This window comes from Rhinichthys klamathensis, unplaced genomic scaffold (genome assembly GCF_029890125.1).
Source record: "Rhinichthys klamathensis goyatoka isolate OS25496 unplaced genomic scaffold, OSU_Roscu_1.1 h1tg000323l_1, whole genome shotgun sequence".
Taxonomy (NCBI): Eukaryota; Metazoa; Chordata; class Actinopteri; order Cypriniformes; family Leuciscidae; genus Rhinichthys; species Rhinichthys klamathensis.
Genome location: NW_026606839.1, coordinates 1,410,378 through 1,698,735, shown reverse-complemented (window position 1 = coordinate 1,698,735; position 288,358 = coordinate 1,410,378). Strand labels below are relative to the sequence as shown.

The following is a 288,358-nucleotide window of genomic DNA, read 5'->3' as shown; positions in this document are numbered from 1 at the left end:
GTTTGATGTTTCTCATATGCAACAGAAATGGCAGCTCTTATCAGTTGGGCAACTAGTGCGATGTTAGACAGAAGCAAACTTGTATTTACTGCTGTTTTTCATTGCGATCCATAATATTTGCAGACATTGTCAACAAAACAAAATAAAAGCATCTTCCTTTTCTGTAAGGAGATCCCATATTAGTTGATTATGAATCTACTGTAGTAACAAAAACTGTTCTTTTGCAACCATAGCATTTTAGCTGAAAAACAAAATTTCAATAAATAAAAACGAAATTTAAATAAATAAATAAAAACGAAATTTAAATAGAAAAACAAAATTTAAATAAAGAAAAACGAAATTGTGATGTGACGTGACCGAGAATACTCCCGTTGCAGGAATACTTTTAGTAGTCCAAGAAGAAGCAAATATATTTATTAAGTAGCTATAACGAAGTTATATGTTAAGGATTATGTTTCACCAGATTTTATATTCAAGCGTAAATGAGAACCGTTTCAACTATGCAAAGAAAGAAAAAAAAAGAAAGAAAAAAAGACGAATATTCGAATGTCACATTTTCAAATCGAATACCAACCCACCGAACGAATATTCAAATATTCGGGTCCAGCCCTAGTGGAAAAGGGGTAGGTTTTTGTTATTTACAAGTAGGGCTGTCACTTTACGTTCGAAAATCGATTGCACAATCGATCGGACCGACCAACACAAGTGTCGAAAACGAAAATAGGGAATCGATTTTAACGGCCTTTTTTTTTTTTTTTTACCAAAAATGTGTTTTAGGTGGACAGATCAATACAGTACACAGAACATGTAGGATGTTGGAAAATAACAATGTCTTTTCTGTTAACCAAATGCTTTTTAATATTCGCTATTACTTCAATGCAAGTGAACAAGCGCGCCGTTATTTGTTGCGCAGTGACGTGTGTGTGTTCAAGTAAGCCAGAAATGCGCAGATTCTGCGCAATACGCCGTATTTAAAATATCATGAGGATCACGAGTTGCGTATTTGCGCTAAGTCCGCGCAGATTTGGCTTACACGAACTTCCCCAGCAAAGAAAGTGAGTAAATTTAGTTGTTTTGATTGATTCTGTGAAGCAGCTTTGATACAATCTGTATTGTGAAAAGCGCTATATAAATATATTTGACTTGACTGTTGACTTAAACATAGAAACACGCCAAATTGGCTCGTGATTTGACAGCTTTTTGGGAATTTTTACCCGCATTTGGCGGGTCGGAGGGCGTTCATTTTAATCCCTGAATGTTGCGCTCCTGTTTGTCATTGTGCACGAAACTTCACGCCAATAAATAAATCATCAGAAATATTGCTGACTTGTGCGTCTCAAGCGCCCTCTTTACGCTCGTCCTAATGCCTGTTAGTTGTCCGTGGATTCGCCTATATTTGGTTTTGAAAATGGAAACGTCTTTAGACATGGAAAATCGATTTTACAATCGATTCAATGAACACTTGTCTCAAAAATCGATTAGGATTTTTTCACAAAAGTGACAGCCCTATTTACAAGCTGAATCCTTCATTGACCTGTTTATTCTTTAGTGTTTAGATGCTGTTTTGGCAATGTTTGACCCTTTGACCTTTCAGACCCTGTCTAGACGTCTTCTGACAGCAGATGTCAGGGGTTTTGAATTCAGTAATGATGCTCGCTCATTATGTTTGTGCCGTCTTGTTCACGTTGCCTTTTCAGTCTTGCATTGAAAGCATTTGAATATGCATTTTCTAATTAAAACATATTACAATTAAGTTATTATTGAATTCTCATTCTTGTTGTTGTATTCTCAGAGGTCTGAGCGGATGCTGCAATCCGGGTCATTCCCATGAGTCTGGTTAATGCGGATATCATCTCTCCCTTTAAAGCGTTTGTGACTCACTCAAACTTCACCCTGCGTTATTAACCTGAGTCATTGGGTCAGACTGCACTGGTTTTTAAGCCTGTCTTATACTCTCATTTCCAGAACTTTTGAGTTCTTCTCCATATATTCAGTAAAATATTTAATGCAAGAATTAAAAGGCAGTAAAAAAATATAGGCTTTCCACTATTTTTAACTCAAGAATGTTTGTTGACTAATTTAAAATGCATAGTAATATAAACAAGAATATTTACCAGCATATTTCTTTTACTATAACATTTAATATATGAAAATTGTTGAATGTTTCTTAGTGAATGTAATTTAAGAATTGATTCATTGAAACTTAAATGGCGAAATGAAAAGCACATCAAAATCATTACGATATTCACAATTTTACCAAGCTGCATGATTAATCTAAACAAAACCGAAGTCATGAAATGGCTTAGTGCAATTATCAAACCTACAAAGCCTGCGATTCGATGAAATAAAATATATGCGCTGCATGTTTCAGAGTGAAACGTGGCACTGTGTCAACACCTGCTGCTGTATGTCTATAATATTAGGCTAATCAAACAATAAAAACACAGCTTTACCAAAGATTAATCTATATTTCACTATAGTGTTATTTTAAAGTTAATTGCTCTCAATACACTTATTTACACTTAATTTGACACATTTCTGTACCTGAATACGACTGTTAGACCTTACTTTATTTGTAACTTTGTTTTATTTTATTTATCTGTGTGCTGATTTATAAAGTGTGCTTTTAAGTAATAAATGAAAAGTAGTTAAATTTTTACAATTGTAAAATTACAATACTATTACTGTAATGTTTAATATTTTATTTAGTTATAATAAATTAATAATAATAACAATTGTAATTCATATTTTAATGTCATTTTGATATACTCGCACGACTTTTTGACAGCAAACCTGGAGCAAACCTTTTTTTTTTATCAGTTTTTATCGGTTACTTTATTTTAAGGTGATGTAATTGTACTTATATAAGTACCGAGTAATATTAATTACTGACATGTTCTTATTTTAGAGTTAGGGTTTGGTTTAGGGTTAGTTGTAGTTGTGTATAATTTACTGTTATTACTATAAGTACATGTACTAACGTGTAACTTCGTCACCTTAATTTAAAATGTAACCGAAAAATAAAATGTTCCCCCCAAATCCAGGAATGTATGAGTTAATTCTTTTTAATAGATTCTTGTAAAGTTTTTTTTTTTTTTTGCGATTTGGGACAGTGATTCAACTTGTCGTCCCACCACAAAAAACAACAACTAATAAATGAATTAAAATAGCATTTTAAAAAATGCAACCTCGAAAAATGACACCAAATTTCAGATAAAAAAATAAAAAAATAATGTATTCCAATTTTGATACCACAGCTACAAACTAGATGCAAACTACTAACTAATATAAACTTAAAATATTATTAAATACAAGTAAACACTTAGATATAAGTAAACAAATAAGAACAAATAATTAAATTATGAGCAATAGCACAAGTAAATACAATAGAACAAACATACAAACGAAACAGTGCTTTTCAGGTAAAGAACCACTAACAGTGCTTGTCACTTAAAGTAATGAAATGTAAAATAACACTTCATATTTTTTTTAAATCATTGTAAATTGTTAGTGGAGCCATTAAGGAACCTGTATCGGAGACAGAATTATTAAATTCCCTTCTCTAATGATGCTCCCCGTCTCTGTTTCTGTCTGTCTGAGCCTCTGTACAGTTCGACGTGTAATCAGCCTGACCTCTAGTAGAAAGCTGATTATAACCACACAACCACAGCAAGACCAACACTCATCTACTGGCCTGTGCTCTAATCTCTCTCTCTCTCTCTCTCTGTCTATTTCTCCCCACCGTTCCCCCGTCATTTCAGTTTCCACCTCCCTTCGGCTTGCCGACCCCCCTGCCGCTGTGTAATCTGCAGTAAAAGGTGCATTGTTCTGTGTGGCGTGGGTATCTGTGGTCATTAACCTACATACTGAGCAGCAGGCCACGGGCTTCTTAAAGCTTTCTCAGATGCCCTCCGATCAGGAAGTTCAGCGCTCGGTTTTCTGTCTGTTAACCCTTTGCTTCCCCTGTGCACAGTGCTTTGGTAAAGACTCGCGGCCCGTTATGAACTCTAGGGTAAACTTTAGTAATGCAATTTTTGTTTTTCCTTCATTCAAACTCATTTATCAAACAATATAATCATAAATTACAATACTATTTTCTGCTTTTTTTCTTTCTCTTTCTGCACACTCTTTGATGTCAACGAAAAAATATGGGAAGCATTTTCTCCTTTTAAATGTTGAATAGCCTGTTTATTTTGCTATCTGAACTATGCATCATAAGGCCATACAGTTTCATCAATGGCATTGTTGGATAAGTTTTTGTTTTTTCTAATGCATTTATATCATTTTTGGTGCATTCAAGTTAACTAGTGCAGTGCCCGTGCAAAATCAATTTTTGTGTGCGTTTTTAGTAATTGTTGGTTTTGGTGTGTTTGAGTTGCTGAATATCCTAGGCTACTATTACACAGTAGGGGTGTGAACCTACACTGGTCTCACGGTTCGGTTCGATTGCGATTATCATGTCATCGATTCAGTTCAATTCGATGCAAAAATCACAATGCACTGCATCCTCAAATTTCACTTCACATGTATACAATTTTGTCAATAAATACAAGAAGTCAGACTCTGCCAGGCGTTAAAGACCCACTCCGATGAAAATAATGTTTTTCTAGGTGTTAACATGTTCTTGTGGCATTTTTCTGATGTTAGAGGACATAACTTGAGAAAAATAAGCTCAAAGTTGTATTTCTGAGTATTTCTACATTCAAATGGCTGTGAATCAGTAGCAGACGCTAAAATGCCGGCTACAATAGACTGGAGTTGTGACGTAGTAACTCCACTGGGCGTCTCCACACGCGACGTCTTGGAGTGAAATAATGATCGGTGATCGGTGATAACTTTGATTAACTTCGGATAATAATAATTAACGTGTATATAATACTGTTGACCCATCGGAATTGGGGGTGTAAGCAAGCGGGAGAGACAGAGCTCTCAGCAACGGGCAGGGGGAGGGGCGTCTCCGTGCCAACGGCTCCGCCCACAACGCAGAGGCGAATTGCTAATGAGCTACTGCCGCTCTGTTGAAGCGAAGTCCCAGAAAACGGCACAGGTTTTGTGATTTTGGCTAAAAATGGCATAATCATAATTTAAAGACCACTGGGAATGTTTAAAAATAGCTCAAAGTATGATCGGAGTGGGATTTTAACAGCTCGGGGTGAAAACGGCTGACGTGGTTTCTCAATATTAATAGTGGTATAATAGTGGTATTATCCCCTGCATATTTTATTTGTGCGTGACATGATTTACACACAGCGTGTGTCTTCTCCAGGTCGTGCTTACCAGCTTGTTCATGTAAGCCGAAATGTGCCCAGATGTAGGCTTTTAAAGTAGTTGGAGCATTTTTAATTACTCGCACTAGCGTCTCGCCTCCCTCTGCCTTGGTATGCTACCTCGATAAAGCACGTATGCGACCAATGACTTCAGAAAAGCGTCAGTACATTATAATCGGTTATGGTCTATTACTGAACCGATACCGAATCGTCCTCGTCTGCATCGCGATGCAGTGTAGAAACGATTAATTTCGACACCCCTATTACACAGTAGCCTAAACTCTGAGAAAACGATAACGGTAAGCGCACCAGAATAAAATATAATATTCAGAATTAAACCGTGTTGCTGACTTACAGATTCAGTTAACATCCACAAATGAATAAGCGCGACGATTCGGGGGAGTGGAGCAGCAAAAGCCAATGTGTGCTGCTTTTACTGATATCTTTTGCATTTCTAATCCAAACAAAGTCAAACTTGGTACTGCACTTACTCGTGCCCGTAGCAAGACATCTGTCAAGTTTGAAGGTTCGAGAGATATGCGAATAACAGACACACAGACTGACGTTCCTGTAATCTTTAGATAAGGTTGAATGTTGTCGTAGAAAAGAGAACTGCAAAAACGAAGATCAAACTGTTTCAAAACATCGTGAGCTGTCTATGTAGGTAACATTTTAAGGTTTCATAAGTACGCTCTTGATCAGATGACTTGTTTTGGCCAGTTATAATGCATGATAGGTATAGGCTATCACAATCGCGTATTTATTATTTTATCTGTCAGTACGTCTCGTCTCTTTATACCGGACTGTCTGACATTCATTTTTAGCTCCGCATGTCAGCAACTCAGGTTTTTCGGGAGCTTCCTCTGTTTCTCTGACTGAAAATATAAGTGTATGTATTGGGACTGTCACTGGAGAGCGTGCTAAAGCTCCTCAAGTCGTATTTTTGGTGGAAAATTTGTAGAAATTATCATTCTTCTTAAATGTGATGTAAACATACTGTCCTGCGACTACACAAAAAACAGAAACAGACGTGACTGGATAAGTACGTACGTACGTACGTACGTGTGCCCTCTTTCTTTTGTAAAATAACGGTAAATAAATACCACTTTATTTCTGTGTGACTAATGTGCAATCTCGACTCAAATTAATTCATTATGATATTATTGTAAAACTGTGGTAAAATATCGATGCTTAGGTTTTTAATCTTTAAGTAAACAACCAAAATGCCAACAAACGGCCGCTTTTATCATGTTCGTTTTGCGATCTCGCTAGTTTCCAGTTAGCCTGGGAAAACCCAGACAACCTCCGGCAAATTTAGATTTGCTCTGAAAGTTAGTCTGGCAAAGAGCTCATTCAAGCCCATTTCCAATCCGTCGAAATCGAGGCACCAATCAGAAACGTTGGGGCGGGCTTTACACGATGACGACAGCGCTGGGATTTTGAAGCAGATTTTGTAGCCTACATTACAAAGATGGATGCCGCCGTCGAACATCACTCGTTCAAATCAGCTATCGCGTCTGTTTTAAGCGATTTGAACGTTTCCTTTTTGTTAAAAACCGAGGAAAGAACAACACTCGGAGATGTTTCTCCGCCGCTCTGCATACGTCATCTCCTTCATCGCTCTGATTGGGTTTAGGTCTATCCGCGACGTCCGTTGGTGACGCCCCTCTGGAAATGATTTGTCTATGACACTTTGCCAGACCATAACTCAGTTACAACTAAGAATGATCTGGTTTTAACTAGGGATGGGCATTTTTCTAAAATATTGCCTTCGAATATTCGGGCTCATAAAAATCGAATATTCGTTTATTTAAATGACGTTTAACGAAAAAGACGTTATTTTTTAAGTTTAATTTTTTTTTTACGTTTTTGTCACCATTTCTGAACACGCTTACAATTAGGCAATATACACAACAAGCTTACAATATATGTTAAAGTTTTCTTTTAGTTGAAAACATTAAACAGTAGGCCTATGTGTAAACAAAAAATATATAAAAAAACAAAAGCATTAATAAAAGCATGCTCAAGCAGCGCGAACGGAAAAAAACGCCTAATAAAGCAGATTGCGCCAGATATCGTACAGAACGCACACACACACTCGAGTCAGCATATGATTATCGTGTTTATATTGTTTCACGTTTATATTGAGAAAAACGATATCCACATGCAGGGGCGCCGCCAGCAATTTATGCTCGAGTGAGAAAAGGTGCTTTGCTGACAGACGCTTCAGAGACACAAAGATAACGGTATTCTAAGTTTCTAACAGCACTTTGCGTTTTCTGTTCTTAAACCTGTCTCCCTCAATGAAACTTAAAGGAAGTATATGTCTCAAAATCATTTTGCTATAAGATAAGTTATCATTTCGGATCATGCGGGGTCCAGCTGCGCTTACCTGCAGTCGTGAATGCAGTGATGGACAGCTGTCTTTCCTCATTCGACTGTTTGGATTTCATGTGATTTCTCATTGTGGTGATGATATTATAACTCAGATTAATTAAAGGGGTGATGAACTGAGAAATCAAATTTTCCTTGAGCTTTTGACATCTAAGAGGTCATCATATTATAAGAATATCCTGTAAGTTTCAGAACTGAAAACGTCCTTGTTAGTCCAATAAAAGCTTTAATTGACACCAGGCTCAGCAAACGACTCGTTTTTCAAAGTGGGGAACTATGACGACAAAGAGGATAAAACGCCACCCCCGCAGAAGAAGATCAACGCCTACTTCAACACGGCCGGTTTAGCCCCGCCCACCGATTCGCGCATTACACGAAACTCATTATAATATGCAAAACTGTTATCCACTCACAGCAGTGGGCGTTTACTTCCAAGTCTTCAATGCGAGACGCCCATAAAAACCGAGCGTTTTTGAGCTAGGCTCAAAACTAGGGTAGAAAATAGCCTATTACTTATTCATTTTGATGTTTTTGAAAGTAAAAACCAAGCGAACGTCATAAGTTGACCTCAGACAACAATATAAAAAAATGTAAAAAGCCAGTTCATGACCCCTTTAATTAATTTGATCAAAAGTAATTCCATTTAGTAAGATCATTTTCAGGTAATTCCAAACTTCGCGAGGCAGACGACAACATTATGTGATCAAATACACACAACTTGTTAACACACTCCACAGCGCCACCCTGTGCATTTAATTATAACTGCGAGTTAGTGCTTGGGATTTATCATGGATTCACTGCATTTACGGCCAGGCCAGCAAAGCAACGTAGTAAAATTCGAATAGTATTTTATTTTTCGAATAATAATTACAGATCGAAAATTCGAATATTTGTGCACATCCCTAGTTTTAACCAGGCTAGTTTCCAGTGACTTCGCTCTGATCAAACTTCCATGTGTTGGTGAATTGATGGGTTTGTGTGACGTTGTTCCAGAGTGGCGTGTTGTGGGCTGGTTTTAGTGAAGCGCTGTGGAGCTTCTTGGCCCGACAGTGGAAACGCAGCATGATTTCGGTGCTACAGGACCGAGACTATTAGCCTCGCCCGGCCCGTTGAAAGCCCTGCCTCTCACTGGCCCGACAGTGGAAAAGCGGCTAATGTGTTACTTGCCGATTCTTTGTAATTGTGTGAAATTTACTGCAATTATTGTGCAATTTCTAAGTGAAAGTTATTTCTACACATTTTTTTTTAGTGTACCGTTTTATGATGGTTTGAATTCGGATGTACTACTCATCTCACGTACTGTTTTTCGCCTACTAGCTATAGACCTTATGTAGCCTCGCCTTTTCTTTTGTCTTCCGGTCTGTATTTTCACAGAGATCTTGCCTATTTATGAATGAACGGCTCGTTTTAAAATCTTCCCGGTCTACTGACATTTGTTAAGACATCTGCTTTAAACATTACAATCCTCATGATAACTTTCGTTAACTTTACATTAAGTAAATCCATGCTAATTACTCCTGGACAGCAATGCCATAGAGATATACAGAGCGACCGCAAAAACGGAAGTTCAAAGACAATATTCTAAAGATGGCGGCGCCCTTGTTTCTCTGGTGCATAAGGTCTATATTATTATACAGGTGAAACTCGAAAAATTATAATATCGTGCAAAAGTTCATTTATTTCAGTTATTCAACTTAAAAGGTGAAACTAATATATTATATAGACTCATTACATGCAAAGTGAGATATTCCAAGTGTTTATTTGTTATAATTTTGATGATTATGGCTTGCAGCTTATGAGAACCCCAAATTCAAAATTAGAATATTGTTAAAAGGTTTTCATAACTGTAAGCCATAATCATCAAAATTATAACAAATAAAGGCTTGAAATATCTCACTTTGCATGTAATGAGTCTATATAATATATTAGTTTCACCTTTTAAGTTGAATTACTGAAATAAATGAACTTTTGCACGATATTCTAATTTTTCGAGTTTCACCTGTATCTGCTTATTACACGCCTCTGTGGAATACTTGATTCTGATTGATCAATCGTGCCATCCAGCGATATGTTATTCCCAAATAACAACCGGTAAAAACAGATAACGCAGGCTCACCCGGGTAACTCGGGGCTTGACGCTAACCTTTCTCAGAAGCAGATTGTGCTCCTAAGTTGAAAAATGTAGGAGCACAGTAAGATCTTTAGGGGCGCAATGGAAATTTACAAAAAAAATTTTTTTTCCATAATAAAGGGATACGAGGAGACATTTACAAGCAAAATTATTTAATTCATTTGAATGCAAAAAGTACATTTGTTTTTTCTCTACCATAAAAAAGTATTTAAAGGGATAGTTCACCCAAAAAATTACTATTCTGTCATTTATTACTCTCCCTTATGTCTTCCAAATCCGTAAGACCTTCGTTCATCTTCAGGACACAAATGAAGATTGATGAAATCTGCTAGCTTTTTGTCCCTCTGTTGACAGCTACGTTCCTTTTGAATGTTTATTTGTGAAAAAAAGCCTAAATTCAATCTGTTCATCATATAAAGCGATCGTGTCTCTTTAGAAAATTTGGAGTGAAAGAATACTGTAGTCGGCGCTTATGCTTGCTACTAGGTACTTTTTTTCCTTGTGAAAGTTTAGCATTTGGTGAGATAATAAAATATTAAAACTTTATAATTTTGTGTACAGTTATTTAATTATGTCATCTGGTATCGTTGACTCGCTCTCTCTTGTTTTATACAAATGCAGCTGCTGCCATTTTGCTACTACTGTTTTGTACACTGTAATTAATTATAAGATGACAAACAGATATAATTTTAAATCCATTTCATATCAAATCAATATTTCTTATCCCTATAATTATTTATGTGGTGAAATACTGTGTTATAAGTGGTATGACTGTACACCCGTATCTCTTAAATGTCTGTCTAGTTTGAACTTGCTGCCTGCTTTCTCCATGGAAGCTTTCCATTTTTAAAGAGCCAATAAAATATTTTGACTCAGGTAAATAATTAGACATGAAATATTGATCTATGTGGCAAGTAGCCACGTAATAAATGGGATAATGTACATCCAGCCAGTTGTTATCACAGAATAAACCCTGTCAGGGTGATCAGGACCCTGACTCGAATGTAAACATTATACCTCACTTGGGCAGCATCATTTTAAGTGACTAATTTAAAATGCTCTGTGTAGGCAGTACATGACTAGACGACTACGTTTTGTAACCAAGCTTTTCCTAAAAAACATCAATGTGGTTGTGTGTTCATGTGTGTGTCTTCAGTGTATTTATTCCATTTGTCCACTGATTACAATATTCGGTAACACTACTTGAAGGGGTGTGCATAAGACTAACATGACACCTTCATAATTATGATATGACATGTTATGAATATGAAGGAACTTTCATGCATGTTTGTGACAACTGTCATTAAGTGTCATTCGCTCAATTATGACATTTTTAATGCAAATATGACATTGTTTGAGATGTCTTTGTTATGACACCTTGACATAAACCAATACATCATAACCTGTCAGTGTCTTTGTCATGACAACTTGACATTACTAAGACAACACAACCTGTCATAAACATGACATAGCAGATTAATTATCAAACTTAAGAAACCACTTAGCTTTATTGGTTAAAATTACATTAAACTGTCATGTGGTTGGTTTTGACATTGGCTCTCATGAAGCCATTATAACTGTTTAATGACAAATTCAATGTGTACCACTGTAGTTGAGGTCACGAAAAATATTCATGACACAGTTATAATGGCCTTATGACAGCCAATGTCAAAACCAACCACATGACAGTTTAACTTAATTTAATGTCAAGTTGTCATGACAAAGAAACTGACAGGTTATGATGTATTCAGGGCCTGAATTTCGTTTTGGAAAATGGGGGGGAAATCCCCCCTTAGATGATTCTCATGGGGGGGATTTTTTTTGTTTGAGGGGGAGAAAGGGAAAGCATTTTTTCCAAACAAAAGTATTACATTTATCTTGCCTAAATGTTTGCGCTCATTGCATTTTTACAATGGGGTTGTAAATTTACACAACACAAGGAAGCTTGATTTAAATTGTTTAATTAAATTGAAAAAAGTAGCACAAATAAATACAATAGAATAAAGATACAAATAAAAACAAATAAAGAGAAAAGTTTTTCAATAGGTCTAACACTAGTATTCATATACAGAAACAGAATAAAGTAATCAAATGGAAAGTAACACTGGGTAGTATTTTAGTCCTGAATAAATTAAATACATAGGCTATTAATCCTGATTCCTTTAACTTAAAGCTATCTTTTGTTGTTTTGACAACAAAATTAATGACACACACACATATGGCTGCCGTCACTTTAAGAGCTAGTGCACGGATCCTGTGTTCATTATACTGGCATGCGTTTTATGCTTATTAAAGACAAAAGCGACTATGTTTAGAGTATACTCACGAAGACCGCAATATAATCCGCGAAAAATAACTTATGTTACTGGCCAGCTGTTCTTGAGGCGGATTTTCTATGAATGTGCGCATAGAAAATAATCTCTCAGAGAGCGCGCGAGCACTGATTAGTTTAAAATCGCTTGAATGTTTAAACTGGTAAGACTTAAAAAGACTTCAGTCACGATGCACTGCTGGCCCGATTGTGCAAGTGGATATTCCGTCATGTCCCGACCTTACAGTCTATGGTCCCGACTCCTAAACGCGAGTGTGTATTATCGCCGCAGCGCTTGATGCCTGCCTTGCACAACACATTATGAGAGAAGAGATAGAAGACGCGCGGCACCGCTGAACACTCACGCTGTTTGTGAAATTGCGTCTGGCAGATAGCTGTTAAAAGAATGATTTGATTTTATTATCTGTGTGGATTACGATTGCGGGAATTTCCCGCATTATAAATGGGAGACCTGCGGGAATGATTAGAAATATGCGCAATACCCGCGCCGAAATTCGAGCCCTGTGTATTGGTTTATGTCAAGGTGTCATAACAAAGACATCTTAAACAATGTCATATTTGCATTCAAAATGTCATAATTGAGCGAAAGACACTTAATGACAGTTGTCATAAACATGCATAAACCCTACTTCATATTCATGACATATGTCATGTCATGGTTATGAAGGTGTCATGTCAGTCTTATGTACACCCCTTCAAGTAAAGTGTTACCCAATATTCTTGTGGTCTTTAATTTTGAAGTTTTGTAGAATAAACGAAAAGGAAAAATAAGGAAATATTTTTATGGCACAGAAATATTTTGACTGTGGTATATTGAATACTGATTTTGGCCGTGAGTCACCGCTCAGGTTGTGCTGCGGATGTTGTTGTGTTGATCTGGGATTACGAACCACAGTTGTGTGGAGCTCTTGTTGTTGTAGTTTTTTTTATCTTTTTTTGTTTAATTTGATGTATGATTTCAGCAGAAGGTTGGGGGAAGGGGAGCAGATTTTCTGGGCGAATGACAGCAGGCCATTTAGACAATGTTGTTATAGCAGTCAGGCCTGAGACGTGAGCTGTGAGCAGCCTATATTGTTTTTATGAAAGCTTGCAAGGGGTGTATGAGTGTGTTTGCAAATCTTGGTTTCCCTGAAGATGCTCTGAAAAATCTGAATCTCATTTTTCATTTCGTGTATAATCTGTGTAATATTCTGTGTGTGATTTATGCACTTAAAATAACATGAGATGGAGAGGACGGTAGTCTCTGTAGCCCCTTTCACACAGAGCAGTGTTTCCCCTAGGATTTTTTTTCAGAGGGGGGATACACCAGGGGATACACGACACACGTCAGCAGCGGCACTGAACACGGATCCACAACAGAACCGGAAGACAATACAATGCTGAATAAAGTCCTAGTTTTTGTTATTTTTGGACCAAAATGTATTTTCAATGCTTCAACACATTCTAACTAACCCACTGATGTCACATGGACTACTTTGCTGATGTCTTCGGTGAACTAACTCTTTAACAGCATCCATGATCAGTAGCCAAACAAACTGTAAACATAGGGCGCTCACATGACGTTAAGCATTTTCTGGCGCATAATGTTACGTTTGAGAACCTAAAACCCCGTTTCTCCCAGTTGACACGGCAACACATAACCGGCGTTATCAAAAAATCTCCAGAGTTTTTAGAAATAATCATTTTCTGTGATAAAAACGGGGTTTTCGTGTAAATGAGAGACCAAACCGCAGGGAAATATCTGCGTCTTCCCTTCGTGTAAACAGGGCTTTAGTGTGTGGTAATGCGTGTGTTGGTAAATGCTTTCCTGTAATTGGAAGAATGGCGTTGTCATGTGACCTCCAGTAGTAGCCAATCACAGCTCGACTTCACATTTAAAACGGCACTAGAGATCTAATGCTGCCTTTACGTGCTATCAGAAATTTCCTACCACTTTTGAAGTCGTGATTATGAGCTCATCTCATTTAAGTGCTTTGTTGTCGGAAAGAACAGGAATCATGGAGGACAGGACACCAGGTTTATTCTTTCCTATTTATTGGGAAAATCTGTCCGTCGGCTTGGTGTGTCCCGGCCTTTATATTACAATTATGTTTAGCGTAACATCGCCACCATCCTTTAAGCCCTGCCCAACCCGGGAACTTGGGTATTAAAATTATCAGTGGTAATTACAACTTGAGAGGGCTTTCATGTCCACATTTTAACTAGGAAACTCATATTTATGATAATTCTGATGATCCCAAACCACTGCAGACAATTAGTTATATATTTTTTTTATAATTATATATATTATATTTGACTTGATTATTAAAAAAAAAAAATTCCTCAGTCTATTTAAAAACGTACAAAACATACAAACAAATGATTTTGTCAGTTTAGATTAAACTATACTTTAAACTACTTTTTATATTAGTTAATGCATTAGTTGTCTTGAACTTATATTTTTTATTAGTTAATGTTGTTTATAAACCTACTTTTGTTCATTGTAATTCATATTTGTTCTCCAAGCTTTAATAAATGTTAATTTATATAACTTGTATTATTAGATGTACAAAAATCTACTTAATACTTTGTTCAGCATTTATTAATCTGGGTTAAGTATTGTCTATGCCTTAACTAATTTGAATTAACCTTATCGAAAAGTGTTACCACATTACATATCAATTAGCTAAACCTTTAAGATCTGGATCTGGAATTTGTCCAACTAATTTAGCATTTTACTAGTGAAGCAGATTTCTAACAATAATAAAATGTAGGAATTACTTGGATCAATGTGAACTGAATGTGAATTTGTTAAAACACTTCCTAAAATGTTAACTAAAATGTCTTTTAGTTAACAATTAACATTAGTCAATGGCATGCACAGTCTATTGACAACCATGGAAAGTTGTTTAAGAGGTTAAGCAAGTTATTTCGTTTTCTTTTTAATATTACACATTATTTGTATATCTATAAATAATCAGATTATGCATTATATATTCTAATGTAAAATAAAATTTTAACAGCAACCTGAATGTGTGAATATGTATATTATACATGAGTGTTTCAGATTTTCATGTATTTGTAATTCTGAATTTGAAACTGAGAACACGTCATTCAAATTTAAAAAAATGTCACAATATAAAAATTCCCATCGCAAGTATGACTGGGTCAGCGTCTCATTTAGACCCACACACTCTTAGATTAGTGCTTAATCACTACTACTCCACTTCAAAATACACATTTTATAGCGTCCACATGTGCGCTGTGAGCGCATGCTGTGTGTAGAAACTCTATTCTTAGCATGTCTGCCCTCCTCTGCAGTCACTAGTTCAGGTTACTGTGTTCCACGCGGCCCTGTTCACATGCCGTCCAACGTGTGTGTGTGTGTGTGTGTGTGTGTGTGTGTGTGTAGGTGGGTTTACTTAAATTTAGCTAACTTCTGAAAACAAATTTGTCCCCAAAGTATATCTAACAAACCTCCTTTTTGGTGAAGAGCTCATTTACTGATCATAAATATATATTAGGGCTGCACGATTTGGGGAAAATGTCATATTGCGATTAATGAGGTCAATATTGCGATTGCGATATGCGATTGCGATATAATAAACAAATGGTTTCGTGAGTCAACTTGCTTGGTTCTAAAGTAAAATGCACACACAGATTAGTGATCATTCTGTGTATTAATGTGTATTTCTCAACTCAAACTAGCAACAACAACTAAATGATTGATAACACCTATAATGATCAATAAACCATTGATGTCTGGATAAAAATGACGACACCCCCCCACATTTTAAACGTTAATTTTAGCCATCCAACATTACAGTGATTCCATCAATACAATTGAAAGCTATCAACTTTTTAAATATTTATTAGGCTTAAAAAATAATAATAACAGCTTTTAAATTAAATGAACTTCAAACAATCCACACATAAACCCATAATAAATGCCATATTTACCTGTGCCCTTCCTGTCTTAACAGGTAGGATTGAGGATTTATATACAGAAATTGAATAAAGTTATCAAACAGTCTGCGCTGCATGAATTATAAATTATATATATAGACTACTCCTTATTAAACCCACAAAACTTCTTTAGTCAAGAGCAGTGAGTAATTTTCTGTTCCCTTTGTTCTTTGATTAACTTTACCGACTGAACGCTTTATTCGCTGCTGGCCCTTTAAGAGCAGCCGTTGCCGTCTCACACGCGCCTCATTCTCTCACAAGCACAACTCTTTTTGTCCATCATAAGACTGCTCTTATGTTATGAAGATAATCGTCAAAACGACATTTTGGCATAATTGTGTGTGTTATTGTTCGTTCAAGCTCGAAAGAGAACTGCACGCGGTCTGTGCATGCGCATTATACTGGCGCGCGTTTTTCTGAGACACATTCAGGAGATTCACAGGCAGCGCGCTCTCTTTTGACTTCTTGTCGTGCAAAATGGTTTTAAGGCATTTGCACGAATAAGAGCGGGATCATGTAACACTAGTCAAAGGATGACAAAAAAGAAGAGATGCTGTGTTCAAATAAAATCGCGGCATTTTGCGTTATATAATCGCATAGGTTTGACATCGCGATTGCGATTCGATTAATCGTGCAGCACTAATATATATATATATATATTAACGCGCAAAAAGAGTTGAATATATATATATATATATATATATATTAGTTCTGGGCAACGATTAATCGCATCCAAAATAAAAGTTTGTGTTTACATAATACATGTGTGTGTACTGGGTATAATTATTTTGTATAGATAAATACACACACATGCATGTATATATTTTAAAAAAAAATTTATTTATATATAATATAAATTATGTATAAATATACATACAATATATACATGCACATATTTCTTAAATATATACATGCATGTGTGTGTATTTATATATACAAAATATTTTATTTTTTATTTAAATTATACGCAGTACACACACATGTATTATGTAAACACACACTTTTATTTTGGATGTGATTAATCGTTGCCCAGAACTAATATATATATATATATATATATATATATATATTTTAATTTTTTTAAACAAATGTTCTTATAAGAGTGCATGGGTTCGGGTTATAGCATTGATTCCCAAACTGGGGTACGTGAGGTGACCGAGGGGGTACACGGTGTAAAAACAGGAAAACTTAAAGAGCTGTAAGTTCACATTTATGACATTCAATCAAATTACCTCATTTTTTGTGGTTAAAACTGACTGCATCCACATATGATAGGTTACCTAGAGTATGCTGACTTAGCCAATCATGCTACATTAGTGGACTTTAGCACTTACTAGCATGAAGGACAAATGTAGACACGCACTGTGCATCAAGATGGATTTAAGACGCAAACTCTCTTCGATGCAGGAACACCACACTGTAAAAATAAAAGTTGCTGGCTTAAATTAAGTACAATCAACTTGGATTTTTAAGTCATTTCAACTTAAATTACATTAAACTGACTTTAAAAAATAGGTTGAATCTTGTGTAACTTACAGTATAAAAAAAAGTTGAAATTGCTTAACTTATTTTGATGACTTAAAGCAATGTAAATTCATATGTTGTCATAACTTATTGATCAAATATTTTTTTACAGTGTGTGTGTGAGTTCTTGTTTTTAATACGAGCAAGAATGCACATTCTCCCAAATATTATCTCTTTTGCAAATGTGACATTGATTTTATACAACAGTTAAACAAACACAAAGCTCATATTTAGTGACGTAGCCTACATTTCAAACCAAGTATTGTCAATATCGCTTTATTTGTTTTGTTAGTGAACGTGAGTAGGTAATGTAGGGAATCCACCCAGTCATACAAACTGAATTTACAGTATAACGTGTAATTTCATGAAATTGTCAGATTTGGATAAATATAACGCGTAATTTGGGAAAAAATCAAATTAATGCACCGATCATGATTCTTCACGGCTAATTCCGATACCGATCACGATCCAAACAACGACATTTAGAGTTTTCTGTCAAACTTTCTTCCAGTTTTCTCTTCAGAAAAAGTAAAAAAAAAAAAAAGTATATGATTATAATTAAACAGTCCTTCCAGAAAAACGCAGAGTTTTTTTTGTGATTGTTGCGGTCAAAAATCCTTGATTATGCGGCCCGTTTCTTTAAAAATGTGATGGAAAATGCGGGATATTTATGCAATTTTATGCGATGAAATTGCGGGAACTTTCAAAAACTGCGGTTTGATGAAAAAGAGAGGAAAAAAAGTGATTCCCCCAACACCCTGTTCTCACTAGGCTCCTACCTTAATGTAAAGAGTCATTTCTTATTACTTCCTATTATAAGCAAGCAAAACTACATCACAGAAAGTGCTGGAATATTTCAGTTCTCATCTTGTTTTATTTCAGACCTTAATAAACACATCAACCTTACAAAACATTGATGAGTCAAACGAGTTCTGTAGCTTTACAAAAGGAATATGCTACAACTTCTGTACAAATGAATAAATAAAAAAATAAAGTGTGCTCCTGTTTTACAGCTTTTCGATGATGTTCACGTCGCGTAATTACGTCACTTCATAACGTTCCCATGGCGACAGCGGGAAACGGCGGCTCTCGTGTGAAGCAAACGCAACATTTTTCAACTTTCTGCTAAGACTTTTTTGCAACGAAAATGCGAGGATTATGAAATCATGCAAGCCCCGCATATTTTCCATGGAAATCGGCAATTTATGCGCCGAAAAATTAGGCTGATTATGCACTAAATCATGCGATCGCATTTTTCTGGAGGGACTGATTAAATAAAATGACTCCTCCTATGAAGAAAAGCACTCTTTTGCTGCACCCACTGCAGATAGTCAGATGTACAATGATTGTGTCTTTCTAGTTACATAAAGCTTTACTGTGTCTGCTGGATCCATTACTCGATGTGTTTCCTGATTTTCATTTGTAGCAGCTGTCCGTGACTCATGCACGGGACGTCTAACAGTGTGTGTCTTCGCAATAACATTCGAGCCGTGCCATTTCAAAGGCCTCTCGCTTTTTTACTCTCGGTACGTTTATGCCTAGACCTGTCCTGCAGTGTGCCTAACGCCAACTCAGACTGATGACATGGCATCACACTTTTGTTGCATCTCTTTTCACACAAAACACTTTCCTTCTCTCCAAATGCATCACCAAGCACATCTTTAGCACTCGGCTGAACTCTATTGCAACACTTCTTCTGTGAATTACCAAGCATATCGAGCAATAACGCTCTCTGTTGAAAGCTTCACCTTGCTGAAGCTATATGTTTGTGTGTCCATTTGTTTCCCTTCCGGTAACATCTGAATTAATCCACAGCATTTTGGGAAGGTCGTTTCTGGGTCTGCCCTTCTAGAAGTGAATATGTTAGTGCTAACAGCAGTAATCATGTTGTATATTACAGTATTTATAGACGGACAAAAGCCAGCCCCTTCGTAAGTAAACACAGGGCCGCATTACAGAGATTTGCGTGTGCTATGATTGCTTTCACTGTGGTCTGTATTCTGTGTAAACCGTGTGCTTACTGTATCAGACAATAGCTTTAAAATCTATTATGTTCTTTCACGGTAAATGGAAAATTCTGTCTAACACCAGCATTTCATTTGTCGAGTAATTGTGCAAACTGTGACTTTATACATTATAAAAACACTGCAGTGGTAGTACTAATGGTACAGGGATCATACACCATGCTACTTTGAAATATACCATGGTACTGAATGTATATTTGAAAGAACATACCTTGATATTTACACTGTAAATATGAAAGAATATGATCAAATTACAAAAAAAAAAAGCACTTTTTTTTTTTTGCACTGATTTTATGGAAAATCTGCAGTATTGTGTTGAATGGATTGTGAATTTATAAAACTAAAGCTTTCTGTGGATTTTTTTTAATGCTCAGATTTTTTTGTGGGCCTGCACATGTCAGAAATAATTAAATTAAATTACATTGCTAGTCTTTATGTATATGAATTTTTCAAATTTAGGGTTTTATTTAGTATTTTGTCATTTTTAGCATGTAGTTTTGTTTCTGAACGGGTTGCGGTTCATGTTGCATTGCTCTAACCTGACTCCGCCAGATGGATTTGCTCCGCATATCCATCTGGAAACCTTCCGTTGAAGTAGTTTTGGTAAGGGGCGAAAATACTGGTTAGCTGATTGGCCTATGTTGGTGATAGACGGGCCAAATCAACCAATCAGATCAACGAAGCATATGACGTACTAACGTATCTTTTCCTCTGAGAAAAGCCTCCAGAGCAGTGTTTTGCTCTTCTTTCAGTGAAGAAATACTCTGTAATTCCGATAAAACTTGCTCGATAGCCACGCTGATGCTAGTTTCATCCGCTGATGCTGACATGTTCTTTAGACTGAACTGACGCGCTTCTCGTTGCGTCACACCTCAACCCGCCTCAAAGCCAACGCTGATTGGACGTTCGTTTGGTGAACTGCTCCCAAATTTTCTTTAACGGAAAGTATCCAGACTGATCTGCGAGTGAAACCTTGAAAGCTCGCGAGATCAGGATGGTCTCACGAGGCTAGCATTGCTCTGCGTCGTCTTTAAAATGTCATGTACAGCAGGAGCTCTGATAAAATATAGCCTTTGTTATCAATAAAATTCATTATCAGTGACTCGGCTACCTGTCTGTATGATTTTATTATACACTTCCGATGGTCAGGAATCCTCAATGTAAACAAATTAATCATTTAAAAGATATTTCCAGTTCACATGCATGCATTGCAAGTTTCTCAGCATTGCTGCAAAGGTCTCCATAGCATATATTACCTTCTTTTACATTCACTTTTATCTTTCAGAGCAATAATTTGAGCTGAATCCTGGTGAGCCAGTTAGTTTAAATTAGTTAAACTTCCTTCAGTTTTGTAGGTATGCCGGAATAATAGCACATCCAATTTAAAGACACGGGCATCTGAAGGAATCTCTATTGCCCTCTTGAGTACTGAGGCCTGTTAATGAATTTGCTAAATAAAATCACTCTTTAATGAATTTTTGTGGTGTTAATATTTTCATTATGCGTTTTATAAAAGCAATTAATCAAGTAAGGTGCTGCTGTAATGTACCTATGGGGTCACGTTAAAATGAAGCCGTTTTTAACATGTGATGCTTATATTAGAAATGCACTACTGCGTTTCAAGTTTTTTTTTATTTTTTATATTGTCTTGTGATGCATTGCAGAGGTTGAATAGCACTGCAGAGCATGCTGAGGAAAGCACCACCTTTATTATTAAAAAATGGTCCAGGGGTATGAATTTTTTCCCTTTTTGTTGAAATAGCAGATGTGAACATAAATGGTTTTGGGATTTTGGACTCTTACGGATAATATGTACCGTGTGTGTGTGTGTGTGTGTGTGTGTGTACGGCATCATACAGGGACTCGCAGAAATTTCAGTCCATTTCAAAGATTCTTTAGTTGTTATGACAATTCTGTCATTTTACTTGCACTTTTCTTTCTTCATTCTGTTAACATGCTAAAAAATTTGTCAGCTGGAATTAATTCAATCTGATTCTGAAATTTCTGTCAATCTGATTCACTTATGTTTACATACTGTATGCATGACATGCATTGCAAAAATAAGTGCATATGTAGTGCCCATGCAACATGACCTTCATGTCATATCTAAAATGAAAGATGAAATATTTCAGAAGAGCATTTTTAGCAAATATTTAGTATATTTTCCATGTCCTACAATGGCCATTTTGTAAGACATAAATAAACATGTGCACATTCATAAGATGATGTGAAAATATCACAGCACTATGCATGTGCTCAAATTTTTTAATATATATATATATATATATATATATATATATATATATATATAAACCTGATTAATGAAATGGTAGCACAAGTGTTTACATGCTTAATTTGATTGTTTCAGGTCTACACGACCCCTTCCAATCAGAAGTTTAGTCCGGGTCGAATCAAATCAGTTGAGGCGGTTACATGAAGGCTTTTCAGTTCGATTTAGCCATCAATCCAATTGCTAATGGATTATTTGGTTGCATGTAAACGTAGCTACTGATTGGTCCCCATTGCATAGACAAAAGAGACCTTTTTCTAAATATTTTCTTCCACAGGAGAAAGGAAGTTGTTTGGAATGGCGATTGCATGATTCATTTTTTATTTAAGTTTTGTATCTTATCGCAAACTTATTTTTGTACTTTGTTGCATTTCCGATATGTGTCAGACTGCAATTAATTCAACGCAAGAACATGTGCTTGTAGTGGACATTAGCGTGAACTAGTAATAAACTCTAACAAATTAGATCGCCCTCAAGACTAAAATCAAAAAGTACTGGATATGCATGAAGCATAAGTGATGTCTTTTTATTTATTCAAAATGGTGAAATATGAAGAAAGGTAGTTTTCCATCCTTGCCTTTGTAAAATGTTGTAAGCATTTCAAACGATAAATGCCATCCTCTAAACTTGTCAGCAAACATGCAGTTCCCCAAAGCAGCAGTTATCAAATTAATTATCTTAAATGGTTGACTTATTGTACCATGACTACATGTAATCATGATGCATATCCGTTAGCTGTGCTGCTCAAATGATAAAAACAATATATCGACCGTCCTCTTTCGCATTCATGTTTGCACCGGCGAACTTGTTTCTGGCCTTCATGTTCATGGCCTCCGAGGAAGTGGCACGCATTGCCTCTGCTCTGATTTGTCTTTGTGTCTCGAGTCCTGGCAGGTTTTGTGACTGTTCAGAGAATATTTGGCCGTTGGTAAACAGTTTACCCTGAAGATTTGATTGCAGTTTCCTGTTGTTTGTTTAGCGCCGCGCTGCTGGATTACGTTCGGTCTTCAACTGCAGCGTTTTCTGCCTGTCCTTTTGCCGTACTGTAAACATATTTGCACAGATATCAGCGGACAGGACTGATTTACGCTATTTGAACATAAAAAGCAACATGGAAATATGAAGTAATGCAAAAATACAGAGCAAGACGTGTCCAAAATGAGAGTACAGGGCTTGATGCTTATGTGTTCCCCAAGGAGCACACGGGGCGCAATGAAAATATATCAAATAATGTGTTTTCCTTTAACAAAGGGATACAAGGAGACATTTAGACATTAGTTAGAATACAAGAGATACGTTTTTGAAATATTTTAGGCATTTAAATTGTGCCGATACTAAAAAAAAGGTACATTTCGAATATTACGTGTTAAAAAATGTTCTTACTCTTTCCTTCCTGTAACGGCTACGGCTCAGATAAGAGATAAAAGAGTTTACGTTGAATTAAATGCCAGAGACAGTTTGTGTAACCTAAATACCAATAATAACTAAGGAATAAATCATGCAGTTCACTGGCATAAATATGCAGAAGTGCCACATTTTTACTTGGAAACGTGCAGTGCTCATTTATTTAATTAAATCATTGCATTTTGAAGTTTGATAATCACGTTTAGACTGTACCACAATTCCTGTTTTTCTGTCTCCAAATTTAAAACGTTTGTTATATTATGTAAGACTTCCGGCCTTAAATTTTAATAAAACTACTTTTTTAAGGATACTTTTTGTACTCGTACACATGCACCTAAATAAACTTTACACTCGTACAGATCTATTTTAATTCCAAAAGCGAGTGAAATGCATGCTCTTATTATGATCCCTGACTTACCACATTAATATGGAATGAAACTGATGTCCAATATTGGAATAATCCACTTATAAAATTTGTTCTTCTTTCCTTTTCCCACTTTTCCAAAGCTGTTTATTTGTCCGTGCCGGGGTCAAGAGGACACACGCAGCCGTAATGCTGCCCTGTGCCGTTGTAGACGTGGTGATGCCACACTGGGTGGTTTGTTGGTCGGGCTGGTGGGAGAATAAATCAGAGCCGTCAGTCGTTCCACTGCCGGTGTCCCAGTAGAGACGGCAGTCCGAGGTCACACGCTGGAGGGTTTCGAGCGCTCTGTTTGTGTTTCCATTCCCCGGCTCTGGCCCCTGCCTTTCTGTGTGCCTGTTTTTGCCTTCGTCTCGTGTCTTGGTGGCAGGAATAAACCTAGTCATTTGCCTCCCCAAAGTTCACTGAAATAGTTGCACTGGTACAATCCTCCATGCGTGTACTTCCAGAATAACCTTGATTGTTACTTTGTGATGTAAACGCGGTGTGTTTTGTAATCGTGACTGCGGAGTTTGTTTCTGGTGCAGAAAGCTTGACGTCTCTTCGTGATGCTAGGCCTGTGGATGCGAGCGTTTTCATGATTACAGAACTTCAGAGGGAATAAAACCCATGAAATATTAATGTTGACGACTACCTAGAGTGCAAACTAAACAATGAACGCTGTTTCCTGGTGTTGAATTTTTCATTTTTGGGTGAAATCTCAAAACGGATGTTGTTCGACATGGAAGGGGCAGACGACTTTAGGATAGGTTTGCTTTTGGAAAATACACAAGAAGTAAAACTGTCTAATGCAACCTTCAGTGCACGTTATTTCAATCGCAGGATAATAACGTGTGCTGCCTTTTTAAACAACTTTGTTGTTAATAATGGTAAATTGTTTACTGGTTAATGTGTTTGAGGGTCATAAATGTTGATTTTGAGTGCTACTTTTATTATTGCATGCACGGATGTTGTTCGACATGGAAGGGGCAGACGACTTTAGTATAGGTTTGCTTTTGGAAAATACTAGTGATGTATGTCTCTCGAGACCACTTTTACGTGGTCTCGGTCTTGTCACGGCCTTGACGGTCTTTGGTCTCGGACCTCTCGGTCTTGTCTAGGTCTCGCTGTCTCAGACCGACATATTGTAGTATTGTAATGCTAAATCCCCCGACCACTATCCACGATGATATCCGCAACAGATTGAAGCGCACGTCCGAGTGAAGACTGTGCGGTGCGCGACCCGTATCCGCGCCACTGATCGCAGCGGCAACGAGCACTTTGATCACTTGATTTAAAAAACACATATCATGTACCGTTTTTGATGTATTAATATTTAGTATCAGTTACATGATGGGTTTTAACTTCATTCAGGAGATTTTGGGTAACTGCACAACTGACAGATGACTTTGAGCGCACCGCCAACGGGGTGTGTGTGTGTGTGTGTGTGTGTGTAACCATAGCGACAAAACGAACAACTTTCGGATCCTGCACTTAAGCTTATAATTTCGTTTTTAAAAATAGAATTATGTATTTAAAAGTTGCAGAATGGATTAATTTGGAGACTTCGAAATCGGCAGAGATAGGCAGGCAATGCAAAACAAAATCTTACAAGTTATTGCTTAGCTTCAACAACACTAGTCTGTTTTTTTCCCCTCCGGTCTCGGTCTTGGTCTCGACTTGGTCTGTCTTGGTAGTGTCTTGGTCTCGATACCCTCTGGTCTTGGTAGTGTCTTGGTCTGTCTTGGTCTTGGTCTATCTTGGGGTGTATTCACACCAGGAAAGTCCGATAGTTCACTTGCTTTGATCCGGACCAAATAATTATTTATTTATTTTTTTGGTACGGTTCGCTTTCACACTGCTCTTTTTGCAAGTGAACCAAAATTTGTCAACAAAACCACACGTGTGCTAAGGTCGTCCATTCATTGGACAAGGATTCTCAAGTAGGGAAATCAGGAAGTGCAAAAAAGGCTCAGCATGGAGATATTTCGTACTGCAATATTTGTTATTTTACTAATTTTGTGTTATTCTGTACAAACGCAATATGAAGAAACTGCGCAGAAGACGGATAAGGTATAAAGTTTTGATTCATAGAGAGGGGCTATGTTCACACATTCAAATAATAAAAGACCCTTAGTCTTGGTCTCGTCTTGGTCTTGTCTTGGTCTCGGTTTAGGCGGTCTTGACTACAAGTCTAGAAAATACACAAGAAGTAAAACTGTCTAATGCAACCTTCAGTGCACGTTATTTCAATCGCAGGATAATAACGTGTGCTGCCTTTTTAAACAACTTTGTTGTTAATGATGGTAAATTGTTTACTGGTTAATATGTGTTTGAGGGTCATAAATGTTCATTTTGAGTGCTACTTTTATTATTGCATGCACAGTGTGAAGCCCTTTTACATCAATTTGCTATAATTAATTAAGGCTCATTTTTAAAGGTGATCCTTGAATTAATGTTATTAGGCCTTTATACTTATAATTTAATATAGAAAATTCAGCTAAATGGTTCAGATTCAGATCTATAGACTACTCAAACGATAAAGGTCTAAATTATCGGCACTAATGCATGAATAATGTGCCATGCGTGCGTGATGATGGGTCTGCGTGAGTGAGACATCTGGGTTATGCAAGGTAAAACGGTGAAGGAGAATCCACAAATATAGGCTATTAAATTGTAATGTTTACTAATTAAAAAGTTAATATTGGCTATATCTAGATCATATAAAAAGCACTCGTCCTTTCAGTCCTGCAACTCATTGGCTTATTTCTAAAAGGGTTTGGTTTGAGCATGATTTAAACTTGTTTTAAAAAGCTTCTAACTTGTTCGCTGCGAGTGAACTTCAGAGACGGGTGGATTATTGGGTTTAAGAGGCTGTGTGGCACGGTTGTACGCGCAGGAAATCTTGTGGTGTAGTTGTAACACATTTGTCCCACACTGATGATGCACACGGACAGTGCAGCTCTTTTCTCCTCACCGCCTCTTTTCTTCTCAGAGAGAGTGACTCAGCTGGTTTTTACTCGGTCCCACTGGGTGTCGGGTGTCGTGGAAATGTTCTTTCCCAGGAGCCTCTGCTCTGTGTCATCTGTTCGCATCACGAGTCTATCGGGGAAGGTATTGTTTAGGTCTGTGGGTCTCTGCTGATTTGCTTTTCATCCAGAAGAGACCCGGCCGCCAGTATCAAATGCTCTCTAATTGCTGACTTTCTCGTTTGTTGCTTTGAGAAATTGCAGAACAAATGTAAAGACGAAGCACTGAAGGCCTTGTGTGAAGCTGCTGGTTTGATATGTAAACGCCTCCTTGTTCTTTGGGCTCTTTAGATTGTGATTATGCAAAAACATACAGACACATGGTTTACTGTAGACATAAAGCAACAGTAGAGATGCATACGTTTCGGTCAACTCCAATATGACTTTAATACAGCTGTGTGTAAAATGTATTGTTATTTTGGGAAATTATGCTATTATTAAGATGTTTTAGTAAAAATATAGGCATTTAAATGTTTTATTACTAAACTCTTTAATGTAAGTTAGTGCACATAAATGTTATTTATATACCATGTACCTCAAAGAACCAGCACTGCTAGTAATTTTGATTATTAAATAGTATTTATTTATTTATTTAATAGTATTAGTGTCCACACCAGCGAACAATAAAGTTCTGGTGCTTATTTCGAGAATAACTACATATATAAATAACTATATCGTGAAATATATCGTTACCGTGAAATAAAATTAGTCATACCGTGAAATAGAATTTTGGTCATACCGCCCACCCCTACTCACAGCTGATGTAGCCAGCGCATTTATTTATTAATTTCGAACAGTGAACATTCAGTTTCACCAGAACTCTATCACTTTTTAATGGACACCCTGCAGCCAATCAGAATCGAGTATTCACCCAGACCAACCATGGTATAAGCATATGTTAATCATCCGGTACCATGATATAAATCAGAGTGCTGTGGTATCACCATCTGATGGTACCGCCACAGTATTAGTTGTAATCTCTGTCAGTCGTTTTTTTGATGCAGTTATTTTGTAACGCTGTTGTGATACACATGAGCTGTAATCAGTCCAGGATTGAAGCAGACATGAACATAAGTCCTGTTCCCACCGAATGACCTCTGAAACTGGAAAATAAAGCTCACATGCTCCAAACACACACCCGTCTCATTAGACTGCGTTTTGCCTTTTACTGAATATTATTTTTGTTCAAGCAGCCAGGATGTTTGTTTATTGGTCACGTTTAAGAACCAATCAGAACCCTTAGAATGTGTTTCTGGAAGGTTTCTTGTATTTCCTGTAGCCTTTTGTGCTTTCAGTGCACTTTGAAATTGACATGTCAAACAGGGTCGAGAACTGCCAAACTATTCCTGACTTGTCTTTACAATTTCAGATGTGAGATTTCGGAGATGATTGATTGTTGCCGTCTCACAGTTGTTTTCCATACCCAGAGGTTTACGCTGACAGATTGTTTTAAATGTATTTTTGGACCCGCAGCTTTTGAAAAGGAGTCTCTCTCTAGTTCTCTAGTTCGCTGCTGTCAGAGTTGAGTTTTGGGTTTTTTCTTCCAGTTCCTGAGATTTATGCTTCGGTGTGTCTTGTGGGATAATTTGATTCTTGTTCCATTAGCAGTTTTGCATTGTAATAATACTCAAAACATTCACAAATTATCATATTCACGACTAAAACTATATTCTGTAATAATCATAATGCTGATGATTATAATTCGACCTGCACATGCTCAGTATCTTCTTGTATACAAATTGAATTAGAATTGTTGGCTGACTTTTATTTTAGACGACAATTAAATTTATTTTATTTCTTTCAAATTGTCTGTATATTTACAAAATACAATTAAGTTGGTCATTGAAAACACTGACACAAGAGAATTAACAAATCACATAATCTTGATTTTATTGCATTTTACAAAATGTCCCAAAATTTCTGGAAATTGGGTTATATTTTATTTTATTATTTTATAACATCTATGGCTCCATATTCACACTAAAGCTCCAATCTGGAATTGCACATGTATCAAATATAGTTGATTATTTTCTAATTGGATACTTTTGAACCTTAGCACAGAACAAAGTTAATTATTGGCAAAGTCTTAATATAATTTGCTTCCAGTATCCGATGCTGGTTATTAAACAACCGTAACATTGGATGATATTTTATGTGTACCATTGTCATACGTTCATATTTGTATTCATATTTAGTCGAATGTTTCATCACTGAAATGCAGTTGTATCAGTTTTTCAAGCTCTAATGTGCATCATATGTTTGTGTTTCAGGCCCATGATGAAACCTGTGAGCCGTAGCTGCCACAGCTAGTCATAAGATGCACCATGGCCAAACCAGGATCGGACCGAGATGGAGCCATGGTGGAGAAGACAGCGGGGAAGAAGGTGAGTCGGATCATCCCGGGATATTCTATCCAGTACCTTTTTACCTCTGTTAAAAGATTTAAGCTATTTATAAACAAAAAAAGTTGTTATATTATATAATAACATTATAATTTTTATTATCGCAACAACAACATTTTATAATAATTAATATTATTATTAGTACTATTATTATATTTAAAATTAAAATATATATTTATTTGTATTTTTTTTCAACCATCTAACTTTATAATTTTGTTGTTCTAAATAAAAACTAGTATGATTTTCATCTTAAAATAATTTTAGATTTTTTTTATCCTATGTGTATTTATCATATGATGAGGACATGACAATTAGTAATTTCATTAGGGTCGGCACTCAGTGGCTCTTTTATTTTTTTTTTATATTTTTATATATTTTTCATTTAATCAATAGGACCAGCTCAAAAGATCTTAATATACAAACAGTTTATTATATTAAGATCATGGCTTTGTGCATACTACGTTACACAGAACATGTTTTTGACTGATATTATGTTCTTCTATTGAATCTCAAGGCGTGTGTTTCTGTCTTTCTCTCAGAGTAAAGAGAAAATCTCTCCGTTTACCAAATGTTTAGTTTTTTTTATTGTTGAATATTTCATTTAATCAATAGGACCTGCTCAAAAGACCTTAATCTTATTTTTTTGTGCGTTTACGCTGTTACACAAACAGTTTATTATATTATGATCATGGCTTTGTGCATACTACGTTACACAGAACATGTTTTTGTTTATTTATATTTTTTACCTTTTTTTTAAGCAATTTTTTACTTTTTTGTACACCTCAAGGACGGGGGGGGGGGGGAAGTAAAGAAAAACAAAAGTAAATAAAAGAATAGAACAAAATAAATAACCATAACACAACCATTAACAACAGCTGTTACATGAGGTCTTACAAGGAGTCAGCAACTATGTGATACAAGTAGAAATTGTGATGCAGTTCTACAAGTCTACTCACAGAACATGTTTTGGACCGATAGTATGTTCTTCCATTAAATATCAAGGCGTGTGTTTCTGTCTTTCTCAGAGTAAAGAGAAAATCTCTCTGTTTACCAAATGTTTAGTTTTTTTAATAGTTGAATATTTAATTTAATCAATAGGACCAGCTCAAAAGATCTTAATCTTATTATTTTTAGTGTGTTTACGCTGTTATACAAACAGTTTATTATATTAAGATCATGGCTTTGTGCATACTACGTTACACAGAACATGTTTTGGACTGATAGTATGTTCTTCCATTAAATATCAAGGCGTGTGTTTCTGTCTTTCTCTCAGAGTAAAGAGAAAATCTCTCCGTTTGCCAAAACTCCGAAGCTGGATCGGAGTGAAATCCTGGGGAAAGAGGGAAAGTCTAAGTCTTCCATGAAACGGAAGCTGTCCTTCACCGTCAGTCCGCCCCGGAACGAGGAGCGGGACTCCGACACGGGTCAGTTTTGCATTAGCTGTGAAAGTTCTAGTAGCTTGTATCTGTGCCTCACTGCTGCCCCCTTCTTGTCACTTTTAGGACTTGTTTTTATTGGACATGCTGTACTAGAGGATTTTGGGGGTTTTTTTTGAGAGTGTTATGTAACAGTCAAGCCAGCCTCATCGAATGTATGGACGATAGATTGGGTCTTGTTCAAAAACACAATAGATTTCCCCTCAAATAAAACAAAAATCAGAACATGGGACATACAAGGGAATGCTAAAAATATATTGTCATTACTTTACATGGAGCCTAAACCTCTTGTTTTAGTCCCAGTTCTGTGGTTAGTTGCATCATGTGAAGACAAAAGGGGGTTTTCGCACCAGAGGAACCTTTTCATAGTTCCTAGAACTATTGGCGGAAGATTTTCCTTGTTCGCACCGCAGGAACTAGGAAACATTTTAGTTCTTGAACTAAATTGGCTCCTACTTCTGAGTCGGGTCTAAACCAGCACTATAGGAACTACCCGTGACGTAAGCGTACGATTGGCCGAACGCACAAAACGCAGACACCCGCCATTTTCAAAAAGGAATACACATTTATAATATATATATATATATATATATATATATATATATATAAAGTTAATTATTTTCTACCTATTTTTTTTGTTGTTGAATTAACAAAAATAACTATATTGTGATTATTACCATGATTAAAAAATGTCTTTTACACAAGAAAAACATTTTGGTCATACCGCCTACGCTTATTTTAGTACTATTTATATACTATAATAGTATTTATTAATATTTTGAACAATCATTTATTTTTATATTTTTTTAATTTTAGTTTGTTTTATTCATTTTTTTATGTGCTTTAGTAATTTTAGAAACTTATTAAGCTTAAAAATGGGAAATGTTGCCTTTGCATCTAATTGAAATAAAATAGAATAAAACAACTATCAGATGGAAAAATGTTAACTTATTGTATTTCAGTTACCAAAAAATGTGTTTTATTAGTTTTTAGTTATCAATAACAACACTAGTATAAACAAAACCAATATTAAAGATTTTAAGAAGTACGCTTATTGTGAATTTGTGAGCTTATGCTGAGACTTTTATGTCCTGCTTTTTGGATGGGAATGGATTTAGGTTTGTGATGTCATCTGTGGCTCTTAATATTCATCCCGGAGTCATTGAATCCTGTGCTGTGATTTGTTATTTGAGTGAGGGGCGGAGCCTGTGGGTGTAATCAGTGCTCTGCTCTCCCGTCCCTCCTTCCCATCCACCTCTCGAACCCTGAACCTCCCCCTCCTTCCCCACTCCCGCCTCTCTGCTTCTGCACTGTAGATGACTCTGACCCCGGGCAGTCGAGCGATGTGTGGGGAGAGAGATTACTTCCTCCCTGCAGGATATACGCAGGTAACAGCCTCTGTTAAAGTCGCACAGTAGAGCTGCACGATTCTGGAAAAATTGACAATCATGAATTTTTTTTTGTTGTTGTTTCAAACAGAGATCACGATTCCCCTACGACTCTGAACAGAAAGCTTAGTAACATGTAAATTACTAGAGGTTCTGAAAAAATATGAACTGCTTCAGTGTATTTAATTTACCGGTAATTAAATGTTCAACTAATTAGAATGAATATTTAAAAAAAAGGTTTTAATGAATGATTTAATGACTGTTAAATGGCGTTTTTTAACAAATCTCTTGAATGAATGATTCAATGACAAATACATTTAACAGTCACTTGCCGCCACCTACTGGTGTAACAATGTTATCGATACAATCGTTATTTAAAGCGCCATGTTACTTTTAAAAGGGGATTTGCTCTATATAGATCGCTACCGTAGACATCGGTTTACTATCCCAGTACTTCTGTGGTGATTTGAATATTTGTAACGCAGAAATGACCGATACTGTGTGGTTGAAAAGACTGTTTGTGAAGCGGTTTCATTAATGATAACTGCTCTCTCTCTGTACGTTCACACCGCCGCCGATTTGAGCTTCCAAGGCGGCCGGAAGTCATTCATTTTCAATGGAAGCTGGCTTCTCTCAGCTGCAAGGAGCGTCAAATCAATCAGCGCCGCGTTTTGAGCGTCAATCAGAAAGTTGAAAGAAGCTCAACTTTATGGTAATGAGCTATGACGCGGTGCAGCGGCAAAACGCCAGCAGCCAATCGGAATATAGACGTCCTTCGCGCTGGCTGATTCTGGAGAAACATACGATGTAAACTTTTGTTCCTACCAAAACATTAGTTCCGAAAAAATGAAGGAGACGCTAATAATCACCGTTGCTGGGTTTCCTACAGGTTTCCTATCATTATGACATGACGTTGTTTGCTTATAGGGACCGCATGAGCGCAACTTTTATTTGAAATATTTACGAACGCTCGTTTTAAGCGGGAATGCAATTCATTTGCTCTCGGTGACACCGATTTGACCAATTGCACTAATGCAAATAATAATAATAATAGCTAATTATTCTTTCTTTTTTTCTCAATCAAATGTGACCAAACGGTTATAAAAATGCTGTCATTGTATAGAGAGCCTAAGCCCCTCCCCTTCCGGTCGACCACCACGGGATCTTATTTCGGAAAAATATTGTATGGTAGTCAATGGCGAGAGACAACAAATATTTTGATCTCGTTTGAATTGTGCCCTGAATTACACATATGATGCTTGTCAATTTAAAAGATACATTTTAAAGTCAAGAAAGTCGCAGTTTGATGTGAAACTGTTGAGGTATAAGACTGTGAAAATACGTAATTACAAAGACTACAAACCCCAAAGGCACACATTTTCTCTCAATGAGTGAAGCTAACTTTACTGAAGCTAACTTTACTGAAGCTAACTTTACTGAAGCTAACTTTACTGAAGCTAACTTTACTGAAGCTAACGTCTGTCAGTGTTTCTATAGTCTTCCATTATAATCGTAACGTTACGCCGTCACGCCTGAGTGTTTTGTACCAGACTGCACACACACACGAGCAGTGGATCTCGCTCGTTGTTTCGCTTCCCGGGAGATGTAGTTCACTGAGCGATTTTCACATAAAACTAAATGTTACTCTTCTGTTTCATGACAAACTGCGACTTTCTTGACTTTCAGAATTATCTTTTAAATTGACAAACATCATATGTGTAATTCAGGGCACAGTTCAGAGAAAATAAAACGATAAGTTGTCTCTCGCCATTGACTACCATACATATTTTTTCCAAAATAAGGTCCCATGAGCCGGAAGCGGAGGGGAGGGGCTTAGGCTCTCTAGTGCTTGTTTTTTCTGTTTATTACATTTCATGTTGTGACACTTCTCTTCTCCCTGCAACGTCAGAGCGTCCAAAGCGTCAACAAGCTTCCCCGTACTTTTTGACAAGCGTCCTTGACAGGGCGGCCAGAGCTTTTTTGCCAGTCAAGTCGGCGGCGGTGTGAACGTAACTTACAGTCCGAGTCAGTGGCAGCGCGAACACAGATATGAATGTTCCGGTGTGATTTTGTCAAAGTTTTAATAGACAGGTTGTCATTTAGGAATGAGAACGCGTGGGTGTTTCAATCGAAATCGTTTCATTAATCGTGCAGCTCTACACCACAGCAAACTCTTGCTGTGTTGCTCCAACGGTTGCAATCAGTCTGAAGTGCATCACGGTTCGGCACCGCCTTTATTTGTTTCTCTCCTCCTGACCCTCCGTCCGACGGCTGGCTGAAACCAATCTAGTTTCCGTAACCATTTCCGCATGACCTTTTCTGTATGCTAGCCTTTGTGCATCACTCTCAGGGAGACAGTCTACTTTTGGTTGCATCATTTTATGTGCAGAGTCGTCTCTCGCGCATTCGCTTTTTATATTTGTGTCATTTATAAAAAGCGATTCGGTTCAAGGAAGCACACACACTGACTCTTCCTCGGTTTAACAGCTGCATCTGTTCTAATGGCATGCCTTTCAATAGCGCACAGAGACTCATGGGAACAGTGTTAGATGGGTAATGCATGTGTCTGTCAGGCTGGAAAGTTTCCATTACAATTCCTCCAGCTGTTTGTTTAAAGGGCATAAATTGCATCAGACGTTGACATTTTCAGGAACTGAGATGCATGAATGCAAGAGGAAAGCTGTGCTCATGCTCTGTTCATCCTTTTTCTTGATTGCTGCAGACAAAGATGTTCCAGATAAGAAGAAAGTTAAGAAGGAGCCAGGGACTAAGAAGTCGACCCCTGTGAATATTTTGTTCGGCTACCCTTTATCAGAGCGAAAGCAAATGGCACTTGTCATGCAGATGACGGCGAGAGACAACAGTCCAGGTAGGACATGATTTTTTTTCTTCACCTTTTGTACTGTTTTTTTTTTTTTTTTTTTTGCTAAACATCGGGTGGTTTTTACACTGAGGTAAAAGTTGTCACTGATATTTTCTTTAGTAGACCATCCTTATCTCCTCCTCAGTTTTATTTGTTCATGTCAAAAGCCAGTATTTAAAAATTACACGGATATTTATATGGAGTGTATAAATGTTTTCAGTATTTATATCTCACTAGTGTTAATTTAGTCTTGTTTATATACTTTTACAGTATGTATTAATATTTTAAATTAGCTTTTAGACTGTGATATGTGTGTTTATTGTTTACTATATGCGTTATTTGTTTTGTCATGGTAACTTGTTTCTATGTGATGCATTTTGAGAAACTTTAAATAAAATATAAAATAAGTTGTTTATTATTTTTGTAGTTATTTTAGTAGTTTTGCCATTTTGATTTGTTTCTAATATTTCTATTTAGATATATGGTTTTCAATTTTAGTTTTAGTGATTTAAGCACTTCAACTTATTTATTTCAGTTGCTAGTTTTTCATCAAATATTTATATTTTAGTTTATTTCAGCTTTATTTCAATTATTGGAAATGTGTTTTTTTAATAATTTTAGTTATTATTTCAGCCACCAGTTTATTTATGATCAGTGAGTTATGATGTAGTCATTTGTTATCAGAGCGCTCGCTTTCTTTTGTAGTCTAGTCAGGTCAGATTGACAATTCAGATAAACCAAATGTCTTTGGCGTTCTCTGTAATCTCAGATACCACACCGAGCCACCCCTCTCAGTCTCCGGCGGTGCAGAAGAAGATCGCTAGCAGCTCGTCCACACGGCAGAAGGACAAAGTGAACAAACGAAATGAGAGAGGGGAGACTCCCCTGCATATGGCCGCCATCCGAGGGGACGTCAAGCAGGTGAAGGAACTCATCGGCCTTGGAGCAGATGTGAGCGTCAAAGATTTTGCAGGTGAGACTGTGTGTTTTATGCACATATACAGGATTACATCACCTGATAACAAGCTGTCTGTTGTTTATTTTCATGTTTTATGGAATTAAATAATCGTCTTATGTAATTTGATTACTTTGTAACAGTTCACAAATTCTATGGTTTCTACTGTAGAACCATAAATCAATATTTTAAATGTGAAATCTACATAAATATCAGCATAAATATCTCCTAATAAAAATGTGTCTTGGTAAGATGATATTTAAATGCTTAGATTTGATGCTTAATTACTTATTTATGATAAGTTCTATACTTTCAAAACATATAATGCAACCACTATTTACTTTTACTTTTTTTTTTTTTTTTTTTGGCTGAAAAATTATGTTAGATCTACCTGAAAAACCTGAAAAGCACTGATTATTTCATTTGTCTTTTGTTCTAGTGTATTTATTTGTGCTATTGCTTGGTTATCTGGTAATATTCTTAGCACTGAGCCCTGCATGTCTTCATGTGCCCCAGACTGTGGTGTACTAGTAACAGCCAAACAATAAAAAATATAATAAATGGGGCAATTCCAAGAGGGTCATCCCACCAATAGTGCACAATCTTTTTTATGTTTGTTTTTCTAAATTAAATTTTTTTTTTTCTACAATTGGAATACCTAATTTTGATAAGGATTTGCACTAGATTTTACACATTGCACATTTTTAGCATGGGATAGGTTTAAACCCCTTTTAGCCAGAGGCTATTTTTCAGCTGTAGTCCTGGGACTTCAGCAAAGTTTTAATCATGTTGATATCATTTAGAGACCGTAGAAATTTGCCTATCAAATATGATACTGTTGGCTTTATAGGATTAAGCAGTTATCCAAATTTCCTTCAAGTTGTAGATTCTCATGAGCTCAAACCAGTTTGATTTTTTTCTTCAGGTTGGACGCCTCTCCATGAAGCTTGTAACCTTGGTTACTATGATGTGGCGAAGGTTCTGATTGGTGCAGGAGCGGAAGTGAACACGCAAGGATTGGATGATGACACTCCGCTTCATGACGCCTCCAGCAGCGGACACAAAGATGTGCGTTTTTACTTTAAATTATGCCATTTACAGCTAGTGATCAACCTAGGGATTTTAAAAGCTGATACTTGCAGCACACTTTTGTTAAACATTGATGACGATACACTCAGAATGGACTAATATCTGTTGCAAGCATTTGTGAATCTTTCTGATTATCTGATTCACCTGTGTATATTGTCTCTGTCATGTTTTGCCAAACTTTCATAGATTGTGAAGCTGCTCTTGCGTCACGGAGGCAATGCCTTCCAGGCCAACAAGAGAGGGGAGAGACCCGTTGATGTTGCTGACTCTCAGGAGCTTGAGCAATTACTCAAGGGAGAGATCCCGCTTTCAGAAGCAGAAGAGAGCTCTTCAGGTACAGAGACGTTGGCAGGAGATTTGCCAGTGCTGTTGCTATTGGTATTTCTTTTGAACTTTTCTTTTTTCCGGGTTTAATACAAGGGCTGTCAAAATTTTTGGTTGATTCTTACGTAGAGTCCAAGTCAAGTCATATCCATTTTCTAAATAGTTTTAAATGTTCTCTAAGTTAGTTTTATTAACCCATTTGGAGGAACATTTGAAGAGTTTGGTTCCAAAACGCAAAAAATCCATTTAGATTAATTTGAGTAAAAATGTGTTTTCTTTACCAAGAAAGTGGAAAGATGAAAACCACTATTTTCTGTTTCAAACTTTCACATAGCATTTGTAGGTCATAATAAAAAAAAAAAAAAAAAAAATCCAGGTTTTGATTTTCAAAGATTTATTATAAAAACGGATTATTTTCCCCCCAAAAATGCAATAAATCCATTTTTAAAAAAAATCAAAATGCAATTAATCCATTGAATCAATATAAAAGTTTTTTTTTCATATTGAAACTGTTGAAAATACACAACAACGTAAGTTTATTAGTATAATATTTTTATTAAGAACTGTAAAGAAGATTGAAACATTTTTCCTCCTCCCGAGTGCCTCATCTTCTTAATCTCCTCACGTAAATGATTCGATTTCGATGCCTTACGTTTCTTACCCACCGCAGAAACAACCACAGGTTCATCAATGCCGTCAAAATTAATTTTTTTGTTTGTTTGTTGATCGAAAAGTACAAAATAGATAAGAAAAACTAGGAAGCTGGGTGTATTTAAGGCGCTGCCGTTACTGTTTACATTGCGTGGAATGGTGCGTTGTGATTGGTTGAGAGCGGATAGATCGCATTCTGCAGAGAAGGGAGGCTGGCGTTTGTCGCGGTTTGGAAAGAAAGGGAGAAAACATGACAGAATAACACGGCGGATATCGCATTTTACTTAAAATTAAACATTGACTTTTCAATACCAACCAGATACAATACTGATTTTTGCAGTAACTAAATTTTTCTAAAAATGGCGTTTATCGCGTTTTGGAACCAAACTCTTCATTTATTTCTAATATTTAATGTATTTGACATCTCTGCATTTGTCAGGTGCTTTTATACAAAGCGACTAACATTGCGTTCAAGCTAAACATTTGTTTAATTAATGAACAAAGAATGGCTAGTTAGAACAGTAGAGCACGGCACTACCATCGGTCATATGATCGATTGTTTTATCTTTCTGTAAATGCCCATTCAATAGAAAACGGACTGACAAAAAGTCAAGATTTTTATCTAAACAACATTGTTGCAAAATTCTGAGATTTTTTTTTCTTTCTATTTGTTTGACCTAAAGAATTATGCATAAGTTGAGTTTCAAGTATTATTATTTTTCATTCTATTGGTTACGTCAGACATTAATTCTTTATTAAGTACTTAAATTAATTGGTTAAATAAATGTAGGTTGAGCCTTTTTAAAATCGTTACTAGTTCTGGTTATGCATTACTGACATTAATATTTATTTAAATACAGATATTCCTTTTATTTATTTTACGTTTGATTTAATAGCATTATATTAATTCCCTTTTTCTATTATTTTGTATGTCACAGAATCAGAGGACCCACCGTCGGTGAATCCATCCAGTGTAGACGAGAACATGGAGTACTCGGATGCTGAAAAGGACTCTGACAGTAAATCGACAACAGTGAAGGCTTCATCGTCCATGTCAGGGCTGGATGAATACGAGTTCAAGGATGAGGAAGAGGAGGAGGACCTCAGTAAGGCACTTAACGACCGACACATCTTAAGGCGAGAGCTACGGCAAAAGGAGAAGGAGGAGAAGGAAAGGAACCACTATACTTCCAAACAAGGCAGCAAAAGCGACCAGTCAACGCTGGTGTGCAAGTCTAAAAAAACAAAGGCGTCCCGCATCTACTGCAGTTCAGACAGTTCGAGCGATGAAGCAGAGGTGCCGACAGAAAGAAGGAGCTCGCCTACCAGGTCGGTCAGTGTGGATGGTCACAAAACGGACAGTAGATCGAAGAAAGAAAGCTTGACTCTCACGCCAGTGGAACAGAAAGAAAAAGGTAAACAAAAGAAAAAGAACAAGAGCCAAAGCAAAAACAAGGAGAACCAAGAAGTCCGAGAAGAAGGGAAAGAGAACAGCAAGTCTATTCTGTTTACTTCGGCGACTGTGTCCGACAATACTGACAAGGGCGTCAGGGAAGAAGATTCATTCAAAATGTCATTCAGTGCAAAGGATGACACATCGGTCCACCTCTTTCACCTGTCTGTAGTCAAGTCCCCTAAGCTGAACCACAGCCAAACTGACAAGCAGACAACCCCACTGAAACAGGAGAACGCTAAGACTTGTGTTTCTATTGGTGATGGATCCTGTCAAGGGGACGCCGTCAAATACAACCACTACACAGAGTCTGACTTCTGCACAGAAGGTTCCAGCAGTAAGAGCTGCAAGCACAAAGAAAAGAGCAAGCATCACCACAAGGAGCCTAACTTAGATGGAGATGATGGCAGTTCCAGTCCTTTCAAAGACAGTAGTCTAAGCAACAGTATAGACAGTTCTGAGGCTGTCTTCAGGAAGACTGACAAAGACGGAAAAGTGGTAAAAAAGCACAAGCTGAAACACAAGGAGAAAGAAAAGTACAGGAAGGAGCATGAGGCCGAGAGGAATCGCCACCGGCAGAAAGAGCCACGCAAGGACGGACATAGGAACATGGAGTTTGATCGGGAGTTTTGGAAGGAGAACTTCTTCAAAAGTGATGAAAACGAAGATCTCACAGGCAAATGTGAGATGCTTGCTGGTGGATCTCCTCTGAAATCCTCAGACTCATCGCCTGTTAAAGAGGAACGGGGGGCATCAAAAGACAAACATTCAAGCAGTAGCACCAGTAAAGACAGGAGGCCAAAAGAGGAGCGAGATAAGGACAAGATCATTAAAAAAGAGAAAAAAGAGGTGCCCCTTAAAGAGGAGCGTGTAAAGGATGGAAAAGGAGAGGAAGTTGACGATCGGACTGAGGGTCTTGGCTCTGGCCGAATTCCTGACAGCTCACTGCACAGTTCAGGAGTGAAAGAAGAAGTAGATGATAAACCAATTACTGTCAATTCAGCGGACCAAGATCAGCTGGAGTCTCCAGAGAAGAACTCGCGCGAGAAAACCGATAAGCGGACACCAACAAAAGACCGGGAGTCTGAAAAGTCTGACAAGAAACATGCAGATAAAGATAAGAAAGTAAAATCTGAACATTTAGCTGACAAGCCTGAACTACACAACTCTACAGATCGATGGAAAGAAAAGGAGAAATTAACAAATATATCACATTCACCCAATGACAAGAGCCATAAAGAGAGTGAAAAGCTCAAAGCAACGTCTTTGATGAAAAAGCATGAAGAGAACAAGAAGAATAAGGACAAGGACAAGCTCGACAAAAGAGCTGAGAAAGAGCACTCTTCTGGTGACCACAGAGACAAAGATAAAACGAGTTCGGAAAAGAAAGGAAAAGCCCCCGAGAAAACCACTGATCATGGAAAATCTGACCGCAGTAAAGAAAAAGAACGGGAAAAAGATTCTGACAAGAGGAAAAAAGAGAAATCAAAAGAGACCAATCTAAAGTTGTTATTGGAAGAGAAGAAAGGCTACGTTTGTGAGAACAATAAGGTCGCTTCATCTAAATCAAAAGAAGAGGTAACCAAGCCTCCAGAGAAAGACAGAGATAGAAGAGAGAGGGACCGGGAGTCTGAAAGGTATCGGGACCGCGAGCGAGACAGACACAAGGAAAAGGAAAAAGATCGATCCCAGCTGAACAGGGATGGCAAAATTAGCAAGACGAAACCAAGTGAAGTGGACTCCAAATCTAAGGTTGCACCTACTCTAAAGGATACTCGTCCCAAAGAAAAGAGGTTGGTAAACGATGACCTCATGAAGACCAGCTTTGAACGCATGCTCAGTCTCAAGGACCAGGAAATTGAACAGTGGCATAGGAAGCACTTAGAGAAAATCAAGCAGAAGGAACGGGAACGGCTAAAGCAGCGTCCAGGAACTGATCCTGGGAAACAGAAAAGCAAGGAAAAGACAAAAACGTCCTCTTTGTCCAGTGAGCCTTGTGTAACCAAGGAACTAACTCGGTCAAAGAGTTCAGAAGCACCAGATGTGCATCGCGAGAAGATCTTGAAAGATGCCACCAGTGGAAGAACGCTCTCAGTAGATGCAAAAACCCTGGGAAAGAATGGCCCAGTAATGGAAAACAATCTTAATCGATCTCCAAGACCAGAGAGTGAAAAATCTGGCCTTATGTCAAGATCAGTGTCCATGGTTTCTGTGGCAAGTTCAGAAGATTCCTGTCACGCAACCATATTGACACCTAAACCAACTGAATATGATTCTGATGTGAACATGGAAGCTTCAGATTCCCAGCCACCTTTCCTGCAGTCTTCCCTCATTTTACAGTCCTCCAGATCACCTACTGTTCACGATAAAGAGACCAGCAGTCTTCCTGAAACTGCTCTCTGCAATCGGACACCATTATCAAGCAGGCATGCGTCGCCATGCTTAAGGGCTATTTTGGATGAAGAAGCCAAGGTGTCACCAGCTGAAACAAGATCGACAGAAGAGTCTCAGATAATCAGTATTGTCTCACACCCAAGCAGCGAACAAGCTGGGGTTCATTCAACTGAGATTAGCGTGTCCCCTGTTCAGGAAACTCAGAGCAGTCAAAGTCTTACTAGTGCGCTTCCAGAAACGGAAAGTTTGACTAGTAATGAAATTGAAGGCGTCACACCTGTTTGTCAAGTTCAAACTTCACCAAACTTGCGAGAGTCTAGTGCAAAAGACCTAGGTAGCCTCAAACAGGCTAACAGTGTGTTTCAGACCCATTTGCAAGAGAAGAGCAGGTCTTGCAACACTAGTAGTCAAATAGAGCATGCAAGTCTGGGTCAGCTTGACGTCCCTGGTGCCGTAATGACAGAGGGATCAAACAAGGAGTCTTCACAAGCTGTTGCATCACAAGTTGCATCATTTCAGTCATCTCACACACAAAATCCTTCTGATGCCAGTTCACCTTTGCATTCAAGTAGCCAGCAATGGGAAACTGCCCCCGTTTCCAGTAGCGAACAGACATTGACAGCAGACTCTAGTTTGAGGCCAGAGCAAAGAGAGAAACCCATAGTTGTTTCTGAGAACAAAGTGGAAAAGTGTGGGGAAAACCTCACCAAATCAGGTTGGACAAGCACTCCAAGTCCATCTATTGGATCATGTAGATCCAGCTCTGAAGAAGCTACTAACCCACTGCTGAGAACAACCAGTGTCCAAGAAGATACCGAAAAGGGTGATGCAATTGTGCAAGACGAAAGTATCTCAAAGTTTTCCAGTGAGCCATTGGATACAGTTGACGCTCAGCCAGAGAAACACGAGCCAGGCCTTCATGCGGCTTCGGTGACAAATGTGTCTCGCTGTGCCAGTCCAGAAAGGGTCCCTGAGGGGCCCATGGAGCTGTCTGAAGATGTTTCGGACAAGAACCGGATCACAGAAATGGATGGGGTGTCTTCAGAAGAAGGTGCAACGACACAAGCTCTATCTGAAAGCAAGGCTGATGCTGAGACATCAGACCAACTAGCTGTTGACGAGAAGCCTGTGAAATCTGACCTTCAGACTAATGAAGAACAGGGTCAAAGCAGTGCGACTGTCTATCCCGATAATCAGGCGGATCTGCACAGTGGAGCGACGTCGGGAAGTTCCTCCCCGATATCCATCACGGAGAGAGATTGTGATGCATCTGGGGCCAGAGCCAAAGTCCGACTCCTTAAAGAGGAAGCTGATATGCAGGCGACCCATCCAAGGAAACGAAAGATGCATAGGGTTTCACCTCCGGCCCAAATGAACCTTACGGCTCAGCAGGTCAAAGAAAAGGCGCAACAGTCCTTAGCTGCAATCGTAGATGCATTGAAGCTTGAAGAGATCCAGCCTTACCAGACGGAGAGAGCAAACCCATATTATGAGTACTTGCACATTCGCAAGAAGATTGAGGAGAAGAGGAAAGTACTTTGTAGTGTCATTCCTCAAGCACCTCAGTACTACGATGAATATGTGACATTTAACGGGTCCTATTTGCTGGATGGAAACCCTCTCAGCAAACTCTGTATCCCAACGGTAAGCTGGTCACCACTTCCGTTCTGTGAAAGTCATGATTGTAACAAATACTCGAGTCTAAGAACAATAAAATGAAACTAATGCTAAAATATAAAGTCTCACCATTCTGTTTGCTCTTGTAGATAACGCCACCTCCCTCTCTACTTGAACCACTGAAGGAGATGTTCAAACAGCAAGAGGTGGTACGGATGAAGCTAAGACTACAGCACAGCATCGAAAGGGTAAATGGAAACAGTATGAAAATATACTGTATTTACTGAACTTCAGTCTGTAAGTCAGAGCAGTAATGATGACCTAATTGAATGACTGAGGTGTTTGCTCTTCTAGGAAAAGCTGATTGTATCCAATGAGCAGGAGGTTTTGAGAGTTCATTACCGGGCTGCAAGAACACTAGCCAATCAGACGCTTCCATTCAGTGCCTGCACAGTCCTATTGGATGCCGAAGTATATAACATGCCCCAGGACGTCCAGGTGAGTGGCCACATTATTTTTAATGGAAATAAGGACTTTTAAACCAAACACTGTTACTTTTACTTGATGTATATAAGAGTACAATAAAATGACATTTTACATTCATTAAAAATCCAAATTTGTTGATGAATCGAGATAACTTTACAGCTCTTAACACATTTTTATGGAATAATTGAATTTTTTAACAAAAACTTGCATTGCAAAGTGCATTTTCTGTAATCAGCATCAGACCACAAATCCTGTCAATAAAGCTAGTTGTTTAAAAACAAAAAAGTTATTTTAAATCCTCAGAAAAATGTTGTCTTTCCATATACAGTACGGTTCATATTTACTAATCTCTTCTTTTTTTTACATTTCAGGGTGATGATGGGAAGACCTCTGTTAGAGATCGGTTCAATGCAAGGCAGTTTATGTCTTGGCTTCAGGATGTAGACGACAAGTTTGACAAGCTGAAGGTACAAAAACAGACATTAAATTGAACAGTCCTAACAGTTTAACAGTCCATGTTATATGTCCTAATAACAAAAACAGTCAAATTAAATTAAACGATTCAAAACAATACAAAACAACCAGCATCTGTAGACATATCATGGAAAAGTGGCAAAATTCGTTTTTTTATTTTTATATTGAAGCATTAAACCTATTCTAGTAGAACCCAAAAACAAAATCAAGACGTTGTAAAAGAGCATAATACATCCTCTTTAAATAAAAATTGTGAAGTTCTGAAAAACAGATGAAGTTTTGTTGTCTAATGCAATAACATTCAGAAATTAGGGGCTTTCGCATCGGAGGAACTTTTTCATAGTTCCTAGAACTATTGGCGGAAGTTCTCGGTCTTTGGCGTGTTTGCCCCGCAGGAACTAGGAATGATTTTAGTTTTAGGAACTCCTTTTGAAGGAACTTATTTAGCTCCTACTTCAGAGTCGGGTCTAAACCAGCACTATAGGAACTATCCGTGACGTTAGTGTTCGCTGATTGGCCGAATGCACACGAAACACCCGCCATTTTTAAAAAGGCAGATTATAGCCTATATATTTACTCCAGACACTAACTCTACGAACATGGAAAACCGTGATAGATGGGCCTCTTAACCTTTACGCTGAGGAGAAAATCCAACGCAACTTTGAGGGGACCAAGAGAAACATGATTATGTATTTCTGCTCAGCCAGCAACACTGGACATCAACCACACGGCATACGCTTATAACCTTTCATTACTGTATACTTTCTATGTATAACAGTTCTATCTAATAACGTATTATACAGAACTGTTAGACAGATCGTAAACTAATGAACACGGAGAATGCGAACACTGTTAGCTCAGGCTCTGGCGTTCTCAGCGCTGTCAAAATAAAAGTCACAACAACGAGCGCGGCTTATGTCACTTCAGAGTTTCTATTGGCGGTGCGAATGCAACAGGAAAAAGTTCCTAGGGAAACCATTAGTTTTCGGGGAACCACCCTGGTGGCTAGTTCGTAGAACTATCCGGTGCAAAAGCCCCTATTAAGTGTGTCTTAAAGGGTTAGTTCACCCAAAAATGAAAATGATGTCAATAATGACTCTCCCTCATGTCGTCTCAAGCCCGTAAGACCTCCGTTCATCTTCAGGACACAGTTTAAGATATTTTAGATTTAGTCCGAGAGCTTTCTGTCCCTCCATTGAAAATGTATGTACGGTATACTGTCCTTGTCCAGAAAGGAAATAAAGACATCATCAAAGTAGTCCATGTGACATCAGTGGGTTAGTTAGAGTGTGTTGAAGCATCGAAAATACATTTTGGTCCAAAAATAACAAAAACTAAGACTTTATTCGGCATTGTATTGTCTTCCGGTTCTGTTGTGGATCCGCGTTCAGTGCCGCCGCTGACGTAAGACGCTGCTGACGTGTGTTTTTATATGTTTGGGTAAAAGTATGTGGTGTTTTAAAAAAAAAATTATATATAAAATAGTTATTTGTGTGCTTTTAAAGTGGTTAGAAATAATGAAATCGGAATCGGCTAAAATCTGTATCGGCAGCGGAATCGGCCTAGAAAATTGTAATCGGTGCATCTCTATAATCTTTCTTATTGTCTGGTATCAAACACCATCACATAATCTGATGTTCACCTAGATGTTTTATTCTACATTTGCCGTAGTATTTTCGATGGGTTCAATAACACATCCTGCAAAAGGTGGGCCTTGGCCAGAACCGATTGGTATTTGAGGGGCCTTGTCATGGAAAAGTTTGGGAACCCCTGTCTTAAGCTAACCTATTTGAAGTCACTGTATCTGTTTTTCTGCAGACTTGTCTCTTGATGCGTCAGCAACACGAAGCGGCGGCGTTAAACGCGGTTCAGCGGCTGGAGTGGCAGCTAAAACTGCAGGAACTGGATCCCGCCACTTACAAGTCTACCAGCATTTTCGAGATTCCCCAATTCTACATCCCTCTCGTAGAGGTCAATGACGACTTCGACCTGACACCGATATGACCTGGTGATGAGAAAAGGAGACAACATAACGCTTCGTAGCTGTCGGACCATGACAAGTGATGATGTCAAGATGTGCGTAGGGTGATAAACACAAAGCACTTGATTTGGAGGTGTGTGTGTGTGTGTGTGTGCGCATGTATGTCGTGTGTTTGTGTGTCACAGACTCTCCAGATTTATAACAAAAGAAGTAAAAAAGAAAACGAGCGCTGCACTTCCAGGCATCACCGGTTCAGTCTGTGTTTGCTGTTCTAGTTCTGGTTCGACCACACGCACCCAGTGCAAACGCACTTCACCAAATGAGCGTCAGATTGGCTGACTTTAGACTGCAGGCCTATACTCAAACGCACTTAACCCTGAAGGGTAGACCATGGGTCAACAGAGAGGAGTGTCGGAAAACCAGCCTCCGGAGGGTGAAGACCACCATCGGGAAGCGAGAGAGATGTTCGTCCTCTGTTAAGAAAGAGATCTCAGTCCAACATGTTTCTACAGTGAGTGTTCATAGATTATGTATAGATTGTGCTCCTCATTTTTTAACTTATTTTATACATACTGATTGTGCATTTGTAAATAGCCATGTAATTATTGTTTTTAACTTGTAAAAAATGAAAGAAAACTGAGAGGACGGATAAAGTTTAAGTAATAAATATTTTGATTGTAAACTTTGTTTTGTCTAATGTTTAATGGACCAAAGTTGTTTTTACATTGAAGTTCTTTGTTGTTGTTGCTGTTGATGTTTGCTTAACTCTTTAAGCATGTGTTTTGAAATGCTTTTTCTGTTTAGTTTTATTTTTATTTTTTTTAATTCCTCTTTTATCCCTTTGACATCCATCAAAGCCGATGTTTTTTGACTTGTGATTTCTATAATGTGCATGCTTTCGCAGGTTCGTCCCTTTCTGAAAAGTTGTACCGTGGTGAGGTTTACTGAAGTGGTCCTGGTTCTTTTACGCCATTCTTGTGTCTGTTAGTAACATCCACTTCCTGCGTGTCGTCTCTTGTGTCTTGCGCACATTTAAAAAAAAAAAAAAAAAATGAAAAAGTTTGTTGTGGTTTCTCAATAGGAAAAAAAACCCCCTTACTTTTACAGTTTTAATGTGAGATCACAACGAAACCTATTTTTTACAACGTAATGCCTTTTGAACGATGGTTCTAAAAATATGTCTATTTTAATATTTACTTGTTACATGAGGATGTACATATTTGTAATATATAATTGAATAAATTTTATTGGTTGTGAAATCAAAAACTGTTTTGCTCTTCTTTGTTTAATGTACAAGTCATGGAATTTACCAGTGAATATAAATGTTTCTATACTCAAATAAATATTGCCGTTTGAAGAAGAGTGTCCAGCAGAGGGCAGAGTGGACAAATTAAAGAATATTAATCAACATCAAAGTCTATCTTTAAAAAATAAATTTAGTTCAGTCTTGTACATTTTATCTAAATGAACTATATTGCATTGTTTTGGAACTATTAAAAAATAAATTAGGAATTAGGAAAACCAATAATAATTTATAAAGAAAGAAAAATAATGAATAAATGAAAAAATAACTAATAAAAATAATATATTTTCTTAAAATATATTTTTATAATAGTAATATTTATAATTAATAATATCATTATTGTTGTTGTTTTTGGATAAACGGCAGTCCAGATCTTTAATGCATGTCTGTTCTGATTTTTTTTTAAAACATTTTTGGCAGATCAATTTAATTCAAAATCACATAAATGAGGAAAAGACCAACAATTTATTTTTATAAGGAGACACGAATATTAGCACTACTGTTATACTGATTAATCTGACTTTTGCCTGTGTCTTTAAAGGGATAGTTCACCCCAAAATAAGAATTCTGTCGTCGTTTACTCAAATTGTTCCAAACCTGTATTAGTTTCTTTCCTCTGATGAACACAAAAGATGATATTTTAAAGAATGTTAGTAACCAGACAGTTAACGCACCTATTGACCTCCAGAGTAAAATTATTTATTTTTGTTGCTAGTTGTCAATAGGTGCCGTCAACCCTTTAGTCAACAACATTCTTTACAATATCTTCTTTTGTGTTCAACATAAGAAAGGAACTCATACATGTTTGGAACAACATGAGGGTGAGTAAAATGAGGACAGAATTTTTATTTTTGGGTGAACTATCCTTTGGGATCTCATTCGGCTGAGATCAGAGTTCACTGGGCGGCTGGTGTGAGACAGATCTCCTCCTCTAGTGGGCGCTTAGAGGCTCAAAAACCAGATATATATATATCTTTCCATCGAGGTGCATTCAGACATCAGGACGTTTCCCAGCAAGCAATATCCGTCATTTTACCGTCTACTAGGTTAACTATAGACCCGATATTGTCCAGCTATGAGTAACCAAAATAACCTTGAATTTGGTTACATGTCGTTTTAGCCAAAATAACTTGCGAGATGTATGATATTCCATCATGTAAGCAAAGTAAACAGTGATTACAAGGTCTTTGGTTTCATTTCTTCACTCATTTGTTATCTAATTACTAGTCTATTTTTGGGCTATGGTTTTCACTGACAGCCTAAATTCTGCCCTGTTTTAGCCTGGACGTCTGGGCTGTGTTTGGACGGCCATTCGACGTCTTTTAAAGGCAAAATTACTTGCTGGCTTAGACTTACTGGAGACATGTGCATGCTAACTGGTATTTTCGTTTAAAACTGTTTATTCAAAAGGGTTTCACAGGCGGCTGTTATTGGTCGAAACGATCAGCGCTGAGAAAAGTAACCGGTTTTACGTGACTTCGATTGTGCGCTTCTTCCTGATTTAGCAGGTAAAATTAACAACTGAACAATGACACTGAGAAACTTCAATAGAGCTTTAATTGAAGATACATAGTGCAGAGTTCAACCAGAAGAATTATTGTGTAGACCCGTGCTATCAAACTGAGAAAAAACACACAGATCCGGGCCATTAAGCCACGCCCCCTCCAGGACCCGTATGTTACGCTAATTGCCTTTCTACTCACTTATTCCATTTCTATGTATCAAAGCCGCTCATGTTTCTATTCAGAGTAAAAGGAGCCTAGACAAGAGATCCGTATGAGAGAAAGTCAAAAAACCAAAGGAAAGTGTTGAGAACGCTTCAAAGTCATACAGTAAGTATGCATGTTTTATTTGCCAAAATAATAGATGTAAAGATGTGACGTATATGCCAAATCTGTGACGTGATAATCCATGGTGTTTTTGCGTCATGTTTGAAAAACAGCAGCGCTTTTGGACGTCAGTTTGGGTTTTTTATGCCTATATAATATTACGTAAATAAGTATTTGCGGCGTTTATGCAAAGTTTTCCTTTCTTTGTAAGTATTTCAAATGAAGAAAGAAACGTTCAACATATGGCAGCAAAAAGTTTCGCAGTCTTCTGCATTCCAAATCTGCGTTTAATTTGCTTGAATGTGACGTAGCTGGATCATATTTTCCAAGTCAAAAACAAAACAAAAAAACAATTACGAACCAGCTGTTGTCCTATGGACACACAACAAAAAACTAAAAATATATATATTTTTTAAAGATATGCTATAGTTTTGGAGATGTACCATGGTGTATGGTAATACTACTGCCATAGTATGTATGGGATCATGGTGTATAAATATATAATTATTATTATATTATTATTAATAAATAATAATAATAATAATTACCCCCCCCCCCCTCTCTCTCTCTCTCTCTCTCTCTCTCTCTCTCTCTCTCTCTCTCTCTCTCTCTCTCTCTCTCTCTCTCTCTCTCTGTTGGTTTCAGGTGTGTGTGGTTTTGGTCAGGATGCGTCCGGCTCTGTTCCTCTGTCCCGTCCTGATCTCTCTGTTATTCCTTCTGTCTGGACTGACCGTCATCAATGGCTGTAACAAAGCTCTGTGTGCCAGTGATGTCAGCAAATGTCTTCTACAGGTAAGACACGCTCATTTATTATCATCACACCGGGTCAGGTCGCAATATTGAAATATCGCAATATCGTAAATATGAAATATGAATTTCACAAGTCACATTTCATCCAATATCTTTTGCTCTTTGTGAGTGTAAAAAAATCTGAGAAAAAGGATTATCCATCAAAATCTTTATCGCAAATGCCTGGAAAGTAATGTACATTTATCGGTCACACATCAACTTCATGCTTGATGCGGTTTGAGTTTATATTTACACAAGAAGGAAATCTAATCATCATTAACAAAGATTCCTTGTTTAGGGTTTGGATTTTTTCCCCTTTTTTCTCTTTTTTTGGTAACTCTGAACTAAAGTTGGATGTGTGGTATCTTAAAAATCCCTGCAGGAGTTTAGAAACATTCCCAGAATGGAATACCAAGTGAAACAGGAGAAAGGTGCATTCACATCTCTTTGAATCAAGAACACAATCTTTTCAAATGAGTGCAGAAAATTGTACTATTGTGATAAAAGTTTTTCGTTTTTTCTTCATGTCTCCTGAGGTCTGTTGTGTGTTCTTCTGTGTGTTTGTGATCTCCACTGCAGAGACACACATGCCCAGTGTTAGAGGGCAACTGGGTGGAGGAACGCATTTTATACTGGATAACTTTTTCCCTGGAGCATAACAACAACTGTACACTGTGTGTGTGTGTGTGTGTGTGTGTGTGTGTACAGGTTAAGCTATACTTGTGAGGGCCAAAAATATTAGACAATACAACCTATTATTGAGGAATGGACATTTTACTGGTCCTCACTATTTAAAAAAGGCTTATAAATCGGCCAAAACAAGTTTGTATTTAAAACTAGTGTTTTGCGCATGTTTCTGTGATGAAGGCCTTGGGTTTGGCAATAGAAAATATCATAACCGATATAAAATCTATGCAATGTCCTCACTAATATAGTGAAACAAATGTGTGTTTTAATGTATGTTCTTTTTAGCACTTTCTGTTGCTCATGTGGCTCAGTTTATATATACAGTGGTTTTTTAAATGGTTATATCCTGGTATTTTGATGAGTATCATATAAAAACTATGATACAGAAATTTCAGCATCATAGTGCATTTGGGAATGTCCTACATCAATCTTTCTTTCTTTCTTTCTTTCTTTCTTTCTTTCTTTCTTTCTTTCTTTCTTTCTTTCTTTCTTTCTTTCTTTCTTTCTTTCTTTCTTTCTTTCTTTCTTTCTTTCTTTCTTTCTTTTTCTTTCTCTCTTTTCCCCTCTCTCTTCTGTGTCTGTGATTAGATCTGGCGTGTCTCTCTTTGGTCTCGCTGTGTTTACTCTAGTGTGTGTATCCCAGTGAGACTCTGAGAGACAGAGACAGACAGACGGGGACGTGAGACGGGCGTCTCTCCTGTGTTAGAGATCTGTCTGGAGAATAAACACAGGAGGTTCATGATGTTACTGCAGTAAACAGGCTGGCGCTGACTGATGGACGAGACTCTGTAGACCCATCGTATCATTCAAGATTCATATTTATCTGTATTTCATGACATTAACGGGAAAGGAAATGCATTCCACATGTTTGCTAGGCCTCAAGAATGAATGCAGTGTTGGTATCGATAACTAAAACTATTAAAAATAATTGTTTTTAACTGTAATAAAGCTGATATAAAATATAATGTACATATTAGATGATAAACTTAAAGAATATTAGAATTTGATATATTTACATAAAATGAGAAAAGCACATAACAAAATTACTAAAACTTAAACTAAAAAAACATTTAAAAAAAAGAATAATTCAAATGTCAATAAATACTATAGTATATAAATAATACTACCCCCTACAAATGTTCAGTTTTCATTTTATTTTTCTGAATTCTCTGTTTTATGATTTAATACAAATTTTATATCATAATTTCAATATATCATAATCATCGAATTTTACAAATCTTTAAAAATCGAATGAAATTATTAATAAAATGAATCTACAACAAAACATTGCATTTAAATTGTTTTATACTTTGTCAAATAAGGTGTTTTTGTCAAACAGCAAACACTTGTTTTAAACACTTGAAAACATGGATGAAAGAATATCATGGTTATATTCCTTATAATAATAATAATACAATTGATTGAATTATTGTTGTTATTATTATAATTATAACTTTGAGAAGTACATTTTACTATATAATAACAATTTATTTGTCATAATTTCAAATGCCTGATATTTAGATGTAGGCTAAAGTTTATTATTGATATTGTGGATTTTTTTCCAGATACATTTCAATATGGATTGATCACTCAGTCCTAGTTGCTAGGGCATTGCCAGGGTGGTTGCTAGCTCGGACACTGCTGTGTGGTTGCGAGTGTGACCCGTATAGTTGCTAATGTGTTTTAGAAAGTTGCTTTAGTGTTGCTAGCTGGTTGTATGGTGCCATGGGTGTTTGACAGGCTGTTGACTGGTGGTTCAGAAGTTTCTGTGTATATTTGTGTGTGTGTAGTTGCTGTAAGCTGTCGGCTGTCAGTTGTGTGTCTCTAGGTGGGGCAGCTGAGGTTGTTTTAGTCACACATGAATGCTTTGTGGGGCAAGGCAGCACACGTCCCGTCCGCTCAGAGCACTTTCACAAACACACACACACTTTCCCCTGTCTGAACGGCCCTTCGCTCCACCTCACTCGCAGCTCGAGAGAAAATAACAGCTCACTGTAACAAACAGAACTGGCAGCTGTGGTTGCCAGAATTATTCAGTAAAAAAAAAATACAGTAAAAAATGTAACTACCTGTGAATTTTACAATTTAAAACTGTAATAGAGCGCAACAGTCGGGTTCCAGAAGTAAAAACTCTTCATAGGGAAATTGATTTTGAACTATAACTTATAAACCTTTAAAGACTGTGAGCTACGAGGTTGTTAATCGATAGTATTTGCTTGTGTTGAAGCCGTCAGCCCACATTATTTCAGCTTATTTTTAAATTAATCGTGTTTAACAGTGGAATTCCTGGTGGAAAACTACATTACCCATGATGCTGTACAGAAAATTACACCAATTAGTCAAAAAAAGCAGCACTTGCCAAAATAGCTCTTTAGCTCCGCCCACTCCCATGAAACACTGCGAATGAATCTCCGTACACTAAAAATATTTAAATATTTCAATGCATATTTTGCAATAAACTTTTTTAAAATCCCTATGGGAAAAATTATTCCGGAACCAGTGCCGCTGAAAAACTGGGCAGGAACTGTAGCACTCTGTTAACAAAAAAAAAAAAAAAACGTATGTCGGTGTGTCGCGCAGGCGTCTCTCATTAGCATTCGCTCCAGTGTCCTCGTTCCTCTCCCGCGGCTCTCGGCCCCGCCCTGCTTCACACCACAGTAACATTAATAAAGCTTCAATACATTAGCTTACCATGAGTCCCGTCGGGTTTCTTTCCATCGGCTGTCGAGATGAAGATGACAACTCCCATGATTCCATGCTCATGTATGGTGTCATCAAGCTACGCATTTGTTATTGTTTTGAATAAGAGACCTCTAGCGGCGAAACTTACACACTGTGCCTTTAAAAACCTTTTGTTGTTGCTCATGTTGTTCCAAACTTGCATGCTGTTTTTTTCCCTGCTGAACACAAAATAAGCTTTAGAGGACTTCAAATAGTGCACAATCTGCATGAACTACATATGATGATTTTCTGGAGCTTATCAGCCATTGTCACTATTAACTGTTTGTGAGGAAAAAGCTGGGAAAAGTTTTCTTTTTGTGTTCCACTGCAAAAATGAACGGCATACAGGTGAGTAAATAATGACCGAATTTTCATTTTTAAGCAAACTAGTCGTTTAATAACAGAGATGTTTTTCCTCCTGGAGAGCAAGGGAAGAGAGGAGGAGTTTTGAGGACTGAGGCGGACGAGAGAAGCAGGTGTTCACAGTCGAATGAATTCCAGTGCGCATACTTTACCAAGGATGTAGTCATTTTATGTATTTATTAATGTAATAATATTACTAAATAACTGCCAGTTTGACAAATTAATAGTGAGAACTATATATATATATATATTAGTGCTGTCAATCAATTTAAAAAATAATTAACTAATCCAATTTTTTTCTGTAATTAATCACGATTAATCGCACCTGAACATTGAAGTTTTTAATATATTTTGATACTGTAATATTTCACATTGAATCTCCAAAATCATGTAGAAACAACAGTTTATTTGAAATATTTGTTTAATGACATATTTTTTACTAAGCACTTTGAATGAAGGCCAGTATCACTGATACTGATTTATATACTTTTGTCTTTTATATATACACTCACCTAAAGGATTATTAGGAACACCTGTTCAATTTCTCATTAATGCAATTATCTAATCAACCAATCACATGGCAGTTGCTTCAATGCATTTAGGGGTGTGGTCCTGGTCAAGACAATCTCCTGCACTCCAAACTGAATGTCAGAATGGGAAAGAAAGGTGATTTAAGCAATTTTGAGCGTGGCATGGTTGTTGGTGCCAGACGGGCTGGTCTGAGTATTTCACAATCTGCTCAGTTACTGGGATTTTCACGCACAACCATTTCTAGGGTTTACAAAGAGTAGTGTGAAAAGGGAAAAACATCCAGTATGCGGCAGTTCTGTGGGCGAAAATGCCTTGTTGATGCTAGAGGTCAGAGGAGAATGGACCGACTGATTCAAGCTGATAGAAGAGCAACTTTGACTGAAATAACCACTCGTTACAACCGAGGTATGCAGCAAAGCATTTGTGAAGCCACAACACGCACAACCTTGAGGCGGATGGGCTACAACAGCAGAAGACACCACCGGGTACCACTCATCTCCACTACAAATAGGAAAAAGAGGCTACAATTTGCAAGAGCTCACCAAAACTGGACAGTTGAAGACTGGAAAAATGTTGCCTGGTCTGATGAGTCTCGATTTCTGTTGAGACATTCAGATGGTAGAGTCAGAATTTGGCGTAAACAGAATGAGAACATGGATCCATCATGCCTTGTTACCACTGTGCAGGCTGGTGGTGGTGGTGTAATGGTGTGGGGGATGTTTTCTTGGCACACTTTAGGCCCCTTAGTGCCAATTTGGCATCGTTTAAATGCCACGGCCTACCTGAGCATTGTTTCTGACCATGTCCATCCCTTTATGGCCACCATGTACCCAGGGGCGGACTGGCCATCTGTGTGAACTGGAGAATCACAGAACGGCCGGTACTCCAGGACGGCCGGCGGGCCGGCCCACCACCCGCCACACACGCAGTCACAGACATACCAAGTCTCCCGGAAGTTCCGGGAGTCTCCCGCATATTAATAGCGGCTCCCTGATGCCCGCAAATTAGTTAAAATCTCCCGGAATCTAGAGCGAGCAAGAGCGCGCATGCGTAGCGCGCGCAAGGCAGAGAGAGGGAGCGAGCTAGAGACCTTGCGTGTGTGTGCTAGTGTGTGTGTGTGCCTCACGAAGCGCATACAAGGACCCAACCAGTGCGGGCTGGCTTTTATCTTTACTACTCCCGAACCGAATTAATCAGAAATTAATTTGGAAGTTACTTGCTAGGGATGATGTTAGGAAGTGATATTCAGCTTGCTACATTTTCAATGATTACAGTAGTTAAAACAGCTAAACTTCAACATTTTAGCTGTAAAATGCAACATGCAGTAGCTAATATTAAGAAATATGTTGTGCTTTTACTTTTAAAAATGTTGGTAACGTTACAGTTAATGCTTACAAACTTTGAAGATTTTTAATACAGAAGTTACATTTGTAATGGTGTAGGGCCAGCCTATTTTCATTTAGATGTGGTATTATTATTTGTGCAGGAGCTAAGATTAATTACTGCATACATTAATTAAGATTATTAAGTAATAAATTCATTTTAAGACAGCATGGAATAGATTGTATAATATGCTGTTAGCTATAATTTGGATGGTAGTATCATGAGCCACAATTGAAGTCATGTGACAATCATGTCAGGCGGCAGGCGTTATTGTTGTCGAGTTTCCGCGCGCCGATTTCTTTGGGCCGGGCCTAGTCAAAGTCCAGGGCCGTTTTTTAGTCCCAGTCCGTCCCTGCATGGACCCATCCTCTGATGGCTACTTCCAGCAGGATAATGCACCATGTCACAAAGCTCGAATCATTTCAAATTGGTTTCTTGAACATGACAATGAGTTCACTGTACTAAAATGGCCCCCACAGTCACTAGATCTCAACCCAATAGAGCATCTTTGGGATGTGGTGGAACGGGAGCTTCGTGCCCTGGATGTGCATCCCACAAATCTCCATCAACTGCAAGATACTATCCTATCAATATGGGCCAACATTTCTAAAGAATGCTTTCAGCACCTTGTTGAATCAATGCCACGTAGAATTAAGCCAGTTCTGAAGGCGAAAGGGGGTCAAACACAGTATTAGTATGGTGTTCCTAATAATCCTTTAGGTGAGTGTATATAAGAAAATATTTATTCATTCATTAAATAAATACATTTTATTTATTAAGTGACTGGCACTTCGTACATTAGCTTGGATAACTGATATTAGTTGGATCCCAATCGACCCGTTACTTTATTAAATCTTGCGCACGTTATCAGGCGTTATAGTCATAGGAAGCTGGTGACTATTCCTTCATTTCACAGCTGGGCAGAATCATCTCTTTCTCACAGGAATCTGTGGATTGTTTCCAGGTACAGCATGAGTTTACTGAGGCTGTATTCGTACAGGTCGTGCTTCGAACTGAAGTAAACAGAGCTTTTATGGCTTTTATGTTGTTTGGCTCGATGATTCTTTTAAGGAATGCATGAAAATCACACACGCAATTCCCCCAACTAAAGAGGACTGGGCAGGGATCGGGAATTGTCTGGGCTTGTTTCTTTTGGAAGTATCTGGGCCACGTGTGTTTTCAGGTATTGGGTTTTCTGTAGTTGTTTCTATTGTAACTTTCCCCCTCCTGAACTTTCAGTTTTAATGGCACACACACACATACACACATCTGGAAGTTGACCTCTTCCTCGCAACTGCTGGCAAAACACGAAACGCAGAGAGCCAAATGTGTGTGTCTGTGTTCTCCTTCATTCAGCTGGCTGCTGTTTTCTCTGTAATTATAACTCTAAATGTGTCCCAGGTTTCGGTCACTCTTTTTCCCCTCTCCGCTGGGGCATTCGACGGTTTTTTCCCCCAGTGTGGAACAGTTCGCAGCTCTGTTTCTTTTTCAGCCTGGTGTTATTTCTCATGTTTAAGTATGCTTTGTCTCTTTGGGTGGTTTCCTTTTAACTGTTACAGCTGAAAGATCTTGATGTTTCCGTCAAGACTCACGGGTCTCTATAGCACATGTGTTTGGTGATCATGTTTATGTAAGCTAGACTTCCTCCACATCATGTCATTTTCCCCCCCTGTATGTTTACCTTTCATAATGTATATTTTGTGTGTGTGTGTGTGTGTGTGTGTACAGGGTCTTTGTCAGTGCCGGCCGACGGAGGGGAACTGTTCGTGCTGTAAAGAGTGTATGCTGTGTTTGAGCTCTCTCTGGGAGGAGTGTTGCGACTGTGTCGGTGAGTTTCAAATCAATATACAATCAATACCCAATCACAACTCACAAATCTCACAACTGGTCGTACAAGAACATTTGAAAACTATTATTTTATTTAGTTTAGATTACTTTAAATCAATCAAAATTTAAATGATAAAATAAAAAAATGCATATATAGTGCATAAATTGACCAAACCATGTATAAACAAATATATTCCACAATTGGTTCATTTTATATATGCATTATTTTTTATATTTGATTTTATTTATAATTCAGTTTAATTTTGATTGATATAAAAATAAGTCAAATAAAATACAATTAAATAATATGATTATAAGAACATATTCTTAGGATTATATCGAGCTGATCCGAGACTAAAGACGCTCAGGTTGTGTGAACAGGTTTGGCTCATTCCCAGTCCAGTGAAGCCCTTGTAAATATTAGGACTAGATTGTAGATGACAGAAGGGCGAGTATACACTCCTCTGACAGCGGTATAAAGTGTGAAGTGAGATGATCCAGAAACTCTCATCTCTGTGTTACGGCTTTAAACACAGATCTATGGAAGCTTGTTTCCGCCACAGAATGAAAAATAAAAAAGGTAATTGCCACTTTTTATCTCACAATTATGACTTTTTATCTCACAATTCTGACTTTTTTCTCTCACAATTGCGAGTTTACATCTTGCAATTCTGACTTTATTTCTCAGAATTGCGAGATATAAAGTCAGAATTGCGTGATATAAAATCGCAATTGCGTGTTATAAAGTCAGAATTTATTGATATAAAGTCGCAATTGCAGGTTATAAAGTCAGAATTTATTGATATAAAGTCGCAATTGCAGGTTATAAAGTCAGAATTGCGTGAAATAAAGTCGCAATTGCGTGTTATAAAGTCAGAATTGCGAGATATAAAGTCAGAATTGATTGATATAAAGTCGCAATTGCGTGTTATAAAGTCAGAATTGCGTGAAATAAAGTCGCAATTGCGTGTTATAAAGTCAGAATTGCGAGATATAAAGTCAGAATTGCGTGATATAAAGTCGAAATTGCGTGTTATAAAGTCAGAATTGCGTGATATAAAGTCGCAATTGCGTGTTATAAAGTCAGAATTGCGAGATATAAAGTCAGAATTGCGTGATATAAAGTCGAAATTGCGTGTTGTAAAGTCAGAATTGTGAGACGAAGACGAACTTTTTCCCCCTTAGAATTGGCCTGATAACTCGCAATTGCGAGTTTATATCTCACAATTCTGAGAAAAGATGTCAGAATTTCGAGATATAAACTCGCAATTATGTGTTATAAAGTCAAAATTGCGAGATGTAAACACGCAATTGTGAGAAAAAAGTCAGAATTGTGAGATAAAAAGTCGCAATTCTGTCTTTTTTTCTCGCAATTGCGACTTTATTTCTCAGAATTGCGACTTTATTTCTCAGAATTGTGACTTTATATCTCGCAATTGCGACTTTATTTCTCAGAATTGTGACTTTATATCTCGCAATTGCGACTTTATTTCTCACAATTCTGACTTCATATCTCGCAATTGTGAGATAAAAAGTCGCAATTCTTTTTTTTATTTTTTTTTTATTCAGTGGCGGAAACAAGCTTCCATACAGACCAGCTCAGAGGAGGCATTGCTGATTAAAAGCCGATGAGAGAACAGAAGTTTAAAACATATCGTTCACAACGAACAGTTTATAAAGTAGAGAGGTTTGGGAAAGAAAAGCAGGTTTTAGACGTTTCCTCCCCCCGCGTGTATTACATCGATAAACTGTTCCAATCATTGCAAACCACACACAAATGATGTTTAATGCAAGCTTTTTTTATTTATTTTGGCAACAGTAACAAAAACGTAATGAAAAAGCTGCATCATAATCATTCCTGTTTAAAAATAGGACACGGGGCATGATGCATTCATTTCCCAAAAGTAGAACATGCATCAGATCGTTCTGTTCCAAACACTCGTTTATTAGATGAGAAGAAAAGTGTGTGTTGTTCCTGAAGGCCAGAACCTGCCATGGATCTGGTAATCAGAAGCAGCTGTCCTGGCAGCTAATCTGAAACACAAGGTCTCTGCAGCGTTCTGCTCCTTATTAAAACCTTCATCCATTATCTGATTACCATCTTTACCAGCAGTTTATCTCTCAACGGGGAGCTGCTGTTGACAGTCGTGTTTTGAAGTCTTTAAATTCTTCAGTTGTGGTCAGGTTTGCTTGTACAGCTTGTCATTGACTTTTTCGGGGCTTTTCAATCATGGTGTTACCTCCATTTCTTCTGGCCAACAGGAATGTGTAACCCAAGGACTTACAATGACAGTCCCGCCACCTCCAAGAGCACCGTAGAAGAGCTGTATCAACCAATCCCGTCGCTGTTCCGCGCTCTGACCGAAGGCGACGAACCCATTAACTGGAGGGTCGTGTCGTTTCCCGTTTCTGGGGAACTTTCCCATCACGAGAGCCTTGTGTCTTTCCTGGCGACACTCGACAGCCAGAGTCACAACATCTCACTGCCCAGCAGCAGCAGCAGTGTCCATGATGGTGGGTACTGGCTGGAAATATCTAGGAAAAGATGTTAAAACACTGATTTTATCTCCTCTGCTTTAATCTCCTCTCCTCTCCTCTCCTCTCCTCTCCTCTCCTCTCCTCTCCTCTCCTCTCCTCTCCTCTCGTCTCGTCTCGTCTCCTCTTCTCATCTCTTCTCCTCTCCTCTCCTCTCCTCTCCTCTCCTCTCGTCTCGTCTCCTCTCCTCTCCTCATCTCTCCTCTCCTCTCCTCTCCTCTCGTCTCCTCTCCTCTCGTCTCGTCTCATCTCATCTCTTCTCCTCTCCTCTCCTGTCCTCTCCTCCCATCTCCTCTCCACCTCGCCTCCTCTCATCTCCTCCTCTCCTCTCCTCCTCTCCTCTCATCTCCTCATCTCTTCTCCTCTCCTCTCGTCTCCTCTCATCTCCTCCTCTCCTCTCCTTGTCTCTCATCTCCTCCTCTCTTCTCCTCCCCTCTCATCTCCTCCTCTCTTCTCCTCCCCTCTCATCTCATCCTCTCCTCTCCTTGTCTCCTCTCCTTGTCTCTCCTCCTCTCCTCTCCTCTCCTCTCCTCTCATCTCCTCCTCTCATCTACTCTCCTCCTCTCGTCTCATCTCATCTCCTCCTCTCTTCTCCTCTCATCTCCTCCTCTCGTCTCGTCTCGTCTCCTCTCCTCCTCCCATCTCCTCCTCTTGTCTCCTCTCCTCCTCTCCTCTCATCTCCTCATATCTTTTCCTCTCATCTCACCTCCTCCTCTCCTCACCTTGTCTCTCCTCTCCTCCCCTCATCTCCTGTCATCTCCTCTCCTCTCATCTCCTCATCTCTTCTCCTCTCATCTCATCTCCTCCTCTTCTCTACTCTCCTCTCCTCCTCTCATCTCCTCCTCTCGTCTCGTCTCATCTCCTCTCATCTCCTCCTCTCTTCTCCTCTCGTCTCCTCTCCTCTCATCTCATCTCCTCATCCTTTATCTTCTCTCCTCTCCTCTCATCTCCTCCTCTCGTCTCATCTCCTCTCCTCTCCTGCTCTCATCTTCTCTCCTCTCCTCTCATCTCATCTCCTCCTCTCGTCTCGTCTCCTCTCCTCTCATCTCATCTTATCTCCTCATCTCTCCTCTCCTCGTCTATCCTCACCTTCTCCTCTCGTCTCCTCTCCTCCTCTCCTCTCATCTCATCTCCTCTCATCTCATCTCCTCATCTTTCATCTTCTCCGCTCTCCTCTCATCTCCTCCTCTCGTCTCCTCTCCTCCTCTCCTCTCATCTCATCTCCTCTCTTCTCCTCTCCTCTCCTCTCCTCTTATCTCCTCCTCTCTTCTCCTCGTCTCTCCTCATCTCTCCTCCTCTCATCTCCTCCTCTCCTCTCATCTCCTCTCCTCCTATCCTCTCCTACTCTCCTCCTATCTCCTCCTCTCTTCTCCTCTCCTCTTATCTCCTCCTCTCGTCTCCTCCGCTCTTCTCCTCTCATCTCCTCTCCTCTTATCTCCTCCTCGTCTCTCCTCATCTCTCCTCCTCTCATCTCCTCCTCTCTTCTCCTCGTCTCTCCTCATCTCTCCTCCTCTCATCTCCTCCTCTCCTCTCATCTCCTCTCCTCCTATCCTCTCCTACTCTCCTCTCCTTGTCTGTTCTCGTCAGTTCTCCTCTCCTCTCCTCATCTGTTCTCCTCTCCTCCTCTCTTCTCCTCTCATCTCCTCCTCTCCTCTCCTCCTATCCTCTCCTACTCTCCTCTCCTTGTCTGTTCTCTTCAGTTCTCCTCTCCTCTCCTCATCTGTTCTCCTCTCCTCCTCTCTTCTCCTCTCATCTCCTCCTCTCCTCTCCTCCTATCCTCTCCTACTCTCCTCTCCTTGTCTGTTCTCGTCAGTTCTCCTCTCTTCTCCTCATCTGTTCTCCTCTCCTCCTCTCTCCTCCTCTCATCTCCTCTCCTCTCCTCCTATCCTCTCCTACTCTCCTCTCCTTGTCTGTTCTCGTCAGTTCTCCTCTCCTCTCCTCATCTGTTCTCCTCTCCTCCTCTCTCCTCCTCTCATCTCCTCTCCTCTCCTCTCCTCTCCTCTCCTCCTATCCTCTCCTACTCTGTTCTCGTCAGTTCTCCTCTCCTCATCAGTTCTCCTCTCCTCTCCTCATCAGTTCTCCTCTCCTCTCCTCATCAGTTCTCCTCTCCTCTCGTGTCTCTGGTTTGCACGTGTGACCTCTCGCTCTGGTCTCATTCCTCAGATGCCTTGTGTACGGTGGTCTACTTTGATGAGTGTGTGTCCATTCGTCAGTGTAAGCTGTACTGCGAGGCAATGGGCGGATCAAAGTACCGCTGGTTTCATAACGCCTGCTGTGAGTGCATCGGGCCTGAATGTCTGGACTATGGCAGTAAAACCGTCAAATGCATGCGCTGCCTCTGAGAACTGAACAAAGACTCACTCTACACTTTAACTTGTGTTTTATTGTGTAAAACACTTCTGATGTTTTCTGTTCTTGTTTACAGATTGTGTTTCTTAAACTTCAAATGGGCCAAAATGGGTTTTCTTATTATTATTACAGCAGCATGTTGGGGTCGTTTCTCATTCAGATCATATTCCATCTGTATATAGTTCTCATTTCATATTCATATTTCTGGTTTGACTATTAAAAACCAAAGAAACTGTTGAGTTTGATTTTCAAATTACGTGATTTTTTAGTCTCCTGTCATTTACTGATCTGCTATTTTACTGTCGTCTGGTGATTTAAATTGCACAAGATTTGATTTGATGATTTGAAATATAAAAGATATTTGTGTCTCGAATACTCCAAGTTTGAGTGAAACTTTTTTTTGTTTTTTTGTGTGTGCAAAATGCATGTTTAAAGTTGACAGATAACATGGAGATTACCTATTTTATTTAACAATCACAGTTTTTTACTACATTTATTAACCTTTGTTAATGTTAATTAATAAAAATGTTCACATTCATCTTAGTTCACAGTGCATTAACTAATGTTAAGAATACAAGATTTGACCTTAAATATGTTTTAGTAAATGTTGAAATTAACATTAACCAAGATTGAAAAATTTCTTTAGAAGAATTGTTCTCTGCTAGTTCATGTTAACTAATGTAGACTAATACTGCCTTAGTGTTGCCACATTTATATGAATGTAAAAGGAAAAGTGTGTATTTTAGATGCTGTATCCGCTTTTCATTATTTATTTTTAAACTTTTGCAATTTTTCTGTTTTTAAATATTCAAATTTGCTATTTAAATATGTTCTATTTAAAAATAGTCTTGCATTGTGACAAATACATTTTTAAAAATGTTCCATGACGTCTCTCAATTAAGAGCTCATAAACATGGTTAATAATAAAAACATAAAAAAAATCTGTTTTTAAATGGAATGTCACATTGCTGTTATTAAATATTAGTTTATTAATCTATTAAATAGATTGAAATAAATAAAAAATTTGATTAATATAATGTAACTTAATAGAAACTATTTAAAGATTTATAATATTAATTTGTCAGCATAGAAATTGGGTGTTTATAAAAGTGGGTTTATAAGGGTGTTTTTACATTTTAGGATGGGTCACTCACATAAGGATGATCATATTTCGAGGTCCATGACATCTAAAAGATATAAAACAAGCAAACCCTGGTTTAGGGAACTGCACAGTATCTTTTATTGTCTGGTTAGTCGTGCAAACGCCCACACCTCGGCTCTCTCTGCCAAACTCCCAATGTAACTTGGCATCAATTCATGATGACAGCCAGATGTAGTCAACATCAGTCAGACCTCATTCACAGCGCAGCTGACAGGTGTGTGTGTGTGTGTGTGTGTGTGTGTGTGTGTGTGTGTGTGTGAGAGAGAGTGAGTGAATGAGTGTGTGTGTGTGTGTGTGTGAGAGAGAGAGAGAGAGTGTGTGTGTGTGTGAGAGAGAGAGAGAGAGTGTGTGTGTGTGTGAGAGAGAGAGAGAGAGAGTGTGTGTGCGTGTGTGTGTGTGTGAGAGAGAGTGAATGCGTGTGTGTGTGTGAGAGAGAGAGAGAGAGAGAGAGAGAGTGAGTGAATGAGTGTGTGTGAGAGAGAGAGTGTGTGTGAGTGTGTGTGTGTGTGTGTGTGTGAGAGAGAGAGTGAAAGCGTGTGTTTGTGTGTGTGTGTGTGTGTGTGTGAGAGAGAGAGAGAGTGAGTTAATGTGTGTGTGTGAGAGAGAGTGAGAGAGTGTGTGTGTGTGAGTGAGTGAGCTAGTGTGTGTGTTTGCATGCTTGTGACCTCAAAGAGTTACTTAGTTTGAATTTTTTACTTTTCTTGTTTTAAAACTGTTTCTGCTATTTTGTGTGTGTGTCATATACACCCAAAACTGAAAATCACTGTTATTTTATAGTTATGGTAGGGTATTCTAGTTTTTATTTTGAGGTTTTCTTTTTATATTTTCCATTTTCATTTCAGTTAAAGTTTTAGTAACTTTTGTTCTTTTTTTTTTTTTTTTTGGAATTTTAATTTCAGTTTAAGTTTTAGTAACTTTAGTACTTCAAGTTAAACTATACATTTTATGTCAGTTAGCGTTTATTTTATTGCAAGTTACATAAAGGTTTTTTATGGTTTTAATTTCAGTTAACTCTAATAACCCTAAACTGAATAAAGTTATTCCTGTCATGTTCACACATGATTTTTCATTTCGTAGATGATCGAATTGAGGCCGTATACTTCATTGCCTTAGACTGCTCATCGTGAAATATTTTTTCTCTCTCAAAAAAGATAACTTTTTTTATTAAACTTCCAAAAAAAATTGCCAATGTACAGTCTGAACTGCAATAATACATATGTAAACATTATGCAAATATATTATCTCACATATAAAAAACTGTTTTAACTTTCTTATTATGCGAATGTAAAATAGTCTTTATATCCATTTGAATTTATTTTTCGAGAACCAACAACAAGAAGGAGATCACATGATATTTGCATGAGCTCATGTTGTGTTTCAGTGTAGCATTACGTAATTCTCAATGATTGTAAATGCTTTGTCACCATCTGCAGGGTTGTCATGGCATTACACCGATCTATAATATTCATAACATTCCTAATTTTATTATTATTATAATATGAATTATAAGTTATTATAACTTTATAATCTCGGTATATGATTAGATATAAATTAGTACACTATATTAGAACAGTTGGTTGCTGAAGAATCTTTTTATAATGGGTGAAAATAATGATGGACTCCCTCTTTGTCCACTAGGTGTCACTTTCAGCGTATGCATTTTATGTTGTGCAATAAGAGTTTGTTTTTAACCATTAAAATGCTGTTAAATAAATATCGTAATGATGTTCATGTCTAAAATAAGTGTAAAAAAAACAACAAAAACGTAAAATACATTATCTAAAAAAACTAAAGTGGCCTATCCTGTGGAAATTTTACTTTGCAGGTAAATCGATATTGTTTCAAGAATGGTTTCTTTTGTCCTGAAGACTTTTTTTCTGCATCGCGTCAAGCAAAGGCTCGCGCTGTGTGTATTTTCCCAAACGCGTTCCGTCGTCCGTACGCGTTCACACAGCATTGGTTCTTGCTCCGTCCGGGCTTCCATACTTCGCCTCGTTCTCGCTCTCAGTCGGTCGTGCAGTGAAGATGGCGGAAGCTCCCCCGCGGCCCTGCCGGTTCTTCTGTCACCGGTGTTCAGAAGAGATCAGCCCTCGGCTCCCGGTAAGACGCAGCGGACTCAACGAGCCTCCCCCGACGGGTTTGACTCGGTGTGGATAGATGTAACGGATCGAACGGCCTCTTTTAAAAAGCGTTTTCCGTGCTAGCTGTGCTAATGGCTAACTGGTTGCCAATAGCAACAATCAGGATTAAAATGAGGATTTGATGAAATTACACTTTATTTGAGACATGAGAGTTTAATCAGACGAACTCTTTTCGGATCTAACCGGGCTTTGCTGTGTGTGTAACCCGTCCTGTCAAACCAGAAGCAGACTGGTTGTTGTGACATGATGAGCTCGTCACTTGTTTTACTAACGAGTCTTAGAAAATAATGATATTGACGTGATGATCTTCGCTTGTCAGTTACTCTGGCTTGTGTTTCATATGCGGTATATCTGTAGTTCGTGTAACTTACTTGTGCAGAACAGAGAACTAGTTATGAGAGCTGCTGTTGTTCCAAAACCCAGGTTTTGGTGTCTGATGTGGTGTCATGAACTAACGTTATTCGTAAAGTCTTTTTTGTTCACCAAGGCTGCATTTATTTGATAAAAATACAGAAAAAAACAGTAATATTGTGAAATATTATTACTATTTCAAATAACTGTTTTCTATGTAAATATATTGTAAAATATAATTTATTCCTGTGATCAAAGCTGAGTTTTCAGCATCATTACTCCAGTCTTCAGTGTCACGTGATCCTTCAGAAATCACTCTAATATGATGATTTAATATCAATGTTGGAAACATTTGTGCTGCTTAATATTTTTTTATAACCTGTGATACTTTTTTCCAGGATTTATTGATGAATAATAAATAAAAAAATAACCATTTAGCCTACTTAAAATAGAAATCCTTTGTAACAATATACACGGCCGTTTTCTTTCATTGATGATAAATCATCATAGAATGTTTTCTGAAGGATCATGTGACACTGAAGACTGGAGGAATGATACTTAAAATTCAGCTTTGATCAAAAGAATAAATTACATTTTACAATATATTTACATAGAAAACAGTTATCTGAAACAGTAATACTATTTCACAACTATTACTGTTTTTGCTGTAATCATAAAAAAATAAAAAATGAAGGTTTGATGAGCATTCCAGACTTCTTTCAAAAACATTAAAAATAGTAATATTTCCAAACTAATGTGGCTTTAATGGACCAACTAGTTGGATTTTATTAACTAGGTCTAATTATTTTATGAAGAGACGTTGATTCTCAATGCCGATGGTTTGTGTGTTTTATCTGTAATTGGTGGAAACGATGGCTGGTGGTTAGTTGTGTTTTTAATTAGGCCTATTTTAAGACTTATTTTTGATAAAAGGTTTTAGGCTATGTCTCATGGTTGAAGTCGTTCAGTTGACAGAAGGCTGATTGTTTTGAGATCTGCTGGTTAGTTTTGTTAACTATTCATAATCATATAAAATATTTCGAGACTGATGATAACTAATGTGTAAAAAAATCAAAATGTAGATGGCTTGTTTTTATGTGTTAGGTTTCTAATCTTTGATTCATATAGTTAGCTGTTTTATCGTGAGATCTATTGGTTTTTGCCATTAGCTAATAATCGCAAATATTATGCGGTTGAACTTATGATTTTTGATTTTAGATTGGTGAGATTTTGATGGCACGTGTGATTCAGTTGGCTGATACTGAAGGCTTGTTGACATGAGTTCACTGGGTTAGTTTTACTAACTAATAACAATATCTGTTCAGTTTGTGTAACCATAAACTGGTTGTAATGAGATCAGCGGATTAATTTAGTAATATATGAGTGGATTTAACACGCAAGTATGTGTTGATGAAAGTAACTTTCTGCTGACACTCTTAATAATTACACTAAAACAGTTGGAAAATGAGGATGTGATCTTTAAAAATGCCTTAACTCACTGTCCGCTTTACAATGAATGAGCCAGGACACATCAGGATTTAATTTGTCTGTTTCACACATAGAGCTGTCAGGAAATATGAGATCTTTCCAAAAGGATCTTCACGTGTTGCTCCTTGTATGAGGTTTCAGGGCAGAGAATGGACAGCGTCACAAAGCTCTTTTGCTTGTCTCTTCATCTTTCTGTGCCGTTGTTATCCTCCTGTTATTGTGTGGAGCCTCTAGAAAGAGCCCAAACCGGGCAGAACTGCAGTCACTGAGCTACAGGTCAGAAGGTCATCAATCTGCAGGGCTTTTCCGTATTGAGGGAACTCTGAAAAATGAATTTATGTGAGAAAATGCAGCTCAGAGTACTATACCTTTAGGAATCATATCATCAGGTAGGGGTGGGCGATCTTCATATCACGGTTTTATAACAAACAATCACCATCGTCCTAATTTTGAGAATATCCAGACTAGAACAAGCTTATGAACTTGCACAATTTAAAACAGAGTATTGCATTAAATAATCAGTTGTTAAAATAGTCATTTATACCAGTAAAAACTTTAAAACACTGCATAGTCTTCACTGTATATGAATTAAATATACATTGATTCTTATTAAAACTACTTAAGTTATTCAGTCAAGAGCAGTGAGTGATTTTGTCTTTGTCTTTTGTTTAACATAATATTGATCTAATTATAATTACACGCCTCTTTCCCTACTGTTTATTCACTTAATACATAATTGACTGTCTTTAGGGAAATACGGACATTTTGACATATTTGTGTGTATATTTGAGCGTTTATACGCCCACCTGAAACCCCAAGCATATGCTCGTCCGTGTTTCTGTCCGTCTCGCAGCGCACACAGAAAGCGTGTCTCTTACAGTAAAGCATGTCCAGCTGTAGACTGTATTTTACGACAGTCACGTTACTGTCATGATTTGGATGTTAGTTTTAGGCTAGGGTAATTTGTTTTAATTAAAAAAATGTGGCGCTGTTGAGTGGAATCATAAACACCTCTGATTGGCCATTGTGTTCACGCGCTCATCAAATATGTCTGTGATTGGCTACAATGATCAACGCTTCAAAAACATATACATCAATCCTGACCGGTCCGCTGATAGACGTCCCTGCTTGTGCTTTCAAACGCTCCCGCTTTCAATCATAACACTTTCAAACACTTCTGTGTGCTCTCAATTTCTCAAACGTTCCAGTGCGTTGATCATTGTAGCCAATCACAGACATATTTGAACACAATGGCCAATCAGAGGTGTTTATGATTCCGCTCAACAGTGTCACATCTTGGTACCGAAGTCGGTACTTTTTGACAACTCTAGTTTAGGCTTTTAAGGAGGGGCGAAAGCACACAGCTTTAAAGGAAAGGAATGCATGCGACAGAATGATCATTTATCTTGATTATCACGTTTTTATATTCGTTGTAAGCCAAAGTTGAAACTATAATTTGATTCATCGCACACGCACAACCCTACTGCTGTTGAATTGTTTTTCAAATGCGTCACCACGCATGAAAGACACATGATATAATTTGGCCAATCAGCACAGCCATCTAGTTATTACTGTATTTTAACATTATCAGAGGACAGGACATAAGATCACGGTCTCTACGATTCGCTTGTAAAGTAGATAGTGGGCGTCTTCACGATCGATCATCACGATATAAAATCGTCAGATCGCCAGCAAAATAGTTTGTATACAAACATGTGAAGGAGTGCAAGAGATGGTTCCTCGTGTCATGGTCATGGATGGGTTCCAGATGCCACATTAAGTCCAGTTACAGTCACATCAGTCAAGCTGTTCTGGATCTATTTTTTTTTATGTTTAGGTCCCCATATAAACCAGTCAAGAAAATAAATATGGACTAGCCTATATATTTGCCTGTGCGGTTTAAAAAAACCCCCACAAAAACTTACACCTGTCAGTCTTCATAGAACACTAGATTCAATATTTCTTCATTATTTAATTGCTTAATGCTCAACATGAATATACATTCTTATTGTTATATCAAATTTAATATGACTGATGCAATACCTGACTAAAATATCTCGATACCAACCAGCAAAAATGAAAGTTATTTCTACCCTCAATTTCCTCATCAAACTCTTATGTTAAAAGTTTGCTTGTCACACACACACAAAAAAAAATCATACTTGTGTCTCTAAATACATCTATTTAAGGGCATGAGCATCATTTAGGGTAATTGTGTTCACAATCACATTTATTAACCTGTCGTTTAATGGTGGGCGCTGGGCGATATGACTAAAATATTATTTCACTAGCCTTATGAAGTAATTTTATTTCACCATAGCAAGATCTCAATATAGTTCTTTTGCTGTCGATCTACTAATATAAAATGTTTTTTAACAGCAGGGTATTGGGATACATTTATGCAAAACTACTTGATCTGTTAATAAGACTCTTAATGACTTGTAAAGTATACAAAAATGTATTATATGTATTAATAATATATATATAAGATAATATTTTTAGTTTTTTATCTTAATTTTAGTTTGACTTTAGTAATTTTGTGTGCTGTCTTTTTTTTTTTACCCATAATAATTGATTTTATTTCAGTTTTAGCTTATTCATTAATTGTTTTGATTTTTTTTGTTTTTTTTTGGTGTTTATTATCATATTGCTTCTCTCGCTATTTTCTAAAAGCATTATAATCTGCTTTAGGCCATATGTTGAGTGATGTGACCCTGGCTGTGTGTAATAACAGCCTCTACTCTTGGTTGCAGGATTACATCTGTCCGCGGTGTGAGTCTGGCTTCATCGAGGAGTTACCTGGAGAAGGAAGGTAAAGTCCTTTGAACTGAAACTCCGCGTATACTCGCCTCACAGACACTGAAACATTTAAATTATATTTTCAGAAAAGAAAAAAAAAATTCTAAAGGCCAATTCACACCAACAGATCAGTGTGTCAGTTTTGGCCGGTTGAACATGCTGAATCAGATTTAGAATATCCTAAGTGACGTGTTGTAATCTGACGTTGTTCTGTATCTGTCAGTGCAGTGTGTGATTCGTGAACTGGCCTTAATTCATCATTTTTCTCTGTCTCTTCTCTTTTTCTTTCTCTTTTTTCCAGTGCAGAGAATGGGTCCACGTCTACAGCCTCTAATGATCAGAATCGCCCCTCATTTGAGGTGAGCTGTCAGACTCTTCTCTGTTTAACAGCTTACATGTTGACTGCTGTGTGCAAACTGGCTTGGTTGAATGCAAACTTTGACAACAAGCATTAATACATGCTTTTATCCAGGGCAACGTATTTAAAAATGTAGATGTTCATAGTTATCTGTTAACTATGATGGTCAAAATTTGAAAATATGTTGCAAGCATGCAAATCGTAAATTGTTAAATAGTGTAGAATATTCTAACAAGCCTCTAGTATTGCATTGAAAGCCACTTAAGCTACATTAAGAAAACTGTGTGTGTGTGTCTGTGTGTGTGAAGCACATCATCCTCCAGTGATATTAAACTGGTTGTTTAAAGCATTCCCTTTCACCCGTCAGAATGTGGACCAGCACATGTTTACGTTCCCGCATGGATATGGGCAGTTTGCTCTGGGGATCTTCGACGAGGGCTTCGACTTCAGGGCAGGTTTGCCCGGGGAAGATAACCGTGACGCAGAGAACCGCAGAGAGCGGGAGATGGCCTCACGACAGCGGTACATGTCGAGACAGCCACGGGGACGCCACGTTCCCCGGAGACAAGGGGTGCGGCATGAGGGTGTACCCACTTTAGAAGGGTGAGAATTCAGCAGATGCCACTGTTACTCAGTTATTCAGCCTGGTTTGCATTTTGAGGGAAATGTATGGAAGATCTGTTTAGGATTCCCACTATAATGGAAAATAAAATTGTGATTTCCAGGCCTAAAATTTTTTTTTAATATTATTAAATATAATTTTGCTCAGCTTTTTGTGAGCATAATTTCCTTTTTATTGTTTTTAAAATTGTTTTTTTAAACCTTACCTAGTAATTGAAAACTGGAAAATTGATGGGAATGAATTGTTCATAAGGTGTGGAGAGCTCGATCTATTGCATTTCATACTGTTAAGCCCCTTTCACACCGAGATTCCGGAAAATACACGGATAAAGCGACCCGGGATTTGACCCGGGTTCGTTTGATTTTGCTTCATTCACACTGCCAGTGATTTGCCGGAATCAGAGAGCGCGTTCACACACAACCCGTGTATGTTCCGGAAAGACACGTGACATCGATGTGACATGTAATGTCTCAGCAACGTGTATAGTTTGCTTATGAGCTGCGATTTCGCTCTGGAGAAACCACGCTTGTGCATTTTTTTCTCTGATTCGATCATAAACTAGCGCATTACGTACCGTTTCACTAGCCTGCTTTCACTTCACTTCAGCGTCATCATTACGACACGGCATTGGTTATGGCTTTTGTTCACACAGCGCGCGTTCCGGGTCTGAACACGGCAATGTTACTAGGTCCCCAACCCGGCATCGATCCCGGCATCAGTCCCGGGTCGTGTTTGCGTTCACACAGAAGGCACTCTGGCAATTTGCCGGCAATTTGCCGGGTTCAAAGCGCTGTGTGAAAGGGGCTTTACTGTGGTAATGATATATTATGGTCATTACTGTGTAGACTAATAACAAAATCTGATTGTCAGCAGGCGTGAAATGAAATGTTTTTGTCACATTTTAAAATGTTTTCACAGAATCATTCAACAATTAGTTAACGGAATAATCGCTCCAACAGCGATGCCAAACATGGCGATGGGACCATGGTGAGAGTCTGATGACATTTTCTCTTTCTTTACATCATTTCTCAGTGTATGACAATCTAGATCTGATCACTGCACTGTAAACCGCTGTCTTACAGGGGAATGCTGCATTCTAACCCAATGGACTATGCATGGGGTGCCAATGGATTAGATGCCATCATAACACAGGTATTATCCCACATGTACACCATATTGTGGATGAGTAATATGGATCAGTTTAGTGGTGCATTATCGCTGTAACTTTCTTTATTTTACAACCACAATGAGTATGAAAAACTCTCAGTGCATTATAAAACAGTATGATCGCATACTACATATTTGTCCCTGTTGTCGTTCTGTAGTTATTAAATCAGTTTGAAAATACGGGTCCCCCTCCGGCAGACAAAGAGAAGATTAAGAGTCTTCCAACAGTCCAGATAAACCAAGAGCACGTGGGTAAGAGGAACACACACGTCTGATACATGAGCACATCATATCAATTGCGTAACATCAGGTGATCTCTGTTGTCATTAGCTGCAGTGCTTTAGAATGGGTGAACTTGAGACTTGAGTTATGTTTTGTATGCTGACAGTGTGTGTGCTTTAGCATTCTAGCGGAAACTGGTAGATTTCCCACATGGTCAAAACGCCCTCTGAAGCAATGCATCTCTACATTCATCCAGCATCGTCACTATAGCTGTCAAGACACAGTGACAGTGCAATAAGATATATATTATAGATACTGTTCTTATTGGCCATGTAGCAGATTGTTTGTGCAATAAATATATATATTTGATAAGGTTTATTGCACAAACAATCTGCTACATGATATATATATATATATATATATAAATATTTTATTTTTTAAAGTAGTTAATATAGTGCATTAAATTGATTAAAAGTGACTAAGACATTTTAAAATAACTTTTTTACATTTAAAAGACATTCAAATAAATATCAGGCTTTTTTTTAATTTACGTTTTACAAGATTTCTATTTTGAAAAAATGCTGTTCTTTTGAACTTTCAATTCATCGAAGAATCCTAAAAAATTTTTTATTGTGGTTTCCACAAAAAATATGAAGCAGCACGACTGTTTTCAACATTGATGATAACCAGAAATGTTTCTTGAGCAATAAATCAGCATATTAAAATGATTTCTGAAGGATCATGTGACACATGAAAACAGTTATTTTAAATTGGAATAATATTTCACAATATGAAGGTTTTTACTGTATGTTTTAATCAAATAAATGCAGTTTTGGTGAGCATAGGAGACTACTTTCAGAAACATTTAAACATCTTACCGACCCCAAACTTTGGAAGTTGTTGGTAGTGTATTTAAAACAAATATCACCGAAATGATAAGATAATAAATAATGGAGTTGATTAGTTCTTTAGTCATTCAGACAAGCCACCGACTAATCGATTTGAAAATATATAGTCTTTTCACTTCTCTAATTTCAGTGCAGACTCACCATCAACATTGTGATTTATAGTGGATTGCGATGTTGTCACTTCCTGTTTCTGACGTCAGTGTGCTTCTGTGTTTCAGGTGCTGGTCTAGAGTGCCCTGTTTGTAAAGAAGACTACAGCGCCGGAGAGAACGTTAGACAACTTCCTTGCAATCATCTCTTTCATAACGACTGTATAGTTCCCTGGCTCGAGCAGGTGGCGTTTCTCTTAATTGCACTTATTCATCTACACTCAACACGTTTACAACTTTTGACCTCATTTATTTGTTCATTAATGAGAGATTCAGATAAATTCGGTTTCAATTTGTTGCTTGCGACATTAATTTCATTAGTTTCATTAGGTTCTGTACAGGAAGGCAGGAGTTTGTTAATTGTTTTAATAATGGTGGAGAACGGGCATATTTGGGTCCATCCTCTTATACAGCACCTTAGAACTTTGTAACTTTTTAAAATTAATATGCATGTGTTGCAACTAAAAAGTACCAGGCTTTCAGAAATGTGCTCGTCAAACTCAGACATTTCAGCTTTATTTGTTATAACTTGATTACTAGAACATTAATAGGATGTAAATAAAGCGCTGAAGTGAGGCATTGCTCTGGATTGTCCATTAGCGTACATGAAAGTGATAACCCAAAGTTCAAATTTCATTTTCATATGTTTTTGTATTTAAAAAAAAAAAAAAAAAGTTTACATTAGCCCCTTTCACACACACAGTCTTTAATGGTAAATGACCGGTTTGAGATCATGTGTGAACTGGACCTTTTCAAAAATACCTGTAAATAATTTCTGGCAGTTTACCAGTAAGGGAAGTTGTAACATTACTGGTATAATGCTGTGTGTGTGAACAAAGAATGAAGATTACCGGTATGAGCACGTACGAGTACAGAATGCGCTGACGTAAGAAGTCCAATCATAAAGTTCCTATGGAGATGACACGATTACTCTACACCGTTTACAGTAAGCTTAGCTGCATTTTAATAGTTTTCTATGTAAATATACACTAGCTGGACATCTTTGACTGTTGTGGCACTTCTCTCAGGCTTTTTCACCGTGCCACGCTCGAGACCCAGCCTTTCTTTTCCATTCATCAGCGCTGCGGCTCTGCACTTGTAGAACTATTATACGCGTCTTGTGTTTTTAAGAGCAAAATCGCTGTCTGGTTGATCATCCCCTCATGCCTGTCACTCAGTCGTCAAAAATGTTGTCAAATTGAACCGATAATGAAACGGAAGCACTTCTCCTCGTGCGGGCGAATTGAAGACATTAAAGATCATTTCCTATGACTGACATCACAGAATTTACCGGTATTTTGGTGCTGATGTGTGAATGGTCTTGGTAAAAAGCCAGAACACCATTGCTTGTGTGAACCGCATGTTTGTGTATTTACCAGTAGAGTCATTCTGGTCATGTTTCTGTAATTTACCGTGAATAAACCTTTTATAAAAGGGGCTATTGTCAAACAGAAGAAGAAAAATAACCTGTATAAAAAATACCCCCATCCCCCAATACAAATCACTTCCTGGAGGATGATGTCAATAATGAACTTACTTTTGATTGTTTTTAAACCTTTGCAAAAGACTTAAGAATTATTAGAAGAAAAAAAAACACTAATTTAAAGGTGCTATATGTAGTTTTTAGCGGCCTCTATCGGTGATGTTTCAGATTGCAACCAATTTTTACAAGAGCGCTCGTGCTCTTGCGCGTGCGCTAAATAAACCATTATTTATTTCAGCATATCTGAAAACTTGTCATTTATCACAATAAAAATAGCGGAGGTCTCTCCATAATTCAAACGCTCTGCCGATGTTGATCCGTGTTTTCGTCCTAAGTCGATCCGATTCACGTTTGGCCTGACGAGCTTCAGCAGATACATTTTTGTTTTGTTTTGTTTTTTATATTAATGTGGAGTCTGTGTTGTGTTGGAGGCAGGAGTTTTGGGGTGTTATCAGACTCCATGTCGTTAGCTGCAGTGCCGTTCGCATAGACTGTATATAAAGAGAGAGGCTCGGGAGCGCGCATGTCACGTCATATCCGATGGATTTTGCAGAAAATCCGACCCGGAGACTTCACATAGAAATAGGAATACTGGCCTTCATAGGTAATAGCAAAACCAGACAGATGGATCATTGTAATGTGTGATTACAACCCCCTTCACACACAGGCAATAAAAAAAGGATTCATTTTAGAAGAAAAGTTACATTTAGCACCTTTAAACTAATTTAATATTAAATACGGCGGCATGAAAAATGGCAACGCCAAGTAGAGTAATTACAAATTTGACGAACATGAATTCCATTTTTAGTTTAATAATGTATCCAACATATGAAGAAATCTACTGTACCGATCAATCTTTTTCTTTTTTTAATGTTTTTAAAGTATTTTCTGCTCACCAAGGCTGCATTTATTTGATCAAAAATACAGTAAAAACAGTAATAATGTGAAATATGATTACATTAATTAAATATATTTAAAAATGTCATTTCTTCCTGTGATCAGAGCTGAATTTTCCGCATCATTACTCCAGTCTTCAGTGTCACATGACCCTTCAGGAATCACTCTAAAATGCTGATTTGCAGTAGTGTTGAATCGCATGTGTTCTCTCTCTGTTTCCCAGCATGACACGTGTCCGGTGTGCAGGAAGAGTTTGAGCGGGCAGAACACAGCCACGGATCCGCCCGGCCTATCAGGGATGAATTTCTCCCCCTCTTCCTCCTCCTCTTCCTCCTCCAGCTCTCCAAGCAATGAGAACTCCTCCAATAACTCGTAAGACCTCAGCCCACATCCTGAACACATCAACACATCATCATCATCATCATCTCAGCCCCAGCGCCACACCCTGGACTGATCTAGAACTCGCTGGAACCAGGGACCGGAGCTGATGAACCTGCTCATCACTAACACATGTTTTCCTGACTGGAGACAGGTCAGAGAGCACGCCAAACCCCGAAGAGAAACACACTCTCATATTGCTTCAGACAGCCTTTCGTTCCTTTTTTTTTTTTTTTTAAACCGTTGAACTTGGGAGCGACGCTTCCTCAAGGTTTGGGCACAGCGCACAGCGAGTGGACGGCGGCACCTGTCCGCGTGACGTGCTTTTAATCAGCAGAACGCATGAGAAAAATGCTGAGAAAAAGAGAGAGGACGAACTGCACGATGACGGCGGCAGATCTGATGACACACGAACTGCGTTTTTAGAAGCAGACTTTGTGTCTCTCGGGAGGATAGAACCTTTTGTTTTTTATCATTTGATTTTTATTTCACGGATAAAAGTGGCTGATATGTGAACGTGCGTATGGGTGAATCTCACAATACCAGTCAAGGTTACATTTCACCCTAAAATCAGAAGAAAAAAATAAGAAATTGTATCCTGCTTAAAGCTCAAGCCTATTTTAGAATTTTTTGTGCACTTTTGCAAAGTGAAAATTTTCATAACAATTAAGCACAGCACAAACACATTCCCATAATGCAAAAAATCTGATTCTCATTACTGAAGTGCCAAAAATAGATCATGGTATTTGTTGCACAGCCTTTCATTTATTGGAATTAATTGTAATCACCATTGAGAATAATAATAATAATAGCAAAAAGTAAAACATCTAATGGACTATGGTAATGAGAATTTGGTCATTTTAAGAATAAATTTTGCGGTTAAATAAAACCTGGACAAGACATGTTTTTGTGATTCATCCATATAGTCATGAGAAATAAAAATAGAAGTGCGTCAGTGTGAAAAGCCAACCGATCCGAGAACATCTGTGGCAGAGGAAAACAGGCTCCTCTCCTAGTGTTTATTTGCACAGTATTTCTTGTTTTGCGGAGATTATTCGACCCCTGAACAAAGTGTGATTTTTTTTTTTTTTGGGCAACATTTGATATGATTTTCTACATTTAGCATCAACCTTAAAGCTCATGAGGGAAAATAGATTTTCTCTTCTTTTTCACCCTGCGTTTGTTTGGGCCTCTATCCAGACGGCACACGGCCCGATAACACGATGAAATCTCTCTCTCTTTCTCTCACTTTTTAAAAACAATATTTTTATCTCTCCTCACATTCAGTTGTCTTCTCTCAGTCTGCCACACGTATTCAGTGACTTTCAGTTCAAGGCAACTTTTTTTTTAACTTATTTAAAGTTAAATGATTTGTTTTTGTAAATGATAATAAAGGAGAAGAACAAACGAACGAGTGAATGAATGAATGTATCACTGCTGATGATGAAACGTGTCATAAAAGCTGTCATTGGTCTCTCCACAGATCACAAACACAAACTAACTTCAGAGTTTCTGTTGTTTATTCGGGTTTTCTTCCCCTCTGCGAACAGCAACACTCCTGCGTGTGTCCTGGATGAAGGGATTGGGTTTAGGAATGGAGGTATAAATTGGATTTAAAAAAATCTTTTAGTTTTATGACCATTTTACACCCTTAAGCAGGATTTATCTGTCATTCTATCCATCATTCTTTCTATCATTTTATCTGTCTGTCTATCTGACGTTCTTTCTATTGTTCTATCGCTCTATCTGTCATTCTATCCGTCCGTCTGTCTGTCATTCTATCTATCTAGTCTCTGCCGTTCTTTCTATCATTCTGTCTGTCTGTCTTTCTATTGTTTTTTCTGTCATTCTATCTATATATCATTCCATGTCTGTCTGTCTATCTGTCTGTCTGTCCTTTATTGTTTTTTGTCATTCTATCCATCATTCCATATCTATCTATCTGTCTATCTGTCCTTTCTATTGTTTTTTCTGTCATTCTATCCATCATTCCATATCTATCTGTGTCTGTCTGTCTCTATCTATCTGTCTATCTGTCTATATATCTGCCTGTCCTTTCTATTGTTTTTTCTGTCATTCTATCCATCATTCCATATCTATCTATCTATCTATCTATCTATCTATCTATCTATCTATCTATCTTATCTATCTTATCTATCTATCTATCTATCTATCTATCTATCTATCTATCTATCTATCTATCTATCTATCTATCTATCTATCTATCTATCTATCTATCTATCTATCTATCTATCTATCTGTCTGTCTGTCTGTCTGTCTGTCTGTCTGTCTGTCTGTCTGTCTGTCTGTCTGTCTGTCTGTCTGTCTGTCTGTCTGTCTGTCTGTCTGTCTGTCTGTCCTTTCTATTGTTTTTTTCTGTCATTCTATCCATCATTCCATATCTATCTCTCTGTCTGTCTGTCTGTCTGTCTGTCTGTCTGTCTGTCTGTCTGTCTGTCTGTCTGTCTGTCTGTCTGTCTGTCTATCTATCTATCTATCTATCTATCTATCTATCTATCTATCTATCTATCTATCTATCTATCTATCTATCTATCTATCTATCTATCTATCTATCTATCTATCTATCTATCTATCTATCTATCTATCTATCTATCTATCTATCTATCTATCTATCTATCTATCTATCTATCTATCTATCTATCTATCTATCTATCTATCTATCTATCTATCTATCTATCTATCTATCTATCTATCTGTCTATCTGTCTGTCTGTCCTTTCTATTGTTCTATCGCTCTATCTATCATTCTTTCTATCCGTCTGTCTGTCTGTCTGTCATTCTATCTATCTATCTAGTCTCTGCCGTTCTTTCTATCATTCCATCTGTCTGTCTATTGTTTTTTTTGTCATTCTATCTATCATTCCATGTCTATCTTATCTATCTATCTATCTATCTATCTATCTATCTATCTATCTATCTATCTATCTATCTATCTATCTATCTATCTATCTATCTATCTATCTATCTATCTATCTATCTATCTATCTGTCGTTCTACCAATCTGTCTTTCTATCTGTCGTTCTGTCTATCTATCTGTCGTTCAATCTATATCTGTCGTTCTATCTATCCATCATTCTGTCTATCCATCTAACTAATGTTTTAAACTCAAGGGTTGCAGGTTTGCTGTCTGTTTGTAATATAGTGTTCTGCTGCATCCTTCAAACAACCAAGAGCTGAATCTTCACAGAATCATGAATTACATTTCAACATTTTCGTTTCAGCACAGGATTTGACGGACTATCACTTGTAATCTCGCTGCAATTTATTTTAAACTCTTTTATGCTTCATGAACAGCGCTGAGCTTTAATCACAGATGAAACAAACTCTCAATATATTCCTGCAAAATTGTTTTCCCTGATTATGCATTGTAGTCAAATGATGTCCAAGTTTAAAGTGTACACTAAAAAATATTTAGTATTATTTATATACTATTATAGTATTTATTAATGTTTTCAATTAGCTTTTATCTTATTTTAATTTGAGTTTTTTTTAATGTGCTTTTGTTTCAGCCTAAATATTTCCATTAGAATTTAATTTATTTCTTATTTCAGTTTAATTTAGTACTTTAGTACTGAGCTAGTTGCCAAGGCATCATTTCTAGTTTTAAGTTTCAAGATTATTTGTCCATCTAATATTTAAATATTATAAATAATATATATATATATATATATATATATATATATAGTCAACAGTAACAACACTGATCTTCAGTTCTTTCCTGAATTTCAAATCTTCTTTCACAGTCCCGTGTGTGATACAGATTTCTCACAGTCATGGAAACCCCAGAAATATCAGCGAAACCGGCTCGGAAAAGTCCCAGTGAATGTGTTTTTCTTGTTCTGCTCAGCTAATTGGGTGGAAATTTAATTTTGAAATGCCTATAAAATGATTTGGAAAAAAAACGAGATCATTGTTGATCTCCAGCTTTGTTGATCTCCAGATTTTGGGAAGCTTCCAGGATCAATCCACAGATCTTCTCCTTTCTTGGAACTTTGCCTTTTATGCAAATGAAGCCCAAAGCATCATCCTTAAATGTGTCATACCAGGAAGTGAGTGCCGGCATTCTGTTCTGCAGAGAGAGAGAGAGAGAGAGAGAGAGAAAGAGAGAGAGATAAGAGAGGTTAATGCGGAGCTGCTCAGGTTAACCAGCTAGACTGTGTGTTCGGGAGCATGGCGACCTCACTGACCTCCAGAGGTCAAGCGCTCCATCACTGAAGGGATGCGTCCCACGCTGAGCTGAGACAACCTTTCAATGTCATTGCTCCAGGCTCTGCTCTCAAGGTACGCTTCAGTCTCTGCATTGGCTGGCTTCAGTTCCACGTCAGCGTCAGGGATAACAAGGTAAGATCTGCTAGTCTGCAGGACTTCTGTGAGCCTCATAATGTCTCAATAATGCTTAAGGAGGAAGATGACTTGCTTTCTGATGGTGGAAGTGCTCAAGAACTGATGCAGTTCTCACAAATGAGCTTTCTCTTGTGTGCGAGTGATGTAAATGTTATGAATATTTCTAAGCAGAGAGCATACAGATCTGGGATTTTTTTTCTCCCCTCGTTTAACCCAGAAATTACTCTTTTTAAGTCATGTTTTAAGTATTTCAGCATTTCTAGATCACTAAACCAGCAAATTTTCTTTTGCTTCTGTTATTGTGTCATTAAAACATTACATGCAAACATTGTTATTAAGTAATATGCAGTTACCATAATGATATATTCATAATCATCATTGTAGGAAGCGCATGAAGCTATGTATTTATTTGTCACTTATTTTACATTAGTATAATCTAAAATATGTGATATTTATTAGATATTTTTGTTTTTTTAATGTAGTGCTGATTTATCTTTAAATCTAGATATATCAGCATTAAACTCTCCTATAGCTCTCAAGCATATAATATAACAGTCGCAAATTATTATGCTGATATTATAATTTGTAACAAAAATGTGGAGTCAGTCTTTTTTTTATATATCCCCACTGGGTTTCCATGCATTTTATCTGATTATTGTTAACACTTTGATGGCCATCATTGCAGCTAGCATCAACAGTAGCCTATATGTTTGATATAGAAATAATTTTTATCATTTTTGCTGCATTTTTAGTAGCACGAGGTTTTTTTTTTCTCTATGGGGTCTCTGTATATATCTCTCTATCTGTAATTCTGAAGAGATTCAACAGGTGTGTGTAAGCTGCGTGACCCCAGTGGTTGTCTTAACTCTTGAGAGCGGCTGTAGGGCAGTGTTTGTGCCAGTAGGTGGCGCCACACATCAGCCTGACTCGGAGCGCACTGTTGCCTGTCATTGAGCGCATCCTCTACCGTTGTGACATCATAACGCCATGATGACGACATCTGCATTTTTAGACAAACGTGCCAGACTGTTTATGCGACAATAGTAGCTTTAAATATTTCCAGCCATCTGTTTACGCACGTGACCTTAGTCATTTACAGATTTCTGGATAAGACTTATGATTGATCGCTTCATCAAGTCAGCACTGTGAGTCTGTGAAGACAACAAATTAATACAAACGAAACGTCCTCGTATGCGTGAATAAAGAATGTGTCTCACACATTTATCATGCTATTATATGTGCATGTTAAAACATCAGCAATCCATTAACATTTGTCTTTATTGTTAGGAGGATGTTTCCAACATCTGCCTCTTATATAGGCCTACTGCTAATTTTGGTAATGCATTGTTTTCATTTTCTCGCAGTTTTTAAGTTTTAATGATCCAAATTGTGTTATTAAAATATTAAAGTGTGACTATATGCAAACATTGTTATTAAATAATGCGCAGTTGCCATAATGACATCATCATTTTAGGAAGTGCGTGAAGCCATGTATTTGTTTGTCACGTGTTTTATGTGTATATGTTATGATATGTCATGACCTTGAGCACAATGCCTGAATTAGTTGAATAACTTTCAACCCTGTTATCATACGACATATTATTTGACAATATAGCTATAAATTACGCAAGGCAACATTGTTTAGCCTATCTGTTAAGAGTGTTTAAAATCCTATATAACTTATTGAAATGGAAAATGCACTCAGACTCAGAGAGTGACCCAACAAACAGTTAATAAACTAAAAGCTGTTTCATTTTGTTGGCAAAGAAATCACGTAGGTCTCACTCTATCTCTCTCTCTCTCTCTCACCCATCATCCCTGCTGATTGGTTTCCCGCAAAGATAATTACAGGCCAAATCTGATCCGCTGAATGACATGGACCGGAATGAGCTCTCGCCCGGTTCGGATGTTGCCATGACGAAGAAAGCGGCCCATAAGAGCGCGCCTCCGTATCACTGCGCCGGGAAAAGCACCGCTAAGAGTTGCCTGGAGTCCAACTCGGATGCCGCCTCCGGCTCGAACCCGAAACCCAATCACGTCGCCACGGAGGAGACGGAAGATGGGGAGGAGGAATCCAAGTTTCAGCATCCGAGACTGAGGAGAGCAGGTGGAGGAGGGAGCGCGCAGCAGATTAGAGGAGGAGGAGGAGGAGGAGGAAGAGGAGGAGGCGCGTCTAGGAGCTCCACTTCCACTGATGCGCGCCCGGGTGATGCTGCTTCTGCTGCGGGGCGCCACGACACCGTTAAGGGCGGAGGAGGAGGAGGCAAAGCGTCTACCGTAGTGGCCACCGTGACGGTAGAGCCTTGTAATGCTGCCGAAGGCGACGGCAATCCCTCAGCACCGCTTTCCAGCATGAAATGCAACAAGAACGGGGAGTGCAGGCGGGACTCCGGCACCGGGAGCCTCCGGTCCATCATGTCCAAGACGGACGGGTTTAAGCGGACAGCGTGCAATTCAACGACCAGCGTTGACGGAACCAGCACGCAGGGGCAGGACGCCTCGAACAACCCCGGCTTCCCGGAGAAGAAGGATTCCAAAGTGTCCTTTTCCAACACTCCCAGCAGGAAAGCCTCGTCGTCGATCCACGGCGCACAGCAGCCCCGGAACTCGGTGACGTTCCTCAAATCCGAGGATGGCGGTCAGGAGGACACCGAGACCCGGGACAGCCGGGACAGCCAGACGAGCTTCATGCAGAGGCAGTTCAGTAGCATGTTGCAGCCCGGGGTCAATAAATTCTCCCTGCGCATGTACGGGAGCCAGAAGGCGGTGGAGAAGGAGCAGGAGCGCGTGAAATCGGCGGGAAACTGGATCATTCACCCCTACAGCGACTTCAGGTGAGAGAAACTTTGGACATGTTGACCAAAAGCGACTGGAAACGGGGTCTGTGCATGGGTCAAAAGGTCTAGACTGCTTTTCTTTCGCTTGCATTTGAGGATTTTGGAAAATTGTTATATCTTATGCATAAGAGATATTGGTCATTAATAATAAGGTCTCACTCACTGGTTAGTGCAGACTAACAATGCACAATACATTTTTACAGCACTATTAACCTTTGATAATGTTAGTTAATAAAAAAAATGTCATGTTCGTTTTAGTTCACTACCTTAAACTGATTATTGTTCATTGTAGTTCATAATGTTGCACACATGAAACCTTATTGTTACCAAGATCTTGCATAATTGTGACATGATCATCAGGTTTTGTTTATGTCAGCTTCAGTGCTGCTGTCAACAGATGCATTTTCAAATTAATAATGAATACATTTTTTATCATAAATATTAGTGGTGTCAGACTTTTGAACCCCATATTTCCCGAACCGTGAAGCAAACCCCATCACACAAACCTGTTGAAAAGTAGATATAAAGCTAAGCATGATTTGACTGATTTATGACCCTTTCAAATACTTTATTGGTCATCACTAGTCAGTTTTGAATATATTTTGCTATGTTTGTGAAGACCCTCAAAAGCAGCCAAACCTGAACACACGAGTATTATATTATTCTCTCATAAAATTGAGGTATGTTATCTATCCAGGCTATTCTTACGGTTATAAAAACAAAATAAGCAATAGCATTGTGATTTTAGACTAAGCATTTGTCGTCCAGTAGTTTTCATGCCGAGTTAGATTTATTTTTAACCGACTAGATCAAATTTGGTTGACGAGAAAACCATAACAATGTGACACCAAATACATTGAAGCATGTGCTGCATTAGATTTTAACATATTAACATTCATTCTGAGACAATCTGATTGCCTCATGGTCACATAATGCATAAATGTCAAGTGATACTGATAGGTTTTAAAATATTGAAGCAATAAATACAATTTAGGCGTGTGCCAAACTTTCAGTCCAGTGTTATTCTACAGAGAGTTGGTCATGTTGTCATGTTTCAGCGCCACAGTCAGTCTATGATTAGCATCTAATGAAAACTACTGGAAGACCTCACACAATCATTTATGCAACGTGCATAAGTATTATTTTTGTAACTTTAAATGATTATGTGGGATGTAAATCATCGAAGGCCCCAGAACCTGAGCTGGAGATGAGTTGTTGCAATGCATTATGTGCTTTAATTTGCAGTGTTGAGACTTTGTTTGGGTCATAATGTCTTTAGATATTAAACTGCTGTGAAAATGTGCAATCTTTGCATGCAAAAACATACACACATCCTTATCATGTTGCATCATCTCCGCATCACTAATGCATATTTTTTCCAACTCCCACTCCATTCAAATGTCATCTTGCCAGTTCTCCGAGACGATCAGCTGTGCAAACCTCGCAGAAAGAGACGGCCATTGTTGCATCAGTCTCCAGTTATGAGTCAGCATGCACCTTAGCGCTCTGTCTGCTGTGACCTTGAGTTGCACACGTGTGCAGCACCACGTGGAAACCGATCATATCCGCTCCATGCTTTATTTCAGACCCTCAGGAATTGACTCACACCCGTCACAGCCGTTTGAGACTCTCGAATATCAAGGGTCTTGTGTGAGGTTTTCGGCGCTCTAGCCCTCCTTACAAGGTCAATATAAAGCCTTCTCGTGTTATAATGCATTGCTTCATTGCAGCGCTAATGTTATTGATTTATAGTGTGCAAAACAAAACCTGTTTAATGTACCTTATGTGGGTGACATGCATGCTGAAAGCATTATAATCCTCACAACACAGTAATATTCATATTCATTATTTAATGAATAATCACATTAGAAATGTTTAATGTCATTAGACTTATTAGATTGAAAGAATATCATCAGAATATTTCTCTATGCATTTAAAGAAATAAATCGAATAATCGACTCATTAACTCTCATGCATGGTTTTAAACAGAAGCACACGTGATCTGCAAAATGTAGGTCATGAGAATCTCACAAATGCAGGGCGTGATGTTTCTTTAAATGTTTGTTAAAAAAAAAATGCTCCAAATATTTTTTTTCAGTAGCTCGACTTTCAAGCTTTCAGTAATGCTTTGCAATAAGGTTAACATTGGAATTTGTTAACTTGAACTAACAATTAAAATACTTCTAAAGCATTTATTAATCTTAGTTAATTAATTTCATAATTTACTAATACGTTATTAAAATCTAAAGTTGTATGTTAATATAATAATCATGGACTTGAGCTGACATGAACTGACAATGAATAGTTGTACTTTTATTAACTCATTTTAACAAACATTAATACCTACTATAACCCAGGTTTATTACACTTTATTTTGATAGTCCCAAGTTTGATAGTAACTTTGCAAATACAGTACATGTCATCTAGCAGTTATTAGAGTATTAGTAGACAGTTAGGTTTGGATTAGGTGTTCAGGTTAGTAGAATAAGTTGGCATATAGTTGCAAAGTTACTTATAGTTAGTAGAATGTCTAAAGTGTTACAAAATAAAGTGTTACCCAAATGTATTGCTCATATTAATATTAGTTAATGCATTACTCATTAACAAAAATTCAAATGTATACATTCATATGCCAGCTGTCTTTTTGAGTTTTCTGAAAAAAGTGTCTTCCCCCAGTTTATGCATGTACACGATGCTTGCAATATGGGATTATGAGTGAATTCGGATTAATATTGTAATAGTTTTGTGCAGGTAAACACAGTCATTCTGAGGACGCAACTATACAAGAACATCAAGCCAGCGTTTACACATGTTCAGTAGTGAGATCGCAGGGTGAATCGGTGCTAGATAAAGTCTCTCCTGTCTCTCTTGCAGGTTCTACTGGGATTTCACCATGCTTCTCTTCATGGTGGGCAACCTGATCATTATTCCTGTGGGCATCACCTTCTTCAAAGAAGAGACCACCACTCCGTGGATCATCTTCAACGTGATCTCCGACACCTTCTTCCTCATGGACCTGGTGCTCAACTTCCGCACGGGCATCATCATCGAGGACAATTCCGACATTATCCTGGACCCCAAGACCATCAAGAAGAAGTACCTGAAGACCTGGTTTGTGGTGGACTTTGTCTCTTCCATTCCGGTGGATTATATCTTCCTGATTGTGGAGCAGGGCATAGACTCAGAGGTGTACAAGACGGCGCGAGCCCTGAGGATTGTGCGTTTCACTAAGATCCTGAGCTTGCTGAGGCTGCTGCGTCTCTCTCGGCTGATCCGCTACATTCACCAGTGGGAAGAGGTACGTCAACAATCTCTCAAATATACTGGAAATCCCATCAAATGCATATACACAGAGCTCCATAGTAAGACATGTTCCTTGGTCGACATATTTTGTTAATCCTAGAACAACATTCCTGTCCAAAAATCTTGTCCTAACCCTAATTTATCCCTAAAGCAGAGGGAAATGATATATGAATAACACTGATGGAGATGCTGAAAGACTAAACCTGACATACACTGCAAACTTGTATCTCAAATCTGATTGGCTGATTGAAATGTTGTTTCAGGATCAACAAATATATTTATCCTGGAACATGTTGCACTTGGTGAAATCAGTTTCACCATATATATATCATACCTGTTATAAGCCCATTTCCTCCACGTAAGAAAATGAAATCATGCCATAAAAGGTTGAAATTGAGATATTAAAAAGTGCAAATTGTGATAGAGAGTACAAATGATGAAATGACATGAATTTCAAAACAGTGATAAAAGGTTGAAATGATCACATAAAAAGTCAAAATTATGACATAAATAGTTGAAATAATGACATGAAGTCATAATTATGATGACAGTCAAAATTATGTCTTAGTTATGTTTTTTGTCATTTATGACATTGGCTACGTTCACACTGCAGGCTGAAACGACCCAATTCCGATTTATTTGCCCCTATGCAACCTGTATCTGATCTTTTCATGACAGTCTGAACGACACAGATCCGATCTTTTCAAATGCGACCCAGGCCACTTGGGTATGTGGTCCAAATCCGATATGTATCCGATCTTTTGAAATGCGACTTCAATCTGAACGGCCAGGTCACATGTATCCGACCCGCACGTCATTGATATGCGACAAACGTCATAATTCTGCGTTGAAGTAGGCGGGAATTGACCGTTGAGTACTCTTCTGCGCATGCGGGTCACTTCTGGGTCATTTCACGTTCACACAGGAGATCACAAAAGGTCGCATTTAATTGGAAATGTGAACGGCCTTGCAAAAAAATCGATTTTTTAAAAAAAATCGGAATTGAGCATTACTCAATTGGCTGATTGAATCTCGCACCTCTCGGGGGTGCGAGAGGTCCCGGGTTCAGATCCCGGACGAGCCCCCGATTTATGTTACGACCCGGCTCAAAGTCATAACATAAAGAGGACAATTCACAAAATGGGTTTCAATATAGAAGAAAATATAATTTTATTTAAAGTTAAACAAATAATGTCTAGGGTCAAAACATAAAGTAATAATAGTAAATATCAACACAACATCAAATCAATAAACAGTTAAAAATGAAGTTTGTGGAGTTGTGGAAATCATATGGGAACACAAACTCAAGAACCCACTCTTTAAACAAAGTCACAAAACAAAAATGAGAGAGGGCTAGACAAAATCCAGGAGCTCCTTAAATAGGTTGCCACAGGTGCAGTTGATCTTCATTAGGGCAATCCCGTCCTCCAAGGAGGAGTTAGTCCTGGAATTCTCACCAAGAAAAAGAAATTAAGAAAAACAGGGGCAGGGCTGTAACAAGCCCCTGCAGTGTGAATGCAGCCATTGTTTCCTTTTTATTCCACAATTTTGACTTAATGACATAATTAATGGCAAAATTATGACTTTATCTTATAACTTTTGTCTTTTAATCTCATAATTAAGACTTAGCATGTCATAACTGTGTCCTTTTATCTCACAATTATCATTTTCGTCTCCTCGTTATGAATTTCTCATACTTTTTTTTTTTAATAATATTGACTTTTAATGCCATAGTTATGATTTACCAAAGCATGAACAACAGGAGTGGGGGGAATTTTCTTAGGTGGAGGGAATGGGCTTTCATAGTTAAATATACAATCTTAAAATGTTTTTCAATTAATTTACGCCACGTTCACACTGGTGTGTAACAGAACTGCACACAGGCATTAACTGCATGAACTCTGAATGAAATATGAATCTGAATGAAATATGAACCTGAGTGTCAGGGAAAGTGGAGGGTTATTCTCCAGGTTGACACAAATGGACTGCGGATGTCTTAATAGAAATAGGGGACATGAAACGTGCGGAGATGTGCCAATCTCAGCTGGCACAGTTGAACCACGAGTCTACCGAGCCAAAACACTCAGATGTTGCTCTTTTATACATCAGGAGGTTTAATAGACTTTTCAGTTCACGGGGACCTGTTATGATCATAAATGTGTGTATGTACACAACCATCCTATAATGGTAAAAATCCACCCACTGCTTGTTTTATATCCCCCTTAAATAATAAACCGTGTCTCAAAACGTTTGCATTTTCTGTGCTTTGTGACATCACAATGCAACAGGCCCCGCCCACAACATATTAGCTTAGCTCCTCCCCTGAGTCCGGCATGTTTATCTCCTCTATAGAGCAGCTAGTGGAAACACAAGAATGTCTCATCTACGTGATAAACAATCAAAATGTGTTGTATTAATGAACATAGGATGCGCTTTTTCACTTCACTGCGCTACTTTTCTATGTAAATGTGCTGGACGGATGTGTTTGAGCGTTGAGCTTGCGTCTCGCATCTTACAGTGTTCTTAAAACTTTGCTCTCAAGTTAAAAGAAGTTGAACTTTTTAAAAACGTGTCTTTACACCTTGCGTTTTCCTCTTCCCGCGTCTAATGCGTGTTTAGAATAATGGAGAAAAGTTCTGTGGAAACGGCCCCATACCGTTTCTCCTGTTTGGTTGTTGCCGGAGTATCCGAGGCACGAGCTGTAAAGGCACAGCCCTCTTCTGGAAAGGGGGGGATGGGGAGCAGCAGCTCATTTGCATTTAAAGAAACACACACATACGTGATCTGTGGTAGCCTAGAAATCTAGTCGCACCCTAGCGGCAGCAGCAAGTTTTATTTTGCAGCAAGGGTGGTCTAGCAACTCTCCTTTGGCTTTGGAGGTGGAAAAACCAAACTCTAGTCAGGCCAATCACATCGTGTATAGAGTCGGCGGGCGGGCTTAAAGGGTTAGTTCACCCCAAAATGAAAATTCTGTCAGTAATTACTCTCCCTCATGTTGTTCCAACCCCGTAAGACTTTCATTCATCTTCGGAACACAAATTAAGATATTTTTGATTAAATCTGAGAGCTGGATCACTCCTCCATAGGCTTCTAAGGGATTGAAACTTGCCGGCCCAAAAGTTATGAAAGACATCGTTAAAATAGTCCGAGTGACTACAGTGGCTCAATCTTGAGTTTATCAAGCGATGAGAATACTTTCTGTGCGCAAAAAACAACAAAAATAACGACTTTATTCAACTATTCATTTTCTTCTCTGTGGGCCTCGAGATTTCACGTAGTGTAACTGCGCAGCGCTTCTGTGTTGTACGTCACACGCATCACACACACATGACCAGCGTCGGCCAATAGTGAGCCTGTGTGTGATGTACAACACAGAAGCGCTGCGCTGTTACACTACGTGAAATCTCGAGGCCCACAGAGAAGGAAATGAATAGTTGAATAAAGTCGTTATTTTTGTTGTTTTTTGCGCACAGAAAGTATTCTCGTCGCACAGAAAGTATTCTTGGAGTTAAGCTTTTCTTTGAGAAAAGAACAAAGAACGGCACTTAAGTCATTCTTAAAAAAGAAAGATGTTTTCGTAGTTTTGCCGACTAGATCACCTAGCTGGTGGGAAAACGCTCTGGTTGGTTGTAGCGCTGTCGTATTGCGTGCAGAGGGAATAAAAGACAACCCTTTATCCCGGGATGGATGTGGGTCTGGCTTGCCAGGCTAGATCTGTGGGGGAGTTTCATAGGTCCCCTTTAAGTTTTGTTTAAGTGACCAGATCTTTTCTTTGAAGTCTAACAGATGATATTACATACATTTCCTTTTTGATTTTTCTGTGCTATGGGCATTGGGCACAGATCCCTGCAGAGAGCAGACGGGGACTTTAACACTGATAAATTGATCTCAAACGTGTTGACTGTTGTCTCATCAAGGTCCAGACAGGCTCAAGTGGAGATCTGATGGCGAAGTCACGCTTTTGTCTGTAATTAAAGCTCAGTGTCAAAGCCTCTGTCAGTCAGTGAGGCTCTGAAACACTGCGGACGGACGCGGCTCATGACTGGACGTCACACTGTATGGAAAATATGCCGATGTACAGGTGAAAGTCGTGCAAAAGTTCATTTATTTCAGTAATTCAACTTAAAAGGTGAAACTAATATATTATATAGACTCATCACATGCAAAGTGAGATATTATAAGCTATAATTTTGATGATTATGGCTTACAGCTTATGAAAACCCCAAATTCAAAATTAAAATATTGTGAAAAGTTTTCATAAGCTGTAAGCCATAATCATCAAAATTATAACAAATAAAGGCTTGAAATATCTCACTTTGCATGTAATGAGTCTATATAATATATTAGTTTCACCTTTTAAGTTGAATTACTGAAATAAATGAACTTTTGCACGATATTCAAATTTTTCGACTTTCACATGTATGTAATTTCTGCATGATTTTGCTGACAATATATAATTAAGCAGCATTATGATGATTTTAATGCAGCATTGGAGATCACCTATATGCTAATGTACTTCTAAACGTTGACAAAATAGCTGATATACAATTACAATTTACAGTTTTTTTTCTGAGAAAGTGTATCAAAATGATTGACTCAATTTGCTCTCATTAAGTTTTGATGTTTTTGAGAACAGTATTCACTTCAGGAGTCTCATTAGTAGCAAAAATGACTTGAGTTTATGGGTTTGATTGATGGGTTTGGTTTGGTGAATTTATTTAAGACTCAGTATTTAAGATTGAATTATTAATCTGTCTGCGTGACATTTGAAAAAAAAATGCTTTTGGTAAAATATATACACTACCGTTCAAAAGTTTGGGGTCAGTAAGGTTAACAAATAAATAAATTATTACTTTAATTCAGGAAGGATGCATTAAATTAATCAAAAGTGACAGACAGTAAAGACATTCATAATTGTATAAAATATGTATATTTCAAATAAAAGCTGTTCTTCTGAATTTTTCTATTGATCAAAGAATCCTGAAAAAAAGTATAACAGTTCCCACAAAAATATTAATCAGCAAAAAACCTGTTTAACATTATTAATAATTTATAAATGTTTCTTTAGCAGCAAATCATCATATTATAATGATTTCTGAAGGATCATGTGACACTGAATGATGCTGAAAATTCAGCTTTGATCACAGGAATAAATTACATCTTAACATATATTCAAATAGAAAACAGTTATTTTAAATTGTAATTATATTTCACAATATTGTTTTTACTGTATTTTAATCAAATAAATGCAGCCTTGTTGACTAGAAGAGACTCCTTTCAAAAACATCTTTGACATACATAAAACATAAGAAAATGCATTGTTATCGTGGTATATAGTTTTATTTGTCCCCCAGCCATAATAGAAGCTGTCATTCTCACAATGACAGAAAATAAAGATCTCAACTCATACAATAATTAGTTTCAAGACAAGTAGTTGGTTCGTAATTAACACCGACTGCTCGGTGCCACTTAAATCCCTTAATAATTTACGTTATTGACACTTATTATGCTTTTAGTGTGATAATCAGCTATACCCGTTCAAAAGAAACAGGAAGACATTAAGAGTCTTTTGCTTTGGGACACTTTAGATTATCAGTGTGAGTTTAAACGTTCCCAGTGGTAAGCACCTTATTTGACTTGGAAAATAGTTTGTTAATTAAAAACACGTTAGGCTCCTGTTGTTCATCAATAAGTCTCGATCCCTCCAGATCTCAGAGAATAACCTGCAGGTCTAACGATAGCTGTCTGTTATCCGCTAAGATGCGGATGATCAGGTGGGCCGGCGTACAGTCACGGGTCGCTACTCTGCATAATTATGAGCTGGTGATTGGTCATTTGTCTGCAGTTTACAATTAGACCAATGCTGTACAGATCCTTGCCTTGTTAAAGGATTAGTTTACTTAAAAAAAAAATGTTTGCTGAAAATTTACTCACCCCCATGTCATCCAAGATGTCCATGTCTTTCTTTCTTCAGTCGAAAAGAAATTAAGGTTTTTGATGAAAACATTCCAGGATTTTTCTCCATATAATGGACTTCAATGGGACCCAAACGGTTCAAGGTCCAAATGACCGTTTCAGTTCAGCTTCAAAGGGCTTTAAACGACACCAGACGATGAATAATGTTCTTATCTAGCGAAACGAAATAAAAAGCGAAATAAAAAAGTTAAAGTTTTATAAGCACAAATCCTCGCCTTGCTCTGTTCTGTGATTCGCCTTCGTGACTCTGAACGAAATGACTCGAAAAAAGATTCGTTCATTTTGATGAACGAGTTCGAACAGGAGAGTCACGAACGCGAATCACAGAACAGAGCAAGGCGAGGATTTGTGCTTATAAAAGTTTAACTTTTTTATTTATTTTTGAAATGACAGATCGTTTCGCAAGATAAGACCCTTATTCATCGTCTGGTGTCGTTTAAAGCCCTTTGAAGCTGCACTGAAACTGTCATTTGGACCTTGAACCGTTTGGGTCCCATTGAAGTCCATTATATGGAGAAAAATCCTGGAATGTTTTCATCAAAAACCTTAATTTCTTTTCGACTGAAGAAAGAAAGACATGGACATCTTGGATGACATGGGGGTGAGTAAATTATCAGCAAATTTCTTTTTAAAAGTGAACTAATCCTTTAACTTTCTGTTCAGCTCCTGTAGAAAACCGCAGAAAAAACAACAACCTTCGCATTCACGACACGCACTGAGAACTCGATCCACACACATAAATCGCTCCGTTCCTTCCTGTAAATGACCTCGTCTTAGAAAACCAGATAGTTTAGCGTCGCCTGAATCATGTACAAATGATTCCTTTCCCCTAAAACAACTCTCCTTACAGTTACCTTGAGGTTCCTCGGGTCCTCGTATCTAAAGAAATAGACAATAAAAATGATTATTGTAGAAATTAAAAAGATTCTGCTGTTGTATGAAGTGAATTTGCAATTGATTTATTTTCTTAGTGTAGTTGTTTTCCATCTCAGGTGCTCCTACTACGTGTTGATTAGACGTCTGATTCATCGTCACGCTGCAGGCCTCCGCTGTGATTGTATTATCCTTATGATTATGCGAGCGCTGTTTTCATTCACTTGGAAGAGCCAGTTATTACATGTGATTTTCGAGTCAGATCAGTTCTAGCAGAAAAAGGATGGCTGTTGCGTCCATGAGCATTTTGAATAGATTTCTTGTTATGCTAAACCAACCAAAGACGCCGTGTGCAGGTGAAGAAGGCAAACAAAGACACTTAATGGCTTAACATTACATTGACGAATGAGAAAATGAAGAGCCGCACACTTACACTGGAAGTTTGTTTGGGTTTAAATGCCATTTAGGATGTGAAATTGATAACACACAATAATAGACGGGTGTTAAACATTTTTTTCCTGGTTTCACAGACAAGACTTAAGCCTATTCTCAGACTAAAATGCATGTTTGAGCTGTTTTAACTGAAAGCAACTTTAAAAAACAACATATTTTCTTGAGTGCCTTGTTTCGCCTCGAGATGCACACCAGTAATGTTGTTTTTCTAAGGCATGTTTTGTCCTGTCTGTCTGTGAAACCAGGCCTTAGTCTGTGAATTTTTATTAAAATATTATTACAATAAAAAACACTTTCTGTTTTAATATCTTTTAAAATGTAATTTATTCCTGTGATCAAAGCTGAATTTTCAGCATCATTACTCCAGTCTTCAGTGTCACATGATCCGCCAGAAATCATTGTAATATGATGATTTGCTCAATGTTTCTTATTATCAAACAGTTCTGCTGCGAACAATGTGGCAACCATAATCATTTTGTTCAGGATTCTTTGATGAATACAAAGCATTTATTTGAAATGGAACTCTTTTTTTTTAACATTTATAAATGTATTTTCTGTCACTTTTGATCAATTTAATGCATCCTTGATGAGTAAAAATATTAATGTCTTAAAGTCCCCCTGTTAGTTGGGGGTCTTAAGCACATAAATAGGTGATTTCGTGCAAATTCATCTAAAAGCGCCAAATTTGGCACAGATGTAGCACAGGTCATACCGAAATGATTTAGCTAGGGCGCCGGAGACAGCGACCCTGGGGGCCAAGATGGCGGCCAAATCCAATATGGCCGCTGCCCGAAAAGGGTTCCGGCTATAACTTTTGAACCACATGAGTTACAAATACAAACTTGATATGTTTTTCAGCTTAATTGATAATGGGAAATGTGTATATTTAACCCGTTTAATCCCAAATTTTTTCTTGCAACTTGAGTACATGCATTTTACTCCTTAGACCTCCCTAACACTCAAACATTATGCCTTTTTTGATTTTATGTTGGTTAAGTTAGTGGAATATTAGGTTTTATACTCGGTCACAATAGTGACCGGTGGGAAACAACATAGTCAGAATTAATTCAAATTCTTCAATTAGACCTATTGACACAATTCATTCCAAGACATCCAATATCTCGTTTTGTCATTTCGTGAAGAAGGCTTAGTGAGGTGAAAAGGTTGTCATGTACAAAGTTACACCCTGGAGGAACTTCTGCTTGTTCAGCTAGACCCGTATGGGCTAGACCATGACTACACTTGGGCCCTGTCCTAGGCCAGTTTCAGGGAGATGTGTGTTCACTCATTCAGTGCACTGAAGGTGGGCCGTACGTTGTAGAAAGGGTTGTTTGTGGTCATGTGTGGGGCACACCAATTGGTTCTCATGAACATCTGCCCAATCCTCCAGATAATTCACCTCTGCATCGCCATTCAATAGTCTACTTGGCAAATAGGCTGTTTCACCCATGGTACTCCCTATCTGAGCCATCACTATCACAGTAACTTTCAATTTGGGGGGGGTGGGGGGGGAAGGGGGTCACGTACGTCAAGAAGGTCCAGCACATTGACCGTTTCTGGGACACTCATCACTACACTGAACAAAATTATAAATGCAATACTTCTGTTTTTGCCCCCATTTTTCATGAGCTGAACTCAAAGATCTAAGACCTTTTCTATGTACACAAAAGGCCTATTTTTCTCAAATATTCTTCACAAATCTGTCTAAATCTGTGTTAGTGAGCACTTCTCTTTTGCCAAGATCATCCATCCCCCTCACAGGTGTGGCATGTTCAGTGTAGGATTGCCAAAACCTGCCAATACCAGCCAATACCACTGTTTTCAATTGAAGCACTGTGTTATACTACCGTTAACAATTGTGACCGTAAACAAATTTACAAGTCTTACGAGCAAAATATATATGCAGGAGTATAATTCTCAAAATAGATCAGTAGTAGACCCTTTAAAGAATAAATGTACAAAATATGATAGTTCTATATGTAAATTAAGATGTTTTATATACTACTTTTTGTAGTAGTCTGAGGAAGACATCTTCTTCTAGATGTGCAAGCAGGAAGTGAACTGATCTGGTCATGTGACCTTTCACACTAGTCACATGACATTAATTGATTTTAATCAAGACAATCTATTTTGTCATTTAAAAGTTGAATTTCTTGCCCAAAGTCAATAAAAACATTTTTAGAGCTTCCAGAAATAAGAAAAAAGCTGCGATCACAATTGACCGGTGGGATTAAACGGGTTAAGACCCAGTATATCTGGACCCCTTGATCCTCCAATACCAATATGGCCGCTGTCCAAAAAAGCAGTTTGGGCTGTAGTATGGGGCCTTACACCCCATTGTTCGCGCAAATTAATCTACAAGCACCAAATTTGGCACAGATGTAGCTGAGGGCATACTGAAATGATTTAGCCAGGGCGCCCGAGCCAATGGTCCTTGAGACCAAGATGGCGGCCAAATCCAATATGGCCGCCGCCTGAAAGGGATTCGGCTATAGCTTTTGAGCCAGATGAGATACAAATACAAACTTGATGTCTATTTTACCTTTTTTGACCATGGGAAACCCATAGGAATACTTACATTTATGATTGGGTATATCAAGACCCCCCAAATTCCCTAAATTCAATATGGCCGCTGTCCGAAAAAGCGTTTTGGCTACACATTTTTAATTAAATGCGCTACAAATGAGGATGTGATGTCTTTTTAATGTTTATTGACCACAGGAAGTCCATTGGCATATTTATATGTATGCTTGTGTATGTCTGGAACCTGTATTCTTTTCAAGACTGTGGTTGAAAATCCTTTTTTTACCACAACTTTGAAGGTTATTCTCAATGTTGATTCATTTCCTTATAAAAGTTTAAATGTTTTTCAGTGTACCACAGGTGAATACATTTAAAAGTGTAATCATATAAGAAAGAATAAGACACAGTTATTATTGCAAGGCAATATTTATATTATCTCAAACTAATAAAAGAATAATATGTAAGTGCTGTTGCCATCTGGCTCCAGCGCCCTAGCTAAATAATTTCAGTATGATGTGAGCTACATCTGTGCCATATTTGGCGCTTTTAGATGAATTTGCGCGAAAATGTGCTTAAGTTTTTAATCCTGTTTATATGTCTATGTGTTGTGGTTAATATGCTTTAATATGTAAATTCATCAATCAACACCATTGCTGAGTATTTTCTCCTTTGAACGGCAGTGTCCCAAAGAAAGTCTGAGCACAAGAAAAATTTGATAATTATAGCGATGTAGCAGGTGAATCATGTATATGTGCTATGAAGAACTATATGCTTTTCTCCACTGACTTTCTATGATGCTTAAAGTATTTCTAAGTATGCTGATTGCTAGAAGATGCCGAACGGGAATATGGTTTGTGTAACTTTAGCAACACATTATCAGCTGTTTGATAGCATAGTCAAGACAAAGGCTAATCATATCAATTACCGTTCTGTGTTCAACATCGAGAGCGATACATAAAATTATGTATTACTATTCTGATACATTGACCTGTAGACGAGCCTGTATAATTCACTCTTCCTCTTCTTCTGAATCAGTTTCTTGTTTAAACATATATTGGCAGAATTAAACCAGTATTTCCACTGGCCATTGTGCAGCGTTTACTACAGTAAAGCTGACTGAGTGGATCAGGTAATCCGAGCCGGTGTGAGTGAGTGGAGGCGGGGGCTAATTTGCATATTCATCATTCCACATATACTAAATGAAGCAAGGGTGTAAAGTTACATTCAAGCTATTTTAACCCCATAGCCATTACATATTTAAAACAGTAATATCCTATACTAAACCTAAACTAATATTGACAAACTATATATCATTTGAAAGCTTACAATCTGTAGTGTAACAATATTTGGTGATTGATTTTCGAAATAAATTACAGAAGAGCCGTAATCTATCAATTTGCAACAATAATATTTTCATACCCCTAAGGCGTGTTAAGACCTTTATTTTGAAATAGTGTTGAACATGAAAATCATGAAAGAATGGTAGAAACCTCAGTTTGTTTTCATGCCAATAGTTCAAAAGATAACATTCATTCAATATTTTTTAGAAAAAAAGGTCTGAAAATGTTTTAAATATAAAGAAAAAAATTCTAGATTCACCATTTGTGATGTTGCAGCGAGCTATAACGCATATGCGTGTTATTTTTATGTGATTATTGAGGTTGAATTCATATCGAAATATGCCAAACTTCCCTTACTACTTCTGAATAGGATCCCTACTTCATAAATTGTATGAAAATTGTGGAAACAATGGTTCAGATCACTCAAAACACATATGGAAATGGAGGCGCCCTTATATGGGCAGTGATGGAGTCTGTGCCCTAGTGGAAGCGTTCGGTACTGCGCCCACACACACTCTCACTGAAAGCTCATTTTTTGAGATACCAACCTAAAATTTTAAACACAACTTGTTCAGAGTTTTTGCTTTGATTTTCTTGCAGTTTTAGAGTCCACCAGGTTTTGAAAAATGTTTTTTATATAAAATATGAATAATACAATTTTTACATTTTCATAAATTCAAACTTCTATAACTTTTTTTCTGTTTCACTTTCGTAATTTATTTAACGTCTACAAAAATCTGCCAAATGTCTTCTTTAAAACAAGATCAATCTTACATCTATATCCCAAAGCATTCTTGAATTACAACCATTTAAGTTCGGATTGTGCATTTTCATGTTTATTAAAAAAAGGGGGCGCGGCCCGAGGTTAAGGCATGAATTTTTTTTTTTTTTTTACAGAAAAAACATTTAAATATGTAATTTTGGTATATTATTCATATTATTGACTACAGGAGGACTTAACAAAAATAATCTGACCCCAACCTTTTGAATGGTGGTGTAAGAAAGCAAAACATGGCTGTTGACGTCTAGTTTAGTCGATGCATTGGTAGGATGTGGATTGCCAGGACTGAGAACTGTATCCTGATCTGCCGGACGGAAAGCTCCTCTGTGTTCCAGCAAATCCCAGCTGTCCTCATGGAAACCAGATACGCCGTCCAAATGGGAGCGAATCTCTTTGTTAGCATTGGCACTGGAAAACAACTCAGGAAATTAGGTTATAGAGAGTGAATAAACAAATCACACTGTCTGATTTTCCTTCGTTTATGATCAAATTTTTTCCATGCAGATTAATTTCTTGTTATCATATATCTTAAAATAACTAATCATGTTTGGGTTGATGTGATTTATGGAGGCGTGTGTCTGGCCACAGTGTCCGTGAGTGTGTAGCAAGCGTCTCGCTGTGCAGTGTTACACTGACTGATGGGCGTTTGATGTCCGATGTGGATCATTAATCAAGTTGGGATTTCAGGGTCTGAGTCAATGTTTCTTCAGAGAGCAGGTCGATAGAAAAGCATTCTGAATGGATCCAGGAGCCGCGTTTGTGTTGTCTGGGGGATTCTGTGAACATCGGTGTTGAGGAATGTTACTTTTATGTATGTGGTATGTTATCATGTGACCAATGATGTCACTTTGTTCATTTGAACGTTATACCTTTTTTATAGTTTCAACTCATCTTGCTGTGTTTGTGCCCTCAAAGTGGTTTACATTCAATTCAAATGTTATGTTTTACGTTACGTTACATTACGTTATTTTATGTTTTATGTTATGTTATGTTGTTATGTGTTGTTTTATGTTGCTAAGTTATCTTAAGGTATGTGTTGTTATATTTTATGTTATGTGTTGTTTTATGTTGTTATGTTATGTTGTGTTGTATTATGTGTTATGTTATGTTAAGGGACAGTATGTGTTATGTTGTTATGTTATGTATTGTGTTGTTTTATGTTGTTTTGTGTTGTTTTATGTTGCTATGTTATGTTGTGTTATGTGTTGTTTTGTGTTGTTATGTGTTGTTTTATGTTGTTATGTGTTGTGTTATGTTGTTATGTGTTGTTCTCTTACGAGAGTATCTCTCGTACTGCGTAATAGCTTTACGCTAGGGGAAAAACTCTTTTCCACGAGATATTGAAGCCAAAAATTATCCTTAATTTTTTATTAATGTAAAACGCTTTGCAGCAACAAGCAGACATAGGCGAAACCGCTCGCGCGCCTATTGGTTGCTCTTGCGGCAAATGCAGCAGCCTATCGAGAGAGACTCTGCCTGACGTAATGACCAATAGGGGCAATTCGCGCCCATATCGTCACGTCCCGCCAGAAAGGGCGTGGTCTCACCCTATAAATATGCTCGTTAGGCTGGTACAAGCTGATTTTTATCTCTTCAGCGACGCACACGCATCGCTGGATCCGGAGTGAGAAGCCGCGCCGTCGAAGCAAGCCTTTCAGCGGGACGAGCTCTGGAGTCGCTGGCCTCGCCGCCTTCAACTGCCGTACCTGCTGCGCTTTCCGGCGTTCTATATCCTTTTATACTCTGTGTATCTTTACTCTGCTGAGAGTGTTTGCTCGCTTACTTGACGCGACTCACACTTCTCTCACAAAAGAGCTGCGTCTTTTTAAAGATGCCTTCCTGTGGCTCGTGCCGCGCCCCGCTAAGCGACGGAGACCGGCACGTCATCTGTGTTTCCAGCCTGGGTGAGGATCACGCGGCTCTCGCGCTCGCTGACGGCGGATGCCCTCATTGCGAGCTTTTGCCTATGGTGACTCTGAGGACTCGCCTGGCATCATTCTCCGAGCCTTCACCACAGCCCGCCGTGGTGCCGCGCCGCAAGAAGCGCCGCGCCCAGCGCGCTCCCGAGCTTTCTCCAGCCCGCCAAAGCTCGCCGGTTCGCCCGCCAGCTTCGCCGGCTTCGCTCGAGTCGCTCACTGACGGACAACGGCCACCGCCTGTCGCCGCGTCCGTCCACGAGTTCGACGAACCCACCGAGGCGTGTTCTCTTCTGGCATCCGATAGCGAGGATTGGGCGAGCTCCGTGGACCTCCCCTCCGCTAGCGTTTCCCGCCAGACCACTGGTAAGAGAACCGGCATTGAGACTGAGCTGATGCGTCTGCTCTCTCAGGCCGTGGAAAGCATCGGCCTCGATTGGGAGGCGCCCGCGAGTCGTCAAGGAAACGGGCCAGCATCAAGACCGCGAGCCCTAAAACCGCGGCTAGCTTTCTTTACGTTATAAGAAATCTACCCCGCCCCCCATGGGCGTGCGTCACCGGCAAATGAGAAAAGAGTGTGTTTTAGTCCCCGCCGAGGCCGGACTAATCTCCATTTCTCAAACATTTCTCAGCTCCTAGTTTGAGCGGCTGAAAATGTCATTATTGCAGCAATGAGCCTGTTGTATAACACGCACACCTGCATACAAACGCCGACACACACAAAACTGTGATGACGCTCTCTTATCTGCTTGCGCTAGTGTAGTTCTCCCTGTGGCCCAGTGGCAGAACCCGAAGCTTTCACGCGAGAGACCCGTGTTCGATCCCGGCTCTCGCAGCAGATAAAAGTTTAGTCTCGCCGCGGCCAGACTTCCACCGAAACTTTTCGCTCGTTCAGTTCCAGAAAATGCGACTGTTCCAGTGTATTTTGCAGTAAACAAGCTGGTACCACGGCCCGCTTGCCTGCACATAAAGGCCGTTTCCACGGCGACCCAGAAAAATCATGTAATCATTGTATTTCTGGTTTTCCGGCCACAGCCGATGGTGTTATAAGTGTAATAAAATGCTCACAGCCCAGTGTTCATTTCTACACACAAACACAGCCCGCCACGGTACAGGGCTCGCACAAATGAAATCGACGCATGTCAATTGTGCATTAAATGTAGTGAATGTGCCCACAACCAAGTGCCCACAAACACTACCACGGTTTCTGTAAAACGAAACCAACACAAGTCTTCCTAGCCTCCTAAGAAATCGACGGTGTTTCAGTCTTGCCGTGGCCAGACTTCCACTGAAATTTTCGCTCGTTCAGTTCCAGAAAATGTGACTGTTCCAGTGTATTTTGCAGTAAGCAAGCCAGTACCATGCCCGCTTGCCTGCACACAAATGCTGTTCCCACGGCGACCCAGATAAATCACATAAATGGTGTATTTTCTGGTATTCCGGCCACAGCCGATGGTGTTATGAGTGTATTGAAAATGCCTACAACCCAGGGCTCATTTCTACACACAAACACAGCCTGCAAAAATGCAGGGCTCGCACAAACAAAATCGCCTCATGTCGATTGTGCACTAAATGTAGTGAATGTGCCTACGTCTCAGTGCCCACAAACACTACACACCACATGTCCCACGGGTTCTGTGAAAACGAAACCAACACGCATTCAGTCAGTTCAGGCCGACGGTGTTTTTCAGTGCAGTAAATGTGCCCGCTGTCCTGCGCCCACATTCACTCACAGACATGTTAAGCCCCACGGGGCTCGCCCCGCTCTCTCTCCCTCAGCAAACTGCTATAAGGGTTTTGAGCGCGGCCAGGCTGCCCGCCGCGATCGGCGCGCCCCCCGCCTCACACACTGTGAACACAGTGTCTGCGTTACAGCACGCCGGAGCTCTCTTGCCGTCACTATGTCTCGGCCAGAGCCCAGATCTCATTCTACCCCTAGCTATTCACGCGAAAGTGTGGGCACAGCTTCCTGGGGTATCAGAATGGGTGCTGAACACTATAAAAAGAGGCTATTCGCTACAGTTCGCTCGACGTCCCCGCCGTTATACGGCGCGCGTCGAGACGACGGTGGAAAACGAAGTATCTCATCTACTTCGAGCCGAGATAGCGAAACTACTGAGCAAAGGCGCTATAGAACCTTTATCTCAAGCTCAGAGCAAAGGGGGCCTACACAGCAGATATTTTCTGGTACCGAAAAAAGATGGAGGTGCAGATATTTTCTGGTACCGAAAAAAGATGGAGGTCTCAAACCCATTTTAGATCTGCGACAGCTGAACAGAGCGCTTGTGAAGCGCCAGTTCAGAATGCTTACGACCAGGAAAATCCTCGCGCAAGTGCGCCACGGGGACTGGTTTATGTCAATAGATCTGAAAGACGCCTATTTCCAAATACAAATAGCGTCCCATCACAGGCGATTCTTGAGATTCGCTTTCGAGGGCCAGGCATATCAATACACAGTCCTGCCGTTCGGCCTGTCCCTAGCACCTCGTACATTCACGAAGTGCATGGACGCGGCGCTCGCACCCCTGAGACTTCAGGGCATGCGAGTCCTGAACTACTTGGACGATTGGCTGATTCTAGCTCGATGGCAGTGTTAGACAGTGTTAGACTCGCTATCCATGATGGCACGCCTGTCACCAGAGCGCGGAGTAAATATTCAGCGCGTCGCGAAATCCTTCCGCCACGGCTCGATAGTTCCGCTCAAAAGGTTTCAGAAAATGCTGGGGCTGATGGCCTCAGCGGCCTCTGTACTCCAGTGGGGCTTGCTTCGCATGCGCCCACTGCAGATGTGGCTGAAAGCGCAGGTTCCACCCAGGGCATGGACAGCGGGTCTGTTTCGCCTCAGGGTCAACCTACAGTGTGTTTCAGCTCTGGAACCTTGGAAAATAACCGACTGGTATCAGTCAGGTGTGAGTCTGGGGACCGCTTCGAGTGTGAAGGTGGTGTCTACGGACGCCTCCACCTCGGGGTGGGGAGCGCTGCTCGAGGGCAGACCGCTAGCTGGCCTGTGGTCAGAACGGGAAAAGCTCCTTCACATAAACTGCTTGGAGATGATAGCAGTCGACAAAGCGCTACGGCGTTTTTGTCCCCAGGTAACAGGCCACCACGTCTTGGTCCGGTCGGACAACATGTCAGTGGTGGCATACATAAATCGCCAGGGCGGCCTCAGGTCACGAAACCTTCACAGGCTGACGGAACGCCTCCTGGTCTGGGCTCAGCACGGCCTGCTCTCACTGAGAGCAGCGCACGTGCCTGGTCACCTGAATGTGGGACCAGACAGACTGTCCAGGAACAATGTTCCAGCAGGGGAATGGTCGCTGCACCCGCAGACGGTCCAGCTGCTGTGGAAAATGTTCGGCAGAGCACAGGTGGACCTATTCGCTTCCCACGAAAACGCTCATTGCCCGGAGTTTTTCTCGAAAAGCAAGGACGCGCTGGCTCATGTTTGGCCCCGCTGCCCCCTATATGCTTTTCCTCCTGTCTCGCTCCTGCCTCAGGTGTTGGAACGAATCAGGGAGAACGGTTGCCCAGTGCTGCTCGTAGCTCCGCTCTGGACAAACCAGACGTGGTTCCCTGCCCCGATGCAGCTGACCAGCACTGCCCCATGGCCTGTACCATTGAGGAGAGACCTCCTCTCTCAGGCGGAGGGCTCGATTTGGCACCCTCGCCCGGAGTTGTGGTCCCTAGGGGTGTGACGGTTATTATATAACCGTGAGACCGACGGTTATAGTTGAACACCGTCATTAGAACTCTATAACCGCCAAAACCGTGCTATTAAAATATTTTTTACAAACATTTTTTATCATAGAGAATGTTTAAATACTAATATCAGCTTAAGAGGGAAACGGAGGCTGCTACTGCTGGAGATGATTCGGGAGAGGTCTGTGCACCTTTACCGATCAGAGCGCGCGCTGACACGGAGTAATGGGCCTTTCACACAGGACGCGGAAAGCGCTGCGCTGCGCTATGAAACCCATTCATTTCAATGGCTTGCGCCGCGCGAAGACGTTTTGTTGCTGCGTCGAGCAAAGCGCAAGCGCAGCGGTGCGCACCATTGACTTGCTCGCGCGCACGCCGCGGTCAAAGTTCAAAATAGTTTAACTTTTGCCGCTGCGCTCTGTGACGATTATCAGCGCGGCCAATAGAAACGGGACATCCAAACAAACACGGAAATCAAAATGGATGAACGGCTAGTACTGTGTGTATCGGAATTTCCTGAGCTCTATGATACAAGTTTAAGGTCGTATAGGGACATCGGCAGAAAAGCTGTGTCATGGAGACATATCTCCATTCAAGTTGGCATGTCAGGTGTATTTTAATATATATATAATTTGTTCCTTTGTGTCAGCTTTAATGTTTGAATAAATGTTTTATTCTAAGAAAGAACTGAGCTCATGATGTTGATTTCTTCTCATTAGCAGGACTAGTGCGATATCGCTCGCTTCTTAGCACGGGACAGATACATAGTTTACTGCTGACCGAAAGGAGGAACAACAATCAAAATAACTAACCTTATTACTGACAAATAGAACTCCCGCTTAAAAGGTTTTTGAAAACTCCGCCTACTTTGCTCTGGCATAGCGCAGCGCAAATCGCGTTGTATCTGAAGGGCAACGCTGAACCCAGCGGCCAGCGCAGCGCATTCCGCGTCCTGTGTGAAAGCCCCTTAAAGCCTTGTTTATACTCGACGCGTCCGCACGAGCGCGAAGGTGCGCGCGGCAAAAATGACGCGTTCGGTGCGCAAGACCGGCAAGACCCCAGTTGGCTTGGCTGTGTGTTTACCGTATCTATGGGCTGTGTGCACGGCTTTTTTTTTGTAACAGCGCGCGCGGCGCCGCGTCCGAATCATAGACTTCAAGCCGAATCTGCCCGAGCATGAAGGCGTCTCACCGCACCGGCACGCAGTTTGCGCGTCTAAATGGCAAAGTTCATTCCAAAGTTTTTTCGTTAAGGTTTTGTTACTGTGTGTGACTTATTAAAAAAAAAAGCACGTTCATTGCAACGTTTGTTTGTTTTGTTAGTTAAGGATTTGTTTACTGTGTGATACATTTAATGGAAAGCATATTCACTTCTAGTTGTCTTGCTGTTCATGTTAAATAAACGCCAGTAGCTAATCAGTGTCTGCTTGTTTATTCAAACTAAGTTGTCCTATAACAGACGAACAGTTATTCAAACCCCCCCCCCCAACCCCCCCCCCCCCCCCCCCCCGACGATGGTTATGTTATGAACCGTCACATTTGACTCACGTCATAACCGTCATCACCAATTCTGAAACCGGCACACCCCTAGTGGTCCCTGCACGCATGGGCCATCAACGGGTACCCGCTAGCCTCCCAGAAGGAGTGTTAAACACGATCGCGCAGGCTAGAGCTCCGTCTACCAGGCGGCTCTACTCCTCGAAATGGTCTGTTTTCTCTGCATGGTGTCAAGCCCAGAGCTTATCACCTACGGAATGCGGGGTTTCGGAAGTGCTTCCTTCCTTCAAGAGCTACTGGATAAGGGCAGGACCCCATCCACGCTCAAAGTATATGTGGCGGCCATAGCAACGTTTGCAAAACCGGTGTCTGGCCAGTCGCTGGGGAAAAACGACTTAGTCGTGCGTTTCCTTAGGGGAGCTCGGAGGCTGAACCCTCCCAGGCCCCCTTCAGTCCCGACGTGGGACCTTTCCACGGTCCTGGAGGCCATGAAAGGCGCCCCGTTCGAGCCAATCCAGCTGGTGGACATGAAACACCTGTCGTTCAAAACAGTGTTTCTCATGGCTCTCGCTTCAGTGAAGCGCATAGGGGACTTGCAGGCGTTTTCAGTAAGCGCGTCGTGTATGGAGTTTCGACCTAATGACTCGAAGGTCATTCTCAAACCTAAGCACGGGTATGTCCCGAAATCCCTCAATACACCGTTTAGGGCCCAGGTAATTTCCCTGTCCGCCCTTCCGGTTCTCAGTGAGGAGGAGGACGAAGGGTCTCCTTTGCCCCGTCAGGGCATTGAGAGCTTTTGTGTCACGCTCGTCTGTTTTCAGACAGACGGAGCAGCTTTTCGTTTTGTTTTGCGGGCGTTCCAAGGGACTCGCCGCCTCAAAACAGAGCCTATCCAGATGGATAGTGGATGCCATTGCGCTCGCTTACTCTGCAAAGGGCCTACAGTGCCCCTTGGGTGTCAGAGCGCACTCCACGAGAGGCGTGGCCTCTTCGTGGGCTTGGTCGAGCGGGGTTTCCCTGCAAGATATCTGTACGGCCGCGGGCTGGGCCTCGCCGTCTACATTTATAAAATACTATAACCTGGAGGTACCCGCCTTACAAGCTAAGCTTTTGGCGGTCTAAAATTCAGTGCTATCTGCCCAGATGCTGAGTTTACTGCAGCCCCATGAGTATTGACACACGTATGGCCACCCAGTTCAGGCTGAAAGCTTTCACCCTGGCTGCGCGTTTTATTGTCATATGATAGCCCCGCTGGGTGCTTTTTTATAGGGAATGACGCTTCCAGCCTCTCTTCCTCCACTCTATGTGAGTTTATGGTGATTGTGCACTACATGAGCCCTGGGCTTCGGCCCTTGGGACTTTGGTGTTGGATCCCTGTACGCATGGCGTGTTGCATTGTGTTCCCCTAGCGTAAAGCTATTACGCAGTACGAGAGATACTCTCGTAAGAGAACGTACTCGGTTACTAACGTAACCTCGGTTCTCTCTAGAGAGGGAACGAGTACTGCGTATCTTGCCGTGCTTGGAATACGCTCTGGTTCGCTTCAGCGATAAAAACCAGCTTGTACCAGCCTAACGAGCATATTTATAGGGTGAGACCACGCCCTTTCTGGCGGGACGTGACGATATGGGCGCGAATTGCCCCCATTGGTCATTACGTCACGCAGAGTCTCTCTCGATAGGCTGCTGCATTTGCCGCAAGAGCAACCAATAGGCGCGCGAGCTGTTTCGCCTATGTCTGCTTGCTGCTGCAAAGCGTTTTACATTAATAAAAAATTAAGGATAATTTTTGGCTTCAATATCTCGTGGAAAAGAGTTTTTCCCCTAGCGTAAAGCTATTACGCAGTACTCGTTCCCTCTCTAGAGAGAACCGAGGTTACGTTAGTAACCGAGTACGTTTTATGTTGTTATGTTATGTTAAGGTGGGCCTATGTGTTATGTTATGTTTTGTTATGTGGCATGTTGTTATGTTGTGTGTTCATTTGTTATGTTACAGTATGTTATGTTGTGTTGCTTTATGTTGTTATGTTATGTTGAGTTGTGTTATGTGTTGTTTTATGTTGTTATGTGTTGTTTTATGTTGTTTTATGTTGTTATGTGTTGTTTTATGTTATGTTATGTGTTGTTTTATGTTGTGTTGTTTTATGTTATGTTATGTGTTGTTTTATGTTGTTACGTGTTGTTTCACGTTGTTTTGTTATGTGGCATGTTGTTATGTTGTGTGTTCATTTGTTATGTTACAGTATGTTATGTTGTTACAGTATGTTATGTTGTGTTGTTTTATTTTATCTTATGTAATGTGTTATACTATGTTGTTGACACGTTGTGTTATTTTTTGTTGTTTTATGTTATGTGTTGTTATGTTATGTTTTATGTTATGTTATGTTCCATGTTATGTTTTATGTTATGTGTCATGTTATGTGTTGTGTTATGTTGTGTTAAGTTATGTGTCATGTTATATTATGTTTTATGTTATATGTCATGTTGTTATGTTATGTTATGTTACAGTATGTAATGTTGTGTTGTTTTTACACATTGCAATCTTCTCCATCAGAACTTTCTCTAGATCATAGGTGCTCTTACTTATAATGGTGAACACATTTCCAAAATGGGATTACTTGACAATTATAGCTAAATGGTACATGGAGATTTCTCTTGAAGTGAGTCTATGATGATGATACACGCTGCTTCGTCTGTTTATTTGCTTTGAAATTCTGCAGAGAGGTGAAAGATGAAAAATATAGATGAAAAGATCTGTAATGGAAAACAGGAAGAGAGAGAGAGAGAGAGACGAGAATGAGACCTTTGGGTGCATTTGTTCACAAAGGTCTGATTAGCTGCTCACAAAGTAGCGTACTCGTTTCACTAAGTAAACTCAGGAGGATCGGTGTGTAGCTGCTGCTGGGCTTTAGACAAACCCTCTCGACAACCAAGACCCAGAAAGAACAAATACTGTAATACGGATATATATCATTTTTCACAAAGGAGAACATTTGTACAGTAAAGTTTAACCTTCATTTGTCAAGTAAAGCACATTTAAAACATGTACCAAAGTTGTTTACATTAAAAATATATAGCATTTAAAGATGCTATTTTTATAAACATTTATGTATATTATATATATCACATCTGTAGCAAATTAGCTCACAAGGGAAATATAAATAATGAATTATAACTTGTTATAATTCATTATAAATATTTGGATCAGTTAATCGAATTAACTTCCCGTATAGCTGAATTAATATTACAATCAATGAATCTGTTCGTCCAGCGAACACCCAGTATTAATAGTCTATAAACTCTCAGAAAGTATATTTTCTGTGGCCACAGAAAAATAACAGGTCACACCTTTGTAAGACTGGAAACACTGGTGACGAAGGACCTTGCTGTAAATTAACATTTGAACTGTCTCCACACACTTCTTCCCCGCATCCCCCGATCTTACAGAGATCACCCAAACTCACATAAGGATCTATATGGTTTTAATTTGAACAACTATCATACAGTTTTATACATGTGTTTAGTATTATTTGAAATGTCTCATTGCGACTGGTACAAGTGTCCTATTTCCAAATAAGTAAAACAAAAGGTAATAAGGCTTTTAAGGGTTTAGGGATAACTGGCACACAAAGGAATGTGGTCTCTAGGCATGGTCCTACCACCAAAAGGTGTAAATTCCTGAATGCAAATTCCCACTGTTAGCAAATGGTGAACTTCCATCCCCAGTAAGTCTGGGAGGTTGATCGCAGTAAAATTCCACTGTAAACTAATGTTTATGAAATGAGGTCTGGCTATATAATGAAATGCAACTAGAAGATCAGGGCCTTTTCTGTACCTCAGATGAGCCCGTGAGGCTGGAGTCCGCTAGACTCCCAGTAGGCCGTGAGACAGAGGGTTGATTGGTACCATTTTGAGGGATTAAACCGCATGGTGATTTTTGTGTAGGTATATGACCCTGTATTTGAAAAATGTGTGATAGCATTAGATTCAAGGTAGTTTTTGGTTACGGAGGACGATTTCCAAACATATGTCAAGAAAAAGGAATAATGAATTTATTTATCTTTAAATACATTTTAAATTTTATAATTTTTTTAATAAAATTTTATGAAATTTTATAAATTTTTATAATAAAAAAATTATAATTTTTTTAAAATAAATTTTTAAAATGATAAAAGGATACATTTTTCTCTCTTGTAGTCACTGAACACCTTACCTTGAGGTAGGATGATATAAGTGTTGATTTCTAATGAAAGCTACCATGGATCGGATGCTATCACACATTTTCCAACACTAGAGATGTGTACCTTCATGAAAATCAAAAAGAAATTTAATCCCTCAAAATGGTACCGGTAGTCCAAATTTGGGGTCCCGTCTCATGTCCTACAGCTTCACGTAGGCTATTTTCCTAATGTTCGGGTTCGCAGAGACCTTCCGTGCTCATCGAATACCGCCATTGGATTGATCGAGCGCGAGTTTACACCTTCGAGTTTTGGCTTGACCAATGAGAAAGGTGCAATTCTCAAGCGGGAAAGTTCCTTTGTTTGAAAGCCGACTCATTTGCATGATTGGAGTAAGCTGGCAGTTTGTGTCCATTTATATAACATACACACACTGCATTCTATGAGAAGGTGATTTCCACCAAAGTGTGAGTCATTAAATGATGACTACCGGTATTTTGATAGGAGACACCTCCACCCAGACATTAACTAGTAGTTCTTCTATCCTCAGGCATGCGAAACACTATACAATATAAACAGACACTATACAAAAAGTAATAATACACAAAATGTCGTGGGGGAAATGCATGTTCGTTCATTAGACAGACTTGTGAATGGATCAGTGGAGAGAATTGCATTTGTATGGGACTGCATGTCTGTTTGTTGTAGCCTGTACTTTTCTGATGAGTATGAGGTGAGCAAGAGCAAGACATCTCTGAGTGTCTGGGTGAGGGGTTGTGAAGATGGTGTGTTTGATCGGTTCAGTCGTCACACACACACACACACACACACACACACACACACACACACACACACACACACACACACACACACACACACACACACAGACTGTGTGTATATATATATGTGTGTAATGTGTACATACTGTACTGTAGCCTATATATATATTTATATATTTATATATATATAACTCATTTCTCACAATTATGAATTTTTTCTCTCAGAATTGCTAGTTTGTATTTAGCAATTCGGACTTTATAACTCACAACTGAGAGTTTATATCTTTCAATTCTAAGAAACAAAAATCAAAATTGTGAGATATAATTTCACAATTCTGACATTTTTCTTTCAATTCTGTCTGTTTCTGGCTATTGCGAGTTTATATCTTGGTAACACTTTACTTGAAGGGGTGTGCATAAGACTAACATGACACCTTCATAATTATGATATGACACATGTTATGAATATGAAGGAAGTTTTATGCATGTTTGTGACAACTGTCATTAAGTGTCATTCGCTCAATTATGACATTTTTAATGCAAATATGACATTGTTTGAGATGTCTTTGTTATGACACCTTGACATAAACCATAACATCATAACCTGTCAGTGTCTTTGTCATGACAACTTGACATTACTAAGACAACACAACCTGTCATAAACATAGCAGATTAATTATCAAACTTAAGAAACCACTTAGCTTTATTGGTTAACATTACATTAAACTGTCATGTGGTTGGTTTTGACATTGGCTGTCATGAAGCCATTATAACTGTTTAATGACAAATTCAATTTGTACCACTGTAGTTGAGGTCACGAAAAATATTCATGACACAGTTATAATGGCCTTATGACAGCCAATGTCAAAACCAACCACATGACAGTTTAACTTAATTTAATGTCAAGTTGTCATGACAAAGACACTGACAGGTTATGATGTTATGGTTTATGTCAAGGTGTCATAACAAAGACATCTTAAACAATGTCAAATTTGCATTCAAAATGTCATTATTGAGCGAAATACACTTAATGACAGTTGTCATAAATATGCATAAACCCTACTTCATATTCATGACATATGTCATGTCATGGTTATGAAGGTGTCATGTCAGTCTTATGTACACCCCTTCAAGTAAAGTGTTACCTATATCTTTAACTTCTAAGAAAAAAAAGTCAAAATTGCAAGATATAAACCTGCAATTGTGAGAAAAAATGTCAGAATTGTGAAATAAAAAGTCATTTTATGTGTGTTATTACAGTGCTCAGCATAAGTGATACCTAGAGATTGGCATGGTTGTATTTCAGTTAGCCTAAAGCTGGTTTGATTTGCATTGAGAGATGATCTTATGGAAAACTCTGGGTATGGTGAAGGGTGTGTGATGATTTAGGGCTTTTTTTATTCACAAAGGCCAAGGGAACTTTATCAGGATGCATAGTGTCCTGGATCCATTAAACAACTGGCCTTTAAAAATACAAATCTGCCTGCCTCTATGGGAATTCAACACAGGGGTGTCCTGACTTATGCACCATGTATTTTAAGGAAGAACATTTATTTATTTACAACACATTATTCACAAAGAAAATTGGTGTCCTTAAAGGTTGGATTTTTCCTAATTTTCTTAATTAAGGCATTAAGATCGATTTCCAAAAGAGGACTTTTTATTCATCTTTTTAGTCAACTTTAGCATGGGTGTGTTCACTGTATATGTGTGTATATATATGTAGATAATTAAAAAAGACAATTAATAAATGCTAATGTTAATGCAGCGTTTCCATTTTCTTCCCTATTTCTTCATAGTAAAGTGTGTAATTTCTGTCTCTAGTGGCACCAAACGGAATTACAAAAATAATGTTTTCAAACAGGCTTCCTGGATCCTTTTTTTTTTTTTTTACATAACTTTTATAAGACAAACTTTTGCTAATGCTGTGTTGTGATTGTGCCCTCGCAGATCTTCCACATGACGTATGACCTGGCGAGCGCAGTGATGCGCATCATTAACCTGATAGCGATGATGTTGTTGCTGTGCCACTGGGACGGGTGCCTGCAGTTTCTGGTGCCAATGCTGCAAGACTTCCCATCAGACTGCTGGGTCTCCCTCAACAAGATGGTGGTATGTTATTCCTTTTTCATTTATGAATGCACTTTTGCACACACATAACAGGAGACGTCTGGATGCAGGGAATGAGACTTTCTTAGCGTGTGCCACTGAACAATACAGCACCCCGCTAGCACTAATATTAAGAAAATTGGTTCACAACGCTCACATCCAAGTGGGGTAATTGAATTGAATGAAATTGAATTCTATTAAGCAGAATCTATTTGCAGATATTACCTGATTGTCATTGACCAGCTAAATGAAGGTTCCCAGTTGGTGTCTGTTGGATTCAGATGTTGTCTGCTACAACTAATAATGTTGATCCTTTCATGATGAGATGTATCTACATGATGCACACTTGATTTCTCAGAGGTCGTTCTTCAATAGATCACTATAAAAATTAAATGATATGATCATTAAGTCATGACAAAATATGTTTTTCCACTATTTTGGCAGCCTGACGTCGTCATACTCAGATTCTAGTCAGCATATGAGTCTGATACTGCTCCATTGGGCTGTGATTATGGGCCGTGTTTCAACCGAACCAGGAAAGAAAATGCCTCTACGCTCAATTGGATCGGCAAATGCCTTGATCGCGGTTCTCTGTTCCTCTTTTAAAATGAATGCGCTGTCGATATCTTCTAGAACAGACGCGATGGCTGAATCTACACATCTCAATTCTCCAGCGGCGGCCATCTTTGTTGTAAGCGAATTCAACCCAAGCGCTCTTTGGGGACGTGGATGATTACGTTACGGTTGATCATCTGTCCATCATCGTATAAAGCCCAGAGCGAACTTCCCATCCTCAAATGTTGTGGGCGGGGGTAAGTTCGGCTGGCATCCAGGCTGCTATCTTGGCAGATCTGAGCACATTTGAGACCTTGTTGAGATCTGTTCTGAAACTCTCGAGGAGACGAGTGTGAGATTACTGGAGCTTTTCTGTCAGGAGAAACATCTGAGAAGCAGAAAACTCTCATTGCAGTAAATAAGATATTTTTGTGATTATTCTCTTCTTTGTGTCAGACGGTGAGGAATTAAGTGATTTTCCCATATTTTTTTTCTTGTGTGTCTTTTTGTCTCCTCTCATTGGGTTTTCCCACTCTACCTCTAGTTCATACAGTGTCGGTCTATTGAAGTGTGTGATGAAACTGTGAGTAAGAGTGTGTGTTGTTGCTCGGCTTTAAGCTGTTTTGTGTGGGTGAGATGAGACGGGGTGATGGCAGTGAGATAAAAGTGTGTATGTGTGTAAATGTTCAGGTTTAGAGATGTGCCAAAGCAGCTGTGCTCTTTGTACACCTCTCAAACAGACATGAAAGAAGCTGTTTATAGGGCCAGACACACTCACACACACAACTAGTTCATCCCAATCTCTTTGACTACAACTTCAACTCTCCAAAATCCCACCTATTGCAGCAAATCCAATGTCAGCAAACCTGAAGGTGCAAAATGATTGACAACAAGTTTTCTGTCAAAGAAGTACGAGTTATTTCTTCGGACACGTGTTTCAGTTGTCTGTCAAGTATGGAAGCTTGTTTCTGCAAGGGAATACAAAAAAAAGGTGATTGCGACTTTTTTTCCTCACAATTCAGATTTTTTTTCTCAGAATTGCGAGGTTATACTTCCAATTCTAAGAAAAAAAAATCAAAATTTTGAGATATGAATGTGCAATTGTGACATTTTTTCTCGCAATTAGGTTTATATCTTGCAGTTCTAACTTTATAATTCACAATCGCAAGTTTATATCCTTCAATTCTAAGAAAAAAGTCAAAATTGTAAGATATAAATGCGCAAATCTGACTTTTTTCTGTCAATTGTGATTTTATCTTTCAATTCTGACTTTTTCTCGCAATTGCGAGTTTATATCTTTAACTTCTAAGAAAAAAAAAGTCAGAATTGCAAGATATAAACCTGCAAGTGTGAGAAAAAATGTCAGAATTGTGAAATAATAATACATTTTACCATTTTATGTGTGGTAATAAAAAAAAATCTCTTAGAAACGGCTTTAAAGTCCTCATAAAATGACTATATTGTTATATTACTTCCATACTGTGGCATATTTCCGAATAAAACAGGATATTTAATGAGAACAAAAACTAAGACAGGCTCAACTTTCTTTTTTGCTGATGTCATCATGTCCTCCCGTTTTCCAGCTCTTCTTCGATTGCCTGTCACATAGAGAAACACTTTTATTCTTTGCATTAATGTGCACTGATGAATCTTTGACAATAAATGTTGCTTAAAGGGAGTTAGGAGGTGTATATAGGTTCAATTTTAAATGCATGCTGACTTTAAGAACACGTATATATATTGACTTTTTCTAGTTTGTTTGTTGTGCTGGATTGTGTTACAGAGAGGCGATCCGTGTTGTTTTTGCTCCGTTTCTGTGGTTACAGAAGGTTCGTGATGATGTCACATGTGGCATTAATGTCACTGTCCCTCTGGAGATCAGAGAACGAGAGAATGTGAGATGGCAGAAGGGCAGAAAGAGAGGAGAGAGTGATTACATAAACAGATGCAGGAGAAAAGGGAAGTTTCACACACACAGTGCTATTTCAGAGAGCGAGAGCTGGGTCTGTCACAATTATTATGTAATTTGATTGCAGTTATTTGGGATAATCACACTCATTGCACACTTTATTTAATCACATATTGATCTACATATGAGGGCATTCTCATGGGTCATTATTTGAAATGGGTGCCAAGATCTCTATTTTAAATAAATGCTGTTCGTTTGACCTTTTGACAAAGAAAATTTTTATCACAGTTTCTACAAAAATATGAAGCTGCAAAAACTGATTTCAACATTAATCATAAATGTTTCTTGGGCAGCAAATCATCACATTAGAATGATTTCTGAAGGATCATGTGACACTGAAGACTGGAGTAATGATGCTGGAAATTCAGCTTTGCATCACAAGAATAAATTATATTTTAAAATATATTACGCTAGAAAACTGTTCTTTTAAATTCTACGAATATTTTGCAATATTACTGTTTTACTGTATTGCTGATCAAATAAATGCAGCATTGGCGAGCAAGAGACTTCTTTCTAAAGCATTAAAAAATCTTTTGAACTATGGTGTATATGCAAAAAATACTTTAATCATAATGAAAATCTGATGCAAAACACATCAACAAAAATCCTGTACTTTATCCCTGTGTTTCCATCTTTTCCTGTATTTGCAAAAATGCACATTTTAATGAAAACAATATATAAAAAATAAGCAAGCATTTTGTCTTTTTTTATGTAAATGTATTAGAAATGGTACAAAGCAATTTATTAACACTTACATAATTTTCTTTCTGATTGAATGCTTAAAACAGAGTAAGACATTACTTTAAAAATCAGTTTAAAATGGAAAAGGCACTCGTTCCTGAAATGACCTTTATGAATTTAAAATATTATTCATGTCATTATACCCTGTGTAATATGTGAAGAAAAGTTCAGTGGATTAACTCTTTGAGGTCTTATACTGTAACTGATATAAGCAAATAAGTGAACCATAGTTTATTTGTATAATAATCCAACATGTTATAATCGTGAGCCACACACAAGCTGGATCAACACGAAAACAGTCGTTCACAGCTGTGTTTACAGGGTGTGGATTATGATCGATGTTCAAAGGTGGACGTTCACAAAGAAAGCACCTGAGACTCTCTGAATGTGAGAAGGTTGTTGGTTTGATCTCGGCTAGTCTCAGCCTCAGACGTCACTCCCACGGACCGTTGGAGTTTGAGTTTCAAAGTTTCATCTGTTAAAGGTCCCATGTTGTCAAAAATGAAATTTCCTGGCTTTTTTCATGATAATAGAAGTCTAGGGGTTATGTAACTACCATATATGTTTCAAAACAGTCAATCCACAGACAAATGCACACAATGGAGACTATGGCCGAGTGCGTGTGTAAGGTAACGTTACTCGTGTCGTGTGTGTGCGGGTTACGGGAGAATAAAACGATTCGCGGGACTCCCGCAAAATAGAAATATCTAAAAACAAAACATCTAAAAACAAATAAATTGTTATTCATATGTTGCACAAAAGCAACAAGAACGATTTACAGGCCAGAAGAACTAGTTTCTATTTATAACATGTTTGCGCTGTTGAGCGATGTAGCCAATCACAGACATAGGCTATGTGTTGATTTCTTGAATGGCCAATGAGAAGCATTTAAGACAGAATCCACTCACCGCTCAAAACTGAGTTTTTGTTCAGTGCTGAATTCTGCTTGCTGGCAAATCCTCATGATTATATAACAAACGAAGTGTTGACATTATGAAAGATGTATTGTGCAGTCAGCTTCATTGATAATAACGGAGCTTTGTGAGATCGCGATGAGTTGAGATATCAGGTTTTTAGGAATTATTAAGGGAGCGCACGTAGTAGCCTATGCTTGCTTTTATGTTAAATTAACAGTGGTACTTTGTGAATGTTTATGCTATACTAACAAATCACCATCATTACAGGTGTTTTATTTACCTTACTTGTGAGCCTCACCAAGCCAAAATGAATGGGAGTCAATGGAAATGCTAACCCAAGTGAAGTTCTGCTACAAGATGGCGGTACCCGGCCGGCTTCAACTTCCGGTCGATGTATTACCCCCTTGGTGCCGCCATGTTGTAGCAGAACTTTACTTGCGTTAGCATTTCCATTGACTCCCATTCATTTTGGCGTCAATTTGACAGCGAATAACTTTACATCTGAGGCGTTTAAAGACTCCATTTGTCCATTATTTATTCCTAAAGAAACACGACAATGTATAAAGGGCTCCATTACCTTCTATGTTACATTATGGCCCCGTAGAAACAGATTTAGTAAAAATAGGCTAACGATTGCGTCATAACCACTCGACTCTCTGTCGCGCTGTACAGAAATTACCGTACAGACAGGAGGAGAAGCTCGCAGGCAATCGGGGGGACGTCCCGTCAAGGGAGAAGCCCATAGATAACGAGTCCATAAAAGCAACGGAATACTTACTCCTGCTCACTCACGCCAATGAACTCTTTGCTCAAGTTCCCCGTCTCTGCAAGATTAACGTTGGCCATTTTCACGCACAGCTACTAGAAGATTAACGTTTGTCAGACAGGTTGCTCACGTCATCAAGCTTAGTTTGAGTCGGTTTGAGTCTGCGCGTCAGGAACGGAAGTGCTCAAAAATCGCTAAAAATGGCCTTCAACTGTCTCAACTGAGTTCCAATGAGATGGCTCTGTCCATTTCTTATACTGTCTATGGCTCCAGCATACATGACCCTAGTTACCTGTGGTTGGCCTGGCCGTACGTCACTCAGAAAACAACAGGCCAATCAGAAGAGAGGCTCATGAATATTAAGTAGACAGGCCAAAATCGACCTTGGCATAGCTCCTGAGAAAGGAGCTGTAAAAATATATTGAGATGTTTTTGGAACTTATACCGCAAATATATATTTCTTTAATACCTAAAATAAACCCCCCTTATGGAAGAAGAACGCCGGTGTGTTTACAACTGTGACAATAAATCAGCATCAACTAAATGCTGTATTTTCGAAAGTATGTGAAGTTTGCAGCGCCATTGTTGCATTAAATTTGCACAATACTTGAATGACAAATGTATTAGATGCCTGCCGACTTTACATTTTTACACTAATAAACATGACGTGGAACAAAACAAACTGTGATGCATTGAGGTTTGATCATATTAAGGGCAATTCACACTGTACCGACAGACGGCAACAGACACTTGGACACTTGTTGGATCTGTCAGAGTCTGTTTCCGTCTGTCTGTGCTTGTTTTCAGCAATTGAATGCGCTGAATCGGTGCCTGTCTGGTCGATGAATGTCTGAGAAGTGTCGCACTGGATTGTCTGCGTTAGTCGGCGTCTGTCGGTGAAATGTGAATTGCCCTTTTGCTAGTAGCCTACCTGCGCACAAAATATCTGCTGCTTTACTTGTATAGACTGAATAGAATTCCTCAAAATTCCTAATTAGAGTTCCTAAAATTCTAAATACAGTTTATATGAAAGTTGTAAGATGTGAAGTTTTGCAGTTACATTTAGCAAATGGCAGGAATTGAGATCACTGTATGAAAAAAACCATTGAATTATTATAATCTGTGCTTTTTTGTGAGGTTTATGGTAACGGTAATAAATCAAAGCATGCTGAGGCATCTGAGTTGCACATGCTGTGAATTTTCTGTATACAAATAGGCCTACTTATGTGTGTGTGTGTGTGTTGCTCAGTGCTAACATGAATCTATTAGGATTGCAGGAAGTCAAGGGCATGCAGACATCAGTGGACACAGTGGAGTCCACTAGTGAAAATGTGTGTGGATTTTATTTCTGATATATAAACGATATGCAGAAGAGAAGCAAGAAAATTTGATCTTTTGATTCCCAGGAGTTCACATGTCCATCGTTACAAATGGACATGCTTACACCACTGACCAAGAAATTTGTGGTTTCTGTCTATTTTTTTTATATATTTTTTCAATTAAACCGGGAAATATTTGTTTTATTTGTTGTTAAAATCAGAAATATTGTGATATATTATTTCACCGTAATTTTTTTTTTCTATTTTAATATATTGTAAGGTGCTATTTATTCTTTTGAGGCAAAGCTGAGTTTTCAGCATCATTACTCCAGTCTTCAGTGTCACATGATCCTTCAGAAATCACTCTAATATGATGATTTGCTGCTCAAGAAACATTTATGATTATTATCAATGTTGAAAACAGTTGTGCTGCTTCATATTTTTGTGGAAACTGTGTCAATTATTTTGTATGATCCTTTGAAGTTATAAATATTGTCTTTGTCACTTTTGATCAATTGAATACATTTTTGCTGAATAAAGGTTTTAATTTCCTAATAAAGGAAAATCTTACTGACTCCAAACACATAGTATAATATACTATGTGTTTGGAGTCAGTAAGATTTTCCTTTTTAGAATCTTTAAAAAGGAAAATCTTTCCTTTTAAGATTTTTTTTTACAGGAAAACTGATCACATTTAATAAGCTCTCATTACAGCTGAGACGCATATTATATATATATATATATATATATATATATATATATATATGCGTCTCAGCTGTAATGAGAGCTTATTAAATGTGATCAGTTTTCCTGTATTGTGACTGGGGTTTAGATGCTGTACGTGTGTGTGTGTGTGTGTGTGTGTGCACGTGCACGCGCGTGCGTGTGTGTGCTTGTGCATGTGTGTGTGTGCTTGTGCATGTGTGTGTGTTGAGGACAAAATGTCCTTACAGAGATGGCAATATCTGAAATTATTGTCCTTGGGGGACATTTTTTGGTCCCCATGAGGAAAACAGCTTATAAATTATAAGTGATTTTTTTGAAAATGTAAAAATACAGGAAGTTTTCTGTGATGGGTGAGTTTAAGGGTAGGCTTAACATATATAAAATCATATAAAGTTCCCATAAAGCATGAAAACCCAACATGTGTGTGTGTGTGTGTGTAGAATCACATGTGTAAGTGGATTAAACACGGTATGCTATTTCTGTCCCTCTGAGAAAACCCCTCCAGGGACAGAGAGATGCTCTCAGTCCTCTCACCACACGCATTCATCGCTCCTGGGAAAACACCGCCGTTAACATGGACCTGGAGGAATAAAGCGCTCACATTATGGGTTGCTTCCCAGAATCCGTTTTAATCAAGGCTGACTGCTCCTTACTCCAAAATGTGTTTATTTTGACTTAATGTGTAGAACATTGTTTTATTTGCTACATAATTTTAGTCAACACGAAAGTCAGAATTCTTCCCATTTACTTTTACTTTTCCTGGTCATATCGTAAGCAGTTCATCACTGCAGATTATTCCTGTTCAGTAGACAACAACTTTATTTTCAACTTTTATTTTCATCCCTTACCATTCAGCCACATCATATGGGGACTTTTCTCAATCCAATAAATTCCAGATGGATTTAAAAATGGATATTTATCATAAAAAAATATTTTAAATCTGACGTGCGTCATATTACAGTAGTAGGTTCTGACCTAATTGCTGACTTTAAATAATGGTAAGTTGAGTTTTTATTTTGATAATAGTAAGTTTGCACATTCATACATTTTATGCCTGTGTGCCTGTTAAAGGGAATGAACAAAAATGTAATTTCATTAATATCTCATTTTGTGGGGATTAAATGGAGGAAATGGATATTTATGCGGAAGCCTTCTGCTTCTCTCTTGAGTTTCAGAATCAATTCTCAACAATGTCTTTTACTGTGCACAGAATTTGTCTCGGCCGAAAGTCAAAAATCTCTAAATGAACACAAACATTTCTCATCAAATGATCTGAGCTGCAATTCATGTTTATTTTATATTTCTGTACTTGTTTTATTTCTCATCAGGAATTTTAAGAGAAAAATCTGAGATAAAGTTGATACCCCAATGAAAAGAAAGACGAAAGAGCCAGCACTGAAAAATAACATTATCCTCATTGCAATAGATAGTTGCAGTGATGATGGATTTTTGTAGGCCATCCTGTAAGTTAGCATCGCCCTGGTTCCCCTTAAAACAACCCAGTAGGCTTTTCTATTGGCTTTTGATAATCTGCACAAATGAACAACTTACAATCACCAGGTAAAAAGCTAAACGAACTATACCATAGTCACATGACCACCATTAAGCTTCCAAAAACTCTGTCTTTATGTAAAAAAAATATATAATTCCCTGAAAGTTTGAGTTATAATAGTTTGCATGAGTGCGATTATAAAGATGAGTAGATGAGTTAACCTGTTCAGCTGATAATGTTTAATGTCCCTGACAACCTCTTCATTGAGACACTTGTTAGCAACCCCCTTTAACGCCCGGCACACATTGTACGATTTTTGGCTGTTGCAGACGAAAGATGACCAATCGTGGAGATTTCTCTGGTCGCGTCTCCTAAACGCCGTTCCTATGTCGTACAGTAAGAGAGGCTCAAAGACGGCCATTGTCACGGACTTGCGACCAAAGACAGCCTGTGATCATTTACTGACAGTGTCAGAATCTGGCATCATGATCATCTCACAGTGTGTTTGCTGCTACGCAGTGTTGAGCATGTTACTTAAAAAAAGTAATTAGTTATAGTTACTAGTTACTTCTCACAAATAGTAACTGAGTTAGTAACTGAGTTACATCATTATAAAAGTAACTAATTACCAAAGAAAGTAACTATTGCGTTACTTAAAAAATAAATAAAAATAAAATAGGCCTATGTCAAATAATTTGGATGCCCCCAGTATTAAATATGTTAAATTAATGAAATGGAGACTTAATAGTGTAGATTAGTGTTCAATGTTTTATAATAATAATTTATACTATTTTAATGTTGCTGTGGGACAATGTGAGAGACGCCTATTAAATTCAATATATTATTCTAAATATTAGCATTACTATAGTAGAACAATAAAACATTATAGATGGTTTACTTAATATCGCACAGACCCCAACTGGCCAACAAATAAGTTTAAAAATAAATTATGCTTCTTAAGAAATGTACCAAAAATGAATAAATAATAATAAAAAATATGCATACTCTTTGTGCATATTAAAATGATAAAACTGTTACACAACTTCACAACTAGTAGACATACTGTAGCCTGAGTATTTTCTTCCTAACAAAAGTAAACAGTTTAACAAGTGCTCTCTTAATATAATACTGAACAATTTACCAAAAAAAAAATATATATAATACTAAAATATAATATTTTGGGGGTTTATTTTTATAATAGCGAACGTCATCATCAGAGATTATTTAAGCCAAATTCTAGACATGTTTGCCGCACGTGTTTACAACCGGTCAAACAAATATGTTTTCTGTGAATGTTCCCTGCAGGTTATTTTCGGGTTTATTTTATAACCTAAACAGAACGTTACCTGACGGTAATTTTTTAGATTTTACTTGTATAACCCTGTAAATTAATTAACGTTGCAGATATGTGTCATTTATTTATAAACAAACTATATAATGCTCGGAGTCGGACACCCTCGGTCTCTCTTGCGCAACTGTTGAGCGCGCTCTCGGACACATTCGGTCTCTCTCGCGCATTGAGCGCGCTCGCGCCAATCGCTTCGCTTTTGTCCACTCCGGCGCCTCATAAACACACACACACACACACCAGAGAAAAAAACTTTGCAGGTCCTATGGCGGAGAGAGAGCCTACTCGGATGAAAGCCGCTTCAGTGAGTTCAATTATAGTAACGCCACATTTTTTTTGTCAGTAACGGTAACTGCGTTGTAACGGGGGAAACAGTAATTCGTTTGATTACTCGTTACTGAAAAAGATAACGCCGTTAGTAACGCCGTTTATTTATAACGCCGTTATTCCCATCACTGCTGCTACGACCTACAGATACTGATGAGCCAATTAAAATGCAACATGAAATGGCGTATTGATCAACGTGACATGGTGCTAAAACATAAAACTTCTTTGCCTCTTTTCCCTAGCCATGACCACATCCATATTCTCCTCTTTTGCTTCTTCCTCCTCTTTTTCAGCTCACATTAAAAACCACAAGTGTGATTCATCTTGCTCTATTTGATTACCACTGGCTCATGCTGATGATATTTTATTCTTCTATACTATCTTGCGTCGTAGCCTACAATTGAATAGATCTCATCATCAGACACAGTCTACATCCAAGTTTATTAGATCAGTGTCGTACAGTGTGATTTCTAATGATCTTATAGGATTGCCGAAATCTGTAGCAGGCATTACAAGACAAGTATAAGCTTTAAAGGGGTCATACAATGCCATTTTTGTACAAGTTAATATGAATCTTTAGGGTCTAAATGAAAAGTTTGTAATATACTTTTATTAAAAATTCTCATTAGTATTGTAAGAAAACACTAATTTTACCTGGTCAAAAACAGCTCTGTTTTCAGCACGCTGTTTCAGTGCATGTATCTTTAAATGATAATGAGCTTTGTTGACTCCGCCCCTCTGTTCTGTGAGGCGTTTTGAACCAACGCACGTGGAGTAGAGGTCTTCTCGGGTCCTAAAAACTGTACCCGACCCGAATCACTACTTACCCGAACCCGACGTGCATAAATTATTTTTTTTTAAAGAAAAACCCGACCCGAGACAGACCCGATAAAATTAGACCCGAGTCCGACCCGACCTGACGCCATTTCCTTTAGAACCCGACTGGACCCGAACGTTAACGGCATTTACATTGTGGACAGCAGCCCTGCGTTTCTCAAAAATGCACTTAACATAGCAAGTGTAAGCGCGCTGAAGTGCTAAAATGTCAATCACACATCACTGTAACCCATTACGTCCTATAAAATTTGGCATAATGTTATTTACCGGACCATACGATGATTAGAACCACCATTCGTTTTCCCTGACATATTTCTGTTATCGCCTCCATGCTTTTCTGACAGTGTCGCGTATTTTTCAAATTGATTGACACTGACAGGCTTGGCTAAACGACAATTCAAATACTTGCATTTAGTCAAACATCCATCCACATGACGGCGCACTAGTTCTTCTTGGCAAAAGGAGGGGTTGGTTTATGTGGAGCGAGCAACTGAGTAAATAAATGCGGAGGCAACCGTGCTTATGCTTATAGCCAGCCCATTTGCACGTAGAAGCGCGGATTCGCTCTCTCACTTAGAAAAAGTGAGAGAACGGTGTCATAGAGTTGTTTTAAATACTGCAATTTTAAATGCCCAACATAGTTTAAAAGAATTCGGGTCTTCTCGGGTCCATTTGGAAAAGGCATATTTATTTTAAATTACCCGAGACCCGAGGCCACTAATACCGAACCCGACCCGTGTCCGAGACACTCGTCGGAGTTTTGGACCCGAACCCGCTCGGGTCTCGGGTCGGACCTCGGTTTTCGGATCCAAGTGGACCCGTGAAGACCTCTAACGTGGAGTGTTGCCTTGACAACAGTTGAGGGTATATTTTGGAGAAAGAATGGCAGCGGGAGTCTCTGAGGACACATCTATGCAACCGTATCAGTTTGAACCGGAGTCGCACCCGGAACAAGATGACGGCCGCAAAGAAGTTCGACAATTAAGGCTCGAATAGGATGTTTCTGAATGGTTGGTTAACATAATGTCACTTTGATCTATTTTTGTATGCACTGGCAGGGTAGAGAAGTGAGATACGAACGCTGTGTGTATAGGTTAGTTCGTTGACAGATTGATGTTACAGTTAATGGTCATGAACAACTTTTTTTCGCGATTTGCAAAGATTAATATAAAGGTTAACTAAACGTTACACTCACTTCAGTTGTTCTAGAGGTGCAGCAGGGACATGAATAGTTGCCACCGATTCTTTTTTCAGGAGCAGCTTCTTATCAAAACCAGCTTTATACTGACCCTCGTTTATAAAGCAGTCTGGTGAGAAAAGATTCGCGCAAACATGAGAGCATTGACGTTGATCGTAGGGAATATTCCCTTCGAAAACAAAACTCAGCCACTGCGTCTTCAGCGGTTCGGATTTAGGAACATTAAAATGACTGTGTTCGTTATTACACCCAAGAACAGAACACCACAATCGCTTAGACGCCATTCTGCTCCAGCGTATCAACAATGGCGGACTATGATATGATGACGCTCGCTCAGGGTGAGGATGTGTTGAAACGCTGCTGTCAATCAACAATCGTGGGAGGGGCTTCCGAGCGTGTGACGTCACAAAATCGAACGGCTCAATTTGCGGCAGGGGAAAACATATAAGGAGATTAAAACAAAAACACTTGATGGATGATTTTTATCATTATATGATGGTTGTGTACAGGCACTGCCAACACACATTTCAGTACAATCAACTTGTAAAAGTGCATGTTCCATTATATGACCCCTTTAAACAAATTACAAGACGGAATTACCGATGTGTTTTATGTTGTCGGGTAAAATGTGAAAATATCTTGAGCTTGTATTCACCACAGGCATTTAACCCATTAAAAGTTAAGGCCGCTGGAACCAAAAGTGCTAAAATGCTCATTTTCAGGGTTTGGCCTACAATAATACATCATCCTTGCAGCACTATAATGCACAACCGCTGTATCTCTCTACAGGCCAGAAGTCAATAGGGGATAAATAACCTCTTGGTGTCATACAGAACCAATCAGAAATGTAATCCTGCTTTCCTCCGTAATTTACTCCGCATCTGAATGTATTCCTCCTGAAGAGCAGATTGATGTTTAGTACCATGGGGAAGCTTTTCTGCCTGACTGCTGCATTCATGTCTGAGATGAAAAACATCTCATACTCGGTCAGACGCAGAGATGAATGGATGGGTGAGGAGATGTTGGATTGTCTTGGCTGAGATTAAAAACATATATTACACAGCATCTGGTGTCTCAGGGCCTGGGCAGCAGCGCGTGTCGTCGCAGTAGAGCAAGCGAGGACTGCTGTACGTTTAGATAAGCTATTGTAAATAGAGTCAGAGCAGGCTGGCAGCACGATTGCACTACCGGTATTACAGGCTCAATCCAAGAGTCGGATATTCGCAGAGCTTATCAGCCACAGGGCACGCGTGTCTGTACGGTTAATGAGTGACTTCCCATACTGCCACTTGCCCTATCACTGCAGAGCAGGGCATGAGCCAATGAATGGGAGAGCGATGTCAAGAAAGTGTCTCAGATCCTTTGTGGCTTACAATTTCTCTTCCTTTCTGTCATAGACTTATACTATATACTATTTTAGTCTAGTTACAGATGGGAATTCCTTGCAAAAGATATTGCTTATCATATTACTGGAAATAAAGTTACATATGCTCTGTAGGTCATTTTTGAGAAAAACATCTGCCAAATGCATGAATGCAAATATATGTAGTATTTTTGCTGTTGGCTGAACCAAAATCTCATATCACGGTATGAGTAATCTATATAACAATATATTTTGAATGTGACAAGTGAACCAGAAATTATATCAAGCATGATTTTTGATATCTCTTTCTTGACTCGTTAGTTATATGATCTGACTGCCAAATGTTATGGCATTTTCTTACACAATTTTATTTAAAATGCAAAATGACTATATTAAAGGGTTAGTTCACCCAAAAATGAAAACTCTGTCAGTAATTACTCTCCCTCATGTCGTTCCAACCCCGTAAGACTTTCGTTCATCTTCAGAACACAAATTAAGATATTTTTGATTAAATCTGAGAGCTGGATCACTCCTCCATAGGCTTCTTAAGGGATCGACACTGGCCGGCCCAAAAGTTATTAAAGACATCGTTAAAATAGTCTGAGTGACTACAGTGGCTCAATCTTAAGTTTATCAAGCGATGAGAATATTTTTTGTGCGCAAAAAACAAACAAAAATAACGACTTTATTCAACTATTCATTTCCTTCTCTGTGGGCCTCGAGATTTCACGTAGTGAAACTGCGCAGCGCTTCTGTGTTGCACGTCACACGTAGGCTCACTATTGGCCGACGCTGGTCATGTGTGTGATGTGTGTGACGTACAACACAGAAGCGCTGCTCTGTTACACTACGTGAAATCTCGAGGCCCACAGAGAAGGAAATGAATAGTTGAATAAAGTCGTTATTTTTGTTTGTTTTTTGCGCACAAAAAGTATTCTCGTCGCTTGATAAACTTAAGGTTGAGCCACTGTAGTCACTCAGTTTATTTTAACAATGTCTTTCATAACTTTTGGGCTGGCCAGTTTCAATACCTTAAAGGGATAGTTCGGCCAAAAATGATGTTTAACACATGCATTACTCACCCTCAAGCCGTTCGAGATGCATATGTCAATCTTGTTTCAGACGAACACATTTTCAGTTATTTTAGAAAATGTCTTAGACCCTTCAGTGGATATAATGTGAAGCAATGGGGTCCACCTCCTTCAAGTCCCAAAATGTGCATACATCCTTCACAAAAGTAATCCATCCGGCTCCAGGGGGATAAACGAAGGCCTTCTGAGGGTAATCCGTGCGGTTTTGTCGTAAAAATATACATATTTAAAACTTTATAAATGAAAATATCTGACTTCCGGCAACGATCGACGCGCGTTCACGGGTGATGGAAGTCGGCGTACGAGGTAGGACGTAGCGTAGGAACCGTCGTGACGTAGAACGAACGCGCCTGCGCAGCCAGAGAGCAGAGCAAAACAACGTCTACGTCACGACGGTTCCTACGCTACGTCCTACCTCGTACGCCGACTTCCATCACCCGTGAACGCGCGTCGATCGTGGCCGGAAGTCAGATATTTTCATTTATAAAGTTTTAAATATGTATATTTTTACGACAAAACCGCACGGATTACCCTCAGAAGGCCTTCGTTTATCCCCCTGGAGCCGGATGGATTACTTTTGTGAAGGATGTATGCACATTTTGGGACTTGAAGGAGGTGGACCCCATTGCTTCACATTATATCCACTGAAGGGTCTAAGACATTTTCTAAAATAACTGAAAATGTGTTCGTCTGAAACAAGATTGACATATGCATCTCGAACGGCTTGAGGGTGAGTAATGCATGTGTTAAATATCATTTTTGGCCGAACTATCCCTTTAAGAAGCCTCTGGAGGAGTGATCCAGCTCTCAGATTTAATCAAAAATATCTTAATTTGTGTTCCGAAGATGAACGAAAGTCTTACGGGGTTGGATCAACATGAGGGAGAGTAATTTATGAAATTATAATTATAATGAATTTTCATTTTCATTTTTGGGTTAACTAACCCTTTAATTTCCCAGATGATAAATGTACGCCACTCGCTAAATTGAGGCAACATTGAAGCATTCTACTTTTTGAAAGATTTATTGTTACATATTACATATGTTTCACATACTCATTTAAAAAAAACAATATGCAGTATGCACTGAACAGCATGCAAGTATTCCTATCCCAACATAGTCAACTTTGTTGCAGGTTTATGTTAGTATATACTTGATATTATAGACTGCTGTAGAATGTGTCCCCCTCTATCCACTCTATTCCCTTGTCTCTGCAAACGCAATGTCTCTTAGTGTGTGTGTGTGTGTGTGTGTGTGTGTGTGTTTGTGTCCAGAGTTTCAGTATAGACTCTCTACTTCTTCTGTTGTCGAGGCAAAGTGTTCTAGACTCGTGTATAATTCATGCCTGTTCACTCCACTGTTCTTACAGTGACCTGCTCACTCTTTCCTCATTTCCCATTTTTCATTTCACAGTCCTTTTCTTCTTCCCTTCTACTCTGAATGCCACCTTATAGTCTTGGGGGGAGAAAAATACTCAGGCTGTGTTTTTAATGGGATACTAGTATACTGCTTATCGTATACTATGTACTTACTATGCGCTTATACTATGCACTGTGTGTGTACTAAACTATCTAGTGTATGAAGGTTATTTTGTCATTCAGCATTGGAGTTTGATAGCCCCTCCCCTTTGGCTACGTAAGAAAAGCTGCAATAGTTGAGTGCATGAAGTGTCCAACATGCCGCACTTCATTTTTCGGTTAATTAAATATCATCATTTGAAGTACACTTTTTATTTGTGGTGTTTCTAGTGTGTACACACTACTCACTCTATTTATACCACAAAATGGCATAGAATAGTGTTTAAGTGGGACTTGAATTGGCGTGCACCTTGAGGCTATATTGAAAATCTAGGCCTTTTTTTTAATTTACACTTGGACACTGTACATTTTGACAAATGTAGTTTTCCATGCATACTGCAAAATATGCACATTTGCATACTGTCCACATGCTTACAAATAGTATGCTATTCGGCCAAAATGTTCTAACTAAACATCTAAATATATTATAATAATATATAATACATATATATAATATAATATTATTTATTAGACTCTTGACACATAGAGTAACCATTTCAATTTGTAATCTGGGGTCTTATAGAGTCATGATAGGGTGGTTTTCAGTTTTCAGAGGACAGCAACCGTAATTAATCTTGCCTTGGGAATTAGCCGGATGTCAGCACAAGTCAGGCAGCAGACACATTTTTAAAAAGGGCACATTTAATGGCTTCTTGTTTGAGACTGCTGGCAGAGCCCCACCACACACTGATCTCTCATCCCGAGACGTCTGACAGGCATCCGCTCTGCAGCTAAATGCTTTATTTATAAGAGTTTAGAAAGTGGCACTGTAGACATTTTGGTTATAATATGAATTGCATTCAGAATATGAAACATACACCACTGAGCCAAAACATTATGACCACCTGCCTAATATACTGTTGGTCCTAATGTTTGCCAAAACAGCAACGACCCGCCGAGCCATGGACCCTACAAGCCCCCTGAAGGTGTCCTGTGGTATCTGGCACCAAGATGTTTGTAGAAGATCCTTCAAGTCCTGTATGTTGCAAGTGTAACGGAGGCCAGCTAGTTGTTGCTGTGCGAGTAAACCTCACTCCTCTGATCTCAAAAGGCTCTCTAGCGCTAGAGGCTGCAGTCTTTAGCCTCCTTGTTAGAGCGCCTGACTCTCATGCCGGAGACCCGGGTTCGAGGCCCGCTCGGAGCGGGTCGAGTGGGACCCGGGTGGAGGAGTTACACAAGGTGGAGCCGCAGTGGATCAAACTTGTTGGTCCAGCACATCCCAGATATCTTCAATTGGATTGAGATATGAAAAGCTGAAAAACAACGAATCAACAACTGGCTGATGACCTGAATTAGTTTTACTGCAGATTTGAAAATCACAGTCTCACACCCCACACCCAATCTTATAGTCTCTCTGCACAACCATCAACACCTCCAGTAACCCCCCCCCCCCCCCCCCCCATGCACATCGGGTCTGTGAATAGGATGTGTGTCGGATCTTCAGGAAACAAAAGACAAGGAAAGCACCAGGCCCAGACGGTGTTTCAGCAGCCTGTCTAAAAACCTGTGCTGTCCAGCTGGCCCTCATCTTTTCACAGATCAATAACAAATCCCTGGAGTTGTGCGAAGTCCCTTCCTGCTTCAAATGCTCTACCATCATCCCCATCCCAAGAAAGAAGTACTTAATGACTACAGAACTGTTGCTCTAACATCTGTGGTTATGAAGTCATTTGAGAGACTGGTATTGGCTTACCTGAGGGACATCACAGGCACCCCCTACAGTTTTCTTATCGAGCAAACAGGTCAGTGGATGATGCAGTCAACATGGGACTGCATTTTATCCTGGAACATCTGGACAAACCAGGGACTTATGTGAGGATCCTATATGTGGAATCCAGTTTGACTTTCAATACCACCATCACATGACTCCTGCAGTCTAAAAAAACCCAGCTCTCTGTTCCTAGCTCTACCGGTCAATGGATCACCTGCTTTCTGACAGATAGGGAACAGCTAGTGAGAATGGGCAACTTCACATCTAACACCTACAAAATCAGCACTGGCGTCCCCCAGGGATGTGTGCTCTCCCACTGCTCTAAGAACGACTGCACCGCCAAAAACCCTTCTGTCAAGCTCCTGAAGTTTGCGGATGACACTACACTCATCATCAGAATCCTACACAATGGTTATGAGTCTGCATATAGGCAAGATGTTGAACAGCTGGCTGTCTGGTGCAGTCATAACAAGCTGGAGCTGAATGAACAGCTCTGTGGATGGTGGATAAATGGATGGCACTCGCTTAATCATGCAACATAGTGTGGTCATGTGACAGCATTGTACCATTCCACTATTTTAAAGATTCACAGTGTTTTACTATTGTTATGTTCCCCATCTGACATGTTCAAATATGAAACTGTTTTTCCACTAAATCCAGATTTGTTTTCAATTTGGTTTGCATCCATCAAATGTGGAAAAGAACACATTATCCCCCGGTTTCACAGACTTAACCCTAAGGTTTAAGCTAGTCCCAGACTAAAATGCATGTTTGAGCTGTCTTAACTGAAAGCAACTTGCAGTGACAAAGTTTAAAATATATCAGTGCCATTTTTTTGTCTCAAGATGCACACAAGTAATGTTTTTTCTAAAGCATGTTTAAAAAAGCTACTTAAATGTCCTAATTGAACTAAGGCCTAATCCTGGCTTAATTTAAACCCTCTCTGTAAAACCAGGCCTGTAAATAATATTATTTGAGCCACGCTTGAAGCCAAGCATGACAATTCTGTCATTATTTATACAGCCTTGTGGATTACACTTTATTATAGTCCACTTTAGACATTCTACTAACTATAAGTAACTTTGCCACACTGTTTGGTGAACATATAGGTATTAAGCAAAATGTTGATGCTGCTGTTTTCCATAGAGTGAAAGTGTATTATAGTGCAAAAGTCTTGATGCTTTTTACTGTTATAGTGCTTTCAGATTGGCATAGGTGATGTGAGCTGCAGTTTCGTACGGTTTATGTTCTGTGTTTGTCTTTCTCTCTCTGCAGAATGACACGTGGAGTGAGCTGTACTCGTTTGCTGTGTTTAAAGCCATGAGTCACATGTTGTGTATTGGTTATGGTCGTCAAGCTCCGGAGAGTCTCTCTGATATCTGGCTGACGATGCTCAGCATGATTGTTGGTGCCACCTGCTATGCCGTCTTCATCGGACACGCCACGGCCCTCATCCAATCACTGGACTCCTCACGACGCCAGTACCAGGAAAAGGTAAAGCAACTGTGCATGAGGTGCTAAATAATGAAGTAGAAACAATTGACTATAAAGCTACACCATGTGACTTTTAGCCTTCTTGTGGTTTAAGCATAAAACTTATATGCATGTTGTTTTTAAATAACGCTACAAAAATTTTGCAATGCCGACATTAGACGTTACGATTGCTATTCATATCAGATGGAAACTATAACTTGGCAAGGCTATTTATAGGCAAATAGACCAAAGCAGTTACTAGTTTAGAGAACTAAACATTGTTTTGTGTCAATGCACAGCAAAAGTGATGCTATGTTGATTCATGTTTTATTATGGATATTGTCTCTTTCCCTTTTTGCTTGCAAAACTCTTTTCGGGTTCGATGTTCAGCTGCGGCTTCAAGCTACTTCAACTGCATATAGAAGTAGCCTGACCTTCTTTTTTCTTTATTTACGGATATGCTGTAAACATGCATGGAGGAATGACGAAAGCATTATGCAGTTTCCCAGGAAATCGTCCCAACAATAATATAAATAATTATTATATGCGTACCATTGTGATTTGGGGTAAGGCAAAAACATGGGTTGGAAGATGGTTTTATGATGTACTAGTTCATTTCAAACAAAAAAGGTTACATAGTTTACTGCATTTCAATTTGCATACTTCCACTTACTATATTGTGTACTTTGCTTTTAATGGTAATATACATCCTTTTGAGTATGTTGGCAGAATTGGGACACCAGTGTCATGAAATTGCATGTTGATACCACAGACTCCTTTGTCACGTACTGTTTGCTTTTGCATGTGAGTGGCAACATCTGTCTAAAATCACTACTATTTAAAGGTAGGGTTGGCAATTGCGTAGAGGTTAGCATTAGCAAGTTAGCTTTGAAAGTATAAGATCCCACCCTTCAGAGCGTCTACAAAGTCACACCTCCTTTAAAACACATGAACGCGCACAGCAGAGTCTGCAAAGCGGTAAATTACCTCATGTCTCAAACCACATAACATTACAATAATAATGAACATAACTTAAAGAGCGCTGACCTGTACCACCTGACAGCTGCAGATTCATTTTACCGTTGATGCTGTTGACATGTAAACACATAAATCCAAGTCGGAGGACGTGAACAGCTCCGGGTAGGGTTGCCATCTCGTGATTACGGTTAAGACATGGTGTGGACGCAGCATAAGCTCATTGTTTTGGTTCAGGAGGAACTGTAAAAGGTGCTGATGTTTGTTTGTGGCGCTCGGTGACTGTTTGTCTACAACTCTGCATAGCCTCATGGATCACGCTGATGAACTGTGAAGTCTGCGCGAGCAGGTACGCGGAGGTATGGAAATACATAGGTAGAAAGGATATCGGACCAAATGCAATGTTTGGTCCTGAGTTATCCACCGAAGATGTACATGTTTTAATATTTAGAGCACTTCTATTATTGATTGCTATCAGGATGTGAAGAGAGTTTCAACCAGTATAACAAAAATGTTTATAAAACAAATTGCCTACCCTACCTTTAACTTATAGACTCATACAGTTAAAAAACGCTGCTAGCTTTGACCTCGCGAGCCTTGCTTTGCCAAAGTCCCCGGGAAACTGCCACAGAAGCATTCTCCTCCAAGGGGTTGTGGGTAAGGCTAGCCCAAAAAGCTTGCATGAATGCACAACTTGAAAAAGCAGTTGTCCGTTTAAAAAAATATTTCTATTTAGGGTTTTTTGTCTTCACTTTTAATCATTTTAGTACTTATTTTGCAATTAGTTGCCAAGGCCTATTCCTTGACCTCATAATGTTACTCCTCCTCATCCATTAAAACTCATTAAAGTCTCTATTGTTCCATCTGCCTGCGCAGCTAATGTTTGTGCAGCTGTTACGGTTTGTTTGTCACTGTTGCCTTGAGTCAGCAACTCTTCAGATGCTCTTGTGTTGATTGGATAATGACTGCTAATGCGACAGATAGTTGCCTTTCTGACGACTGTGTGTTTGTTTTCACTGCAGGCTCTATTAGCCGATGAGACCGCAGCTACAGCATCAGCTAATGTACTACCTACCGCAGTGCTGACTTTGGTTGTGGCTGTCATATTTCTGTGCGTCGTGTTTGTAACAGTAGATTAGCCTTGGCATGGCTTCAGTGTTCCTTCTCGGCCAATCGTTTACCAGCTCTGTTACCATGCAGAAAGATTGGTGGAGGCAACGGAGCACTCTGATAGGTCGCTTTGAAAAAGAGGGATTGCTTCCCGATCTGTTTAGCCAGTAATTTGAGACGTGTATCCTCAAGTGGAGGACAGACGACGGAGACTCGTTGCGTATACGATTTATGTGCGTGTATGTGCACACAATATTACAGTGTCTCTCTGGACGAGCTAAAATTGATGAGGCAGCAGATTAGTGTCCTGCCAATGTCCTCGTGAAGTAGGTGTGTGTGGTGCACTGTGATTCTGTCCTTGAGAGTGCCGTAATGAAATGATGTGAACGAGGTAGGGAGGGAAGCAGAAAGACAGACAGAGAGAAATAGGGGGTTGGGAATAGACCTGTAGGGGTCAGGGACGAGTGACCTGTTTCTCTGCGCTGTGTGATGCTCTCAGTTTGGAAAACTCTCCCCTTGAAGTGCCTTTTCAGTTTTAAAGGGACAGGTCACCTAACAATGTTGCGGTTTTATTGTAGTGTTTATTGTTTGAGCTGCAAAGGTGCTAAATATACTACACTAGTCTCTTATAATCACCAATGCTGCATTTATTTGATCAGAAATACAGTAAAAACAGCAATATTGTGAAATATTAGTACAGTTTAAAATACGTGTTTTCTATTTGAATACATTTTAAAATGTAAGTTACTGAATTTTCAGCATCATTTCTCCAGTCTTCAGTGTCACATGATCCTCCAGAAATCATTCTAATGTGATGATTTGCTGCTCAAGAAACATTTCAGATGATCATCAATGTTCAAAACAGTTGTGCTGCTGCTTCATATTTTTGTGGAAACCATATTTCAATATTCTTTGATGTATAGAAAGTTCAAAAGAACACTTTTTTTTTTATAAATATTTTGTAACATTACAAATGTGTTTACTGTCACTTTCAATCAATTTAATATCATTTTACAGAATAAAACTATTAATTTCCTATAAAACAAAATCTTACTGACCCCAAACCTTTGAAGAGTAGGCTATATATTCATTATTCTGCTCATCATCATGTCACAAAAAAGGACCAAAAAAAAAAAAAACTATATAAGTGCGCTATATAAGTTTTCAGAAGCCATAGAGTATATTTATGTGAATAATAGGCTATTATTTAAAGGTCATGTTTCATTTTTTCTATGCTACAAGACATTTTCTTGCCCCCAGCTTAATGTGTAAATACAAGTCATTCATAGTTTTATTCAACTGTAGTCTAATTTAAATTAGACACTGTAATGCACTTTCTGTGCATTACATGTTTTTGTTTATGAATGTTTGAACATCTGTCAGTTCTGGTTCACATTTGCACCTATTCAAACTATTGACAAACTATTCTTTTATGGTGTTGAGTAGGATGTTTAGAAAACTTGCAATGTCAAGTTACATTTATTTGTATAGCACTTTATACAATACTACGGAAGCGTATTGCATTCACTTGAGGAAAAAAATCTACTCTGTTTTTCTGAATTAACGAGTTAATTATCTCAGAATTACAAGATAATTTTTCATGGAAAAAAGTTTTCACTCTGTTTTTCTGAATTAATGACTTAATTATCTCAAAATTATGAGTAACTCATTAATTCATAAAAACAGAGTGAAAAAATTTTTTTTTAAGAAAAATGTATCTCATAATTCTGAGATATTAACTCGTTAATTCAGAAAAACAGTTTTTTCATGAAAAAATATCTCGTAATTCTAAGATAATTAACTCGTTAATTCAGAAAAACAGTAGATTTTTTTTCCTCAAGTGAATGCAATACGCTTCCGTACAATACAGCAGCATCACAGTAATAAACAAGAAAATAACAGTACTAACATTGCAAAGTACATTAGTTATAGGGGTGTAACGATACCTTCATGTCACGATTCGATACATATCACGAGACTGAATAGACGAAACAATATTATTGCGAATGCGATACTCCAAAACAAATGTGGTTAAAGGTTAACAAAAAAACGTACAGTTGATTAAAATGCTAAAATTAGTAGGCTATTACATGGTGGGTTTCAATTACCGGTAATAAGCTTGGACTTGGTGCTGGTAACCCAATGCACATGATAATGGTGACACCAGAATAAACATATTAATGATTCTAAAGCTAAAAATACAGAATTATTTTAGATGAATATGCTTGCACTCTGTCACTGACTAGATATAGGCCTATTTAAAACAATGTAGGCCACTTTTTACTGGTAACATAAGACATTTGGCATTATCAGGACACAAATATTCCCCCATTGCATTATTATACATTACTACTAATATTGATGTTAATACTAATACTAACATTAAAACTCTGTAAACTTGATTTTTTACTCGCACAGTAATTTTCATTTAGGCTGAACCATACACAATACAGATTGTCACTATATCCATCCACGATATATATTGTTACATTTTTGTATTGTGATATATTGTAACTTACACGATATATTGTTACACCCCTAATTAGTTATGCAGCAAACTCCATTAAACTAAAAGCAGCTCTAAAAAAAGACAATAGAGTCATCATTCAGAATCAGCTCAATTTAGTTCAGTGTTGCTTCAGTTTTGTTCAATAATAGTGCAACGTTCATCAAATGAATTAAACAACATTAAGTTAAAGTATTTTTTGTGTTCCACAGGGAAAAATCAAGCTGCATGAGAGTGAATAGGTAATAAAAACTGCACGATTTTCATTTTTAGGCCGAGCTGTATCTTAAGGTGATCATTTATTATGTTCAGACAGTCTGCCACTCCGCACTTTAAACGCGCGTGCACCTGACCTGAATCGCTTATGTATTACAAAGATACAATCGCAGACGACTTGACTCATCAAACAGCAAAAGATCCCGCTTTCAAGCAGGAAAAATGTATGCAGTCATGCAAACCTGTGCTGTGATATGACGTTTATGAATGACTGTTGTCCCTCAGGACACCTCAAGTTCAGACTTCAGCGTCGTATGAGTATTGATCAGCGGGTGATGAACGAGCGGTGGGCTAGTTCTCTCTCTCCATTGATCGTCTAAGTCTTCGCCTCGGGTGTGTTTTGGACACAGACAGTCCATGCAAACGCATAACACACTCAACAGTGCCCGAAGAGGAAATATGCCACATATATGTATATGTCACATACTGTGTGTTACAGTGCTGTTTGCTTCATAGATGTGCGCTACCTCACATTCAGCTCAGCTATGTGCTGCTACTGTTTTTGCTCAGTATGTGTGTGTGTGTGTGCATTTGTGAGCATTGCTTATTTTTATCGCTGCTATAAAAGTGTTGACGGACGGAGTGCTAAATCTGGAAGGCTGGGAAGCGGTGTGGACACTAAAAGAGATTGACAGAGCCGGGCAGATTGGTCCAGGTAGAAGAAAGACGCTGTTCTGCCTTCTCGATGCAATGGAGACACGGACAAGGCAATAGAAAAAAAAAAATCTTAGTGAAGAGCATTTAAAAAAAAAAAAAAAACTTTTTCCACTAAAAATTATTTTTTTGTGGAAATGAAAGTTTCCATGGATGTTAAAGGTTCTTCATGGTAAATGGACTGCATTTATATAGCACTTTCACAGACCTAATGGCCACCAAAGCGCTTTACATTTGCCTCACATTCACCCATTCACTCACTCAATCATACACCGACGGCGGTGTCAGCCATACAAGGCGCCATCCAGCTCGTCGGGAGCAGCTGGGGTTAGGTGTCTTGGTCATGGACACCTCGACACTTGGTCAGGTGGAACCGGGGATTGAACCACCAACCTTCCGGTTTGTAGACAACCTACATGAACCACTGAGATGAGCTACATGACCGTTGAGATGTTTTCTACTTAATGATACATTTGTATATACACTCACCTAAAGGATTATTTTGAACACCTGTTCAATTTCTCATTAATGCAATTATCTAATCAACCAATCACATGGCAGTTGCTTCAATGCATTTAGGGGTGTGGTCCTGGTCAAGACAATCTCCTGAACTCCAAACTGAATGTCAGAATGGGAAAGAAAGGTGATTTAAGCAATTTTGAGCGTGGCATGGTTGTTGGTGCCAGACGGGCCGGTCTGAGTATTTCACAATCTGCTCAGTTACTGGGATTTTCACGCACAAAGGGTGTGAAAAGGGACAAACATCCAGTATGTGGCAGTCCTGTGGGCGAAAATGCCTTGTTGATGCTAGAGGTCAGAGGAGAATGGGCCGACTGATTCAAGCTGATAGAAGAGCAACTTTGACTGAAATAACCACTCGTTACAACCGAGGTATGCAGCAAAGCATTTGTGAAGCCACAACACGCACAACCTTGAGGCGGATGGGCTACAACAGCAGAAGACCCCACCAGGTACCACTCATCTCCACTACAAATAGGAAAAAGAGGCTACAATGTGCAAGAGCTCACCAAAATTGGACAGTTGAAGACTGGAAAAATTTTGTTGCCTGGTCTGATGAGTCTCGATTTCTGTTGAGACATTCAGATGTTAGAGTCAGAATTTGGCGTAAACAGAATGAGAACATGGATCCATCATGCCTTGTTACCACTGTGCAGGCTGGTGGTGGTGGTGTAATGGTGTGGGGGATGTTTTCTTGGCACACTTTAGGCCCCTTAGTGCCAATTGGGCATCGTTTAAATGCCACGGCCTACCTGAGCATTGTTTCTGACCATGTCCATCCCTTTATGGCCACCATGTACCCATCCTCTGATGGCTACTTCCAGCAGGATAATGCACCATGTCACAAAGCTCGAATCATTTCAAATTGGTTTCTTGAACATGACAATGAGTTCACTGTACTAAAATGGCCCCCACAGTCACCAGATCTCAACCCAATAGAGCATCTTTGGGATGTGGTGGAACGGGAGCTTCGTGCCCTGGATGTGCATCCCACAAATCTCCATCAACTCCAAGATGCTATCCTATCAATATGGGCCAACATTTCTAAAGAATGCTTTCAGCACCTTGTTGAATCAATGCCACGTAGAATTAAGCCAGTTCTGAAGGTGAAAGGGGGTCAAACACAGTATTAGTATGGTGTTCCTAATAATCCTTTAGGTGAGTGTATATACTGTATATTAACTCATCTTTAAGTCGTAAATTGTTTAAATATGTTGTATAAGACAAAGAAACCTCATGATAATATAGGCATATTCACAGCCTGTCATTTTATGGAAAATAAATGAGATATTCTTAAGAATTTTTTTCAAGGATTACACTTTCTTATGAACATTTTATTATATAACATTTTATAAATAAATTTTTGTTTTTTTTTAAAGAAGATTTTAAAAATGTCTTTGCCTTGTTCCAAAATGGGACTAAATCATTACAATGTTGCATTTTCTCCTTGGTTCTGTTAAAAATGTGTTAATAAGTCACATGTTAGCGAAACTGTTCCCGCATTGGTTACCATTTATGTTCCAGTTTTGCTCATAAACTCATGAATCACCATTATTACTACAGTTTGAGCTGGACAACATACAATGCTGTTTCGCAGAAGTGTCATGAAAGCATTTTCAGAGGTACAATACTTTTTTGTGCTCACCCACAGTTATGCTTTATGTTCATCTGGCACTTTTTATTTGTTAAGAGTTACACTCAAGTCAAGTCACCTTTATTTGTATAGCGCTTTATACAGATTGTTTCAAAGCAGCTTTACAGTGATAACAGGAAAATTATGCATTTAGGCTGTTGTTCAGTTCAGTGTTGATTCAGTTGTAAAGATCATCAATTATTAAATTAGTTAATTTCATCTATAAAGCAGTTCTGGAAAAAATGGTCATCGTCCAGCTCAGTCCAGTTCTCATTCATCAGCGTCAGTACAGTCAGATCAATAATATTGTTGAATATTAAGTTAACACTATCATTCAAATAGTTTTTGGGGCACATTAAATGAATCAAAAGTGACAGTAAAGACATTTATAATGTTACCAAAGATTTCTATTTCAAATAAATGCTGTTCTTTTGAACTTTCTATTCATCAAAGAAAGAAAAATATGAAACGCTTTTCAACATTGATAACAATCAGAAATGTTTCTTGAGCAGCAAATCAGCTTATTAAAATGATGTGAAGGATCATGTGACTCTGAAGACTGGAGTAATGATGCTGAAATTTCAGCTTTGATCCCAGGAATAAATTACATTTTAAAATATATTACGATAGAAAACAGATATTTTTAATAACATTTCACACCATTTCTGTATTTTTTTTTTAATCAAATAAAAGCAGCGTTGGTATAAGTGACTTTTTTCAACATTAAATCTTACTGAACGATAGTGCTTTATGATTTCAAATTTAGATGCTCAGAGTTTTGTTTTGTGCACTAAGTAGCATATAACTCTCAAGGCGTATATCACAAAGTCTAAAAAGTCCTATTTCTTCTTTGTTTTCTATACAGTCAGTCACAGAGCAACGCTGTTGTGTGAGAGCTTGAATGAGTGTTTTCCACGCCGGGCTGTTTGTGTGATGTAAGCTATTTCAGATAAACCCCTAAACGGCAGGTGAAAACAAAACACACTGTGGTTGTTGTCTTTGTGTGTCAGTCAGGTGATCTGTTCCCGTCCAACTGATTGGCTCTTAGCCAGAATAAGCTGGTGTGTGTGTGTATTAGACGTTTGGTGATAATTAAGAGTCTGGTTATGCGACTCCAGGTTGTAGATCCCGCAGTGAAGCCGCTCTGGTGCTCGTAGGGGGTCTGGAATATTTTTCAGGAAATAACAAGAGAAGAATTTCAATTAGACCCGATGCCTCTTGTGCTGTTGTCATTCATTGTGTTGTTTGATTGTGCGTTGAGCAGAAACACAGGCTCTCTCTCTCTCTCTCTCTCTCTCTCTCTCTCTCTCTCTCTCTCTCTCTCTCTCTCTCTCTCTCTCTCTCTCTCTCTCTCTCTCCTGCAGTCTTCTCGGGTTTCACTAAGCTTTCCTTACCGCCCACTGATGCTCAGAACAGCCTGAGGAAACAGGCATGACAAATATCACCAGATCTCAGTCTTCTCTTTCTCTCTCGCTCCTTCTCTTTGTTGCTCTAACCTTCTGGAATCATTTGTCTCCTCCGTGCAGAACCTCCTAATATCTGTGATTCTTTCAGTACATCTCATAATACCCCAGAGTCTCCGTCTGTCTCTCCCCACAGACTGACGTCCATGCATATGGGTGGATAAACATTGAGACTCTTTAATTAATGCAGTACTTCATCAGTTTTGCTCTCCCCGAGGATCTCTGGCCTTCAGGATGAAACTGAACAGAGACATCAGGTTCATGACGGATTTTTCACTTTGGCATAAAGATGGTGTCTATGCATCATTTAATTTTTCATCATTTTAATTTATTATATGTATAGTATACCTGTATATAGTGCTTGAAGGGCTTTCTACAAAAAAATAAATAAATCATACTTTTTAATTAGGCTTCCTACTTCCTGCAGTAACTTCACCACTATACATAAAATATATACAATATAAACATATATACGAGGTAATCGACTACCGAATGTGGCAAGTATGTTTGGTTTTGCTTTTAAATTTTGCTGTTTTGATAAATGTAGTAGCTGACATTGTTCGCATGTTTGATTTTTAGGATTGTTTTCATCTGTATTTTGGTTGTATAGGTTTATTGGTCCTTCTCACAGTACGTTCTTGCACAAGAAACCGCGGTTTTTATTTAGTTGTTGAATAAGCCTACTGTTAGTTACAGCATTAGCCAAAAACTACTATGGACACGGTACTATGGTATTTTTTACTTTGGAAATAGTATCATGTAAATACCATGGTATATGAGTTTCAATACTGTGGTGTTGCCTCTTTACTTTTTAAAGTAAAGGCCTTGTGATTAGACCTTGTGTTTACCATAGCTGTGACTTTATGTACACAGGGTAAATGATTACACGTCGTATAGATTATTGACAGATATCTATGACAGCTATCACAATATGACTGAAATTGAGGTCTTAAATTGAAATTGAGCACGGCGTTCGTGGTTCGACTGGTCGAGACTCTTTTCCAAGATGGCTCCTGCCTGTATACGCGAAGTGTACTGTCTTTATAAAATATCTTCTTATTAAACTGTCTGTACACTTACAAAGTTCTCAATGCTTCGGTTTGCATGTAGGGACCCTCATTATGCTAGCATGTTAGTGTGGGGCTATTTTGAGTCTTGTTAGTGGTTTTAACTAGCGATTTATTTTTACTTATTCTATGTCCTATATATTAGCGTTATAAGCTAAACCGTTTTTGGAGATTAAACTCTTTACATTCGATTATCATGAAAACACATCCCAGAGAACGGTTGACTCGGTAACCAATGTGTTATTACACCATAGGTTCATTTTGCGCCGGAGTTGTCCTTCAAAACCATATACTAAAAGATGGTTTTGGTTCCTGAAAACTTAATGACTTTTTTTTTTTTTTGTGCTGAGTAACAGTGATGGACTTTTCTGTGCGAGTTCAGACTCTGTCGAGCGGCTCGAGGGCAGGCTAGCTTTGGCTCGGCTCACTGTACCCGCAGGTAGACATGTGCTTAGTACTGTAATGAGGTGATTTATTCTAGAATCAGAGTGGTGAATAATACATCTCTGATCCAAACCTGAAATTAGACTTCTTCATCTTTATTTTCAGCAAGAGGGCACCAGGACTTCACAACATGGAGACACACACACACACACACACACACAGCTCTCTGGTTTCCATTTATCTTAGACGTGGGGATTGAGGAGCCAGGGTTTTGTTTGCTTTTACCTAGACTGGAAAATCTTTAGTCAGGAATCAATATGGCGCCCCAGTGTTATAATACTGTCGTTTAGTCCATTTAGGCTGTTTTAAAACACTGAGGTTGAGAATGTGTGTTTGGGCTTGGTAAAATTATTATTCTCATCAAGGCTGCATTTATTTGATTAAAAATACAGTAAAAACAGTAATATTGTGAAATATTATTGTAATTTAAAATAACTGTTTTCTATGTGAATATATTATAAATTGTAATTTATTCTTGTTTCTTGTTACTCCAGTCTTCAGTGTCACATGATCCTTCAGAAATCATTCTAATATGATGATTTGCTGCTCAAGAAACTTTTCATTATTATTAATGTTCAAAACAGTTGTGCTACTGCTTCATATTTTTGTGGAAACCATATTTCATGCAATATTTTGCAATTTGATCAAGAACCATTTATTGTTAATATAGGGATGCATTGAAATGTCGCCTGCTGAATTTCAACAGCTATTTTTTAGTTTCGGGCCGAAATAGACATTTAATTAGTGCTTCTCCAATGGCAGTTTGAGTGTTGATTATTAATCAAGTTTGATTCATTAATTGATTATTAATTTAATCTTTATTTTCGGTTTTGGTTTTGGGCTAAGTGCATCCTGAATTTGTGGGTTTGGTTTCGGCGCAGAATTTTTATTTTTCGGTGCATCCCTAATTATCAGTGTTGGAAACAGATGTGTTGCTTCATATTTTTTAGGACACAGGATTTTCAGGATTCTTTGATGAATAGAAAGTTCAAAAGAACAGTGTTTATTTTAAATAGAAATCTTTTGTAACATTATAAATGTCTGTACTGTGACTTTTGATCAATTTAATGCATCCTTGAATTAAATTGATTTCTTAAAAAAACACACACAAAAAAACACACACATCTTACTTACCCCAAACTTTTGAACTGATAAAATGTACACCTTGAAAAATGTAAGTCATTTTGTATGAAAAAAAAAAACATCTGCAAAATGCACAAAATGCACATGTAATCTAAATATTGTCATTTATAATTAGCTTTAAATATAAATGTAAAGCAATAGAAGTCTATAGTATGAACTCATTTCAGTAGTTAGTAAATGTACACTACATTATATTGCCAAAAGTTGCATGAGCATGAACTTTAATGACATCCCATTCATAATCCGTAGGGTTTAACATGGAGTTGGCCCACCCTTTGCAGCTATAAGAGCTTCAACTCTTCTGGGAAGGCTTTCCACAAGGTTTTAGGAGTGTGTTTATGGGAATTTTTGACCATTCTTGTAAAAGCGCATTTGTAAGGTCAGACACTGATGTTGGACGAGAAGGCCTGGCTCGCAGTCTCCGCTCTAATTCATCCCAAAGGTGTTCTATCAGGTTGAGGTCAGGACTCATCCGACGCTTTACACCACTGAGCTCCTGAGAGCGACCCATTCTTTCACAGATGTTTGTAGAAGCGTCTGCATGCCTAGGTGCTTGATTTTATACAACTGTGGCCATGGAAGTGTTTGGAACACCTGAATTCAATGATTTGGAGGGGTGTCCCAATACTTTTGGCAATATAGCAGAAAGAAATGGTTAGAAAAGTCTTAATGTCTGAAATTTGAGAGAAGAATTCCATATTACATTAGTTCTGTATAACATCATTCTTGAGAAGTGTGAATATTACCGTTTTCACAGCTATATCTGCGGTTATGATTCTAATAGTGATCCTACACCACTTTATTACAGTTGAAGTTAAACACACACACACTTCATCAGTGATAAAGCATTAACGTGTGTCCTAGTTTAGAGGGGAATCACCCGGTTAAACTCACTCTTAGAGATAAAGGTTCAGTGGGGTTCTATATAGAACCCTAGCATTCTTGACAAATTTTATTGAACCCTTTCTAGGTTATTTATATGAAGCAGTTCTATATATGCCACTATCCTTTAAGATTCTATATAGAACCTTTTCTTCTTACAGTTATCACAATTACTCTCGTCTGTTCTCGTCTCCTCTCGTCTCGTCTCCTCGTCTGTTCTCGTCTCGTCTCCTCTCGTCTCCTCATCTGTTCTCATCTCCTCGTCTGTTCTCCTCTCCTCGTCTGTTCTCGTCTCGTCTCGTCTCCTCGTCTGTTCTCGTCTCGTCTCCTCGTCTGTTCTCGTCTAGTCTCCTCGTCTGTTCTCGTCTCCTCTCGTCTCGTCTCCTCGTCTGTTCTCGTCTCCTCGTCTGTTCTCGTCTCCTCGTCTGTTCTCGTATCGTCTCCTCGTCTGTTCTCGTCTCCTCGTCTGTTCTCGTATCGTCTCCTCGTCTGTTCTCGTCTCCTCGTCTGTTCTCGTATCGTCTCCTCGTCTGTTCTCGTCTGTTCTCATCTGTTCTCGTCTCCTCGTCTCCTCGTCTGTTCTCATCTGTTCTCATCTGTTCTCGTCTCGTCTCCTCTCGTCTCGTCTCCTCGTCTGTTCTCGTCTCCTCGTCTGTTCTCGTATCGTCTCCTCGTCTGTTCTCGTCTGTCTCGTCTCGTCTCCTCGTCTGTTCTCGTCTGTTCTCGTATCGTCTCCTCATCTGTTCTCGTCTGTTCTCGTCTCCTCGTCTGTTCTCGTCTCCTCGTCTGTTCTCGTATCGTCTCCTCATCTGTTCTCGTCTCCTCATCTGTTCTCATCTGTTCTCATCTGTTCTCGTCTCCTCGTCTGTTCTCGTCTGTTCTCGTATCGTCTCCTCATCTGTTCTCATCTGTTCTCGTCTCCTCGTCTGTTCTCGTCTCCTCGTCTGTTCTCGTATCGTCTCCTCATCTGTTCTCGTCTGTTCTCATCTGTTCTCGTCTCCTCGTCTGTTCTCATCTGTTCTCATCTGTTCTCGTCTCGTCTCCTCGTCTGTTCTCGTCTGTTCTCATCTGTGCTCGTCTCCTCGTCTGTTCTCGTCTCGTCTCGTCTCCTCGTCTGTTCTCGTCTCCTCGTCTGTTCTCGTCTCCTCGTCTGTTCTCGTATCGTCTCGTCTCCTCGTCTGTTCTCGTCTCGTCTCGTCTCCTCGTCTGTTCTCGTCTCCTCGTCTGTTCTCGTCTCGTCTCGTCTCCTCGTCTGTTCTCGTCTCCTCGTCTGTTCTCGTCTCCTCGTCTGTTCTCGTATCGTCTCCTCATCTGTTCTCGTCTGTTCTCATCTGTTCTCGTCTCCTCGTCTGTTCTCATCTGTTCTCATCTGTTCTCGTCTCGTCTCCTCGTCTGTTCTTGTCTGTTCTCGTCTCGTGTCGTCTCCTCCTCTCGTCTCGTCTGTTCTCGTCTCGTCTCCTCGTCTGTTCTCATCTGTTCTCATCTGTGCTCGTCTCCTCGTCTGTTCTCATCTGTTCTCATCTGTTCTCGTCTGTTCTCGTCTGTTCTCATCTGTGCTCGTCTCCTCGTCTGTTCTCATCTGTTCTCATCTGTTCTCGTCTCGTCTCCTCGTCTGTTCTTGTCTGTTCTCGTCTCGTGTCGTCTCTTCCTCTCGTCTCGTCTGTTCTCGTCTCGTCTCCTCGTCTGTTCTCGTCTGTTCTCGTCTCGTGTCGTCTCCTCCTCTCGTCTCGTCTGTTCTCGTCTCGTCTCCTCGTCTGTTCTCGTCTGTTCTCGTATCGTCTCCTCATCTGTTCTCGTCTCCTCGTCTGTTCTCGTCTCCTCGTCTGTTCTCGTATCGTCTCCTCATCTGTTCTCGTCTGTTCTCATCTGTTCTCGTCTCCTCGTCTGTTCTCATCTGTTCTCATCTGTTCTCGTCTCGTCTCCTCGTCTGTTCTCGTCTGTTCTCATCTGTTCTCGTCTCGTCTCGTCTCCTCGTCTGTTCTCGTCTCCTCGTCTGTTCTCGTCTCCTCGTCTGTTCTCGTATCGTCTCCTCATCTGTTCTCGTCTGTTCTCATCTGTTCTCGTCTCCTCGTCTGTTCTCATCTGTTCTCATCTGTTCTCGTCTCGTCTCCTCGTCTGTTCTTGTCTGTTCTCGTCTCGTGTCGTCTCCTCCTCTCGTCTCGTCTGTTCTCGTCTCGTCTCCTCGTCTGTTCTCATCTGTTCTCATCTGTGCTCGTCTCCTCGTCTGTTCTCATCTGTTCTCATCTGTTCTCGTCTGTTCTCATCTGTGCTCGTCTCCTCGTCTGTTCTCATCTGTTCTCATCTGTTCTCGTCTCGTCTCCTCGTCTGTTCTTGTCTGTTCTCGTCTCGTGTCGTCTCCTCCTCTCGTCTCGTCTGTTCTCGTCTCGTCTCCTCGTCTGTTCTCATCTGTTCTCATCTGTGCTCGTCTCCTCGTCTGTTCTCATCTGTTCTCATCTGTTCTCGTCTGTTCTCATCTGTGCTCGTCTCCTCGTCTGTTCTCATCTGTTCTCATCTGTTCTCGTCTCGTCTCCTCGTCTGTTCTTGTCTGTTCTCGTCTCGTGTCGTCTCCTCCTCTCGTCTCGTCTGTTCTCGTCTCGTCTCCTCGTCTGTTCTCGTCTGTTCTCGTCTCGTGTCGTCTCCTCCTCTCGTCTCGTCTGTTCTCGTCTCGTCTCCTCGTCTGTTCTCATCTGTTCTCGTCTCCTCGTCTGTTCTCGTCTGTTCTCGTCTCATGTCGTCTCCTCCTCTCGTCTCGTCTGTTCTCGTCTCGTCTCCTCGTCTGTTCTCGTCTGTTCTCGTCTCCTCGTCTGTTCTCGTCTCGTCTCCTCGTCTGTTCTCATCTGTTCTCGTCTCCTCGTCTGTTCTCGTCTCCTCGTCTGTTCTCGTCTCCTCGTCTGTTCTCGTCTGTTCTCGTCTCGTGCTGTCTCCTCCTCTCGTCTCGTCTGTTCTCGTCTCCTCGTCTGTTCTCATCTGTTCTCGTCTCCTCGTCTGTTCTCGTCTCCTCGTCTGTTCTCGTCTCGTGTCGTCTCCTCCTCTCGTCTTGTCTGTTCTCGTCTCGTCTCCTCGTCTGTTCTCGTCTCCTCGTCTGTTCTCATCTGTTCTCGTCTGTTCTCGTCTGTTCTCATCTGTTCTCGTCTCCTCGTCTGTTCTCGTCTCGTGTCGTCTCCTCCTCTCGTCTCGTCTGTTCTCGTCTCGTCTCCTCGTCTGTTCTCGTCTCCTCGTCTGTTCTCGTCTCCTCGTCTGTTCTCATCTGTTCTCGTCTGTTCTCGTCTGTTCTCATCTGTTCTCGTCTCCTCGTCTGTTCTCGTCTCGTGTCGTCTCCTCCTCTCGTCTCGTCTGTTCTCGTCTCGTCTCCTCGTCTGTTCTCGTCTCCTCGTCTGTTCTCGTCTCCTCGTCTGTTCTCATCTGTTCTCGTCTCCTCGTCTGTTCTCGTCTCCTCGTCTGTTCTCGTCTCGTGTCGTCTCCTCGTCTGTTCTCGTCTCGTGTCGTCTCCTCGTCTGTTCTCGTCTCGTGTCGTCTCCTACTCTCGTCTCGTCTGTTCTCGTGTCGTCTCCTCCTCTCGTCTTGTCTGTTCTCATCTGTTCTCGTCTCCTCGTCTGTTCTCGTCTCCTCGTCTGTTCTCGTCTCCTCGTCTGTTCTCGTCTCCTCGTCTGTTCTCGTCTCGTCTCCTCCTCTCGTCTCGTCTGTTCTCGTCTCGTCTCCTCGTCTGTTCTCGTCTGCTCTCGTCTCGTCTCGTGTCTTCTCTTCTCTTCTCTTCTCTTCTCTTCTCTTCTCTTCTCTTCTCTTCTCTTCTCTTCTCTTCTCTTCTCTTCTCTTCTCCTCTCCTCTCAGATGTTGTGTCTCTGTGCAGCGTGTGCATTTACTCTATTTGCTTTCTGTTAGACACGCTCTAAATCTGCAGCGGTGCACTGAGTGTGTGTGACTGCTGCTGTCCGCCTGCTTCTGTTCCTCTGCAGGGACAGGACGGGGACCATCCTCTCACAGACAGAAATAGCACACCGATCACACGCACGACTCAGGTTACTCAAGAGAATATGAAGCATTCTAAAACACAAGAAGCTCCAACACTCTTACACAAAAGACCATAGTACTGCCTTAAAAATAGACCACGGAAAAGCCTTCATTACACCATATATATTTTGGCCAATACCATGATGGTAATACCATGGTATTCTTTGAATGTTCTTGCTATGCCTTGTCAATGCATGCATGGTATATGAATGACAAAATGTTGTTTTGAGGTATTAAATTGGATTTTTAGTAAGACAAGCGTCACTATTACCATTTCTTACACTTTGCTCTATGCTCTAATTTTTTCTGTATTGATTTTACATAGGTGTTTTACCCATGTTTTGAATTACACATCACATTGTGTTGTGTTTTAGGGTTAACGGAAAAATCCATAAACTATAATGTCCTGGCAGAAAATTACCAGTACCTTTTCTATTTTTCTATAGATTTTGTTTAAACCTATGACATATTTAATATTATAAGAACCCTCCAAATGAACGGTGATGTTAGTATGAGTAACATCAGCATTCATATACTAACAATTGAGAACAGTTGCATGTCTTGACCTGTCCTTGTCCTTAACCTCTCACACTGATCGGTAAACGGCTCAATCAACGGCGACTCAGTTTTCATTCAATTTGCCTGTAAATGAGGCGAGAGAGGATGTAGTTTGACGTCACACAGGTCTATCATTCCATCTCTATCGCATTGCTTTCTTCTGACTCGGCCATTAAACACAATTGTCTTTATCGGTCCATCAGTGAACCACTTAGATCAACACTGCTGGCTCTTCAAATGAGGAAAGTGTGACATCTTCTCCGTGAAGCATCTGGATCAATGAAAGCCTAGGAAAAGCTGTTTGAGGGTATAGATCCACTGGAGGCTGTTTGCAATAGTCTAAATGATGGACAAAGGAACGTTTTTCAATACGTATATGAATCCTTACAGTACAATCCCTCATAATGACTCTGAAAAAGCTCCTGTTTTTGCTACTGTACCTTTAAGAGTTCTAAATGACCTCTGTTGTGATTGATGCTTTGATCTCTGGAAGTTCTAAAATTCTAAAATCTAGTACTTTGAACTCTTTCAAAAGATCAAGGAAAATTGGATTTTTTTTCATGTGACCTCCGTTTAGCAACAATCTTTGAACGCTGTTGACCCAGCGCTGATGCTGAGAGATGCAGCCCACTTTCATGTTGGTATAAAGCTAAACACACAGGCAATTATTCTCACAAGTGTTTGAGGGCGCTTTACAGGTGCTACACACACACACACACACACGCCTGCGTCAGCATGATGCTGCTGTGCAACAGGGAACACACACGACTGCAGTGCGAACGCCTCCGGTCTGACCTGCTTTCTTTGTTGTTTTGCGTAGATCATTAGGCTACTGTTCTCTCTCTGTCTCAGTAAAACACAGTTTGAGGGATGTTTGGCTCGGGAACTGATGGTGGGTTTGGGGTCGTACGTCCCGTGCCTGAAGAACAAACATGGACCCTGTGGATCTGGATCTGAGCAATGAGAGAAAACAAGAACGTGTTTTTACGCTGACATGAGTGTTTCTTCAACAACCTGTTTGGACCTCATAGAAAATACATTTGTTTAAAACACTTGCACACTCTCACTAGTTTAATTCATTTTGTTTTCTAACAATGGATGTACGTTTATCTCAGGATGCTTTTTTCAGCACAATTTTTTTGTAATACATTTTTTTAATCAAATGATATTTACTTTTTTTTAGGGCTGGGCAACGATTAATCGCATCAAAAATAAAAGTTTGTGTTTACATAATATATGTGTGTGTAGTGTGTTATTTTGTATATATAAATACACACTCATGCAGGTATATATTTAAGAAATATTTGCATGTATATATATTTATACATAATTTATATTAAATATAAATATTGACATTTTATATATTAATACAATTTTTCTCAAATATATACATGCATGTGTGTGAATCTTTATATACAAAATAATTATACACAGTACACACACATATATTATGTAAACACAAACTTTTATTTTGGATGCGATTAATCGTTGCCCAGCCCTATTTTATGTTTCATATTTTATCTCGAACATTTCTGTGACTGTTGTCTACTTGGCAACTGTTATTTTAGCAGAATTGAGATACTTTTAGTTTTTATTCATGTTTTTATTTTAATTTAGCTTTCATTTTAATTCTAAATTAGAGTTATAATAATATAATATAATAATTTCCATTTTTATTCGGTTTGGTTTTTTAAAAATATGTCTACATAAATGTTTTATCATCTTTATTATTAAGTATTAATTTGTATTTCAGTTTTATTTAGTTATTTTACTACATCAAGTTAAACTAAATGAAATTGAGCAATGTAGTTTAAAGAAAGCTTTTTATATTTCATTTTATTTCAGTTAACATTTATTTCAAGGAACGAAAGTGTTTTTTTATGTTTTTTTATTTTAAACGATAATATCCCTTTTTTATAGGAGCAACAGCTATAAGGGACAGTTGTAATTTGTGTAAAAATGGCTGTGAATCATTGTCACATAATAAATATTGAAATGGTTTGTCTCTATTTCGCAATAGTTTATCTATTTCACTATTTTACAATTGATATCATCCTGATATAGTCAATATTAACACATTCAATCATTTAAAATGATAATTCATAGCTAATGACCTGTTTTCTTGGGTGTAGTTTGACATTTGTGCATTTGACTGGTGCTTTTATCCATTCAAGATACACATAAAATATATATATATTTAGTATGTTATTCATGCTTTATCAGTGTTAATTTAAGTGTATATTATTTTTGACTACTCTGTTTTAGACTACAGTGATCTGGACTTGGCAAAACATACACTCTAAACAACACTGGGTTGTTTTAACCCAAATTTGGGTCAAATATGGGCAAACCCAAATGTTGGGTTAAAAATGTAATTTAACTTGTAACTTCAACTTTCACTTTCAACTGTAATTTTTTAAATTACATTTTTAACCCAACATTTGGGTTTGTCCGTATTTGACCCAAATTTGGGTTGAAACAACCCAGCATTTTTCAAAGCTTGATCATCAAGAGTGATGATCTTTGTGAGTTGTCGTGTGATTTTCTTTGTCTGTTCTCTCCTGGCCTCGTTTCTCCTGAACATGGAGCGACTGTGATAGTGTCTGTCGTTGAATAGCATTACCTTGGCATGGCTTGTGTCTGTAACTGTTCTGTACTCCACAGGATGATGATTCTTCAGATGTTACTCAGTCTGCTTGTGTTGAAGTCCTGTGAACCTGTGCCTTGCATTTGAAATGCCCGTCTCACAATTGGCAGTCGTACTTTTTGTTTTGTTCGAGTTCAAAGATCGCTGCCATGATGCTACACATCAGTGCATTACTATAGCTAACAGAATTGATGCATCTTTTGGTTTGAATAAAAATCAACCCCTGGGTTATTTATTCTTTTTTCTCTGTGCAGTACAAGCAAGTGGAGCAGTACATGTCCTTCCACAAACTCCCGTCAGATTTCCGACAGAAAATCCACGATTACTATGAGCACCGTTACCAGGGCAAGATGTTTGATGAAGAGAGCATCCTAGAGGAACTGAACGAGCCGCTCAGAGAGGTGAGCTTGTGTTTGCTTATCTGTGTGTTTGCAAAGGTCTGTCAATGTCTGTAAACATCTGTGGAAAAAAAAAAACTCCCAGAAGACCCTGCAGTTGTCTAAGAGCTTTCCGAAACAATAAAACCACGCTGAACCGGGAACAGCTTCCAAACTAATATATGTCACAGTTAACAACTAAATCTCCTCTGTGAATGGCTTCCAGCTCTCACTGTAATGTTGTTTAAGAGAGCGGAACTAACGTTGTGCTATTTGTGTATTGATGTTTAAGTTTGGATATGATCCTTTATGGCTGAATCGCACCAAGAAATGTGAAATGTCACAAAAAAACAATACATATATATATCGAATCAAATTTTTAGGATCGGTTTTACCATTTTTTTGACATTACAAGCATATTATCTTACAAATTCTTATTACCATATGTCTAATAATTTTGTCAAATGTTAAATTTAATATTTCCAATATAATGAATCATAAAAATATATATATATATAATAACTTAAATCTTTTTCTGATATTGGCATAAATTAAATTCAGCAAAACAAATACAAGGCAATAATATACTATATTAATTTTCTCAATGCATATTATTAATATATATATATAGGATTTTTTGTGTTACCTTACAAATTCTCAATTCTGTATTCATTTTCTAAAATTTAAAATTTAATATTTTAAGTATACTGAAAAATAAAAAAATGGAAATATAACTTCAATTATTTTCTGATATAAGTGTAAATTAAATTCAGTAAAACAAATACTAGGCAATAATATACTATATTTTAATATTCTCAATGCATATTAATATTATTATTATTAATATATTATTTTTCAGTATACTTGATATATATATATATATATATATATATAATTATAAAAAAATTTACGTATACTGAAAAACTAAAAGTTTAAATTGTATTTTCTTATTTTAGCATAAATTAAATTCAGTACAACAAATACTGGGCTATTCCCCCATATGTTTTATGTAAACGCTGTGTATGTGCAATATGTGTTTATGTATTTCTCTCACCCTGCGGTCTTTCAGGAAATCGTGAACTTCAACTGCCGTAAGCTGGTGGCCTCTATGCCCCTGTTCGCCAACGCCGAACCCAACTTCGTGACAGCCATGCTGACGAAGCTCCGTTTCGAGGTCTTCCAACCGGTCGATTACATCATCCGTGAGGGAACCATCGGCAAGAAGATGTACTTCATTCAACACGGCGTCGTGACAGTGATAACCAAAGGAACTGTGGGGCTGAAACTTTCTGACGGCTCCTACTTCGGAGGTACAATCCCACTCGTATTAACCTCGTAAATTACATCACTTCACTTAATTAAACTGCTCAAATCCTTATTGAACCTCATAACATTTGAAATAATTTAAGCCAGATATGGTGTGACCTCTTCCATTTTAGTACTTTGCATATTATATTGATGTTAAATTAATTGAACTTTAAAGGCAATCAAAATATTCTGCTCTGGCCTGACATTGATATTTAAATGTCATGATGTCACTGTCATTTAAGCACTTGTTATTCTCTAGCCAGTCTTTCTAGTAACAATGTCACAGTCTTCCATCTGCAACCAGTTCTCAATCTAAAAATTGAATTATAAAATAAAATGTTATATATATTTGATGGTGAAGTGTGTAATTTCTGCACTACCAAATGGAATTGCAAATGATATTTTAGAATTTTTTCCAACACATCCCCACCTGCTATTGGCCAGACAAACAGGAAGCTCCGCCCCTAAATCTGCACAAATCAACAAAACAATGTTTTGAAAGCACCAAAGTGTTGATACCATTCGGGAAATGTTCTTTAAACCAAACCATGAGGCGTATGTGCATTTATGTGCTTTAAAGTCGGGATTTTAAGATGGATTTTGATTGCTGTTGATGTTTTTTTTATCATTGCTGGGGGAAAAGAAATCGCTCTGAAAGTGATTACAATGATATCTTTTCTCTGTGTTGTTTTTGTCAGAGTTGTGGTGTGGATCATATAGTTATTGTTACAGTAACAGTTATCATTCTTAAGGTGCGATCATTTTTGACCATTGTACTGCAAATTTTCATTAGTGAAATCCAGTCATTTCAATAGGAGTCCCGCGATCAGGAATTTTGCGTGAGGGCGAGAAATTTCTCCACACAGATTTCTCTGTGGGTTCAAGTTGGTCACATAAATTCGCTGCGTTGACCAACAAAAAGCTGCTTGGTTAGAAAGTGAATTGTATGTGAGCTGTGCTTCATACATCACTACACTATTGACAATGGACAATTACCTTTTTTGCCGTAATTTCGCTGATTTTAGCTGACCTTTAGTGTGAACGGGCCTTAGGAGCACATGCACTAAGCTTGTCTATCTGTGTGGCAAATAGTACACATTTTAAAAACCAATCAGGACAGATAACTGTAACAGTATTGTTGAAATGTTACATTGCTGCTTGTTTAGACACTGTATTTTCTTGTTAAAGAGGCAATATTATGCCCTAAAATCTTGATTTTGTTTTTGGGCTCTACTTAGAATAGGTTTTTCATTAGGGCTGTAATGATACACGATATAAAATCGAAATCGCGATGTGAGAAGGCAGAATCGCGATCACAACCCTTCCAACTCCCAGAGTTATCCTTCCTGGCCAGATCCAATGCTACCACATCTTTAAATTACTATTATTAGTATTATTTGAAGTTAACATTATAAAATACGTAGACCTACACCACAAAACTAGTTGAGGATAAATTATTTAAAATTTGGCAATTTCAGCGTTATGGACGTGAAATTTGCAGCCAAAACTTGAAATATAAATTCTCAGAAAGTGCATTTAATACCAATATATTGACACTTCTGTTTATATATCCATAGCCTACTCCCTTAATAAAGTCCAGTACATGTCCATACATTAGAAAAATATAAGTCTACACATGCATTTTATATTTAATATGAGGGAAATACACACGCGTACACGGACGCGACACAAAACATCTTAAATTTTTAGGTGGCAAAACTTTTTTTATTTTTTATATATAATTCTGTAAATTACACTGTACAAACCAAAAGTAATAGGCTACTAGGCTACCCATCGGATGAAGGAGGGTTGGCTCTCCCCAGAACATAAAATAGTCATTTTGTTTTATTTTTCGTGTTCGCATTTAAGAGGAAAAAACAATGTCGTGACAGTTCTCTGGAAGCGGCACTAAAACTTTCAGAGACCTCAAACAGAAAAGCACAAAGACTTTCTTTAAATTGAATTTCGTTTTGTATTAATTGTATCTCAATTTTAATAAATGTTTCATCAACCAATTAAATAAGTAGTAAATATAGCAGACAGATAATCACGACACAGAGGGGCCGGCGCGTGAACTGGAGCTCGTCTCATTTGAATCGAAACCCAGTGTATAAGCCTATAGACCTGAGAAGTATATCTACCGGTATATTGAAATGTCTACTTTTAAACCGAACAATTCAAAACGAAAGAAAACAGACTGCTCTCTGCTTATGTAATCCGTATGAAAAGTGCATTTCTCTCTGGCGCGTTCACTACTGCGAAGATCGCGAGTCAGCATCGCAACTTCGTCTTTGCAGCTGACACTGACAGAAAACACTAATAAACAATTAAATGTCTCCTTGCTATATTTGACATATTCATAATCATTACTTTTGCCGGTTCTTTGTGTAAGCTTATAGGTGCTTTATTGGCAGTGCCAGCCTTACGTTACATGAACGCGTCACCTCCGCATCAGCACCGAAAACTGGAGATTTTTTTAGACAATAATCGCACAACCTATTTGATATTCTATAATTAAATACTCAGTGACTCATCCCAACCAACTATTTAAAAAAATTTAACTTGTAAGCGTCTTTTTACATGTTACATATCATGCGAGTCGTGACTAACTTTCCATGTGACGCGAGCTATTTGAAGAACGTGAAGAAACATGGAAATCAACCCAGAGATTGCGGACCCTTCCAATAGCCTACATTTCAGTCAGCAGTATGTCAACATTTCGGCTACACGGTGGAGAACAGGGATGGCAATCGTGTAATCTACAAGACCCACACAATTTGCCGTAAGTGTTTAAATAAGCTTCCTCAATTGACCGGCAACACGTCCAACATGCAGATGCATATCCTACGGCACCATCCCGAAATCAATTTAGTTGGAGCACAGAACACAACCCAAAAGCAGCAGCCTACACTGCCTAGTTTAGTTTAATAATTTGCATAGTTATTATTATTGTTCTTTGGTGTTCAGATTATACAGGTTTTTCCTAATGTTATTTAATAAAAATACCAGTATATATTATTTTTTTCTCTCAAAATCTTTTTTTTCACCCCAAGCCCCGCCCCCGTGACAGAATCGCGATACAAAATCGAATCGTGGGTTTGGTGTATCGTTACAGCCCTAGTTTTCATGCTTGAATGTTCAAAAAACACATTATTTTTGACATATTGTACATTGTTGCAGCTCCTCTCTTCCCATTCTGTCAGTAACGCTCTGTTTAATTCCTATCTCTATGAAGCCCCTCCTTCTTAAAAGCACATTAAGCTCTGATTGGTCGGCTGGAGCAGTGTGTTGTGATTGGTCAAGCACTTCAAGTGTGTTTGGGAAATGCCCCGCGTCTTATAACTGCCAGTTTCAACACACTGCTAACTAACTCAACCAGGCCCCGCCCCTTTATTCTGCGTATGAATTATTGAAATGAGGAATATTGTGACGTGTTCGTTCCCAGAAGAAAACTCAAGACTACAATGGAGGCGTTTCAGGGAGTTCAGAAACACTGACACTGATATAGAGAAGAACTCCCACTGGATTTTGTTTATTTGCAAGACTTTTTTTTATGCTTAAACAGCAACATTACACACTAAAGAAAGCTGAACATGTAATAGGTCCTCTTTAAGTCTCTGAATCCTCTGTAAAGCAGAACTGCAGCAGAAGTCGATTGTATTGTCATGGTTCTGAGCTGGTGGAGAGATCCAGACCCTGGTGAACCCAGAAGTGTGTGTGCTGAGATGTGATGTGCTCTGCTGAGGAGTGAAACACGATCCTTCTGCAGCCTTAAATCCGCATGAGTCAGTCGTTTTTCAGCTGCAGAGGACAGGAGGGTTTGGAAGAGGCTCTCGGCGCGTGACCTTGGAAAGGTCAAAGACAAACCGATGTCTTGTGTAGCCTGAGATAAAGAAAGAAAAGAGAGAAGCCGTCTGATCCTGTGGGCATTGTGTGGAAGGATCAGTCTCAGTTTTACCCGGAGGAAAACTGTATTGCTCTTTTCATAGCTCAGAATTAATGGAGATCTCGTTTCCGTTTCATTTAAGTGTCAGACTTGTTGATGTTTCTCCTGAAATTCATTTGGGAGGGGAAAAAAACAGACACAAACGAGACAATTAACATGCAGCATAGAGCTATCAAATCGTTGTGAAATTTCACTTTATGATCAAATACAATTAATTATATGATATTTTGAATAAAATATACAAGAGTGTTGTATTTTGACATTATTTTTAGAACAAGTAACCACATTTCCCTAAAAATATATGCAAAGCATTACACCACACACACACACACACACACACACACACACAGAATTTGTGACCCAGAACTTTCTTGACAGTTTTCATGTGATTCACACTTTTTTTTTATGTAAATGCGATGTATATGAAATATGTGTTATGTATTATAGAAATTATAGAGCTATATAATGGATATGATACGAATAGCATCTCAGATCATGTGCTCTTGGACAAATTTTATGAGAATCTTTGAGCTCATATTGAGATCTAACTTTTGATTGCACATTAAAAAAAAAAAAAAAAAAAATTCTCCAAAGAAACAACTGAAAAGCAGATATTTCTTTGCTCATCAAAGTCTCCATTTCCTCTCATTTAATCTCATTGTTGTAGAATATTTTTCTTAATGGGTTATAGTAAGCTACTATAAGTGTAAGTGAGGGTGGATTTTAAAGGTGTATAATCAAATGAAGGGACAAATTATATGCAAATGAGGTTTTGTGTCCACAGGAGTGTTTACGTGTGTATGTGTGTGTGTGTGTGTGTGTGTGTGTGTGTGTGTTCACCTTTATGTACCTGTGATTGTAGCTTTAATTTACTGCCTTTTGGTTTGATGAATGACCCCGGCTCCGGATAAACGCTGCTGGAATGACAAAGTTCTCTAAAGTGAACCAAGGTTTCCAAGGTTGTGTATTGGATTTTCTGGATTGATTAGGAAAGCAGACAGGGAAATGGACCATACACACACAGGTCCCTGATGGATGGGTCAGGATTTAATACACAGAATGACACACAGCATCTACGATGAATGATGTTTATTATCTTCTGAGGCTTATGGGTTATTTCTCTCCCATCTTAAGGAACTAGTTGTGTTCCAATATCGCATGAGCTAAATTTAATCCCAGAGAATGTGCACTCTAAAAAATGCTGGGTTGTTTAAACCCAAAGTTGGGTCAAAAATGGACAAACCCAACCGTTGGGTTAAGTCTTATTTTTACATTTTTAACCCAATAGTTGGGTTTGTCCATATTTGACCCAACTTTGGGTTTAAACTACCCAGCATTTTTTAGTGTGTGTGTGATCTTCTAAATATAGACACAAAATAACCTTGAACATTCACCATGAAACAATGAAAATATGATGATTGGGGCTGAGATGTATGACGTATATACGTATATATCTGTGGGATTTTTTTTTTTTTTTTTTACAATGAAAGTCATTGGAGTCAAGTGTTGTTTGGACCATAATAGTTCTTCAAAATATCTTCTTTTGTGTCCCCAGAAGAAAGTCAAACAGGTTTGCAGTGACCTAAGGGTTGAGTTAATTATGACCGATTTTCCCTTTAAAATGGCCATGGGATACGGGAATTTTAATTTTTTTTGCACTGAAATAATTACAAATTAAATTTTTAAGACATGAGAACTTAATAAAGCAAGAATATATTCAGCACTTTATAATAAGCATTCAAATCACATACTTTTGAATGAAGTCTGATAGAGTTTAATTACATTTTGCAGGCATATATTTAAATTCATTCCCTGTTCAATGAAGGACTCTTCAGGGTTTCAGTTTTCGAGCAATTTAAAAACACTTGCCATCTAGAAAAGGTCTCAGAGTCACTTTCCCCTGATGAACGCCACTATCAAGATGTCCGGTCCTTAAATCTTCAGTGTGTGTGTGTGAGTTTGACCGTTTTCCTCTCTTTCAGAGATCTGTCTGCTGACGCGGGGTCGGCGTACGGCAAGCGTGCGAGCGGAGACCTACTGTCGCCTGTATTCTCTCTCCGTGGACAATTTTAATGAGGTATTGGAGGAGTATCCCATGATGAGGAGGGCCTTTGAGACCGTGGCCATCGACCGACTGGACCGCTTAGGTAAGCGAAACCAGAATCACCTTCTGAAGTTTCTCAAAGAACAATAATGTGAACATTTTAACGGCTTAAAGGATTATTCAGGGTTAAACACAGCTTAAGCTTCATGGGCAACATCTGTGTCGATTAGGACTTAACATTGACTTCTCAATAATGGTGGGCTTGTAAAAACAGAACTGAAAACCTGTTAACAGTAATGCACTTGTGTCTTTGACTTCTAATGTAGATGTTTAAAAGGAGAACTTTTAAAGAATATACTTAAGTGTGAATTGAATATGTTTTCTGACACTTGATTGCATGCTATTTCCAATTAATGAAATCAAAATGTATTATAGTTTGAATTTATATTAAATGCAATTGAGTTGAATTAGTTGTAAGTAAGTAGGACTTAAGTACATCTTTATATCTAATTTCATATTTCTATTTTCTTTGAAATATGTTTGAAGTACTCCTGAACACTACCAAATGTGATTTAATATCATAATGAAACTTGTATGTCATGTATTTAAGTCTTTATTTAATTACTTGTAATGATGAAGTTGCGGTTTAGTACATTTAAAATACATAAACTTTAAGCAATGCAAAAAAATTATTAAAACACAATTATTTAAAATATACTTTTAAAGAAAAACTTTTAATTTGACATTGTTACTTTACTTCTACGAAAGTGTGCTCTCTTTAAGTACTCTTAATTTCATTGCAGTTTTTTACAATTGTTAGGACACATTTCTCAATACCTAGGTCACAACATCAGTCGTTGTGGCCTAAACTATGAATCATTTATCATTGCTTTGGCACAAAATGCAATCAGTGACCACATCTTTCAAATCACATGAATTAATTTCTCACTTGGACGGAAACACAGTCAATGTACCTCTGTGTACCTACAGGCCAGTTTGCATGTTTACCTCCGTTTTTCAGAACTGTTAAACTTACATTCAAAACCTAACATAATACAAAACTGAATAAGACAGCAATTTGCTACATTTCTAGTAGTACTACTAACATATTGAAATATATTCCAAAACTAAAAAATGAAATACTATTAAAACAATTACATGTAGCTGAACAGTAATACAATACAATAATACAAAATGTTCAATTCAATTCACGTTTATTTGTATAGCGTTTTTCACAATACACAGTTTCAAAGCAGCTTTACAGAAAATGCATGAGTCCACATAACAATTTAGAGTGATCTGTTATCAGAGAAAACTGTCTAAGTTATGTTTCAGAAATGTACATATACAAAATCACAGTTAGCTAAAAATTTATTAATTAGGGCTGTCAAACGATTAATCACGATTAATCGCATCCAAAATAAAAGTTTGTGTTTACATAATATATGTGTGTGTACTGTGTATAATTATTTTGTATATAAATGCACACATGTATATATTTAAGAAACATATGTTATTTATTAGGGGTGTGACGAGACGCTTATCTCACGAGACGAGACTAGACACGAGATTGGGTTCACGAGAACGAGACGAGACGAGATTTTTGCACAATTTTTCAGAAATCCTCAATGACAAAATTCATGGCTGGAAAAATAGTATGCAGGTGCATTTTTCAATGTTTTAACTAATAATCTTCTAATGCATGTCATTTCAGGTCTACTTTATGAGTATGAATTATCAAATGCATTGAAAGAAAACAATATTCAAGCACTGTAAAAGGTTTTTATTGACTGGCTTTTCTCCTGTATAATTTCACATTAGTCTCTTCAGACCTTACTGTACATTTAAGAGCTTTCAGAACTTCTGATTGAGGCTGTGTGTGACCTCCTAACTGAACTCCTTCTAACACACATTTAACAGAGAAATAAAAACCGTATAAATAACAAAAATAAATAACTGTTTTCTCTTAGTCTTATTAAGTGCAAACAATAAGTGCGAGTGCAACCATAATCAAAGTTAGCACACAGACTCTTTATAATTGTTGTGAAATTGCGGTTTTATTTTGCACCGGCAGTTATAGGGTTAATGCGGTGAGTTCGGAAAAGGCCGAGAGAAACGAGGCTGTTTGTCTCTACAGTTGTTCTTACGTTCCGATTATAAGTTCAGAAACGGAGCCTCCCTTGTCTGTTGTCCTTTGTACGTTACAGTGCTCTCTCAATATTCGCAGTGCCAACAGAGACCAGAGCCGCAAATAAACAGTCCAGAGATGGGTATTGGGAGACGGATTATTTTATGTATGCAGCCTAATTTGTGCGCAATGCACATCAGGGAGCTTGTGTTTTACTTTCACTTACAAATTCGTGACCGCGCATATAGGGAGCAGCGGTGCTGAGCGCGCATTCTAAATGATAAGACATTTACCAGACGTTTAGTCTGTTGCGCAACGAATCCTCCGCCATCGTCACGCGATCAGTGAACTGTGATTCGTGCTGCACTGATTGCAACAGCAACTCGCGCTGGATGAGCAGAGCAGACTTTTGCATTAGTTTATAATGGTTTTTATTTTTTTATAAAAACAACAAAACGATAGTTTAGGCGAATGTGAGTGTAGCGGTGGAATATTAATGGGGATATCGCGAGACAGCTTTTTCACTCGACGAGAAATCTCGTCATATTTAGTCTCGCGAGATCTCGTGGCACGAGATCTCGTCACACCCCTATTATTTATATATAAAATGTTTATATTTATAGAAAATATACTTTATATATAGGCTACATTCAGTCTATATACAGTATACATGCAAATATTTCTTAAATACACATGCATGTGTGGGTATTTATGTATTAAAAATAATTATACACAGTACACACACACATATTATGTAAACACAAACTTTTATTTTGGATGCGATTAATCGCGATTAATCGCTTGACAGCTCTTAATTTAAATAATTTAAGGCCGAAACAATGAGCTCACTGAAGTAATGAATACTTGTTTGTTAACAAATGATTGTGACATTTAGAAGAAAAAAAATTCATCTCTCGTTACAGGAAAAAAGAATTCCATCCTAATGAACAAAGTGCAGCACGACTTAAACTCCGGCATCTTAAACAACCATGAGAACGAGATGATCCAAGAGATCGTGAAGTACGACCGAGAGATGGTGAAGCTGATCGATCAGCAGCGCCCGCGTGCCATGTCCATGACGCCCTCCATCCCGCCAGGGATGTTTGCTCCGCCTGGCCATCCACAGGGCAGCTCTGCCATCGCCTCTCTTCAGCAAGCTGTAGCGATGAGCTTCTGTCCGCAGTTCGGTGGCCCTATGGTGGGTCCGAGCACCTTGCAGTCGCCCAGGATGGTCCGACGGTTCCAGGTTGTGCAAAGCCTTGCCAGCCCGGTTTCGGCTTCTCCTCAACAGTCTCTCCCGCCGCTTGGCGCGTTCGCTGCCGTTGCGATGGCCAGTCCGCCGGTGCAGAGTCCGCTAGCAGCGGCAGGCGGGCGAACTTTCCAGTACGGGAGTGGCCCGATGGGTGCGCGCTCCGGATCTCAATTGTCCCTCATCCAACAGCATGCTCCCAGTCCCACACGGCCCAAAGGATCCCAACCGTCGCACCAAACAGGCAGCTTGACCCAGGATGATAGAGCCCTGTCTGCTTCACAACCCTCCCTGCCACAAGATGGCGCCCCACCCGTCGTGCCCAGCCCGCCACCGTCGACCCGCGTGTCCTCAACATCGATCGGCCCACCTCATCCCGCCATCCCGGGGCCTTCCGGTGTCCGGAGCGCATTGCATCAGAGAATGGCACTGCCACACCAGGCGTCAGCAGCCGTGTCTGGGATTTACCCGTCCACAGCGCCTCCTACAGGCACTCCCCCCGTAACGGGACCGGACTCGGCTATACGCAAGAAAGATTCCATAGTCAGCCTTCCCGAGACGGACTTCACAGCCAGATCCCGGCTCTCGTCCAACCTCTGACGAGGACTCTGAGACTCTTTGCAATACTTTTTTGTGAGTCAAAGTTAGTTATTTTTGCTCGAGTACCGCGCTCGTAGGATGGCTTTTCATAGGAACCAAAGGGACAGACTTAAGGTGCGGTCACATTTACCATTGCTCTGGGGAAATTTCAAGGGGCGAAATTTATATTTATGCATCTAGCAGATGCTTTTATCCAAAGCGACTTACAAAAGAGAAACAAAAGCAATTGATCAATGTTCTTAATATGCAATGCCAGGTTTAATTGACAACTAGATTAGGAATCAAGCTAGAGAAGAGAAGTGCATTGGGTTTGAGGGTGTGGGATTGTTTAGTGATTGCAGAAGAGGTGTGTCTTCTGCTTATTGAAAGATGTGATGATTTCAGCAGTTCGGGTTGGCCGCTAATTCCACCGGAGAGGGTGAAGGTTTTGGAGAGAGTGAAGGAACAGTGAGGCATCACTCATTTAATGACCTTAGCTGGTGGGAGGGAAGAAATTGACCCATCATTTGACTTCCCAAGCAGATTTGACTCATTTTCAAGTTGGCCACTTGAATTTACCACACTGGCTTCTTGGTTTGGAAATGAGTTCTCTGTGAGCCGTGCTTTATTTGGCCCATGAAATATCACTAATGTGACCGCACCTTTACCGCTAATAGATTTAACATGTCCTCTACAGATAGATTCACAAGGTCGGATGCCTCGACTCGACCCGCTAGTGTAGCTAGTGCCGCCCCTGTACAGCTTCTGATGCCTCTTGATATATTTGTCTCTATCGTCCCGAGTGAAGGGGGGAAATCCTGTCGTGTGTTACATGGTGTTTTCCGTAGAGTTCGTTCAATGCAATCGGGGCGACTAGAAAATCAGGGACTTGCAAGAGATGACAATGATGAAATCTGACGCTTTGTGAACGTGTTTTTCCTTCTTTCTGTATAAGCTCTACTTGTAGCAATCTAATTAACTGTCTTTCACTTTGTTGTAAAATATCAATGAAAAAAAAAAAGTATTATGGACCGCTGGTCGATCTTATATCTTAATGTAAATAAGAAGGGAAAAAAGGGAAAAAAAACAACAACAACAAGAAGTTATAATAGAAAACACACAAATTGTATTTACTCGAAAACCAAAGTTGAGCTTGAACACAAGTTTTGGTTGTGTCTGTGTCAACTGAGAAAAACAAGTCAAACTAAAACATTCTCTATTTAACTGCCTTGATTCCGAGTTTAGAAGCCATATACATGGTTCGTGTGTGCGTGCGTGTTGATTTGTGCACATATGCTTATTATTGTGTTTTATCGAACGGGAGTGTAATGCTTGCGTTTTTGCGACGTTTCGTAAAGGCAATACTTCACTGCATCGGGGTTGCACTGACAGTTGAGACTTGAATGCAATGGGTCTTTAGCAGAACTCGTTTAAATTAGCAGGCAAACCAAAATAATCATGCTGTTTTCTGTGATCCATGTTGATCTGTACATGCAATATAATTCTGCAATATCCTTGCCCTGCCTTTTATATGAAAGCTTCATATCGCGGCGTAAGCAATTTAATCTGCGTTTTTCAGAGAAGAATGTTTGAAACCTCATCTTTTAAGGCACTGGATAAGGTCGTGCAGCTTTCGCTATATGTTATCAAATTTGTCTTTGTTTTCTAAAGTTTAGTGGTATTTGTCACAGTTGTTTGTTTCAGTGATGAAAACGGGTTTTGTAATGTTTCATGGTTCTTTATTGATTTACTTTTTTATTGCTGGGAAGGACAACCGTCACAATAAAATAAAAAAGTCACAATTTTGAAAGTCAGTTGAGGTCAGAAAGGTTGGTTGTTCCGGCGTAGACCTTAAAAAATAGTAATATTTACTTAAAAAAACTGAATATTATCTCTATAATGTAATAGTATTGTAAAATATAATATCTTCTATATCTATTAATTTATTCTATATTTGACAGTTTAACAGTGGCATTTTTATAACATTGCGTGTTCTCCCATTGTCGCAAAAATAGATTCTGATTTGCACAAATTACTGAGTATCTAAAACATGCTGCATATTAATGGCCTGTAAACGTAATACACAGTTTGTGCGTGGGCTCAGTTTGCAGGCCTGTGAGCGCTGGCTGAATTGTGGATTTGTTGATTGCTTGCGAACAGATGTAAACTATTGGGTTGATTTACGAACTTGTCTCTTTACAAGAATGTAGTTCGTTTGTGTTCGTTTCATTGTCAACTGCTGCAGATTTTTCTCACTTGAACTTTGAAATTGTAAATATGACGCTGTAAATTATTTTATGTGCAAACCCGGGCGGTAACCTAGGAAAAAAACAACAAAAAAAATTATTTTAGAAAAACAAAAATGAGATTGGTGCATAATGGGTTTTGAATGTATGCCAAATGGCATTAATGATGTGACCTGAATATTAACAACTGCCATGTAAATAGATCAGTAATAATTCATGCAAAATGGAAATTGTGTGTATTTGCTGATTGTTTGTAGCGATCACGTCCTAAATACTTTAATCTGATACGTCTAGAATGCTTTTATTTTTCTAAGTCTTGTTTCTCTGACGGTGGTCCAAATGTGGATCATCGTAACACAAAGCACACTGTGTCCCATTATCGCCCTCTATAGGACAGGTATCACCACATTCCCGGGATGCACTGAATGACTTTTTGGGATTAAAACAGGCAGCTTAATCTATTAAAACAAAACAAGCAAACAAACAAAAGTTTATCAACAAGATTCCCTGAAACAACAATGCATTGATTACTATCGATGGTCATCTTTTGCAAGCCTGCATTTACACTGCTAACCAATTCTGATTTTGTCTCAATGATATGCACAGATCAGATCATGTTGCATACATGTTTATGCAAGAACACAAACGGAACAGATCGTATTTTCTACGGTCTCTCTTTCAAATGTGGTTCTGGATCTATTATATACTAGCCTGGTCCTACCTGACTCTCGTACACATTTCATTTGTACAGAGAGTCTGGCCACTCTCCATTGACAAGCGTTAAAGGGTTAGTTCACCCAAAAATGAAAATTCTTACCCTCATGTCGGTCCAACCCCGTAAGACTTTCGTTCATCTTCGGAACACAAATCAAGATATTTTTGATTAAATCTGAGAGCTGGATCACTCCTCCATAGGCTTCTTAAGGGATTGAAACTTGCCGGCCCAGAAAAGTTAAAGACATCGTTAAAATAGTCCGAGTGACTACAGTGGCTCAATCTTAAGTTTATCAAGCGACGAGAATACTTTTTGTGCGCAAAAAACAAACAAAAATAACGACTTTATTCAACTATTCATTTCCTTCTCTGTGGGCCTCGAGATTTCACGTAGTGTAACAGCGCAGCGCTTCTGTGTTGTACGTCACACACACACACACACATGACCAGCGTCGGCCAATAGTGAGCCTGTGTGTGACGTGCAACACAGAAGCGCTGCGCTGTTACACTACGTGAAATCTCGAGGCCCACAATAGTTGAATAAAGTCGTCATTTTTGTTTGTTTTTTTGCGCACAAAAAGTATTCTCGTCGCTTGATAAACTTAAGATTGAGCCACTGTAGTCACTCGGACTATTTTAACGATGTCTTTCATAACTTTTCTGGGCCGGTCAATTTCGATCACTTAGAAGCCTATGGAGGAGTGATCCAGCTCTCAGATTTAATCAAAAATATCTTAATTTGTGTTGTGAAGATGAACGAAAGTCTTACGGGGTTGAACAACATGAGGGCGAGTAATTACTGACAGAATTTTCATTTTTGGGTGAACTAACCCTTTAACTTCCTTGAAGGCGGGTACTCTGTTGAAGTTTAAAACTATTGGATCTGCCCAGAGTCACTCTGGATCTGCCATAACCAATCGCTGACATTTGGTCGTGACGTATGACGACTCAAACTAGCGCACGACATCAACGTCATCGTTCTCAGCCACTCCCTCTGTTCGCTGATTGGACCGGTAAAAAATTGATCGGAGAAAACCCAAGAATATACAGCAAATCCAGACGTAGTACTGAAGGAAAATGAAAATTGAGCGGAAGAACGTAAGAGGGCGGAGCCAGGCTACTTATATACTGTATCTGGATGAAATCTAAACACTTGTATCCAATGGTCTGATATCATCACTTGGTGCTTAGCTAAGGAATAGTTCACCCAAAAAAATAAAAAATGTGGGATTAATTACTCACCCTCATGTCGTTCCAAACCCGTAAGACATTCGTTCATCTCCAGAACACAAATGAAAAGATTTTTGTCCCTCTATTCAAAAGGTTCATAAAGAGATTGTAAAAGAAATCCAAATGAATTGAGCGATTTAATCTAAGTCTTCTGAAGAGACGGAATAGATTTCATTTTGGCTTTTATTCACATATGACTTTCAATGGAGGGACAGAAATCTTCATTTGTGTTCCGAAGATGAATGAAACTCTTATGGGTTTGGACCGTGATGAGGGTAAACTATTCGCATAGAGTGAATGTAAACATTTTGGATCTGTGCATTAGGCGTTGCAGTGTAAATGCAGCACAACACCGTGTCTACACTGGAAATGCATAAATAAATTAGATGACCAGATAACAGAAACATAATCACAAACTGGCTTTGATGCATTCGTCAAAAAATTCAATATATATTGACTTTTATGCATTTGGCAGATGTTTGCAGATTTTTTTACAAAGAGGCTTACATTGCTTTTAAGGCATACATTTGCTCAGTTCATGCATTCAATGGGAATTGAACCAATGACTTTGGTGTTGTGTTGCAGAGCCATGCTGTACTGTTTGAGGAACAGGAATTTAACCCTTTCCCCGCCAGCATTTTCTTTTTTTAAAGTTGCCAGCCGCCACCAGCATTTTTGATCATCTTCACAAATCTTCATGGCCCCCAGAATATATTGTTCTATGAATATCTGAATATGCAATATATATATATATATATATATAAAAAAACATGTTATTCTAGCAACATGCATTCTTTTTTATCAACACTTAAATGTGGGTATGTTTCATAAAAAAAGCAAAAAGCTGAGAAAATTGCGTTTTTGTCAAAGACTTTCGGACAGATGGGATTCAGACAATGATCAACGCACAGATAGAGTAGACGAGTCCATCAACACCATCAACGCTTCTCAGTCCTATAGCTCGTCCTGGGTTGGCATTTCATTCGCTAACGTCAGGCAGTTTTGATTTATATGTCGTTTAATATTTGATAATCGCGTTATTTTTCATGTGCATAAGCAATGCTTCTATCGCTTGTTTCTGCTTCTTCTTCACCGGAGATTCTGTGCTCTTTCAGTAGATGTGTAATAGCGCCCCCTACCGTATAACAGTGAAAACACGGATTCCCGGAGAATTCCGTCAATGGCGGGGAAAGAGTTACATTTCCTTTCAAAACATTATTTCAGACAGAGGCGAAAGTAAATGGTAAATGTGCAGCATGCCAGAAATAGGTAAAGGGCGTCCGTCAACTGAAGGCATTCGCTTCCGCTGTTGATTATAATGCCAGTGATTTGGTTTTGAAATGTAGCTTCGCGCTCGCTTCTGGTGTAGACACGGTGTAAAGCCATCATTTCAATCAGTTCCTAAAAAGCCCCAATAAAGCCAGCTAACCGAACCTCCACACACACACCTCCTGTAACATAAGAGTCGGATGATATTAATCTGAGAAAGGAAGCTCGGAAGTGACAGTCCGTCGATCAGATGGCTCAATGAAACTTTATCACAGGTTTGCAATGTAATCTCTCTTATTTGGTTTCTCAGTAAAGGGCACATTTAGTGCTCGAATAAACCTTTCAGTTCTGCTAGGCCTTTATGTTCTTCCGCCCAAGGACACAAACTGTGTCTCAAATGCAACATCCACAACTGTTGGTCGAAAACAATTGGTATGGCAGTGAATGTATGCGCATAACTGGACCGTTTTATTTACATATGTACACACATTTGCATATGTAATGGTTTTAGCCCTAATTAAGCTGCTGTCTGATTGTTTGAATGGAGATCGCAGCCAAATGTGAGTGTTTTAGCGTTGCTGTAGAGCAGACTCATATAGTACCCGTTCACGCTCACCGCAGGCCTCGTCTGCCACTGCTGTTAAGTCATCTGTGGGGAAAATGTGACAGTTTTATTCTGCTTTTCCAGCACGGAAAGGCTGGCAGATGCGAGGCAATCTTCCCTGCAAGCGCTTGAAGGACAGGCGGACAGATTGACTGAATATTCCTCCATATTTCCCGGCATCAAATGTAAATCAGGGTACTTTATGTTTCTGTTATGAGAAGTGTTTTTTTTTTCTCTCTCTGTCTGTCTGTTTCTTTTATGTTTTGACAATGTGCCCTAATGCACAATGTACTGTAAATACCTAGTGCCTAGTATGTCTAGTTTCCAAATAGTCTATTTTTAGTCGTATGTGGCTCTATGAAAGACAACATGCAAAGTTTGTGTCTTTTCTTTTTTTATAAAGGGAATGTTCACCCAAAAATGATTTGTTTTAAAGCATCTTCACGCAGTTCTTTTCTGTACAAAGTTCATCATGACCAAGTTTATCAAACTCTAAAAAAAAAAAATATTAAAAAAACATAAAACAACTATATACTGGAAAAAAGATGTTCTTACTCATTTTTTTTTTGGTCTTGTTTTCCAGTGCATATTTCTGCACATTCTTAAATCAATATGTTTGAGAAGCAAAATGACTTTAAGACATTTAAAAAAAAAAAGGAAAAAGTATCAAAATGAAGTGAGTTTGTTTAAAACAAAAAAAGAATATCTACCAATCTGGTAAAAAAAAAAAAAAACATTCTTTATATATTCTTTCTTTCTTTCTTGGATGAACACACTTCATTTAGAATGAAAAAAATGTGAACAAGACTTAATTTTGCTTCTTAAGTAAAATTATCTTGATTTACTGCAACACTGCAAAAATGCTTTTCTTACTTAGTATTTTTGTCTTGTTTCCAGTCCAAATATCTCAAAATTCTTATATCAAGAAGCATTTACTAGAAAGGTAAAATTACATTATATCTTGTTTTCTGAGAAAAAATCAAATAAAAAAAATCAAGTAAGTTTTTGCTTAAAACAAGCAAAATTATCTGCCAATGCATGGGTTAAGAAAAATGATCTTAATTCAAATGGAAAACATGATTATTTTTCTAACCCCATTGGCAGATAATTTAGCTTGTTTTAAGCAAAAACTCACTTCATTTTTATTTTTCAGAAAACAAAATATAATTCTTATGTCATTTCTATGTCATTACTTCTCTATTAAATGCTTCTTGATATAAGAGTTTTTAGATATTCGGACTGGAAACGAGAAAAAAACACTGTTTTTTTCAGTGAAGACAAAAATTATTTTGTGTGTCTTCTAAAGTCATGCAGATTTTAATTTATGCTGTTATTTATGAGTTAATAAACCCATTTTTTTGTCCTTTTTTAAAGCTTGACAGAGATCGATCTATGAACTGCCGCTGTATGAATAAGCTGAGTGAAGATTCTCCAAAATGTCTCCTTTTGTGCTCCACGGAAGAAAAAAAACAACAGTATACAGATTTGGAATGCCATAAGGGAGACTAAATAAACAGCATTTTTTTTTATTTTTGGGTGAATTAATCCTTTTATCCTTGCAATATATGTACAGTAGCTGCTAATTAGTGTTAGTGAAACGAATAACCCAGCATAATCTCCTCGTGTGGGGAAACACGACTTGCACATTTCTGTTTGTCTGGAACCCTGAGCTGCATGTCTGTGTACGGGACACTGAGTGAGAACCACCAAAAGCCAGACTTTACTTTAGCACAGCTCTGATAAGAGGTTCTGTGTGTTTTGCTGTTGCAGATCATAGACATCACAGCAGATTCATTGATGACGAGACAAAAAAGACGTCTTATTAGTGAATCCGAGCACAATTGCACATATAAACAGCAAATGCAATAAGATGTTACAGTTTAGAGTTTAATATCACAATTGTCAGGATGTAAAACTTCTGCCATTATTCACAACAAAAGTGTTCTTGCATAGTATTTTTTTATTTATTAAAAATCTCTAAAATTCTTAAAACAAGATACAAGGAAACGATTATTTTTCGTATCGCACTGGAATATATTTTTTCTTGTTTTAAGCAAAGACGCACTTCATTTTGATACATTTTTCAGTAAACACATACATTTTGTTACTTAAGTAATTGTATTTTGATTTAAGAATGTTTAGATATTTGTACAGGAAAACAGGAGAAAAATACTGAGTAAGAAACTCATATTGCAGAGTTGGGTTACTAATTTATACATTTTTCAGTTTGAGGTAAACATGAAATTGCATCTGCAATGGATTTTACTTCCATAATGCGACATGTGAGTGCAACTGGATATTGGGAATCGCTTGGGATGGTGAAAAGTTCAGTCCATAGACATAAAAAAGTGAGTTTTAAGGGAATTATTATGAACATAAAGACTGAAGGTCAAGTAAGTTCACCTTCCAGAGCATCTCCACATATTTTAATGGAGACTCTTTTTAATTTCAGATCTATTGCTGTAACTTTCCATGTATTACCATTGGCACGATTATAGGAAATTTGACCTGCAACTGTTGCCTAAAACTACATCTATTTGTCTATTAGTTAACATTAATCAATAGCCATTTTAATGCAAGATTTAAGACAGTTTTTACTTGGAGTAACTTGCACTAAATAAGACCAGGGTTGTGTATTGGGTAAGTAAATCGAGTCCATTTCATATTATACATTATGTTTGATTAAAAGTGACAAGTTGCAGAAATCTAGACACTTTAGACTATTTGAAAGGTCTAAATTGCTCTTATTAAAGTGCTGTCAGATGTGAGAACAGCAGCAAAGCCTTGGATCTTCACTGCTTGTGTTGTGTCATGTGGACGCCGCTCTGTTCAGATACATGATTTTATATGTAAAGCCAGATGACGGTTTATATATGTATATATATATATATATTAATGCGGAAGCTTCCAACTGTGTTAACGTAGCATCAAAAAGTGTTTTAACAAGAACACACAGACTTTGAAAGTGCATATACATCCGTAGTATCATGACTTCTAAAAACGTTCTCAATCTGTCTTTAGTACCGCGCGTCTCTCTTTCTCTCCGCTGTCGTTTCCCATGCAAGCCATCCAATTAAATGTGGTTCAATGAAACGTCAGATTAGGCTGGTGTGGACTAAATGGATCCGGATTTGTGTCTATTTCTGCTGACCCAAACCCAGCGAAAGCTCTGATGTGGATAATGCTGCTGTGTCCTCTGCCTCTTATTCATTGCGGCTGCAATAGCTGTATATACACACATATATATATATATATATATATATATATGTGTGTGTGTGTGTGTGTTTAGATATTTATTTGTGCAGGTGAAACTCGAAAAATTTGAATATTGTGCAAAAGGTAATTTATTTCAGTAATTCAACTTAAAAGGTGAAACTAATATATTATATAGACTCATTACATGCAAAATGAGATATTTCAAGCCTTTATTTGTTATAATTTTGATGATTATGGCTTACAGATATGAAAACCTTTTCACAATATTCTAATTTTAAATTTGGGGTTTTCATAAGCTGTAAGCCATAATCATCAAAATTATAACAAATAAACACTTGAAATATCTCACTTTGCATGTAATGAGCCTATATAATATATTTGTTTCACCTTTTAAGTTGAACTACTGAAATAAATGAACTTTTGCACGATATTCGAATTTTTTGAGTTTCACCTGCGTATACGTGCGAATCACAAGATGATAAAAGGCTGTGACTCAATTATATATAGGCTATATTAGAGAGTCAAATTGATTAATCGCATCTAACATAAAATTTGTTTATATAATAAGACACACATATATATATATATGTACACACTTATATATTATATAAACACAAACAAGATTTGAACACACTTATATATATATATATATATAAATATATGTGTGTGTGTGTATTTAATTTAAAAAAAAGAAAAAATTGTCAGCCTTTAACCATATTGTCATTTGCATATATTAAATAAAGGATGCTTCAAATTGATAATATTTCATATTTATTTAAATTAAATTTATTTAATTTTACCATATTGCAAGTATCACAGTTTTACCATATTGCAATTCGGATTGTAATTTGGTTAATTATTAATTGTGCAATCGAATAGCGTGGTATTAGTTTCACTTTTTTCGTGGTATATTGCCTTGGTAAAACCATGATACTGTTTTGTAATGGATGAGTCTCGCTTTGCTCCTGTAAAAATGGGCAGTATTTTTGAGTGAGAATGTGTGTTCTCTGAGCTTTAATTCACTGCGTGTGTGTCTGTGTGTGTGTGTGATTCGCTCTGTATGCACTCTCACTCACTCCATCGTGCAGATATTAGTCAGCCGTCCCCATTGAAGGTCACACGAGGTGCACTGGGCTCGAGCGGTTCTGGTCCGGTTGGCAGCATGATGAGTCCCTGGCAGCCTCTCCGTCAGTGTGTGTGTGTGTGTGTGTCAGAACCGTTCCTGCGGCAGACCCATCCCTCTTAGTATTAAACCATAAGACTCCAACGCCAGACGCTGCTCACGTCACTCAGTGGGCCTTGTTCTGATAGCTCCCCATAGTGCCAGTCGGTTTCTCTGTTTTCCTAACAGGACTAGAGAGAGAAAACAAAAGCGCAGCTCATGAGACCTCCTCCAGAAGCCCAACATCATAATCTGCTTGTGGTTTATGACCTGTGGTGGTGTCGTGCCAAACCCGACCTCTCGTGAAAGCGCTAGCGGCAGCTGTTTGTATCTGATCATGTAAACACAGTCATTTTTAACACCCCACACAAAAGTATGTTTCCTTCCTTCCAAAATGGATTTCAAATAGATGCTAAATACAGTAGTCAACATTTGAAGTGGATCAAAACCTTTCATCAAAGTTATACATGAATTTTGAACAAAACCCAGGCAACTTTGATGAATTTTTTTGATCCACTTCAAATGTTAACTACTGTATATGTGTGAGACAGCGCTGCATAATGAAATATATTTTTTCCAATTGTTTAATCATTCAAATGCCAAAAATATATGAACAATGTACTGAAAGGGAAATCAAATAAATTCAATGTATTATTCTCAATAGCAAAAATGTTTTTCCAGTCCAAAATAAATTTCAAATAGATGCTAAATATGTTGGAGACAGCAGAGCTTAGCTTGTATAAATATTAAAATGCAATTTTTGCTTACACTCTAAAAAATGCGTGGTTGTTTTAACCCAATTTTGGGTCAAATATGGACAAACCCACATGTTGGATTAAAAATGCAATTTATAAATTTAACCCAACAGCTGGGTTTGTCCATATTTGACCCAAAATTGGGTTAAAACAACCCAGCATTTTTTAGAGTGTATAATAATAGCAAATGGATCAACTTGAATTAAATCGTTATATGATTTGAAGTGGAAAAAAAACCCCTGCAAACATTCTCTTTCAGATGATGTCTTCTTGCAGTTGTATGTGTGCATACTCAGATTTAAAAGATCAATTTGTGTATTTTAATGGTTAAGATTACAACAATCTATATTTTACGCTTTTATTTTTTCGAATTAGGCACCGAATATTAAACCCAAAGAAATATTTTAGGGGTCCAGGGAGATGGAATTTGGCAAACACAAGATGAGCAGGATTGCTTGTGTTATTTTATTGGCGGCTCCTGTAGATCGGAGAAGGACATGTGTTTAGAGTGATACTATGAAAACTGATGTCCACAGGGATTCTGCCAGCTGATGTCTATGACTGCAATACGTAAAGTCTCCTGCTAATGAATATAACCCTTTTACAGTAATCTGATACATCAGTGACGATGTTGTTGAAGCGTTCCTTACAAATATTGACTTGTTGTGCAATAAAAGATAACATTGGCATACAAAATTACACTGTTTTTGTTGTTTTCGTTCGAGTCCTGTCATTTTTCCCCCCATGTCAAACTAAACTACTGTATAATTTGGTGCATTTACACCATCAAGCAATTTTTTTTATATCGTTGTATGTGTAAACAGGTGAAAACACATATATACTGTATATATGTTAAACTATTGATACTTTTGATACTCACATTATTTGTTTTCTCCTGACAATATGACACAAAATCTCATCTCAGCACTTTTGATGAATGGCTATGCTATTTTTAATTTTGTCATTTCATCTGAATATCAGTATTGTGAGATTTAGTCAGCCGAAACAGTTTTGAGGATAATTGATCTAATTTTGTGTCTAGTGATCTATGGCATTGTATTATGTTGAATATCAATTTTGTGTTTGTGTGTGTCTTGTTTGTTAATGAGGGATTTGTGGACACATCAATGTTTTTAGATTTGTAGAGTAAAATATATAGTTTTATTTTGAAGTCAAAAGATAATATGAGACCCTTGGGGTAAGATGAGCCACCAGACAAGGCGCAGAAGGCCCCAAGTAGCATGTTATTAGTAGTGATATTATTATTTTTTTCAATTGAATACTTATTGTTATAATGGGGTTATTGTTCAGTATTTCCATTTCAGACATCTTCAATTTCATTAAAACCTATAGGTTAGTTGAGTGAAATCATTCAATTTGCATTCATAGTGTTGCTATTATGACGTATCTTCAATTAAAATATGGGCAATTAAATATGTAGATATTCATATGCCTGATCATAAGTCATAGAATAATTTTACCTTTCAGATAAATCTCTTGTTTTGGGATTCTGCTTTGTCTGTCATCAGTTATCCGATTATTATCAACTAAATTGTCAAAATAAAATGTTAAGTATTTAGTATATATATATATATATATATATTTATATATACCCAGACAGCGATATAGTGTCGGTCCAGATCCGGGCCACATCTGTACATGTGGATTCCATGCGTACCGGATCTGGGCTGACACTACAGTATATCGCTGTCTGGGTATATATATATATAAGTGTCATTAATGTAAAATACTATATAAACTGTTGTATTTCAAATTTTATTTTGACATAGTTGATAATGATAATAATTACTATATATAATAGTGGTTATCTTACCCCTCTTTTAATATGACATTTTCTGCTATAACAACTAAATTAGCAAATGTTTCTATTTATTACCTATAATAACACATTGCCTGATGCATCATTATCCTGCACATGCTAAACTTACATCTAAATATGTTACAATTGAAAAGAAAATCCACATTGTTCTACATTTACATCCCCTACATTTATAATCGACATTGATCTGGCCTCGTCTGCCATCTTGGGTGTTTTTTTGTTATGGAGAAAACCACATTTGTTGCCCGAAACGAGGTAACAAGATTCCAAAACCATCTAAGATCCCATCACAGCCTGTGTGTGAGGAGTGCACCACCCAGCAAGCAATAGCCGTCATTTCACCGTCTAGGTTAACTATAGACCCGATATAGTCCGGCTATGAGTAACACACTTTATAGCCCAAAATAACCTTGATTTTGATTACATGTTGTTTTTGCCAAAATAACTTGCGGGATGTATGATATTCCATCATGTAAGCAAAGTCAACAGTGATTACAAGGTGTTTGGTGTCATTTCTTTATCTAATTGATGACTAGTCTATTCTTGGGCTATGGTTTAGATCTCTATAAAATTTTCATTGACAGCCCAAATTTTGCCCTGTTTTAGCCTAGACGTCTAGGCTGTGTTTTGACTGGTATTAGACGTCTTTTAAATGCAAAACCTGCTTGCTGGGTATGAGGTCTCAGAAGGCTGCTTACGTAGGCAGCTTGTGGGATTTGGTACAGAGCCTCTCTCTCTCTCTGTAGACGGTGGCTGTGCTGCATCAGTGATGAGGTGTCTGTCTCAAAGCCTCTCAGCGGAGTGTGTCAATGCCGAGGTCAGCCCAAGGACTCATCCCACTGGTGTGGACACCCACACACAATCACACTGATACACACATATGCAGGATAGCTCTATTAGTGGTCCTGTTAAACCGTGTGTGACGCTCCGGGCCATGTTACTCATACCGATTCATGTAGCTGGGAAAACTAGGCCAATATTTACATCTTGGACAGCATGATGAATTAGAGATTTTGAGGTTTATCACGCTGATAAACAAGGGCTAATTTATTGGTTGGATTTACGGAATCACTCTCAAGGAAAACAACCCTCTCAGTCCCTCTCTCTCTCTCTCTTTTCTGGTTGTTTTCATCGTATCCTGTTGGCCTATTTCCATAAATCAGCAAACTTTTCCACTTTTGTTTGTCTTCTTTTTGACAAATAATGAAAAGATTTTCAAGAAATCCAGGCAGAGAGATTCACACGTGTTCTGCTCTGGCCGTCTCAGTCTCATTCATCACTCGGCCGAGTCCAGCCTAATTCTGAATGTCAAAATTAGCATTTCATCACTTAGCCCTGAAATAATGGAAGAAGTAGAGAGGACGGGCAGAAGACAAAGAGGACGTGACAAGGGGAATTTAATCATCAGCGGTGTTAAGGAACTGCACAGTCTTACAACAAAGAACACTATGTGTACAGGGCCCGGTTCCCCAAAACGTTCTTACCGCTAAGTAGTTCTTAACCCATTCCTTAACCTCTCTCTTAACCTTATGGCTCGATTCCCGACACGTTCGTACGCTAAGTATATCTTCTGTAAGTCACACTTTCGTAAGGTTGGTCTGGACCATTCGTAAGCTCTCTCTTAGCGTTGTTTGAGCTCAAGACGCTAGTCGCCGCCACTGTGCAGCAGTCTTTAGAAATCAGTACAAGTCAAACTATGTTAGGGCTCAACAATGATTTTATGTTATGGACATTCTAAAGGTGCTCTAAGCGATGTCACGCGTTTTTTAGGCCAAAACATTTTGTCACATACAGCAAACATCTCCTCACTAACCGCTGGCTGCCTGTCCCCTGAACACACTGTAAAGAAACGCGATCTCTGTAGACAGCCCAGGCTCCACAAACGGCAACAAAAACAAACTGCGGCGACCCGCTCCCCGAAACATGACAAACAGTTCCAGCCAATCACCGACAAGAAGGACTTGGGGGCGGGGTTTGGGGGGTTAGTGCGCGGATGAGGAGGAGGAGGGTCTAGCTAGCCTCCGTTTTGTTTGACAATACTTTAAACGTCAACAAGAAGTGACGTCACCCGACATCGCTTAGAGAACCTTTAAGATTAATAATAAAATATGTTCGCAATGGATACAGGCCTATTTATGAAGTTGACTTTATTTGGTATCAGAACTAATATGGTGGTAATTAGCCTAGGCTATTTCGTAATGTCATTAAAGCGTTTAAATGGGCAATCACTTTTGATAATTAAAATCTGGCAAACAATTTGACTCTAAATGGCTAAGATCTATAACATGGTGGTGTCCAGTAAGCGACCAACTATAGCAGCGATCCAACGTGTCCTTGTATTGAATCAAAGACGGCACCGGCCGTTTGTTTCTTTAGTACATGTCAATTTTTTTATTCCGCAAAACTTAAGCCCTTTTGACATTTTGCGTGACGTGGCTATATTAAAAAACATTCGCCTCCCAAGACAACTCATTATGGAGCAGCTGGACCTTCTCAGACCTGCACTTGCCAGGCTAACGCGGCGGAATTTTGCTTTAAAGGACATGTTCGGTATTTTACACTTAAAGCCCTGTTTTAAGATCGTTTCTGATGAAATAGAACGGTTAAGATTGAAATTTGGACACATGCTGCTGGCCCGAGAATTTTCGGTTTCTGTGGTTGCACCCCCCCCCCCCCACCTCCACAATGGTTGTATAGGTGCACTGGAACAATCCTTCCTAAAACACATTAAACTTTAGTTTACAAAGACGTGAAACTCACCGAGTGGTCAGGGGTGTTCACTGATATGCTCACACAAAAATCGCTGCAAAAGATGCTTTCCAACAGGTGTTTTACCATTCGTTGTAAAACTGTGGACCTATTTTTCCAAACGCCTCGCACCCGTACATTCTTCCGTTGAGAGCTTGAATAATAGACACTCCAGCCCAGTTGGTGGCGATAATGCACCTTTGCCAATTGCAAGCAAACCACTGGCATTTCATTGAATACACAGAAGAAGCAGAAGAATACAAACAACCCCATTTCCATTTCTGGCGGCGGAGTAATACCGTACCTCACAGCACATCCAATCAAGGGGGTAATCCATCGACCGGAAGTTGAAGCCGGCCGGGTGCCGCCATTTTGTAGCAGAACTTCACTTGCGTTAGCATTTCCATTGACTCCCATTCATTTTGGCGTCACTTTGACAGCGAATAACTTTACATCTGAGGCGTTTAAAGACTCCATTTGTCCATTATTTATTTCTAAAGAAACACGACAATGTATAAAGGGCTCCATTACCTTCTATGTTACATTATGGCCCCGTAGAAACAGTTTTTGTAAAAATAGGCTAACGATTGCGTCATAACCACTCGACTCTCTGTCCGCTGTACAGAAATTACCGTACAGACAGGAGGAGAAGCTCGCAGGCAATCGGGGGGACGTCCCGTCAAGGGAGAAGCCCATAGATAATGAGTCCATAAAAGCAACGGAATACTTACTCCTGCTCACTCACGCCAAATAACTCTTTGCTCAAGTTCCCCGTCTCTGCAAGATTAACGTTAGCAATTTTCACGCACAGCTACTAGAAGATTTACGTCTGTCAGACAGGTTGCTCAAATCATCAAGCTTAGTTTGAGTCTGCGCGTCAGGAACGGAAGTGCTAAAAATGGGCTTCAACTGTCTCAACTGAGTTCCAATGAGATGGCTCTGTCCACTTCTTATATTGTCTATGCATCCAATGCAAGTCAATGGAGTTGGACAAAAACTACGATAAAACCTGTTGGAAAGCTTCTTTTGCAGCGATTTTTGTGTGAGCATATCAGTGAACACCCCTGACCACTCGGTGAGTTTCACGTCTTTGTAAACTAAAGTTTAATGCGTTTTACAGGATGGATTGTTCCAGTGCACCTAACCATTGTGGAGGTGGGGGGGTGCAACCACAGAAAACGTAAATTCTCGGGCCAGCAGCATGTGTCCAAATTTCAATCTTAACCGTTCTATTTCATCAGAAACGATCTTAAAACAGGGCTTGAAGTGAAAAAAAATACCGAACTTGTCCTTTAAGCCCTTAAGCCTTTAACCAATGGCAATCAATACCGTATTAAACAGAAGTAACTGCAGCTGCTTGCCAATCAATTCTGATTGTAAAGTACCTTACCATTAATATAAAAGTGTTTTACATAACTTTTAGAAGTCGTTAAACCCATGCAAGAAGCGGCACAAGTGTCACAACGGGATAAGGAGGGTGGATGATTAGCGAGTGTGACCGGTCTTCGTTTAGCTCTGCGTTGTGTTTGTAGATGGACGAGACCGGGCAACAGCAATTTCTCAGGCCAGATTTTATTCTGCATGAATAAAAGGATCAATCAGAACAAGCTCGAGTCTGTGGCCTTCTCTCACAGTTCAGCCTCTCTTGTCGCATTTACCGCGAACTGAAACACATTTTACACATTTGACATACTTATAAACATGTATTTCAGTTTCTCATCTGCTCAAATCGTATTTGTTCAACAGATTTCTTAAAAAAAAAAGAGAAGCATTTTACAAACTCAAAACAATATTAACAAAAGCATGAAAGAGAATATACCTGCATGAATAAAAAGATCAATCAGAACAAGCTCGAGTCTGTGGCCTTCTCTCACAGTTCAGCCTGCCGGTGAAAGGCGTCATTTTAGCCAACAGAGCTTGCACACTCATGCTTAATGAATTCTCTCCGAAAATACATAACTCATCACATCATTCACACAAACTTCATACATATTTGAATAAGATTAAAGTGCATTTTAGAACAAAATTACATGTTGTATTCAGCGCTTGACATTAACTTTTTTGCTCACTAGCCAATGTGGCTAGTGGTTTTCCAAAATGACTAGCCACGCAGCATTTTTACTAGCCACAGTTTTGTTGTTGTACGTTTTATATGATTAAAATTGACAATGGGGCTGAAAACGTGCTAAAATGAACTAATATTATCATTAGCTCTGATAAGGTTGTTAAGCTCCTTTTTTGATAACATGTTGTCTAAGATACACACATAAAATAGCTTCTTATTGTATATAATAAAAGTGCTGCATTGTTTGTTTGTTTTTTGTTTTACAGCAGTAAATACTGCAATACAGAGTAGAACAATTATCTGCATTAGAAACAACGAGCAAAGAATAAATAATAATTTTAAAGAAAAAATCCACAATTAAGGCACCAGGATTACAACTTTATATAGGCTATATAGGACTATATAGGACTTTGGATTGTTTTGCATCAGCTTTTCCTCAGAGCTCTGACTTAATAATTATCATCATGAAGCTCTGAGTAACTGGAGATATGTCCACCTGAAACAAGTATAGGCCTACAGGTCTTTATTTTCCAGATTATTCCCACAAGCGCATCTCCTGCTTTCTTTCATGGCATGATTAATTTTATTAAAACATAGAATTAACTCTGGAAAGATAGTTGTGATATGACGTGACATAAGGGCAGCCCTGCTAGTAGTTAGGCCTACACCGTGGCCCTTAATCATGAAGATGATTTTTGCTTTAATACCGGCCATGCACACTCACGAACTGACTGAACGCTGTGTTGATGTGTGTGTGTATGCGACCAGTCGCGTGTGATGATCGTTCGTTTGGCGCGCGCACCCTCGCGCAGCGGCACTGCAGGAGAGCGTGAGACACGCCGGTGGTCTGGATTCTCCTGCTATTAAAAAAAGATCGCTATATCATCACATTAAGTTGATAATTAAGGGCAGACTAAAACAGCCCAGTTCGTCGCACAGTCCGCGAGTTTAATCTCCGCGTGTCTTCTTGTTTGCAGTGTTGTCGTTCAAGAGGATTCACGAATGGACCAATGAGCAAACACTAAACTATGTGCAGGTGGTACTCATGGGAGTGGTAGTGGCATAGTGTCAAATTGCAATTCGTTTGTTATGTCAGATGTCCTTTGACAAGACTACAAATCTTCAACACGCCAAAGTGGCTAGTGAGAGTGACTGTGTTACCCGCCACGGGTGAAATGCACCCGCATTTGGCGGGTTGGCGGGTGTTAATGTCAAGCCCTGGTTGTATTACAATAAACAAAACTCATATCAAACTTTTTAGACGGAGCATTATTACAACTCACCTCTCTTCAGTCGCAACATGAGTCTTAAAGGAACCACGCACCGTATTTAACAATACTGCAAAATGACCACGTAACCATAGAAATATGACATCTCAATTAATAGAGATCAAAATTAGAAGAATAAATTCCAAAATACAAAATAAATAATGAAAGAAATGATAACAAAGGGAGAGATTTTAAGTGAAATTAATAAATAAATATAACACCCGTTACACGAGGGCTTCGTCTACCCGTCACAACATATCGTGTGAACATATTACTGACAATTTGATAATTTAATTAATAGTCTATATTTTACTGATAACTTAAACTGTTAAAATAAATGTTAATGGAATAATTTGAGGAATGCACCTTTGCGTGAAGTGGAAAATCGATTCCTGAGCATAGTTCCTGAGCAATCGATGCCAACTAATTCCGCACCTTCACTTGGGACAGCGCCTTTGTAACGTCGAACGTAAGAGGCAGCGTGTTAAGAAGCTTCCTAAGGGACACTTCGGGGAACACACTTAGGAACATAAACAACTTTGGTAAGATATGTCTTTCGAGTCTTCTTAGCGCGCTAAGAGTGAGCGTTATCGGGGAACCGGGCCCTGGTTACTGCACACTGCACAGTACTGTGTTTACTAATTAGTGGGCACTTAGTGGGTTCCCATCATGGGATCATTTTGGGGATTATTTTTAATGAATTAATTTGTTTTAACAATAATAATTTTATCAATTAAACAGCTCGTAAATATACTTTATCACTAGAAAAATTTAAATTTATTAAACCTGAAAGTATTGTGCAACCATTTAAGACATTTCTTTTTAAATAGAACCTTTTGGCATAAAGGGTTCTTTGAAAGAACCCTAGAGTTCTATATAGAACCTTTTCTTTTCAGAGTGATGCAATGATAATAAACGTTTTATACAGTACTATGCTACGTTTTGTCACATTTTGTCACGTTTTGTTAGTTATATTGTATTTTTGTGTCTTTAACCAAATATATATAAACAAATTTGACTATTTTCAAACAGGTTTCCCAAACTCGGACCATTAAATCAACCTGGATATGTTTGGAATGGAGTACTAGTTTCTACATTGTAGTCACATTCAGTAACCTCATCATGATGCAAGTAAGTGGTTTCCATTAATTAGCTTTTTATTTAATTTATTATTAGCAGCTTAGAGATCGTCTAAAATCTATTATTTTGCGTTATGGAAAGTCATATGGATTTGGAACAACATGTATGGGTGAGTAGGCCTATATAATGAAGACTCATTTTTGGTGAACTGTCACCTTAAGATCATCCACATGTGACCATTGCTGGGATGTTTTTTTGGGGGGGTCATGAAATATTAAATTTAAATTTCTTAAATAATACAATAACAATAGAATTTCGCCTTTTTAATGTTCAACAGTTTAAGATGCAGAGCTTTTGTTCCCAGTCGCTTTTAATAATAGCGTCTGCACGGATAAATGTAAAATGTTATTGTTGTTTTTGGATCTTAACAGCTCATGGTCACTTTAAATATTTGTTGCCTGGGAAGGAGCAGTTTAGAGACTCTCTAAAATCTATTATTTTGCTTTATGGAAAGTCATGTGGATTTGGAACAACATGTATGGGTGAGTAAATAATGAAAAGTCATTATTGGTGAATGTCACTGAAGACAATTGCTGGGGTGCTTATTTAGTTTGGTTCATGAAATATTAAATCTGAATTGTTTGAATAATACATCAACACAATTAGCAATTTCCTCTTTTTAAGTTGAAGAGTTTAAGATGCAGACTCGGAGCATTATAAATTCCTCTTCCTAATGCAGGTCATAATGCAGAAAGCCGGGTCCAAATGTGTGAAATAAAGCTCAGTCCAGAATTTCTGGGTCATTACTCCACGCTCAAACAAGCAGAAGACCGTAGTCATGCCATTACCGTAATCAAAACAACATAATTCACCACAAGTGCTCTAATTCATTATAGAGGGGATGGCCAAATGGAGGCCACATTTCCAAAGATTACATCTTCATCTCATCTTCCGTGTGGAGGCTCTGCCAGCGGTCAGCTTTATACTCAGCACGTGGAGGGCGTTTATGGTAATTATCCTCATTGGCGGAACTCACTGTTTCTAGAAATATACTTTATCACAGAAAGAGGGAACATGGTAAGGTGCTTTGTCAGCAGTAAGCTCCAGCCGGCAGGGAGAGACGATAAATGCTTGTCCTCCCTGAGGAGCCGTTCAGACACAACAGTAATACCTGTATTATTCAGCTCCTGCTGCATTGCCTCGAACAGAAAAATATATCAGTGGCAGTTACTTAAAGGGTTAGTTCACCCATTAATTACTCACCCTCATGTAGTTCCAAACCCGTAAGATTTTCGTTCATCTTCAGAACACAAATGAAGATTTTTTGATGAAATCTCATTGACAGCTCCGCAACTACCACTTTGACGCTTCAAAAAGTTCATAAACAGATCATAAAACTAATCCATATGAATTGAGCGGCTTAGTCCAAATTTTCTGAAGAGATCTAACCCCTCCATCCGGGGTCCTACTCGACCTGCTCCGAGCGGGCCTCGAACCCGGCAGAGTCAGGCGCTCTAACAAGGAGGCTAAAGACTGCCTCTAGCGCTAGAGAGCCTTTTGAGATCAGAGGAGTGAGGTTTACTCGCACAGCAACTACTAGCTGGCCTCCGTTACACTCACCCCCCTAAACCTCACTCCCATCCGGGTCACGGCACCAATGTAACCCTTCCACCCGGGTCCTACTCGACCCGCTCCGAGCGGGCCTCGAACCCGGGTCTCCGGCATGAGAGTCAGGCGCTCTAACAAGGAGGCTAAAGACTGCAGCCTCTAGCATCTGTCGCTAGAGAGCCTTTTGAGATCAGAGGAGTGAGGTTTACTCGCACAGCAACAACTAGCTGGCCTCCGTTACAGAGACACGATTGCTTTATATGATGCAACAGATTGAATTTAGGCTTTTATTCACATATTAACATTGATCAGTGAACATAAACAGAAGCTCAACTGAACTTGCTTGACACGCGAGAACAAACGTCTTTCAGAAGCTCAAATGTGCTGCGTAACACGAGAATGAACCTCATTGGTTCTCGCACATCAAGCGAACATGTTTGAGCTTCTGTTTACCACAACTGATGTGTGAGTTGATGAACGTTTCTATGTGAATAAAAGCTTATATTCAGTCTGTTCATCATATAAAGCGATCGAGTCTCTTCAGAAAATTTTGACTAAGCCGCTCAATTCATATGGATTCGTTTTACGATCTCTTTATGAACTTTTTAAAGCGTCAAAGTGGTAGTTGCGTAGATGTCAATGGAGGGACAGAAATCTCTCAGATTTCATCAAAAAGATCTTCATCTGTGTTCCAAAGATGAACGAAAGTCTTACAGGTTTGGAATGACATGCGGGTGAGTGATTAATGACAGAATTAAAAATTTTGGGGTAAACTATTATGGGAAGCAAATTATTTTTTACAGTGAACGGAGGGGTTTTAAACAGTTTTTAGTGTCTTGAAAAACAACAAGATGCATCAGAGCAGTTGGATATTTATAAAGGCCAACAATTAAAAAGATACGCAAGAACTTGTCCTTTGTCAAGCAGAGGTGTTTTGGTGGACAATGCAGGTAATGAAGAACTGGAACAGTGTGTGTGAAGAGCCTGTAAATGCTGTAAATGTCTCCGTGTGACCTAGACTAGAGGACTGTAGTGTAGTGTCACTCTAATTTCTCACTGTGGTTCTGGAAGGGATCGACTTAATGAGAGAGAGAGAGCTTGATGGATAGAAAGAGAGAGGATAAAAGTGCTGCTGTTCTCCCTAGGGATTCTCTTTAAAGGCCCGGCCTCGCACAATCCACCGACAATACACTGAATGCCTGAATAAATCATGTTTGCTTCCTCAGGCTGACCCCTTTCCTGTCAGAGAGAGAGCGTTAGCCGTCGGTCTTCTTCTCTTCGCCTGCCCCGTCCGTTTAAAGATTTGAGTGAGGGCTTTTGATCGGCTAATTACTCCGCAACAAAACGCAGCTTTGAATTAGGTGTGAGCGCGAAATGAATAGATGAGAGTGAGTGTGTGTGCTTGCTTTCAGTTGATGCGATATTTCGGCAAATGTGTCGTACGACACGAGTCATTGAATGTGAAGCACGAAGGTCTTATGACGTCAACGGTGAGTCAGACACCTTCAGGCCACATAAATTGATTTCCCAGCAAATCACCAACGCCACCTAATTCCACGAAACTGATCCGTTCAATCAACATGAGGAATCGCTCTCGAGAACCTCTGTCCTTGATATTCTCTCTTTATGTGTTTCCATCTGGCTAAAAAGTGTTTTAAACCTATGCGCTTTGCAGTGAGAAGACAACCGGAGGTAATTTGCTTTCGATCTTCAGAGACGTGAATGACAGCAACTTTATGCAAATGAGCAGTGATGCAGTGCAGTGTTTCAAAATGTAAGATAGGTTGCTTTGGACTGTTAGGGTTTGTAGAATAAGTTGACATGTAATTGGAAAGTTACTTATAGTCAGAAGAATGTCTGTTGAAAAAACCCCCTGAAAAATGGAGCACAACTGGAAAACAAACCTAGAAGTATTTCGCATTTCATGGAAAGAGAACTCAATTGCATATAGAGAGGCCTTAAAAGCTGCTAGATCTGCTTATTTTTCAACCCTATTAGACTAAAATAAACAAAACCCTAGGTATTTATTTGAAACAGTGGCTAAACTAATGAAAAATAAAGCTTCAAGCCTAGAAGTTCCCAAGCAGCACAGCAGTAATGACTTAAAGCTGCTGTCCGTAACTTTTTTCAAGTTAAAAATAATCCAAAATAATTATTTAAAAAAAAAAAATATTCAGCCAGTGTTCAAAACTATCTGCTTGCCGTAGCTCGATTCAAAATGGTTAGCTTGTAATAATGATTTTATTTCCAGTGGTACTGGTGGATTTCCGCGGGAAATTCGAGCATGTCTTTGCGTCATTACGTCACATCCGTACACATAAAGAAGGAGTTTCGGCTAGCTATACTGCGCGTGAGGATGTTGACGTTGGGGAGAGTAGAGATCCCTTTTCTCGCAGCACTTTACATAATTGAACTTATGGCGGATCCAGAAAGATCCAAACGACAATCATCAGTGTCAACTGGAGATTCACCAGTTATAAAACCCAAAAGACTTCGTACTTCGGATTTAAAGTGGCTAGAGAAAGACAGCAACCGTCTCATGTGAACACAAGGAACATAGGCAGGGCGTTTTTAGCGTGAACTCCGTGTTTTGAAGGGGTACAATACGGAAGAAGAGACGCTTTTTTCTGCTGGACAAGTAAGACATTTCAATAGTTCAATCGTGTAACAGTACCACAATTGTTTATGGAGTTTCCTTTGTTGTGCCTTTCTCGTTTAGCTATTATGGAGAATATGAATTCTGAACTACAGGTAACCATAAAAACACATTAAATGTAGTCACGCAAAGCTGATGTTGTTAACATTAACAATTTGAGAACAAAGTATAATTTGCACGGTTCGACATGATAAGCGATCGTTAGATTTAATCAGCGCGATTTACTGCAGTGCAATCAATGCATTTTCCCCGTAGTTGATCTGAACAAAAGTGAATGTTACTTACTTGTTCAGAGGACATTTTCCGGTGAAAATTCTTATGTTGGTCATCCTGTACTTCCAAAAAGTAGAACGTGTGATTCTGAATGCCAGTATCCACACCGGCGCTGTGATCTGTGACCGACAGCCGCGACGCGCACTCTCCTCACAACATTGTGTTCATCCGCGCTGTTTCATGCCGATGTACAACGCACGTAAAATTAATAATTCTGCGAATGACTGCAATTGCAGACTTCAAACAGAGATGGCGACAAAGAGGAGAAGCTACGGACCGCAGCTTTAATGAACTTCTTCAATTATAAGATTGATAATATCAGGGAGAAAATTATAACTATGCAACCGTCTATTATAACATAGCATCAGGGAGTGCGTTGTAGTCTCTCGAAGGAAAAATTTATTCATTCATTACTATCGTTAAATCATCTAAATTGACAACATATATGTTAGACCCATACCAACTAAGCTAATGAAAGAGATGCTTCCAGAGGTTAAAGATCCTCTTCTTAATATCATTAATTCATCTTTGTCATTAGGATACGTACCAAAAAGTTAAGCTGGCTATGATTAAACTTGTTAAAAAAACACAACTTGATCAAAATTATTCAAATACAGGCCGATCTCGAATCTACCTTTTCTGTCAAAGATACTAGAAAAGGCAGTATATTCACACAACTATGTTCCTTTTTAGAAAGAAATGATATCTGCGAGGAGTTTCAATCAGGATTTAGACCGTGCCATTGTACTAAGACAGCTCTCATTAGAGTCACAAATGATTTGCTCTTATCATCCGATTGTGGTTGTATCCCTCCATTAGTGTTACTTGATCTTAGTGCTGCATTTGACACCATCGACCACAACATTCTTTTAAATAGACTTGAAAATTATGTTCGCATTAGTGGAAATGCATTAGCATGGTTTAAATCATACTTATCTGACCGTTATCAGTTTGTAGCAGTAAATGAAGAGATGTCTTATCGATCACAAGTTCAGTATGGAGTACCACAAGGCTCAGTACTAGGACCGTTGCTGTTCACTCTGTACATGCTACCCTTGGGAGATATCATTAGGAAACATGGAGTTAGTTTTCACTGTTATGCTGATGATACGCATCTCTATATTTCTTCACGCCCTGACGAAACTTACCAATTCACAAAATGAACGGAATGCATAGCTGATATAAAAAAACTGGATGACTAGTAATTTCCTACTACTTAATTCTGAAAAAAAACAGAGATTCTAATTATTGGACAAAAAACATCCTCACATAATAATCTAGAATACTGTCTAACACTTGATGGCTGCTCTGTTAAGTCTTCGTCGTCAGTTAGGAACCTGGGTGTGCTCTTTGATACCAACCTTTCATTTGAAAGTCACGTGTCTAGCATCTCTATAAAAACACATTTTTTCATCTTAAAAATATATCTAAATTGCGTCATATGCTCTAAATGAAAAATGCAGAACAATTAGTTCATGCGTTCATGACATCAAGGCTAGATTATTGTAATGCTCTACTGGGTGGTTGCCCTGCATGCTTAATAAACAAACTACAGCTAGTTCAAAACGCAGCAGCTCGAGTTCTTACCAGAACCAGGAAGTATGACCATATTAGCCTGGTTCTGTCAACACTGCATTGGCTCCCTATTAAACATCGTATACACTACCGTTCAAAATTTTGGGGTCAGTGAGAATTTTATTTTTATTTTTTGGAGGAAAGAAATCAATACTTTTATTTATCAAGGAATAATTAATTTGATCGAAAGTGACAGTAAAGACATTTATAATGTTACAAAAGTCTTTTGAACTTCCTATTTATCAAAGAATCCTAAAAAAAGAAAAGAAAAACTGTACAACTGACAGACCAACAACTGTTTCAACATTGATAATAATAATAAATGTTTCTTGAGCATCAAATCCTCATATTATACTGATTTGTGAAGGATCATTTGACACTGAAGACACTGACACTGGTGATGCTGAAAATTCAGCTTTGATCACAGGAATAAATTACACTTTACTATATATTCACACAGAAAACAGCTGATTTACACTGGAATAATATTTAATACTATAACTGATTTTTGTTGTATTTTTAATCAAATAAGCGCTGCCATGGTTAGCAGAAGAGAATTCTTTTAAAAGTATTTAAAATCGTACCGACCCCAAACTTTTGAACGGTAGTGTACATGTTAAAATATTGCTGATCACTTACAAAGCACTAAATGGTTTAGCTCCCCAGTACATGAGCGAGCTCTTAACGCACTTCACGTCTATTGCGATCTCAAAATTCCGGCCAGTTGGTAATACCTAGAATATCAAATCGACTGCTGGCGGTAAATCCTTTTCCTATTTAGCACCAAAACTTTGGAACAATCTTCCTAACATTGTCCCGGAAGCAGAGACACTCTGTCAGTTCAAATCTTTTTAGGCTGCATAGTTTAGTTTAGTGCATAGTTTTTTAGGCTGATTTCCTCACAGACATGCCACAGGTGGTGAGGATGGGAAAGAAGGTCTCAGCTGAGCTTACAGTGCTGTCTTAGCCCTATACTTTTTTTCCACTGTATACATATGACTGTGTTACCAACTCGGACAATAATAATGTCATCATTAAGTATGCAGATGATACAACTATCCTTGGCCTCATCAGAGAGGGTGATGAGTCATCATATAGGGACATGGTTCACAAGGTCACTGTCTATGGGGAGGACAATGATCTTGTTCTTAACATTGACAAAACAAAGGAACTCATTCTGGACTTTAGGAGGAGAGCCCCCCTCCTACAGCCTCTCACCATTAAGGGGATTGAGGTGGAGCGGACTGACAGCTATACGTTTTTAGGACTTAATATCTCAGAAAACCTCAGCTGGACTAATAACACTGTGGCAACAGTGAAAAGAGCTCAGCAGAGGCTGTATTTCATCAGATCAGAGTATTGAAGAAGGCCGGACTTCAATGTCAACCTCTAACCCATGTCTACAGAGGCCTTGTTGAAAGTATCCTCACCAGTGGTATCACAGTGTGGTTTATGGTAACACCACCCTGGCTGAGAGGAAATCCCTGCAACGGGTCATTAAAACTGCAGAGAGGGTTATCGGCTCTAACCTCCCCTCCATTGATAGTATATACACCCATCGCTGTAGAAGGACAGCACAGAGCATCCTTAAGGACAAACACCACCCAGCTTATGCTTTGTTTAAATGGGTGGACACAGGCTTTAACCTGAGACACCGCAGGCCTGTGAGCATTAGTACCCAGAAGGCGGTCTGTTTAACAGCTTCTTTCCAGCCACTGTTAGGCTAGTGGCACAGGACATTAAGGAGGGCAAAAAGTACCCTATTCCATGTTTTTAAACATTGTAATGATTAGTGCAAGAATATTTTATTCTATTCAAAGTATTTCTTTTGTACGTGCAATATTATTATTATTTATTACAATGTGTATCTATTTAAGAAAGGTTATTTATATACAGTTTTTGCATTTTTAAAATGTTTTGTTGCTTTCTGCTCTACCTTAAGATGTATATGTGTGTTTGTATGTGTGTGTATGTATATATATATATATATATATATATATATATATATATATATATATATATATATATATATATATATTCTTTTTAAATCTAAAACCTGACTCTGAGAAACGCACAAGAATTCCAATGTACCTGTACTGAAACGTACCTGTGCAAATGGCAATAAAACTTTGAACTTGAACTACCGTAAAACTTCAAATAGTAGCCCGGCCTTTTATTTACCCAAATCGTCGAACTGCACCGGCTTGTATTTGAGACAGGCGTCTATATGAGACAGGCCTTTATAATTTAGTGTTGAGATGTTGTTCATTGAGTGTATAGGCCTGTCTCTAATCTCTAAAAATCTCCAAATGCTCCACGTGAAACAGCGGTCTTCCGACCTTTTACTATCGCGTCAATTGATTTTGATTAATATGCGCGAGGGAGAGAGAGCAAGACAGCGCTCATTGTTTGAAGACGGGAGAGTGCGCGCGCGCGGCCGGGGCGCTCTCTCTCTCTGCTCGTAACGCGCCCTGTCAAGCACAGCAGTAATTCTATTCTACATCACTCATCGATCAAAAAAAGGCTTTGGAGGGACAAAAATGTGCTTTGGCGGCCGCCAAAAAGCGGGCGATCTGACGGTTTTAGAGGATTAAATACAACCCGAAACTAAAAAACAGACCCGGCCTCTATTTGAGACCGGCCTTTATTTACCCAAACCTGCAGCCACACCAGGCGTGTAAAAGAGACAGGCGTCTATTTGGGACTCGGCTATTATTTGAAGTTTTACGGTAGTTTAGATCAGCCAGAAGCAGGAACACTCCCCACAAATCCTGATGTACTTGTTACATCATAAGAAGGATGGCGTCTACGCTAATATTAGTCTCTGTTTATCCAAGGTTTACCGCAGTTCGCCGGATCCAGGCCGTGTCCAGATCTGATGCAGGACCTGATGTATTACAGTAGAAAAGTCAAGCCTTGATTCCTGTTACTCAGTATAATGTCATGGTTTCAAGTCATAGGCAAGGCATGAACTGACAAATGTTTACTGTACCTTGAATGCAAAGTAAGTCATTATGGATTAAAGCATGTGCTAAATGCATGAATGTAAATGGAAGATGTGACAGAATTAATAATGCATGGAAAACGCATGTCAGAAATAATGCCAGTATAAGTTTCATTCTTGCTTTGATAATTGATCAAGATCTGCCTCATTATGCACTGCTGCAATCTATATACAATTGCTTTTCCTGCCAAAATGTTATTTTTTAGTAGCCGGAGAACTGATTTATTGTTGAATTAACATGTTAACAAGATGTTTTTTTTGTACTGGCAATACATCCCACTTGCGGTCAGATTTTAAAAGCCTGCCCTACAGTATGTCCGGTTGTGTTGTCAACCAGGTATGAGCATGCTAATGAACTCTGAATGAGTCTGTCAGGATTCAGTATTCTCCAACTACCTCGGCATGACGTGTTTTCCATACTAATCATTCCCTCTTGCATACCATTTGCATAAATGAGTCTCAATATTGTCACTTCAGTAATTTATAAATTCAAATTGCAGTGCGAGATATATGCAGTTTAAAGCCTGACGGTACAACATCCGCAGTCTGTGACACAAACTTCAAAAGGACACTAACTTATATGACAGCTGACACGTTCAATGTCACACTGTAATATTGTCAATATTAGTATCATTTTTAAAGTGCCCCTATTATGCTTTTTCAAATGTTACCTTTCATGGAATGTGTAATATAGCTGTATGTGAATGTTAAAGGTCTGCAAAAAGTTCACGAAAAAGTAATTGTCTCCTAAAAGAAAGAATCGAGATGAAACAAGTGAGCAATTCCAGTCTCACTTCCTGTTACATACATACATACTGTAACAATGTAACAAATTTGCATAATGCCAGGCTTTGGTCTTCATTGGCTGCCCTTGAACAACATCTGCTTTGCCCCGCCCTCAAACACGGTAGTTGTAGCTGAAACTGGAAGAATTTGGTTTGTGTTGTCGACATGTGGAGAAGATGCTCTTTTTAGCATTGTGAATCCAATTTCGAAGGATGAGGATTTGCGCTAGCCTGGATGCCAGCCCGAACCCCGCCCACAACATTTTTTGGTCGGGAAGTTCGGTCTGGACTCGATCCATTAGGGAGTAATTATGATCGGTTCAGAATTAGTCGGGCCAATCAAATTGCCAGGGCGGGCTTTATACGATGATGGACAGATGATCTGCAGTTACGTAATCATCACGTTGAACTGGGTTGAACTGGTTTCCCTCAGAGATGACTGCAGCTGGAGAATTGAGATGTATAGATTCCGCTATCGCATCTGTTGTAAAAGAAATCGACAGCGCATTCATTTTAATAGACGAACAGAGAACTGCAATCAAGGCATTTGACGATCGGAAAGATGTGTTTGCCGTCCTTCCTACGGGATTCGGCAAAAGTTTAATTTATCAGCTGGCTCCGATGGTCGCTAAGAAGATGGGACGCAATGAAAACCCTGTGGTCGTTGTGGTTTCTCTGTAGTGTTTTGAATTTTGTGATCGTTCCAGCAAACTTTGTCATCCTGCTTGAATTTATTATTTATTTCTATTGTATTTTTTGTTTTTGTTTCTTTGCTCATATGCTGTTCATATTCTGTATAGAATATGGGAGAAATGTTCGTTTTTGTTTTAAAATAGTGTATTGAGTTTTATGACTGAGTGACGTCATTTCCACTTGCTGAGTCGTCCAATCGCGTCTCGCTCAAAGCTTAGAACAGCTTTGGATTTGAGCGAGACAGGTATGTGTAAATGAGCTCTGAAGTAAAGTCTTAATATATAATACATTAAGTTGAAATTTTGATCAATACCAGTGGATGACATGTTTTAATGCGGAGTTTAGTCACTTAATGTGCTTGAATGTCGTTATTTTTGTGTATAATCCAAGTTTTGTGTTAATGAGGTCTTATTGCGTTGGTTCAAATTGCCGCCCGCGCGCAGGGGCGGACTGGCCATCTGTGTGATCTGGAGTATCACAGAACGGCCGCTACTCCAGGACGGCCGGCGGGCCGGCCAACCACCCGCCACACACGCAGTCATAACCTGTTTTTCCCCCCCACTAATCTGTTTCACACTCCAGTACTGTAGGTGGCAGCAATGCACCTTTAAGTTGGATGCCAGCGCGGAGCATTATCAGCTCGGCCCAAAAAAACTGCGATCGCGGCCGAAGCAGCTGTGCGGACTGATCTCGATCACGCAAACATTATTACACAGTTGCGCGATCCACTGAGAAGCATTTCAATTCAGCGCAGAATTCTCTATCTCTATTATAAACCCACAGATGGCTGTGATTTAAGCTAGTTAAAAGCCAGATTAAACGGCGCTGATATTCTCAACATCTTGACGCAAAAAAACAGGTGAAACATTGTTCCAAGAACAAACCAGTTAGAAGACATTTCACTCCACAACTTATGAATTAACTGTAACTTAGTAAAACAAACTTTTTTGGCAGAAATGTGCCTGTATTCATATTAAAAATGCTGTTATATTAATAGTCATGTAGGCCTATAAATGTAGGCTATTAAATGTAATGCAGTAATGTTTTTGTTTAGAAGTTTTGGCAGTTTATTTATTTTGCATTAAATATTTATACTAAATGTTTATGCTAATAGGTTTTTAGAGAATAATATATATATATATATATTACAAATTTTTCACCAATTGTTGAACCAGAATATCAAGATATTTTATTATTTCGCATATGATGGTGAAAAATAAAAAAGTTAAAGTTAAAAGTAAAGGTAAAGGTAAGGTAAAAAAAACACCACCATGTTATATGTATAATAAATATTTTTGAGTATAGCCCTTCTAGATTATTTTATCCCTTGAGGTAGCCCACACACACAAAAAGGTTGGAGACCCCTGGTATATAGTAACTAAATGGTTTATAATTACAAGTTTGTGTAATTAGGGTTTCTGTAGCCAGTGACATTTCATTATTTTTATTTTATTTTCAATGCAGATGTAATGGCATTGTACATTTTTTTGTTTTTATTTGAAGACTGAGGCTTCATTAATAAACAAAACCCCAATTGTCATCATTGTTTTTGAGATATTACTTGCTGTGAATACCTTGTCTGATATAGGTTACAGTATTGTGGCATAGTATCAGGACATCCTAGTGGCTAGGGGCGAATGGCTGGATGATGGGCCTATTTGGGAGAAAGTCCAGGGCTGTTTTTTAGCCCCAGTCCGTCCCTGCCCGCGCGCCATTTTGAACGGCGGGTTTCTACAGTTATATAATTCTCAAATATAGTTAAAAAGGGTGGATTATGTTTCTAGAATATCTTGCAGTTATCCATGTCAATGTATATCGTTTATCCGTCGAAAAATGTGTATTTGTAGTTTAAGTGTGTACTTGAAATAGTGATGCAGATGCAGTTACGGTGTTAATGGGGGCAGGGTTTTATTTTTCTATCTTTTCGCACTTCTCACAGAGACTACAGAACTGAGTGTGAGAGTGTGATGTTAATTCCTGTCCTGTCTTTAATAAACTGCAGGTATGTCATATTGTAACAAACATTATTACCACTATACGATCGGATGTCATTGTGATGTTAGATTGAGACCTATTTTCATGTATTTTCAGAGTATTGAGTAATATATATGTATATTTATATACATGAGCATTTTATATGCATTTATTATTACATTTATTATATCTATTTACCTGATTGAGTGTGTTTAAGATGTGTTGTATGTAATTTGTGATCCATGTTGTGAAAAGAAATGAAAGAAAAGAGACATTGTAAAATAAATGTTGTAAAATAATGTTTATTAGTAAATGTTATGTGAGAACAGCTTTGGATTTGAGCGAGACAGAGACTACAGAACTGAGTGTGAGAGTGTGATGTTAATTCCTGTCCTGTCTTTAATAAACTGCAGACGTAATCCCCCTGAAGAGCCTGGTGTCGGCGATTCATTTGTGGTGCTGAGTGAAGTCCGCTACATCTCCTTAGGTCGCACTTATGGAGGACATGTAAAAGAAGCAACATTCATTATTTCACTACTTCTTCCAGCGTGCGTGTAGTTGAGTTCTGTTGACAACTGTGCTAGTGTAACGGAGGCCAGCTAGTAGTTGCTGTGCGAGTAAACCTCACTCCTCTGATCTCAATAGGCGCTCTAGCGCTAGAGGCTGCAGTCTTTAGCCTCCTTGTTAGAGCGCCTGACTCTCACGCCGGAGACCCGGGTTCGAGACCCGGGTGTAGGGGTTACACTAGCTCATAAAAAAACACTCACTGCGTTGCTCTGATTGGTTGTAGGTCTATCCAATTGAGTGCAGAGGTTTTTTTTTCCTGGTTCGGTTAAGACACGCCTCATAATCAAAGCCCTATGGAGCAGTATCAGACTCACAGTCTGACTAGAATATGAGTATGACGAAGTCAGGCTAGATTTGCGCTAGAATAGATACGGAAAAAAATTACGCCGTTGTTACTGTTCGTATCACTGTGTATAGAAGTGCTGAGGAAGATCTGGAGCTGAAACTCCAACATGTGCTGTAAGCAGTCGACCAATCACAACAGACTGGGCCATCTGACCAATCAGAGCCGAGTAGGCTCGTGGAAAGGAGGGGTTTAGAGAGACTGAATCCTTTATCAAACCGTTTTCAGACTCGTTGAAAAATGAGGCAAAAATGAGGCAATCTGCATTGTACATAATGAGAAAATGTACAGACTGATCTCATGAAATGGCGTATGTATGACACGCCAATTCGTATTTCCATTTTTGGCGTGCTATCAACACGCATAATCGCTTTTCAGCGTGTTTATGAACGCCTTTGACTTAACGTTATATTACTGTATTATATATATATATAAATATATGACCTACCCCAACCCCGTCCCTAAACCTACCCGTCACTGGGGTTAATACCATTTATGAGTCTTCTCCTACCATCCTAGGAAAAGAAATATTGCTCCACAGATGTAGATATAGATTTTGCTTCGTTTCGCTCGGACATTTAACGGCGTACACATACACGCGGAATCACTCGGACATTTAACGGCGTAGACATACACGCAAAAGATTTCGGCGTGGACATACACGCGGATAGTTCAAAATGCGTATAGATAACACGCCACTTGACTTGAAAGTGGCGTGTATGTTTACGCAAAGTCATGATGTCATGTTGAAATGTAAGTGTTTTTTGTCCTTGGATGCATGTAAACCAATTGTAGGAGACTTTAAAACAAAATTAGGAGCCTTTAAAATTGCATAAAGATTAGAATGCATAGACAACAACAAGTAAAGGCCCATTCACTCCAAGTACGATAACTATAAAAATCATTCTAAATATAAAAGAATAGCAGATTGACAGTTGACATCCAATCAGTATCCACCAAGCTTTAAAGAGCTCAAGCATTTAAAGCAGCAGACGACTTAAAGGATTAGTTCACTTCAGAATTAAAATTTCCTGATAATTTACTCAGCCCCATGTCATCCAAGATGTCCATGTCTTTCTTTCTTTAGTCGAAAAGAAATTAAGGTTTTTGAGGAAAACATTCCAGGATTTTTCTCCATATAGTGGACTTCAACAGTTGTCAACAGTTTGAAGGTCCAAATTGCAGCTTCAAAGGGTTTGACACGATCTCAGCCGAGAAATAAGGCTCTTATAGCCAAACCATCACTCATTTTCTAAACAAATTAAACATTTATATACTTATAACCACAAATGCTCATCTTGCACTAGATCTGTGATGCGCCACGCATTACGTAATCACAATAATTTATCAAAATCAATTATTTTGATGGTTTTAAGTGAACTTACATAGGGTCATTAAAAACAAATATCCCCTCCGGACATCACTTTTGGCCACTACTGTGCAATTTAATGTATATATTTTATTATGTGCATTCCTTTGAAATCAAAGCCACAAAATTGGTGTTTGTAATGTCCAGTTGAGCTATGGGAACGAAGCACGTTTGAAATGTGTGTCATGACAGCTTGGCCTATAGACCAGTAGAAACCAGCTTGGTTTACAGGTTAGACAAGCAATCTTTTGTGAATATTTGTGAATTGTAATTTAGCTTTACTGTGTCTGTCTTTGCAGTCATGTTCTGCTGCTTCACATAGAAGCTTAGATGATCATTTTCTGCCTGTTAGCGCATGGGCCGTCTGTGTTTGCTTCAGCACAAACAAACATCAGCTAACACCCTTGCAATTGCTGTGACTTTGTGTCGACAAGCTCTTACTTTAGATTCACCTCTCTCTCTTCCCCTCGCTGTGTATTATTCAAAGAGTCAGAACTGATTTGATATTACATTTCAAATTCACAGCTGAGCTCCTCTCTTTCTAAGGCTAATGAGTTTTGGGACAGATTTTTGGCCCCTGGATTCATCTCATTTATTTTGCTGAATCAAGCTTTGGGTGTGTATCCGAGACAGAGCTCCTCTCGCTCCCTGTCGCCTCAGATCCAGACGGATGCTCACTGACCGCATTATGCATATTGAATAGAAACATGGCAGGAGCGATCAGAAATCACCAGTTCCAATCTGATTAAACAATTCTAGGAAATTTCTGGGAGTGACAGTTTTTTTTTTTTTTCAGACCATGCAGAAATTTCAAGGAAAAACTATAGGCACATTTGAGAGGTGTATAACACTGAATCTTTCAAAGATATTCAAATTTAGTTTAAGGTTCTACGTTTGATTCAACTTGCATGTTTTTTTTTTTTTGTAACACTTTATTTTGATGGTATTTGGTCTACTAACTATGAGTAACTTTGCAACTACATTTATATATTTATGCATTTGGCGGATGCTTTTATCCAAAGCGACTTGCATTTCAAGGTACACATTTACATTCTTATCAGTTCTTGCTTTCCCTGGGAATCGAACCCATGACCTTGGTGTTGCAAGCTACAGGAAAACTACATGTCAACAAGTAGTCATTATAGTATTAGTCTGCTTAATATCTCCAGACACTTTATTTTGATGCTCCCAAACAGAAATTTTACTGACTATAAGTAACTTTAAAACTACGTCAACTTATTAGGGATGCACCGAAATGAACCTTTTGGCTAATACCGATAACCGAAAATTCTTTATATTTAAGAGCTGATAACTGATACATTGGCTGATAAATCTAAATCTAAGTTGTTCTTGAAGAATAACTTGACTTGAAACGTGTATGAAGTGTTTTAGTAGTTTTAGAGCATTTTGAATGTGAAATTAAATGCTGGGTTAAGACGGAAGTTGGTTAGGAGAACTGTGTGAAGAGTTTTGAAAAAGGGACCTAAGTATTGAGAAATGGGTCCTAGTGATATAGTGTGTAATAAATATATTATAATATGCTTATAAAATATTCTGTACACATTCAATATACACTCACCGGCCACTTTATTAGGTACCCCATGCTAGTAACGGGTTGGACCCCCTTTTGCCTTCAGAACTGCCTCAATTCTTCGTGGCATAGATTCAACAAGGTGCTGGAAGCATTCCTCAGGGAGTTTGTTCCATATTGACATGATGGCATCACACAGTTGCCGCAGATTTGTCGGCTGCACATCCATGATGCGAATCTCCCGTTCCACCACATCCCAAAGATGCTCTATTGGGTTGAGATCTGGTGACTGTGGAGGCCATTTTAGTACAGTGAACTCATTGTCATGTTCAAGAAACCAATTTGAAATGATTAGAGCTTTGTGACATGGTGGAAGTAGCCATCAGAGGATGGGTACATGGTGGCCATAAAGGGATGGACATGGTCAGAAACAATGCTCAGGTAGGCCGTGGCATTTAAACGATGCCCAATTGGCACTAAGGGGCCTAAAGTGTGCCAGGAAAACATCCCCCACACCATTACACCACCACCACCAGCCTGCACAGTGGTAACAAGGCATGATGGTTCCATGTTCTCATTCTGTTTACTCCAAATTCTGACTCTAACATCTGAATGTCTCAACAGAAATCGAGACTCATCAGACCAGGCAACATTTTTCCAGTCTTCAACTGTTCAATTTTGGTGAGCTCTTGCAAATTGTAGCCTCTTTTTCCTATTTGTAGTGGAGATGAGTGGTACCCGGTGGAGTCTTCTGCTGTTGTAGCCCATCCGCCTCAAGGTTGTGCGTGTTGTGGCTTCACAAATGCTTTGCTGCATACCTCGGTTGTAACGAGTGGTTATTTCAGTCACTGTTGCCCTTCTATCAGCTCGAACCAGTCTGGCCATTCTCCTCTGACCTCTGGCATCAACAAGGCATTTCCGCCCACAGAACTGCCGCTCACTGGATGTTTTTTCTTTTTCGGACCATTCTCTGTAAACCCTAGAGATGGTTGTGCGTGAAAATCCCAGTAGATTAGCAGTTTCTGAAATACTCAGACCAGCCCTTCTGGCACCAACAATCATGCCACGTTCAAAGTCACTCAAATCACCTTTCTTCCCCATACTGATGCTCGGTTTGAACTGCAGGAGATTGTCTTGACCATGTCTACATGCCTAAATGCACTGAGTTGCCGCCATGTGATTGGCTGCTTAGAAATTAAGTGTTAACGAGCAGTTGGACAGGTGTACCTAATAAAGTGGCCGGTGAGTGTACACCTATGAACCCACATCAATTTAATTCTCATGCAGCAAATCCAATAAAAAAGGCTACAGTTAGACTAATGAACTATATTAATTACTGTTTAAATTGTTTATTTTGATTATTATTAAGTCTTTTTATCATATTACTTCTGCCAGCCTTTTATAATGTTGTACCATTTAAGTGTGGACAAATAGTGCACAGTCTATTATTGCTTTATTTTAGAAAGTATGAAAACAGATTTCACTTTCGAGAGCAGCTGACCAGAATATCCCAGCATCTGTGAGCTCTGCGGTCATTGTTCCCTGGAGAACAACCAAACTCGGTGTCTAAAAGCTGAGCTTCAGAAAACAAAGCAAGGTAGAGAACATAATAGCAGACGAGACACGTTTGAATCGGTCTACTGTGGCATTCAACTCTCTTTTCTGTTGTTCTTTTGCTTCCGGGCCGCCTGACAGCTGCTTCATTCACCACACTGAGACTGCTTTCATTAAAGAGTAATCTGGGAGCGAAACCTGCTAATGTCTCACTTCCAGCGTCCCACACGGTGAGGACACAATGCTAATCTAAATGAAATTCCTCAGAAACACAATGGCAGCTTGTCCATGCAAAACTCACTGATATATTACTGTTCTGTGGGAGTTTCAACATGTGGTTGCTACAAGCTTTATTTTGCAAATCATTTCACTCATGTGAACTAATTTCTGTGCTCTCTCTCTCTCTCTCTCTCTGTTTTTATTTTATAGAATTTTAATAGTGCTGTCAACTTTATTGTATAAAGTTTGTATATACAATATGTGTGTGTGTGTGTGTGTGTGTGTGTGTTTGTATGTAGCCTATATACATATATATTTACAAACTTTTATGCGATTAATCACGATTAATCGATTTGATGGCACTGCATTTAATCGAGAATTACATTTAAAGGGACTATTAGTAACTTTGTAGGTAATTTATAATCTAAAATCAATATTTTTATTCATAAATATGTCCCCAATGGTGTACAAATACCTCTGCCAATTATCTGATTTATCCTCGTAAACGAAGAATTTATTATATTTATATACATGGGACGGGTAAGTCCATGGAGGCTTCCATGTAGTTCCGCCATCTTGAAAAAGTATAATAGCAGAGAGGGACAAAAAGTACGCCAACGCGTTTCCACAACGCGTTTTCGTTCAGAGCCAGCGTGACGTCACTGAACGCAGCAGAACCGGAGGAGCAGAGTGGTGAGAGTAGCTTGTCACTGCCCCGGCAAGTTTAAAAGGCTGCATTGCAAATCCTCGTCACCAGAAAAGTCCAAAATAGATCGAAAAAGGAAACGTGACCGGAGATTACAAAAAACACAAGTTAATGTCGGGATAGCTTTTTCCGGGTGGATAGAGCTAATACAGGAGAAATATTTCAAAAGAGACGCTGAAGTCCTGCTTTCTTCTCGACAAGTATGTCACTACAGTCTTAATTGCAAGCTTTTTTTCATTGTTTGGTTGTGTACTTTATTTTATAGACAGATGAACATGTATAGTTAAAAGTTGATGATGATATCTAACAATGCACGTAGGCTACTTCAGAAAATATAACGAATAAAGAAGGCATAACTACTAATTACAATAGTTCATGTTTTTTACACTCATTACTTCATACTGTAACATTCGTTTGTTCGTTGTGTCAATTTGAAGTTTGTTTGAAATAACAAACCTGTTCAACCGAAGGAACACTCGACGAAGTGCTACTAGAAGACATCCTGTCATAGCTTTTTGGTACATAACGGCTTCCGTAGATGCAACACGCATTTCAAAACGCGAGGCGCTCGAGTGCACAATTCGTTTGAATGCAAAATACAATTTCACCGCTAGATGGGAGTAATTCTTACTTAATGTCCCTTTAAGATTCAAGTTGAAAATCTCCCATTGATTTTCCATTCCAAATGTAAAAAATGCATCACCATGTGAAATTTGAATCAGTGTCATTTTATTACCATTGAGATATTATTATAGTTTAAATATTTTTGTATGTTCCATTTTCATTTTAATTTTAGTTAAATTTTTTTGTAATTTTGCTGTCTTTGTTATTTTAAAGATACAATATGTAATTTTTTTCACAGCTAGGGGTCGCTAACCTCTTACAATAACAAAGGTGTAGGTTAATGACGCAAAATTCCAGTTTAATTATGGAAATTGTCGTCAAGCTGATGGATATAATAATGCTTATGGATGAGTGAATACATTGATGTTTTAATCATGACTGTGGTATGAAGCAGGGTGCGATTGCTAATGAGAGACAGATATCAACGACACACACGAGTCCTGCGGATATTACGTCAGTGACAGGCGACGTGAAAATTAATTAAAATTGGAATTTCTCTGAAATTAAAATCTTTGGGAACTTTTGGGATATTGTAAGTACACAACCGCAGGAAATATATCCAGTGATTTTTGGAAATTTTATTACAAAATTCTTACATATTGTACCTTTAATGCCTATATAATTTGATTAATTTTTTATTTCAGTACATCAAGTTAAACAATGAAAATGAGAAATGTTGTTTAAATGGGCAAGTAACTGAAATTTTCATTCAGTTAACAATTAATATTTAATTTCAGTTAACGTTTAATTTATTTCAAATACATTTTTTTTTCATGGTTTTGGTTTTAGTTTTACTTAACTATAATAACCCTGCATTCTGAATTGTGAATGCTCTTCGTTCTCATATACATTTGCACGGGGAATTATTATTTGTCTTTTCTTTTCTGCATCTATTTAACCATCATCGTCACGACAGCAGCAAAGCTGTCACTCTGCACCAAAGATTAAAACCTAAACTTTCCTGAGATTTAACACTGTCCTTTTGCATTCTGCTTTGCAATAATGCTATTTCCTCATTTGATTAATAACAACATTTCAAATAATCTAACTAAAATATTATGCACATGGCTGTTGGCTGTTTTTTTAAAGGTCTCAAGAGGGCTGAAAGACGCTGGTGATTTAATATTCAAGCTCTCCAGATATCCAGGGCTCTTGGAATTAGATTATCTGCAGATGTGTATTCTGGTTGTTCAAACAGCCCTCAGCATAATTGCACACCTGTCTGCTCTGTTAGTATGTCCATTTTAATTAGGAGACTCTGGTTCTTTATAAATGTTCAATCAGCCGGCATCACTCAGCACTCTGGTGGAGTGCAGTGTCCAGATGTCCAAGGTCATATGAGTTTATTTATCCTTTATTTATCTCAAGGTGTGGGTTATGTATGGTATGCGAAATGTCTGTTTTTTTATTTTTACTCATTATTTCAGTGGACTGACAAAAGTTATGGCTGATAAAAAAAACATGTATTTTCAACATAACTATATATATATATATACACTCACCTAAAGGATTATTAGGAACACCATACTAATACTGTGTTCGACCCCCTTTCGCCTTCAGAACTGCCTTAATTCTACGTGGCATTGATTCAACAAGGTGCTGAAAGCATTCTTTAGAAATGTTGGCCCATATTGATAGGATAGCATCTTGCAGTTGATGGAGATTTGTGGGATGCTCATCCAGGGCACGAAGCTCCCGTTCCACCACATCCCAAAGATGCTCTATTGGGTTGAGATCTGGTGACTGTGGGGGCCATTTTAGGACAGTGAACTCATTGTCATGTTCAAGAAACCAATTTGAAATGATTCGAGCTTTGTGACATGGTGCATTATCCTGCTGGAAGTAGCCATCAGAGGATGGGTACATGGTGGCCATAAAGGGATGGACATGGTCAGAAACAATGCTCAGGTAGGCCGTGGCATTTAAACGATGCCCAATTGGCACTAAGGGGCCTAAAGTGTGCCAAGAAAACATCCCCCACACCATTACACCACCACCACCAGCCTGCACAGTGGTAACAAGGCATGATGGATCCATGTTCTCATTCTGTGTAAGCCAAATTCTGACTCTACCATCTGAATGTCTCAACAGAAATCGAGACTCATCAGACCAGGCAACAACATTTTTCCAGTCTTCAACTGTCCAATTTTGGTGAGCTCTTGCAAATTGTAGCCTCTTTTTCCTTTTTGTTGTGGAGATGAGTGGTACCTGGTGGGGTCTTCTGCTGTTGTGGCCCATCCGCCTAAAGGTTGTGCGTGTTGTGGCTTCACAAATGCTTTGCTGCATACCTCTGTTGTAACGAGTGGTTATTTCAGTCAAAGTTGCTCTTCTATCAGCTTGAATCAGTCGGCCAATTCTCCTCTGACCTCTAGCATCAACAAGGCATTTTCGCCCACAGGACTGCCACATACTGGATGTTTTTCCCTTTTCACACCATTCTTTGTAAACCCTAGAAATGGTTGTGCGTGAAAATCCCAGTAACTGAGCAGATTGTGAAATACTCAGACCAGCCCGTCTGGCACCAACAACCATGCCACGCTCAAAATTGCTTAAATCACCTTTCTTTCCCATTCTGACATTCAGTTTGGAGTTCAGGAGATTGTCTTGACCAGGACCACACCCCTAAATGCATTGAAGCAACTGCCATGTGATTGGTTGATTAGATAATTGCATTAATGAGAAATTGAACAGGTGTTCCTAATAATCCTTTAGGTGTGTGTATATACTGTACACTCTTAGAAAAGTCCTTCAAAATAGGGCACAATGTACAGTGTTAATATGATGGATTTTTCAGACAGATTTTTGAATTATGCATTGGACTGTGTTTGTGTTTTAGGGTTAAATGAAAGGTCTGTTAACTTGTGTATGTGTGTTTGTGTGTATTAGAGATGAATTTTGTCATGAGAGTCATTTTAAAACCATCGGCATTTCGTGTAGTTGTGAGTATTACAGGGTGTTTCTGTATTTGGTTGCGTTGTGAGTATTTGCAGCTTTTTTCTGTATATGTTTTATAAACAAAGTTCGGGAGGAGCACGTTCAAATAATCATTCCAATCAACTTGTCATCAAACAATTACCATGTCTACCCCATCAGCACGAGAGGAACCATATATACTGTATATTCACTCTGTCAACTCACCTAACATTCCTTGACAGTTTCAGCATCCCTCCACCACCCGACTCCTCACTCTTGGCTTATTCTTTCACAGCCAGGAATACGGGGGGAGTACTCTGGGTTCGGGCCGAATACCTATCCCGGAGCCCTCTCCTCGGACAGCACGCCAAATACGCATTTATTCTATCTGACTTATTTGTAAGTGCGAACTCGTGAATTGGTTGCGTTGTAAGTATTTGCAGGGTGTTTCTGTATTTGGTTGTGTTGTGACGTGTGAGTATTTGCAGGTTTTTTCTGTATTTGGTTGCGTTGTGAGTATTTGCATGGTGTTTCTGTATGGTTGAGTTGTGAGTATTTGCAGCATGTGTCTGTATTTAGTTGAGTTGTGAGTATTTGCATCGTGTTTCTGTATGTGGTTGAGTTGTGAGTATTTGCAGCATGTGTCTGTATTTGGTTGAGTTGTGAGTATTTGCAGGGTGTTCCTGTATTTGGTTGAGTTGTGAGTATTTGCAGCGTGTGTCTGTATTTGGTTGAGTTGTGAGTATTTGCAGCGTGTGTCTGTATTTGGTTGAGTTTGAGTATTTGCAGCGTGTGTCTGTATTTGGTTGAGTTGTGAGTATTTGCAGCGTGTGTCTGTATTTGGTTGAGTTGTGAGTATTTGCAGGGTTTTTCTGTATTTGGTTGAGTTGTGAGTATTTGCAGCGTGTTTCTGTATTTGGTTGAGTTGTGAGTATTTGCAGCGTGTGTCTGTATTTGGTTGAGTTGTGAGTATTTGCGGTGTGTGTCTGTATTTGGTTGAGTTGTGAGTATTTGCAGCGTGTTCCTGTATTTGGTTGAGTTGTGAGTATTTGCAGCGTGTGTCTGTATTTGGTTGAGTTGTGAGTATTTGCGGTGTGTGTCTGTATTTGGTTGAGTTGTGAGTATTTGCAGTGTGTGTCTGTATTTGGTTGAGTTGTGAGTATTTGCGGTGTGTGTCTGTATTTGGTTGAGTTGTGAGTATTTGCAGCGTGTTCCTGTATTTGGTTGAGTTGTGAGTATTTGCAGCGTGTTCCTGTATTTGGTTGAGTTGTGAGTATTTGCAGGGTTTTTCTGTATTTGGTTGAGTTGTGAGTATTTGCAGCGTGTTTCTGTATTTGGTTGAGTTGTGAGTATTTGCAGGGTTTTTCTGTATTTGGTTGAGTTGTGAGTATTTGCTGGGTGTTCCTGTATTTGGTTGAGTTGTGAGTTTTTGCAGCGTGTGTCTGTATTTGGTTGAGTTGTGAATATTTGCAGCGTGTGTCTGTATTTGGTTGAGTTGTGAGTATTTGCGGTGTGTGTCTGTATTTGGTTGAGTTGTGAGTATTTGCAGCGTGTTCCTGTATTTGGTTGAGTTGTGAGTATTTGCAGCGTGTGTCTGTATTTGGTTGAGTTGTGAGTATTTGCGGTGTGTGTCTGTATTTGGTTGAGTTGTGAGTATTTGCAGTGTGTGTCTGTATTTGGTTGAGTTGTGAGTATTTGCGGTGTGCGTCTGTATTTGGTTGAGTTGTGAGTATTTGCAGCGTGTTCCTGTATTTGGTTGAGTTGTGAGTATTTGCAGCGTGTTCCTGTATTTGGTTGAGTTGTGAGTATTTGCAGGGTTTTTCTGTATTTGGTTGAGTTGTGAGTATTTGCAGCGTGTTTCTGTATTTGGTTGAGTTGTGAGTATTTGCAGGGTTTTTCTGTATTTGGTTGAGTTGTGAGTATTTGCTGGGTGTTCCTGTATTTGGTTGAGTTGTGAGTTTTTGCAGCGTGTGTCTGTATTTGGTTGAGTTGTGAGTATTTGCAGCGTGTGTCTGTATTTGGTTGAGTTGTGAGTATTTGCAGGGTGTTCCTGTATTTGGTTGAGTTGTGAGTTTTTGCAGCGTGTTCCTGTATTTGGTTGAGTTGTGAGTATTTGCAGTGTGTGTCTGTATTTGGTTGAGTTGTGAGTATTTGCAGGGTGTTCCTGTATTTGGTTGAGTTGTGAGTATTTGCAGCGTGTTTCTGTATTTGGTTGAGTTGTGAGTATTTGCAGCATGTTTCTGTATTTGGTTGAGTTGTGAGTATTTGCAGGGTGTTCCTGTATTTGGTTGAGTTGTGAGTATTTGCTGGGTGTTTCTGTATTTGGTTGAGTTGTGAGTATTTGCAGCGTGTGTCTGTATTTGGTTGAGTTGTGAGTATTTGCAGGGTGTTCCTGTATTTGGTTGAGTTGTGAGTATTTGCTGGGTGTTTCTGTATTTGGTTGAGTTGTGAGTATTTGCAGCGTGTGTCTGTATTTGGTTGAGTTGTGAGTATTTGCTGGGTGTTTCTGTATTTGGTTGAGTTGTGAGTATTTGCATCGTGTTTCTGTATGTGGTTGAGTTGTGAGTATTTGCAGCGTGTGTTTGTATTTGGTTGAGTTGTGTGTATTTGCAGGGTGTTTCTGTATTTGGTTGAGTTGTGAGTATTTGCATCGTGTTTCTGTATGTGGTTGAGTTGTGAGTATTTGCATTGTGTTTGAAAAGGGCAGATAAAACAAACCAATGGTTTATAAATGAACTGCGAGACGTCAAGGCACTGATCTGTTGCATAATCCAACGTTTTCTGAGTAAAATTATTAAATACTTGCTAAAACTAAATTAAATCTGTACAAAACATTTTTAATAATATTTGAAAAAAGGGTGAAGATGGCCGGACATCACTTCTGGCCACTATAGAAATATTGGTCTGGTGACATTTATCTTAGTAACAGTAAAGGCAATTACTGGCCATCATTTTTAACGCTGACATCTCAGTGAATAAATCTATAAAGCCACTGACAACTTGCTTCTATCAAAATAAGTTTGACTCATATGCATTCGAAAGCCAAACATCTAGATGAAAAATCAAGGCCATAAAGTGATTCATTTCCTCAGATGGTGTTTTTTCTATTAGCATTCTAATTTCTTCTGTCCTTCATAGAACAAGAGAAGGTGGGAGAGGGTTTTTTGTGCATCTGTCCACCGGCTGGGCAGCAGCCAAGTCAATTACCTGTGTGCATTTATCTTTCTGTCCTAATCTGTCTTTGCGGCTTTTGCTTATGCTTGATTTTGTCATTTCATTACAAAATAGATTTTGTTTTCTTGTGCTGAAGAAACGAGTGCCGCTTTGCCAGTGCAAACCCAGCTGCCAGTGTTCTGGTTGCAAGGGCATTGCCCGTGTATCCCTGTGCTGGTTATTTTGACAAACATGACATTTCCTATCAACTGGTCCATAACATTTACATAGAGCTGAGTCATACTGAACTACAGAAATCCCCCATCACTCACTCACTGCCCGCTGTAGTGCACATTACAAAGGCTTTCTATTTATGAAGCTGGTTTGATCAAGCTCTGGAGGGAATCACCGTCCATTGTATGACGAGACTCTCAGATGTTTTCAGTTGTTTTATAATTCAAATGTTTGTTCTTTTTCAACAGAAGGGTCAGTTAAAGGACGTGAGTAACTTTCAAATTGTATTGTTCATCCACATCAGAGGTCAAACTAAAATGTGTACTTGTTGTATTTACTGTTTATTTGATATGAGGTTTGCTGGAATGGGTAAGATTTTCTGAAGACACTCGATTGCTTTAAATGATGAAAAGACTGAATTTAGGCTTATACTCACTATTTATTGACCAAAAAACTTTTTGACACGACATGAAAATGACTTTATTGCTAAAATATCGACCTCGGATTTGGAAAAAATTGACCTAAGCGCCGCGGAAAAAAACTTTTCTTTAACTTTTTTCTAGGGCTGTCAAACGATTAATCACGATTAATCGCATCCAAAATAAAAGTTTGTCTTTACATAATATATGTGTGTGTACTGTGTATAATTATTTTTAATACATAAATACCCACACATGCATGTGTATTTAAGAAATATTTGCATGCCATAGATGTATAGATGTGAGATGAGATGGAAGACATGAGTAACACCACGTTCACGTTCTTCTCACGATACACGTAGAATCCACAGCTAGATCAATAGAAGCCCTATGATTACAACAACATCATTTGAAGTATCATACAATTCAGAAATTATCGTACATTATGGGATTTTTTTCATTATTGATTGTACATCATACAGATTTCAAAATTATCGTACACATACGATAATTATCGTACATCTGGCAACACTGTTTTCGGAAAGAATCGGGACAGCTGTATCCTACTTTTATAAATCTGATCAAACTAAAGAATCTTCAGAGATTTGAAGGATGCAATATTACTCTATGTAGCCTACTTACGATTAACATGAGGTGAGGAACTGTGTGTGTAAATGTCCAACGCTATCTCACGAACAATTCGTCCGAATTTGACGAGTGATGAAAAGATGGCTAATTCGTACGAATTCGTACGACCTCACTCGTACGAATTTGTACAATTTGTCTAAACCCACGTGATGGGTAGGTTTAGGGGCGGGGTCAGGGGTAGGTCATTCGTACGAATTGGGCAACTCGTCAAATATGTACGATTTAGCAAAAATCGTACTAATTCGTACGAGTGAGGTCGTACGAATTGTTACGAATTAGCCATCTTTTAATCACTCGTCAAATTCGGACGAATTGGTCGTGAGATCGGGTTGAAATGTCCCTTTTAATTATGGAATTTTTCTTTTTTTGGGTGAACTATCCCTTTAATATGTGGTGTTCTATTTATGTAGAATATTTGGATGCTTTTTTAAAGAAAATAGCTTCTGGAACAGAACGCAGTTTCATTGGAAGCTCAGTTGCTGAGCCACTCCTTTCCTTCTTTAGCAGAGTCTCTGTGGAGGAAAAAGCTCATTGCTTTCTCTGAGTTCACTTTTGACGTCACTAATGCATCAGCGCCTCAATGGATGAATCATAAGTCTTTGTTTTGAATATGCTGCTCTCTTCACACACCACACACACAAACTCACACATTTTGCTTGACCTTGCCATTCCTGCTTTGTTTAAGATCAATCAGCCATGTTAAATGGATGATGCCAGCGATCTGACGTTTGCCTCCATCAGATAAAGTGTGACAGCCATTCAACATAAAACAATCAGTTAATGAAGTATTACAGACGCATCGCTGCGAGCCATCCATATTCGCTGTAAATAACCTGCAAAAATATCTTTAGTGTCAGATGGCCTTTCTCTCTTTGACGGTTCAGATGAGAGGGTCAGAAATAGAGATCGTAAGCAAATTTGTGCTGTAATTTTCCCTAAAGGGGCATGAAGGAGTCTGTCTGGTGGAGAGTAGGAGGATGGTCTGTTACATCACTTACACACTCCTTCAGGTGAATGGAGTCACCGAACCAGAGAATAACTGAGCTCACTAAGCCCCGCCTTAAACACAGTACTACTGACCAATCCTGCTCTAGCAACTGTTGCTGTCCGCCATAATCAGACAAGCTTTTACGTTTTTCCAAGACTACAGAAATCCTGTGTGTTTGAATAGCTTTATAGTAGGGCTGTCAAACGATTAATCGCATCCAAAATAAAAGTTTGTGTTTACATAATATGTGTGTGTACTGTGTATAATTATTTGTAATACATAAATACCCACACATGCATGTGTATTTAAGAAATATTTGCATGTATATACTGTATATAGAATGTATGTATATAGACTGAATAATGTATATTTTATATAAATATTTTATATATAAATAACATATTTTTCTTAAATATATACGTGTGTGCATTTATATACAAAATAATTATACACAGTACACACACATATATTATGTAAACACAAACTTTTATTTTGGATGTGATTAATCGTGATTAATCGTTTGACAGCCCTACTTTTGTCAGGGTTGCTGGGAGCAGGTAGCCGAAGACGAGGACATGAGAACTTCAATATAGTTGATTTATTAACAAAACTCAACTTACAGAAATAAACAGGAACAAAAGAACAAATGCCAGGACTTCAGAGAACACACAACCATACATCGACGACGACCAACAAACACTGAGGGAAAACACAGGGCTTAAATGAACAGGGACTAATGGGATAAATAACTGAACACAGGTGAAGAAACTGAACACAAACGAGGAGCGGGAAAACTAACAGGACTGAACCAAAATCACAAAGACAGGGGGAAAACAAGATCACAAAACTGAACTAAACACACTGAAAACGTGATAACTTTATAGTGAACTTTACAGAAATACTTGAAACATAGAGTAAAATATTCCTAACAATGGTCATGTAAGATTAAATTACAGTGTTTTTGGTGCAAGAACCTTTACTGACTTGTTTAGTACTTTGGGAAGTGTTTTAATGATTAATTCATCACAATGTCTCACTTTAGCACATTTAATGCACTAATTTGTAGTAATATGTATTTTTTATATTATTTTAAACGATAGATAGCGTATTTTATGGTCTTATTTTGATTATTTTATATTATTATTTATTTTTATATGATTGTACCTACATGATTTGCCATTGGTAATCAAGTGTTTTTGAGTATGATTGTATATGGACTGCTATTTTATAAAATCACAGTTCTTTAGATCAGTGGTTTTCTTCAGCTGGTTTTACTTCAGGACCCAGACCAGAACAGACCAAAATATTTGATCATCAAAAAGTAACAAAAATGTCCTTAAAGTTAAAAGTGAAGTGCACCAATATTAACAGTAATTGCATAAGCCAAACGATATGCAAATATATTAATGTTGTGACAAGCTGATTTTGTAATTGCATTCAACTGCAGACGTGATTAACACATGAAACAAACATTATTGAATTGTTTATTACTGTATATGAGAACCACAGATCTACAAGATGAAACATAACTTTAACCTACTCGGAAGAAGCTGTATAATTTCTTTTGTTTCTTCCACCTGTTTTTGCTGTTGTTGTTGTTAACTGATGTGTCCTCTAAACAGCTGGTGCCGTCCACATGTGACGAGACTGATAATGTGTGTCACGGCCTTTGAGTTCCCTTTGGGAACGAGGGGAAGGTGTTTGGATCAGGGAGGTGTTTCTACCTCTGCCGAAGCCCACAGCTGCTCTCGTGCCGGGGTCACGACCCTCAGAATCACTCGGAGAGCGAGTGCTAACACACAGATGGAAACACAGAGATGTGTGTGTCCCACAGCAGGTGTGCTGAGAGCAGAACAACACCCCCTTCTGACCCGACACCCTAACCCATAGATCAGAGCAGGGAATCCACCGGCCTCCATCCATCCATATCTATCATCCTTCCATATCTATCTATCTATCTATCTATCTATCTATCTATCTATCTATCTATCTATCTATCTATCTATCTATCTATCTATCTATCTATCTATCTATCTATCTATCTATCTATCTATCTATCTATCTATCTATCTATCTATGACTGAAACCTTGACGATGCTTTTCTGCATGGGAAATAGAAGCCACACAGGCTACATTTGCTCCACATAGTGCGAAACACTCAGCACTGCCCTCTATTGCTGACTCGATCACCAGCTCTGTCTCTACCGAAATAAAATCCACATGCATAAATGTACCAGGACTTCTATTACCCCTGACAGCCCGAGTGTTGCGGATTGGGAGGTTGGCGAGGTGAGTGTATTTTTAAGGCTGGAACCTGTAAGAATAAGGTGTTCAGAGAGAGAGAGAGAGAGAGAGAGAGAGAGAGAGAGAGAGAGAGAGAGAGAGAGAGAGAGAGAGAGAGAGAGAGAGAGAGAGAGAGAGAGAGAGAGAGAGAGAGAGAGAGAGAGAGAGAGAGAGAGAGAGAGAGAGAGAGAGAGAGAGAGAGAGAGGTGGTACCAAAATGTTCACAGATATTCTAATCTGTTACACTGTTCACTTGTACAATTAATTTAATTTGTACATTTAAATTTAATTTATGTTATAAGAGAGATTTATGTTATAATATTCAAGTATTTTGATGTCTTTATAATTTTCCTATGTATTCCAAGCTTTGGCAATATTGTAATATATACAGTCATGCCAATAAAGCAATTTGAATTGAATTGAGAGAGAGATTGAGAGAGAGATTGAGAGAGATTGAGAGAGAGATTGAGAGAGATTGAGAGAGAGAGAGAGAGATTGAGAGAGAGAGATTGAGAGAGAGATTGATTTTTCAAAAAACATTTATTACAGAAATAATTAAAAATATAAAAACATTAAATATTAAATCACATCATATTTATAGAAATTGCGAAAAGTAGATTTCATTTTCCATAACAGAACACAATACCCCTCTGTGACACCATATATTTTCAAACGCTTCTAGACAGTTAGTAGCTTTATAAAAATAAAAAATCAATTAGCAGTCTAGATTTTAATCATAGCCACAAACATCATTACAACATTATAATCACCTTTTTGTTCTATTTTTTCTTTCTGCTAACATATATAGCCATTTTTGCCTTGCCAACAATAAAGTTTATCAATTGGCATTCATATTTTCTTCTTTGGGTATATTTAAAACCAAAAATAAAAACTGGTACAGTAAATTTCTCATCAAAACAAATGAAAACATCCTTCAACAAGTCAAATAAAGGCTTAAGTCTTGAGCAGTACGTAAACACATGAAAAACAGTTTCTCTTTGAGAACAAAAAGGGCACTTTTGACTAACATTTGGATTTAAGATAGAGATAAAAGAATTAACTGCAACTATACCATGTACAATTCTCCACTGTAAGTCTCCAATTCGTTTTGTTAATGGCGGCTTGTACAGTGCCCTCCACTCTGGTTTTACATCTTTATCGACTTCAAAAATGGTGCGCCAAGGGGAATCAACTCTTTCATGTAAACCCTTTCTGTTGAAAGCTTTTACACAAGCATTGTACATTTGTTTCCCCCCACCTTCATATAAATCAATATCGGATACATTTTCCAAAAAAACTCCAGAATATTCCCCTATATTTGGGGACAAAAAACACTTTGGAAAAGCATCTTTATCACTAGGCACAAGTTTATCAGCAAAACAATCTTCCAGCATATTCAACTCTTTTACTGTGAATACAGATTGCAAATTCTGAAGACATTTTTCAACAATTCGAACTGATTTAATACCTAATGAGGCAACCACATTTTCCACATTTCCAAAACAGGGACCAGTCACATTAATTAAACGCCCCAGTGTTACAATCTTTGATTTAATAAAAGCACCATTTAATAGTCCACATGTATCTGAAATATCCAGACGAGCACCGTAAATCATGGCTTCTTCCAGTAACCAAAAAAGAGAATCTGTACTCTCAGTTCTTTTCACTTTAAACAAATCCCATATCTTAAACAGGTTTTTATAAAAAACAGGAAGCTTCGATGTGTTGATTCTTTTTGGATCCATCAAAAAATAATTGTTTACTTAAACAGAGTTCATCAACGGATTCAAGAATAGCAAAGGCCACGGATTTCCAAGCCAAGTTCTCTGAACTGGTAAGCAAGCGTTGTATGAATTGTAGCCGAAAAGCCGCAATCCTGCTTTGTATATGTATAAGTCCTTGACCCCCTTCTTCTTTTTTTAAATACAAGATGTTATGTGGTATCCAGTGTAACTTGTCCCAAAAAAAGTCCAATAAAACAGACTGGATTTTTCCAAGTAAATAAGCCGGTGGATCAATGCAAGTCATCCGGTGCCACAAAGAGGAAGCCACCAAATTATTAATCACCAGAGTGCGTCCTCTGTATGATAAATTCGGTACAAGCCATTTCCATTTTCCAAGTCGGCTCTTAAGTTTTTCAACAGTTCCCATCCAGTTTTTTTGAGCTACTGTTTCATTACCTAAATATACTCCCAAATATCTCAAACCATCTCTGGTCCAACATAAGCCATCTGGAAGATTTGGTGGCGCTCTAGTTTTCCACTCTCCAGCTAAAACTGCCTCACTTTTATTCCAGTTAATTCTTGAAGAAGAAATTACACCAAAATCCTTTAATGTCTTTAGTAATAAATCTACATCATTTTGTTTATTAATCATTATAATTACATCATCTGCATACGCAGACAGACACAAAGAAGTCTTACAATTTTGTAAATGCACCCCTTCTAAAACTCTCCTTAAAACACTTAAAAGTGGTTCTATCGCGAGAGTATATAATAACCCTGACAAAGAACAACCTTGTCTTACCCCACGACACACTTTAAAAGGTGCACATAAGCCGCCATTAATCTTCAGAATACTCTCAATATCACAATATAAGACTTTAACATAAGCTAAAAATTCAGGGTTAAAACCAAAAGCCTGAAGAGTCTTCCACAAATAGTTGTGTTCTACTCGATCAAACGCTTTTTCTTGATCTAAGGAAATCAAGCCTATGTCAAGACCAAACATTTTAGATACGTCAAACAAATCTCTGATTAAATGAATGTTGTCAAAAATGGACCTACCAGGCACGCAATACGACTGGTCAGGATGAACGACTTCACCTAAAACCTCACCCAAACGGGTAGCTAGTACTTTAGATAACAGTTTATAATCACAACACAATAAGGACACGGGTCTCCAATTCTTTATATCACTCAAATTACCTTTCTTAGGCAAAAGAGTCAACACCACTCTTCTACAACTCATTGGCAATAGTCCTTTAGTTAAACTGTCATTAAGAACTACTAACAAATCTTCTCCGATAACAGACCAAAAACTTTTGTAAAACTCAACTGGGATTCCATCTAACCCAGGAACTTTACCATTATCCATGCCTTGAAGAGCTTTAAACAGTTCTTCCAGGACAATAGGCTTTGAAAGTATTATATTCGCTTTTTTCGACAATTTTGGTAATTTTTCAAAAAAAGCCTTTTCAAGGTCTTTATCTTCTTTATATTCAGACTTGTAAAGTTTTTCATAAAAACTAACTGCTCTTTCTCTTATTTCTTTAGAGTCTGACAACAAAGATCCAGATTCAGAAAATAATGAATGGTTAAAACGTTTCTGGCCATTCTTTTTTTCCAAACCAAAAAAATATTTTGATGGTACATCCATCTGTTCTACAGTTTTAAAACGCGATCTGACCAGTGCCCCCTGTGCCTTCATCTCTTGTAGGTCAGATAAAGCAGTTTTCTTTAAAAAAAGAGAATCGATATACGCTTGATTTCCACTTAAATGCGCCATATCTTGCAAATTCAAAATTTCAGTTTCTAAAATTCTTATAGACTTAATTGTCTCTTTTGTAATATTTTGAGTATACTGTTGACAAAAAACCCTTATTTGAATCTTGCCAAAATCCCACCAACTCTGAAGAGAAGAAAAAGAAATCTTTTCATTTCTAAAATTTTCCCAAAAAAAATTAAAAGTTTCTTTAAAAAAAGCATCATTCATTAGAGCAGTGTTAAAGTGCCAATACGCACTCCTTGGTGACACAGAATTGAGGAAAACACTACATATAACTAAACTGTGGTCTGAAAAACCAACTGGATTTATTATACAACTCCTAACAACACTGTGATGGTGCCTAAAACTGTAAAATCTATCCAGTCTTGCTAAAGACAATAGATTTTCATGAGCATGAGCCCATGTATATTGTCTTGAATTTCCATTTAAACTTCTCCAGACATCAGATAGGTCATTCCTTTCAATTATTTCACAAAGCCGCTTGCGAGAAGGCATATGTGGTTCTATATGGTTGCGATCAATATTTTGCTCAACACAATTAAAATCACCACCAAGAAATAAATATTCTTCACTATTGCATTTATCTAGAGTTAAGCATAAAATATCTAGAAAAGCCACTCTCTCTATTGGTAACGAGGGGGCATATACACAAATAAAAACCAGAACATATTTTTCAAAAAGGGCTTGAATTTTCAAAAGTCTCCCTTTCACTATTTCCTCCATTTTAAAAGAGCATGGAGTAAAGTTATTTGCAAACAAGATGGCAACTCTACCACTACGTGAAGTTTTATGACTTAGAAATATATGACCATTCCATTCTTTTATCCAGTCTGTAGCATTTTTATCATCACTATGTGTTTCTTGTAAAAAAAGAACATCAAGTTGTTTCTGTTTCATTGTTTCATACACTTGCATTCTCTTCACATCATCTCTAGCTCCGTTCACATTTAAAGATGCTATACGGATATCTGCCATGTCCAAAGAAAAAAAGGAAACACAAGAAATTAAGCCATACAGAAACACACAGCTGCTCAAAATAAAAGAGTTATGCCACTTTGTCATCATTATTCAACTGATTTTGAATTTTTGAAACAAATTTTTTCAGTCGATATACTTCTTTATCCAGAAAACAACCTTCACTCATTAGATTCTTAGTGCTTTCCGCAAACCGTTTCAGGTCTGGGAAAAAATCAGCAATCTGTACTCCTCTCTGATTTTTTGTCACTTTTAAAAACTTTTTAATTTCTTCAGCACTGTAATCATTACATTTCCATTCACTTTGTGAGCAACTTGAAGCACTAGAATCAGACAATTCACTTTCACTTTCAATATTATCTGTATCATTCTTCTGCTCTATTCTTGCTTGTTTCGATTCTTCCTCTCTGTCTTTCTTTTTCCTTTTTAAAGGAGTTTTGAAGACAGCTTGATCCATGTCTACTTCACACAAATTTACATTGTCTGATAAAGACTCTATATCAGAAAAACAATTCGTTGAACTATTTTGTGTGTCCATCAATTCTTCTATCACAGTAGCTTCTTTAAGCAAGCTCACATTCGACGTTGTTTGATCTTTGTCAGTCAAAACATTATCTCCCATGACTTCGATCATGGTTTGAACAGTTTCAACAGTTTGTTTATAAGGCACTTTATTAGTTGTGGCCTTGACACTCTGTGCTGAAATCACAGGTACTGGCACAGACGTTCCCGCAGCGCTTTCCACGTCTTGCGCCACCCTCTCAGGTATCGTATCTTGCCTTGTACGTGTTCCCCCATTTTCGGGACAAGCACGAGCCAAATGCCCGGTTTTTCCACATCCGAAACACTTCATTATATCAGTAGACACATAGACAGTGTAATCAAAATCGTCAAATCTGAATTTCAGATTTAAATTCAGTTCTGTTCTGTTCTCACTCAAAATCATGTAAGTGAATCTCCTAAAAGACACCACATGTTTGATCAATTCAGATTTACTCCCGATCGCGATCTTTTTCACTGGAGCAACCAACTTTCCGAAACGCGATAATTCCTTAACCAAAGCTTCATCTTTGATAAAAGGTGGGATGTTTGACAGAATAACTTTTCTCGCAGGAGTTGAAAGAGAAAGCACAGGTGTAAAAAGGCCACGAATTACAACTCCTTTTTCTACAACATTATTGGCATTTTCTACAGTGTTCAAAAAACAAACAACTGCATTGCTCATCCTTGACGCTGCTAGAATGCTCTTATGTCCAACAACTTCTCCGATAGCCAAGATACAATCTTCCACACTTGCAGCGGCCACCACTTTAACCCCGTGGCGCCGCGTTAATGAACCGAGCGAGTCAACACCTTGGGCCGCCATGCCCTCGGTGATACACTGGCAACCAACGGTCAAAAAACACTAGTTCGTTTTATCTACTCAATGCAGATTAAACACCAGAAATAGCAATATTCAACCAAGAAAAAACTGCCACAGCGGGCAGAAAACTCACTCGAACTCACCACACGCTCCCCGCACTCACTCACCACACTCACTCACCAAACGCCCACGCATGCGCACGAGAGAGAGAGAGAGAGAGAGAGAGAGAGAGAGAGAGAGAGAGAGAGAGAGAGAGAGAGAGAGAGAGAGAGAGAGAGAGAGAGAGAGAGAGAGAGAGAGAGAGAGAGAACAAAAGCCTGTTTGTGTGTCAATTAAACAATTCTCTCATCATTTACTGGCCCTGTTGTTCCAAACCTTTAATACTTTTGCCTATAAAAAGGCTATAAAAAGACCATAAAATCATCATAGAAGTAGCGAAAACTAATTTTTATGTTTAAATGGTCATACACTGAAAATCTTGTCTTAACCCCTCAGATCTTTGTATTTCCAATATGCAATATATAGGAAATTAATATTTACAAATATATCTCCGACATATTTGTCTTATGATAAATTGTTTGTGATTGCTTTCCTCATTTGTAAGTCACTAATGATGCTGAAAATTCAGCTTTGTATCACAAGAATAAATAGCATTTTAAAATATATTCAAATAAAAAAACAGTTATTTTAAATTGTAATATATTTCACAATATTACTGATTTTTACAATATTTTTTATATATAAAAAAAGATGCAGCCTTGGTGAATATAAGACACTTATGAGAGATAAAAAAAGAAAGAACGTATAATATAATTTTGTACTCAACAGAAGAAAATTCTATGGTTTTGAATGACATGATGATGAGTGAATGAGGCATTTTTTATTTTGGGGCAAACTATCCCTTTAGATAGAATTCCCCCATTTTAATGACCACATCAATTCCACACAAACACTCGGAGACATAAGAAATAATCCCAGTCTTTACTTAATTAGTTTTCACACATGACTGGGTAACCATCCCCTGAGCTTTTGTTACAGGTTAAATTATCTGTATAAGGAGGCAGAAGATGACGAGAGCTAATAATAAACCAAAGCTTTGAAGTGTAAGAACGTTCCTGAATATCCCAAATGAGAGTAATTACAAGCAAATCCATCTGTAGACTGACGGAGACCACCCGCACATGTGGGCCCGTCCATGCAAGTTAATGAGAAATCATTTACATTTTCAATGCTACAGAATTTCAACATGTGAACCTTTCATCTGTAGAAAGTTGTCAGGAGACCGTAAATGAAAATGAGCGAGTTTGGAGGAGGCCGATGTCTTCTGATATAGGCTACTAATGAAACCATTTTGTTTGTGTCTGACACATGAATATTCCATGAGTAGCTTTTCATGTTTAGTTCTGCATCAGAAAGATGTCCCCAGTTAGTGGTGTTTGCTCAGGCATCACTATTACTATTGCTCATGGTGTGATCAATATGGTGGGGAGAGAGAAGCTCAACATGCTGCAACTGAAGAAAACACATCTTCATCAGTTTGATAACACATGTGCTGCAAATACTCACAATGCAATCAAATACAGACACACCCTGCAAATACTCACACGTCACAACTCAACCAAATACAGACACACACTGCAAATACTCACAACACAACCAAATACAGAAAAACCCTGCAAATACTCACAACTCAACCAAATAAACGCTCTCCAAATACTCACAACGCAAAAAAATACATAAACGCTCTCCAAATACTCACAACGCAACTAAATACAGAAACATGCTGCAAATACTCACAACCCATACAGAAACATGCTGCAAATACTCACAACCAAATACAGAAACATGCTGCAAATACTCACAACCAAATACAGATACACGCTGCAAATACTCATAACTAAACCAAATACATAAACGCTCTCCAAATACTGACAACTCAACCAAATACATAAACGCTCTCTAAATACTCATAACTAAACCAAATACAGTCACACGCTGCAAATACTCACAACTCAACCAAATACAGAAACGCTCTCTAAATACTCACAACTCAACCAAATACAGAAACGCTCTCTAAATACTCACAACTCAACCAAATACATAAACGCTCTCCAAATACTCACAACGCAACCAAATACAGACACACGCTGCAAATACTCATAACTAAACCAAATACAGAAACACCCTGCAAATACTCACAACTCAACCAAATACAGAAACACCCAGCAAATACTCACAACTTAACCAAATACAGTCACACGCTGCAAATACTCACAACTCAACCAAATACAGACACACGCTGCAAATACTCACAACTCAACCAAATACAGAAACACGCTGCAAATACTCACAACTCAACCAAATACAGAAACACGCTGCAAATACTCACAACTCAACCAAATACAGACACACGCTGCAAATACTCACAACTCAACCAAATACAGTCACACGCTGCAAATACTCACAACTCAACCAAATACAGACACACGCTGCAAATACTCACAACTCAACCAAATACAGTCACACGCTGCAAATACTCACAACTCAACCAAATACAGAAACACGCTGCAAATACTCACAACTCAACCAAATACAGACACACGCTGCAAATACTCACAACTCAACCAAATACAGACACACGCTGCAAATACTCACAACTCAACCAAATACAGTCACACGCTGCAAATACTCACAACTCAACCAAATACAGAAACACGCTGCAAATACTCACAACTTAACCAAATACAGTCACACGCTGCAAATACTCACAACTCAACCAAATACAGAAACACGCTGCAAATACTCACAACTTAACCAAATACAGTCACACGCTGCAAATACTCACAACTCAACCAAATACAGAAACACGCTGCAAATACTCACAACTCAACCAAATACAGAAACACGCTGCAAATACTCACAACTCAACCAAATACAGAAACACGCTGCAAATACTCACAACTCAACCAAATACAGTCACACGCTGCAAATACTCACAACTCAACCAAATACAGACACACGCTGCAAATACTCACAACTTAACCAAATACAGTCACACGCTGCAAATACTCACAACTCAACCAAATACAGACACACGCTGCAAATACTCACAACTTAACCAAATACAGAAACACGCTGCAAATACTCACAACTCAACCAAATACAGAAACACGCTGCAAATACTCATAACTAAACCAAATACAGACACACGCTGCACATATTCACAACTCAACCAAATACAGAAACACACTGCAAATACTCACAACTCAACCAAATACAGAAACACACTGCAAATACTCACAACTCAACCAAATACAGACACACGCTGCAAATACTCACAACTCAACCAAATACAGACACACGCTGCAAATACTCATAACTAAACCAAATACAGACACATGCTGCAAATACTCACAACTCAACCAAATACAGAAACACGCTGCAAATACTCACAACTCAACCAAATACAGACACACGCTGCAAATACTCATAACTAAACCAAATACAGACACATGCTGCAAATACTCACAACTCAACCAAATACAGACACACGCTGCAAATACTCACAACTCAACCAAATACAGAAACACGCTGCAAATACTCACAACTCAACCAAATACAGAAACGCTCTCTAAATACTCACAACTCAACCAAATACAGACACACGCTGCAAATACTCATAACTAAACCAAATACAGAAACACCCTGCAAATACTCACAACTCAACCAAATACAGAAACACCCAGCAAATACTCACAACTCAACCAAATACAGTCACACGCTGCAAATACTCACAACTCAACCAAATACAGACACACGCTGCAAATACTCACAACTCAACCAAATACAGAAACACGCTGCAAATACTCACAACTCAACCAAATACAGAAACGCTCTCTAAATACTCACAACTCAACCAAATACAGACACACGCTGCAAATACTCATAACTAAACCAAATACAGAAACACCCTGCAAATACTCACAACTCAACCAAATACAGAAACACCCAGCAAATACTCACAACTCAACCAAATACAGTCACACGCTGCAAATACTCACAACTCAACCAAATACAGTCACACGCTGCAAATACTCACAACTCAACCAAATACAGTCACACGCTGCAAATACTCACAACTCAACCAAATACAGTCACACGCTGCAAATACTCACAACTCAACCAAATACAGACACACACTGCAAATACTCACAACTCAACCAAATACCAACATGACATCATGACTTTGCGTAAACATACACGCCACTTTCAAGTCAAGTGGCGTGTTATCTAAACGCATTTTGAATTATCCGCGTGTATGTCCACGCCGAAACGAATCGTCATCTTTTGCGTTTATGTCTACGCCATTAAATGTCCGAGTGATTCCGCGTGTATGTACACGCCGTTAAATGTCCAAGCAAAACTAAGCAAAATGTACATCTACATCTGGGGAGCGATATTTTTTTTTCCTGGGATGGTAGGGGAAGACTCATAAATGGTATTAACCACAGTGACGGGTAGGTTTAGGGACGGGGTTTGGGTAGGTCATATATACAGTAATGTAATGTTAAGTCAACGGCGTTGATAAACACGCTGAAAAGCGATTATGCGTGTTGATAGCACGCCAAAAATGGAAATACGAATTGGCGTGTCATACATACGCCATTTCATGAGATCAGTCTGCAAATACAGAAACACGCTGCAAATACTCACAACTCAACCAAATGCAGAAACACGCTGCAAATACTCACAACTCAACCACATACAGAAGCACCCTCCAAATACTCACAACCAGTGTTGGGCAAGTTACTTTTAAAAAGTAATTAGTTACAGTTACTAGTTACTACTTCCAAAAAGTAACTAAATTAGTAACTCAGTTACAAATTTTAAAAGTAACTAGTTACTTAAGAAAGTAACTATTGCGTTACTTTCAAGTAAAATTAAATTTTAAATGCTCAAATGTGACCCCACCTCTACCCCTCTTTAACGGAACTTACAATACATGTGCATGTTCAATTATTTATGATAAATCTGAATATTATAATGAAATGGACACTTAATACAATACATTATTAACAGAAACATGAAACATTGTACACACATCTAAAAAAAAAAAAAAGTTGCTGTGGGACAAAGTGAGACTAGCCTCCAATCAAATGCCATGTAGATATTATGTTTATATAGTGGATCAATGCAAATAACACAATAGATGTTTTGGAACTTTTGATATTTATTTGCCCCTCAACAGGCCACAACTGGGCAAAATTAAATTAAGCTTGTTAAGCTCGTCGCCATACCTGTCTCTCGTTGACTGACTGGCTTGCTTGTGTTGTTCATTGTGTGTCCTGTCCTGTCCGACTATGCGTTATGATGGGTCGTTCGCAATTCATGAGCGTTAGCCGTTAGTGATGATGGATCGACTCGTTCGCGAATGAGCTTTTGATGGGTCGTTCGCGATTCGCGAATGAGCCGACTCTAAGAGCCGGCTCTTTTAGGTGAACGTCGGGAGCTGGCTCGCATATCTGAAGAGCCGACTCTATTTTTACAAATTTAGCCTACAGAAATTAAATAATTATGTAATAAAAATTTTAATATTATAGTCAAAGTCATTTAAAGAGCCGTTTGTGAGCCAAAAGAGCCGGCTCTTTTCAGTGAGCTGAGTCAAAAGTGCCGAATGCCTACTACTATGCGTGCTTTCGAACACCCCGCCCAACTCTACCTCTGATTGGCTTACAATGACATTTTACTCTACCTCAGTCGTCAGCATTTATGCGCTTGTCTCGTGCTCTGCCCACTAACCAAGGAAGAACAGTAAAAAAAGTATTTGCCTCTCGCTCAGAGATCTAGTTGGTCTGATGAAAAAAAAACCCCAGCTTCATCAGTTATAGTAACGCGCCGCATTTTTTGGCAGTAACGGGAACGGCGTTATTAAGATGAGAAGAGTAATCAATTAGATTACTCGTTACTGGAAAAAGTAATGCCGTTAGTAACCCATAACTGGGGTTTATTCCCATCACTGCTCACAACTCAACCAAATACAGAAACACCCAGCAAATACTCACAACTCAACCAAATACAGAAACACACTGCAAATACTCACAACTCAACCAAATAAAGAAACATGCTGCAAATACTCACAAGTCAACCAAATACAGAAACACGCTGCAAATACTCACAACTCAACCAAATACAGAAACACACTGCAAATACTCACAACTCAACCACATACAGAAACACCCTCCAAATACTCACAACTCAACCAAATACAGAAACACCCAGCAAATACTCACAACTCAACCAAATACAGAAACACCCAGCAAATAGGCTACTCACAACTCAACCAAATACAGAAACACACTGCAAATACTCACAACTCAACCAAATAAAGAAACATGCTGCAAATACTCACAAGTCAACCAAATACAGACACACGCTGCAAATACTCACAACTCAACCAAATACAGAAACACACTGCAAATACTCACAACTCAACCAAATACAGAAACATAAAATGTTAATTTTCCTTGATGTGTACTGATCATAAACATGCATATGACCTGAAAACAGTTGCATTAAGTGTGGATGACTGTGTGCTCAATTTCAGGAGGTAGAAAAAATTAATCTTGGACACATTTTCTGATAAGTGATAAATTAGAGTTAAAAACAACCATGCTAATTACAGACGTGTGAAGAGCAGGAGAAATAACCTCAATTTAGCATCAACGCCCACTTTGGGACAAGAACAGACAGAGAGAGAGAGAGAGAGAGAGATAGAGAGAGAGAGGGAGAGACTGGGAGAGACTTACAGACCATGAGAGTTCATTCAAAGTTTGTGTGTCAAGTGTGAATCTTCATTATTTTTGTGTGTGAGCGTTTCTTTTGATTGATAAAATACACAGATGTGTTGTGCCAAAACAACACAGTAAATCATTTGCTCAAGTTCACATATAGCTGTTCAAATCCATTTAGATGGATCTATAAACTAGAGTTGTGCTTGCTTGGGGAAAAATCACCACCTCAATGCCTTAGGTGTTTCGTGTGGATTTTAGTGTGCTATATGCAGTTGCAAGTTGGTATTTTTGCATTTCAAACCCGTCATTCCACAATCAAATAAAAATGCACACGAGATCACAAAAATAATTACCTGACACAAAATTGGCCGACATAGACAGATATACTGATCCAATGGCTATGATATCAGGAGTTTTTGTCAAATGTTTTCTTTTTAAAATTGAACGCGTTGTTTTATATTAAATTAATCTTTTTTTTTTTATAAAGTGAATACTACATGTTGAATTATCACATGCAAATTAGTGATTCACAGCAAAATAATATTTGTATTCCAATCTATTGAGTCTAAACTATCATTTGTATTGTAGCAATATTTGTTTTTGAAGAACTTAATATTTCTGTAAGGATGAATAGAAAGTTCAAAAGGAAGTACAGACATTTATTTAAATAGAAATCTTTTTTAAATAAATGTTGTTCTTTTGAACTTTCCTATTCATCAAAGAATCACAGTTTCCACAAAAATATTGATTACAATACAAACTGATAGTTTAGACTCAATAGTTTGGAATCCAAATTTTATTTTGCTGTGAATCACTAAATTGCATGTGTAATTCAACATGTAGTATTCACTTATAAAAAAAAAAAAAAGATTAATTTGCAGCTTTATTTTCATTCAAATTCAACAAATATATGAATTTAAAAATTAGTTTATTTTGTTTCCATTTGTGCATTTGTCTCACTCTAAGTCGAGTCAAAGGCGTTGCATTGTGAGATACACTATTCTACACAGTGTGATCTGGGTGTATGCTGCACACTTTTCAGTAAGTAATCCTAGTATTTCATAAATACTGACAATTTGCATTCTGTGCATACACATACTGCTAATCTAGCAGGTGTATAGTATATGTCATTCTGAACATGTATCCTTTAACGTGTCCAATAACATGTTGCTACCCTGTGAGGAAACATTAACTCACCGTGAGAATCTGGATCAGATCTCCAGAGAGCAATTTCCCCTCCCATTCAATGAATCACACACCTCATCCTATCCATCCCTGCTAGTGTTCAGTATTGGGAAGGCGGGTCTGTGAGAGAGGGATGGGGGGTTTGCCCTGCGGATATAGAAGACAAACACATGTAACGTTACATTAATCATACTGTATGCACACAGACCCGCCGCATGCAGAGGAAGATCCCATGACAAGGATTGAAAATGAAAGGGTGGGCGTCCACAGAGGAGGACCCAATGGGAAGACAAATACCCTCTGTAACGACAGACAGAAATGGCACAGGAGAGGGAGAGAGAATGAAGGAGGTGCTCTATTTCTGCCCAGCGGATCTCAGGAGATAGTATGCTTGTGTGGGTTCTCCTGGTCACATGACCCTGTTCCAACCTTGGAATGAAGAGAGAGAGAGAGAGAGAGAGAGAGAGAGAGAGAGAGAGAGAGAGAGAGAGAGAGAGAGAGAGAGAGAGAGAGAGAGAGAGAGAGAGAGAGAGAGAGAGAGAGAGAGAGAGAGAGAGAGAGAGAGCAAGAGAGAGCGAGAGAGAGGGGGTGGGGGATAAGAAATGGAAATAAACATGGAAATGGGAAGGAAAGAAAAATAAGAGGAAGTGGAAATGAATGTGGAAAGGAAAATAAAAATATAAATCTGACTTTGTTAGGGTCAGGTTTGTTTCTGTTGTGTTTTGTTTTGATTTTTCCCGATTGCCTGTGTCTTCATTCCTTGTTAGTCGTCATGGTTTCTAATTTAATTACTCATTATTGCCACCTGTCTCCTGTTTAGTTTCCTTTCTTTCCACTGTGTATTTAAGCCCTGTATTTCTGTTGCTTCTGGTCAGTTCTTGTTAAGACTATGTTTTTACATTTTTTACTAATATTTGCTCTTATGATCGCCTGCGTGTGTTTTGTTTAATAAACGGTTTATCATCTTGGAATTCTCCTCGTAGCTTCATCGTCGTGCTTGCTAGAAGCCAGACGTTACAACCCTTTCTATCTCCGCATTTATTTATGTAAATAGCTTTCAGAGGAATGTATTTTCCCCATGGAAAGTGTTTTTTATGTAAGATCAAGGCTGGTTGGTGCTTGATGGCCTGGAGGAACATTTACACCGCAGCAATTCTGCACAGAAACTCAAAGATGCGACTTCATTTGAACACTGTTGCTTTCACACAGCGGCTCACAGTGACCCTGAAAACAATACAAGAACCAAACCCAGACTCGACTGATCCGCTTGAGGACAGAACTTGGATGTGGAAGTCATTGAAAGAGCAGGTGAGTGATAAAATAAAGGGATGGACATGAAAAATAATTTAAACCAGAAACATTAAAATTGAAGCGGTGTAAAATAGGTAGATGAGTTTGAGTTCTATATTATCATGCATGCATATCTGCAAAAAAACACCTTACAGTATTACATGGACAAATTAATTGTATTACTTAGTAAGTAGCATAAAGCACCTTTTAGTGCCTTTTACTTGGAGGAAGAATTTCATTATTACTGATAAAAGATTTTTGCCAGGTGAATGAGAAAACGGGCAAACGGGCCATAGATTTTACCAGAATATGTTTTGACTTGGGCCACAAAATAACCAACCACCCAAGAAATCCCTAGCAACCCCCTGGCAACCACCTACATAATAAGGCGCTATAGTAACCACCCAGAACACTTTAGGCATTGTGGAGGAGAGTTTTGCATGGCACCTTTTTTTTCCAGATGTAATTTTTTTTTATTGTTCCTAATAGTTCTGTTACACTTTTAAGAGCTGTGTCATTTAGCAGGTGCTTTTATACTAAGGGATTTTACTATTAGCTACATTAAAAAAGGTAGGCAATTTGTTTATAAACACTTTTTGTTATACTGGTTGAAGCTCTCTTCACATCTTGATAGCAATCATTAATAGAAGTGGTATAAATATTTTTTTTTAAATACATATACACTCACCTAAAGGATTATTAGGAACACCGGTTCAATTTCTCATTAATGCAATTATCTAATCAACCAATCACATGGCAGTTGCTTCAATGCATTTAGGGGTGTGGTCCTGGTCAAGACAATCTCCTGAACTCCAAACTGAATGTCAGAATGGGAAAGAAAGGTGATTTAAGCAATTTTGAGCGTGGCATGGTTGTTGGTGCCAGACGGGCCGGTCTGAGTATTTCACAATCTGCTCAGTTACTGGGATTTTCACGCACAACCATTTCTAGGGTTTACAAAGAATGGTGGGAAAAGGGAAAAACATCCAGTATGCGGCAGTCCTGTGGGCGAAAATGCCTTGTTGATTGTAGAGGTCAGAGGAGAATGGGCCGACTGATTCAAGCTGATAGAAGAGCAACTTTGACTGAAATAACCACTCGTTACAACCGAGGCAGCAGCAAAGCATTTGTGAAGCCACAACACGCACAACCTTGAGGCGGATGGGCTACAACAGCAGAAGACCCCACCGGGTACCACTCATCTCCACTACAAATAGGAAAAAGAGGCTACAATGTGCAAGAGCTCACCAAAATTGGACAGTTGAAGACTGGAAAAATGTTGCCTGGTCTGATGAGTCTCGATTTCTGTTGAGACATTCAGATGGTAGAGTCAGAATTTGGCGTAAACAGAATGAGAACATGGATCCATCATGCCTTGTTACCACTGTGCAGGCTGGTGGTGGTGGTGTAATGGTGTGGGGGATGTTTTCTTGGCACACTTTAGGCCCCTTAGTGCCAATTGGGCATCGTTTAAATGCCACGGCCTACCTTAGCATTGTTTCTGACCATGTCCATCCCTTTATGGCCACCATGCACCCATCCTCTGATGGCTACTTCCAGCAGGATAATGCACCATGTCACAAAGCTCCAATCAATTCAAATTGGTTTCTTGAACATGACAATGAGTTCACTGTACTAAAATGGCCTCCACAGTCACCAGATCTCAACCCAATAGAGCATCTTTGGGATGTGGTGGAACGGGAGCTTCGTGCCCTGGATGAGCATCCCACAAATCTCCATCAACTGCAAGATACTATCCTATCAATATGGGCCGACATTTCTTAAGAATGCTTTCAGCACCTTGTTGAATCAATGCCATGTAGAATTAAGGCAGTTCTGAAGGCGAAAGGGGGTCAAACACAGTATTAGTATGGTGTTCCTAATAATCCTTTAGGTGAGTGTATATTCTGTGGAAGTCTTAAGACCAAACATTTTTCGTCCAATCATTGCATTCAGATTCAGCTTGAATCTGACTATTTTCTCAATCAGAAATAAAGAATACCTTGTACATGCACAGTGCCATGATGCTTGTTGTGTATGTTTTACGTCTTACAAACTTTATTTGGGTCTACGTCTTATTAACGTAATGGAGGAGACTGAATATTTGCTAAATATTGCTATCTCTTCTGAAATAAGCAGCTTTCTTTTCAGATGTGTCAAGGTAAAAACAACCAAGAAAATGTCCTGTGACAGTATAGTGGTGGTTCTGAACTCGTTTCGTTACATAAAAACATATATGCGAATCGGATTGCAACATGTAGGATTCATAAGCAGTGCAGTAGACTCTAGTCAGCACGAAGAACACATGGACAAAAATAGGATCATCAAAATGCACATTTCACACAGGGAGCAGTTTAGTTTAGTTGTTGAGAGTCCCCGCCTCAGGGAAACGGTCTTATTGCCCATCATTGTTTGTTCTGATGGCTCTGAGTCGCTTTATGGAGGATCGTGGAAGATCTTGACTGGCAGGATGACCTCCAAAAAAGCCATCCAATATGCCAGTAACTGCATTTTTATCAGCAGGATGAAGAAAACAACACAGAATGAGAATTTCTTTGGCACTGCCTGAGGTATTTTGAGAATTGCACAAGGCCTGTGTGTCTGACTCAGTCAAGAGACATGAGACATCCTTCAAATCCCAGCGGATCTTCACTCGTCGAGTGATTCATGGCTCAGCATTCAGGACCCGGAGTTACAGAAATCAAATGGTGAAAATAAGACGACACGTTTATGCTGCATTTAGCACAGCAAAGACAAGCGTTCACAATAAAACTGTTTGTTTTAGATACATGTTCAGTATTAGAATCAGTGAATTATGAGAAAATGTTATGCAAAATAACTTTATTTAATTTCAGAAATTCTGTGACCATCTCATTTTCTCTCTTTGTGGATATAAAAAGTCTAGATCCCTGTTAAAGGGTTAGTTCACCCAAAAATGAAAATTCATTATTTACTCTGTTTACCACAGCTGATGTGTGAGTTGATAAATGTTTAAATGTGTTAAAATAAAAGCCTAAATTCAATCTGTTCAGCATATAAAGGGATTGGATTCGTTTTACAATATCTTTATGAACTGTTTGAAGCGTAAAAGTGGTAGTTGCGTAGCTGTCAATGGAGGGACAGAAATCAAGCGTAGCGTCAGTTCTGGCAGGTCACGTTAGTCATACTCGTATCAGCTGACTCTCAGCTGATCCACATCTACCTGTAGGAATATGACGCCTATCACTGTATAGGGCTCCTTCAGTATTATCAGCAGCTATCACGTCTCTCAGGAGCTAATAACCCTCCTCCATCCCCAGCTCCTCCTGGAGGAGGAGGAGGAGGAGGAGGAGGAGGAGGAGGAGGAGGAGGAGGAGGAGGAGGAGGAGGAGGAGGAGGAGGCAAAGGAAGAGAGCCCCAAGAAAGGGACCCAGAGAATAAGAAGAGCCAGAGCAGCAGTTACAATCTTGTTTTATCCTTTCCCTGACCATGTGACTTTAACCTAAATGTGAGACGTTCAAACTGACCGATTAGATAATTACAACTTCCCCCATTATATACTAAAGGTAGGTGTGACAATTTATAGACACCCGAAGTACACACATCTTGGCCTATACAGGCCTTGATCACTATCAGCCCCTCTGTGCCTTTGGTCATTGGGGAAAGAGGGGGTGGTTCAATCCTACACCGCCAATCCTAACTATATGCTAATTGTCAATCGTAGGCTATTTGACGATAGCGGTCCTGACAGAACTCTGTTTTCATCAAAAAGATCTTCATTTGTGTTCCGAAGATGAACGAAAGTCTTACAGGTTTGGACGACATGAGGGTGAGTATAATTAATGACAGAAATGAATTTTTTGGTCGAACTAACCCTTTTTTAGATGTAAATTTTTTTATGTAAAATTTGAATGCAGCTTTAACGTAAAACACAAAAACAAATGTGACATTTCAGAGGGAGAAAGTAAAAAACTTGGAATAACATACGTAAGTGTGCTATTATTATTTTCATGATCAAAAAACATCTGTTTTAATCACTGGTGTTGAGTCGCACAGAAATCAATTCAGCCACATTAAACCTTTTGGGAGTGTTCTAATAATAATTTAAAAAACTTATCTGAACAGTGAATGACGACATCTTTACTGCTTTTGGTAAGTTTATATGTGTTGGTACTGTCCTGTTGATCTGAGGATGGAGCACTAGTGCCTTCTTGTGGAGAATATTCAATACTGCAGTGACCCCTGATCCAAAGCATTGCAGGACTGACCAATGGTGTGGGTCCAAGAAGTGTCATTTCAATACGACTTTCAGTTTCATCAAGGTATATGCAAATTGAAATATGCAAAGCTGCATTGTGCACCTTTTTTGCTTAATGAGTAGAATTATACCAAAACCATTAGGTTTGAACCATTATGACAAACCAAAAAATAAAAAATAAATGGTTTAACCTCAAACTATACCTTGCATAGTATTTTTAACTTCTTATTTTAAACAGTTTAAAAAATAAAATCATAAATCCATTGAGATGTGACTGTTTGACCAATGTCATCAGGACAACTAAAACACTTAAAATATTTGTTACATAACATTTAGGGTATTATACATTTTGTATCTTTTAGATCATTTTTAATGACTTCGTACCCAATTTAAAAGGAATAGACAGGCTTATATGAAAGTTGGATCCTATAGATATAATTATATGAAATGCAGAGGCTGATGAAATGCTGTGTAATTCAATCATTTTTTGAACATGGTGTAGGCCTATATATTTTATTTAAAAATAAATATCTAAGCATCCTAACGTTTATTTCAACATATGCACACATTTTGAAACACAAAAATGTGAATAAACTCTGAATAAAGCAAAGGCCTGTTTTTCCTCCAAACCTGACCAAAGGAATGACAAAGAAAAGTCTTGGTGCATCTTGGGAATTGTAGTTCCGTGAGTGCTTATAAAAGTAGTTAACATTACCCCGCTCATAAGATTAAAAATAACATCCAGAGAGATTTTATTATCTCTCATGATTTTAATCCAGACGTTTCGTTAATAACTCTTTGTTTAGCTGGATTTTATTTTCTCATTTACACAGTTGCAGCCGGACACAGGAAGAATGTGTGTCCGCCCCTTTCACACCCTCAACTGCATCTCCCAGAATGCCCTGCCCGCTATTTGCTCTACTCTCGCTGACAATGCATTATGGGAATTGTAGTTTAAACCGGCCGTGCCAGGTTGTTGCCTTGCCTCACGTCTGGACGAGCATTATACATGAGGATCTGCAGAGGGAAGTCTATCATAGACATGAAAATAGAGGCCAGGTAATCTTACTTTTCTTACAATTTATACAGGGACATATGAGCACGTGGAAATAAGAGTATGTGTGAAGACAAAACACGAAGGTAAAGCGGAGTTTACCGGTTGCGCAAAGGACAGAAACGCCAGCGTTTTATAGCTGCGTTGGTGTTTTCCACGTGAAGCAGCGAAACGACCCGATTTTGTGTCTTTATATAGATTCTAAACACTCGTTTACTTGCATTACTGATGTCTGACATGTTAGTTATGATGTATATGTTATATTTTGGGCGATATGTGTAGAAACAGCACAGCTTGCACCATTAAGGCATGAAAAATAAACCGGCCTCTATTATGCCGCAATATTGTGGACGTCTCATGTTCTACGTGGATTTAACATCAACTTTAACGCGATATTAAACCATAAACAGCTGAATATATGCCGCAGATTCGATGTAATTATGCAACACGGGCGCTGTTGAGTCATTGTCCAATCAGAGGCCAGATTAATATGGCAACGCTATAAAATAACAAAAGATAACGTGGCGTTACATACGTAACATACACAGGTCACACCTGATTAAGTAGACTTGAAGTATTGTAATGTGAACAATGTTGCAGATTTAGCTTAAGCACTGAATTGAGCTGTCAAAACCATGTGGTCGACATCCACCATATGTTGACACTCCCATCAGTTTCTATATGCTGAAATGAAAGTATTATCTGCAGCTGTGGCATGTGTATTATTGCTCTTATCCCTAAAAGCAATATGATATTCTAATAAAGGCAGGGAAAAAAAACCTTGGGTATAGAGATAGGGAAAACATTTCAATTAACAGCTATCACCACACTTCCCCAGTTGATTAATCACAGTCCAGTAAGACGATTGCTTTGTATCACATGATTTCTGAAAAGATATGTTTAAATATGCAAATTAAGTATTATCTGATTATTAACAAACATCTCCAGAACAGAAATCTAAACCTTGAAACCTTTACATTTTGTTTTACAGAAGTGATTTTGAATATCTCTTTTTATCACTTCAATAAAAATGTACACCTTGTCTTTAGAAATAAAATAAATCAGGCAAATGTTTTACAAACAAACCTCTGTGTAAAATAAAAATGCTCAGAATATATATAGAAAGGAATAAAATAAGACTAAACGTTTGGTTTATGTAAGTGCTGCAAAAGTGGAGATTTCTGAAAACTAATTTTGAGAAACGGCCTTTAAAGATATCTATTTTAATTGAAATCTTTAGACGCAAATAAGTGTACAAAAGCATAATAAAACAAGTACTTCAGTGTGTATTTTGGATGTTTTCTTTCCAGTAGTCTGAAAGTGAAATAGCCCAAATTTGATGATGAAGAAACGCTGGTTTTACTGGTAGTGTCTTGCCTGAAGACAAGCAAACCAATTGGTTTACTTATAATTCTGTCATTTTTCTCTTCTAGACGTGCTTGAGGTTTTGGAAACATGTCCAAGAAAAGGGGCAGGTGAGTAAATATAATATAAACACGCTTTAACATTGGACAATAATGGCATCAGAATGATGATACCATGGTACTTTGGTATATTATAATATTGAAGGGATACCAAAATTCATGTAACTTGTAAATTAATTTTAGCATGATAAATATGGAAGTGCCATGGTTTACCATTACTGCCATAGTGATGTGCAATATGTAGGTGAGTCATTCTCTTGAGTTGATTTCTTTTCAGTGAATTGGTTGAATCAGTTCTGATTCATTAGCACATATATTTGATTGTGTTGAGTTAGGGATGTTTCTAGGGACACTCAAACCAGACCGATGAATCGGCCAATATTTGGTCATTTTGACATTATCTCCAATAACCAGTTGGCTAGTTCACAGATGTGTCAGTTATAGTCTCATATCAGTTCCACAAACTACTTGTAGCCTTATCAGTGGATAAGGCACATTGACTTCCAGCCTTTGACTAATAAGTGTTCAAGTATACATCTCATTTGCTGTAATTAAATTGTGTTACATAAAACGTTGCTCTCCAGAAATTTGTTTCAGAATCTGCCCACATTGGTCGATCTCTAATGTCATATAGTCCAAAATTGACTACTAATGATTGTGCACATCATCACTCAGATTATCAACAGGACCAGGCTGGAAATAATATTTTGGTGTCAGGCCGGTTTATGCTGTGATATTTCCAGGAATGTGTTTTCAATGTTAGAATTGTTGAGTGACAGACATGCTACAGTAGAAGTGAATTATTAAACTGAGCTTTGACTGAACTCATGCACTCGGCTGAACTAAAGTCAGTTGGTGGTTTTACTGACCATTGGGTCGGCCCTAGTAATGCACCGATGTGAAAATTGTGGCCGATACCGATAACCGATATTAATATTGCTGTTATGGCCGATACCGATATTTGCCGATGTCGATATCTCGGTATAGAAAACACATGGCGAGGATTAGGGCTGCACGATATTGGTAAAAAATGATATTACGAAATAAAAACAATTTCACCAGATGACTTGAATATCTCTATTTGGAAAGAATGAATCATTCTAGAATGACTGGGGTGGTTTTGTCATGGAGTAAATCCGCATAGAAACTAATATTAGTAGAATGTTAACTAATGTAGTTAACTAGACTTTAATAAATGGATCCTTATTGTAAAGTGTTTCCGATTTATGTCTCTTGAGTTCAGTGTTGGACAGATCAGTTGTTTTAACCGTTCATTAAAGTGAAACGGTTCAAAGGAGTCATTAGTTCGCGAATCGGAGTGTCATTAACGGACCACGTTGTGTGATTATCCAGGCAGTTTAGGACATCGCACAGGATTTGTCTCAACACAGAAAACATTTCATCACTAGATAGATTTTTTTGTTGTTGTTTATTGAAAGTGTGGTTTGTCATCTGAATGTGTGGAAAGCTTTTCAGAGAAGATAAGGCAACGTTATTTTAGCACAATTCACAACCAGTGGTAGTTCAGAAAAAAAAACCTTCGGTCTTCCGACCTTTTACCATCGTGTATTCTCAAAGATATTCAGTCAACTCAATTCATTAATATGCGCGAGGGAGGGAAAGAGAGCAAGACAGTTTGAAGACGGTGAGAGTGGATAAACCGGGGCTTTCACTCTCTCTGCTCGCTCTCTGTTAAAGCAGCACTAAGTAGGAATTCCGTTTTTGTCAAACAGCGACCCCTAGAGTCGCTGTGGAGTACTTGTACTGTCGTGAATAGCACTCACGCAGAGATGGCTCGCACTCACGGCTGGATCCCCTCCCCCTGTACACCGGTACCTGTTCAGTAGGATGGACGCTGTAACGAGTGGAAATAAGGTGTGGCCCCTTTAAGAGCTGCGCGCGCACTGTTTAACTGTCGGAAGTCTGTATTGTATGTGCGCCTCGAACATCACATGTATACGGCGCCGGGTTATTTCTGTTTGATGCTCATTTTATCACAATTTTATCAGATCTGTTTTTTGCCGTAAAGCAATTCGTTACCTCGCGAGACCTGATATCACACGATACTTCCTAACACAGGCCGACGGCCCGCCGGCCCAAAGTTGCAAGGGTGGTTTTGCGGCTCACAAGCACCAGGGGGGTGCGAGACGACCACCATTCAACACGAAATCAGTAATATAAACATTACAATGACTCCAAAGCTGTTCGGTTAAAGGGATACTCCACTTTTTTTGGAAATAGGCTCATTTTACAACTCCCCCAGAGTTAAACTGTTGAGTTTTACCGTTTTTGAATCCATTCAGCCGATCTCCGGTTCTGGCGGTACCACTTTTAGCATAGCTTAGCATACATCATTGGAGTGGACAAGACCATTAGCATTTCTAAAAAAAAAAATGACCAAAGAGTTTCCATATTTTTCCTATTTAAAACTTGACTCTTCTGTAGTTACATCGTGCACTAAGACCGACGGAAAATGTAAAGTTGCGATTTTCTAGGCTGATATGGCTAGGAACTATTCTCTCATTCCTGCGTAATAATCAAGAAACTTCACTGCCGTACCATGAGTGCAGTAGGCGTAATGATATGACGCAGCGCCTGAAAATAGTTCTGTTGTGTTGACGGAAGGTAGCCTATTTTCAGGCGCTGCGTCATATCATTACGCCTGCCGTTTAAGGTAAAAAAAGTTACTTAGTTCACCTTTAAACAAGCGCAGCAGTCAGTCATCTACATCACTCACCGGTCAAATAAGCCTTTGGCGGGACAAAAATACGCCTTAGTAAGGCTGACAGAAAACAGCGCGCAAGTTCCAGTCTTCTTGCGCTCGATGTTTAAACTGACAGGACTTGCGCTCGTAATGTATGCGCTCGTGCAAAAACAAACATCCCCGCCCCCACACTCACATCTACACACACGTCAAATACACAGGAATGATATCGGCCTGTTCACATCGGCCCTATTTTGCCATCGGAACGATACCGATGTGTAAAAAATTTACCATATCGGCCGATGTTATATCGGCGGCCGATATATCGTGCACCACTAGTCGGCCCAGTTTTTGCGTTGGCTTTTTGGCCGATTGAGCTTGTTGAATCAGCATCCGTTGGCATTGGCTTCATCATTGAGAGAGAGAGATGACTCTAATTGGCTGTTCAGCTTAAAGACCCACTCCGATGAAAATAATGTTTTTCTAGGTGTTAACATGTTCTTGTGGCATTTTTCTTATGTTAGAGGACATATCTTTAGAAAAATAGGCTCAAAGTTGTATTTCTGAGTATTTCTACATTCAAATGGCTGTGAATCAGTAGCAGACGCAAAAATGCCGTTTGAAATAGACTGGAGTTGTGACGTAGTAACTCCACTGGGCGGGGCCACAAGCTCATACTGTGCTCTATAAGTAAACTTGATTCTGCAGCACTATGATTTATTCTTTGTGTGATAGCTATGAAAACTTCAAAAAGGTTAATCTGACTAAATGTTTGGAGCATGTCCACAAACATATTTATTTACTAACATGTTATTAGGAGTTATTGGCCTGAAATAGTCAATTCAAGAGATTACAAAAACAATAACGTTACCATTCTGATACATCCACTTGTAGACGACTAGATCTATGTACGTTCCTCGTCCGAGCTGGCATCTGGCTCAAAACTGTACGGCTGGATAGCTCCAATATTGTTCTCCATTTTTGTTGCACCGGTATTGACAGGTTGGGGATGTAAGCTAGCGAGAGAGACAGAGCTCTCAGCAATGGGGAGGGGGAGGGTCGTCCCCGTGCCTCCGTGCCAACGGCTCCGCCCACAACGCAGAGGCGAATTTCTAATGAGCTACTGCCGCTCTGCTGAAGCGAAGTCCCAGAAAACGGCACAGGTTTTGTGATTTTGGCTAAAAATGGCATAATCATAATTTAAAGACCACTGGGAATGTTTAAAAATAGCTAAAAAATATGATCGGAGTGGGACTTTAAGGCAAGCTCACACTACATGACTTTTAACTGGATTTTGCTATCACAGATAGATTTCCAAAGTCTGCGACAAAAAACGGCCAAAACGAGCAGGTCAGCGAAGTGATCTGAGCCAATCTCGAGCAGTCACAGTCAGATACGACGATATTTTCAAACCTTTTTTGATATTATCCCCACATAATCTTGTAGTGTGTCAAATGCAATTACAAGGTGGAACTAATCCAGCCAATCAAAGTGCAGGTGGTATAAATGGAAAAATCTCGTAATCACTTACGAGCAAAAACAGTCTCTTGACCAAATTTCTTGTAGTTTGTGCACCTTGTCAGCATTGTGTTGTCGTATATGTGAGCTGCCATGACAAGACGACGACAGATGAAAAGAAACCTTGATGTGTAGTGTGAGCACCACAGTGATTCATGTAGTCTTACAGTCCCGTAGTGTGAGCTTGCCCTTAGCGAACGAGTCAGTGAAAGTGATGAAAAGCCTAGAAGTCAATACGGCGCAACAGAAGTCAATTCTAATTTTGCATGATCTTACTTGAGCATCCCAATCCGCAAATATTTTCATAATACACCGGTAACATGAGCCGACTGAAAGTGATCAGCATGATTGATATTCAACATGGTAAGCAAGCGCTGCTTTGTTTACGGTTTGTATATCTGGAGTCCCAGTTTTTGTTTCTCCTTTTGAATGATGTGTATTAACTATTGATACTTGCTGATATTTACTTACACACACCCGCAGAACACACATGTTAGTTGGCAGTCACCTTTATTCCTTTCGGTGTGTTCAGCCGACGAGAGGCGACAACACAGTCATCTTTTTACTACTGATTTCAATTAGGCGCCTGTAGAGTCCACGTGAACCCATTTTATTTTGGTAATCTGATGTATTTCTGAATGAAATCGGATATTAAAGAAAAATACAGGGCAGGAGTTGTTTTGGAATTAGTTGGATTGTGAAAAGTGGCTGTTACAGGTCAGAATAGATCAAGGTGGTTGAAAAATAGGAGGGCTTGGCAAGCTATTACATATTGATGAAAGATTATGAAGGCTAAAAATGTTTTTGTACACTACTGTTTGGATTCGGTAATATTTTTCAAATGTTTTTTAAAAGAAGTCTCTTCTGCTCACCAAGGCTACATTATAGCATTATAAGTGTCTTTACTGTCACTTTTGATCAATTTAATGCATCCTTGATGAATCATTTCTTTCAAAATATGAAATTAGTGTGTAGTGTACTCTAAATCATGCAAAAACTTTATTCAATTCTTTATAAATTTTTGGTAACACTTTACAATAAGGTTTCATTAGTTAATGCAGTAACTAACATGACCTAACAATGTGTAATACATTTGTTACAGTATTTATTAATCTTTGTTAATGTTAGTTAATAAAAATAGTCGTTCAATCTCTGTCCATGTTAGTTCACAGTGCATGAACTGATGTTAACAAATACAACTTATGATTTTAATAATGTATTAGTAAATAAAATTAATTTAGATGCCGTTCATTCTTAATTCATGTTAACTAATGAAACCTTATTGCAGTGTTACCAACAGTTTTATACCATGCCTAATTTTTAGACTGCTTATACTCATTTTAAAACCACTTTAGATTAACGTACAGTATGTGTATCTGTTACGTGAGCCAAATGCATTTGATATCATCTAAAAGAGGATGCTGTGCAATATAAAATCGATCAAATCATAATCAGCGTTTGAGCGGTAAAACGATCCTTGATTAGTAAGTTCAGCCAGACTTTCAGCAACCCATTACGCTCCTGTTTTTCTCCTCTCGTCAGGAAGCGCAGCAGTGGCGAGCTGAGCGACAGTCTCACTCCAGATCCAAACAACCTGCTGGGCCGACGCATCCAACACAGCTGGAGGGAGAAGGGCGCGCTGACCAAGTGGAAGGGCACCGTGCTGGACCGCCTCAGCGTCAACTCCTCCCTGTTCATGGTCAAGTACGACGGCTTCGATTGCGTCTATGGCATCGAGCTCTTTAAAGATGAGAGGGTCTCCAACCTGCAAGTTCTCACTGAGAAAGTGGGTGAGTAGGTGGATCTTTTGTGCTGCAAACAGGAAACAAGCCAGTGACAGGAAGTAGCACATGTGCAAGGATGAGCAGTATTTATAGTGCGTGAACGGTAACTAAAACATTCTGTGAGTATGTATGACCATAATGTCAAGGTATGAGTAACTGTGTATCCAGATAAGGATATACACACACAAAAAAAGTCTGCGATATGAAAATAATTTCAACAGATGACTTGAATAGCTCTATTTGGAAATAATTAATCAACAATGCTTAAAAGGGTCATATAATGCCATTTTTGTACAAGCTAATATGATTCTTTAGGGTCTAAATTAAAAGTTTGTAATATACTTTAATTAAAAATTCTCATTAGTATTGTAAGAAAACACTTATTTTACCTGGTAAAAAACAGCTCTGTTTTCAGCACGCCGTTTCAGTGTATATGACTTTAAATGATCATGAGCTTCGCTGACTCCGCCTCTCTGTTCTATGTGTACACCAGAGCCGGCTCTGGCGTACACCGTTTGTAACACAATAACCATAACACGTTGTTCAGTATAAACGTGGGATTATGCATTATATTGTCATACATAGAAAACATGCCGTAATGTACCGTGAGTGTAAACCTTAGACGCATTCATTGTGAAGCGTGCAAGCGATTTACAAGGATTAATATAAATATTAATATAAAGTTTAATAAAACGTTACACTCACTTCAGTTCTTCTGGAGCACCTGCAGGAACACAAATAGATGGTACCGATCCTTTCAGGAGCAGCTGTAGCTTCTTAGCAAAACCACCTTTATACTGATCCTCGTTTATAAAGTAGTCTGGTGAGAAATGATTCGCGCAAACATGAAAGCATTGACGTTGCTTGTGGGGAATATTCATTAAACATTAAAATGACTGTGTTTGTTATTACACCCAAGATCAGAACACCACAATCGCTTAGACGCCATTCTGCTCATAGACAGTGCTCCAGCATATCAACAATGACCGCGCCGGTCCGCGCAGACTATGATTGACAGCTCCCTCACGAGCGAGGGCAGGTCTGTGTTGAAACGTTGCTGTCATTCAACAATCGTGGGAGGGGCGTGCGAGTCTGTGACGTCACAGGCTCGAACGGCTCGATTTGAGGCAGGGGAAAACATATAAGGAGATTAAAACAAAAACACTGGATGGATTTTTATCATTATATGATGGTTGTGTACAGGCACTGCCAACACACATTTCAGTACAATCAACTTGTAAAAGTGCATGTACCATTATATGACCCCTTTAAATTACATTTTCAACCAGCCATATTTCATGCTTTCAAAAAAAGGTATCAAAGACCCCCCTTTTTAAACTTTATTTTAACAGTAAGCATTTTGCAGAAAGATGGAGGCATGCCTGAGAAATAAATATACTAATTTGGTCATAACAGCACTGCCTGTTGAATTTATAAGGGCTATAATAAAGAGGTCTTGACTAGGGCTGCAACAAACGATTATTTTGATAATCGATTAATCTAACGATTATTGGAACGATTAATCGACTAATCATCGATTATTTTCGCAGACTAATCAGTAAGTTTGGAACGATTATTCAGCTTTTCCAATTATTTAAAACATTGAGTTATACATATTCTAACTATAATATAAAAAAAGAAAATCACTTCAGCTTTTGAAATAGTTGTTTTAATGAACTTTGAGCCAACTAAACAGGTCATTCTCTTTAAGTTTTCAGATTTCGGTCCAACTCAAATCACACACAAATGCTCTCTAAGCATTGTTTAATAGGCCCACTGCTTTTCTTAGAACTGAAACAGAAAAAGGGACATTTACTTCAGGACACAAAGAATGGTAAAATATTAATCTGCAAACAATTATTATAATTATAAAATTACAATCTTTTTTTACATGACAATTGAGCTGACAGAGACGTTCTCATTCACCTTTTAATTTATAGTATGAAAAAGTAACTGCCATGATATTCTTCCTATATCATAGGAAGGATAGGCCTATAACATCTCGTTTTGTAAGTCTTCATGATTATTGAACAAAATACAGGCAAGTGATAAGACTATAATAATACCTAATATACTAATAGTGTTACAATAATAAAAACAGCCCTGACTCCTAAGCTGGATCAAGCTTTATTCTATACAAAATAAGTCATCACATTACTGTAATTATATTACTATTGATAATATTATTACTATTATTAGTAGTATTGCATTCTCTAATAAAGAGAGATTTACCGCTGGTTAGTAAGCTCCAGCTGGAGAACACTCACTTCTCACCGGCTCCTCTTTTGCCGGGATGTTTCCTCTTGCACTCCAACATGCATGTTGTGCTCCCGTGAAAATTGCACACGACAGCATTCTTGATTTGAAGTTTTGTGAAACTTTCCCAAACCTAAACCTTGCTAGTTCGGATTCGTTTGCACTGTCATAATTCGCGCTGTATTTTCTTCTACCGCAATAGCATTTGTAAGGGCTGCACTACACTCTAGCGCTACAGCGCCGTAGCGGTCAAATCGCGGGATTGCAGGCCCTTACATTAGGTCACGTGAGATCAAACGACTACTCGACAACAAAGATATTTGTCGACAAATTTTTATTGTCGACGTTGTCGACAACGTCGACTAATCGTTGCAGCCCTAGTCTTGACGCTTCAGTGCAGTGTCACGTCCATAACGTTTTAAAGGTTTAATTTATTTAATATGACAATTATAAATGCAAATAACTTGAAACTTTATTTACAAAGCTAAATTATGTTTATGCTTATTAGGATAGACAATTCATCTCACTACTTTGCTCTGAACAACTAGGGATGCACGATGATATCGGGACAACATCGGTATCGGCCGATAAAAGCTTAAAATGACCATCATCGGCATCGGCCGATATGAATATTTCTGCCGATGAGTCTTGCCGATAGGGTGGCGTGTTTCCTATGCGCACGTGACGACCGTGAACGAAGCATGAGCGCCAGCAACTTAAACTTCCAACTAGGGGTGTGCGTCTCACGGTTTTTGATCGTGGGCGATTAAAATGTCTCCACTATCTGCTTTTGAAGAAAAATCATAGTATCGTGCATTCTATCAGTTCAATTCTGGCGCCTTCATCTCAACATACTGTACAACGCGACGTACATTCACATCACATCACATCACATCACATGTAAACGCAGAGGTAGAGTTACACTCACGGGACACCGCAATTCACAAAGGTTCATTGTTTGCATGTGCGTCAAAGTCTTGCTAGTTAAACATGTCATTCACGTGCTGATGCGCTGTTCTAACATCCGCTTTTCTGAGCGCGTTACACCCGACGCTCACAGGAACTAAAGCCTGTCACAGCGCCTGCATACTGGACTAATCTTTCGAGTCTTATTGCGCTGATACTGTCAAATACACACAAGGTTTACATAAACAAAGTTGGTTATGTCTAAAGTGAAAGCAAACAGAGAAAATCTGCTTGTCAAATGCGTGTATATTAGACGCGTCGCGTTACTCGCGTGCAGTTCTTAAAGAGACAGTAATAATATTCTGCCGCTTGTCTTTAAAGAGATACTGCACCCAGAAATAAAAATTCTGTCTATCTAATGTTGTTTCAAACCTGGATTCATTTCTTACTTGTGCTTAAATATACTATGGAAGTCACTGGAGTACAGCAACTGTTTGGTTAGCCACATTCTTCCAAATAACTTTTATAATTTCAACAGAAGAAAGAAACTTGAGAGAGTAAATGATGACAATTTAAATTTTTGGGAGAACTATCCCGTTAATGTTAATAAAACAACAAAACAGAGGAAATCACTCACTGCTCTTGACTGAGAACATTAATAGAAGCTTTAATAAGCTTTTTTTGCACTTAAAAAAAACACAAATATATCGGTATCGGCATCGGGCAAAATTAGTTTGAAAATATCGGCATATCGAATATCGGCCAAAATCCTATATCGTGCATCCCTATGAACAACCATAATAATGCGTTACGGACGTGACCATGCATATGACGATTGTGATCTGTTTCAAGACAGAAATGATTTTGGCCACTTCATTTCAAGTTTTGTTTTGTAGAAAGACTTTATTTAAAGTGAATTTTTTTGTTTTGTATAAATTGTATCTTAATTTTAAATCAAAGTTTCATCAACCAATTACCTGGATTTAATAAATAAGCAAATATAGCATGGAGGTGCGATCACTTGCAACACGTAAACTTGAGTGCGTCTCATAACTGAACAGAATCATTTCAGACAGTCTTCTTAATGTGAAAACACAGCCATTATGCGTCAACAAAAGTGCCATGATGGTTTGATTGTTGATTTTCCAAACAGATTCTATGTATTTCAGACGCGTCACATCCATAACAGGGTTTTTGTCACATCCATGTTGGTTTTTCCTCATAATACACTTCATAAAAATATATATATTTTAAACATTGATATTTTTATGTTCAGCTAAGACCCCTTCATCATGTGGATAGCAATATTTATACATTGGATTTAAAAGTTCACAGACTTTAAAGGAAATCGAACAGTATACCAAAAACTCTGTCATTTCCATTTTTGGGGGTGCTTAAATATATTTTAGAAAAACATATTTTGCCTGTCCATTCCCCAGATTGGGTGCTCTGAGAATATGCATTTCCAATTTAAATATTGTAAGAAGTTTTTTTTTCTGAGACATTTCACCTGTCATTATGAGTTCAAATGTTACATCCATAACGCTGGAATTACCCTGTATGTGTCCTTTTAATGCACAAAAAGATCGGTTTTCCCAGTTCTCTTTCGCGTCTTCCGCTCAGATGGTTTAAAATCGCTAGAATGGTTAAACTGACAGGACCTAAAACACCAGCAAACAGTAAAATTTTGCTCTATGATGGTTAAACTGCAATTAATCTGAGAATCACGTGCGTTTGAACCGTGGTGCCTGGTCCATACGGATCAACTACGATTCCTATATTTGACTTCGCACGTCCTGCAATGTGACTATCTTTATTGCAATATCGATGATAAAAGGATATATTGTGCAGCCCTGTGTTTTTTTTTCTGTATGCAATGATGTGCACATCTGTTCCCTAGGGATGGAACGATTACCTGTTTCACGATAAAATGTCCTGACGGTTAGTATTATTGTTTCAAAATGTAATTATCATGAAAACCGTGTTCGATTATCGCGATTTTGAAAACCTTTTGTAAATCCTGTCCAGGCAGCATCAGTCTGGCTCAGCCACAGCATGCATTGTTGTTTTTTTGAACGAGAAGACATGGCGGAAAGCAGTGACAGCGCTCGATTCATCCCGATTCTCCATGACGTCCGATATTGCACGTACTATTCTCTGTTATTGTTAAGCCCCACTAAAGAAATAAAAATATTGTAAAGCATGATAAAGTTTTCGTGCACTATATTCCAAGACTTCTGAAGCCATTCGATAGCTTAATGTGAGGTACAAATGAATATTTAAAGGGATACTCCACCCAAAAATGTGAAAATAATGTCATTATTTACTCACCCTCAAGTTGTTGTAAACCTGTATGAGTTTCTTTCTTCTGCTGAACACAAAGGAAGATATTTTGAAAAACGATTGGAACTTTGGCACTATTGACTTCCATAGTATATATTTTTTTCTACTATGGAAGTCAATGGTGCCAAACAACTGTTTGGTTCCAATCGTCAAAATATCTTCCTTTGTGTTCAGCAGAAGAAAGAAACTCATACAGGTTTGCAACAACTTGAGGGCGAGTAAATGATGACAGAATTTTCATTTTTGGGTGGAGTATCCCTTTAAGTCGTAAAAGTTTTAATGGAAACTCATCTCTCCTCAGTCATTCTCCGTCGCGTTCAGTTACAACAGTAACACGAGGAAACTCGCTCTCAATGTTCCCATTATTATACTTTATTTGTAGAAAAAGGTCAATGGTTTTTCATAAAAGTAATTTATCTCGCTGGAGTTTTTTTGTTTCTAAATCATGAGTCTTTCTCCCGGGTGTCAGATCACACTGGAGTAGAGAGCACTATGAAGTATGTTGCATAGATATGATACACTAAGCCTTTCATATTAGCCCTGTAATACTTTTGCCCAAAGATGGTCTTTCTTGTTCTGTCCTATCTATCAAATGTTGTTGCCTCATGAAAAAGCTGTGCTATTTAAAATAAATGTATTTTCATTTTATAGTATAAATACATTTATTTGTTTTTCATCAATGGAACAATTTACCTTTTATTTGTTTCAAACTAAAAAAATTTTTTTCACTATAATAACATTTGCTGCTAACATTTTCTACTAACCTCATTTATAATAGCATTTTAATGAAACGAGAGAGCGCCTCCGCGGTGATAGAAGAGATGTTATAATGCGTTGCTATTGACTACGGTCGTATAATTTAATGTGTATGCTTAAATAAAAGTGCATAGAGCTGCTAATTTTATGTTGTTTGTTGATTTCCAAATATAAAACTTGTTGAAATTTTTTCAGTGTGCGGATCCGTTCCTTTTTGAACATTTTCATCTCATTTTAACAAAACCGTGATAATATTGATAATCGTGATAGTTTTGGTCACTATAATCGTGATATGAAATTTTCATACCGTTACATCCCTACCCCAGTAATCATAATAAAGTTAAAATAGACAAAATGGACAATAAATGAGCTGACTACTAAAGCACAAAATAAAAAAGACTGAATTGGAAGACATTTGTTTTTGATGATGTTTGCAGTTGAAATAATGGAGACTGATTATCGTATCAGGGTTGTTTTAGTTAACTGAGACTAAAACAATTTTCATTGATTCATTCAGTTTTTATTAATAAAAACTATAATCGCATCATGGTGATACTCAAATAGCACTGTTAGTATGCATATATTTAGGCTGTCACAATTGAGAATATATGAAAACAGCATGATATGTTGCATAGCCTGGAGAGTAAATGAGGGCTTCCTCTAGAAAAGGATGAATATGAAATATTGTGACAAGAATTTTGATGCCTGTTTTTTATGCACAGCTTTAGTTTATATAAAACTTAAATGCTTACTATATCTTAGTAGTGTACATTCATTAAATAATATCTAACAACTATTCTTTCACTATGCAAAATAGTTAATTAGACTAAGTTTTTTTAGAAGAGTTTAATACTTTTAGTAGTAAACACATTTATCTGTTATACAAGATTTCTATTTCACTTAATAAATAAATGCTGTTCTTTTGCTGCTGAAAATTTAGCTTTGCCATCACAAGAATAAATTTCACTTTATTTCCCTCCTGTTTATACTATGTAAAACATTTTCTTGAGAAATTAATACAAATATTTTATTGACCCCAGACATTTGAACTGTGTTGGTAACTTTGATCATATTGCTGTTTATAGTTGCATTAATTCAACCAATTACATGCGTTGCATATTTCAGTGTGATTGAACATGGTTCATTTAATCTCAGTCAGATTTCAGAGCTTTTATGCCACAAAAAGCGATATGCCACAAGAGCTCTTAACCAGGGTAAAAATCACTGTAACACACAACCTCTGTGTTTCCTAACCCTTCATAGTGAACAACAAGATCAAGGTTCCTCATGACGCGGAGGAGCTGGTGGGAAAAGCCGTGGAGCATCTGTTTGAGAAGGAGGACGGTGAGAAGAACGAGTGGAGGGGGATGGTCCTGTCCCGAGCGCCCATCATGACCAACTGGTACTACATCACATACGAGAAAGACCCTGTGCTCTACATGTACCAGCTCTGGGACGACTACAAAGACGGAGACCTCCGGATTTTACCTGAAGCGGGTAAATAAGCTGATGTTGTTAATACCGTACTGAAGTTGATTCCGTTTGAAGGTTATTGAATCTGATATTACTCACCTTTTGCTTGATGAATTTCAAACTTTATATTATAATACTAGTAGGTCTGTCAGTTAAACGGGTTATTAACGGCGTTAACGCAAACCCATTTTAACGGCGTTAATTTTTTTTTATCGTGAGATTAACGGTCTTTTTAGCCTAGCAAACTTTGTAGTTTTTTCACATGCTTTTGCAACAGGATGAAACCCATTCATTTCAATGGCTTGCGCCGCGCGAGGATGTTTTGTTGCTTCCTCGACCAAAGCGGAAGCGGATCTAGCTAGACCGGAAACAAAACAACAGGCACGGCGCACACACTTGTTTGGGCTTGCGAGCCGGCCAAATAGTTGGTTAACGTTACGTTGTGAGTGGATGACGAGTGCGAGACGCCGAAATGGACGCCAATAAGATTCTGAATTGAAAGTTTACTTTTAAAAAGATGCCAAATGGTTCCATTGACAAGACCAAAGTGATCTGTGTGTTTTGTCGTTGTGAACCGAGCTATCATCATCGCAGCACGTCCAGTCTGAAATACCACTTGATGATGGCCAAGCACACACACACACACAGCTGATGCGAATTCTCCGCCCCCTCGTCAATATCAGGACCTCGTCAGTATTTCTTTCACCCTTTTATTGATGGACAGTGTTACATTGAGATTATTTGCTCCAAGTGAGAATGTTAGTGTGAAATTGAACACAGTATATGCCAATGTTGTTTTCAATAAAAAACATTTGCACAAACCAAGCCGATCCACTTTTCCATGTTGATAAGAGCATTGAAATGAGAAAAAAGAATGGGACGAAAAGAAATCAAGAGACATTTAGAGTAGATAAAAATGTGTGATTAATCGCGAGTTTACTATGACATTAATGTGATTAATCGCGATTAAATATTTTAATCGTTTGACAGCACTGAATACTAGAAATTGTTACATTCAAATTTATGCAATTAGCAGACAAGTTTAAATGGCTGTGCAATGCTTCAGAACCAAGATTGTTTTTTGGTTCTGTGTGACTTAGACTTCTTACGAAGCATCTCTTAGCCCTGTTTACTGCTGGTATATAGATGTGTTTCAGTCGACCAGATCACAAGTAGACGAGGGAGAGACATTCCCGTTCACAACTGGTGTTTTAATCCTTTAGTCTCTTTTGTCCACTTTCAAGCACTTCTGTCCTGATTTCTTCGAGTGGAGGGTCTATGGGCGGATAAATGTATGTTTTTTTTATTTTTTTAGATCTTTCGATCTAATGGACGAAATGATCTTGCGCAATTTATATATGAACACGATCGAAGACAACAGAAAAACACACGGAGAGCATCAGCTTTAGTTTCTGCTCTGACAGCCTCAAGACCAGCCGAACGCTGTGAGTGTGTGTTAGGAATCAGGAATGATGAGAGAACATTGTGCTTGGTATGTTTTTCATCTTCAAACTAATCTTGGGTCTCCAGCCGACAGTTTAAACCCCGTCTGGCTAGAGCACTTCCCATAATGTTACACATTAGGCCAGTAGACGGGCTTTTGCGGCTGTTTGAACACATTCGATCACATGAGCGTCTGCACTACAAAAGCAATCCGATCAAATGCATTTTCCACTACCTCTAAATGGTCGAAAGTGGACAAGCTCAAAACATTTTAGACCCCGTTTACACCTGTATTTAGTGTCGTCCACTTGTGATCCGATCGACCAAAACGCATCTTAACACCAGGTGTACACAGGAACTGAGAGATCTTCTATCTTTATCTATTGGGCTCGACTTCTCTACGGTCTGTCAGTTTCTACATTATCAGCTACCTCACTATCTCTACCTTGATGATAATAAATGCGGTTCTTTTGAACTTTATATTCACCAGAGAATCCTGAAAAAATGATAGGAAATGTTTCTTGAGCACCAAATCAGCATATTAGAGTGATTTCTGAAGGATCATGTGTCACTGAAGACTGGAGTAATGATGCTGAAAATGCAGCTTTGATCACAGGAATGAAAAATTGTTATAATATTACTGTAGTTCTCACTGTATTTTTGATCAAATAAAGGCAGTTATGGTGAGCATAAGAGACTTTCTTTTTACAAACGTTTGAATTTTATATTATTGTTCTGTATATAATTATAGAAACTACTAATATTTAAATTAATAACATGCTTCATTTTTTTTTGAAGGTAGGTTGAATTCAATCATTCATTCCATCTCATTGTGCAGTAAAGTGAAGTGTCAGTTCACTGTTTCCATTTCTTTGTTTCCGCAGAGAATAAACACCTGCTGCCCGCAGACAGGAAGCCCGGCGAGGAAACAGAGAGCCTTGTGGGTAAGCAGGTGGAGTATGTGACGGATAAAGGAGTAAAGAGAACAGGCCTCGTCATCTATCAAGTTCCTGCCAAGCCGTCTGTCTACTACATCAAATACGACGACGATTTCCACATCCACGTGTACGACCTGGTCAAGACCACCTAAAAGAAACAGACAAAACAAAGAAACCCGAAACAAACCTCTTCGTAGCTTAAGTATCATCGCCTCTCAGTGTACAGTCTGCCATGCGAGGAGGGACTGTATGAAGCGTACGTGTACAGGGTTTGTTATTTTGAGTTGATGCCATTGTCCACAATTGTCATATCAAAACAGTGTATTTATACGTGCGAGTTGGGCATCATTTGGTGTTTATAATCCCATGGAATATCTTCGATTCAGCCGTAAGCCCTGGAAAAGGTCAGTCTCGTTTTTCGAGATTTGTGTATGAATGTTCGGTCTCGCGAGACTGCGAAGGAGTTTCTTGGTTTTGAATTGTAAATAGTTCTGGTAAAAGAAAGAAAAAAAAGACTAACCTCAGAGAGACATTTGATTACAAATGAAACTGTCGAACTGATCTATTTATAGAACTAATATGCTTCGTAACAAACGTTTGCTCCCAGAAATGCAGTTGAAACCTTTGAGTTGGCATTTTGTAATGCATTGTGTCGCTCTTTTAGTTGCGATTTCCCCCAAATCAGATCAGATGTGCAACGAGACGGATGCGTTTCTGCTTTCGGCCACCTTTAAAAGATGGTTTTTGATTTTAAAAGCGAAAACCCAGTCAGTAAAGGCATTAAACTAGGACTATATCTGGTTTTGAACAGAGGAAGTACTATTGGCATGTTTTTGAAATGGTTTTCTATAGTGATTTAACCTCAGATGACTAAAGTGACATGAGGTCCTGTATTGCAGCATCATACTGTAAAATGCTCTACGAATAGGGTTGCCCGTTTTGTCCTGTGTGAACACATTTGTTTTTTTTGTTGTTTACTGTAGAGCACTTGTTTCTAACACCAAGCCACGTACTACAGCTGCGATTTTGAATGTCAAGCATAGCAAAAATGAAACCAGTCTCCTTTTTTGATTGTAGGAAGATGACCAATGCGATTAGATATGACAATGCATAGCAGTTTGAATACGTCTTTAATTGATTAACAATCAGTTATTGCAAAAACAAGATTTTGTTGCGTAGCCCAGTCTGATTTGACGTTTAATAGGCCTTGGTTTAGTAAAACACGGATCAAATCCAGCAGGCTGGATAGAGCTGTTAGACCTCTACAAACATCTTCTCCACTGTGAATTAAAGGCAGGAGAAGCTCAAATTCACCTTGCGTTATTGTCCCAGCTGATCTGAGCAAAGCTTCATGGAAAAAGACAGTTTTGTTCTTTTACTTGACTTGGGGAGAGGTTTCCCCTTGTGCACGACGAGCTTTATCATCACAGCACTTTTAAAGTGATAAAACAGCAAAACTTTAATTGTCTTTTGTGGCTATTTTTTTTGTGCTATTCTTGCTTTTGGCATTGCGTCACGTTTTGTTGTAAATACTGCACTTGAGCAAGTTCATGTAGCTGATTTGGCCTTTTTTTTTTTTTTTTTTTGCACTTTATTCTTACACTGTCAAGCATTTCTCCAATGCAGGAAGTCAAAGATTACAAAACGAGTAAATTATACATGGAGTGTCTTACTGATTGGCATCACCAAAATGAAATATGCTTGAAAGAATCAAAACAAAATTTCTTGAAATTGAAATTGCATTTGTTGGTTTTTAATATGACCATAGTTTGCCAAGAATCAACTTAATTTTTATGCAAATTCTATCATTTTTACGATTGAATCGAACACTTTTGCAAATTAATTTAATTCGATCACACCCAATTTAACCACTTCTTCCAAAAGACCTGTACATAAATTAATTTGGTTATGTAAATGTAATGTAAACAAATGAGGATATTTCATATGTAAATGTTGGATGTTCAGCGCTGCTCTCTGATTGGGTGTGTTTGCTGATCTAAACTCATTTTCCTGCCGTGGTTTGCATGTGGTTATCATCATCTCTCGGACAGACCGACGGTTTTTGAATTTTTTCAGTACATTAGCGCTTCGCTCAGATTCATCAGTTGTTTGTGTAGTTTTCTTCTTGTTAGATATTCAGTATGTCATTATCAACATTATCAAACACACAGCATGTTTAATTTATTTTTTTGGAGAAGATAAATTGTTCGTTTGTCCTGACGCCAGTAAATCTTTTGGGCAGCCCGATTTGGGATTACGGGAAAGTATTGTTCAGTGAAATGCACATTTCTCTAAATGACTTGTTGATCTTTCAGCTGTGGATATGGATTGAGTTTCCGGTCTGTTTGCCATGACATCAGGTGGAATATTTTCTGTATATTCTCCGTTGTGCTTTAAACACACTTGTACTATATTTCTGCTTTCCCTGTGTAGATAAATCTTGACGACTTCAAGCCGTTGGAAATGTTCAAGGTTTCACGAGCCTCAAGCGGCTTCTGCAGTTTTTCTTTCTCCTAACTGAAGGAGTGATTCTCTTTCTGGCTTCTTTGTAAATGTGTTTTATTGTGTGGTCCGCGAGCTTCTGCCGGTTCCTCTGGTTCTTCTATTTAATCGGTTTAATCTTTTGCTGCTTTTTTTTACCAAAGTTACGTTTCAGTAGGTGACATTGACGACGAGTGTCAAACTATTCATCCTGTCTGTTTGTTTGATGTTATCGTAAATAATAAAAGAGATATTTTTTGCACTGAAAATTTTTGTTGGTGTTTTGCTGTTTATTGACTTTTTACTTGTACGAACTCTTTCCCCACCATAGAGTCCAAATGTCGGGTTCTGGAAGTAAAAGCTCCATTCATTTCTTCCATAGAGAAATTGATTTTGAATGATAATTTATAAACCTTTAAAGACAGAAATACTGCAATATACGAGGTTGTTAATGGATGGTATTTGCTTCTGTTGAAGCCGCCAGCCCGCATTATTTCAGCTTCGTTTTTAAAATAATAGTTTAACAGAGGAATTCCTGGTGAAAAACTACATTACCCATGATGCTGTACAGAAAATCCACCAATCAGAGTCGAACAAAGCAACCAAAATAGCTCTTTAGCTCCGCCCACTCCCATGAAGCACTGCTAATGATGTAATCGGGTCTAGTCTACACTGTCAAAATGCAGACATTTTTGTTTATATGCACGTTTTTCATATACACAATACATATTGTTTTTATACATATCAATATTTGTAAATGAGTCATTTGATTATGCTGTTCGCATTCGCAATGCTTCATGGGATTGTAGTTCTTAACCTCACTAAAGCCGTTGAGTACACGGTCTTGTCTTTTTGTCGGTTTTTTAAAACTTTTTTGCTTTGAATCAAAGTTTGCAGTGTTGTGATTCACCTCGTTGCTGATTGGCTTGATTTATGGCTTATAACTCTTTAACAAAGACAATTTTAAAATCCTATATGGGGAAAATGATTTAAAAAAAAATACTTCCGGCTTTTGCCAAACCAGACTTCTACCCAATATTTGAAGCGCCATGACGTCACGGAAGACTATCACAAGGGCCAAGGGCTTAGGGGACAGGGCCCTACTTCACTTTCCTTGCATTTTTAATCTTCACTTTCACCACCTGGTGATAAGGCATACAGCTCGTGTCAGATCACCAGATGCCGTAAGTCATCCTGTTTGTTGTGAAACTACAGTACATTTTTTATTGTATTAAAGAGGTAGGGTTAAGGAAAGGTTTGGGGTTGAGGGATAGATAGCCTAGTTGCAAGCACGGTAAACTTCACAATAATTATTGGGAATGTACTAATTAGACTGGAGTGTGACCATAGACGTCTTTTTTCGAGCTGTTGTGATCTCTTTTGGCGCTGTAATGATGCGTGACACACAAATCGCTGTGAACCTTTACTGTCTATGCTGTGAACCGATCACCTGTTCCGCTTTACAGCACGACAAAAAAAATCATGAATGAATGAACTCAGGGCTCGACAGTAACGCTTGTCCGGGACAAGATAGATAATTTTACTTGCCCGACCGGACAAGTAGCTTAACTTTAGTGACAAAAAATAACCCGAGAAGCATCGAAACGCAAGAATGATTGTGATTTTATTACATTCAATGTAAACAGCGATTGATAATGGGTAGGCTAATGTATTTTGGTAACAACGTCGTGTTGAGGCTCTTTGTTAGAGAGACATTCGTGGAGAAATCAAAACAAATGAGTGAAACGGCACACAGAAAACTCACAGAAGAAATGTACGTTACTGAGGTAAACATTCAGATTGTTGTTTATTTATTTATAACATGATTTAGTTTAACATTTACTAAGGGAGCTGTTTTGCTGAATATTATCAAATGTAAGAATTTGACACGAAAGATGATGCATACATTTAATAAGGTAATAAAAGTTCTCTTTATAAAAATAAATAACACATATATGAAGTAAATATCACAAATATGAAGATTAGTAAAATCTGAAAATATTGCTTCAGAATAAATAATTTACACCACCAAACCGTGCATGGTACAGTACAATTTGCTTTGAGTTTTTATTAACTAATATTTGTTTTATTTTATTTAAGCTTTGTTCAATTAACGAAATGTATAGTTTCAGTAAACGATAATAACCCTGATTTTAATCCACTAACAGTGCACTAACTCAAAATAATCTGAGTTTAAACATTTACAGTTCAGACAAAGCAAATTTAATGATGTCACACAGAACAATAGAGCAGTTTTATTTTTTTTCTGCATCAGTTTTTTTCTTCTTTCATGTGTTTGTAAATGTAAACAACACATGACCTTCAGCCTCCTGAACTGTCGGGCAGGTTCAATGGGTGATCAGTCACGGTTTATGACTCTGTTCTGGATCTGCAGGAGGTGTAACACATTGAAGTGCCACTTCTCAATGCACTCGCACAGGATTCAGACGCCAGACTTCTGATCGAGGACACCAGTGGACATGAAGGTGTATGTGAGCTTTTTTCTGCTGAGCGCTGCCCTCATGGCCTACATGTGGAGAGATACGTTTGATCCAGGTCAGGACAACAGATTCACAATAATATATACTCATTTTTATTATTGCATCCCTTCAGATATTTGAGTTATTTTATAGTAAACGTGTAATATAAAACACAACTCAATTCCGAAAGCTATTTGTGTTGGGAGTTTATGTTAAAACACAATGAAAAATAAACATGAAGAAAGCCTTGCATTTTCCAAAGGCATTCATATATTTTTAGATGGTTTAGCACAGGCTTTGTTACCAATCTTAAACTCAAAATGTTTGCAAGTATTTCACCAGAACATTAACCAGCTAAATTATTATATTGGCATCTAGTTATGAAAACGGCTGCCAGACTCATTTATTATGGTTATGTAACTCTCATAAACTTGGTGAAAATAGTATGCCCTTATGATCTAGAGATTATAACTGAATCATTTGAAAAACACAGAATTGAAGTTGTCTTTTTGTAATATATAGAATTAGAAGGAAATTAGTCACTTTTTACCCTGTAAATCCTGACACGTGAAATAATATTCAGACAAATCTATATATTTTTAAATGGTAGTCTATTGGACCTTCTGACAAAATATATATATCTCCCTATATTATGTCTTAGTAAGATGATATTTAAATGCTTATGATCAAAGATCATGCAATGCAACGAACAAATAAAATCCAGATGGAGCATATTTGATACTCAAACTTTAACATGATTTTTCTAAAATAATGATAATCAAATTAAGTTGCTTCAGTCTAGTAAGTGTTCATCTTGAAATATTACTAACAATATAATAGGCACTTTATAAAAATCAATGCAGATTTAACATCAGAAAGACATGTGAACCACGAGCTGAAGGTGGACGCTTTTACAATCATACTAAAAGGCTTGCATGTGTGCAACAGGGTTTCAGCATTTTGATCATGTTGATGATTTAGATGATTCAAATATGATACACAGGCTTTATAGTTAAATTGCTTCTAACTTTGTTTTAACCTTCTTCAGTAGCACCTCATTGCAGTACACGAGATCCAGGGGGCAGAGTTGGATCCAGATCTAAGGGGTGGAGATGGGTAGGATTAGGGGTGGGGTGGGGTGGGGTTAGGGATCAGGGGGTGGAGATGGGTAGGATTAGGGGTGGGGTGGGGTTAGGGATCAGGGGGTGGAGATGGGTAGGATTAGGGGTGGGGTGGGGTGGGGTTAGGGATCAGGGGGTGGAGATGGGTAGGATTAGGGGTGGGGTTAGGGATCAGGGGGTGGAGATGGGTATGATTAGGGGTGGGGTTAGGGATCAGGGGGCGGAGATGGGTAGGATTAGGGGTGGGGTTAGGGATCAGGGGGCGGAGATGGGTAGGATTAGGGGTGGGGTTAGGGATCAGGGGGCGGAGATGGGTAGGATTAGGGGTGGGGTTAGGGATCAGGGGGCGGAGATGGGTAGGATTAGGGGTGGGGTTGGGGATCAGGGGGCGGAGATGGGTAGGATTAGGGGTGGGGTTAGGGATCAGGGGCGGAGATGGGTAGGATTAGGGGTGGGGTTGGGGATCAGGGGGCGGAGATGGGTAGGATTAGGGGTGGGGTTATGGATCAGGGGGCGGAGATGGGTAGGATTAGGGGTGGGGTTAGGGATCAGGGGGCGGAGATGGGTAGGATTAGGGGTGGGGTTGGGGATCAGGGGGCGGAGATGGGTAGGATTAGGGGTGGGGTTAGGGATCAGGGGCGGAGATGGGTAGGATTAGGGGTGGGGTTGGGGATCAGGGGCGGAGATGGGTAGGATTAGGGGTGGGGTTATGGATCAGGGGGCGGAGATGGGTAGGATTAGGGGTGGGGTTAGGGATCAGGGGGCGGAGATGGGTAGGTTTAGGTATGTAAGGTGGGAGGAGTTGGATCTGGGTCCAACTCCTCCCCCTGGATTTCGTGTTCTGCAGTGAGGACCATCTCACCTTCTTGGGAGTTCAAGCCTTAATAAATCTTCTGATCAAGATCAAGCGGTGGGTTGGGTAAGAGTTACACTGAGAGCAGTGTGTTGTTGAGCACAGATTCGCTTCGGGGGGCCCGAGTGTTGATCACAGGGGCCAGTTCAGGGATCGGGGAGCAGATGGCCTACCATTACGCTAAGTTTGGGGCTCAGATCATCATCACTGCGAGACGATTAGAGGCTTTAAAAAAGGTCAGTTCGTTTTTCCGAAACACTTTAAGACATTCCCAATACTTTTTCAATTAATTATGGACTTTAATCAGTAGATGCCCATATTTTTTTTTTTGAAAGTAATGCAGAGGTTGTAAGGCTGTGAAGTTTTGTACGAAAGCAAAGGCTTTAATGAGCAAATGAAAGTGATCTGTAAGATCTGTGGATGTTCAGGTGGCGCAGAAGTGTGTGAAACTGGGCGCACAGAAGATGATGTATATGACCGGAGACATGTCGGACCCCGCGGACCCCGAGAGAGTCGTCAAATACGCTGTGGAAAAACTGGGTGAGAAATGATTCAATATATTATGCAATATATACACTACCAATAATTAAAAAAAAATGTATGACACCAAGGCTGCATTTATTTGTTAATAAAATTAGGAATGCACGATATATCGGCCACCATATATCGGCCGGTATATATTCATTCATAATATTAAGGTTATTATCGGTCCAATAAGAATATTTGGCAGATATTTTAAAGGCAATAAATAATGGATTATTTCCTTCAGCTGAGACACTTCAGATGCGCACAATTTGAAATAACTGTTCTCTGTCTATTTGAATATAAACAATAAATTGATATCAGAATATTAGAATAATTTCTGAAGGATCATGTGACACTGAAGACTGGAGTAATGATGCTGAAAATTCAGCTCTGATCACAGAAATAAATTACATTTTAAAATATATTAAAATAAAAACAGTTATTTCAAATGGTAATAATATTTCACAATATTACCATTTTTCCTGTGTTTTTGAGCAAATATATACAACCTTTGTGAGCATAAGAGACTTCTTTCAAAAAGAAAAACTCTTATTTAATGATTCCAAACTTTTGACCGCATGTCGTGTGTGTGTCCTGCAGGTGGGCTGGACTTTCTAGTGTTGAATCATGTTGGAAACACTAACGTAGAGTTCTGGAACAGAGACGCAGACCACGTCAGGTCACTCATGCAGGTCGAACACTGAGAGAATGGCTTTTGTTGCAATGTGTGTATTTCTTCGTTCTCTGTTCACACTGATCTGACTCGCTGCAGGTGAATTTTGTGAGTTACACACAGATGACAGCAGCAGCTCTTCCTGTGCTGGAGACATCCGCTGGATCCATCATTGTAGTGTCCTCAATGGCAGGTGAGTCTAACTTTGTTGGTGTTATAGTTAATATTAATCTAGTTAAAAGCACTTTTGGCTATGATTTGGGCAGAGACAGCCTTTGCAATTCGGATGCCCCCCCCCCCCCCCCCAAACCCCACCATATGAGGAAAAAATGACAGACAAAAGCATTTCATGCAATGAAACTGCAATTACTTTATTATCTTTGTTATATTTTACATTTAACATCTCATACTTCACTAGTAATAGTCTATTTATATACGCATTCCATCTCCAACCACAATGAAATACTTTTAAATATGAAACTAAACCGCCAGTAGGTGATGGCAAATCGTTGTCTTAACAAGCGAGTCATTGAATCATTCAGTTAAATGATTTGTTTAAAGGCACACTATGCAAGAATTGTACCTTGATATAACAGCTTCAAAGTCATTTCGGTGGTAAACAAACTCATAGTAGGGCGAATCATCCTGGTAATAAAGCTTGGCGGGGTCGCCGCTGGAAAAACCAGCAATGCAAGTTTGAGAGGAGCGCCCCCGACAAATCTCGCGAGAATCACGACTTGCTTTACGGCAACGACGTCACACACATCAACAACCACATATGAAGCACGAAGACACTTGCGCGCATTTCAGACGTGATACTTGACGATGGAAGAAGCAAAGAAAACGCGGTCGGAAGAGACTTGGAAAAGGAAATGAGAATCTGACCACGTGAGGAACCGGAAAAGAGTCCCTGATTCGCGGCTGATGAGCTGATCAGCGCCAGCTGTTTTGAATGAGGATGTCCGATATATTGTTTGTTACCTCGTCCTGTCTTTGTCAGATGGTAGTTGAGGCTACCAGGGTTCTACTCGCCGTGTTCTCCTGCATTCCACTCCTGTACCATGCTGTGGTTTCCTGAGATTTTCCCGGAGGAATTTCTACCTGTTCCTGCATCTGTGTCTGCCCGCCCACTGCGTCCCTGCGTTGCCGAGCCTGAGTCTTCTTCTGTCTGCTTCCATTTTGACCCACACGGATATCTACTATTGTGCTCAATAAATTATTGTTTACTCGCAACTGAATCCTTTGACTATTTCCTTGTGACAGTCCCACTCGGTCGGGCTTTCACTAGTTGGCGCGAGCTAAAAAGCAGCACTGGATTCAACCGCGATGCTGACCTGGCGATCTTGTTGATGGATTAAGTAGCCTAAATCTCTTATTTCTAAACTTGATTGCGTTCTATGTTGTTGCGCTTGCTTGTAGTATGCCATTTTTTTACGATGCTGTTCATTCATCCATTGTTGATAATTAGACCAGTCCAAAAATGTCCACATAATGTCTAGATAGCTATTTACGACAGTGTAAGTGTTCCACAGCGACTATAGGGGTCACTGTTTGACTAAAACACAATTTCTGCATAATGTGCCTTTAAAGCGGCTAATTCTTTTAGGGACAAAGCAAGTGACTGTCTGCGTCCGAAATCACATGCTCCCTTGAGTAGGTACTTATTTTGAATAAGTTATTACTTCACGACAGCTAAAAAAGTATGTTTCAGTAGCGGAGATAGCTTGGGTGCGGCCGCCCCAGGGCCCCGTGCCAATTAGGGGCCCCTCAAACGCCGCCGATCTTGCGTCACTGGACAGGAACGGGGCCCTCGCCAGCAGTGATGCCGGTAACTTTTTTCAGTAACGAGTAATAAAGCGTTACTATTTCCAAACCAGTAATCAGATTAAAATTACTGATCCAAATTACTGTGCGTTACTATTTTTTGGCATTTTCTTTAGTGGCTGATATGCGATATGAAACCGAAATGTGAGTGAGAAGGCAAAATCGCGACACACTCCAACTCCCAGCGTTATCCTTCCCGTCCAGATCCAATGCTACCACATCTTTAAATTACTATTAGTAGGCTATTGTTTGAAGTTAAAGGAGCTGTATGTAAGATTGTGGTCAAAACTAGTACTGCAATCACTGTCAAATTACTGTAGAGTGGTGTATCCCCTCCCCCTCCTCCCTGACTCGAGGTTGCCAGATCGGCTGCAGGATCCAGCAGGAACGTGACGAGCTGCAGCTGTGGTAACTAGAGCAGAGCTGGCAACCCGGATGCCGCAACACTACTGACTTTGTGATTGGTAGATAGGTGGAGGGTGGAGCATCAGACCAAAACACAACATGACAACATCAACATCAGTTGAGGGCTGCAACTGCACTTTTTAAATGACAATATCCTGGCCAGACTACTGTTGTCAGTGATATAAGTATTTGAAATGTACATGATTTCTGAATGTCTAGTGACATTTCAGGGCCATTTTATGATTAATTGAAATAAATTTCTTACATACAGCTCCTTTAACATTATAAAATACGTAGACTTACACTACATCACAGTTGAGGATAATTTCTTTAAAATTGGGCAATTCCAGCGTTATGGACGTGACATTTGGTAAAAAACTTGAAATGTAAATTCTCAGAAAATGCATTTAATACCAATATATTGAAACGTCTGTTTATCCTCCTTAATAAAGGAGTCCAGACTCCAGACATTAGAAAAATATCAGTCTACACATGCGTTTTATATTTAATATGAGGGAAATACACGGACGTGACACAAAAAAACTTAAACCCACCGGATGAAGAAGGGCTGGCTCTCCACAGAACAAAATATTCATTTTGTCTTATTTTTCGTGTTCGCATTTATGAGGGAAAAACAATGTTACGTGACAGTTCCCCGTTACGGACGTGAGCGTTCTGAAAGCGGCACTGAAAGACTGCTTTTAAAAATTTTCCCAGAGACATCAAACATAAAGTACAAAGCCATTCATTAAGGCGAATTTCGTTTTGTGTTAATTGTATCTTCATTCTAATCAATGTTTCATCAACCAATTGCCTGGATTTAATAAATAAGAAGTAAATATAGCAGACAATAGATAATCGCGCCGGCGCGTGAACTGGAGCTCGTCTTGTGAGTCATAAATGAACCGAAACACAGAGTAGGCCTACTTGCCTCACACACCTGAGAAATATATCTATAGAAAGCTCAAAATGTGTACTTTTACAGAACAATTCAAAACGAAAGAAAACAGACTGTTCTCTGAAAAGAACGAGATAGCCTTTGTGTTTTATTTAACATATAGGCCTAAGCTTACTTGGCTCAACAAGTGACACATTATTACATATGCATTCATCAGATATTTTAAGTTTTTTTTTTACGGTTTTAATTTTAAAATCACTTGGCAGCAGAGGGCCCCATGATGAAGCTCCGCCCCCACTGTACTGAGAGTCTAGCTCCGCCCCTGGTATGTTTATAGTATGAATGTAATCTGGACGTACTACATTCGACATGTTGTCATTCTCAGCATCAGTTCGTAAAAATCCTCTCCCGGGGCATCATGGGATAGTAAAGCGTCCATCGTATCACACTTAAGAATCATCCGGGTACTCTTTTCCTCCTCTTTACTGTGAAATCGGACTTGCTTCTTTTGTCACATACTGTTTTTTGTCTACTATATTGTAAGGAAGTATGAGATTTCGGACGCAGCCACTGTGTTAATGAGTGAGTCGTCATTCATTAGAACGATTCATTCAAACACGCGGATTCATTCAGTAACGAAACATTACCGTGTTGCTCGGAGACGCGCAATGGCTGTGGATTTGTTTGGAATTATTTTAATTGCCGAAATAGAGCAAAATCAGACAATATTCCGAGTCTTAAATATGTCACCTAATAGTAACCTCATGTTTATTGAATTTTTGTATAAAATCAATATGACATTTGCAAACGTGCTGAACTTTAGCTCGTGTGGCATTGCCTAACTATCATTTATATTAAAAATAAGACTCGCACAGAGACAAAAATGTCCCATACCTTGAATTTTTGGGGCATTTTTATTAATTTTGGTGGCTTTTTTGAGCACAAATGGAGGCCCCTTCTTTTTTCAAGTGAAACTGTTGAAACACAGCAAAGGCCGCTACTGGATTTGGGACACAATCATTAATTTTCTCTGTGTAAATTGTTTGTTGTTGTCACTTGTCAGTCACATGCAGTTATAAAGGACTAAAGGTCCACGCTGTTTTCCTCTCTGATTCAGGTAAATTGGCAAGTCCGTTTGTGGCTCCGTACACCTCTACTAAGTTTGCGATGAACGGATTCTTCGGGGCGATGCAGAGTGAACTGGCAATCCAGAAGAGCAACGTGTCGGTGTCCATCATGATCCTCGGACTGATCGACACCGAGTCGGCCATGAAGAAGATCAGGTTAGTTTCACTACAGACAGAACTGATGACGGACTAAATCTAGCACTTCTGATACTGCAAAACTTGAAGAAAACATCCCTTTTATAGATTATCACCTTCATCAAGTAATTCATAATTGGTTTGGATCTTGCAACCATTTTCTTGAATCAACTTTCTATCATATACCAAGCAGTTTAATGTTTAATAAATGCTGAATTTACAATTTGCTTCTTAAATGTTACATCAGGTTAATGGCAATTTTCACAAGAGTTTTTATTTTAATAATCATTATGTACTATTTTATGCGATATCTTTTCTTTAAAATGGTAAGAATGATTTATATGTAAAACACATTTTATTTCTATTATATATTTACAATGATTAATATATTAAAAATATAAAGTTTTAGCTTAATTGTTTGACAAAGATCACATTAAGACAAAGTACCACTTTGGTTCTAATATGCAGTTTGTGTGCGTTTAAAATGACTAGTTAAAGTTTTTATAGTAACACTTTGCAAAAAGGTTTCATTTGTTAACAATAGTTATATGCATTACTACTTAAACTATGAAAAAATACTTGAAAAAGAATTTATTTATCTTGATGTTAATTTCAACATTTACCAATACATTTGTCAATTGAATGGTTAATGATAGATGCATGTTAACAATAAATGTCAGGTAATGCATCAGCTAATGTTAATTAAACGGACCTTATTGTAAAGTGTTACAGTTTTTGTTCTGTCGACATTGGTGTGGTCCAAAATGCAATCAATGTTTCCAATCTTTTCTGTGCATCACTCTAAATATTTTAGGAAGCCGGTTATGAATTCATTTGCAGTTTGTCCTCAGCACATTTATCTTGTTACTTTGGTGATCTATTCATGGATCATGAATAATCATTCTAGCAGCTTCACACACACTGACACAACCGAAGCACATTTTCAGCTGTCAATATGCAAATGTTTAGTATGTGTCTGATGGCCCCATTTCAGTGACTCAAGTTTTATCATTTTGATTGAACATGATTTTTTCAAAAATACAAAATTGTACATGCGTTACATTCTGCTCACTTCTTATTACTCATTACTCCATCCTTCAGGGTCACATGATCCTCCAGAAATCATTCTAATATGATGATTTGCTGCTCAAGACACATTTCTTATTAACAGTTGTGCTGTTGCTTCATATTTTTTGGTGAATAAAATGATACATTTTTTGTCAGCATTCTTCGACTAATCTTTTGTTGCATTATAAAAGTCTTTACTGTCATTTTTGAGCAATTTAATGCATCCGTGCTGAATAAAAGTATTAATTTCTAAAAAAAAAAAAAAAAAAAAAAAACTTCCCCAAACTTTTGAATGGTATTGTATACACACACACACACAGTAATTGTACAACATACAATAGTGGCCAAAAGTGGAGTTCGCCCAAGGAAAATTTGCATCTTCACCCTAAAAATTGTTTAGATTTTGTAAGCATATTGCATAGCTTGGAGTTGATTGTTTTTGTTGTGATACTGCAATGCCAAATTAATGCAGACATAATTTTTGGCCAGGCTGTCTTACAAATTATAAACACATGGAAAACCAAGAGAGAACCAATGAAATAGTAATGACTGATTATGTATGCTTTTTTTATAGGCATAGTAAAATAAAACCTGTAGCTGTAGTTTGCATTTTTCCAAATAATTTAGTCAGATAAATGCCTTAACCAAGTTGAGTGTTTTCCTAATATTTTTGTAGGGTCATAAAAACAGATCCCCCCCTCGAACATCACTTTTGGCTACTATTGTATTGCTTCATTAAAGTGTTCGGCTGATGCTTTTAATCCATAGCAACTCGCTTAAGTGATGAAAACGATCCGGACGTGTTTTCCTGAGAATCCCCCATAACTGTTCTCTCTCGAATCTCTCTCAGAGGATTCACCACGATGACGGCCTATCCTGCGAGTGAAGCGGCTCTGAGCATCATCAAAGCCGGGGCGTCCCGTCAGAAAGAGGCCTACTACCCCTGGTTCCACTATTTCACCTGCCTGATCAACAACATCTTCCCCTTCCTGAAAGATCTTGTGCTGTCAGGCCTCAGCATGGACAACAAGGACTAATACATGTGCAGAATTCAGACATGAACGGGAGAACACATGTATAGTGAGGAGTGAATGATGTATGCGCGCTTGACTCAACTTTTACAGTGTGTTTAGGAAATTGAAAAACTTTTGAATCATTATTTTTATTAATTGTAGACTCGAAATACAAGCAAATCCTTGTAAATAATATAGTACAATGCATCACAAAATCAGTTACAGAACAAATAAGATTTCATTAGTTAACATTTTACTATAACATTGACCAACACTTCTACAGCATTTTAACTGTCACCTGCCCGTATACGGGCAACCTAAATTTACTTCACTATATTACTATTAAATCCTAATCTAGTCATGACAAACTATATATCGTTGGAAAGTTCTAAGACTCCTTAATAGATATTTTAGCGCTGTTTTTTTCTTACAAATTATGTATGAACAGTAATATATGAATTTATGACAAGAGTGCGCCTCAAAAAATCAACTTCATTACAGGAGTTTCTGACCTTTGTCACAAAAAGTTGACGCACACACTTTTAATAATTGAAACTTTGGTTTTTTAATGCTAAAAGTTCATAATAAAACATAATCTAGTATTTGTCAATAAAAAAAGATCAAATTATATTTTAAAAAGTAAAGTAAAAAGTCCTCTAAAAAGTATAATATATATTATATATATACATATAATTTTTTATTATTATTATATGACATATTTTAGCAGTTATCATAAATTAGGTATCATTTGAAAGCTTACGAACTCAGAATTAATCCTGTGAAACCCGTTTTGAAATTGGACGTTGTGTTACCATAGAAACGGTATTTTTTTTAGGCCCCTCCCCTTTTGGGCATCATCTTTCATAATTTATTACCAAAAATGTTCTAATCTTGACAAAACACATATTGTCAGAAAGGTCTCAGTCTCAAGGTTCCATATTTAGTGACATTAGTGATATTTGGATAGAAATTTATTAATTTGTTATGGCAGAATGCATACAATTAAATTCAATGGAATGCAATGGCACCCGGTGGGTATTTTTGGTATTACGCCTAAACAAAATCTCATGGGAACTTCAATGTTTGTGATTTCAACTTCAAATTTGGAACACAACTTGGTTAGATATATGGCTTTGACTTTCTGTCATTTTTAGGTTGAAACCTATATTAATTTGTATATATTTTTAATAAAAGAAAAATATATATTTTATTATATTTTCATAACAATACACTTAAACTTCAATAACTTTTAAATAATTTAATTCTTTTATTTTATTCCACTTCAGCAATAATCTGCCAAGAGTCTTCTTTTAAAAAAAAAAGACCAACCGTAAGTCTTTAGTACAAAGGCTTCATGAATTACAACCGTTTAAGTTTGGGTAGTGCATTTTCACGTCAACGCTCAAAAAGGGGGGTGACAGCTAAAGGGTTAATCTTCGTTAATGTCAATCTCAACGTATTTAAGATCATAAGTTGTATCTGTTAACGTTAGTTAATGCACTGTGAACTAACATGAACATTAACATTTTTATTAACTAACATCAACAAAGGCTTTTAAATATATTGCTCAATATTAGTTCATGTTAGTTGATGCATTAACTGATATTAACATATGAGACCTGATTGAAAAAGTGTTACCTAAATATCATTCAGCACAAGATGAACAAAATGCTTAAATAACAATTATGGAACCATTTTCGCAATTTTTTCTCAGACTTCTGAGAGAGCCACTGCTTAATTATTCAAATGTTTTTGTATTTGTTTGTCTGACATTTTCAATTAATTTTTGTACCAAGACTCTATGCATTTGGGATTTTACACTTCCAGTGATATTAAAGTGTGTGTGTGTTTAACTAATTAAACACGACGTCAGTCTGAGATTCTGTGTCTGTATATCCGCAGTCTTTCTATTAAAACAAATGCTGAAGTAATAACATCAGACCTGTGGGCTTTGCAAAAACATAAAAGATCTTTCTTATGTGTGAATATTTCTTCTCCTAAAAAAGAAAGCGTTTCCCGTGAGTGCCGTGGGACTCAGCATGAGTTTGTCAAAACCACTGAAGCATGCGAAATCTCAAATTAAACACTTGTTCTTCTGCTTATTCAGACTCAATTGGAACAATTATTTTCCATTTGTATAATTTATAATTAAATATATGAAAGTCTCCAACCATTAAATGCTTTGGTTGCTCTGTGCCACTATCAAACTTTTAAAAGTATAATCATAATACAAACATTACATGTGTTAAACTTACAGGGTCATATATGGTTAATGAGCAGCCACGACAGCAAGGTCAAAACCATCAAAGTCAATGTGTTGCACTGTCAGTCGCTCAGTAGCTGATCACATTAAGCTACAAAACTGTTACAAAGCAGTTTTGACAGATAGCATAGAATAGATAAATAGCATATTGACTGGATTCTACTTGATTTTATGTGCTCAGCTGCTGTATTTCAACACTTCTGTTTTATTTCTGCTGTTTTGATCTGTGAAAAACTTTCAAGGTCAGTAGATCCACAGAATTGTGGGAAAGAAGATAAGAGCCTCAGCAATCTGGAGTTTACATGTGAACAGACTTTCAGCAATTTGATCTCTAATGACATTCCCTTGCGAAAAAGAAGTTCATTAAAGTGTGGTATTAGTATACTTCTTTTAAACAAAAATAAACAAAAACAAAGTATACTTTCAGTCTACTTTGTATGTAGTTCTCACAAATATACTTAAATTTGCATTTAAGTATACTTGACTTGTACTGACAGAAAGGTCCAAGTATATTTAGCCTACTCAATCTTTTCCTAATTACAAGTATAATTAAGTATTTTAAGAATAATTGGCTTGTAGTATGTAGCCTATTAAATACTTGTTGTCACAGTTTCACATACTGTCTTAAAAAACGACATTGTTAGAAAATATTGATTTATAAAGAAAATAGATATGTTCCTAATTCTGAGTATCTGATTTTTTTGTAGTCCACCGGTAGAATTTACTCTGTCCTCAACTACATTTTTTACAATTCATGTTTCTCTGTTAGGGGGCGCTAGTAGGCATCTTTTAGTACAGAATCTCCTGATCAAAACAGGTGAAGAAGCAGAAACAAGTGATAGAAGATTGCTTACGCAAATGTAAAACACGATTATTAAACACTAAACAGCATATAAATCAAAACTGCCTATGTTACTGAATGAAATGTTAAACCCATGAGGAGGAAACAACTGTGAAGCTTTGATGGTGTTGATGCACTTAACTTAAAGAAAACTTGCATACTTGCAGTATAAAACTACTAAACTACTGTTGTGTACTTCAAAGTGTACTTACATAAACTAAAAAAATATGCTACAAGTATTTGACTACCAGTTTAACTATAAATCCAATAGTTGCAGTACAAACAACAAACTTAGTTGTAAACTAGTTGTGTTACACTTAAAGTAAAGTTAAAGGATACTTTTATAGGCTACATTAACAAGTGGGACAATTTAGTCCCGAGTAGTATTGAAACCGTACACTTACAAGTATACTTCTAGTACATTGATATTAGTAAACTAACTACATTTGGTTACTTAAAAATATACTCAAACTTAAAAGCTACTTATTTTTCATAAGGGTTGTGCAGTAAAAATTTCTGTATGAATGTATATTTTTGAAACACCATGTGAACGCTGGTTTGAATGTTGAGTTTTGTTTTACTCACCATCATCTCCCAAAAAGTGTGTTTTTGTTGCTTTCACACATTGACTATCACTGAATTGAATGCACAAGAATATGAATGACAACATAATAGTAACGGCTTGTGTGAGAAATATGATAAACCAGCCACTGGAAAAACATCTACTATTCTAAAAACACACAGAAGAACATATCTAGTTTTAAATGGCCGTCTTTGAGAGAGAAAGCTGCTGTCTGCATCAGGTTGTGATGAGGTCATGACTGCCTCTAGTGGACGGGCGCGGGAACTGCGATCAGAACACGTGACGGAGGGTCCCTGTGCGTCACAACTGCTCCAGCTCGTTGCCATGGTGACCTCACCTCATCAAAGAGTTCTCTGCCAAGTGTGATGATGTTGCCAAATTCCAAATCAGCAATGCATTAAAACCACACTGTTCAACAGCACAGCAAAACATGTACATCGTTCCATTAAAGCATTACACATCATGATAAATAGATTAAAATACAATCAAATAAAATACATTGCTAATTTCATCAATTCATCTCAATGAGCAATGAATGCATTTGAAAGACAATGTTAAGAAAATAATTATTATAGGCTACAGTTGCCCCAAAACTATTTTATCTATTTTAACTAAAACTTATTTGGACACTTAAAGGGATAATTCACCTAAAAATGAAACATTTGTCATCATTATTTAACCTCAACCTGTATGAGTTTCTTTCTTCTGTTGAACACAAAACATACTATGGTTAACAACATTCTGCAAAATATCTTCTTTTGCGTTCAACAGATGAAAGAAACTCATACAGGTGTGGAACAACAGAACGGCAAGTAAATGATGACAGATTTTTCATTTTTAGGTTAACTATCTCTTTAAGCTTGCTTCAAAATGTCTGCATCGTTGCATTACATACATTACAAATTATAAAATAAGTGTGGTTATTGTAAAGAAAGATGCACAAACACACTTTGCCAGTAAACATTTGACAGTACGACCACTAAAAAGATCACCAGTTAAACAAGCAAAAATCAAGAAACAAACAAAAAAAAAAAGCCAGAGAAGAGAAAAGATCCAGCAGAATTTTAGTGATTTAAGTGTCCAAATACTCCAGTTATATAGAATATAAGATCATTAAATTGCACAGTCAACCACACAGTGGCACTATAGGGTAAAAGATTTGTGACCATAGGAAATCAATGAGTTGGGAATGATATTTTTACCCCATCACCGCTAGTATTTCTTGCTCAAGGACGTGTCAGAATTTACATCATCAGATATTTTTAGGCAGAACTGAGGCGGTGAATGCTGTTCTTCTTAGATTTGTGCTACTGATTTTACGTCAGCTAGATTATTAAATCTTATAAATCGCTGTAGTGTATTTGCCTCTCCGCATAAACTTCTGTGTTTAGGCACGGGTGGTTTAAGGACACATCTGTATTCATATAGGCTATATGTTTAGAGTGACGTTTCCTTGCCAATACTAGTCAGACATCTGGAGGTCATGACCTCGTATGGTGTGTCCCTGATAAAGAGCTCGTAAACGGATCAATGTCTCATTTAAACAATCTCTTTACGAATGATAAAGAATAGCAAGAGGCGAAAGGATGTTCTTTGCAGAGAGATTGATTCTGATCTAACGGCTGTTAGTGAGATGTATGGAGAATCCTCTGGTTGTGGGATCTCTGTTGCCCAAACCACAGTTTTTGTTGATTCAGGATGAAGTAGCCGAGTCAGAGATCAGCAAATGAACACTTCATCTGAGCAGAGATCCATCCCCGTACAAAAAAGTTAATTTTATTAACTACTTTAGTAAAGTTCAAGTAAATTTTTAAGTATACTTTATGAAGTAAGTATACTAATAGCAAGGTACTAGACTCGCAAGTGTCCTGCTTCAATACTACATAGAACTAAATTGTAGTGTATAAAAGTATGGATACTTTAAAGCAGCACTAAGTAGGAATTCCATTTTTGTCAAACAGCGACCCCTAGAGTCGCTGTGGAGTACTTGTACTGTCATGAATAGCACTCACGCAGAGATGGCTCGCACTCACGGCTGGATCCCCTCCCCCTGTACACCGGTACCTGTTCAGTAGGATCGACGCTGTAACGAGTGGAAATAAGGTATGGCCCCTTTAAGAGCTGCGCGCGCCCAACATCACATGTATACGGCGCCGGGTTATTTCTGTTTGATGCTCATTTTATCAGAATTTTATCAGATCTGTTTTTTGCCGTAAAGCAATTCGTTACCTCGCGAGACCTGATATCACACGACACTTCCTAACACTGAGGGCGGCGGCTCGCTGGCCCAAAGTTGCAAGGGTGGTTTGGCGGCTCACAGGCACCAGGGGGGTGCGAGACGACCACCATTCAACACGAAATCAGTAATATAAACATTACAATGACTCCAAAGCTGTTCGGTTAAGGTAAAAAAGTTACTTAGTTCACCTTTAAGTATAACTGTGCGTTCACACCGGACGCGAATAGCGTGTCAAATTCGCGCCTGCCGCGTCTAGTTATACGCTTGAACACTTTGTGTTAATTCGCGTGTCAATAGCGAAATTGACACGCGTAAATTTCGCTTCAAACTTTTGTTTTTTCGAAACTTTCGCCTACGGATTTTAAATTGACGCGCGTAAAAACAAAAGTTTGAAGCGAAATTTACGCGCGTCAATTTAAAATCCGTAGGCGAAAGTTTCGAAACCCGTTGGCGGCCATCTTTTTAGATATTTATCGAGCATTAGCATTAGCATTAATCGAGAGAGTCACCGCTCGTATATGCTCTGAAGAGCAGAAACAGCTGCGTAGGGGACATCATCGCTGTACTCGGGTCCACCAGAGCCTCCGGAGGGTTTCAGGAGTTTCACAATTTGCTCCAGGAGCTAGGTTTGGTGGACCTAACGGTGAGGATGCTGACGAGGACAGCGTAGGCCGTATAAGGCCTCGGCCTCGAGTGGTCTATGCCTGTCGAGCCCGCGCTCTACAGCCCGGCGCGAGGTTCACCCTCGCCCGCATCCACCTAATCTGTCATTTATTTTTGTTTTGATAATAAATGGAGACTCCAAAAGTGAAACCTGTCTTGTGATTTAAAAAAAAAGTTTTTATACACTAAATTGTGTTTGTGGTCTTTACATTAGAATAATAATGTTTCATATAATCTAGAATAGATATGGAATAAATAGCATTCAATACAAAAATGAGTATCTCTCATATATTGAAATCGAGTTTTTATGTGAAAGATTTGCTTTGCACACCAAGCATTTTAGTCATATTACAAAATAATTTATTGAGGCCAAACATAAAATAACATTATAAACTGTCACTTCACCACGTGACAGCAGCAAGCAGGCTCCTGATTGTTTAACGCGCCGCGAATTGACGCAGAAATTCAGATTTTTCAACTCGGGCGGCAGACGTGAATTCGCGTCAAACGCGAGAATGCACAAAAAGCACTACATAAAACATTCGCGCTTAACGCGCCAGACGCTCAATTTGCGCCAGTCGCGCGAACTTGACACGTGAAGAGGCGTATTCGCGTCTACCGCGCTCTACGCCTCATTCGCGCCGCAGGATTTTTTTACGCTCGTAACGCGTCTTTGCATTGACTTAACATTGAAATCATTCGCGCCTGACGTGCTATTCGCGTCCGGTGTGAACGCACCATAACACTAGTTAACTGAGTACACAACTAGTTTACAAGTTTTTCGTTTGTACTTCAACTACATTAAATGTGAATTTATAGGTATACTGATAGTTTACTAGTCAAATACTTGTAGCACATTTTTTAGTTTATGAAAGTACACTTTGAAGTATACTCTCAGTAAACTACTAGTTTTATACTGCAAATGTGGTTGTGTTTTCTTTAAGTGAACATGACTTACCATACTTATAGTTCACTATTATATATTATTTTTGCACTTATACTACACTGAACAAAATTATAAAGGCAAAACTTTTGTTTTTCTCCCCATTTTTCATGAGCTGAACTCAAAGATCTAAGACTTTTTCTATGTACACAAAAGGCCTATTTCTCTCAAATATTGTTCACAAATCTGTCTAAATCTGTGTTAGGGGGCTTTCACACTGGCAGTTTAGTTCGGAACGGGGCACGGTTCACATGAAAAATCGCTAATGTGAACGCTGTCATGGGACCCGGGTGTGCACTGGGGTACCGAACCCGAGACTACCTGGAGGAGAAGGTCTGAGTTCGGTTGCTCCCGAACCGTGCCGCGGTTCGCGTGAATGTGAAAGCAGCACAGACTCCGGTGCGCACTTGTTCAGGAAGTAAAGTGACCTGCGCATGCGTTTTAGCTCATTGTGATGTATTCAGTTAAATAAAACACTTGTAAGGGATGATAGTGTTGATGATTTACCTTGGATACGAGCGAGAGTGAGCCTGCAGTGTATTCGTGCATTGCGCGTGAAATCAGAACACCAAATCTGGAAATCCACTGTCTCCTCAAAAGAGTTCGTTTGCAAGCAGCAGAAGTCCACCTTATGTGACACGCGCACAGTAAACCTGTATTATTCACTCAACTGCGCATAATAGCAGCGAATTAATAAAAAACACAATATTGACCCGCATTCTGTTTTCTATCATGCGCCGTGCACGTTTGCAATGACGTAATCTGCACGCAAACGCACCAGGGTTCGATAGAATCAAGTTGAGTGTGAAACCAGACCAACGCTGCGGGGGGCGCCGGGAACAAACGCGCTCGGGCCGCAGCAAACGAGCCCAGTGTAAAAGCCCGCTTAGTGAGCACTTCTCCTTTGCCGAGATAATCCATCCACCTCACAGGTGTGGCCTTTTATTGTGGCCAGCCTAAGGCACACCTGTGCAATAATCCTGCTGTCTAATCACCATCTTGATATGCCACACCCGTGAGGTGGATGGATTATCTCGGCAAAGGAGAAGTGCTCACTAAGACAGATCTAGACAGATTTGTGAACAATATTTGAGAAAAATAAGCCTTTTGTGTAGATAAAAAAAAGTCTTAGATCTTTGAGTTCAGCTCATGAAAAATTGGGGACAAAACAAAGCTTGATTGTAGACTTTGGTACTGTACCTTTACAAATCTGAGCATAGTTTGAGACAGTGTTGAGATCTCTTCTGAAACTCTTCTTTTCTCGGTAGAAACATTTGAGAACAACTGATCTGTCATCATGGAGTCAAACTTATTAAACTTCAGATGTTGTTTTACTCCATAGACAGGATTTATAAGGGTTCAGCAGACGAGATGCTTGTCCTTCATGCTCTGACACAATCAATCTGTCCATTTATCGCTCTCAGTCGTATTTCCTCTCATATCTCTCGCAGGCCGAGCCCTCAAACTTTTAACTCGTGTCAGACTGTCACCTTCTGCTAAGCAAGGTTCATATTAAGACAATTCATTATGATAATCCTAATTCATATTTTGTGACCCTGAGAGAGTTCAGATGAGATGAGAGTGAGATTGATTCTCATTAACTGACAGTAATAAAGATGAACTGATGCTTTCAGTCATCCTCCACATCATTTCTTCATTAAATGTATTTAAGAGTCACTGCTGTTTGATATCTGCCACATTGAAAGGATAGGAATACGTTCTTTCATTGGATAAATGTGGTGTAACGGCAGAGATCATCTCGAACTTCATCTCTTTTTTTCTGTTTCACCCCAAAATAAAAAACCTGTCATCATTTACTCACCCTCATGTCGTTCCAAACCTGCATGACTTTTTTCTTCTGTGGAACATATAAGAATTGACAAAGTTGTGTTTTCCACACTTAATAATGATACAAAATCTCTTTAAAAGCATGTTTTGTGCTATAACCATTTAAACGGTTACATACAACATGTTTCAGTATAAAAATAGCTAAAAATGTCTTTATAGCAAATATCATGACCCCACACACCCTTATACACCAGTATTTTTGTACATTCAAGACCAGTGTGTCTAAACATAATGTCTTAACATTACAAGAGAATCTTGTTTGTAGTCAAGGTATCAATTTGTCACATTTTCACAAAATATGTCCGTAAGGTTAAATACATTTTTAAAGTAAATAAAGCCTTATGGTGGTGCACAGAAGAGACAAATAAATAAATACAAATATTAAAATTACGATATTTTAGGCGGAATTTGATATTTTTGGCAATACATAGGCTACCTATTACAATTTATTAATATTGATTATTGTGTGCATGCAAACTTGCTGACATCCTGATAAAAAAATATGCTATGTTTCATTTTAAAGTTTTCTTGTATTACATATTTAGCTAAATCTAAACAAAATGCCCCCCATAATTATAATCACAATTCTAATCAGGATGTGTTTCTTTGTTTGACTGTTAATTCTTTTAAACCTTTCAAACTGAATTTATTCCATTGTTTTGCTATATGAATACATGGCGACTGCATCAACACAACACTCAAAAAGTTCAGGTGCTAGCTTACATTTTTAAGTAGGCTAATCAAATAGTTTGTACAATATCAACTTTAAGGGGCGATATGTTAGAATGTTCCTTTAATCACTTTTTATTACTAATGTGTGAGCAGCTTGTAACGAAAATTAAAAAACGAGACCTTCCCCGACTTCCAATGTTGTCTATTGAAAGCCTGACTGATTTTTATGTGAAATAAAACGGGTCGTTTTTGCCGGGAAAATCCAAAAGATCTGATGTTTACACAAGCGCTCCCTCTTACACAAGATACAAATGCTTACAATGTTCCGGATAATGCTGAAAGAGACACTTTGTAGGCTACTATAATGTCAGTGTGTAATGCAAAGAAAAGGGATTAATTCAAACTATAGTCTTACATACCTAGGCTAGATGTAAATATTGTCTCGCATAGCCACTTTATAATCAAACTATCATAACAGTGTAACTTTAAATACCTCATCTGTCGACATGATGCCGGAGAATCGCAGGAATGGTGCAAACATATCCACATCGTCGATATGATCAGATGCTTTCTTTAACTGCTGTTTTCTCTGACATTTTTGTTGAGTGTTTATTTTGTTGAGAGGAAAGTGTGCAGCACATATAAGGGCCTATTCGTCTGAACGTGGACGGCGTCTGGATGGATGTTCCTATATCGCAGCAAAGTGCAAAGGTATTTCCAACTTCTTTTTACTTTAAAGCAAAGAACAAAAAAGAAATGCGCCGTGAATATATAACAACAAAAATGCCAGCGAACGGCCGCTTTTATCATGTTTGTTTTGCGATGCACGCTGTTTCCAGTGATTTCTTTCTGATTAGTTTTCTGATAAAACTTCCATTTGTTGGTGAAATGATGGGTTAGTGTGACGTTGTTCCAGAGAGGCGTGTTGCGGGCGTGTTTTAGTGACGCGCTGTGGAGCTTCTGGCCCGACAGTGGAAACGCAGGCCCGGTGCTGCTACTGGCCCGAGGCTATTAGCCCGGCACGGCCCGTTTAAAGCCCTGGCCTAGCACTGGCCCGACAGTGGAAACGCGGCTGAATCACATTCAGTTCAGTCTCTTGTACGTGAGCACGAGTGCGAGCCGCGAGCACGTGCAGTAAATGCTGCTGCAGTTCACTTAACGGCCACCGGTGTCGCTAATAACAAGAGTTTCTGAATTCTACACATTCCTTTTAAATTATTTTAAACCGAAATCGTGTTGAATCTTGTAGAACTTACATATGTTGTCATGATTTATTGATCATCATATATACATATTTATACAATGAATGATCCGAGAGTGCTGGTAAGCATTTATCATTTTTATTGTAAAATTGAAAAAAGAAGAAAGACAGAAAAAGCCCCAATAAGCATCATTTATACACATTATGTCAGAAATGATAAACTTAAGAGTTCATACATAAATATATAAATAAACGAATGCAAATGATCAAATTCTAATAATAAAAATAATCAAATAAATTAATGACCGAAACAATAAATAGAACACCGTAATTAAAACCTTTTACACATTTAATTGTCAAAGCAGCAAATTTCAAGAGGGAAGATAATGGGACAAAACTGGTCTGTTGTTCTTCAGAAATGAAACCAAAAGGAAGGTTTGCTCCTTTACACCTCTTAAACTCGTCGTGCAGATGTTACGGGAACATCTGGTTGTGTCCCACACTTCCCTCCATAGCATTTAAACATAGATTCATTATTTAGCTTACATCTGTTTGTATATTGTGCTAAGAAACCCTAAGATATAACACAATCGTCCATATAGCAAAGCCGACCCGAGTTGTTTTCTGTCCTGATCCAGGTCTTGTGTTGTTCTCATATGTAGAGCTGATCCTGGATCAGTCGTGACTGAAAACGCCCGGGAGCTTTTGCATGACTCCCCATTGTACCTGAAAGAAGCGTTCTGTGCTATCAATATTCCCACCAAATACAGAAGACAGATTTCATAAGCCCATCCCTATGCATTCAATAACTTGACATATATATTTATATAAAGAGTCCAACCATTCATAGGAATATCATACCAGTAGATTAATCTATAACATCCTAAATCAAACCATATTCTTCTGTACAAAACATTCCAAAGTATTGGCTGGAACAAATCATTCTATCAAAAATGCAGGAAAGAAAGCAAACATGGATTGAAAGCTTGAGGTTTGTATGTTTTGATACTGTATGCAGCGTTTGCTCTAGCAGAGGACTATGGCAGTAGATGGGGAGTATGAAGGAAGAGGACATGGCTTAGTTCAGGTAGTAACATCATATGAAAAAAACAAAAACAAAAAAAAACACAGTTTGTAAAACATACTCCCAAAATAGCCCAAACCCTGAAGAGCATGTCCAGCGAGTCCAAACACACGGTGTTGGTTTGGACGCTCTGCGCAGCGCTATGTTTCCATGATATCCTTACTGCATGATAACACGTTAAAAACTCTAAACCGTTACCTCCGCTAAGTAGCCTTGAAGCTTCCACTGTTACCCGTGGAGGTATTGGCTGAAAATCAAAAACAAAAAATGGTGCAGTTTTATGTTTTCTATGTCTTTTACTATAAAAATGTCTCTCTACGTCTCTAGCAATTAGCATGCACAAAGAGTGATTTAAAGAACTATAGGCAGGGCAAGCTATGAAATAACTAGTTTTCTCTTTTTTTTTGGCAATAAATAGAATAAAAATTGAAATAGAGCATGAGAATTCACGTTTGTACAGCATGTATGTTAGTATGAGCCACAGGTTTAGAAACATCCAGACAGAGAAATTGCATGTGCCACTGCGTGGAACGGCTGCCGCACGGCTAGGAATGTTCTGTTGTTACGTACGATATGTTCGCTGGCAAAAATATATATTTTTACTTAGTGTTTAATATCTTATTTTTCAGTAGCCTACAAATATCGAAACATTCTTAAATCAAGATACAGTTACTTGAGAAGCAAAATTACTTAAAGGGAAAGTTCACCCAAAAATGAAAATTCTGTCAGTAATTACTCACCGTCATGTCGTTCCAAACCCGTAAGACTTTTGTTCATCTTCGGAACACAAATGAAGATATTTTTGATGAAATTGGAGGATTTAGTGAGTTTATGCTTAAAATAATAATAAGAAAAAAAGCCTGCCAGTGGAGTTATAAAAATTTCTTACCTTTTCAACTTTCTTGATTCTTTTTATTGACAGATATTTTTCTTGTTTTAAGCAAAAACGCTAGCCTGGATGCCAGCCCGAACCCCGCCCACAACATTTTTTTGGTCGGGAAGTTCGGTGTGGACTCGATCCATTGAGGAGTAATTATGATCTGTTTAGAAATCGTCGGGCCAATCAAATTGACAGGGCGTGCTTTATACAATGATGGACAGACAATCTCGATTTGTTAAAATCAAGCGTGCCGCACAAGCCCTGAAAAGTGAAGCCAAAGCGTCTCGATCGCCCCCCGGTGGCCGGTCCTAGTATAGGTCATAAACCCCGCCTCCCCATGTTATTCAACGGCACGTGAGACCAACTAAACAATTAAATTACACTTCAAATATCGTTTTTCCAAAGACGATTTCTGTCATTTACTGTAGTTTTTATCACGGTGATGTAATTTCAAGTGTTTGTTTTTAAAATAAGTTTGTTTTTAGTTAGTTATTTGATGCGGTGGTAGTGACGTCATGATTGACAGCTGTGATTGACAGGTTCTCTGAACGAAGTAGTCACTGAAGCACCAACAGACTTTTTTCCGGGATCTTCGGAGGACTGAGGAGATTGGAGCTTTAAATTTAATATTAGGGCCCGGACTTTAACGCGTTAATTAAGATTAATTAATTACAGACTTTAACGCGTTAATTAATTACACAAAAATTTTTTTTAATCGCACTTATTTTTGCACGGCGGAACGTTTCTCACTGGATGAGTTTCGGCGGACCGATTATACTGGCGCACCAACTAGCGTTCATGACGAAGAAGCTGACGAGATCGCTTTGGTTGGCCGGTGGATGGGAAATTTTGTTACAAAAAACGAACGGATGGAAGCGTCGATAAGAGCATGGTTGTGTGCAAGCTATGCAACAAGGAATTTGCTATTGCTATTAGTGTAGTTGCACTGGTCTGCTGGACTTGGTTGAACAAAAATAAACAATATTTTGTCGCTTAAGCTTATGTATTCAGTCATTATTCAATGGTATACTAAAAATCCATGTGAAAAAAATTACTTTTCAATGTTCTCAGGTCAAATATTTATGCAATTAAAATGCGATTAATTTCGATTAATTAATTACAAAGCCTCTAATTAATTAGATTAATTTTTTTAATCGAGTCCCGGCCCTATTTAATATATAAATTGCTATACACACGCTTGCGATTAATTCCGCGAGAGTGAGGGCGGGGCCTTGATTTCGCGGCTTTACTTCCGGCTCATGACTGCGCATGTCTGGTCCCGAAATCGCTTCTGCGCAGACTCAAGTTCCAAGATGTCAGCGCCATATCGGGACACTGGCGGCTTCACTTCTGACCAATGGAAGAGAGCGAAGGGGCGTCGTCCATCTTTTTTTACAGTCTATGGTTAAAATCAGTCAAGTCACACTGCAACCGTGTTATAAAGTTGAGACAGGGCCGACAAATGCGAGCAGATTTGTTTGCTTTATTGTCGAGTTATAATCCTAAACGGAGAACTTGTTCGTATTTACATTCACCTTTTCTATTTCTCTCAAAAATGCTTTTCGTGTTTGCAAGTACTCCGCGAATTCTTTTTACAACACCGGCAAAGATCGTTTACACTCATTATTTTACTACTTCTTCCAGAGTGCGTGCAGTTGAGTTCTGTTGACAACTATGCGTCGCTCAACATACGTCACTCACTGCGTTGCTCTGATTGGTTGTAGGTCTATCCAGTTGAGTGCAGAGGTTTCTTTTTCCTGGTTCGGTTAAGACACGCCTCATAATCAAAGCCCTATGGAGCAGTATCAGACTCACATTCTGACTAGAATATGAGTGTGACGAAGTCAGGCTACAAAAACGCAATTAATTCTGATTAATTTGTCAGAAAACAAGATTTAATATCTCAAGTCATTTTGCTTCTCAAGGAAATGTATCTTGATTTAAGAATGTTGAGATATTTGTACTGGAAAACAAGACAAAAATACTGAGAGAGAAAATAATTTTTGCAGTGTTCAGAACAGAATACTAGTATACTGCGTAATGCACACTGCATACTACCATGTGTGTCAATCTGTGAAAATGTGGGTGATACCAATGCAAGGTGGTTGCTAGGGTGTTCTGCGGAATTGAATGGGCTGCTGTGCGGTTGCTAGGGTATTACCTTGTTGCATACTGTGTATTCGACAAATGTAGCAGATACAGAAATGAACAGCACACAGACATACTGCAAAAAGAGTATGATATACACTCTTCCAATCCAAACATTTCCATGATTCACTGGGTCCAGTCTCAGAATGATGATATCACTTTAACAGTACAATTTCACAGTGTTAAAAACTGAATGAAAGGAAGGTGTAGAAGTGAACAGAAGTGCCCTTGAATGCTGATTATATAGTCACCTTCCACTGTGATCATCTGATTGGTGTTTAATTGAAAACCTGCTCTGTCCCTGATTACTAATTTCAGTTCTGACAGACAGATGGCAGGCGTCCCGCTTGAGCCACAGTCATGTTTGTGCAACTATTATCTGCACACGAGGCCTTTTAAAACTTGTACGTTTTTATGATCCATTCTGCATTATGGATGAAAAAAAGAAAGCTTATTTTAAGACCATTACGATTTTTTTGTGTGCCTTTTTTTGACAATTTTCATGGCAAATAAGGACATTTCCCTCTCAGATTCTCATAATAAAACATTAACATTGTGAATAATCGAATTTTAATTCATTTAAAAAAAGAAATTAAGTCAAGTATTTATACATCATTATAATATTTGTTGCTAATTCTGATTTTAATTAAATAGCATTACATTTTAACTTTATATTTTGGATATTGTTACATTAATACGAATCTAACTGAGAATGGTATTAATTATAAATCTCAACAATTATAATAATAATGATAAGATGTTTGTTTTTGCTTTACAGTAATGAAAATTTGCCAGGCAGGAAAATGTGCTAAATTGTCATGAAAATAATGCCAAACATTTCAATTATATATATATACGTTTTAGTTAAACATGTTTTAGTGAGATTCATCCATTCCTGAAGGGAAACCTGTCATAACAGTTTCATGTTTTGCGTTGACACATCAGTCACATCATCCATCCTGCAAAACCTTGCTCATTTCTGCCTTAATATTAAATCATGTACTATGTTTGACCTGTAAAGCACTTAAAATCTACTTTGTCCAGGTTCCAGAGTGAAATGTGCTGTCCAGTCATTTTAGCTGTAACTCCTAGACGAGCGGCAGCTCTCTTTTCCTGACAAAATATTAATGGTGCAGCTTCACAGAGAGCACCTTCCCTTGCAAATGACTTGTTTTGATTGGAGGATATGGCGCTTGTGTGGCACGGGGCACATTCGCACGGTTGACTGATCATGGCAGACTGTGTGTGAAGACAGAAAGAAATCTGATATAATGGGTTTGGTCCAAAAAGTTTGAACAGTTTCCAAGCATGAAGTGAAAGTCAACATGACAGGGCTTTTGCAAACTATTTTAGCTTTAATCAAACTTCCTGGAGAACATGACATGTGGGATTCGGCATTTAATTCGATCCTTTAGGATTTTTGCAATTGTGTGCACTGGTGAATCATTCAAAACAACACTAGAAACTCGTATGAATAAAGTAAACAGGGTCCATTCGGATTTCGTGTTGACTTGAAAGGTGGTGATGTGGCCTCGCTGGTTTGTTTCTATATGTTTTCACCTCTAAACACTATTTTTCATACATTTTTTTGTTCCTTTACATCACTTCTCTCGTTTTTCTTGGCCGTTTAGGCCTTAACTGTGGCCTGGCTCTACATTAGTACTACGTTTACATAGGCATGCACAATACAGTGTAACTATGAGCAATTACAAAGTTCATTTAAGTGTAATAACGCATGTAATACCTGAATAAAGCATGAATAGAAGAGAACTACTGTCTTTAAAAGTGTCTCTCGTGGTTTTCCGAGACGTGATATCTCTCTGTGCTGTGTTTTACGCTGTAAAATGGTTTGATTTGTCTAATAGAAATGTTCTAGAAGGCCCTTCTGGCAAACAGCATATCAGTGTAAGCCACTGAAACAAATTCAAAGCTTAACTATGGCACGATTTTAGGCTGTTTCTAAATGAAAGATTTTCCTGAATTCTATCTCAAAACAGCCCGTTTTCACAGTGGAAACATCACTGCAGCGCGCACCACCGAAACATCTTTCTGTGGCCGTTTTACCTCGTTTCGGACGATTCAGTAAAGCCTCGGGTATCTTCAGATGTTTTCACATGTTTAGGACAGAAGTAACTAGAGCAACAATTCAGTTCAATAGTTTGAAATAGTCAAATAAAATAAAACAAACAGATAAATTGACAGTAATGTTAATGCTATAAAATAAATAAAATTCAGAGTAATGCTAATGTAAGCCTCGCTCTGCACTTGGTAAGCTGAAAAAAAAAATACATATAAAATAAATAAAAGTAATGTTAATGTAAGCCCTGCTATAAAATAAATAAATAAATACAATTCAGAGTAATGTCAATGTAAGCCTCGCTCTGCACTTGGTAAGCTAAAAAAAATACATTTAAAAATAAATGAAAGTAATGTCAATGTAAGCCTTGCTGTGCACTTGGTAAGCTGATAAATAAATTAAATTAAATTAAATTAAATAATGAGAGTAATGTTAATTACATCTTGCTGTGTGTACTTGGTAAGCTGACAAAAAAGTACAATAAAAATAAACTGAGTCATTTTAGCGGAAGCCTTGCAGGGCACTCGGTAAGCTGACAAATAAAAAAATACACTAATAATAATTATAAAAGCTAACATGATCCAGTCAATATCAATCCAAAGATCATTGAGACTTTATGAAATCCTCAGATCCAGTGTTAAAAACAGCCACTGGGAGTTTTGGTGGTGCATGGGAAAATATCACTAGAGAGATATTTCCTTGTGAAACTGTGTAGCTCAGAAACGAGAGCTGTTGTTTGGCAAAAATATCTGGTAACTGTATATGTTCGCTGTGGTCATTTGTTTACAGTATATGTGCATGAGTTAAATGATATCGCGAAGGATCGAATGCCCTTTTCTCCAGCCGGCAGCTTTCTGAAACGAGACGTGGAACAGCCCAATTCAATATCAACACACTTCATAGTCTATAACAATAGCCTAAAATACCCCACTAAACATCATCTATCAATGTCCTTTAGAAGCTTTTGCACCGAAAACCTGCAAACTAGGTTTTCGCAAAAGGTTTTCAATAAAACACACCTCAAGTCCCCGTATACCTACACTATACACCCTGAATTAATTGTGTCTAACTCTTAATTGGCATATTATATGAAGTAGCATGTATGTAGCGTAAGATAATCGATCGGTGGTAATATTGTACATGGTTACGGTACCGACAGAGATTAAAAAGATTTGGTCCTCTGGGAGAGAGAGAGAGAGAGAGAGAGAGAGAGAGAGAGTGTGTTATACTGCGTCAGTGTCATATACACATTTTTACCGTTAAACCCTCATTATTCCTCGCAAATAAAAGCTACGACTGTCTCTTGATATGTGCATGGATCCGTCTTTTGCTTTAGTAACTCTACCAGTCCCAGCCATGCACTGTTCTTTCAAAGTGTTCGGTATATAGCATTTTCCAGTTTATTTGTTTTCGTCCTCGTCTTCGCCCCCGGCACGCCAGTCTTTCATCGCTGTGGAAACACACGCTTTCGTTAAATGCGATATGCTTCTCAAAACTCCCTTTGTTTGCTTCTTCGTGGTGTTTTTTTGTGTCGTTTTTTTTTTTTTTCGTGTGTTAGTTTTTCAAGAAAAGTTTCCATCCGTCAAAACGTCAAGACTACAACTGTTCAAAACCTGGCAGAGAGAAAGAGAGAGAGATGTCAGATGAGTTTGACTCGGGAGACAGGCTTAACAGCTTGATACCTGGATGGGGAACCAGGAGCCATCAGTCACAGCGAGAGCCGTGTGAAGCTAAAACTCAGGCCTGCGCTCTTGACATCACATTCAGCATGATAGAAGGATTCGGAGAGATGACATGATGCAGGTGTGCTGATAGATTGCATCATCCACAAAACATTTGACCGTTTGCCTGGAGAGTTTATCGGAGACGTTTGCGGCTTTAAAGGAAAGATTACTTCATTCAGCTCACTCTTTTAGGATGTGTTCACACTTGGCATGTTTGGTTGGATTAAAACGAACCCTGGTGCGATTGCTCTGTTAGTGCGGTTCATTTGAATAAGTGTGAACGCTGTCATCTGAACCCTGGTGACACCAAACAAGCTGAAGAGATCCGCTTCTAAACTAAATCTGGTGCGGTTTGAAAGAAATATGAACGCAACACGGACCAAAGACATGTAAACGAACCAAAAAAAGGACATGCTGCTCAAGCATACCTGTTTTTTCTCGTCATAGTCGCGATGTAGTCGCCATCACAGTTCAGTTCAGGCATCAGAACCGCGTCTCCTCACAGCAGATCTTGGTGTGTGTGACGGAGGGATTCCTGACGCTGTTTTGACTCTACACATTTTAGGTAGCTTTCATTTTGGTGCGGTTGATTTGGGCAGGTGTGAATGCAGCAATTGCACTCGGGTGCGCACCAAAAGCGGACCAAACAAGCGTACCGAGACTTCCTTGAAGAGCTGGTCTTGGTACACTTTCAAACGTGATCCGACCTAGTACAGAACCAACTGCCTTAAGAACTGCACTAAACCAGACTAAACTTTGGACTAAACCAGCTGCGCTGTGTGTTTTAAAGAGCGAGAGGGCATAACATTACCTGATGTTACGTTATTTTCGGAAGATGAGCATGTCACAGTTAAAGGGATACTCCACCCAAAAATTAAAATTCTGTCATAATTTATTCACCCTCAAGTTGTTGCAAACCTGTGTGAGTTTCTTTCTTCTGCTGAACACAAAGGAAGATATTTTGAAGAACGATTGGAACTTTGGCACTATTGACTTCCATAGTATTTTTTTTTTCTACTATGGAAGTCAATGGTGCCAAACAACTGTTTGGTTCCAATCGTTCTTCAAAATATCTTCCTTTATGTTCAGCAGAAGAAAGAAACTCATACAGGTTTGCAACAACTCGAGGGCGAGTAAATGATGACAGAATTTTCATTTTTGGGTGGAGTATCCCTTTAAGCAAAATGAATGATCGCCTCCTCCTGAAGTGACTTGCGATGCACCTTCGCCGTTTGCAGTGCATTAAAACATTATTTTCCAGCCGCATCCGCGCTTCATTCTCGAAATGTATAGTTTGCCTAAAGTGGTGTATACAAACTATGTAGTATATGATGACCAGGGACACAATCAGCCCACCCAGTCGTCTTTTTCATAGTATGGCTTACCAAAGCGGAGTGTTGTCCTCTGTTTGTTTACTTCCGGGAGTTCCGTTGGAATCTTCCCACACGTTAATTCTGACCAATCACATTTATAAGCTCTTCACGAGTTCTCAGCTGGTCAGAATACCATCACATGCAGCTACACACACACAGCGAGCGCATTTAGCCCAGAACACAGCATTGTTTCGATGTTCGGTAAGTTACGTCGTGAAATATACATCATAAAAGCCGATCAATCAGGTTGTGAACGTTTCTCTGTGACTTTAGGTTCGGTATCTTTAGGTTCGGTATCTTTAGGTTCAGTGTTAAAATGTCAATGTGAACGCTTAGCGGACCAGGACTAACTTTTTTTTTTTTTTTTTTTTTTTGGTCCGGACCAAAGGAACCAAGCGAACCGGACTACAAGTGTGAACACACCCTTATACTCGAAACTTGTGATGTAGCAGCAATACAGACTGGCTGATAATAATAACTGATAATTATGTCTTATTGTGGCCCATTAGAATGGCTGATATAATTATTATTAATAATAACTTTCAATTCAAAATCATCACTATCTAAACAGAACGTTAAAATGCTTGCAAAATGAACAAAAGCAACTTGATCTGACCTTTCCACAGTTTTTAGAGAAAAGACTACTATAAAATAAGCACTATTAATGCTTTTTTTGCAAAGCCAATGTACAACTGGAGAACAACAT

At 38.5% G+C, this 288,358-nt stretch overlaps 7 protein-coding genes across 9 annotated transcripts in view; 6 read left to right on the top strand and 1 right to left on the bottom strand.

The window, feature by feature from the left end:
* The window catches only part of ankrd12 (ankyrin repeat domain 12), a 69,619-nt gene extending 23,169 nt beyond the window's left edge, over window positions 1-46,450 (top strand). Inside the window, exons 2-13 of the mRNA XM_056271630.1 lie at window positions 29,011-29,124; window positions 30,416-30,566; window positions 31,895-31,966; window positions 34,689-34,835; window positions 35,599-35,802; window positions 36,710-36,852; window positions 37,060-37,207; window positions 38,787-43,339; window positions 43,462-43,560; window positions 43,667-43,810; window positions 44,170-44,265; window positions 46,091-46,450. Of these exons, the coding sequence (XP_056127605.1) occupies window positions 29,065-29,124; window positions 30,416-30,566; window positions 31,895-31,966; window positions 34,689-34,835; window positions 35,599-35,802; window positions 36,710-36,852; window positions 37,060-37,207; window positions 38,787-43,339; window positions 43,462-43,560; window positions 43,667-43,810; window positions 44,170-44,265; window positions 46,091-46,276 (6,003 nt within the window). The 5' untranslated portion in view covers window positions 29,011-29,064 and the 3' untranslated portion in view covers window positions 46,277-46,450. The remainder of the gene's footprint in view (window positions 1-29,010; window positions 29,125-30,415; window positions 30,567-31,894; window positions 31,967-34,688; window positions 34,836-35,598; window positions 35,803-36,709; window positions 36,853-37,059; window positions 37,208-38,786; window positions 43,340-43,461; window positions 43,561-43,666; window positions 43,811-44,169; window positions 44,266-46,090) is intronic.
* A 2,781-nt stretch (window positions 46,451-49,231) lies between these two features.
* twsg1a (twisted gastrulation BMP signaling modulator 1a) lies at window positions 49,232-62,809 on the top strand. 2 transcript variants are annotated; one of them, XM_056271664.1, is made up of 5 exons: window positions 49,232-49,388; window positions 50,031-50,177; window positions 57,588-57,687; window positions 59,949-60,200; window positions 62,385-62,809. In XM_056271664.1, the coding sequence occupies exons 2-5, from the start codon at window positions 50,052-50,054 to the stop codon at window positions 62,561-62,563; spliced, it is 657 nt and encodes a 218-aa protein (XP_056127639.1). In that variant the 5' UTR covers window positions 49,232-49,388; window positions 50,031-50,051; the 3' UTR covers window positions 62,564-62,809. The 2 variants fall into 2 exon arrangements, with proteins under 2 accessions (XP_056127639.1, XP_056127640.1); XM_056271665.1 differs by having other exon boundaries at window positions 49,248-49,392.
* Window positions 62,810-65,694: 2,885 nt separating this feature from the next.
* rnf126 (ring finger protein 126) lies at window positions 65,695-77,141 on the top strand. The gene is made up of 9 exons (XM_056271653.1): window positions 65,695-65,832; window positions 70,466-70,524; window positions 70,813-70,870; window positions 71,237-71,472; window positions 72,410-72,478; window positions 72,574-72,643; window positions 72,817-72,910; window positions 74,007-74,122; window positions 76,541-77,141. The coding sequence occupies exons 1-9, from the start codon at window positions 65,758-65,760 to the stop codon at window positions 76,691-76,693; spliced, it is 930 nt and encodes a 309-aa protein (XP_056127628.1). The 5' UTR covers window positions 65,695-65,757; the 3' UTR covers window positions 76,694-77,141.
* A 5,749-nt stretch (window positions 77,142-82,890) lies between these two features.
* On the top strand, window positions 82,891-164,470 carry LOC130105580 (potassium/sodium hyperpolarization-activated cyclic nucleotide-gated channel 2-like). Its single transcript, XM_056271635.1, has 8 exons — window positions 82,891-83,893; window positions 86,771-87,194; window positions 113,163-113,324; window positions 132,534-132,752; window positions 152,871-153,017; window positions 154,063-154,303; window positions 160,230-160,394; window positions 163,343-164,470. The coding sequence occupies exons 1-8, from the start codon at window positions 82,935-82,937 to the stop codon at window positions 164,266-164,268; spliced, it is 3,243 nt and encodes a 1,080-aa protein (XP_056127610.1). The 5' UTR covers window positions 82,891-82,934; the 3' UTR covers window positions 164,269-164,470.
* Window positions 93,591-267,166, top strand: hsd11b1lb (hydroxysteroid (11-beta) dehydrogenase 1-like b). Of its 2 annotated transcripts, none has more exons than XM_056271657.1 (7): window positions 93,591-93,776; window positions 259,551-259,681; window positions 259,874-259,985; window positions 260,571-260,662; window positions 260,743-260,836; window positions 264,888-265,053; window positions 266,951-267,166. In XM_056271657.1, exons 2-7 carry the CDS (start codon window positions 259,610-259,612, stop codon window positions 267,135-267,137), a joined length of 723 nt encoding a protein of 240 aa, XP_056127632.1. In that variant the 5' UTR covers window positions 93,591-93,776; window positions 259,551-259,609; the 3' UTR covers window positions 267,138-267,166. The 2 variants fall into 2 exon arrangements, with proteins under 2 accessions (XP_056127632.1, XP_056127631.1); XM_056271656.1 differs by lacking the exon at window positions 93,591-93,776 and adding an exon at window positions 257,415-257,547.
* zmp:0000000521 (spindlin-W) lies at window positions 234,834-252,699 on the top strand. The gene is made up of 5 exons (XM_056271663.1): window positions 234,834-234,970; window positions 236,399-236,440; window positions 242,154-242,401; window positions 249,920-250,153; window positions 252,457-252,699. The coding sequence occupies exons 2-5, from the start codon at window positions 236,421-236,423 to the stop codon at window positions 252,660-252,662; spliced, it is 708 nt and encodes a 235-aa protein (XP_056127638.1). The 5' UTR covers window positions 234,834-234,970; window positions 236,399-236,420; the 3' UTR covers window positions 252,663-252,699.
* A 17,949-nt stretch (window positions 267,167-285,115) lies between the features above and the next one.
* The window catches only part of LOC130105585 (CUGBP Elav-like family member 5), a 198,809-nt gene continuing 195,566 nt past the window's right edge, over window positions 285,116-288,358 (bottom strand). The window contains exon 12 of the mRNA XM_056271640.1: window positions 285,116-286,168. The gene's annotated coding sequence lies outside the window, so the exon portion shown is untranslated. The remainder of the gene's footprint in view (window positions 286,169-288,358) is intronic.

Excerpts from the sequence above, each read along its gene's own strand:
- LOC130105580 (XM_056271635.1), top strand. The coding sequence starts at position 82,935 with ATGGACCGGAATGAGCTCTCGCCCGGTTCGGATGTTGCCATGACGAAG. Across the intron at positions 113,325-132,533 it reads TCTCCCTCAACAAGATGGTG|AATGACACGTGGAGTGAGCT; the intron begins GTATGTTATTCC and ends CTCTCTCTGCAG. Across the intron at positions 154,304-160,229 it reads TGACGGCTCCTACTTCGGAG|AGATCTGTCTGCTGACGCGG; the intron begins GTACAATCCCAC and ends CCTCTCTTTCAG.
- twsg1a (XM_056271664.1), top strand. The coding sequence starts at position 50,052 with ATGCGTCCGGCTCTGTTCCTCTGTCCCGTCCTGATCTCTCTGTTATTC. Across the intron at positions 57,688-59,948 it reads GGAGTGTTGCGACTGTGTCG|GAATGTGTAACCCAAGGACT; the intron begins GTGAGTTTCAAA and ends TCTGGCCAACAG. Across the intron at positions 60,201-62,384 it reads CAGCAGCAGTGTCCATGATG|ATGCCTTGTGTACGGTGGTC; the intron begins GTGGGTACTGGC and ends CTCATTCCTCAG.
- hsd11b1lb (XM_056271656.1), top strand. The coding sequence starts at position 257,472 with ATGAAGGTGTATGTGAGCTTTTTTCTGCTGAGCGCTGCCCTCATGGCC. Across the intron at positions 259,986-260,570 it reads ATACGCTGTGGAAAAACTGG|GTGGGCTGGACTTTCTAGTG; the intron begins GTGAGAAATGAT and ends TGTGTCCTGCAG. Across the intron at positions 265,054-266,950 it reads TCGGCCATGAAGAAGATCAG|AGGATTCACCACGATGACGG; the intron begins GTTAGTTTCACT and ends AATCTCTCTCAG.
- rnf126 (XM_056271653.1), top strand. The coding sequence starts at position 65,758 with ATGGCGGAAGCTCCCCCGCGGCCCTGCCGGTTCTTCTGTCACCGGTGT. Across the intron at positions 65,833-70,465 it reads AGATCAGCCCTCGGCTCCCG|GATTACATCTGTCCGCGGTG; the intron begins GTAAGACGCAGC and ends TCTTGGTTGCAG. Across the intron at positions 74,123-76,540 it reads TAGTTCCCTGGCTCGAGCAG|CATGACACGTGTCCGGTGTG; the intron begins GTGGCGTTTCTC and ends TCTGTTTCCCAG.
- zmp:0000000521 (XM_056271663.1), top strand. The coding sequence starts at position 236,421 with ATGTCCAAGAAAAGGGGCAG. Across the intron at positions 236,441-242,153 it reads ATGTCCAAGAAAAGGGGCAG|GAAGCGCAGCAGTGGCGAGC; the intron begins GTGAGTAAATAT and ends TCCTCTCGTCAG. Across the intron at positions 242,402-249,919 it reads AGTTCTCACTGAGAAAGTGG|TGAACAACAAGATCAAGGTT; the intron begins GTGAGTAGGTGG and ends AACCCTTCATAG.